General features: G+C 43.9%; 1 protein-coding gene across 1 annotated transcript; it reads right to left on the bottom strand.

The window, feature by feature from the left end:
- Positions 1–46,692: 46,692 nt before the first annotated feature.
- Positions 46,693–279,242, bottom strand: METTL3 (methyltransferase 3, N6-adenosine-methyltransferase complex catalytic subunit). Its single transcript, XM_085646255.1, is given in 11 exon segments — positions 46,693–47,920; positions 52,639–52,673; positions 52,675–52,755; positions 53,183–53,251; positions 53,589–53,606; positions 53,608–53,698; positions 82,063–82,101; positions 82,782–82,969; positions 103,906–104,295; positions 104,993–105,174; positions 279,137–279,242. Coding segments are annotated over 11 exon segments (1,320 nt in total). The 3' UTR covers positions 46,693–47,799.
- Between the last annotated feature and the right edge of the window lie 9,116 nt (positions 279,243–288,358).

Below are 288,358 nucleotides of genomic sequence, written 5' to 3'. Positions count from 1 at the left end.
TAGAAACGTGTTTCAACTTTGTAGCTTCTTGCAGACCTCCTCATTCTGCATATTGAGACTTAGTTAAACTTACCTTCACAATAATGGGAATAAAAAATGGTATACATTTTTTTCAGATTTTCATTGCAATCTAAATTCATATAAATTGCTTATTTTAAAATTTGGATCTGTGAAAGAAAAGAAAAAAAAATTATAACATTTAATAATAAATTTTTTACAACACAGCATAATTTCCACAAAGTAATTTGTTTGCCTTTTTTTTTGTTCTCAGAATATATTGAATTTCACTAGAAATAGTGATTTCAATCGTACTCATCACTTAACAGCGGGCAAAAAAAAAAACAATCGGAAAGATTGTTAAAAAAAAAACCAACATACTATTCTCAGTAAAATACCAGAAAATACAAATCACACATATATGAAATGCTTTCAGCATACAAAATTTTAAAACTTATAAAAACTGTAAATACTGCCGCATTAAAATAATCACCGAATCAATGACCACCAAAAAGTCCATAATTCAAAAATGTACCTTTCCTTGAGGCCAAATGGTATTTTTGCACTCCTTCTTTATGTAAATTGTCCAATGGTAGTCCTATTAAATTATAATAATAAATTCCTCAGAGAGTGAATTATCTTCCTAAAACTTTGGCTTTAAAAATATTAGGTAGGAATTTGGTAATTCACTAGGCAAACGTTGTTTGAAAACCAACTGGGCATCATTACAAAGTGTCCAGCCTTTGTCACATTTTAGATAGGCAGTGTAATGTCCAGATGTTGTAGAAGGATCATCATGGAAAATTATTGCAATTGCTACAAAGTCCTTCCTGATATTGATAGTTGTGCTGCTACAAATTGCTTTATTAAAGTATCTAATTTTCTTCCGTCAGCTGTACAACGTTGCATCATTAAAATTATGTATTTTCCATATTTTGTTAAGAATAATGTGGATAACATTTCTGATTTACATTGGCTACACTCCATGTTTTGAATTTCACCTTTAATTAATTTATTGAAAGACACTGACTTACAGTCTGGTAATGTTAAATACATAAATCTCTCAGTGTCTACATTGGTGCTACATGTATACATGCAATTTTCACAATAATGTTCCTATTTGTAAGAAAGGCCAAAAATATTTTCTATTTCTACACCTTCATTTTCAAAAATATTAAGCATATACATTAAAAATTCCTGAGCATCTTGTTGGATATTTTGTGTAAATTGTGTAGAACCAGAACACACATCCAAAAGACTACGAACATCTGAAACAGATTGTATTTTACTTCTATCTGTTGTCAATTTTTCATAAACAGAATGCAACAGAGGACAAAATCTTTTTTGCCGATTCTGCATAATTTGTTCTTGCAAACCTTCAAGATAAAAAACAACATTGACCACTACATTAGCATAGCAGTTGACACCAGAACTATTTTCAAACTGATAACCAACAATCTCTCCAACAGTGTCCAATTTCTTTTTACCTGCAATCACAACATTATCATGTTCTTTTCCCTTCTTGACACCTTCAGAACAGATATTCTCTAACCTTCTTTTTCGACCAACCGCACGCTTTTCAAATACGGGATATTGACCTAAATTTGGAGCATACACCCTGCTTAACCTCTTATACTCTTTTACACAGTGTGCATCTGCAGTAGCCTTTGTGTCATCAAAATCAATCAAAAACAAACCAGATAATGTTCTGACTCGCAACAAAGCAACATATGCCATTCCCTCTTTAAATACGGTAGATCCAATGTTCACCAATGCACTTAATCCTTGAGATTTGTGAATAGTCACTGCGTATGCCAGAGAAAATGGAAATTGTTTCCTACGGACATATAAATCTTTAACAAGCAAAAAACGAACTGAACAACGACCAATTTCTGTAACTTCATCAATCTGATCAAATGTAATTTTTAAAAATTCAATTCCTTCTTTTTTCGGATAATTCACAAAATCCACCACTTTGCCCATTGCACCATTAACTAAACCTTTCTCTACATCCAAATTACGCCTTAAAATTACTCAACAGTTTACACACGCATATAGTGTCTTTCTAAACCAGCAGTTTTAGATATTTTTTTTTCTAAACAATCCAGTTTTGATCTCAACTTTCCCGTCAAAATAATAGTGATTCCTTCATGCAGTATTTTATCGATGGCTTCCATTTTTACAATTTCTTCATTTTCCAGTTTCAATAATTCTTCGTTGAATATTGAACACTTGCGCAGTGTTGGCATTAAGCAAATCACTGACTTATTTTTAGCAATTTCCACGTACACTTTTGCAGGAACTGCATTTCCATTTGGAAAGACATTGCAAAGTAATCGACTCTCCAAAGCTTCTTTGCCTTGTTTTGAAAGAATTCAAATTCTTATATCTTGAAGAATAATTCCATATTCAGCATCATTTGCCTGTCGCATATTTGTTGTCAGTTCTTTGTATTCAAAATTACTCCAAATGTTCACATTACCAACACTGCCAAGAGACTTTCTGGTATCTTCATGGGCAAGTGTTTTAAATACCGGTTGTCCTTTTACCGGAGTCAGTTGCAGTAGATCTCCAAAAACTATGACGTGTTTTCCTCCAAATAACACGTCATACTCTGTTTTAAGAATTTGCTGCATTCTTAAATGCACAAAGGCAAGCATCAAGTTTGAGACCATGCTCACCTCATCAATAATGAGAATTTTCATTTTCTTCAGGACTTCACAACAAGCTTCTCCAGATAGCTTGTGGTATTCCAATTTGTTCTCATGCTCTACTGGCAGCATTAGTAAACGATGTAAAGTAATTCATTTAATGTTATGTGCTGCCAACCCAGTTGGAGGAGTGACAACACAAGACAAATGCGAATCAGTTGTTTTCTGCAGATAACTTGTAATTACTTTAATTAAGAAACTTTTTCCTGTTCCAGCTTGACCACTGACATACATTCGGATAGGTTGAAATGATGTACATGAGCACTCTTTCTTTTCATGAAGTAATCCATGGTCAATCTGTTCTTTCACTTGCTGATATATTTTTTTCTGTTCAACACTTAGGTGCTGATTCCGATCCGTTAAAAATAATTTTCGTACGACCCGTATCCGTATATTTTTACGTACGAGTCGTACAAGTACCGTACAAACTGCCAAGTACGATTCGTCCGTGAAAAATAACTACGAATAGTGTCGGGAAAAGTCTACGAGAGTGCGTCGGAAAGTTTACACGTCCGAATATCGTCGGGAAAAGTGTACGAGAGTGAGCCGGACATTTTTACGTGCAAATCGTAAAACACAAGTCCGAGCGCGCAAGTACGATCCCGACCGTCCGTCCGAATACACAATCGCACGTAAAATGGCCCGTACGGAGCCAACGCAGTAGCACACATGTACACGGGCAAACTTATGCCCGTGTACGAGCCGTACCCCCAAATATCTCAGCACCGTACACCACCCTGTCCGCACTGTACCCCAGCCCCGCAACTGTACGTGCTGTACCCCCCATGTACGCGCCTTACCCCCCATGTATGCGCCTTACCCCCCCTGTCCACACTGTACCTCAGCCCAGCACCTGTAAGCGCCGTACCCCCCCATGTACGCGCCTTCCCGCCCGTACGCGCATCACCCCCGCATGTACTCGCCGTACCTCCGCATGTACACGCCGTACCCCAGGGCCGCACGTGTACGCACCGTACCCCCACCGCATGTACGTGCCGTACCCCCCATGTACGCGCCCTCCCCCCCATGTACGCACCCTCCCCATGTACGCGCCTTACCCCCCCATGTACGCGCCGTACCTCCGCATGTACGCGCCGTACCCCAGGGCCGCACGTGTACGCACCGAACCCCCACCGCATGTACGTGCCGCACTCCAACACCGTACCCCAGCACCCTCACCCAGCATCGCGTATGTACAGATCGTACCTACGCGAAGAAGACTCTTACAGAACCAGGACACTGTAAAACAGCACAAGGAGGGTCAATTCGACTCGCACAACACCACAAAACAAGTCTACATTACAAAATACATCTCAGTGACTGACCTGGCACATCCAAACAGGCAAACAGAGGCCCCAAATCACAACCACCTCTGATAACACACCCACCAAAATTCAAACACAGCCACACCCAAAAACGGACCAATAAAAAGGGCCCACACACACACAACCCATGAGCCTTTGCAACAGACCCACTGCTGCCAGACCCCACTGAGAAACAACTCCACTGAGAAACAACTCCACATTACTCATACCTCCACTACACCTTCACTCACACACCTTCACACAACCTCCTCCACAAACATCCCCCTCTTCACATTCACACACACACCGTCACATTCACACCCACAACCATCCACACCCACACCCCACACCATGCCCACAGACAAGAATCCAAAGTTCACAACGGTGGAGCTGGACCTCCTTGTCAACGAAGTCATCAGAGTTGAGCCACAGCTGTTTGGAACATTGGTCAGACAGACCAGCATAGCTGAAAAATCTGCCATGTAGCAGAGGATTGTGGATAAGGTGAATGCTGTTGCACCCATCCGAAGGACCAGGCATGAATGCCAAGCCAGGTGGTACGATCTGCGCAGGGCGGTCAAGAGGAAAATGAACGAAGAGTATGCCCAGAGTAACATCACTGGAGGTGGGCCGCCCCGCAGACCCGTATACTACCATCCCTGGGAGGAGAAGGAGATGGCCCTGCTACCGCCGGTGGGAGTACATGGAGTGGAAGGAGTCGCAGAGCCTGGTGAGTACACAAACAACTTACGTAACATCGGGGCAATGGGGTCCACACCACATATACACCAAATGCACGCAACTTCCCCCAAGCACTCACCGCACACAACCACACTCAAAAACCACGCTCATGCCACTAACGTCTCCATGCACCCTTCACAAATCAAGGCAAGGCCATGTCCAAGGCTACAACAACCACAAACACAAGACTGGATGTCTGGGAGGGTGGGCCCCACACAACACATTGTGAAAATGAGATGCAGACACCAATGCCCTCAGCCCATATGGCATAGGTACATACCCATGCACAATGCACAGGGACTGGCAAAGTACTGACAAGGTAGCTGACACTTGGCCCTGCTGTATGCAGCACAAGGCCCTCCTGGGACCACTGTACACTCAAACACCAACTCCACAAGCACAGGTATCTAGCACAGGAACACACACTCACTGTCATGCCAGCATGCACCATGAGGGGACAGACACATCACCTGGGAGACCCAATGACAACTCACACTACACACAACAGCACGCCCGGTCACAACCCCCCCCCTAACACAAGCACACACCCCCGGGGTAGGCAACGGATTTACACACTCCCACAATGGACATGTGACACAACAAGACCAAACCAGAGCCAAATAAGCATCAGAGCCAACAATCTACAGGTCAAACACTCAGGAGAACATCCCAATATGTCCCCCGCAACATACCCATCCCCAAGTGGACATTGAGAAGAATGCTAGGCACATCCAACTACCTGGAGGAACTGTGTCAACTTGAATATGTATGAAACATAGATGTCGCATGAAACACCATTAACATTGTCTCTCTCTCACACACAGGGCAACGTTGACGATCTCCCCCAACACTGGGGGGGAAGAATCACAGTCCCAGGCTCCGCGTGAAGATGATCCCATCGGCAGCGACGACTCTCACCACTCCGTGAATGACCCCGACCAACCTGGAACCTCTGGTGCCCAAGCCCCTGCAGCACCTGCGTCAGGTACATCTGTGCCAACCACCACCCCCATTCCTGCCACATCCCAGGACACACCCAGGAGCCCTGCTCGCACTGAACAACAGAGCCAGTCTGACCAGGAGGGGCAAGGTTCTCCGGGCACCCAGGAGGAGGCAGGCAACCCTGCAAATGCCATCCCTCAGGGGTCCCGTAGACCCGATGTGCCCACAAGGGCAGGCCAGGCTCAAGTGGGCAGGGGTGGTGGGAGTGGAGGCAGGTGGAGGCGCGAACCTGACCAGCCAGCTCAGGACACCGGTATGTCACACATACGCAACATCCTGGACTCATACCGGCGTGACACCAGAGGCATCAACCAGGTCGTGTCCAGACTCTCCGAGATGCAGGGGACCCTCGATGAGATTAAGAACCTGCAGGTCGAGCATCAAGCCAGTCATCAACAACACCAAGGACGGGTGGAGGCATGACTGGCTGAGCTCCTGGCGGTGCACAGGGACGTGAGCCAATCACTCCGTCAGATCGCCCAAAGCATCGGCAACCCTCCCTGTGCCACCAGGCGTAGACCAGCACCAGACACAGGGAGGGAGGAGGAGGAGGAGGAGGATTCGTCTGACGGAGCGTCCCCAGCATCGTCAAGGCCTGCATCTGAGGGTCCCCGGAGGAAGGTGGGTTGTCCACGGAAAAGACCGTGAGAGTCAGCGGACCATCCACATCTCCCAGGTCACCTGGCCTGGCACCTGGCCCTCTGGCGCAACAGCAGCACCTCATCCAATGACATTCTCTGCCACATGGACTTGCTGGTCACAGTCTGACCATTGAGGACCAACCCTGTCCCCAGCATCGTCAAGGCCTGCATCTGAGGGTCCCCGGAGGAAGGTGGGTCGTCCACGGAAAAGACCGTGAGAGTCAGCGGACCATCCACATCTCCCAGGTCACCTGGCCTGGCACCTGGCCCTCTGGCGCAACAGCAGCACCTCATCCAATGACATTCTCTGCCACATGGACTTGCTGGTCACAGTCTGACCATTGAGGACCAACCCTGTGCCGTGGACTCTGATGACTTCCAATGCCAAGGATACCATCTCCCCCTGTGAACTTTGGATTCCATTCCCCCGGTAGAGCACCTAATTGCATCTACCAAACCACTTACCCCACCGCAAATAAATATATCACTTTGGACATGAGACGTTCCTGTCATTTTGCTTTATTCAACGACATATGTGTGTGGAAATGTCAAACTATGCCTGAGTGTTGAACCAACTCCAGCCATCCATACCCTGGGATCAGAGTCTGGTACAGGACACACATGGGTCACAAGGTATCATTCAATGTAGGCATGGAGCACAACACTCACCTGTGATGGCCTCTGGCTGCTGAGGGGGTGATTGCTAAACTGTGCGGAGAGACCTATTTGGGAGATCATCATCAAGGCGTAGAGGTCATGGCTCATGTGGAGGTTCCCGGGGAGGGAGTCCCAGGTATGTGTGGCCAGGTGGGAGAACAATGCCCTGTATGCTGGAGTACGGTGGATGTGAAGAACGGTGGCCAGGGCAAGGTTGGATACACGGAGATGGCCCAACAGGATCTAGGATGACAGACGTACAAGGTTGGTTGGGGTCGGGGTTGTGGACTGCCTCCTGAGTGTGGGTGGGGAGGTTGGAGGTCATCCTGCAGCAGACAGTGATCCATTGCAGCTATCTATGGTGGACGGTGAGGTGGCTGGGGCGCAGGGTGTTGAATCTGAGGTGTGCAGATGCACCCTGGAAGTGGACAAGTTTCCTGGGAGTTTGGATGTACTTGCTCCGTAGAGGGCAGGGCAGTATTTGACACGTATGTTGTCATGGACCTGGGGAATGGTCTGTCTTTTCTTGGAGTGGATCTATCTGTGGATCATGTGCATAATGCAGAGGGTGTTGCAGCATGAGGTACAGATGGTGTGGACTAGCATGGCATATGTGAGCGAGCCAAACATGATGCACACCATCTTGTGTGTGTGGCCACTGGGTGCTTGTGCAGGGCTCTTGTGGGTGGGACACAGGCACTTGACCCAGCTGGAAGGGGACAATCCTCAGATGATCACCTCAGTCCTGTACAAGTCCAGCCTCAGGTGGCTCGTGTTCAGCCATTCATCAATGGATCTCATGCATACTTGAATGATGGAACTGCCAATGTCTGTGTCTTTGTTGAGGGTGAGGAGCACCTGGCTGTCAATGGCATACGAGCTGCTGATGAGGTGCTGTGCGCATGTGATGGTGGAGAGGGGGGTCCTGGACACTCTGTAGATTGACATGCTGAGAGATGATACCTGTGCCATGTCCCAGACGATGACACCATACTACATGCAGAAGCCTTGAGTCTCACTCCCATGCCCTTGCTGGGCTACAGAGCCTGTGGGGAGTATTAGGGACGTGACCTGGTTGGTGTGACAGGGCCTGGAAGGCGGGGCAGCGCTGTGTAGGCAGTTGGAGTTGCACACTCAGCATGCAAAGGTGTCGTGTGTGTGCCCAGGGTATGTCTGACAGCAGGTGTTAGATGTGCGGATGGACATAGCTCGGAGTGTGGCTGATACTTCAGACTGTAGTGTGATGTGGGTTATGCAAGGACAGGATGGTGGTGCAATGTGCACCTTGCATGTGCTGATGGTCCAGCCTTTGGCACCGCGTGGCGGCAACAGTGGCATAGACAAGCTGAGGACAGCCAAATGAATTGGTGGAGGGAGGAAGTGAGGAGCATCTTGGAGGCGTGTGTGTTGCCAAATCTGGATACTCTGTGGGCCCTTGCTGCAGGGGTCGCAGCAGCAGGCGGCATCTCCTTGCAAAATGACAGAATTTGCACACATAGACTAGGATGTCAGAAGGATAACTGCAACAGGCGCATGTGTAAAGTAAGGATTGTCCAGTGTCTCATGGCACACCCAGAGACAATGCATGCACAATCACCAAAGAAGCATGACACCGGATCAGGAAACTGAAGGCCGACCTGCGCACAGGAGACACACCCTCAGCAGCTGTTGATGGCCCATTGTGTGGACCAACATGCCAAAAAACATACACAACCATGTACTTCATGCCCAATAGGGAGCCTAATCCATGAGCAACTGCATGCATGTTGCTAAACTACACATGGACTCCTATGCATAATCTTCCACAACTATGCCAGATAAGCCATATGCAAAGTGGCAAGAGACTTGCATTGACAGAGATGAGGCACCTTGGAGTGTGATGAACACCTTTATTACTCAGCCTCACACTAAGGGAAATGCATCAATTGGAACAGACTCACAGGTCATTTGGCTGACCATGTGTGACCTACACTGGACACCCTCTTCAACACACAGATGTGGAAGTCCTACTTAGCTGGCACACAAGTGAAGGGGTTGAGCCTAACACCCCTTGCTGCACACTGAGAGTCTACAATTCCCCATTGAGCCTCATATGGGGATGTCCCACACTATGTCCACCATTAGCATCCCGTATGTTCCTGAGGGACGTTATACACATTGATGCCTTCATCAGAATCCACAAACCATTACAGATGACTGTCAGGAAGGGTGACTATCAAATCATGGGAGCCATGCAACACGTCATGTGGCCCATGGTGAGTCGACATGTATACATGCTAACACAACATGCACAGGAGCAGTCCCCACATATCACAAACACGTACCACCCACAAAATGCCTTGCTGCACTCCTTACCCCAAATGACTTTTCACCATGTCTGTGCATGTAACTCTGATCCAGCACACGTTGCAATACTCATGAGGAATAGCAGGAGGGCAAGGATGACATGAGCAGACGACAGCCGCAAGAACCTGTGGAGGCCAGACACACAACAAGTCAGCGAAGAGCTAGTAATCCTCAGACATGTACATGTACTCTACAGGAATGATGTTGTCACCATGCCCTTAATAAATTTAGTGTCCCAGCTAATATGTGTGGAATGACATCATCACTTGAATGACACATCAGAACACACCTCCAAGTCACTTAGTACACAGTCAGCTCCACACACACATTGCAACACATGCCACACAAGGCTCAAAGCGTGCACACTCAGACACAGGGACTCACCATCATGAGAAGAAGTTGCGGATAAGCTGACTCCAGATGTCCTCATCCTCATCCTCACTTGCCCCGTGCCCGAGCCCTTCATCCTCCATGGGTGGATGATCCTGCTCATCCGGATCAAGGATGAGTGGCACGGCCTTCTCCACTGCCATGTTGTGCAGCATGCAGCACACAATGAAGATTTTGCAGACCTTCACCGGGGCATATGGGAGGGCACCGCCGGTCTTGTGGAGGCACCGGAATCTGCTCTTCAGGAGTCCAAACGTCCTGTCAATCACGCGCCTCGTCTGCCCATGGGTGTCGTTGTACCGGTGTTCTGCAGCTGTTCTGGGGTTGCGGAGAGGCGTCATCAGCCATGGCATGTTGGGATAGCCAGAGTCCCCTACATGGAAACATCATGTGAAGAAGTGGGTCAGGAGATGCCGTAAGATACAAAGATAGCGCTGAACACAGGACTAACAGAATATACCCACCAACAAGACATGCTCATTCCGCGTGCAGCTGCAGCATCATTTCTGGCACCCTGCTACACCTCATGATGTATGCATCGTGTGCGAACCCTGGAAAACGTGCACAGACATGGGAAATCAGCATGTTAGCAAGACACACCACAAGGGCATTAATGTAGTGGTAATGTTTTCTGTTTCTATAGGCTACCTCCTGTGCCTGTGGTGGTACCAAAGCCACATGTGTCCCATCAATGGCCCCAATTACATGAGGCATCCCTCCCAGGGCATAGAACTCACCCTTGACACCTGTCAACTGCTCACGAGTGTGAAAATGGATGAATTCATCCAGGTGCACCAACATGGCTTCTGTAACATCATGAAGGACACGGCTGAACATTGTCTGGGACATGCCACCAACATCAGCTATGGTCAATTGAAACGTGCCGGTGGCAAAAAAATGTAGGGCTGCCATCATCTTCACCTTGGGGGTCAGAGCTGTAGGATACCTGTGTTGTGGTTGGAGGTGTGGTGCAAGCCGGCGGGTCAAGTCCTCTATCAACTCTTGCGAGAAGCGGTATCTGCGTATGCAGTCATGTTCACGCATGGCATCCAGGTCTGGCATTCGTCTGGGGAGAGGCGGTGCCCTGCAGAGATTTGGAAGGAATAACGAAGAGTGAGTACATTACCACACTAATGTCACTGAGGTGAGCACATGTTCAACAGCTAATACACATCTGCTGAATACAGAGTCTGTGCTGTGCAATACATCCAGGACACGTGGGCCAGCCAGGTGATACTCCTACGAAGAGCCAGCCACAATAGTTGCATGGCAATGTTGACGTGACATGCCATTAAAATAGCTGTGGGCCAGTGTAAGTGACAAGCCAGACACATTACATGAGTGACAGACATCCACATATCAGCATTTGAAGGATGTCATCTCATACAGACAGCTGGCGGGAGTCTAGACGCACAGGTCACATGTCATCTGGAAATGGACAGATAACACACATTTTCATTATGGGGTCCATGTCAAAAACTGATGACACAGACATTGAGAGAATGCAGATATTGCCTCATGTCAGGAAGTCATCTTCGAACCATCATGACGCATGTAACGTGTGAGTCCACATGTGGCATGGTGTGTGTATATGTGTGTCATGTACATATGCACACAGACACATGTTGGATGCTGTAGATGGAGTTGACGGAACACCAACGGAAAGCTCATGGGAACACATGACACACACATGACAAAGTCACATCGTGGCACGCTGGGAGTCACATGTCAGGTGTAATTATCCGTGTACCTGGCATCAGGGGACAGTTGCAGGTGTTGCTGACTGTGCCATACCAGTGATGCAGTGCTTGACACGTGTGTCCTACATGCACACATGTGCAAAGTGTGAAGGGGAAGTGTGCCACGTAGTGCCCCATCACACATGACGTGTAAACAGCTCATCACACATCTATTGTGCCACAACATGAGGAGACATGTGCCACATCACTGCCTGACACACCTAGGCCCTGCACATGAAGGACTGCACTGACAATGACTTGATGTACAGCCTTGTGCGAGTCTGACACCTCTATTCCTTTCGTGTGCGCCTCCTATCACCAGTGTAAGCAGTGAAACGCAGTACACACGCTCTGAGGGCGTTTGTAGGGCCCGTACTCACGCGTGAGTACCTGCCGTACACGCGTGAGTACGTGCCTATCACTATAGTTGTGTTACTGTAGGTCCGAGTGATACGGCACGTACTCACGCGTGTACGGCCCGTCCACGCGCGAGTACGTGCCGTATCACTAGGCCCTACGGTACCCCCACCTATAGTGATAGGCACGTACTCACGCGTGTACGGCCTGTACACGCGTGAGTATGTGCCGTATCACTCAGACCTATGGTACCCTCAACTATAGTGATAGGCGCGTACTCACACGTGTACGGGCCATACACGCGTGAGTACGTGCGGTATCATTCGGACCTACGGTACCCCCAACTATTGTGATAGGCACGTATTCACGCGTGTACGGCCCGTACACGCGTGAGTACGGCCTGTATCACTGTAGTGATGGTGCCCTAGGGGTACGTGTGAAACACGCCGTACCTGTGTGGGGATTTAAGAATTACAATGGGGACACATGAGGGACAAGTATTAGGGCCTAAATGCATGCTGGTTGTCATGGATACCGAGATGCAAGTTCAAAATTTTACATCATGTGGTCTGGAAAAAGCAGTTGGCCACATTTTACATTGTTGCAAAGTGGTTGTTGACTTGACATGATGCTGCAAAATCGAAAGATGCAAAGGCTGTCACTGGTGTATGTTTAAAGGGATTGGAGGAAACGTAGGATGCAAATGAGTCTGACCAATCACTCTGTACTCCTGTAAATGAAATAGGCCAGCAAGGCAGATATAAGGCAAACAGAAACCATGAGAGGGCACTTGCCTGCACAACATGTCAGTCGATACCACTGCTGCTGTATTGTCTCCCTCTGGCACCATGTCAAGGACTGTGGAGAGGGCCCAGCCTTTCACCCAGGAGGAGAACGAGGCCCTGCTGGATGTGATCCTCCCACGGTACCCCATGCTGTATGGTCGACCAGGGGAGCAGGTGAGTGCTGACTCCACTACCTTTGCCTGTGCACCTTTATTGTGTCTGTCACTTCTGGCATTTTGGCCAGGTGTGACAGACATGCAATGTTGGGTGGAGTGGGTCCCGGGGGGGGGGGGATGGCTTAGGTCTCATGCAGGTCTTGATGTAGTTCATGTGTGCACTCCTCACTTGCATTGTGCTTACTGTGACACTCACTGCATAGTGCATGGCACATTCCGCCAGCCTAATCCTCTTGGGCATTCTTGTTCTATTGTCCTGCGGTGATTCAGTGGTCACCCCGGTGTGACAGGTGACTGCACCCACAGATGTGTGGGAGAGTTGAGTAGAGCTGTGGTGAGAGTGGTGAGAGTGTCCAAATGATGTGTACGCCCCCTGGAAATTGATGTGTGTGAATGTCTATGTGGAGTGTTTCACCACAGCTGCATGGAGGAGGCAACTGCTCAATCCATCTGATGTGTGAAGTAAGCCGTGCTGTGTGTCTGACTTGCTGAGCTAGCCCCACACCTGTGACACCCCCCTGGCAAGTGGCACATTTGCAGAGTGAGGTTTGAATCCGCTGTTGCCAATGGCAGGTGATTGATGTGTGCCTGTGTGTGTCTGTGTACTCTGCTGAGGTTTCGTCAGTGGCCTGGGGCATGTGACTGCTTTGCGGTGCTGTCCATCAGCCTTGTGTTGCTTGGGATGCACAGTGTGTGCCATGATCAGGGATTGTGTCGCACCCCTCATGCCACCTGTGTACTTACTATGCCATGTAGTGCATTGGTGCGTCCCCCGTGGAAAAAGTCCCTATGACTGACTAAGGTGCTATTACTTGCCAGCATACTATGCCCTGTTCAACAAATCTAAGATGTTCAAATGTGTGTCTCTGTGACATGGTGCAGGTGTAGTGATGTTGTCCCACTTTGTCATCCACACAGGTATCCCCCTACCACAAGGGGAAGATCTGGAAGGATGCCGTCAAGGCCGTGCAATCGGTGGAGGGTTGCAGTCGGCGCCTGCCACAAGTGAGGAAGAGATGGCAGGACATCCGGTGCTGGACCCGGAGGATCGCCCGGGTCATGCTGAACGACTCACCTCCTCGCAAGCATGGCGGGCGCCGGCGCCTGACCCACCAGATGCGGCGTGTCCTGGCGGTGGTCTTCCCTGACCTGGATAGGCGGATACAGGAGTTACAGCAGCAGGAAGGGGGTAGGTACATGTGTGTTTGTTGTGTGTCGCCAGCTTTTGGAGCTGCTCAGTCGCCTGGATAGACTGCCAGGCTATATATGTGCAGTGCATATCCTGTACCCCAAAGTCAACCTGTGCTGTTCTTCCTCCCTTCCACTCCTTGACATGTGTTACCTGGTCTGTGTGTTATCACTATTGCACATGGTCATCTAGGCCGGCAGTTTATCAAGGTACACACTGCTTTCAGCATCATGTGTGGGGGTGGTCTGCCTGTGCCCTGTCCTGTACAGTCATTATGGGGTGCATATTTGTTGCCACTGATGCTGAGTCCCAACATAGGAGTGTGAGGGTTCACATGAACAGACTTGCTGCATGCATTACCAATGTTGTGGCCTCAGACATGATGTGCATGAGTGGGATATATGCATAGTGCCGGGACGGTTGCTACTGTAGCAGTCAGCTCAAGTTCAAGTTCAAATAGCTTTATTCGATTTTAAAAACAAAAACCATAAAAGCACAATTTTAAAATATTTCAGAATAAATACATCACAGTTACAAGTGGTTAACCTTTAAATATCTGTTTAAAATTACATAACAGGATTAATTCATTGAGGACCTAAATCTAATAATGGTTTTAAGAAACATTGACACCGAGAACATAAGGAGATCATCATCTAGCATTTTCAGTCTTAACAGTGCCACTCTACATTGTCTCAGGCCACATTCTCTCAATACAGGTATTAATATTCGCTTCCTAGGGCCTGAATAAAATTTACAAAAGAAAATACAATGGAGTGAGGATTGAACAGAGACCAGGTCACATGGGCAGGGAATTAGTTCTTTTGACCAACAGTTCAACTCCGGGAAAGTAACTAATCTAAAAAAGATGTCCAACCTAAATCGAGTCAATAGCATACAGGAATAACAACAGGGAACTTGCAGCAAGTATGGCTGAATGCCTTGATTTTGTGTAAGTAAGCAGTTTGCCATAACAGAGCTCTTACATTTCTCTAATTGGGACCGTTTGTCATCCAAGTAATGTAAGAATAGTTTCTTGAGCTTCCTCCTTGACATCCCTGCCATGCTATCTGGTACGTCAAAGAATTCCTGGTGACCCATAGCCGCCAAAAAATTATTTATGTACTCAAACCAGGATATCTTTGAGGCCCCCTCAAGGCCTAAACAGTCCAGGATAATATCCCTATTCAGGCCCGTTTCATTTGAGCACCACACTTTGTGCCACAATAAAATCGGATCAACTTTGACAAGGTCCTCAATATATCGTAGGCCTAATTCTTGATGACAAACAAAGGTGGAGGTGGATCCTGGAACTGCCAGGAGATAGCGAAGAAAAGCATTCTCACAGAGCTGTAGACTGTGATTTTTCGCTATCCCCCAAATTCCTGCGCCATATAACGCCGTAGACACGCTTTTAGATTTATAAATATCCAGTAGGGCAGATACTGGACGTCCTCCCACCTTATTGGCAAAATTTTTAACTGCCCCAATTGATCGTGTAAATGCCAATTTTCTTGATTCTCCTGCTACGGACCACGAATCGCTTTTTTCGAAATTGATACCTAGGTAAGAAAAAATATTTACCGTGTCAATTTTCGAATTAAATAAAACAGTTTTACAGGTAGTATTCTTCTTTTTGGAGCAGCACATATTAAAGGTCTTACTTATGTTGATCTTTAGTCCCCTAATGCCCATATAGTCTGAAAATCTTTTTAGTGATCTCTGCAGTCCCACTTCGGTCCGAGCCATGATCACTGCATCGTCTGCATATAGAAGAATGGGGAAAAAGGAGTTTCCTATTTTGGGATAATATTGCTTGTCTTCCAAGAGGTGAGAGGCTACCGAATTAATATATAGATTAAACAAGAATGGAGCTAGTATGCAGCCTTGTCTCACACCCTTCCCTATAGCAAATTTGGAAGTACATTCCCCCTTTTCCCCAAAACGAACCCGAGCACCTGCCCCTCAATACAGTTCCCGGATAAAGATTAAAAGATTTGGGTCTATCCCCATATCCTGCAGTATAGACCAAAGTTTGTTATGGTTGAGGCAATCAAAAGCCGAGCTTAGATCTACAAAAGTTAGAAATAAGCTTTCATTTTTAGCCTCAACATATTTGGCAACTAAAAGAGCTAAGTTCAAGCCTTGCTCTATTGTTCCCAGGCCTTCCCTAAAACCATATTTAAACTTTGAGAGTGTACCGTTATCTTCAGCCCATGCTTGTAATTTATTAAGTAAGACTCTCCCGGCGATCTTCATAAGTGAGTCCAGTAAAGAAATCGGTCTATAACACTTGGGCTCCTTTCGGTCGCCTTTTTTAAAAATCGGAACCACAATTGCTTCCTGCCAAGTAATAGGAAATCCTACTTTGGTAAAGCTATTTAGAACATTTGTTAAAAGGGGAGCCCACAAGGCAGTATTAGCCTTGAAGATATCAACAGGAATCCCATCGGGGCCCGGAGCCTTTCCTGCCGCGCTCTTATCACTGGCCGCCAGAACGTCTTTTAATAAGAATACTACGTATATAGGGTATGGGACGATATCCTGGCCTGGTGGATGGAGCCCCTGCCCTGGATCTTCCGTGGTCTCTGCTAAATAAAGCTCCCCGAAGTAGGTCACCCATGCCTCTTCCGTAATTGCTGTGTCAATAGTGTCTGCAGAGTTATCTTTAAAAAAAGGGGCATTTACAGCTCTCCAAAAAGCAGTATTATCTTTTGACTGCGAGGCTTCTCGCAAAGTCTGCCATGCATCCTGTTTTATCTGTTTTTTCCTATTTTTTAATGCACGTTGATATGCAGATCTGGCGGATCTAACTTCAGCCAGATCCCTAGGGTCTCGTTTTAACTGTGTTATTAGGCAGGCATGGGTGTTGCTGCACTCCCTATTAAACCATCTCTTTATTCCATGCTCTCTTGATTTCTTAGGTTTTGAGAGCAGATTTCTTATTTCCTCCGAAATACTAGTAAAAGCGTCAATGACATTAATTGGATCATCGTGTTCGGAAAGACAAATATCAAAATCCCTCTCTTTAGTCTGAATTAATTTTTTTCAGGAAAGTAGATGGTTCCACTTTATCCCATTTAAGAGCATAACCATTCTTCCTGGCAAGACCCAGCCTATAGTTATTAAAATTTTGAACTACAGTATTAGCCTTTCCACTACCCCCAAAAGAGGAGATTGACATACTGATTGGCAGGTGGTCGCTCATGACTATCTCACATACTTCGAAAGAGCGGATATAACTAGAGTAGCTTTTAGATATTAACATAAAGTCAATGACTGATTTACAGCCCCTACCTATAAAGGTGGTGTTAAAGGGGACTGGGGGGGAGCAGAGATCATTAACAAATCCCATATCCATACAAAATGTTAAATTGTTTAAAAGATTACCCAAAGACGTATGAGAAAAATGTGCTGTAGGAACATCTACATCCTCAGCCAGCCCGCAGATATTAAGTTTGCTGTGTGGGCATACAAAAGCGTTGAAATCACCCATCCAGATCACACAAGTATCAACACATTGTTGTCCTTTAATGTTATTAAGCATCTTATATAGTTTATTAAAGGTCGATGTCCGTTTTTCTTTTGGGATGTTATTATAAAAATATATCACAATTAAATTTTGTTTTCCCCCGTACATAAATGTCAAAATCTGGTAAAAATCCGAGACTGGGGCAAAAATAATTTTTGCATCTTGCAAACAGTTAGATACATAAGTGCAAAGGCCACCTTTACTTCTCCCCCTGGACGTACTAATCGCCGGTGTATGGAAAGTACGATAACCATTCATATGGATAGGATCCACTGTCCAACATTCCTGTAGACCAATAATAGAAAATTGTTGTAGAAAGGGTATGCAATTTGCATCCCCTAGCCTAGCGGACAGCCCTGCCACATTCCAGGAAAGGAGTTTTAAATCAGAGGTTTTATCAAGATCTTTAGGTGGTCTTACATTTGACATTTGAGAGGGGTCCCTAATAGCCGAGGCTCCTCTAGGGGTTTCAATCAGTGATATATGGTTGTTTTGCTTCCCCACTCCACTAATAGAAAGGACATGTGTGGAATTGTCCTTTAGATTCGGTTGCAAGTCGATTGTCAAGCAGCCAGGAAAAACGTTATAATCACTAGGTTGCTTATTCCTATCATCCATTGTCGACCCCCGTATAGATTCGTGATTTGGTTTTGGGCACAGTCAATCAACCAGATCGAGGCCGCTAAATCTGTTGTTTGTCGGAAAGGACTCTAGCCATCCACGATCCTCTGTGGCCAACCTACATCTCTGAGTGTCAGTAACTAGTTTGCCCCTCCCGACCTTTTCCCAACTATTCTTATTTATTTGGTAAGGAGTAAAACCATAAAAGTACCCAAGGGGGAGTGGCCGAATCCTTGTGTGTGGCATAGATGGACGTTCCTGCAGAATATATTCTACGGTCTGGGTATCTTTAAAATTCACAACTATACAGTCCCCTGGGATGTCTTTAATGCCCCTACCCACCCAGCTAATTTCTCCGAGCAAACAAAATTTTTCCATGTATATAGGGGGGGAGTGGATGATTAAAATTAAGCCAATGGATAATTTTATTCTTTAATTCATAAAATGTCTCAGTGGCAGTATTAGTCAAACAGGGGACCCCCGCTAATACAATAACATAGGGGGCGGATTCTGGCGGCAAGTCTAAACTAGGTAGCAGAAAAACTCTCCCATTATTGTGCATGTGGTTATTTTCTATCTCATTAAAATTCTGAGTCTTATCACGTGTTACTTTATCATTAACAGCACTATATTTTAGAGATGAGTTATCTCTCAAAGGTGGATCTTTGGGGTCATTAGAATCTGAATTAATATTGGTACATAATGGATCCACACCTTTGTTCCTCAAAGGGCCCTTCGGGATTTCAATAATAGGAACCAAGGGTACAGGAGATCCACCCTTAGCCATAACAGGCTTATTGGGAGATGAGGACTGTACAGTAGGGGCCGTTGATAATCCTGATTTAAACATTTGGTTAAGTTCCAAGTTCGACAGGGCCATTTGTTCAAGTTTTTTAAGACGTTCTTCAATGAGCTTCAGTCTGTCCAAAATAGGGCGAGTAGAAAGGGCAAGGAGTTCTTCAATTTTAGAGCAAAGTCCCTGGTCCAAATTAGTAGCTGTGTCTACAGCCACTAGGGACAGGGATTGGTCCGCTACACTAGATTGATTCTTGGATGTTGATTTTATATTTTTCACGTTTGTCGATCTCAGTTGACTGCCCTTTTTTCCTCGCTGGGGAATCTTCTGCTTAGGTTTAGCTCCTAGAGTTTTAACTAAGGAAGAGGTAGTGGCCTCGCTGGCAACATGTGACTGTGCCCGAGTAGATACGCCTTCCGATTGGCAGGTCGTATGATCTAATCTGGAGGTAGGATGCCTAACAATAGCAGTCAGCTCATTCCAGGACCATGGAGCAGTGTGCACACTACAGTCCCCTGACACAGCCTGCCCTCCTACTCATGTGTGTCATCCAACACTGTGCACATTCACTGTGGGTTCATCATGGCTCTGCCTCTGTGGCATTGTTCCCTGGCCTAGGTAGTAGTTTTCACATGTGTGATACATTTGCCCACTGGACAGGGATACACCAGTTTGCTTGTGCATACTCACACTGGGCAGTGCCTGTGTGGCTATTCACAACAATCTGTTGATGTTTGTTTGTGACCAATATGTTTTGGCAGCCCTACAAGGTGATGTCGTGTTAATGAAGCTAGTTTTCAAGCACAGTTATTGTAACCCTGAATAAGAGGTTTCACTTCTTGATCGGTATCAGTCACATTGACTCAGGTATGGGTGGGTGTGTGCGGGAGGGGCGTACACGTTCAACCCTGATGTTTCATTGCCAGTTCTGACTTGTGTGTGATGATTCTCAGTACAGAAAGTCATTGTGCAGTGCCCCCGTGATGTTGGCCAGTGCTTAATGTTCGTGCTTCATTGCCTGTGTCAGTTTTTGACAATCATGTATCCTGCTTGTACATTTTTGGCACCTGTGTGTGGTTCAGATGCTACACAGTTGTGACTTTGTGTGCTGACATCTGTGGGTACATTCTGACTTGCCATGAGGGGGAACCCACAGTACAGCTAGGCTTTTTTGCTAAACAATTGCAGGCCCATTAGCTTATGCATTGTCCTGGGTGTGGACATGTGTGCCACTCCAGATGACAGTCAGTAGGTCATATGTGTAGCCAACTGTGTGATCAGATGACGGATAGCCATGTGACAAATGACATTATTCAAGTTGTTACTCAGAGAAAATGTCCATTGGCACTCACTACACCTGTCAACATGTCTCAATATTTCATATGCTTGACCTTGTTGTTTGGTTGTGAAGGACAATGATGTGCCTGCATGACAGATGTCTCCCAAGGAAGTGGAAAAGACACCACCTTTACACTTTCCAGGGACACGCTGGCACATTTTAAAGTAAGGCACAGTTTGAACAAAACTTGTTTGGAGTTCATACATATACATGTTCCCACAGTGTGCTAGCATTTGGGTTAGTCCTTGGTTGTTGCTGATACCAACTTACGAGTGTCAAGTCATCCAGACCACCGTGGTGCCATGTATATGTACTTACTGATACGCCATTTCTGCCTAACGGTGGCTGATTTGAATGAGTCTGGCAGCTCAGACAATGACTGTGTACATGTAGTTTGGTGTGCACCTCCTTGTGTGACTTCTGCTATACAGACACATGTGTGTTGTGTTCACAGAGTGCCACATTCACACATGCTAGACATGTCCATTGTGTAAAGGGTTGTGATTCTCCATGAGTCACAATGTATTTCTTTGGGGTGTCAAAAGTACTCACAGGTCTCTGAGTGTGGGGACACCTTCTGCATTGGCATGTGGTATTTGGCCTTGGTTGCGACAATACTGTTTAGTTCACAGTGAACAAGAGGTGGCATGCCTTCATAGTCTTGCTGTGCTCAACTGATCCCAGACACTAGCTTCTCATGATCTTGTGATTTCAAGTTATTTGCTGTTGTGTCCTAATTTTCATTGTTTGCAAGTGGCATGGTGGGTCAAGCAACTGGGGAGTGCAGGGCTTACATATGCGGGGAGTATCCTAGATGTTACTCATGATGCCTTTCCTGATATGCACTGTTGCCTATTTTGTTTGGACTCATGTGTCAGATGTATACAGGTGACTGATTTTTTCCTGTCTCTTCACCTTGCCCACAGCATCATCGGAGGACACCGAGGGAGACACCGGCACGGACGTGGAGGAGGGATCGAGCAGTGGTGCCACCACTGCTGAGGAGTCGGTGGAATCTAGTGGCACGGAGGGCGAGGGGAGTGAGGCGGAGGACCTGCCCAGTACCAACACTGACTACGAGGCAGACGGGTCCGAGGCTGAGCTCCCAGAGGGGGCGGAGGCTGCTCCCACAGCTGAAAGCAGCAGTACATCCCTCGCCGCCCCCTCCATTCCCATCACCGCCCTCCCACTTGCTCGGGTCCCTTCTGTCCGTGCTAGGCCACACCGTGTCTCCTTCGTGCCAGGCACCGCACCCCCTGCCCCTGTCCCCCCTGCTGCCCTCACTGCCGAGTCTGTGGACATTCAGCGGCAGTTGCAAGTTGGGCAGACATCGATCCTGACTGTCCTCCATGGCCACACCAGACTGCTGACCCAGATGGTGTTGTACATGGAGGGCATGTCGTCAGCGATGTCTGACCAACGGATGTTGCTGAGGTCCCTGGACGCATGGCCATGTGTCCCCCCCCCCCCCCCCTGGCCTTTGTGAATAGTCTTGTTTACACATTATTATTTTCATGCTGAATAAAGCATTTTCTTTTTCGTTTGAAAAGTCTTGCATTTCAGGTATTGATGTTGATGCTGATTCTACAGGAGTTGGGGTTGTGGGCATGTGTTAAGTTTCAGGGAAATGTTGTAGTCTGCTGCTCATGGGGTGGAACCTGGTATCTGCGTGCCATCACACGATCTCTGCAAAGATTCTTTGTCGTGTCTGCTCTTTGTGTTTGCAGACATTGTCCCAAGGAGTGTTCCTTCCTCTGTGGCACCTGACATCTCCCCTGCAGAGAGTTGCACAATTGTTGTGTTTCCCTGTGTCTACATTTCGTTTGTTGGTGATGGATCCCTTCAACTCTGGCCATGCCTGCTCAACAATGTGTCCGGCTGCATCGTCTGTGCCATCCTTGGTACTCACTGTACTTGTGGATAGAGTATTTTGCCATGCCTTCATGGAGAAATTGTCCCTTTTCCGCACAATGCATGTGTGTAATCCCAGCCTAGTACACATATGGTACTTGTTCTGCCGGGTATTTGAACACCTGACTCACAATTGTGGCCATTGTATCTGTGGGAACTCCACCCTATTCCTTCCATGACAGACAACATCTTGGTGGCTATCCCAGCACCTGAACATTCCTATCAGTCCTGGGATGTGCGTGACAGTGTGTGTTCTCTTTGGCTCTCTTAGTTTGTTAGGCAGTGACATGACTATACAGTCTTGTGGCATGATCTCAGTGTGTGTATTGTGCTGCATCTGCCAGGGGTGGGTATGCATGTGTTATTTGTCCTCACACCCACATGTGGTGTGTCATGCAGTGGGGGAAAGACACCCATCCTCCTGGGAGTGGGACACTGCTGTCAGTGATGTGTTGTTATGGCACTATCATCATTGTCCTAAGTTAGGGATACGTACATTCACCCATGGAGCTGTGGTCATCTGATAATGATGTACACCCCCCATGTCTCTGTCCACTGCTGGGAGTCCTCTGCACCCACCCCCATGTCTCTGTCCACTGCTGGGAGTCCTCTGCACCCACCCCCATGTCTCTGTCCACTGCTGGGAGTGATGGGCACCCACCCCTCACATGTCCCTGTCCACTGGTGGTATTCCTCTGCACCCACCCCCATGTCTCTGTCCACTGCTGGGAGTCCTCTGCACCCACCCCCATGTCTCTGTCCACTGCTGGGAGTGATGGGCACCCACCCCTCACATGTCCCTGTCCACTGGTGGTATTCCTCTGCACCCACCCCCATGTCTCTGTCCACTGCTGGGAGTCCTCTGCACCCACCCCCATGTCTCTGCCCACTGCTGGGAGCGATGGGCACCCACCCCTCATATGTCTGGGCACTGCTGGGAGTGATAGGCACCCACCCCTCATATGTCTGGGCACTGCTGGGAGTGATAGGCACCCACCCCTCATATGTCTGGGCACTGCTGGGAGTGATAGGCACCCCCCTTCATATGTCTGGGCACTGCTGGGAGTGATAGGCACCCACCCCTCATATGTCTGGGCACTGCTGGGAGCGATGGGCACCCACCCCTCATATGTCTGGGCACTGCTGGGAGTGATAGGCACACACTCCTCATATGTCTGGGCACGATAGGCACCCACCCCTCATATGTCTGGGCACTGCTGGGAGTGATAGGCACACACCCCTCATATGTCAGGCACTGCTGGGAGTCATAGGCACCCACCCCTCATATGTCTGGGCACTGCTGGGAGTCAGAGGCACCCACCCCTCATATGTCTGGGCACTGCTGGGAGTGATAGGCACCCACCCCTCATATGTCTGGGCACTGCTGGGAGTGATGGGCACCCACCCCTCATATGTCTGGGAGTGATAGGCCCCCACCCCTCATATGTCCGGCCACTGCTGGGAGTGATGAGCACCCACCCCTCATATGTCTGGGCACTGCTGGGAGTGATAAGCACACACCCCTCATATGTCTGGGCACTGCTGGGAGTCATAGGCACCCACCCCTCATATGTCTGGGCACTGCTGGGAGCGATGGGCACCCACCCCTCATATGTCTGGGCACTGCTGGGAGCGATAGGCACACACCCCTCATATGTCTGGGCACTGCTGGGAGCGATAGGCACACACCCCTCATATGTCTGGGCACTGCTGGGAGTGATATGCACCCACCCCTCACAAGTCCCTGTCCACTGCTGGTATTACTCTGCACCCACCCACCCACCCACTTGCGCCCTTGCTGTGGTACACTGCTGTCCTGGGCATACACCACCCCCAATTTACAGCTGATGTGCTGCACCAAGCCGTACACCTACATCCGTGGCATGTGTACGCCTTGTATCCATCATGTAATGGGGCTGTAGGGGTACGCGTGGTACGGCCCGTACCCACGCTCTGGGGACGTGGGTACAGTCCGTACCACCATTGTAGTGGTGATGTAGGGGGACGCGTGTACGGACCGTACACACGCTCTGGGGGCGTGGGTACGGGCCGTACACGCGTCCCCCTACATCCCCACTACAATGGTGGTACGGACCGTACCCACGCTCTGGGGGCGTGGGTACGGGCCGCACACGCATACCCCTACATCACCACTACAATGGTGGTATGGACCATACCCACGCTCTGAGGGGCGTGGGTACGTCCCGTACCACTATTGTGGTGGTGACGGGTACGCGTCCACGTCCACTTCCGTTGTGCCGGGACGTGGGATTGGTGGACACGCCCCCCAAAGTGACCAGACCATGGAGGTAATTAATGTGCAGGATGTATTAGTATTTTGTGGGGTGTGGGTTATGTTTCTTACCTCTTGCACCCCCCCCTTTTGCCCCTGGGGGTTGTTCTGACCTTCTGCGGTGTCTGCGTCGGTGTCTGAACACGAGGTCGTAGGCTATGAGGGCTGGGATAACGCGTAGGTTGGGGTCCATCGCTGTCCGTCGCGTACCGGTGCTCCTTGTTCACGTCGTCCTCAATTTCCCGGCAGTTTTTGGCTCCCGTAAAAAATGCTACGTGTGGAGTGACGTCGGCACGAATCGTACTTGATGGTCCGTAAAACGCTGCCTGACTCCGTCCGGACGTCGCGTATGCGCTGTCCAGAATCAGATTTGTATGTATTTTTTTGCCGGTCGGTGTTTTTTACGACTCGTACGGAAATGGTATTTCTGTGCGAATCGTACTTGCGAGTTTGTAAGGTGTTTTTCCCGGGTACGAGTCGGATGGAGAAAACGCTCCGTACAACCATTTGTACCCGGGTTTTAACGGATCGGAATCGGCACCTTAGTTGCTCTTCCAAGTTTCCTAACTGTATTGCATCTTCTTGTGCTTGATACATTGCAGTTTCCACCTCATTCATTGCAATCGCTGCTTCATTTTCAACAATTGGTTGTCCTAGTGGATCTTGACTCAGTGCAGCAGAACTTTGACTGTCTTGAGAACTGTCTCTAGCAATCTTAGCTGCAATTATAGCTTCTTGATCAATTTCATCATTCAACATTTTGACATAATTTGCGAAAGCACTGCATTGTATGCTATCTTTAGAAGCATTAAATGAATCTTCATAGCTGGGAAAATCTCCAAGTAATTCCAGTTCTGAACGCCATGGTTTGAACATTTGCAAAAGGGCTAAATAGTAAAATTCCCTTTTATCAGCAGTGTTGCAACTCAGTTTCCTGTGATTAATTAAATTTCCTTTCCTTTGTTTCACCAGACATCCTTCGGAACCAATCACTCCATATTTTCCATCGTTGATGTTTTCTGTAGTATTCCGTTTAAAAGTGTAGTTTTGCAGCACTTCATAGAGACACATGTTCTCAAGATGACGACTTCTATTTGGATAGTATGTGTCCAACATACTCGTTTTCAAAATAGCTGTACTTTCTGGGTCATTTTCTGCTAAATATTAAATTTCTTGAACAGATTTCAGTACCCGATTTCGCATTCCTGCAAGACCTAGACTCACCCAAATGATTCTTCTACTTTTGGAATATAGATTTGCAGATGATAACCGATCTGAACATTCATATGCTCCAATTTCACGATGCGATAACATCTTCAAACTAAAACTGTATAATTTCTTACTTAGGGTCTTCTCGTGAGAAATCTCTTCCCACATTTCTTTCAATTCAGTCTTTTCTGATTTAGTAATGTAAGACGTTACATATCGAGCAACAGCAATGGAATAGTCCGCAACATACTGAATATCCATGTTAGAGTTCCACGTGGATAAAAGAACTGGATTGTAGTCATTTATGTATTTTGATTCTTCGCTTCTTCTTAAGTTGTAGGTGTTTTTCGGAGACTTTTTTGTGATGGTATGTCGCATATCTGACATAAAACTGTTCCCTCTTCCTTTGGATAATACAGGACGTGGAAATCCAAAACGACATTTGGTGTAGAACTTATCCTTTGACTTGTACTTTCGTCGACAGTATTTTCCACACCTGTGGCTTTGAAATCGTAAGACTTGTTGTTTTAAGTTTTTATCTTCTCTGCTATTTGGAAGAGCACATGTAGCATAATCTTCAATGAAAGACAAAACAGTTTCATCTGAATCTGTTCTAAATTTGGGGGCGTCCTTGACCCATAACAACATATGTATGTGAGGAGCACCACTTGCTTGATACTCCTTTCTCCAAAAGAAATCCACAAATTCTCCAAGAGGAGGATTCTTTTTATTGCAGATGAAAGACATCATAGCCAACAGGTTTATTTAGCCCCAAGAACACCGGTTGTGAGAGGAGTATGGAAGCACACGGAGCTGCTCCGGCTATCACAGGACTACCAACTATAAGTGGATCTGCTAGTGGCGGGAATGTATCCACCCCTCTTTCTACCCCCTCGGATAATAGTGTTGTAATCCCCTGGACGATAGACCACCCAGTCCAACCAGAACCTATAGGTATTCAAACCATGTTGGACTTGGACAGGCCTGCAGTTACCCCCTCAGATTTGCATTTGAGAGATAATGAAGCCTTACACCTAGTTTCTTGGAATGTGGCGGGTCTGCAAAGAAAGCTGGTCTTGCCTGAATGGAACGTCTTCATCGATCAATTCGATGTATGTATATTTCAGGAAACATGGAGTGTTTCTCCATTATATAAATCGGGATACACCACTTTTTTCATACCAGCCCTGAGTAAGGGCAGGGGTAGACCAGCTTTGGGTCTGCATGTATGGATCAAGATCGCCCTGAATCTTAAAGTAACTACTTACGACTCCGGATGTTGTGACATCCAACACATCTCTTTTGAGGGGGGAATTAGTAGGATTGACCTATTTAATGTCTATGCAAGAGGTACCACAGGGGACTTAAATTCAAGTACCATATCTATTTTAGACCAGGTATTGGCTACTTGCCCCCCCTCCTCTAAAATTATAGTGGGAGGGGATTTTAATTGTACCTTTGAACCACTAGAAGGTGACGATCCTTTGGGTATAGAGGAAGTGGACTCTAGATGGGGTATCCCGACCCGGTCTTTGCCCACAATCAAGAAATGGTCTCTTAGGGTTATACAGATCAATTCCCTTACCGTAGAACATAACCTCAGGGCTCTCAATGGTAGGACTCCTTCTGACCTTGATGGGGCTATGACCTTTAATAGGTTAAGCAGCCCGTCAAGAATTGATTACATCTTATTAGACGTGAAACTATGGTGCGATTTAATAGATATGGTGGTGACTCCTTCACAGGACAGTGACCACAATCCCTTAGGCATGTCGATAAGATGGGGAAGGCTGAACACCACTGAGAGGAGATCGTACCCGAGATCTACTAAGGAGGTGATACCTTTTCAGGGAAATCGAAGACTGAAATGGGAGAAGGTCCAGTCGCAGGCCCACAATTTGACAAAAATCAGGGCGTATGTTGAAGACCTGAGTACAGAAATGGGGGCGTTTGATCTGGACCTAGCGCCTTTACAGGGCACGCTTTTTGTCCAGGCGTACAATAGTTTAACAGAGAAAGTTGGGGAATTTTTCCTCTTAAAAGGTAATAATAAGGTCAAGAGTGGTGGCAGGGTTAACAACAAAGCTATATCGAACAGTCCCTGGTACACGGTGCATTGTAAAGCTACAAGAAATGAGATTAGAATTGCCTTGCGTCAAAAGAACCAACTCCGGGTTAGTGTAGCCAGGAAAGAATACGCTAGGGCCTTGGAGCAAGCAAAACGTGTATGGGAAGAACAACGCTGGCAAGATCTCAAGACAGCTTCCAAAGGAAAGAATTCTTCGCTGTTTTGGGATCTGATCAACAAAGCCAGGTTGAATAGCTCTCGCCCTTTAGATAGCCACATAACAGGTCAGCAATGGCATTCCCATTTTTCATCAATTTATGGTGGGTCAGAAACTCCCCTTGCCCCTTCTGTTTATGCCTCCAACGCCCACCCAACGCTCCCGGTCAGTGAACCCTTTTTGCCATCTGAGGTGCTGCTAGCTATTAGTCATCTTACTCCTAAGAAAGCAGCAGGCCCAGATGGGATACCTGGAGATCTCCTTATGGAGGCCCCAGAGTTATGGGCCAATCTCATTGCAAAAATAATGAATCTCATCTCCCATGGTTACCCTGTCCCAGTTTCGTGGAAGGGTGCGGAGGTAATCACTGTCTTTAAGAAGGGTGCTAGAGACGACCCTGCCAACTATAGACCAATCAGTTTGATTGATGTGTTACAGAAGGTGGTTGGCAGGGTAATCATATCTAGGGTCGGCACCTGGATGGAAGAAATGCATGTGTTGTCTCATCTCCAAGCTGGGTTCCGACAAAAGGTGGGCACGATGGACCAGGTCTTCCGCTTTTCCGCGATCTACTGGAAGTCGGTTACTATCAACAAAGGTAGCTTATACTTGGCTTTCATAGATCTTAGGATGGCTTTTGACCTGGTACCACGTGAGAGACTGTGGGAGGTTTTGGAGAATATGGGGTTTCCTGGTCCCCTCTTGAGTTTAATCGTGCACCTCCATGAGGGGAATTATGCCAGGATCAGGTGGGGCACCCAAGGGGAACTAACTGAAAAGATCCCCGTGAAGAGGGGTGTACGCCAGGGATGTGTCATGGCTCCTACGCTGTTCTCTCTTTTTGTGAATGGAGTGGTGGATTACTTAAGAGAAGAATCAGCTGATGCTCCATCCCTGGCAGGTGTTAAAATCCCCACACTCCTCTTCGCCGACGACACTATTTTAATTTCTAAGTCGCCGTCTGGCTTACAAAAGCTTTTGAACCGATTTAGTGCATTTTGCTCTGATAGAGGTCTCACTATCAACACTCTAAAAACTAAGCTCATGGTTCTAGCACCTTCACCCAGATTTAGAAATAATCTTTTACTTAATGGAGAGCCCTTGGAGCTGGTAGACTCTTATGACTATTTGGGCATTAGGGTCAATAGTCGCATGAGCTGGAAGGATCACTTGGCTAAAATGATGTTAAATTATAAAAGAACTTCTGGGGCGGTTATGAGTGAATATCGTAAATCTAAAAGCAAGCCCCTTTCACCGCTCCTAACTATTTACGAAGGCCAAGTTCTCCCGTCCGCTCTATATGGCTCAGAATTATGGGGGTTTGAAAATACTGCAGAGCTGGACAGAGCTGAAAACAAGTTTTTGAGAGATGCAGTAGCCCTCCCAGTCTCCACTCCCCTATTCCCTTTAAGGGCTGATATGGGCAGGCGCCCCCTTAAGGATTTAGTGCGCTTACGCCCGTTACTCTTCTGGGTTCGTCTGCGCAGGACAAGGGAGCTCCAGGATTACGCTGCTGCCCTAGATGAATTAATCCAGCTAAATACCAATAATAGGATTAAGTGGCTGAGCAACTTGAAGCGGCTGGTGGTGCTCTTGGGTTTGAGCGACTCATGGGCAAACCAATCACCTCCGCCCAAGATGGTGATTAAAAAGCTCTACTGGAACCTAGTACAGCAGGGGACACTTTCTAGTAGTTCTGTGGGCTCACTTACTGAGCGCTTCTTGTCCTTTAAGTGGTCAAGGAGCTTTGAACCTTTTTTGGATTACATTGAGCAGCCTTTAGATAGATCTCTTTACTTGAAGGTTAGGCTTGGGATCCTCCCAGTAAACGATTATACCTCGGGGTGGAAAAAGAATGTCGGCAAAATGAGATCATGCCCAGGCTGTGCAGCCCCTACAGAGTCAGTGGCACACTTCTTTTTTGCTTGCCCAGCTTACAGGGTTGCTAGGAGGATCTGGTTAAAGCCGTTATGTAAGAATTTGGGCGTTAGATGCCACGTATCGGCCTTGCGGATACTTAGCACGGATACCTCTTCGATTGCCATGGTCTGTGGAGTCGCAACATTTTTGGGCAATGCTTGGCGATCCCGCATGAGGTGCTGTAAAACCCATTCTGACCCACTTATTAGTCAAGAGTAGTTGGCTAGGATTTTCATCATGTTGATATGTGACTGTGCTTACCCTTAAGTGGTCTAGTGCTTAATTGTGTTTTATTAACCGTCTGTTTGGAAATTTTACATTGTATTGTGTTGTTAATTGCTCTTTTATGATGAATTTTCATCGAATAAAGAATATTTGATTTGATTTGACATCATAGCTTCAAATCTATGATTGAAATATCTGCATACATTGACAGGATTCAAAGAGCACAATTCTCCAGGTGTCTTGTAATCAATATTTTTTATATTGGAATTTGCCTCTCGAAGAAATTGAAGTAAATCATCCCGAGCATACTCAGCACAGCTTAGTGTAACGAACCATGTAGGAGTTCCCAAGTTCCGTAGCATACATTTCAGTTCTCCATGTCGACGGTACCAATATTCATTAGTCCCAAGCTGACATGCCATCAGATTAATCAACTGAGATCCTAAATGATCATCTCTCTGATGCACTTTATCCATAAAATCCTTTGCCGTTACATTTTGAAGATGCATTCCAGTTTTTAAAATGTGATTTACTGCATATGAAAGTCCAGACAAGTCACTTTCAAACAGAAGATGAAACATATAAGGGATACATTGTCGAAATCTTGGATCTTCTGCATATAATCTTGTTGTCCGATATTCAGATGCAGGAATCTGCACAGGACGTTCATCATATCGTCCACCTTTTCCTGTTGGAAACAATTGCGGGAAACAACGAGCTTTCAAGCTCTCTTCCCATACACTCATGGGACTTCCTGTTGCTTTTTTCCATTTGAAACAACTCAATTGTATTCCCCATCACCTCTTTGGAATGAAGTGGATGTACACTGTAATGTTCATAGATTTCTTCACATCTGGACACTTTTTCTATTTGTCCACTTAATGTTTCAGGATCTTCTGCTAAATCTATTTCTTCTTCTCCTACAAACACATTTCTATAGTACTCATTATTTTTTAACAGATACAATGATGCTTTTTGCACTTTTCTAACATCCACTAACTCTTGCCAAATTTTCTTATTCTTAGTAGGAACACCATTAACTAGAATGACTAGTGGCTCATTTTCTGCATGGTCTACACCAATAGTTTCAATATTTTTCCTTAAATCTAACGGTAAATACACAACTCTTCCTTTCAATCCTCTTTGCAACTCTGATGGAGGTAATTTACCTGTTTTGGGCTCCATACGAACAATAGCCTGAAACGGGTGAACACATTGTATGAGAATAAACTCATACGTATTTAAATCTATCAGCTCTGGAGGAATTGCAACCAACTCTAGATTATTATGAACAGCTCTAGCAGGCATTTTATTCTCATCCAATTTGTTATAACAATATTTGCAAATACGCTGCTAACATCCCAAATCAAAACAATCCTCTACCAGCAAATAATTTGCAAATTCCATCCACTTATCATTATCTTCTATTTCACTTTTTAAATACAGATTGACACCCCTAGTCTGATTTTTATAGTGACTTCGCCGACAACAAATACAAGAAACATTTGTTCTTTTACTTGAAATTACCTTAAACTTTGTGATTTCATCCTCAAATTTTTCTGTAATTACGGGTTGTACATTGTCTTCAACATTTTGTTCTACTAATGTGTCAGTTTCTTCACTCTCTTGCTGAGGATCAAAGTAACAAAACTCAATATCATCACAGACCTGCTTCACATCTGATACTGACCCACGCAAAAGAGCACTGTTCAACTCACTTAACTTTAGTGCTGGACTTTTTGCATAATACAACCTTCTCACTAACTTCCACATTTGAGTATGATGTACTGCCAGCATTCTGAAATGGTGAAAAACACTATGACAAACTTTCCTAGAAAGACAATCAGAGAATGACCTTCCAAACCAGTATGTTTTCTCACTCTGCAAGGGTCTAGTCCTTGCAACAGCTTAATCTTTTGTTTTACACTTTTTTTAGTATAGGCTCGTAAAAAACTACATAATTTTTCAATAGATTCCTGTCGTACACTGCAAACACTACTGCAATCCCAAGTGTACACATGGTTTTTAGCACGTCTCCCTAAAACTTCATCAGCTATCACTAATTCTGCATTTCTTTCAACCATTTTCTCTTTCTCAATTGGACAACCGTCACTAACCTCATAACCTCTACCACTGGTGTCAACTGCAAACAATAATTTTTCGCTCAGTCAATAACTCTCTTCGTTAAAAAAAGGCGCTGAACTGGAACTGTGTTTCCATTCTCCCAAAAAAACATCAACATTTTTTTTTTTTTTTAATAACTCTTTTCCTCCTACTTTTGGCCTTCATTACATGGATTGGTTTATCTAGTGATCGAATTCTGTTTAACACTAAAATAAACAGTTTCCTTTTTACATCAAAAGCCTTTTCCACAATGTTTTCAATATGCTTCTTCTTTTTATGAAATAAAGCTCTCTTTTTATATTTCTTGACATCTTTCAGCAAATTATGCACTACTCTCTTGTAAAATATTTTTTTGCGTAATTCCTTATACTGATTTTGCCTTCTTTTACCATACTTTATCTCCTTTGACTGACCATTTGCCTTTTTACTTTCTCTTATTTTGAATTGTTTTCTTAATTGAAGAATTCTCAGTAGTTCCAGCATTATCTACATAATGTTTGCTCCTACAAACATTTTTAATAAATTGCTTCGTGAACTTACCAGAAGATTTTTTCCTTTTAGCCACATTATCTTGTACATTCAATACTTGTGGTTGATGTTTCTTCAAATAATCCTCTTGTCTGTTCTTTTCTTTCTCTTTTTTTTTCTGGCATGATTTCTCTATTTTAACATTGAAAAACAGTATCTGTAAAAAATAATCACAAATAAATGTATATTAATAACTTACAAATGTATACTATTCCATTACTGTACAAACACATTTTATATAAAAACTGACTAAGAAACTATAACCCAGAACCACAAGTGTGACGATGGTTAAAACACTACATGCATAGTGCATACTACTTTGAAGCACTTCATGCCCTAAAGCCTACCTCACTAAAAGACTACATGCTAACTGGCTGAATGATTACAGTACTATAAGGAGACACACTTGTGGAGTAACAGGGTGTTTGCTAGAAGTGTATGAATACGAACTGGGGAATTGAAGGTGTGAAAGACAACTGTGTAGGTGGGTAGAGGACTGCATGCATACTGGATAGGCATTTGAAGCAGTCCATGTGCTAAGGCCTGGCTCACTGCATGAGTACTTAGATACTGACTAGGGAATTAAATGTGTGAAAGACAAGTGTCTAGGTGGTTAGAAGACTGCATGCATAGTGGATAGGGGTTTGAAGCAATCCATGTGCTAAGGCCTGGCTCAGTGCATGAATACTTAGGCACTGACTGAATGATTAGAGTACTGCAAGGAGAGTGTCTTGGTGAATTTATAAGTGTTTGGCTTTTGGCACAGTGAATGGATTAGTTCATGGTGCTGAATGGGTCACTGGAGGAGTGCAAAGGGAGTGACAGGGTGTTTCCTGGAAGTGTATGGATACTGATTAGGGAATTGAAGGTGTGAAAGACAAGTGTGTAGTATGTTAGAAGACTGCATGCATACTGCATAGACATTGGAAGCAGTCTATGTGGTAATGTATGGTTCACAACATAAATACTTAGAAACTGACTAAATCATCAGACTACTGCTAGGACAGTGCCTGGGTAAAACTTTTAAATGTTCAGTTCTGGCGCAGTGAAGAGAATAGTACACATGGTACTGCACCTTAGTGTCAAACCCTGACTCATTTTATCAATGCATAAGCAAAGACTAGCTTCTAATGCTACTAATACTTGACAACAAGACAGGTTTTAAAACAGTTATCTGTCAGCAAATACACAATGTTACCAAATGCTTCTCTCACAGTGGTTCCCAAATGTACACAGACTCACAGTGTGATTCTAGACAAGCACCACTATCCCTAGGAGTTTACCAAAACTCATTCACTACAGTGGAAGTGGTAAGGGAACTGCACAGAATCTACACATTTCAGGACTGCACTTTTGTGTCAAAGCCTGACTAATTTAATCAAAGCATAAGCAAAAACTGCCTTCTAATGCTACTAAAACTTGACAACAAGACAGGTTTTAAAACAGTTATCTGTCAGCAAATACACGATGTTACCAAATGCTTCTCTCACAGTGGTTCCCAAATGCACACAGACTCACAGTGTGATTCTAGACAAGAAACACTATCCCTAGCAGCTTACCAAAACTCATTCACTACTGTGCAAGGGGTAAGGAGACTACACACAATCTACATATTAAAGTACAGCACATTAGTGTCAAAGCATGACTCATTTTATCAATGCATAACCAAAGACTGGCTTCTAATGCTACTAAAACTTGACAACATGGCAGGTTTTAAAACAGTTATCTGTCAGCAAATACACGATATTACCAAATGCTTCTCTCACAGTGGTTCCCAAATGCACACAGACTCGCAGTGTGATTCTAGACAACAGCCACTATCCCTAGGAGTTTACCAAAACTCATTCACTACTGTGAAAGTGGTAAGGGAACTGCACACAATCTACATATTTCAGGACTGCACTTTTGTTCAAAGCCTAACTCATTTAATCAACGCATAAGCAAAGACTGGCTTCTAATGCTAATAAAACTTGACAACATGACAGCTTTTAAAAGAGTTATCTGTCAGAAAATACATGATGTTACCAAATGCTTCTCTCACAGTGGTTCCCAAATGCACACACACTCACAGTGTGATTCTAGACAAGCACCACTATCCCTAGGAGTTTACCAAAACTCACTCACTACAGTGGAAGAAGTAAGAAGAATGCACACAAACTACATATTTCAGAACTGCACTTTAGAGTCAAAGCCTGACTCATTTAATCAAAGCATAAGCAAAAACTGTCTTCTAATGCTACTAATACTTGACAACAAGACAGGTTTTAAAACAGTTATCTGTCAGCAAATACACAATGTTACCAAATGCTTCTCTCACAGTGGTTCCCAAATGCACACAGACTCACTGTGTGATTCTAGACAAGCAACACTATCCCTTGCACTATACCAAAACACATTTCTTCATCTAGAAGGAGTACTACATTTTAGTGTAGAAACATAACTCATTTCACAAATTCATAAACAATGACTGGTTTCTAATTCTACCAAAATATAAAAACAGCACAGATATCGGTCTACAAACACATGAAAAACACAAATGCTGATCACAGAATGGTTTCTACATGCACACACACTGTCAATAAGATTGTAGAGAAAAAAAGTACTCCCTACACTTTAGCAGGAGAAATACATTAGTCTGATTAAAATCAAAAAAGTCTACATACATCCCCTCACAATTAAATAACTCACCTTTCAAGTTGTTTTGTAGATTAAGAAGTATATCAGTCACACACCAGATATCAGTCACACACCAGATTTTCTTATACAGAATCTCTGCACTGTGCACCTGTCAGCAGAACCAAAGAATGGCAAAGTTTCCCTCTCATTTTCCACACATATACATGTAAACATCAAATCACATTCCTTCCCACATAAATTCAAAAGCAAACACACATTTCTATTGGTTAAACATTTGAACCCTTTCCAAATTACATACATTTGAACCCTTCCCCCAATCTGCCTTCTGCCCGTTACCATAGAAACAGGTCATGGAACACTGTACTGAGCACACAGGTCACAAGTTCAGCACACAATGTTGCTAATCAAGACAGCAAGTGTGCTTGACTTTTCAACATATCAGCTTATCATATATAATGTTCCTTACAATCAGTTTTTGTTAACCAATAAGAATCATGCGTTTAAAAAACAGAAATATACTCCTTACCTTTCAGTGTAGAAGGTTGTCAAACAACCAATGATTTCTTGTCTTTTTTCAAAATTGCATCTTAGCCACCATTAGAAACATCTTACTTTCCAAACTGCCATTTCATTTACAGAGACCATCTGAGTGCATCCAGACCTCCTTTCAAGATGCTTAGAGTGTGGATTGTGGGACACAGCTATATTTTCTGGAGCCAAAGGTATGCAGAAAACAAAGGCATTCACAAAGACCTAGGTTTGCCAAATGTAGACATTAAATGGATTGGACAGAGAGGGTTAAAGCGGCACCAATTGATGCCATTGGTGAAATCCTTCATGCAAATCCAACACCCTGACCTCATAATAGTGCATCGTGGTGGCAGTGACCTAGGCACTTTGACTGGGGTAGGTCTGGAAATGCTTATGAAGGTCACCTTTGCAGAACTGATTTCACTTTTCCCCAAAACTGCCTTCGTGTATTCTAACATATGCCAAAGGCAGAAATGGAACTGGTCCGATCATTTTTGTCCACAGATTGAGAAAGCAAGGAAACATGTGAATAAATCTGTTTCTGCTTTTCTCCGAGACTATAGAATGGGGTCCATTTACAATAACAATCTGCGCTTTCATATGCAAGAGATGTATAGGAGAGATGGAGTACACTTTACTGATGAAGGAAACAGAGTCTTCCTCAACAACTTTAGACTCTGTATAGGTACTTACTTATAAGTACCAAAAACTCACAATGAACACAACGGCTCTTTTTAGAGCCACTCAAGAACAAAACACTTAAGCTTGATCTTTATCTCCCAACAATTTCAATTATTTTTTCCTTGGATCTGCGCACCCAATGCGAGAGAATCCATGCACCCAACGCGATAGGATGTGCGCACCGTGCGCGCATTTCACCGTTTAAAAAAAAAAAGGGGGCCCCAGGGGGTCCTTCTGGGACCCCCTAAGCACCTCTAGAGGGTCAGAGTATTTCCACTCTGCCCCCTTTATATGTTTTACACACTTATTCCCCTTGCTTCTTCAGCCTCGCTTCTACCGAGGCAGAAAATGGCCGCCAACAGTGCCTGGTTTCGAATGTAGACAGACACTGGACAGCCAATTAGCATTCAGCACGCGATCGGGAGGGTGCGCGGTCGATTCAGGGAGGGTGCGCTTACGGTGCGGGTAGGGTCCGCGGTACCTCCCCGGCCATAGATATACATGTACTTTTAACTCTAATTTTCTCAGGAACTACTGAACGGATTCACACCATTTATGCAAAAGGTACGAGTCTGAACTGAGGACTACCTCTTTGCCAAATTTGGTGTAATTCCGTTCAGCGGTTCGGGTTGTAGCTGCGACAACAGATCCTATGGGAAATTGCATGGGGAAAACGCGTTTTGGGACCTCCCTTTTTTCTCAGCCCCCGCTTGACGAATCACCACGAACCTTTCAGGGTAGGAGCGGAGTGGAGCTGGCCAAAAGTTTGGAAAATTTCGCGAAGATTCGTCAACCGGCGCCAGACTTATTGGGAATCGAATGTTGCGGATTTCCTATGGAAAATAGGTCCTAACTATAACTATATATATTTTCATGCTCCTTTGTTGCTCGGTTGATGATTTTCTCAGCACTCTGCTTAGTCCACTGTGGAGTTCATGATGGGTGCCCAGGCCTTAGAATAACAATGGTTCACAACACTTTCAGGTTCACCGCTAGAGAGCAGAACTACCACCGCTTCTTGGTTCTAACATATCATCCCGACAGACACAACTAGCTTGCTTTCCCTACACACAAGCCTGACAATTATCTTGCTTTCCCTTACCTGGCAACAGCTGCCAAATCTGCAACTCTTCCATCCTGTTCTGACCCTGGCTGGACTAGTCTCCCCTCTCCCTCCTGCTTTACTCACTCTACTCGTCCAGCCAACGTTTGCTTAACTGACTACACTTCTAATGGAGGCAGAGGCAGACTGAAAATGAAGCAATGCGGTTTTAAGCCCCTCTACCTCCTGGGGGTAAGCATTAGCTATCAGCATCGCCTCATCCTCTATAAAGAGAAAGTAAAATACTTCACTATTTCAAGTGGAATGAAACAGTATTGTGGCCATAGGACACTTGTAGCAAAGAATGCTATTCTAAGGGTGTAAGGCCCAGTAAGAAAATGTTACTTACCATAGATAGAATCACATGATTGAATTATCCCCAATCAGCCTGAGAGTTCTCTGAAGTCAATTTTTAAACAGCAGTGTTCAGATAAACGTAGTTCACATAGCTATAGAGATGATACTAAAACTAAAGAATGTTTTTCTGCTGGGATGAAATCTATCGCTACCAATTAACCCATGTATCATTTTTAAATCTGCTTACCGCAGGCACAACATTTATTATGATCAACACAGTTCCAGTTTTACAGAGCATAATTCATACAGGTCCCTCAACTCAGTCTCTACTCTTTTATTCAAGATCATCAGATCCAAGCAATTCCACTTCAGAAGATGCTCTATCAGCTATTTTGTCTCTTCCATCTGGAATTAGTTATCCATTTCCTTATGGAATACACAGTGATCTTTTCAGAAACATCCTAAAACCCATCTGTTTTGCTATTTGTTTCTGCTCACATATTTTTGCTATCTCCTGTCCATAATGCTTATCACCATGATGCTCCTTAGAGTGATAGTATGCACTTTACAAATGTTAAATGGATTGAAAAGTAAAATGTTTCAGAAAATTTAAATGAATTACAGAGCCCAAGTAGAATCTTCTTTTTAGTGAAACCTAACTTTTATTTAGGGAAACTAACTCCTCAGTCTTTTACCATGCATTTTAGCAGGATTAACAGGCAGGATTGAGGCCTAACACTAATCATAACTTTAGTTTAGAAATTATGAAGCTAAAGATAAGGAGAATGTTACTTACACTGTAAGCATCTATTCGTAGCGTGTAGTGCTGCAGATTCACATGCTATGCATACTCCTGCCATCTAGTGTTGGGCCTGGACTCTGCGAGTTATTTTTCCTCGATTACGTTTTATGATAGCCATCGCGCTTCATTTCTCCTCCCCCTGGAGGTATTGCGCATGTTTAACAGCTCCTTTGCTACATGTTTTTTTCTTATTGCCATATATGGAGTGAGGATATATTCTGCTAAATTAGCATTTACTGTTGAACATGCAGTATTTGTGTGTATCCTTTTTACCATCTAATACCTGCCTTGGAGGCGGGAGGGTGCATGTGAATCTGCAGCACTACACGCTATGACTAGATGCTTACAGGGTAAGTAACATACTCCATTCGTAGCATGTGTTGGCTGCAGATACTCATGCTATGCATAGACTGTAAAGCAGTACCCCTCTCATGGTGGCTTTAGGCAGGAGATTGTGCATTTGTTTGAGATAATATATTTGAAGGACTGTTTGTCCAACTAGAACATGTCGTATTGCTTGAACATTCACACAATAATATATTGTAATTGTATGTCGGTTCATCCATGTTGCTGCTTTGCAAATGTCACTAAGAGGGATAATTCCCAAAAAAGCTGGTCGCTCCGTTCTTCCTTGTTGAATGAGAACTTAGCATAGTTGTTAATGTTCGTTTTGCTTTAGCATAACAAATTTGGATACATTTAACAATCCATCTTGCTATTACTGCTTTTGAAATAGACTTTCCTTTATGAGGATTTGAAAAAGAATCAAATAGTTGTTGTGTTCTCCTGAAGGGTTATGTATGTTCCAAGTAGTACAGAAGTGCACATTTAAAATCAAGTGACTGTAAGGCACGCTCTGTGACTGTCTCTGGTTTTGGAAAGAAAACCAGTAGCTCTAGAGTTTGATATAAATGGAAAGGAGATATAATTTTAGGTAAGAACTTTGGGTTCATGAGTAAACACACTTTGTCTGGGAACACTTGAAAGTAGGATTCTTCCACAGTGAGCGCATGTATTTCGCTAACCCTTCGTAGAGATGAAATTGCTACTATGAAAGCCACCTTCCATGTTAAAAATTGTATTTGACAATTATGAAGTGGTTCAAATGGTGGCCCCATAAGGCGTGTTAGAAGATTGATTAGGTTTCACGCAGATCCTGGAGGTGTACTTGGTGGAATGACTCTTTTTAATCCTTCCATGAAGGCTTTGATGACAGGAATACAGAAAAGCGATTGGTGCTTCCCGTTTTGTAGGTATGCTGCAATGGCTGCTAAATGCAAGCGTATTGAGGCATATGCCAAATGTGCCTTTTGCAAGTCTAACAAGTAATAGACTAGTTGTTGTTCCGTTGGTGAAGGATTGATGTTTAAGGATGCACAGTAGTGAACAAAACGTTTCCATGTTGCTGGGTAGCAAGCCCTTGTTTAGAATAGACATACATTCCGAAGGGAGATTTAGGTATCCAAACTCTATGACCTCAGGTGCCAGATCACAAGATTGAACTGTTGTGCATTGGGATGTCATACCCTGACCCTGCTGTGAGAAGGTTTGGATAGTTGAGTAGTTTCTTGTGATGTACTAGGGATAACTCAAGTAGTGGTGTACCATGGCTGTGGAGCCATGAGTGAGCAATTAGTAGTAATGTAATCGAAGTCTGTCTGAGTTTCCTGACCACGTATGGAATGAGTGGGAGAGAAGGAAAAGCGTAAGAAAATATCCCTGATCAGTTTATCAATAGAGCGTTCCTTTTGGATAGTGGGTGTGAGTATATGGATGCGAAGCTTTGGCATTTTCAGTTTTCTGAGGTGGTGAATAGGTCTATTACAGGGGTTCCCTACAAGTGGATTTACAAGTGGATCCCGACCGAAACCAGAAGAACGGTGACCCAAGCCCTCGTCAGCAGCAGGCTGGACTACAGCAACGCATTTTACGCAGGAATCCCGGCCAAACACATGCGATGACTACAACGCATCCAAAACGCCTCCGCCCGACTGATCCTCAACGTCCACCGCCGCAGCCACATCACCTCCCACCTAAGAGACCTTCACTGGCTCCCCGTCAACAAGAGGATCACCTTCAAGCTCCTCACCCACGCACACAAAGCACTTCACAACACCGGACCAGCCTACCTGAACAACAGACCCAACTTCTACACCCCTGCCAGCCAGCTCCGCTCCGCCAGCCTCGCCCTCGCCGCCGTCCCGCGCATCCAACGAACAACGTCCGGCGGCAGATCCTTCTCCTTCCTCGCCGCCAAGACCTGGAACACCCTCCCCACCCATCTGCGGCAGACCCAAGACCTGCTCACCTTCAGAAGGCTCCTCAAGACCTGGCTCTTCGAGCAGCAGCAGCCCCCCCACACCCCTCAGCACCTTGAGACCCTCACGGGTAAGTAGCGCGCTTAACAAGTTCATTGATTGATTGATTGATGTAGTTGCAGTAATGGTGTGTGTATTTCCCACTCATGAACTTGTTGCTGTGTCCTGCTGAGCAGGCCCACAATGGAGTTTTCCTGCAATGGTATGTATTGTTCCAGGAAGAGAATTTTGTGTTTGTTTGCCCATTTCCATATGGTCTGCATTAGTTGTGACAGTTGTATGACATGGGCCCCTCCTTGTTTATAGATGTAATACATTGCAGTCATTTTGTCTGTTCGTCGGAGGACACTTTGCCCTGTAATGTTTGTTAGGAATGCTTTGAGAGCGATGTAGATGGCAAGAAGCTCCAGCATGTTAATGTGCATTGTCTTTTGTTGTGAGGTCCAGTGTCCCTGAACCACAATGTCCCTAATATGAGCACCCCACTCCATGAGAGATGCATCGGTTGTGATTTTCACCTGCAGGATTGGGTCCTTGAAGGCTCTTCCCTTCAGTACGTTTGAGGTATTCCACCATTGTACTGCCTAATGGACCATGGGGAAAACCAACACTAGATCTTCCATGTCCCCCCCCCGCTTGTGACCATTACAATGCTAAACACTCTTGGAGAGGTCTCATGTGTAGTCTTGCATGTGGTACGATCGCTATGCATGATGTCATCATCCACAGTAGGTGCATCACTGTTTTGACTGGTAGGTGACGATAAGGCTAAAAAAGAACCAGTTGGTTCTGGCGATTGAGAACTCTTTGAGAATTGGGGTAAGCTGTTCCTGATACTGAATTAAGTATTGCTCCTAGGTATGGTTGTACCGGTAGTGGCTGGAGATGCGATTTCTTTGCATTGATAGTGAAACCCAATTGGTGAAGTAGGTCTATTGTGTTTTGAGTGTCTATTAGACTTTTGGCTTTGTTTGGACTTTTGATCAGCCAATCGTCGAGATATGGAAAAACATGTATGTTTTCTCTTCGTAATTTTGCTGCTACTACCGCTAAGCCTATTATGAACACCGTTGGGGCTGTTGTCAAACCAAAAGTTAGCACCTTGATTTGATAATGACGTCCACTTACCACAAACCGTAGGTATTCGCGGTGTGCTAGGTGGATTGAAATGTGGAAGCAAGCATCCTTCAGGTCTAATGCAGTCATGAAATCGGTCTCTAGTAGTAGTGGTATTAGATCTTGCAATGTGACCATATGAAAGTATTTGGATAGTATGTAGCGATTGAGTGGTCGCAGGTCCAGAATGGGCCATAGTAATCAGTCTTTCTTTGGTATGAGGAAATAAAGAGTACACAATTATTTTATTGGGGCCACAGCCTCCTTGGCATCCTTCGAGTCTGATGTGTGTGCCGGTGCAGTCTTATGCTTTTTTGCTGGTGTCTCAGTTGGTGCCAACTAATGCCTCAGTGCTGGTGAGTCAGTCGACATCAACTTATGCTTCGGTACTGGCGAAGGGCCAGAACCGTCCTCGTGCTGTGGCCCATTAGCCTGATTGGGATCGAGAACGTTCTCGTCCCTTCGTGACTCCGAGGCTTGCTCACCGTGTCAGCCTGAGCCCAAGGTCTGTGGCTCACAGGGGTCGACTACCTGGAGATGGTCATTATCAACGGGTGTGTGTACTGTGTAATGGGTGCTGGGTAATCAGTCCCCGCTCCTAGAATCCGTAGGCATGGTCTACAGGATCTTCAGTCGCGTTCTTTCATGACCATAGGCCGCATGGGCATCGAATGCTGCAGAACGACGCAGTCCATCTGAGCCAGATGGCGGAAAAAAACGTTTTACGAAAGGAGCCATTGAACACACAAAATACCTCGAGGGGGAGTAGAAACAATGCACTATGCCGATCATAAAACGTCCTTGCGGAAAAACAACTTGCAGAGTCTGGGCCCTTTACTAGATGGCAGGAGTATGCATAGCATGTGTTTCTTCAGCCAACACATGCTACGAATACAAGCTTTTGAGAAGAGTGCACTTTGTACACACACAAGCCACCCATCCTAGTTTGAAGAGCATAAAGGTCCACGTAGTTTTATAGAGGTAGAGGCTCAAATGTTTGGAAAATACTTGTATGTCTGTACAGCTGCTGTGGTACTGTACCAGAGGAGCTGAACCAGAGAAACATCCTGTGTCAGTATACATCTTATTCAAGCTTTAATGGAACTACAAATAGGATTCTTGCATGAGGCTGGCAGTCTAAATCTACACAGGAACACGGTTTGTAATTAAGAAAAATCCATGAAATTCAGCCAGCTACAAAGTGGATTTTCAGCCTGCTGCTTGAAAATGTACTTTCTTTGTTACTAGGTGGTTCATTTTGTGAAATATTCTAAGGCTGGGCCACTGTAAGAGGATGAAAGCACTGTTGCCAGCATGATACAAATGTTACTTTCAAAGCAGCCGACTGAGTTACCATATGGCAGATGGGCGAGGTTTAAACATGTTTTTATGGACTACAGCTCCCCTGGGTGGTTCACCGAAAAGCTGGGAGACTCAGGCTTGCTTGCACTGGTCCTGTAATTGAGAAGTCTTGTTCTTTTTTCCATATCTGTTGCATTGGCCTCTTTACTGTCTCTGGAGTGGATTATGAGTGTACAAGCAGAATGGCTGAAAATTCCTACCACACCCTGGAGTTCGTAACCCCTTGGTGTGTCGGATACCTTTGAGTATCATAGAAGCTGCTTTAGTGAACGTCGCCATCTGTCTTAATCACTAGAAAGTCTCATCAACATGGTTACCTGAAATCAAAGGGAAAGTTAATTGTGCATGCACTTCAAATTTAACTTATATTATACAGAGTCATCCATATCTATGACGGGGCAGCAGCATTACTTGTGTGGGGTAGCTAGCTGAAGCAGTCTATGGAAGTGCCTATATAATTCAATATTTCTCTCGTAGTGTGTAAAAAAAAAATAAAAAAAAATTAAAAATGCATACGTATTTCTGACTAACAGTAGTATCTATCTGACTTCAAATCACATATCCACCTTTCCCTACTTTCGTCCCTATGTCTCGGAAGGTGTGGTGGAAAGGAAGGAAAGATTCCTGGAACAAACCTGGCTGGTGGCCAAAATGACAGATTCAATCTTGAACTGGATGAGTAGACAATAGGAGGAGTGGTAGGTGGCTTATATTTCTTTTCTAATGTGGCCAGGTTAACAGATGCTGAAGCTAGGTTTCTTATTTTCGGGGAGACTCTCTACCCACCGATGATCCAAGAAAGAGATGGCCTTGACCCCCCCTTCTGGGATTCTCCTGAAAATGAAAAGGAGAGCACAGTGTCTCTGAATGCTTTAAAAACACCCGTCTTCATAAGCAGGTGAGTCTTTAGGAGCTGAAGCTTGAATGGCACCATCAGGCAGCCTAGAAGCGTCCCTTTTCTGGTCAAGTCAGGCTCACCCAGCATTAACATAGTCTTTGTTATATTTCCCTTCTTTTTCATCCTCATTACCATCTCTCTCTTGTTACTCCTGGGCTGGTAGAAGCATTTGTGACATGAACAGTAGTATCTCTCGGCTCTTTCACCTTGCTGAAGTTGATGGGCACAGGTTGAGGAGGCAACAGGAACAAGGAGGCTGTAGTGATACCAGATGGATAAATAGGTGTTGCAAAGGTGGCTGGGAAATTATGTGCAGTGGAGGTAAAGTCTGCAGTGGAAGTCTCTTGGGTTGACAATCGCTGATACACAATATCATAGCTAGCAATGTGCTTAGAAGATCAACTAGCACCTGAAACATAGGAGAATAAGGAGGCATGTCATAATGTCTGTCATTTCCAAGGTGTGGGTTGTGGTAGTATGAACTGTCCCTGTTGTTCAGAAAAATTCTGAACACAAAATTAGAGGTAGATTCAGGGTGGTGGTGGCTTCCTGGTCATCATCATCCTTCTCCCCCTCCTAACTGGAAGCAGCCTACTGTAGAAGCTAAGTAGCTGGCTGTGGAGCGATCCTCACAGGGGAAATCAGCAGTGGAAGCATAGCCACCACAGGAGAGGCTGAAAGCTATTATTATATCAAAGATAGAGCGGCATATAACAGCTGGACAGCTGACGAGACATTTAACGGTCCAAGCGAATAATAGTTTACTAACGGGGTGGACGTTACCGACAGAAAAAAATGAGCTCCAGTGCTGAAGCAGCTGTTGATGAGCACAAAGCCAATGTGGGCAGTGATGCAAAAAGAAGACTGGATTTCAGAAGTGACACAGTGGACTTAAAAGTGATTGAAGAAGGAAGACTGTGGTCAGCAGCCACGGAGGCAACAGCTGATGACTTAGAAGCTGACGATTTGTATGCCAAATTGCAGGCAACTAAGAAGCCACCGACAATTTATATTTCTAAGAAGATGACATGAAGTGACAGGAGACTGACTTTTTAGTAGGTTACTTGTGAATACGAGGAAGTGCATCAGATGAAGTTTTCAACAGCGGTGTAACTAATGTAGGTTGTTCTGTCAGTAAACGAGATAACACAAGTAATCTAGGATTTAAAGACAGGCGCAAAACCCTAAAGACTTCATTTTGGTGCTTGTCAAGTCCAGTTTGCATTTTGTGAGACCAGAATCAGAGCTGCGTGTCGACTAGTCTTCCTTTAAAGTTAAAGTCTAGAGTCTTTGCCAGAAAAGTGTGACAGGTTATGTATTTCTTTGGATTGTGTTAAGCGCTTTGAGACCCTCACGAGTGAGTAGCCACACTTTACAAACCCCTGATTGACTGATTGATTTACAGACCAGAAATGCTCTGGGTTTGCAGATCTTCAATGTAAGTTTTTTTCTACAAGATCTTCTTGAATACATTCTTCTCAAGAACAGCAAAATAAATGGCAATGGCTTCCCCTCTTTAAAAATACAGTTGAAATGGCTCTTAGGAAGACAAAGGGCTTGAAAAAGGTTTGAAAATAAAGGTTCCTTGAGAAAAGATCAATGGATTGCTTTTCACTTAGACGTACAGTAGAAAACCTGAGCTGTGAAACCTCTGAGGCGCGTTGAGTTAACAAGGACCCAAAAGACAAGGCCTCACACGTGTTCACTGCCCTTCAAGTGATAAGTTACTTTTAACGCTGTTTCTTAGCAAGTCCCCTTCTCTTGACGAGTACTCCTCTTCCAAAAACATATCCATCATGCTTATGTTTGTTCTCCCTGACAAAGTGACTCTTTGTCCATCATCCCAGCTCCAGCTACCTTTTCTAAGTAATACGTGTTTGTTCTACAGCAGTTTCTCAAGGGCTTATATTTACCTTGAACCACTATTTAGAAAACACAGGTTGCATACAATACCAAAGACTAAAGGGGTGCTCTGGTTAATCTTTTTCCAGGGTGTAAGAAAGGGGTGAAACAGGCAAAACCCACATAACTTTTAAAAAAGGCATTTAGTTCCACATGGCATTCAACTTATTTTTTTAATAAAAAATTGTTTCATACTAAAAAATAGAAGAACAAATGTACAAATACTTCACATTTTAGCATACAACAAAATAACTCTCAAAATAATTCATTCCCAGATGTAAAACAATATGTTCACATTAGGGTGGAGAGGATGAGCATATACATCTCAAATAACAGTCCTTACATTTCTGTTGTCCTGCATTCCCAATAGTGTACGACTCTTTCAGCCACAATCCAGTTTACACACTTTCTCATCCACAGCATTGTTTGTTTTCATGGGCCATTGAAGACATTACTATGTGGGTGATATGCTTTACATAAGGGTAAACACCAGAGAAGTGCCAGAGGAATATTGGGTCCTTGATGTCAACAAGCAAAGCAGGAAAGGTTCATTTGACATGGGGAACATTCATATGAAGGGCCCCAGATGTCTACAGTCTTGCCCATTTTCGGTTACCTCTTGGTTGTTCTTAAAAAAACTGACAGTATCATGATGCTATATGTTTACCCACAAAGGTAACTCAAAATGTCATTTAATAAATGACTCGATTTCATAGCAGAAGAAAGGGAGTAAGGCTTGAGAAAAGGGTTTAGAACTACAGTCTCAATTCCTAACACATGCTAGCAGCGGTGTTGATCGAGTCAGCAGGAGGTACAACATTGGCAGCTCTATTTATAGTGTGTTGGGTCTGATGGACACCTATGATGGGATTGCATATATCCTTCTCCAATCATTTTAATGAGTGATACTGGTGAAAGTGCACCACTGTTTCTCATTGATTTATCGCTTCATTAAGGTGGCAAGGCTGACCTGTTAGATATTGTGCACCTTCTGGTGTCTAGGAATTACGACAAATTTAATTTTAGTACAGAGCTAATGCTATTGGGGGAACTGCACTGAAATCATCTTTAGGTTCTCAGGCTTGAAAATGACTGTCTATTCTTGTCATCCCAACAATTGCCACATGGTGGAAACTGGACTTAAAGAATACACATTCATAGTATGGAAATTTCATGTGGTTACTTGGCTTTGGTCACATAATTCTCTAATCTTGTGGTCTGAGTACAGCAGGTGGAGCGAAGGGCTTGGGCTGAGCACACCTACAGGTACTTGCATATGGAGAAGGACCTTTTAGCTTCACAACTACTCCTGCCAAGACCAAAAGAAAGAGGTCGATGTCAGTCTAATCTACATATTTTAGGCATACCAATAACCCCGCCTGGATAGCACTTTTTGAACCTTGAAACAACCCCCGGATCTAGTAGGTGAATTCCATCCAGCTGAATCCCAAGGGTGATCCTGCAAGAGAAAAAATGTAATGAGTCTTTAAAAAAAACACATTAACAGACAGCACTAGCATCATGATTACAGGTATGAAAATTACTGTTATCTCAGCGTCAGATACTACCATGTGGTACCTTGAGATCAGCTCACACCACAAAAAAAGGCACACATGCACACCCTTTTTCGTTACATCAGGATTCTGTGAGCATGAAGCTCTCATTCAAAAGCAGTGGTAGGGATAAAAGTTGCCAGGAACAAAAGAAGTTTATAGGAACCTTTGACAAAGAATTCAAAACCAATACGAATACACTTCTAGGTTGCATTTCCAATAAAGTATTAGCCAATCTCTGTCATTACGGAAGTAAGGCACCCTTATGAAACGATTCACCCCAACCTTGCTACAAAATTAGTAACAGAATGACTAAATGTCTTGGGCATATAGGAACCACTACGTAATAGCCACGAGGGAATTGGGAATAAAGAAGAAGATTTGGAGCATGAAAGGAAATTGATTGACTTGATTAGCCCGACACTCCTAATTTGCTGGCTATATGTATTTATGGTTGTTGTATAATACTCAATTGCTTGGTCCCAGGTTCTGAGTAAACAAAAGGCACCCAAATAAAGCAATACAATCTCAGGAGTCAATTAGAGTAAGGTAAGAAAGGAGTAAAAAGTTGTACAGCCAGACCCACATTATTCCAGAATTTAGTAAATGCACATAAATATTGATGTTGCCTGAACAGGAACTAACAAGCACCAACCAGAAACAGCTCAACCAAATGATTATTACTAATCATTCAAAGGAAACTAATAGACATTAACAAAGCTTCCACAGAAACTCACCAGGAGCCTGATGCAATCTGAGTGAGAATACATTAGTTCACTAGTTGCACAGTTATGCACAGGTAGACTAGGTCTACAGCAGGCCACTTTTCTCCTTTCAGAAAGTTCTCCGATAACAAAACAAATACTTCGCAATGATAATTCTCTAAATTTCAAACAGTTTTCTTTCCTGGGCATGCCTTCTTAATATGCAACTTTTCTGCTGAAAGCCCTCTTTATAATAAAATATTGCAGGTGTGCTGCTTGTCAACTAACTGCAACAATGGGAAGAATAGGCTACCCACATGACAAAAGACCCTTGATTCGGACACTCCAACACTTTATCCCCCCAAAATAAATAAGAAAAATACATCAAAAGTCCTACCGCAGCACTACAATGCACATCATGTAAATGTACAATATACACATGCAACAAACATGAAAATACCCAAGCATGATCACTTTGTATTATTACAACCTGTTCTGATGGAGGAAGTAAAATATATAAATAAGCTACTTCATATAGTACATCACCAGTAAAACGCATAACCATTATATTGCCTGATATTACACCATCACAGGTAAGTTACATTAAATAGGTTAATGTCAAAGGTTAGTTAATTAAAATTCGGGTACCAGTACTAAATTAAGACAAAAAAGGACTGGGGTGTCTAACCCTGAGACAATATGAAATGTCAAGTAATGTAGTGGAGGTAATGTAGTGACAGGAGATGTAGTGAGGTAGTGAATGCACAACCCCTCCTACCTGAAGACGGCGAACAGCTTTCTTATATACTCACATCATCAGTGGACCCACATACAGAGAAAATTCATACGCATGTAAAAAAAATGGCAAACTAAATCCTCCAGAGCAACCTCTCAGCCATAAATAAATGGAAAACAAACAATAAACCAAAAATCATCTCACTTAAAAAAAATAACTTTGCAAAAAACAATTAAGAGTGCTTTGAGATTCTAATATATTCCTCCAGCCCATAGCGCTAAATTAGATCTGACATTTACAGAGAAATTCACAAAATTTGTCAAATTGTAATCTTAGAAATTGATGAAATCAGGATTGCCATATCAGTCTTCCTCACTACCGTATCAATGGAAACGCTTACACAATCATTTGACAAACTAAATCATCTAGCTACATAGGAGACCACAAACACACAATTGCAGGAGATTTTCGGAAGCATTAGCGCCAATTCATATATACCTCCCTATCCCTAGGAGAAGGAACGACCAGTGATCCTGCTACTAACATGCAAATACAATTCACAGCTGGAAACAACTTGCAAGTGAGGCACCAATCAGAAATTGACTGATACTGTGAACGAGCTAACATCTATGTAGCTGATAATACACTCTGTATGCTAGGTAAGGGATAAACATGCCTAGTCTTTGTCCACAAATTCTCGGATGTAATTGAAACTGTGTAGCATCAGACCCTACAGATCTTCAAGTCTCGATCTGGCAGTGAAGGAATCATTCTCAAATGGTTCACACTGTTTCTCCAAGAGTACACACAAATGATGTAGATAAAAAAAATCTAATTCCCCTCTACTCCTCGCACCACATGGGGCCCGAAGGCTCAATCCTCTCGACATATACATTGAGTAAGAAGTAAAGAATGCAGGAGTACGATGGCACACTGATGAAACCCTGCTTTATCTCCAGAGGGTAGAGGAACAATATATAACCCTCCTTACACTTGTTATTTCTATATTATCTTAAAACGAACAAGACAGAAAAAATATCCGGGACAGTGTGCAATATAAGGTTTTTAATTGGCGGCACTTTATTGGGATTTTGTTATGTGGTATTTGTATATGGTTTCTTCTTATTCTATTTTCCATTATGATTTAATGCTTTAATGAAATGTGGTTTATTGGCTGTATGAACTCTTCCAATAAAAATATTAATAAAAAAGACAGAATTTCTACATAATCATCATCTATACCCTCTCCCACATTCAGCACTGGATTATGATTCTTACACATCCTCAGTCTATATAATCACTACTGTGAAATTGCTAGGATTTGTTCTGGTTAACGAGCAATAACTTGACTTCACCTCAAGAAACTGGCAAATGGCACCGAATTGCAACTTATCCTCAAGGAAATTGAACAGCTAATTCTTGTTGGGCACTGGCCACTCTCCGAATATAACATAACACCATCCTCATGAGAGTCCTTCTAAAAAACAAACTTGAAATCACAGAGGACTTGGTGCCAAAATTGGTCTCGAAAGCCTGCCACTAAAACCTGGTCGTGTTTTCTGATTAATGCTTGCTTTATATTAATTAATGGTTTTGCTCAGCTACAAAAGCTTCCCAAGTGAATCTTTTTAAAAACATACCCGACTGACAACTGTAAAAGTTCAGGAGGGGGTTTCTGAAGAAAAACAATTTCCATATGGAATATTCCAAAACCGCAGAGGCAAATAATCTTGAGTCAATTATTTTAAGGCCCTGTCACAAGGCATGAAGTCTGTTGCTGAACTGCATTAAGCCTCTTTCTTCCTGTTATGATGGACAGAGGTCAGGACAGTGTTCTTAAAAACACAAATCATGCATAGCACTATTTGTTAGAATGTCAATCACAGATTCATAATGATCGAACATCGAGCTCTCCCTGGTTTGCCCACACACAACTAACACCAGCCCATCTTTCCAACACTACTCTCTCCTTGCTGCCTTGGATACACATCTTCATCCCTTTTTTTGGAACACATATGAGCTAACTATCATGCACACCTGGCTCTTCCTGGCTCTTCTCCTTTCTTTCAACCAACTTCATGCTGATACCCCATGGAGTACTTAAGGCTAAATGGCTGGGTCTACCTAGCCTACACTGGGCCCTGGTTCGTATCGCTCTTACACTAATGTCCTATTGACCTGCTACTCTTCCCCATCGTGTATTGAGGGAAAGAACCATCAGCTAGCTTTAGCCTCTTTGCATATGGTTGCTTCACTTCACTTCATTGCCTCCGCCTCCTACATTCCCTTTAGAATGCTTATGAATTAACTGCTTGCATTGGCCCATCCTGATGGCTTACATCACATCCTACAATGTCTAAGTATGATGGCTTAACTGTTTGATCTTTGCCCTTTCAAGTATCCCCTGGCTTGCTTTCATACTCTGTACTGCACTATGTCTACTCGACTGCCTCAGTGATCAACTGTGATATTCTACAAGGTCTGGTCACTTTAACCCTTAAAGGATTCAGTTTAGGGTATCCATGTCAGGACACATTACAGTGGATAGTCTTCCCTATGTCACCCACTCTTTGAAGACCTCTGAGGTGCAAAGGGAATCTCTACACAGTGTAATTTGCCCCAACCTGGAGGCCCACTGTTGCATCCTCCTTCTTTTCTGCAGAATTCTCCCTCATATTCCCCTGCTCTCTTCTCTCTACAAGCCCTCCAACACCCTGAGATTTTCCCTGAAATCTCACTCCTGTGTGTAATTTTTGCCCCTATTCTACACCAGATCCTGTACAAAATTCTATAAGTCCTCTATGTACACCACACAGGGATGATCTGGTCCTAAGCCACCCTCTGTGCGCCGATTCTGTATTACAACTAGAAAGTACAAATTTCGATTCACTTGATTTGTGACTGTGCTGAATCCGTTTTATAGCTGTAAAATATCCCTGCAGATAGCATTTTACTCTGGTGATAATCTATTGTGACTTATATCATTGTTCGGTGTATCAATGCTCTCATCAGCCTGTTTCACACCAGTACACACTGAAAAACATAAATGAAATAAAGCTGGACTTGAACATTCAAAGTGAGTGTGTTTCAGTATCAAACCATGAGATCTTCTATAAAGAAGCATGAAATAACACAGGTTTATCACTTCAGATGCCTGTACCCACGTGCTTCCTGGCTCACTCACCAGTTGGGCTGGACGTTGTGAGGTTGTCCAAAGACAGAGTTCTATTTTTCGGGTTCCAGGGGACAGACATTCGATCATTCCATAGATTTCATCAGGTTTAGGACTAGTGGAGCACACCTAGAGTAAAGACGTAGACACCACTGCATCAGGTATGCACATGAATTACCGTGAATTAGAGGGGACCCACAGTGAAGGGTTCAACTTTGACTGCAGAAACTAGGTTTGGGTGCATTGGCTGCAAAAACTTTAGGGAATTGTATAAAAGTGAGGATTGTGAAAAGGGTTCACAAGATGGGTGATCTAGGGGAGCTGTCGGAAGACAAGAGTAATGCTGATAGGGGATGAGAACCATAGAAAAATTCTGCATGTGCTCAATGTTGGAGAACTGCACAGATTGATGAGGTAATGGCTGTGAGGGAGCTCTCGGGATCAATGCAGGGGGGAAATGCTAGGGAGATGTGGTGACTGGAATAGGTGAGCTGGTTGTGGTTAAATTTCAGCTAACAGTGATAGGGTGCCCATACACAGTACAGTCATTCTCTACTCACCTCGTCACAATCACATCACAGTTCAGGCCTCGGTTAAAGCCTTGAGGGTTTCCCTTCACTCCAACCTGAACAATGATAAGAGATAATATGAGCATTAATTAATCTGTAGCCGTTAACATCTGGAAAACATGAGGGAGGCAGAAGCCATGATCGACGTGGGCAGTAGCTAGAGTTAGATAATTGAAACCCTGGTAGAAGCCCTCTTAGCATCACAACACATTTAAATATAGTGGAACCAAACCTGCAGGATTCGGGAGGTGGTTTTAGTTTTACACCTGTGAGTGGGGACCGCGGTTACATTATGAAGGAGGTGGAAACCACTTCTAAACTCAGTGAAATGAAAGCCCCTCAAACACTCCTTTCCTAACTCCATCTCAGTCAAGATGACAGTGCCATGGTTACCAGACAGTGCTCTTTCCCCATGGTTCAGCCAATGGCCTGCATGGCCAGTCCTGATAATACACTGCAGCCGATTGGTCTTCACCCAGATTATTTCATCCGCCCGTTCATACCTGAAGAGAGTGTTGCGGGGATTCTGCTCATGCACAGAACTATGCACAGGAAACCAGGACCACAGTGAATTGTGGTGTACCAAAAAACTCACCTCAGTACCCAGAACCCCTATCCGACTAGCATCCGTGGCTCATTCGTTCTCCGTACTACAGCAAAGCTACCAATGATTAGACAACCCAGAACAAGTGACTTAGGGTACTCTCAGGAATGATGGGGATCAAGAACACTTTTGTTTTTATTCTCATACAAGTCCACAGCGCGAGTAATCAGAGACACGAAAAAGTTTCAAATGTTTATTTTTAACTACGTGCTCGAAGATGCAGTATTTTGGCTAACATAAACAGGCAAATGATTAGAAATAAAACAATCAGCATTGTTACAATTCCATAAAACACAAAGGGAGAAATCATGTTACGATGATAGTGGAAACAGGTCTTATAGCACCTTGTGTACCACCCTCCCCTGGCTAGAAGCCAGTTTTATAATAATAGAAGGTCTCTAGGTTTAAATGGGGAACCCCATACCTCCAAGATCAGCTTAGGTGAATCACATCACAGGATCAGTAATGCTCTCTGTAGATGGAAAGGTTTTCTCCAAGTGCCAACATCATGCATGCAACGCAATATTAAAGGCACCCGAGTTTCAGATATTTGCAGCTGTGTGCGTGTTGGGTCTAGAGCGTGGGCCGATCAACCTGAATCAACAGCATATATTGTTATTATGACCTTGAAGACTTGAATTGAATTGAATTGATTTTTGTATAGCGCGATTGCTGCCCAATGGGCGTCCAAGCGCTGAGCATGAAGACAGAACTGGGTAATGCGAAGAGGGTTTAGAGCTCGGTGGACCTGGCAAACAGGAAGGTCTTCAACTGTTTGCGGAAGGAGAGTAGGTTCGAGTTAGTCCGGAGTTGTAAAGGAAGTGAGTTCCACAACTTCGAGGTGTTTAGGGAGAACATCCTTCCTCCGGTCCTAGCTCTCCTTACTTTGGGTACCATGGCCAGGAAGGCCTCCGTAGATCGAAGGTTTCTTTTTGGAAGGTAATGGGTGACTAAATTGTCATTAATTGCTGGTCCTGTCTTCCAAAAAGCCCGGTGGGCAATGCATAATGCCTTGAATGCCACTCTCTGCCTCACTGGCAGCCAGTGCAGGCTATTTAATGCGGGTCTCGCGGACTGAGTTCGTTGAATCTGTAGCAGGGTCCGGGCAGCACAGTTCTGTACCACCTGTAGCTTTCGTAAGGTCATCTCGGGGGCTCCCACGTATAAGGCGTTGTTCGAATCTAGCCGGGACTGAATCAGGCCCTGTACTGCCACTTGTTTGGCTTCCATTGGCAGAAGAGGTAGAACTTTCCTCAATGTTCTAAGTAGGCCAAAACAAGTGGCGGATAGCTTAGTGGCCTGAGTGGAGAAAGAGAGACTTTTGTCGAGCCATACTCCTAGGCTCTTTACACTTTCCTTAGGGGTAGGAGGGGTGCCCAGGCACGGAGGCCATAGGGAGATGAAGGATACTGGTGAAGCTGGGCCCAGGAGCATGAGCTCGGTTTTATCTCCATTAAGTTTTAGTGAGGAGCAGGTCATCCACTCCTTGACATCCTCTATACATTTCATCAGGCCTTCCGAAGTTTGTCTGGTACCCTCTTGAGCCAGCGATACCACTAGCTGGGTATCGTCAGCATATGATATGATTTTGATACCGTATGGTTCGACGACCCCAGCCAGTGGTTTCATGTATATGTTGTACAGCGCAGGGCTTAAAGAAGAGCCCTGCGGCACCCCACAGCTTAGTGATTTTCTGGCTGATATTGTTTCCCCGTCAAAGATCTGAAAAGACCTGTTGGTAAGGAAGGAGTCAAACCACCTTAAAGCATCGCCCGTTACTCCGATATTGCGTAGACGGTTCAGCAAGGTGGCATAGCTGACCGTATCAAAGGCTGCACTTAGGTCAAGGAGGATCACTGCCACTGATCCTCCCCGATCTAGTATCCTTCGTGTTTCTTCGGTAACCGCTAGCAAGGCGGTTTCAGTACCATGCTTGGCTCTGAATCCTGTCTGGGTTGGGTCCAAAAGCAGGTTGTTTTCAAGAAATTGGACTAGCTGGATGTTTATATACTTCTCCAGGACCTTACTTACCCAGGGGAGTAATGAAATAGGGCGGTAACTGGAGTGGTCTTCTGGGTTGAGATTAGGTTTTTTTTAACAGTGCCCGTACCATGGCTCTCTTCCATCCAATGGGTACTGTACAGGAGGAGATGGAGGAGTTAAGTAGATCCAGAATCACGGGCAGGGTGGCTTGGCTTGCCTGGAGCAATATCTCCGGTGGAGCTGGGTCACGGGGAGAGCCAGATTTGACTTGGCGTGCCAATTGATGAAGGGTGTCAAGATCTAATGGGGGGGAAGAGTTCCAGATTTGGCTGGCCTGGCAGGGTGGGGTGTCTCGAAAATGTTTGATTGGGTGCTCCTGGATTAGTGGCTGCTATCAGGAAGGAGGAGTAGATCTGGGTGACTTTGTTGTGAAAAAAGTCCGCTAGTTCATTACATTGTTCTTGTGTTTTAATCAAGGGAGGAGCCGTGTTCACTTTGGTGCATTTTTTTACTAAGTGAAAAATATCCTTGGGTTTAGATTTTGCTTCCATAATTTTGTCTGCAAAGTAGGTGGCCTGGGCCGCCCTAACCCCGTCTCTATAGGCCTTAATTGCCTCTTTGTATTGGGACTTCTTTTCAGGTAGGAAGTCTAGTCGCCACGCTCTCTCTCGTTTCCTGCAGAGGCGTTTTTGATCTCTTAAAGTGTCTGAGAACCAGGGTGCTGATTTGTGCAGCCTCTTTGGTATAGATCTCCGAAGAGGAAGAATTGTATCCAGTGAGTCTCTGATCCATCCCTCATAGTTCTTGTTAGCTAAGTTGGGGTCAGTACAGGAGGGTGGGCGGGTGGAATCTAGGTTAGTTAACCAAGACTCTATAGGTAGTTTTGTCCAATTTCTCTTTGTTATGGTTTGGGGAGTGGGCAGGGGGGTCTTGCCGGTGAGCCAGGTAAGTGGGACTAAAAAATGGTCCGACCATGGGAGGCGAGTGGGTTGCCCCACCACCAGCATCGGTGCAATTGCTAAAAATCGGGTCGAGGAGGTTACCCTTTTCATGGGTAGGGGCTGTGACCAGCTGAGTTAACTGTAGGGCTACTAGATCATCTGTTAGTTCCCTAGCAGTATGATCTGTGGGGGAATTGAAATGGAAATTAAGATCTCCTAGGACCGTGTAATTGGCGGAGGTCAGGATTCGATTGGCTATGATGTCTGGAAGAGATCTATGGAACAACTTAGCCGGATCTGGGGGGCGATATATCAGAGTGCCGGAGAAGGAACTGTTCGCAGTGAAATCTATGCTGAATGCTAGGCTCTCGCACTCAGGAATAGTTTCAGTTGTAGTGCGACAGCCATACTGGTCTTTTAGTATGATAGCCAGGCCTCCACCTCTCCCCTTTGTCCGGTCTAGTCTGTAGATTTGAAAAACGGAGGGTAAAGCTGAGACTATGTCTGGCTCCGATTGAGACGTAAGCCATGTCTCAGTCAGGAAGATGGCATCCGGATTGCGCTCCTCTAGTAGCAGGGCAATTTGTGTGCTGTGCCTCGGTAGAGACCGGCAATTCAGCATATACATATAATATTCCTGCGTCGTGGTTGGCGGCGTAGTATTGTGGAAGGGATGTTTACATCCTGGGCAGCGAGAGGGGAGTTCAGCTGGTGGATAGGAATGTGTGCAGTGTGCAGTGGTTGCATTTCCTAAGTTGTGGATGGCCGCCGAGCTGTACGTCCTGAAATGGGTGGTGTGGAGGGCAGGGGTAGGGGCCCCTGGTCCCGTCTGGTCGCGGACGGGCGCAGACGGGCTTGCATATGGCGCGGCTTCGGCGCACCGCCGGCGCGCCCGCTGCGCCCGTCCGCTGCGCTTCCGGAAGCAGCACATTCTTATATATCTGAGGGGGGGGGTGTGGCCTGTGTAAGTGGGCGGTGCCCGGGGGGTCACGGCGGTTGTCCTGCAACCTGCTTCAGCGCCTGACTCGGCTGCGCGGGGAGGCAATCACCAAGGGGAGCAGGCGGTAAGATAGGTTTTAAAACACAGATTATCACAGTAACAATTTTTAAAAATTAGTCTTTTAAAAAAAGATTCTTGCTCTCGGCTTCCGCCTCAAGAGCTCTGTCTCCTACTTCTGCACACAGTGTACAGACTAAGGTCGCGGTGTAAGTCTAGGGAATGTAAAAAAACAGACCGTTCTCATGTGAAGAAAAGCAAGCAGTTTAACTTACAATAACAGATACACGTAGTGTCATGTGCAAAAGTGGCCAAGTGGCAAAATGGTGTTTAAACTTCTAATACGCTTATGCTAACATAGCAATGTGTGCAAGCAGAACCCTGTTCTTCAATACACCCTCCCCTGATTGGACCATGAACAAAAGGGAAGCAATTTAGGAATGCAGAGTTCAAGTTCGAGTCAGACAGAACCAAGTTCATATTTTGCCAAATCGGATAATTGGAAGTGATAAGTTCGAAGTTGTGAGGTAAAAATAAAACATACCACAAACGGACGATACAACGCCCATCATTGAAGAGGGAGGGAAAAAAATCAAACGCTTTGAAGATGGACATGAACCAATTCAATCCATCAGCGTGTAGGCACAATATGTTGCAACAGCTTCCAAGAGGAAGTCATTATTATCGTCAGTAAAGGATTCAGCTATCCAATTTAATAAAGTAAATGAACATACATGTTCTTCAATAGCCGGAGCCTCTAGCACCATCAGAGGACAACTTGCGTGTTCTTCGAGGTAACTTCGTGCCAGGAAGTCATGTGCTGTTGCAAATATATACCAATTCCCTAGAACTCCATGCGCAGCCGCGCAGGCCATAATCCCAATACCAGAACAGTCCAACTCATGAGCCACTAAGGGACACATCAATCGATCATAAACCATGGGCTACACTCAAAGTGGCCAGAGGTAGTGTTCCTTAGTATTCAAGCACCCGGTTGCGAAACTGGAACAGCTGGGGTAGGCTGTCTTGTGACACAGATTGTGCAGCCATTTCAGAGATAGCCCCCTATAGCGAATTGATCCATAAAGGACTTTGAATACAGTAATTTAGTGTGTGTGAGTCTAACTTTCGAAGTGGACCCAGCAGTCATTTTGAAATAAAGGGCTTCAGGATTGGATCGACTAAAATCAGTAAAATATGTACATTTTTTCAATATTGTTTTCTGACTACCTTCAATGGGAGCTGGGCAGTGTTCCCATTGTGTATAATTAACCACATTTCTAAATGTATTCGTTTTATGCAGGAAATGACTGCCATGGTGCTGGTAACAAAACAACTCTGCATAATTCGTTGAGTCTAAGTACAAATCTTATCATAAGCAGCATAATATTTCAAATAAGAAAAAAGAACCTCAACGGCTTGGACATCCCAATCATCAGAACGTATGTTTTGTTTCACAACATCCCCCATAGAAACACGAAGTACATTGGGGACATTAATCACCTCTTTAGGGCAGTGAATTTGAAATTTCACAGCATCCCATACAATCCCATCTAACACAGGCCAGGCAGTAATATTGACAAAAGTCTGGTCCCTCTTCATGATGTGTGATGAGGAGTGGGGTGCCAAAGTTCCATCAATTAATCTAATTGTAGATCTTTCTGTAAGATAATGTCCGTTGCCAAGACGAAAAAAACACAACCACAAATCCAATCGACATGAACAAAAAAATAGAGATGAGCACCAACCAAATATAAGTCCAAGGGGGAATGTCTTTTAAACCAAAAAGCAAAAATAGAAATTTTCGATGGAGCACTCAATGTTTTAGAGTTAGTGTCAAATGAAAAACGTGACTGGTCAACTGCACTTGCCTGCACACCAGGTAACGACACATCTGTGGGATAGGTATACTCAGTATCTTCATGAGGATCACCAGCCGGTAGATTCAACAATGGTTTAGTAACTATATGCATCTCGATGGCAATGTAAGGCCTGTTCGTATTTTCCGAGGCCAAAACAGAATTTCTCAGCATTGCTGGACAAGAGACCGCTGGAGTCATACTAAGAAGAATCGGCCACTCGTTGTAGTTTGACATTGTCAATGGAGATGTACCTGTTATCCTTGCGACCAGGAAGTGGAGGTAAAATGACTGTTCTTGTACCCAGCACGCCAAGCACTGGAACAGGTGCACAATAAGAGGGGCCAAACTCCTTCTTGTTTTCCCACCTTCTCACGGACCAGGTCACCGACTCGAGGTAGCCAGCCAACTACCGGAATCTGAAGTGCAGCATCAGTTGTGGAGGGCAAATGTTCCTTTGCAAGACTGTCTCAAGCCTCTTGTAGGTTCTGTAATATAGCAGAATGATCATCTACATCAAAGTGTGCGGCCGCCGCCACCATGTCTAGACCATCATGGTCTGGGACAAACATTTTTATGCTAAAGAGCATCTTGTATGGGGTCCGCCCACCCAGAGACCTTCTAGGGAAGATTATAAAGTGCACGTTGTACACTATACAAATGGGCCAACCAGTTTCTGCCAGTACATAAAACCCTAGCTGTCAAGGATTGCTTTAGGTCACGGTTCATTCGCTCCACAACAGAATTGCCCTCAGGCCGGTATGGAGACGAAAATTTGACTTGGACCCCCCAAAGACCTCATGGCTTCTTTGTACACCTTAGATGCGAATGCCGGACCCTGGTCCGAATGGAGGGTGTCACATGCAAAAACTCCCACAAAGACATGCAAATCCCTGATGACAGTTCGAGCATCAGCGCTGCGTTGTGACCAAACCCATAGAAAGCGTGTGCACTAATCCACTGCAACTAAAATGAATTTATACGCAGGATCAGAGGAGAAAGTACCGCAGTGATCTAAATAAACACACCCAAGCGGTTTATTAGATATGCACAACTGTGTTTGAGGTGGACGCGCAGCAGTCGAAGGCTTAACCTGCTGGCAAATGTCACAAGTAAGGACATAATCACAAGTCTTTTTATACAATCCGCGCCACCAAAACGTTGCTGCAAGATAGTGACAGTCGCTGAAACTCCTGCATGATCCGAGGCCATGTCCTCGTGAGCGGCTGTTATCAAGGAAAGCCTGCGGTCCGCATTTGGAATCAATCTGTCACCAACGTCGTTAATTCTCACATAGGGAACTTTATCAGGACTTAAATGATAAGAGTATTTAGAAGGGAAAACTTTAGGGTAATTATCTCCATTCTCAGTTGCAGCAATAGCTGCCAAGATGTCATCATCAATCTTACTTTTGAATCTTTTAACTGCTGCTACCAGCTATGTCGCCACTGCTGTTTTCGCTGCTTCATCAGCTAAACTGTTACCAACAGGGTGTACTCCTCCTTGCTGGTGACCAAGAGTATGAATTACATTCATGAGAGGCAGTCGTTCTTTAAGTTCTGCAACTCGAACCCAAAGCATTTTATGTTTGATCGTGCTACCTTTTGGAATCAGAATATTCATTCTGAGTCCAAAAGAATAAATTTTCATTAAAAGACTGTACACAGTGGTAAGAGTCACTTACAATAAGAGTAGTCACACGGGGATCAGCAAACTCTAGTGCAAGCACCAAAGCATGTAGCTCTGCCAACTGGGCGGTACAGTCCCCTAATGTCTGCGTATGCATGACATCGGACCTGAATTCGCCATTCACCATGGTACCCACCACTATTGTGCAGGCCGCTGAATAAGCATGTTTAGATTCCATCGCCGGTTGCTCCGAACCGTCAGTGTAAATGATACAATTGTTATCCTCAAGCGGGCGCATGGACAGAGGAGCAGGATGAACAAATTCATACTGCAAGTACTCCTGTGTTTGCAGTGAGGAATCAAAGATAAACGTGACATCTGGAGACGTCAAGGAAGTGGCCCATTATATCTAACGTGGATGCAAAGCTTTAAAATTCGGTACACTGGCTCTTGTCACTGCCTCAAGTGCAGGATACGGTGTGACAACCAACATGTATTTCCCCATGCGACAGCACTCTCTCTTTTAGAATCGCCATCTGCACAGCAGTCAATACTTTCTAGACAGAAGAAAAATGCATTTCAGCCGAAGTGTACAAGTGTGACTTATAAGCAATAGGGACTGTGTCTCCCTCATTGAATGTCAAGTACGTGAAACACACTGCGCCTGGCACAATTCTTATTACCAGGTTTGTGTGGTTGTCATGTGTCAGTAAGTATTTAGATTCAAGAAGATCAGACTGCAAAGATTGCAGTATAGCTGAATGTTCTGGAAGCCAGCAAGATTTGGTAAAATTAGGTTGTATCAAGGCATATAGCGGCTTGATACGCTGGGCATAATCTGGAATGTAAGTACGCCCGAAATTAAAAAACTCAGCAAAGATTTTTTCAGAGTTGTTGGAGCGCGCAAACATGCGCATTTCTCCAGGAAGTGAGGTGCTAAACCTCATCCTTCGTTGTTGAGCTCATAGCCCAAAAACAACACTGTGTACTCTGCAATGTGTGATTTCGCAAAGTTAAATTTGTAACCGAAGTCCGCAAATATGACAATGATGGGGTCAACGTGACACAGATGTGGCCATAATTAGTCATCTGTGAGATAAATATCATCAACATACGAGTATGCATCATGGTCAATGCTCTCTAACAGAGAGACAACAGGTGCGGCAAAGACGCTCGGGCTGTTTTTATAGCCCATGGCCAATGTCTTAAACTGTTTTTGTTTGCCGCCAGAAGTAAAGGCTGTCCATTAACTACTAATGGAGGACAGGTTATGACTATAAAAGCCATTGGAAATGTCAAGTGTGGTCTTAAACCTTTTTCTCACGAGACTATCAACCACGGCAGAACTGTGGGTATTCTGCACTGCGCACGTCCGACAATGAGAATCAAGAACACTCTTTCATTTTGATTCTCATACAAGTCCACAACATGAGTAATCAGAGACACGAAAAAGTTTAAAATGTTTATTTTTAACTACATGCTCTAAGATGCAGTATTTTGGCTAACATAAGCAGGCAAATGATTAGAAATAAAACAATCAGCATTGTTACAGTTCCATAAATCACAAAGGGAGAAATCCTGTTATAATGATAGTGGAAACAGGTCTTATAGCGCCTTGTGTACTACCCTCCCCTGGCTAGAAGCTAGTTTTATAATAATAAAAGGTCTCTAGGTTTGAATGGGGAACCCCATACCTCCAAGATCAGCTTAGGTGAATCACATCACAGGATCAGCAACTCTCTCTGTAGATGGAAAGGTTTTCTCCAAGTTCCAGCATCATGCATGCAATGCAATATTAAAGGCACCCGAGTTTCAGATATTTGCAGCTGTGTGCGTGTTGTGCCTAGAGCGTGGGCCGATCAACCTGAATCAACAGCATACATTGTTATGATGACCTTGAAGACTTCTGCACACAGTGTACAGACTAAGGTCGCGGTGCACGTCTAGGGATGTAAAAAACAGACCGTTCTCATGCGACGTAAAGCAAGCAGTTTAACTTACAATAACAGATACACGTAGTGTCGTGTGCAAAAGCGGCCAAGAGGCAAAATGGTGTTTAAACTTCTAATACGCTCATGCTAACATAGCAATGTGTGCAATCAGAACCCTGTTCTTCACTACAAGAGGAAAGCAATAGCTTTAGGACAGTATAGCGACTCCCGATACATTTAGAAGGATGGAGAAGCATGAATGTAAGCGTGCACAGACGGAAAACACGGGGACCACAAAGTATTCCAGAGGGAACCTTTATTAAAGAATTATATTATTCAGGTAGAGCTTCAAATGTGCACTGCAACCATCTAATGAATCTATTACCAATTCCCACCAACACGATAATCAGTTTGGAACATGAAGCACTCATGCCGGCAATCTTAACACTTTTTTGGTGTGTGAGTTTTGTTTTCCAATCGGGACCTTAGTCACTTGGATCAATTCCTCATCCAATGCTACACTACAAAACATTTTCTACTGTTCACAGTTATTGATGACCTGAAGATGGAAAAATGGCACATAATGACTCCGCATATTGACTATATGCTAACTTTATAAAATGGTCAATGGGCTTTGTGTTTTGCCCTGCCTGTGAGGCAAAGCAAGTGCCATAGGACAATAATAAAATAGGAAAACGTTGCTGGACCTCTGCAGTACTACGCTGAAAATTTGCTGTACTTTCTCTACTTGCTAACTCTAGGGAAGCTCTTTGCATGACCTTCATGAAACAGGTCACCATCAAAAAAAACAATCCGTCACTGATCATGCCACAGCTTTAATATCATTTCCATAAGCTAGATCAAGAGTGACTTTAAGACTGATGCTTACCTGCAAAAAATACAGTTCCTCATCCTAGGATCTTCAGCAGTAGTTAAACACTGAATATCTCTCTTGATCTGCAGGATCCCAGAACACGTTTCCAAAGGGAAACTTTTTTCCCAAAACAATCTTTTGTGTCTATCTACAGGCAACATTAAATAAATATTTGTTCAAAAAAATAGACCCAACTGAAATGAGGACATAAATAATAGCATTAATTCCTTTTTTTTTTTAAAGTAAAAAAGAGATGTGCGGGAATGGAGTCAGATATGAAAAGCTCAAAATAAACAAAGCTAATAATGGAAACACTGCCCCATAATGGACTGCATAACCTTTCCTGAGAAGCAAAGGATTAAGCTAACTTAATGGTTTACGCTGTTACTCGTCGTATATAGACTCTTTCCCATTATCAACTTTCGGATATCTGTTCAACCTAGTGATGGATATTGAAACGGCTTCTATAGCTGTGACTGCAGACATTTGCATGATGGTGCTGTTTACCCATACGTGGCTCTTACACAGCATGTCCACGTCCCTGCACTTGTACGCCCAGGTGGTGTGAATCATCTGAAAGATGTGTTTACTGGCGTATTGAAAAACCTGCTTCGACTCGAGAGGCGAGCACAAGTTTTCAATCTTAGGCTAAAAGTTTGCGATGCTTTGCAGTAAGAAGGTTGTAATAAGACATCTGTATGTTTTAAGAAAGCAGTTAAACCCAATCAGTTACTTTGGTATAGTTTCGCATAAATCTCTTTGCAGATTTGCTCCGCTTTTATGTTGACATGCTTTATGTAAGCCCTCATCTAGGTCTCCATTCTCTGCTGCTAAGTTTGTTTTTATCCGTATAGCGCCAGGAGGCTCCTTACGGAGTGACAGTTTGCGCTTTATAAATATCACATTTCATTTGGCGCTTAGAAGCAATGCACTTTGCAGATTTCAGAGTACACATACATTAAAGATCAATAACACTTTTGTACAAGAATGTTTCTGGTTTGTTCCATTCTGCACTGTTGGAGCCCGCAATGTGCTTTGCATCATACCCGGAAAAGATGGTGACAGCGGGCTGCAGACAGGTAGGCGGAAGGGTATCCCACTGAGAGGCTGGTAACATGTCCCACCTTTCTAAAGATAAAACCAGAGGAAGAAGACCAGGAATGGGCTTGAACGATGTTCCAGCAGCTCGTCCCAGTATTCCACAGATATAGATGCAATAAACGGACCAAGAGCACAACCGTTTCAGATTCGAGGCAGAAAAAATCCACTAACTTGGAGATTGCGTTAAGCCTCTATGATGAAGACAGGCCTCTGCTGGCCCTGTGAATTCAGATTCCCTCTCCCTTTTTCCTGACATGAAAGTAGTCGGATTAATGTGCCCTTTGAAATAAGATGGGAGAGGGATCCCTCTCCCTTTTTCCTCAAATGGAAGTAGTGGGATTAATGTCAGAGGGCCTTTTCTGACCCGACCGCTCCTAAAAGGAGAAGACTCCTGCAGACATTCTTTGAATGCTGGCTGGGGAAAATGCTGCCTGTGTGAAAAGGACCATGGCTGCTGTAACATTTTCACAATAGAGAGACGTGTGGATTAGTTGTTATTTGGGTCCAAAGGCACTAATGATGGGAAAGCCTTCGCCCACTGTTGGCCCTGGCCCGCTCTGCAGTTTCACCCCCAAACTTTTTGCCTTCGCCCCTCCTGTTTCCTGAAATCGTATTTGTTAGTTTTAGGACTCTATTCACTTCAACACTGCAAGTCAGTGCTTAAGTGCTTATGCTCTCTCCTTTCAACAAGGTAAAACTGGTTTACACCCAACTGGCACATTTAATGTATTTGTAAGTACCTAGTAAAGGGGTACTACATGTACTCAGGGCAAGTAAATTAAATGCTACGGGTGTGCCTGCAGCACTCATTTGCCACCCACTAAAGTAGCACTTTTAAACATGTCTCAGGCATACCATTGCAGCCTGTGTGCAATATTAAACTGCAAAAACTGCCATTTCAACCTGGCAAAATAAACCTTATATGGCGTGGAGCTATGGAGACACAAAAATCTCAAAACTCTAGAACTGGTGGAAAATTGATTTTTGAGGCAGGTGTTCTGTATCCCGGCCATTACTCCCCTGATTACCCTAAGGTTTGACTCCGGTCTTACATCAGTTATGGAAAGGGCAGAGGTTACACCCCTATATTCTGGAGAAGACTATGGGTTGCACCTGAATTGACATCTTACAGTAATGGTCTTGAGGAAATCCTCAGACATCCTGCGGCTGTTGATTTCCCGTGGGTTAGATATGTTGTTTGATCTGGGTTTACCCAATTTATGGAAAGACCCAGGTGTTAGTTGCTGCTCTATTTCAGCTAAGTAATTGAAATATTGTTTAGATCTTATAGGCTAAAAAAGCTCATAGCTCCATCGAAACTGGGTACTGTAACAGGTGCTTTTATAATGATAGAGGTTTTTTATTGTACAGAATCTTTTTTTAGACAATATCGAGTCAAACTTGGCCAGGAAACTTTACCTGCGCTTTAGATCATGGTACCTTGCCACTTTGTACTTTCACCCCAAGATTGGCGAAGTCATCAGACCTAGTTGTAATGGGATGCCCGTCTTGTGGATATGAAAAGGAAAATGCAACCCATATGTTGTTCTTTTGCCCGGCCTACAGTGGGGCCAGGGCTAGGTGGATAGTTCCAATGTGTAGACGCCTTGGGTTGCTAGACACCTGGAGGCGTGTACAATTTTACAAACAGATTTGACTCCCCCACTGGTGTTCGCAGTTTCCAGGTTTATAATGAGTATGTGGCATGTTAGGAAGAAACATGAAGGAGTTTCCTAGATCATTTAATCTGGTATTTTCTCTACTAATCACTGATAATGATTGATTGAACCAAAGATTCCAAAGTCTACTGTATCCACCATGGGAAACTGGGCATCTTATTTTTATTTATTTACTCTTTTTTAGATTATGAACTTTATTTTAAAGATCTTTTTGTAGGGCTTACTATTATATATTATTATTACATTATTTGTCTGTTTCTTTTATGGTATCTTACCGAAATAAAGAGTTTTGAACTGAACTGATAACTTTTAATTGAGAGCAGGCAGGAAAGCCAAGTTTGGTCTCAAAAGCATTGTACATTAAAATCTTTAATGGTAAAGTGTGATTTTAAGTCACAATTATTAGAATGTCACTTTTAGAAAGTTGGTATTCTCTTATACTACTCAATAGGTGCCCGCAGCCTGTACCTTGGGTTACATGACTGTATAGTTGGCAGTTGGCTTTTGTGTATTCCTTCCAGACAGAATCACAAAGGACGACTGGGTGTTGACAGGATGGGACATCCTGGCCTGATGGAAGAGCCGTTTTGTGTGGACCTACCACACAGCACTTCAAAGGGGCTGCCTCAGCACTCTCACAAAGGCCTTCACACTAGTCTGTTGTCACCCTAGAACCCTCGGAGCCAGGGCAGGGGAATTAAGGAAATTCCAGAACCAGATGTAGAGGGAAGTCTAGAAGTTACTCCCACTTCAGAACTGGCACCAGGTATAAATATTGGATGATCAGAGCAACTCTTCAGATTCCGTCTGGACCTGTGGAAGATTCAGATGACGGACTGCTCTACACCCGTGGAGGGGCGGTGCCCTGTGAACACGGAAGCGACTCTGTCCCCCTGCACGGCTGACCGTATGGAAAATGATTGAGACATTACAAAATCACAAATTTGTGCCATACTAGATGATTTTGAAATCCCTTTGCCAGCAATAAGAGGGTCAAAGTGAATACAACCCTCTGGCAAAAAAAACATTGGACTGGTCAAAACGATGATCGTTAAATGTGTGTGTTTCAATGCACCTGAACTTGTTGACGCTTATTGTTTATATTGAGCACTTTTACAGTTAATAGAAATAAATTCTTAATAATCATTGTACTGTTCCCACTGCACCAGTGGGAGTAGTGATGCGCTGCCATTGTTCTGTTTGATTTCCAGTGTGGTATACTTGAATAACGCTAAAGATGAGTGTTGTTCCATTTTAAACATGTTGAAATGCAAGAACTTTGTGTGAACTGTGAAATTAATACACTGGCCTAGTTTATTGATTAACTTGTCCTTGTCTCTAAGTAAAGTGACTTGATACTACACCGCCACCTGGGACTTTGTTTCTTGCACTTTTAGGAAGTGGGCATTTCACTGCTCTGTGTGCCTGCAGAATGTCAAATGACACAGTGACGTCTTTGCGCTGATTGGAATAGATGCATCGCCTTTCGACGCTGATCGACAACATCACCTCAACGGACTGAGCGGATCGACGACGACAGACAACGTGGCTCAATGACGATGCAGCGCCTGCATCTTAACAGGGTTAGTTGACGAAGCCTTCATTGCCTGCACGGATCGGAACCTACGTGAGTCTTCGACGTCGATGCTTGGTTCATCTAAGGTACTTTTTCAGCAGGACCTGTGCGAGTCCTCTAGCCGGCATCCACTCCATTGCGGTTGACCTGAACATTGAATTTACCCCGGTCCAGTGTGACCTAAAGTAACCCCTAAGCACTACTTTTTGTTTCATTCTCTAAAAATTCATAACTCCAGTTCTACTTATTGGATTTTTGCTGTTTTGGTCTTGTTTTACTCCTAAAAATATAACAAGTGTGTGTGTATGTGTGTGTATGTGTGTGCCTGTGTTGTGTGTGTTGCATATGTGCGTTGCGTGTATGCATTGCGTCTGTGAGTTGCAGATATACTTTAATCATTGCCTCTTTAGATAAGCCAGACTGCTCTGTTCCAAGCTCCCAGAGGGTGAGCACACGTTATCTTTTAGTGTGTATATAGCTTACCCTGACTAGAGTTGTGGTTCCTGCTTTTACAGGGTGCATACTCTGACAACCAGTAACCCCAGTTCTAACAATTGTACTGTCCCTGGGATAGAGGAGGTTTATGAGTCAGTCATTGTAGAGATAAAGCAATAGCTGGTCAGGCTGATGTTGGCATTCTTTTTTTTTTATTTGGAGAGAGTATACCAAGTAAAGAAAGAAAAAATATACATTCATGACCAATTTGATATGTACATATAGTTGAGATCTAATGTTACAAGAGTGAATCCTTCAATATTTCATAATAAAATAAAAAGGAAAAGGAAGAAAAGCAGAGACAAGAACCAAGAGAGAGGTAGATAGTTAATTACACAGCTATTCTTTTCTTTAAAAAAATCAAAAACCAGATATTAGAGCATCATGATTCAAGCTATCTCCTTACGTGGCATTTTGCTTTATAATCCAGTTATTCATAAGAGCCCAGATTGCCCTACCTCTCCTTCTTGCGCTACGGCCTTTAAATTTATATAAAGCTGTCTCGAGATGATATATGGCCAGCAAGCAGGCCAACCAAGCTTGAAATTGAGGGGGTCCACATCTTTCCAGTGTGAAGCAATGAGAAGCCGGACCACGGCTATTGAAATAAAGACAAACTTCTCCTTCTGACGGTCACATTGCGCCTTCTCATCACATCCAAACAGCATTAGATTTGGAGTTATATTAATTAAGGTATCTATCGCTGCTGACAAAAATTCCTCTATCTGTTTTATCAGCGGATTCAATTTCTCACAGCCGGAGAACATATGGATTAAGTCTGCTGGCCCTGGATCACATCGCGGACATTTATCATCCTCTCTTTTCCCCCACCGATGTAATTTTGCGGGAGTGAAGTAAAGACCATATACAGTATAATAATGTTGAGCTTTCAGATTGGATGCGAGAAATGTCCCCTTGGCTGAGGCTAATTCACTTGTACACATCGATGTCAGGGTCTCCTACTTTGGCAACCCATTTAATTTATACTGCCTCAAGGTCGTCGGGAAGCATGTCTATCAAAATTTTGTATATGTTTTTTGTTTTTATCCAGGGCTGGGACATAGTCTCTATTAACAGATTCCTACATAAGGAAAATCCCTCTTTATTTATGAAGTTGGTTTAAAATGCTGTTAAGCTGTCTGTATTTAAAATATGTTCCAGCCGCTATACCAAACCTTTGCTGTAGCTCAGAGAACGACAGCCTTTGTTCTATTAAATAGATATCCCCCAGCTTCGAGATTCCTTTATCTTCCCATTGCTTAGCCAAATTATCATACATTGATGTGGGAAAGAGAGGAGATCGCCACAATGGTGTATACCTATTATATTTCGATATCTTCATGAGCTCTACCATTCTTTTCCATATGTTCCAGATTGCAATTACCACCTTAAATTTAGTTTTTTTGTAGTAACTGGGCTCTAGCTGTCGTTGGAGTACTCCTTATGCTTTTCTTCCCATTGCTAGCTCATAAATCGAGGGGAGATCCCCACTTACACCGTGTACTTCGTGTTGCCTATTTCCGCCCCCGGCTGAGATCACAAAAGCCTTTTGCTGCAAAAAAGTTGCATAGTAATAGTATCTGAGATTAGGGGCAGACCAACCTCCTCGATCTTGTGGTAGTGCTAAAAATTGAATGGTGCGTCGGATTTTTGAATACTTCCACACAAAGTTACTGAATATACTGTCTAATTTCTTTAGAAATTAATTTTCAATTCCTAATGGAATAGACCTAAACATATACAGGACGTTGGGGAGCATAACCATCTTGACTAAATTGCATTGTCCTATAAGTGTTAAGTGTAATCTGTCTAAGCTACGTAGATCCATGCTGATCTTGTTAATCATGGGCAACATATTTATTTTCCAAATGGTTTCTACATTACTGCTGATCTTGATACCAAGATAGATTACCTCATTTAATCTTCGAGGATCGTTACAGATGGTTTTGAAATTACATAAAATCTTGGTTTTCCCTGTATTTAGGAGGAAACCAGATTTTCAACCATATTCATAGGCTAATTTCTGGATTTGGCTGATTGCGTTTACTGGGTCAGTGGTAACCACTGCCAAGTCGTTGGCATAAGCCATTATCTTTGTATCATATCCATTGCAATTAACTGGTGTGATTGTCTGGTCTTGGAGTATTTGCTCTATTAAAATATCGATATAGAGGGCAAATAATATTGGGGAACAAGGACAACCCTGCCTTGTCCCTCTTGCAATGTCGATGGATTTTGATTCATATCCCATTATATTTAACCTCGCATAGGGCCTGTAGTACATTGCTTGTATGGCTATCATAAAACCAGGCCCAAATCCTCTCTGTACCATAGTTGCCCAAAGATACTGCCATGAAACGCGATCGAACGCCTTCTTGGCATCTAGGAGGATCATAGTCATCCTCTCACCGGTTATTTCCGTTATATCAAACAAAGCTATAGCACGTCTGATATGATCCGTTGTGCCTCTTGAAGGTATAAAGCCGTGTTGCCATGGTGAGACTAGATGGGCTATGATCCTCCCTACCCGAGTTGTGAGGATTTTTGAGTTAAGTTTGGCATCAGCGTTCATGAGGGATATGGGCCTGTATGACGATGGGTTGTCAGCGGGCTTCCCTTTTTTTTTTTTTAAAAGACCACTATATCTGCCCCTTGCCAAGACTCGGGAGGGTCCCACTATATTGTATTCCAAGGAACAGGTCTAAAAGTATTGGAGTTATTTCTTCCTGAATTGCTTTATATAGCTCTAGTGGGATTCTGTCAGGACCTGCCGCTTTTCCTGAGGCAATTGATTTCAGAGCTAATAGAACCTCTTCCATCGTAATTTCTTTATCAAGCTCTTGTCGCAAATCTTCACTGAGCCTACAAGCATATCCTAAAGTTAGCTCAGTTTCATTAGAGAGCATAGGATCAAGACTATCTTGGTGATACAAATCGTGATAACATTTTTCAAAGATCTTAATAATTCCTTTTATTTCTGTATGATATTTGCCATCTTGACCTCTAATAGCCGTTATGTTATTTCTGGCTGCTCTTCGTTTAGTCCGCAGTGCGAGTATCTTCCCTACGGCCTCGCCATATTCATATCTCTCGTTTTTTTGTGCCTGATAGATGGCTGCCCCCTTCCTAATGTAATAACTACTTCTTTCGGCTTTGTCGCAATAATATTTCTTCCCTCTCTTGTGTTTGTCTAATTACATTGGTGTGTTCTTCTTCGAATTGCCCCAATACAATTATCAAATCATTTATCTCCTTCTTCTCTTATTTTATCATCCTGCCCCCAAAGCTTATTGTTTCTCTCCGGAGGCCTGCCTTGAAGCTATCCCAAACTACACCCCTCGAGGCACGACATCGGGTAATTACATAGTATTCTATGGCCCATTGTTTAATATGTTTAAGATATCGATCGTTGGACAATAGGGATCTATCAAATGTCCACTTTGCCTGTGGGCGGTCTTCAGTCTGAAATGCTAGATCTATGAGTAAGGGATTATGGTCTGAAAGTAGTCTGGGTAATTTCTTTATCCCTACAGTCATAATCAATGTGAATGACACCAGGAAATAATCTAGCCTAACATATTTCTTATGGGGGTTTGAATAATATGTATAGCCAGGGTCGACAGGATGCCTTGCCCCCCACACATTCCTCAGGTCATAAGTAGCCCACAGGGCCGAAAGGGCTCGGTGGACTTGGGGTTTCCTACCCTGGTATTTCTGGATTCTACTATAGCCAGTATCGTAATGAATATTTAAGTCCCCACAGATTATTAATGGACCTGGCCATGATGCCAGTTCAACTTCTAAATCGTTAAAAATGTGTGGATCGTCCTCATTAGATCCGTATATTGTGCAAACAGTGAAACCAAAGGGAAGTTGTGCGATCGCCCATCTTCCCCACTTATCTTCTAGGACCCGTTTAGCTGGACCAATACCGTTCGTTGCATGAATTGAGACTCCCCTGATGGTTGAAGTTTGAGTAGAGCAAGCTAGGAGATTGTACCCTCTTATATCTAGCATATCTCTTTTCCCCCAGGAAATATGCGTTTCTTGTTGGCATAGTATATCGATTTTTAGGCTTCTTAATATTTCGCCAACTCTGATGCGCTTTGATTTGTCATTAAGACCACCAACATTGACTGAGCAGATGGTGATTTTACCCATTTAAGTTGTTTAGGTTTCTCTGGCCTAATCGCTCTTGCTTCTCTATACTAGCCATCTCATTCCTTTTGTTTATATCCTCTCCAAATTTTTCTTTTTGCTGACCCTCCACCCTGTGTTCTACCCCCCACACCCCCCTGCACCTCCTCCACCCTCACCTTCCCCACCCCCCAGTGCCCTTGAACCCTTCCCCCACCCCATCCTCTGTAGAAAGGCATCCAGACTGGGTAGTCTGTTGTGATGGTTGCTGCCCTCTGACCCAAATATTTTATTTCTCGGCAGCTAGAATACACAAGAAAATAAAGAAAAAGAGCCTCTTTTTCCCTCTCTCTTCACTCCCCCCTTCTCTCTCCCCTGCCGCCTCCTCTCCCTCCCCCCCCTCTCCCCCTTCCCTTCCCAGGGAGGATGAAAAAAGAAAGAGCGAACAGGAGGAGAGCAGCATTCAAAACAACATCCAAATGAAATATTTGGTGTCCGCTGTAATAGTGAAGCGAGAGGGGGAAGAAAAAGGAGGGAGAGAGTATTTGGGTGTTCGGTAGGTTAGTCTGAAAATTAGTCTAAGACTTGTGATCCCAGTCCTCCAAATATTCCTTCACTTTAATTTCAGAGGTGAAAAATCGAGTATGGTCTCCCTTGATCACTTTTAGACTAGCTGGATATAACAGGTATGCTTCCCCCCACCCCTCCCCTGATCTTGTACTGGCTTGATCATCTGGCGAAGGCGCCATCGTCTCTCCACCGTGTAGTGACAAAAGTCTGGCTGAAAAAAGAAAAAATAGTCCCCACCGTTGCGTTTCGTTGCTGGTTTTGCTTTGTCATTTACTGCTTGTCGCAATAAGGAATTTCCAAAGTAGACAAGTATAGCGCGGGGCTTCGTATCAGGTTTCACAGGTTGTTTAAGATTAAATGGGACCCAATGGGCTCTTTGTATCTCTAGGACCCAGTTCCAACCCTCTAAGTCCGGGAAAGCCTTAGATACCATATCGACCATGTATGCTCGAGTATCTGACCCTTTCTTTCCCTCTAGTACACCTAGTACCAGTAGATTATTTTGGCGCTGCCGATTTTCGTGGTCCTCTAACTTCCACTGTATGTCTGTTAGTTGGGCGTCATGAGCAGTGGTGCTTGTATGTGTGGCTGCTAGATCATTCTCTAAGTTTTCTGTTCGCATTTCAAGGGTTGTGAGGCGTTCATTGAAGACAACACACGACTTTGCGACTTTTCTAACAGCCCCTTGAATCTTCTGCTTAGCTGTCTGTGCGCGTTTGCTGTCTTGATGTGTTTCTTCACGATGGGAGAGAATATGGGATGGGAGAATTGTCTAAAGTTGGGGATGCTGGGGGCAACGTTGTATCGCCTTTAGAAGGTGGTGTTATACAGGTACTAAGTAGGTCTCCCCCCGAATGATCCCATCTTAGATTTTTCTTTTGTGAGCTGGTGTGACTTATTTTTCTCACTACTTTGCGGATGTATCTCTTTTGCCACTATCCGAGACCTCCTCGCTAGAATCACCAAGAGGATCGGATCATGACCCTGATGCAGACCAAATCCCATCTGAGAGTGAGAAGTAACAGTCCATGTCCTGCTCACTGTGGTTCAAAGAAGTGGCCCCTACAAGAGGTGGATTGAGCGTAGTGGCCGCCGGCCTTATAGCTGTTGCTTGAGCCCCAGATCGCTCTAAAGTACTCCCATCAGTATTCCTTCTTAGCTCAGATTGCAGACAGGGGGGTAAGGGGAGCCGATTATGCTGACTATATTTAGATGTATCCGCTATCCCAGTCACAGTCACGGATAAAGTTTCTTGTGCGACATCAAGGGTTGCCCCATCAGCCCCCCCCAGTCACCCCATCTCATTCTGTATCCCTCCCCCCCTGCAACTGCTCACCTGTTACGCCTTCTTGTAGTTGTAATTGTTTTGCTACTGGCGCCGCTCGCAGGAGTTCTAACACAGAGGGTTTGTTTGCAGATAGTGCTCCAGTTCGGTTTTTCTTTTCCTCCATCTTCTCGGCCCTGTTTACCGCAGCCGCCACTGTTTGCTTTTTCACCCACCCATTCCCGGGTGTAGGTCTAGAGAGACGCTGTCGCTTTCGGGGATAAACCAGCGTTTGTACCCGCGCCTGACCGCGTTTTCACTTTGACTCCAGGAACCACGGGAATCTTTGGAGCCATATTTTCCCCGCAGCGCGTCCGGGAGGGGTCCGTGCAGAGCCGGCAGCGTTTCCTTTGCCCTCTGCCTGTCGTCAGTGCGATCAAAGAGACGAGGAACGCCTCTACAAGCTCCGTGCAGCACACCGCAGCTTCACACAGAGAGGTGCCGGGGCAATGCTTCAGGTACGTGAGCGGCAGTTCCATTCCGCTTTTTCCTTGCTTTTGGCTCCGTTTATTTTTCCCGTTTTCTTTCCTTCTCCTCTTTCTCTATCCTGCTCGCCTTCTCTTGTATTTTTAGGGGCTTTTAACCGTTAGCGCTATCAGCAAAACATGATTTGTCCCCCAACTTGGGATCTGTGAATCTTTACTGCCGTATCTCAATTCCGAGTTGACCCATAGTCCGAGAGCAGCAGAGCGACCGGCTCAAGCAGTCGCCATCTTGCCTCCTCCCGCGCTGATGTTGGCATTCATTGTCTCTGCTAAATCCATACAGACTAGAACATGCTCCTGTTATGTCTTCAGAGACTTGGACTTCCTTGCCCTTTTAGAAGAATGCTGCTTTTTATTCAGGGTAGTCACCATCACCCCCATTGCCTATGCAGAGGGCTTCCCAGACACAAACACAGGAATGTCCTTGGGGAGCCTGGTATTTGTTGCTTAATGGTATGATGGACGGCTCAGAGAAAGTGTTTCTCCTTTCCTGAACCTCCTTGTAAAACCTGTAGCTGTATCTCCTGGACTGGCTTAGGTGGGGAGTTTTTACAGCCCTCAGTCTCCAGCAAGTGGCACAGTGATGACCACAGAGCCTGGTTGGATGCATGTGCATCATAGCCATTGGTGTTTGTCTCTGGGTGGGGGTCTGGTTTTCCCCAGGTGAGCCTAATTCCAAGAAAGAGGGGCAGGGTATGGGTCAATTGGGGAAATCCCCGATCACTGATACCCCTATTGGCAAGGCTGAGATAGAAAGCAAAAGATTAATCAGTGTGAGCACAGCAGTGTGAGTCAAGACTAGGGGACTGGTGTCATGGACTGATCATCTGGCACTGGAAGTTGCACTTGATTTTGAGGTTCAACTATTAAGGGATGGTCATAGTTTTCAGCTTCGCAATCAGAGCATTTAAGAAGTAATAAGAGATAGGTTTCAAGGACAGAATGGGGGCAAACCTACTGCCAAATCCAAGGGGAGCTGTAACCTGTTTTAAAGGATCAGATAAATGTGAATTGTCCACCATGTAATCCATGGCCCTTAAAGGGGAGGTATTGCAGCCAGGGAAACGTTCCTCATAAACTAGCCTAAAGCATGGATAGGCTCCTTAGAGGACTGTAGCTGTGTTGTGAGAACCTGTTTCCCCTACAAAACATCTAACAGCAGAGAAAGTAGAGGGTCATGTATTCCTTAATGCGGTGCGCCTTAGGTGTCAGTCTTAAACAAGACACAGGGTGTCCAGAAAGACTAGGTCATGCAAGCCTTGTGCCACTGGTTATTTAAACTTATTTTTAAGACTTGTGTTTATCAGGGGAAGTCTGGTGATATGGTTGAACATTGGTCCTGTCTCCTGTGAGTCATCTTGTGGCGTCAGTTACTGTGTCATCCGGTACAACTGTACAGGGCGTAAACTTGGCTCAATGCAGGAGTGGAGAAGTCAAGAGATGGGCATACCACATCAGACTGCAACAGAAACCTCTTGGAGGAGCTGGGCTCGACTTCCAGGTGCAAGTCTCTGGTGTCACCATATTGAACTGAGACTTGGTCCCCCTCCCACGTGCCCACAGAGGGAGGCTGGCTCAGCCACTCTTTGCAATGATTGGATGTGGTCTAACAGCTAGAGCGGTCGACCTCGAAGCTGGGGAACCGGGTTCAAGTCTTGGCAGTGACGCTCAACATCCTGTGATTCTGGGCAAATCACTTTACCTCCCCATGCCTACCAAAATTAACGTATCCATCAGTAACGCAACTGGTGCTCATGCAAAGCGCTCTGATACCTTCGGGTCGAGTTCGCACTATATAAAACTAAAAAAAACAACTGTTTCATCCAGTGCTTAATTTCAGCTGGTGGGGCCCACCAACACTCATTTCTGGGGACCTGCGCTTATTTGTCCCAACCATACTTTGACACGCAGCAAGAGAGAGAAAAACATAAAAGGCAGGAATGAAAGACGGAAAAGAAGTGACAAATGGAGAAAGCAGGAATGAAAAAGAACATGCAAGCGTGAGATAAAGAGGCATGTAGTATCTAGTGGTGGAAAAAAAGAGACATGAATTGGAACAAGACTAAGTAGCCTTGGTATTCAGCAACCCCCAACATTTGATCGTGCCGGCCACTGGTTCCTGAACGAAAATTTGGGTCCTTAAACAAATGAAGCACTTGTTCAGCCCAACTCATGCAACATTCTCTAAAGAACCCTGTCAGACCCCATTCAGGGGGGCCATGGGGCAAGCATGGGTGACTGAGCCTCATGCGTAGGAGATGGGGTCAATTGCCTCAGATGTCATGTGGTCCACCCTATTAAGGATCTGAAAACTGGGCCAAGCACAACAACTTCATGAGTTGACTCAACTGGTAGCGATGGAGAGCAGTCGCAAGCTTCTCAGAGAGATAGTGTACAAGTGCAACAAGCTCAACCCTGCAGTGCAATAACTGATTATCCAACCCACTGCTAGTCTTTTGTAAAAACAAACCATTTGGAAACGAAATACTACACACACTACAAAATGCAGTTATCCGGAATAATCACTGGTGAAGAGCCACTGTACCCAGGGTTCAAGATCCCGCTTGCTTCCCTCCACATTTCTCTATCTCAAGGTAACGTGTGTGTGGTAGGTTTCAGGCACAGGTGCAATGTTATGCTTCTTGTGTAGAGTTTGAGTGCTCAGTTCTACAGTTTTAATCTAAGTGTTAACCTTCACATTAATGTGAGTCCTTCTGGCTGGTTGTGGTCAGGACCGCAGAACAAGTTAGTTACCACCTACCTCCTCGAGACATACTGGTTGTGGACAGATTGAACTGTGGCCTGTAGGCAGCAGGTGTGGGGGGGTGCTCCACTGAATTTGGCTGGGGAAAGCTCTGGTGTCTCTAGGAGTCTCTGTGTACAGGATGAGTCAGTGTAGTTAGAGGTCACAGGGTCATCTATGTCTCATAGGTCAGGGTGCAGCTCTGACGCCATGAACATGATTTTTGGTTAGCAGCTTGCACTGTACAGGTGCAGTCAGTCAATGTGGTGGTTTTGTCTGCTCCTGCCACACTCCCAACATGCGATAGCAGCTCTGCTCGGTTTGAGGCACGACAGTTTAGGTCACAGCAGTGCAGTTCGTTCAGGCCCACTTCAGGACAGTGCCATGGGATCGCCGTGTTCAGGATAACAGTTGAACAGTCAGCTAGGGAACATTTCAGGACAGTGCTACGGATTAGCTGCCGAGAGAAACAATGATCTGATCCAGGAGCATGCCAAGTCTCTGCCAAGTAGACCCTCAACTCCAGGATCATCTGTTTCTGTTCAGCCTGGTAGTCAGCTCCTTATGCAGGGCTGCTCACTCATGTCCTGTTCTTCTTAGCCAGGTCAGCTTCAAGACAATGCAGGACAGGGAGGCAGCTCTTTCTTCCAGGCCAGACTCCAGGTGATGTCTCCTACCCTCTGGGAAGCTGTCTGTCAGCAGATAACATCTCTCATTGCACAGCAGTCATCCGTGTACTCTGAAGAGCATCCCCTTCCTGGGTCAAAGAAAATGTGCAACTGGAACAAGAAATGGTGTAACAGCTTCCACTTTATATAGGTAGAGCGGACAGGCAATGTATACTGTCTACCCTGTAAGAACCATTTGGGGTCACTTCTTCTGTAACAAGTATTTTCCAGGCTATCTTCAGTCTCCTCCTTTGAGTAGAATGATGCTCTTACAGCAGTGTCGTTTACAGGTTGGCGCACACACAACATAGACACAAAGAGGAGAGCATTCTGCTCCTGGCTATCACCAAGAGAGTCAAACGGCTGACCTCACCTAACGGACCCTTCACCCTCTGAACATCTTTTACCACTACCACGTACCAAATGGCGGCACTCGGGAAGACTAATTAGCAGTTCCATGCAGCAACAGGACATAATCAAATTTCGAAAGTGAGCAGTGTCTCTTCTTTCACCACTTTAGAGTCTTGGTATCCTCCCACCAGCTTCAGGAATGTCAGCAATACACTCCCACTGTCTGGGGAAAGAACCTTACCTTCATTTAGTTCACATGAACAAGCAGGGGGCTTCTAAAATGGAACACACAGGCCTCCATTACTCTGGTTCGCTCATACTCACAACCATGTATTGTGATGTTAGCCATAGGACCGGGTTAGTGTGTAGGAGTGCAAGGTTACACAAGTGGGCCATCTTTAGTGACACAAATAAAACGTTTCCTCACAACTTCGGATTCACAAAACACGGTACGCTGCCACCAATGCTCTACATGTTCAATTAATGACAAGCGAAGGCACACTTTCTCCAACCCTCCAGATCCGGGACAAGTTCAGGACCTTACTCATATCAAGGGACAGGACTACCCCTTCTTACCCCTGCTAGATTAGTGTAAGGCTGAGGTCAAAGTAAAAAACAAGGATACCAGACACTCACAGTTAGGCACTCGAGGCAGGGGAACATGACTCTACACCATGCAGGGGACATTTCCATCCCAACAGGCCCTCAGCCCGCAGGCCCCGTTACAGTTGGCTGCAACAACAGAGTTTGGTGTAAAGTCTGGAACAAGTTGTCTGCAACCAATAGAAAAATGGTTTTGAGACAATATATTTTAATCTTCTCTGGAATTATGCACACAAAGTGAATGATGGTTCTTAGGGCAGGGGGATTGATAACTCACTACTAAACCACATGAATGGTACTCTGAAAGGTGCATGGTGGCCAAAACCCTTTAGGTATCATCTGATTCTTCTTTCAGAATAATAAAATGCAGAGTCTATTTAGGAATCGTTTCACCCTTGCAGAGTATTTAAACCAGATAGTTGTAGAGAGATCTTGTACAGATGGTAACAAACAAAGCACATGGGTGCAACAGAGCTTAGTTTCCTAAAAGTGAGATGCTGCAGGTAAAAGACAAGCTGTTGACCAAAGGTTGGTTGCTAGAAATGACAGTCTTAATCCACAACCACTGTCCGTCAATGAGTCCCTCAATCTCTGAGGCACATCATCACCTTAGTCAAGCTATAACACGGGGGAGATATCCTGCTTGGACACCAACTTCTTTTACAATACAAAAGCCTTTATTTTCACCATGCTGCCAAATATTTCATCACATGAGAACTACCAATAGGGGGAAATGAGAATGTAGATTATTGTTTGGAGGTTTGTGACATCATTGCAAAGTCTGCTGTTGAATTTAAGGAGCTGAAATCCGGGGGTCATCTAGCACCAGATACCCATGAAAGGGAAGCTGTAAAAAAAACATTAGATATACATAAAAAATCTTGGTGAACCAGTAATTGGGGTGAAGCTGAAAAAGATGTATGTATTGGTATTTATATAGCTGGAAATTAGCTAGGAAGCAACAGAGCGCTGTACATTTTATGGGGGCTGTGAAAGAAACCGCAAGATCTTGTTCATCAAGCGGGCATTACAAAAATATGTATCCCACATTACTAATTTCGTATGCACAGTGAGATTAAGGGATTTGCCCAGAATCACATGATGGTCAGCCAAGCGCCAGGGCAGGGATTTGAACTTGAGTCCCCAGGATCCAAAGGCAACAGCTCTAGCCACTAAGCTACATGTCCTCCCTGTGTGCATGAAAGTGCTCCATCCCATGCACTGTGTACTCAAAGCCAAGTCGATCATAAATGAAGCACGCTAGTGCGACAAGGTTGTTACCAATTGGTTCCTTGAATCTAGTGTACCTTGATATTCTCATCTGATTACCATGTTAAAAATTAGCCAACAAACGGGGCCACTACATATTCCCAGTATTCAAAGGGACACAAGCAGACACTGAAAGCCAGAAAAACATGTTAAAAAAATCTTTCAACCTGAGTGCACGAATTCAGATTTAGAATAGTCTTTGCCAACAGTGGCAAGTTTTGCTATTTTGTTGGAGGTGTTCATTAAAATAGCTTATCGGATTAAAAAAAACAACTTATTTTTTTATTGACCCAGACTGGTAAAAAGAGATCTTATTAAAATAAACTCAATTACAAAGTCAATTCTAATGAATTATATAAGACCCCAAGCTCAAGAGCCTTCAATCCCCCTCATCAATTGAGGAAAAATAAAATTCTCTTTAAGTTTTAGGAAACAGACGTGATCTGCAATGAGGCATTCTGGAATCCTCTTCTTTATGCCACTTTCCCATGTTCTATAGAAATTCTCAATTTGAGCCCTCAGGGTGGTGGTTCACCCATCGCCCTGCTTTGTGGGGGCATCCAAATGCTCTGAGCTTTTCTGAATGCTGACATCCCGAACCTTCAGTGAGAAGGATCTGTTTGCAACTAACCTCAAAGTCTTTTTATCTACTGGAGCATAACGGGGACGTCAGTGCTGCATTCTACAGTAGTAATGACATTAACTTGTTTTTATACAGTTCTTTGTATCACACTTCCATCAGGGTCTACATACTGTAAACAACAATTATTACTATTATTCAATTTAAATGGTACTAAATCTGCCAACCATAGAAGGTAGTGTTTGTCTTCCCAGTAATAAAATGTGTGCCCTATCGGGCACAAGCAATGCCAGCAGTAAATGTAATTCACTGAGCCATCTAGCCAGTGGTACAAATCCCATTTCAAGTTCCCAATATAAAGTTGGTACCGGTGTGGGTAAGGGGAGTACCAGGGTAAATCTGTGAAGATCTTCTCTCCTATATCCAAAGTAGATATAAGATGATGCATCTGTAAGAGTCAGAACTTACCCCCACAGCTTTAAACACTCTCTTCCCAACTCCATGGCTCTGGAAATGAAAAACAGAATGGGTCACTGGTTACTGGTGCAATCCCACAAATGATGCGAAGCCCTTTCTTAGTTTCATTGGCATTCTCAGAAAGTGCCACACAATGATAGGGTGAAGCGGGATATATGGGGTTCTGGAAGTTGACATAGCAACATATATGTTCCACTAGTAATAGAGCAAAGGGTGCTGCAGGTCAGACAACGGCAAGACTATGAGTGCATCCCTCTGATGTAGCAGAAGGTGATGCAAGTCAAGACTAAGGTGCCCTAACGGAGAATAAAGTATTAGTACTAGAATCGCAATGAGTGAGTGAAGTAAGGGTTTGGGGTGCACTGACTGGAATAGAGGGGAGAGTACATTTCATGTGTCCCAGCAGGACTGTGTGATAGTTGTGAAATAGGAGGAATGTTGCAGGGCCAACACTAGGATGCATTGTTAGATGTTTTATTGAAATGCACCATCAACCCATTCATTTGGGGATGATACTCTAATGTTAGAGTTGCTTGATGCAGGTCAAGAAAGAAGTGCATGAGAAGAGGCAGTTGCTTGGTTCAAGTCTTGGAATGGTAGAGTATACAGTTCAAGATTCACTGGCATAGTTGTGTGAGGTCCTTGTTAATGGACTGATGGAGGGACGAAATTCAGTGGCGACAGTCTGCTAGCTTAGTACGTTTCCTCACCTGCCCGTCACCCAGAGGAAGAGGAAGCCTTCATCCTGCAATACTGGAATCTGCAGCTTTCTCATTTCATCGTCAGTCAGGGTACCGTAGGGAAGCTCCATGTGGATGTCCCAAAGAGGGTCAGCCATCACCACAGCAAATTTACCAAAGATGCTCACATCTAGGTAACGGATGTCGTAGTGGATCCACTAAGGAAGCAGAGAGAAGAGGGTTGGCAAAGCCAATTGGTCAGGCTATTTTTTATTTCAAAGTATTTTTTCATTGTCTGGAGAATGTGTGTGTATGGGTATGTGGAGAAATGTGAGAATGACAGAATGTGCAAATGCATGGATAATTAATAAGTGAGTTGATGGATGCACGTCTCATCTGACAGCAGCAGTGATGATTTTAACTAAATGCCCGGAATCACCATCATTATGCTGTTATTAATCAGGAGTTAGCAACATAAAGGCAAGAACGCAGGCCATATACCTTGAAATACTATCATTATGAATGTTCGAATTTATATGATCACTTTAATAACCCTTAGTGTAGGTTTACATGTGCTCCATCTCTCTTCACCCCCTAAAGCATTTTAAGATTTTCACCATCTCTCATTAATCTCAAATGCTGGTTCAGATTTTCACTCAGTAACATTGAGCTATGGGTTAGAACACCAAGTAATCCTAGAGTGCGTTTAGATTTGCAACAACACTCATTAATGATTCCTACATGGTCAATTTTGTTCCACCAATCATCAAACCTCAGTACATACCCAGATTTGCACAATCAGCAATAATCAATGCATGCTTATTAACCTCACACACATCATGAACATGAGCCCAGGTTTGCACCATCGCTCAATCTTTATTGCATGTTCAGATTTGCCTCACCCACCAGTAATCCTTTGACCATGTACATATTTGTTCCATCACTTAGTAATCCATAGTACATATTCAGATTTGCCAAATTACTCTCATACGTGCTGCACAGATTTTCACTCATTATTCTTTCATCTCAATAGTTACTTCATCACCTGCCTCTAAACTCTACATTGGGAAGTAAAACGCCCGACAGCAGGGGATTAGCTCTGGTGTGCAAGGACATTGCATGTCAGCTGCCCTAGGCGTGCAATTGTTTCAGAAGAGCAAGCCTTCTGCTGGCAGCACAAGAAAAGTAACAGATGCTCATAGTAAGTTGGCCATGTAAATGTAAGCCATTTGTGAGTCCCTGGACTTGCTTCAACCCAACACTGTGAGAAGGTCAAATTTTTTAAATTTTGTTTTAACAATCACAGTTTCAAACCTTCAGTAGTTACTGAGTGTTCCAGGCTGAACCCTCGAAACAATATGGATGTCAATAACATATAAGAGCTTGACATTTAGAAGGCTAGTTTATGGAATTTATTTTCTGGTGCCATACAGTACCCGAGTTACCAAACCTTTATCACAAACTGGATTAAGTCTCGCCACATGGAAAATCCTGAAAATGGCTGCCTGTAAGAGGCTTTTTGATTGCAGGGTGTCGTCTGCCTGTAGGGTGCTGTTTGTTTTATGTTGCCTCTCTGCCACAGCCTATTCCCACTCATTACCATCAAATCCAATTCACAAAGCATTTCATTTACTCGATCCTATTTTTCCACAATTGAGCCAACCATTGTAGACCATCCCATTGACTGTGTATGGATTGACCTGCTCGGTATTTCATGTAAAATACAAGCACCCCTGATGTCCATAATAATAATAACACTTCAAGGTAAGAAACTGGAATAACTGCTCTCCCAACAGCCTAGCCACCTTGTTGGCTGATAGCTTCAAGTCTGAACTTCACGAAAAGGAAGATCACAAACTGCTCCTTTCTATTTTTAATAAGAATAATACTAATCTTTGTAGACAATATCTGCCCTCTCCCATAGTAGAACAGCAACATAAAACCCTTGGTTCTCAACAGAGCTTGCTAAGGCCCAATTACTCAGTTGCCAATTAGAAAGCAAATGGTATTGAAAGTTTGAACAGCCAAAAGGTTAGAAAAAAGCTTGCACAACAACAATATTAGATATAGGCCTAGAAGAGTGGGGGGAGTCAAAGAAACGCACAGTGCTTTTGTTGGACTAGGTAAAACCAAAGGGGATGATGGACGGAGTGTTGAACATTGCAAGCACTCACACCCAGTCAACTGATCTGGGTTTAATCCATCATCATTCTTTAGCTCACTCCGCCACCCCAGTTCAGACATGGCCATATGCAAATCAGTCTGACCCTGTGCCTCATGGGAACAGTCCAGCCCGAACTGCCAAGCCATGTCTTCCCTGGACCGGAAACAAGCATCCTGGGACCGGTTTCGGGTTCATAACCCTCGTCAGCCAGGCTATCTTGAATCCAGTGGAAAAGTGAGCAAGGGACCACATCTGTGCCATCGTGTGTGCAAAACTGCTAATCGCAAAATTAGCGATTAGCTATTTTGCGAGGCAATGATTCTGCGAATATATTTGCGAACTCGCAATCTGCAACACGCCAATTGCGAAAATCGCAAATAAGGAGTTTTCAAATTGTGAAATCGCAAAATGAAATGCATGAAAAAATCGCAAATTGCGAATTCACGAAATTTGCAATTTTGGTAATCGCAATTGCCACCAAGTTTGAGCAGGTGGTAACCAGGTGCAACCTATTTAAAGAGGCCCACAATGCCACAGGCCTTTTCCACAATGGCTGGGCTGTATGTGATAGCCAGGAGGCTGCGAATCAGAGCTGCTGCACAGAGAAGGAGACGCCAGGAAATGATCTTCAGAGCGTGCATTACCCTGTTCCAGCGGACTGTGGAGGAGATCCATGTGAACTACAGGCTGGATGAAGACAGCATCCTGGACCTAATAGCGGAGCTCAAACCCATAATTGATCACCCCACACGCAATGCACACACCATCCCCACCTCACTGCACTTACTGGCATCAGGGAGTTTTCAGGTGGTGATAGCCACAGCAGGAGGGGTCTCTCAGAGTGCACTGTTGCGCTTCTTCCATGCGTTACTTGATGCAATGGTCCAAAGGCTGCATCACCACATCTAATTCTCCAGCACACAACCGGCACTAGACCAGACCAAGCAGGAGTTCTACCAGATAGTACAATTCCCCCACGTAATTGGCTGCATAGATGGGACCCATGTTGCTATTTCCCCCACCTACAGTTTGAGTATGTGTTCGGGAATCGCAAGTCCGACCATTCCCTGAACATACAGGCAGTGTGCAATGCCAAACATATCATCACTGACATAGTTGCGAAATACCCAGGCAGCACCCACGACTCATTCATCTTTCGCCACAATGGTATTCACCGACGACTCACAAATGGGAGTTTGGTGAGGGCTACCTACTAGGTAAATGCATTGGTCACAAGGACACACCAGTAAAGTACAGCAGTGGCAGGACAGTATGTAACCTGATTCTTCTCATCCTGCAGGTGACAGCGTGTATGCTGTCAGTGACTTCATCCTGACTCTGTACCTGAATCCAGCCACCGCTGGGGAGCGGAGGTACTACAGGGCCCACACAGCCACCCGCTGTTTCATTGAGAGGACATTTGGAATACTCAAGAGCCATTTCCGCTGCCTACATAAGAGTGGAGGAGCACTACAGTACAGCCACGAGACATGTTGCAAAATCGTGGTTGCGTGTGCCATGCTACACAGCATCAAATGCAAAAAGAACTGTTGAAGGACAGAATGAAGAACAATGTCATACATTCACCCCAGTACAGAGATCTGGTCCTAAATCCATCGTTTTTTTGCTCACCATGCCATTACAGTTTGGACCCAGCCATATGCAAATCAGTCTTGACCCTGTGCCCTATGGGAACAGTCCAGCCCGAACTGCCAGGCCAGGTCCTCCTTGGACCGGAAACAAGCATCCTAGGACCGATCCCGAGGTCTCACCCCTCCTCAGCCAGGATAGCTTGACTCCAGTGGCATGGAGAGCACGGGACTCGCCTGTGAGCATACCCGTCCTACTCGGGGTGACAAATGCAAAAAGAACTGTTGATGTACTGAATGCAGAACAATGTCATACATTCACCCCAGTACAGAGATCTGGGCCTAAATTCATCGTTTTATTGCTCACCATGCCATTCCAGTTTGGGCTGGACTGTTCCCATGAGGCAAAGGGCCAAAACTGATTTGCATATGGCCAGGTCTAAACTGGGGTGGCATGGTGAGCAAAAGAATGATGGATTTAATCCAGATCTCTTGACTGGGGGTGAATGTATTGATTGCTTCTGCTTTGTTTCCATCAATTGTGTTTCTTATGCTACACAACATCCGCACCAGGAAAGGCACCCCAGTGGAGCTCACAGATTCAGACTCATCAGATGAGGAGGGGCCAGCTCCAAGATGCAGGACAGCCGGTGTTATTGGCGTGGCTGCCGGGCAACAGGGGCGAGATAAGATCACACAGAACTATTTCTAGGTGAGTAATGATGACACATTGCTACTGATTGGTGCAAAACTGTGTTTTTATTTGGTTAAGTGCAGGAAAGTTACCATCACACTATGTTAGTCTAAATGTCTCACACATGTTGAACACACAGTGCACTACTCCTTCACAAACATCAGTGTCAGTGTGAGTGTGCAATGGGTTAACTCACCCATTGCCATGTGACACTCGGGGCTCTTCACCGTCTGCGTGCATGGCTCATTGCCCCTCGCTCAGAGTTCCCACTGCCCTCTCCTGAGGCATCGGTAGCTCTACCCTGACGCGCACTACGACACCTGTGGGATGGATGGAGTGATGCTGATCCTGCTCAATTGCCCATCCTCCTCCAGTGAACTGAGGGGTCCTGTGCCACAAGTGGCTGCTGCCCACAGCTGGTCCACCGCACATGTTACTTGCACCAATCCCCTGGCTACATCCTTGCAGCAGTGTGCTAACTCGTGCTGCATGCTGACACAGCGACGTGCCAGCACTGATGTGGCAGAGGACAGCCGGTTTACAGCCCTAGTATAAATGTCCAAACGATTGTGGAGGCGCTGTCTCTCCCTGCGCCTGGCTGCACTGTCTTACCGCATCTCAGTACACAGTGCCTCCAGGGCACCCGTCAGGCCCATGAAGCCCGCCCTCATTTGGCTCTGCACTGATTTCAGTGTCTTTCCCTGCAGGCTCTGTACCTCCAGCATATTGCCATCAAGCCCTCCAAAGACCGCGTCCTCGCCTGCGTCAGCTGAGCTTGTGGACGGCCGTGCCCTGCGCCAGGATGAAATTCCTAGACTGGGATGTGCAGGGGACTGTGCTGTGTGGACTGAGGCACACTGGCCATGGACTTGCTGCTCTACCACACCTGTGTCCAGTGGATCTGCCTCCAGTGGTGGCAGTGGTGGTACTGCGAGGCGCCGTCTGCGTTTAACTGGGATCACTGGGCTGCCTTCCTCCCCCTCCTCTTGCCCTGACTTTTCTGCGCAGTGGGATGCATCCTCCCCTCCTGCCATATGTTCCTGTGTTTCTGGTGGTGCTGTGAATGTAAATGCACACATGAATTTGGTGTCCTGCCTCGCATTGGTCATGCAATAAATTTAACAGATTGGAGGTACATGGGTCCTATCTGTCTGTATTTTGCCTTTCCTGATACACACATACTGATTGTACCTTGCTGGGTGTCACTGCTCGGTGCATGAGACTACATCTCCCATAATGCATTGCTGTGTGTGCTTGTATACATGCACTGGAGTTGCATTCCTGTTTGATGCCTGGGTCTTTCCTGGGTGTGTGGGTGATGTGGTGATGTATCAGGGGTGTGATGGCATGCTTCTTACCTTGTCTGGGGTTTTGGGGTTCGGAGCTGTCAAGGTCATCCACGCCACTCACACTCTCTGGCAGCAGGGTGCCCTCAACCAACTCCTCCAAAGGTGTGGATTCAGTGGCAGTGGATGTCCCACCACTGGTTTTTCTTGCCTCAGCAAGCCTTGCAGCCACCTTTTCTTTAGACCTCTGGCGCATGTTGTACCAGCGTTTCCTGATGTCTTCTGTGCTGCGGTTGGTAACACCAATGGCGTTGACCTTCTCCAGATTTTCCGTTTGCGTGCCTCGGTATAAACACCTCCTGCTCCTTTTCGCTAAACTTTTGTTTTCTCTTCCTGGCATTCTCCACCTGCTGCTTGTCCTGTGTGTCCATGTCTCCTCACTCAGTAGCAGTGCACTAGTGCCTCAGCTCTCCCCCCAGTCTCTCACTCTACTTCTGGGAATCAGGTGCAGCATGGGCAGTCACACTTCCTGGTTGTGATGTCATCAAGCTGCCCCTGAATTTCCGATTAGCAGATTTGCGATTCCTTATTTGCGATTTCACAATTAAGGAATCGCAATTTAGGTATTTGCATTAATTTTCTGCGAATATTTGAGAATCGCTAAATATTAGCGAACTTTTATTTACATCGGGATTTGCGATTCTGAAATTGCGATTCTAAGAAAATCGCAATTTGAGAATCGCAAATTCTGAGTTTGATACATATGGCCCTTAGTCAAGAAAGAATCGGTATAAGAATTATAAAGGAGGGAACTAATCAAACTAATTAAAAAAAATAGGATAATTTTCATCCATTCTGGGTCACATGACTGCAGCAGAACATGCTACTGTTTTCTCTCAGGAGTGCCCTGATCCGGAATAACAGAAAGATGCAGTAAAAGAGGCATTTTAGCTCGCATTGTCCTTGGATGCAATAGTGACACCCCAGAGACAATGGTCGTCACCTATTGTACTACTGCCAAAACCAGATGAAACCATCCATTTTTACATTGCTTTTTCCCAGTATTAGCAAAGTATCTACTTTTGATGCATATCTTATTGCCCAGTGTGAGTGACTGGGCTTCGCTTAATACATTATCACCCTAGATTTCACAAAGGGATACTGGTAGCTGTCTTTGAAGAAATCAGATAGATACAAAACAGCCCCTTCAATACCTTTTGTCCTGTTTTACTTTAAAGTACTTCCATTTGGGATGCATGAAGCTCCAGCCAAGCGCTAACAGCTCATTCTGAGACATCACCATCGTTTTACAGCTACCTACCTGGATGATGTTCTTTTCAGTTCAAAATGGGATCTCCATTTAAAGCATTTGGGGTTGATACTGGAAGCATTACAGCAAGGAGGGTTAACAGCTAATCTGGCTAAATACACCATAGCGGCAACACAAGCACAATACCTGGGTTATTTTATTGGGAATAAAAGGTTCGCCCTCAAGTGAAGAAAAAAAAAGATCCTAGTATGAGCCCGCGGCCTACAAAAAAGGAAGTTTGTTCCTTACTGGGTTTTGAGAGACAACTTGTTCCAAACGTTTGGACTTTAGCTTAACCACTTACAGCATTTCTTTTTAAAAGGCCATCCCCAAATCAGTTATCTTGGAGTCAGCAATAAGAGAACGCACCTAAAGCACTTAAGGCAGCTCTAGCTGCAGACACTGTGTTAAGATGTCCACATTTTAAACAGCCCTTTATATTGCAGACAGTCACTTCTGGGACCAGGCTTAAGGCAGCTTTACTACAGCATATATTGGTAGGAAGTTACTGCCTCATAATGTCTTGTATGCAACCACTGTGAAGGAATGGCTGGCGATTCCACGGGCCATGGAGGCATTTAAATATTATCTCATAGGTCGACATTATTAAGTCATAACTGGCCATGTGCGAATGACCTGGTAAGCCACCATCGAGCGTTACGATGATTCCTATCATTACAATCAAAAGCCTTCTCCATAAGGCATCAACCACAAAAGATGTTGAGCAAAGCAGATTGTTTGTCAAGGACGCTGACAATGTCTTCATTGAACGTCAGGCCTTAAGACAGATTGTCAAAGGGTGCATGTAGGATACCCCTAGAACCCAGCTCCAGAGAGAGAAGTATCTAAGAAAGGGAGCACTTTGGTTGGAAGGGGGATCTGTAGCAGGAGGATAGGAGTTCACCAACAACAAGAGAGAACACCAAGTTGTAGCATGCCAAAACTGAATGCCCAAGTTTATTTTTCACCAGAATACCTGACACATCATGGGAAGAGCACACTTGCTTACCCCGAAAGGGAGAACGGGCAGGTATTAGGCAGCAGAAACAATCCCTACAGTATTGAAAAATCAGTATACTGACAAAAGCCATGGACTATTGGCTAGAAGCGAGGAGTAGGGTCTGGAGTTTTGTGGGGTGGGTGGGGGGTGGTTATATGAAAAGAGGACCGATAGTGGGGGGAAGGAAGGGCAAGAATCTGCTAGAAAATGTATCCCCCAATGGTAATGGAAGGGGTGGTACAACGAAATAAAGGCCTGGGGGCTATATAAGCCAGGTGACTACTGGTACAGCTGCAGACTAGCCACCCGGCAACACCCTTCCTTACAATAGGTGCTTCTTTTCAAGCAAGTACAAGGGAAGTGGGGAAGGGAGACTGGCTATGCAGCAACACTCTTCCTTACCATTGGTCCTTCTTTCCAGTCGGAAGGTAAAAGAGGCCGCCAGGAACTACTGGGAATGATAAACCAGAAGGAAGAGCCCCATTCCTGTGGGTAGTGGGACGTTATTCAAGCACAGAATACATGTTAACCCCAAGGAAGCCCAAGTTCAGAGTATGAGAGTTATAAACTGGTACTCCTAAGCAGTATTGAAAAATCTACTTGCCCACTTGCTATAGCGAGTCAGACTAGGACGAGCTATTTTCCGGCGAGTGAACTTAAGCAGGAAAGGAACATGTGTTCTGTTAATTGAGGAAGAGAATGATTAATAAAGATGCCTTTAAATCTTGTTTTAATCTTGACACATTTACTGTCTGTTCAAGGACAGAAGTCAAACATCAATTTGACTTTTTACTAATTGCTGATAATCTCATCCTGGAAAATGGTGTTTATTTTTCTTTCTCTTACTACAGTTAAAGGTTTTTATCCAGTGAGCTGTCTGACAATCATTGTGAAACAAAAGGCTGTAAGATGTCAGTTTTTTTTTCTAGCACACAAAATGTAAATAGCTTGTAAATGAATAGCACAAATATTTCAAAATATATCAGGAATTATGAAAGTACATTTGTTTTTTGTAAATCAGAAGTGTGATGCAAGAAATGATTTAAATAGGTAAAAAATAAATTTAAACACTTCACTTGGTGATGTGCAAATGACAAATACATGCAGAAACTCTATTTCCAAACATTACTGTTTGCACTCTATATAGTTTCAGTAAAACCGTATGTCAGTGGGAAATTTCAATTGAAAATCTGCAGATTGCAAATGACTGTGTGCTAACCCTTCATGCTTTAGTTATGTATTTATTAAATGTGATAGTATTAAATACAATTTAAGAAACATTCCTGTCCCTGCACCAACGTCAATGTGGTTAATGACCTAAGAGGGAAGTCAGGGGTCATGTGCATCCTATATGTGGCTAGATTTGAATTATATATGGAGCAAAAGTTTAGTCTAATAAATCAAACAATAGAGTTTTTTTGCACATCAGACATGCTGAACTTGTGTACTGGAAGGTGCTCTCATATGTGATAATGAAGAAAATGGCGGCTCCGTGAATCCAGTATTTACCTACGATCACATCATTTGAAACCAGTTTATGGGTCAAGAGCATTACAATTAGGTCAAGTAGATAATTTCAATTTCTAGACATGCAGGTCTAGCAACATTTTGCATGATTTTTTGAGGCCTGAAGACCTACAGTGAGAAGCCAACTGAGAGGATTAACAGAGAAAGAAAATACTCATGACCAGGGGATATGCCATGAAGGAATTTAAATCTGTACATGAACATTAATAAACCTGTTTATCAAACAGTGGCCTGCACTTTTACTTTAGCATTAAGAAGTGTCTGCGAATGCTGCACTCTACAAGGAATATACAAAAGACCATCACCTGCCTGTGGGATGTAATGTTCCAATGCTTGACTGAAGATGGATGTGGTTGTTTGCCTGTCGGAACATGATGTTGCCTTCAGGGGTGATTGCTGTTGTCTTTCAGAAGATGTTGCTACATGCTAGGGATGCTAAGCACCTGGCTATGAGTTCTGTATACCTGCTTATGTGCTGCTTTCCTCAAGTCTGTTAGCAGCTGTCTTCATGTGGGACACTGACTGATGGTGGATGATGCCACTAGGAATCTGTTGTTGCTTTCAAGAAGTACTATTGTTGACTTGGATGAAAAGTGACATCAGACTCTCTCCTATTTCCTCACAGTACATGCAGTTCTCATGATTGCCTCTCTTGCCTCCATGCTACTACTCATCATCATCATCATAGTCTTTATTCGATTTTAAAAGATCATAAAAGACACAAACAAAGAACAAGATATGGCATCTAGTGCCCATTAGAATGCTTAGAATCCATCAAGAAATACTTAAATTTTTTTTAAAAAAAGCATTAAACAAATCAGAAGACTACAGAATTAAAATTTAAAAAAATATCAATAAAACCAGGTTCATATCATAATACAGGAGGAAGAACCCACATCCCAGCGTTTATATAGTTTCATAGGAGTGCTTCAGGTATTTACTTAAAGGCTTTTTTCCTTAAGATCCATGCCCAGCCCAAATATTTAGCTAGTGCTATAGAGATGATTGGTAAAGTGCTTGTGCGTAAGATTCTCAATGCAACAGCACTACTCCTGGTACCTAGAGTTTTACACATTGGGGTCAACCAGACACGTCTTGGGGTAGCAAGTACAGGGCAAACAAACAGAAAGTGGGCGATTGATTCTGCTTGCAGCCCACAAGCAGGACAAGTTTCCTCACATACACTAGACCATCTTCCTGTGAGAGACCTAAGTGGTAAGGAACCAGCTCTAAGCTGAAAATAAAGTTTCCTGTCTCCAGGTTTGGTGATCAAATCCCTGGGTATAATTTTTGCCTCCAAATACCAACCAGTCATCCCAGAGGAATTTGCTCTACTCCATACTTGATATTCAACTCGTTCCCAATATATCATTCTCAAAGATATCTTTGAAGGGAACAGAGCAGCCGCTGGATCACTCCACAGCCCCTCCATACCCAATTCTATCAAGGTCTCACGGAGGTTCCTCAACCATCCAATCTTATGGAACACATCAGATTTTATAACATCCATGAGACCTTTGGCATAAAAGGAGAGCTCCGGAGTGGTCCAAAGCCTCCGCCAGTATAAAACCGGACGAAGTTTAGCTATATCCATAATGGCCTTCCTGCCTAATCCATATCTCAAAGGTACCAAAGGGGTACTTTGTGGGAGACCAGTTATGCTACGAAAAAATTTGTTTTCAGCTACAGTTAAAGAGGTTAGCTGGTCAAACCCCCATAGCTCTGCCCCATACAACACAGAACTTAGGACCTTGGCCTCATAAACTTGGAGCACTGGTTTTATTGGTTTAGTAAAAGATTTTTTATGCTCACTAGATAAGGCTCCCGATATTTGTCTGAATTTCAAGGCAGCCATCTCTATATGCTTACTCCATTTATTATCTTTTGTTACGTGCATACCTAGGTAGACAAAGATACTACTGTGAGCCCTGGATGCTGCAGATCAGGTTGGTGTCTGGCAGGAGCCTCTTACATGATACAGATGTTGTCCTATCACAAACTCGGTACAGTGCTTACTGCAGCTGGAGGTTCTACTCCAGGGCCTACATGTACCAAAAGGCATGGGAGACCAGCAGAACCGCCCTCAGGAGTATCCAAGAGTAAGCCTAAAACATCAGGATCATATTCTGAATGTTCCGGACTAAATGCTTTGAACGCCACTGTTTCCAGGTTGGTCACTATGAAGGAAATTAATTCTCTGTATTTTGGCTGCAGGTGAGATTAAGGCTTGGTGATCTAAAACCCCAGATTTACAGAAGACCGATAGTTGTCTGGAGTTGATCCGTAACTAAAAGCAGAGATCTGGCCTTGAGCAACCATCCCTCGAGGTGCGTGAATACATGTATTTTCATCCTCTGAAGTTTGTCTGAAACGCCTGAGGGGCTGAGGGGAAGCTGATTGGTAAAGGGGTCAGCTGAAAGTTTTGTGACACCACCATGAATCGAAGGAAGTGTCTGTGATACTGCAGGACAGATGCATGAAAGTATGCATCCTGCAAATCCAAGGATACCATCCAGTCCTGGATACATGATCTTCCAAAGTCTGAGCAAACACATGTGGGACAGGAAGGGGAACAGATGAAAAAAAGGAGGGCGTAACCATGCTGAAGAATCTGAATAACACACTGAATACAGGGAATTTGATTGTAGTTATACAAGTAAAAATGTATTCTGCCCACTGATGGAGTGGCTGATGGCCAAGGCCTCCTGCTACCAACACAACCTATGAAGACAAAAAAGGACTGTGTTATTTCTTGTGCTGGTTCTGAGGACTGCCTCTGGTGACAGGTAAGACCCTAGAGTATTCACTTAGGATTCAGCAGTGCTGCTGGAACTGACAGGCCGGGGACAGCAAATAGAAAGTCTGTGCTGTAGCAGAGCAGTCTACAAAGCGCTGCATGACAGTCAGGTTTTTCATGCGCTTCAATTCCTGTCTGTTGGTACAGTATGGACTGTGTTGGGATTAACTCTGCTACTCGAAGCCTTAACCACCAGGCTCTCAGGAGTTGGTTGCTGGGTAAGAAAATCTAGGTCTCTATGGGCAGGCCTATGACACCTAGCTACCATGCTAGGATTGGAGTAAAGGGGTGGATTCAAGCACAGCTTAAATCAGGTCGCTATCACTGTTTCTATCAAAGTTTTGTTAAAGGACAGTAAGGGTTCAGAAGAAGCAGACCCAGGCTGAAAAATATCCCTCACTAAATTTCCCTAAATCCCTATTGTTGGACTTGGCCCCTCTGGCAGGTTCACCCCTAAACTTTTTGTAATTATCCTAGCCTTTTCCCTAGGTAGTGTTAGTGGTTTTAGACCCCTAGGCACTTTTACACTGTGTCCCAGTGGAGAGTGCGTGCGCGCTGTGTATGTCTTTAGTGAGACTGACATGCCCTCCCATAGGAATGCATGGGGAATGTGTGTGTCCATGGTAGTTCCTGATGCGTGGGGAGTGCAGGGTCGAGTTTGGTATGTGCGAACTCGTGAGATTGAATGCTGCGCAATGATGTGTGCGGCATTACTGTGTCTAGTGTAGAAGTGCCACTTCTAGAAGCTGGCATGTCTGTGTAATAAATGTGAAGTGACTGTCTGGCTTGTGATTGGCTGGTGTGCCTGGCTCCAGGAATCAGGATGGGTCTGCCCCAGTGGTGAGTGGAGAGAGCTGCATGTTGATGGGTGGGAGGAGTACACCTGGGACCTGAATAGGGCTGGGCTTTCCCCACACAATGCTGGCTCCGCCCCCTGTGGTGCGACTGATGTCCCTAGCCTGTCCTGTGAATAGGGAGAGGGGCTGAGCAAAACAAAGTGCTCAGGAACCAGTTGCATCTGGTTCGCCCCTTCCCTGCACCTTGAGACAAAGGAAACCTGTGTATAAAAAGGGGCTGTGACCCCATGTATGTTGTTCTCCCTTGTTCCTAATTTGAGGGGGGCCCGCTGCTGCTGCCTTGGGTTTTGTTGCTGGGTGCGCGCTCAAACGCTTTACACATTGCCTTCGGGATAAGCCTGACTGCTCATGCCAAGCTACCAAGGGGGTGAGCAGGGGTTATCTTTGGCGTGTAACTCCCCAGCCCTAACTTAGAGTGGTAGTTTCTGCCTGGCTTTGGTGCAAGCCTTAGCCAACCAGAAATCCCATTTCTAACACCTATCATATGCAGCTGAAGGTTTAGCACTTCTGCTGTTCTGCAGGCTGGTGCCGCAAATCAGGTACTCTCTTGGGGGGAGGGGGGGGGGGGAGTACGTATGTCTCAGCAGAAGTATCCCAGCCACTGGCATTCAATAAATCCAACTATAAACCACCATAAGTATAGTGAGGAGGGAATGAGCTATCTGCCTCCTCGTTGTTATCCTCCTCACATGGGACATTTTGTAGGCCTTGAACGGTGTGAGTATCCATTCAGAACAAGGCTTCAGCCTACAGTGGTACTGGCAGTGAGGGAGATGCTATGGTTTTTTCAAAGTGGCTGCACCTTGGTATTCTCATAACAGAACATAGGCCTAACACAGGCTCTGGATCAGAAACAGGCATTGGGTGAGATCTGGAGTAGGCGCCACTAGAGTTGTGTCAGGCACAAGAGTGGGTAGAACAGAGAAGGCCTGCAGTACAGGAGTGAACCCTAGGGCTGGTGGTAGAAGGAGGTGCGCAGACGCCTAATGGGATCAACCAGCGCCAGGGCAGGCCCTGCTAACAGAAGTTCGACTGGGCCTTGCAGTTCCACAGGGGCCCATAAGTACACCAGAAGGAGCCGGCATAGTAGTGAAAAGTTTCAGCATTGGCTCCGTGAAGGACTCTATATGCTGTGGAGTTGATGCCAAACCTGGCAATTTGGGGCACATTGGGGCCAGCCTTGGAACACGAGAGCAGACCTGGGTCCTTCAAGTGCAGACTGCATGACTTCTCCTTGGAGAAGGATTGATGGGACAGAGACAAATCTTGCTTCGACTTCTTTCATTTATGGCAATATTTGTCTCTCAACTTCACCCTTAACTTATCCAAGGAAAGGGACCTGGAGGAGGTCCAACACCTGAAGTGGGAGTGGGTCCACTGTTTGGAGCGTGCCCTGCCCAGTTTCTTGTTTCCAGAGGCATACAGATTTGCCTACCACTCTTTGATGGCCAAAAGACAAAACCGAACGCAACTGTTGCAGGACTTCAAGTTGTGCTTAGAACCTAGACACCAAAGCCAGAAATCTTGCGGATCTAAAAACCGACATTTTCTTTTGGAAGTCGCAACACAATTTGAAGCCTGTGGCTTCAGGGGACACAAGGTCGCTAGCACGCTGTCTCAGAAAATTCAAAGTTTGGCAGCAGAGCTCCAAATCTACAAAGAAGGGAGAGGAAAGAAAGCAACTGATGTCAGGCCATAGGGGGTGCATATATACAGCTCGGCGCTGTCACTTCCAGAGACAGTGTGAAGCTACTGCAATGTCTGATGGTACCACCCATCAGAGTGTCAGAGCAACTCTTGTTAGATGTTCCAGATATGGCACCTAGGGCTAGTTAAATGAGAAATCTGCAGTTAACAGCCTCCCTCAGGAATGTAAACAATAGTGCATGCATGAGAGACTCCATGACTCACAAGTAACACATTTTGATGCAAAGTGAAAAGAGAGCTCGATGAGGCATGAGGGAAGAGAAAATAGGTATGTTAGGCGAAAGGTTGCATGGAGACATCAGGAGACGGGCAGCGCACTGGTTTGGGACCAGTGTGATGCATGTACACAGCTTGACATACGGGGGAAGAGAGCTCTGCGCCGCCCAAATCAGAAAGAGCGTGGTGTATATGACAAAAGTACATCCAGACCAGCGGTCTAGTAAAACCAACTTTGATCAATACAAGGCTGATTTATTTCCCAGCCTGGCAGCAGTTTGAGTTGTGTGTTTACAGGCTCTAATGTTTGCATAGACGCACTGGTCTGTCCTCTAAACTGAATGTCGGTGAACTGCTTTATAGTCGGTTTGGCCAATGCAGTTAGAACGCCAATAGACCGAGCCCACTTCTAAATGTAATGAAAGAAACTGTGTACATGTTGATTGCATTGAGAAGAATAATATTTAAGAGTGCCTTGAAATAGTATTTGACAAATCTAATGGATATAGAATGTTTTTGAATAAGCAATGACTTCTTCGTTCATTTCATTATCAAGTTTGTTGTGTATGTGTTTTTCTGCGGACCTGTGAATATGAGAATAACATCAAAAGGAAACCATGTAATAGTCCTAACAAATAAAGAAAACGAGCTCCCTGGTTATATTTGCTTTTGAAAAGCGTATGTAACGGAAGATGGTGAAACAATGTCATACTCTCTGAGCCAAAAGCAGTTTGTGGATTGGGGAGACTGGAGCTTGGGAGTGAAGAATTTATTTGAAGCTTGCTGAGAGTAACTAGACTTGCCTTTGGAGTGGGACATATTTTTCACTAGCTTTGCACTGAATTCCAGAGACCAAAAAGTTGCTCTAAAGGGATAGCGATGGTAGTCTCTTGTGAAGCATAACGACCTACTGGTCCATGTTCTACCAGGCTACAAAGTTAACAAGCATTGGCATAGCCAATAGGTCTCGCCTTTGGGACCTTATAAGTGTTTAGCCATGCAACAGTTGATGTTGTTGCACCAAGGATATTGTGCTGCATAACTAAATACTTATAAGGTCTCAAAGGTAAGACCTATTGGCCATGCCAGTGCTTGTTTTCCCTTGTGTTATACCTTTTCACTTCCCCTGCACCCATATCTTCCACCGCAAGATCGCAGATATCCATGACAGCTTCAGCAACCAGGCCCCCCCGACAGACACAGACTCCTCAGACTCACCGCCCCCCAGCCACATTGACCCCTTGCTTTCCTGGACTCACGTCAACGATGAAGAAACCATCAAAATCATGAACACCATCCACCCGGGCTCAACATCTGACCCCTGCCCGCACCACATCTTCAACAAAGCTAGCTCCACCATCGCACCCCATCTCCGCAAGATCATAAACAGCTCCTTTGAGACCACCACCTTCCCTGAGAGCTGGAAGCATGCCGAGATAAACACCCTACTCAAGTAACCCAAGGCAGACCCTAAGGACCTCAAGAACTTCCGGCCCATCTCCCTCCTCCCGTTCCTGGCGAAAGTCATCGAGAAGATCGTCAACAGGCAAGTGACCTCCTCCCTCGAACAGAACAACAACCTGGACCCGTCCCAATCTGGATTCCGAAGCAACCACAGCACCGAAACAACCCTCATTGCCGCCACCGACGACATCAGGGCCATGATGGACAACGGACAAACAGCGGCCCTCATCCTCCTGGACCTCTCGGCCTCCTTCGACACTGTCTGCCACCACACCCTCCGCTCACACCTCCACAATGCAGGGATCTGTGACAAAGCACTGGACTGGACCACTTCCTTCCTCACCGGCAGAACCCAGAGCATCCGCCTCCCCCCCCCATTCCGCTCTAAAGACACCAAGATCATCTGCGGCGTACCCCAAGGATCGTCCCTCAGCCCGACACTCTTCAACATCTAAATGACACCGCTCGCCAACATCACCAGATCGCACGACCTTAACATCGTCTCATATGCCAACGACACCCAGCTGATCCTCTCCCTCACCAAGGCCCCCACCACCGCCAAATCCAACCTCCACGAAGAAATGAAGGCCATCGCCGAATGGATGACGAACAGCCGCCTGAAACTGATCATCGGGTCCACTCCCTACGCCTGGGACGACTCATGGTGGCCAGCCGCACTGGGAGCTGCACCAACGTCCACCAACCACACACGCAACCTGGGAGTCATCCTGGACTCTGCATTGTCAATGACCCAACAAGTGAACGCCGTCTCTTCCTCCAGCTTCAACACCCTCCGCATGCTCCGCAAGATCTACCATTGGATCCCCACCGGTACCAGAAGGACGGTCACCCAGGCCCTCGTCAGCAACAGACTGGACTACGGCAACACCCTCTATGCAGGAACCTCAGCCAAACTCCAGAAACGACTACAACACATACAGAACGCCTCTTCACGCCTCATCCTCGACATCCCCCGCCACAGCCACATAACAGCCCACCTGAAAGACCTGCACTGGCTCCCCGTCAACAAGAGGATCACCTTCAAGCTCCTCACCCATGCTCACAAGGCTCTCCACAACACCAGACCAGCGTACCTCAACAAACAACTCACCTTCTACACCCCGAACCGCCAGCTTCCCTCTGCTGACCTCGCCCTCGCCACCGTCCCCCGCATCTGTCTAATGACCGCCGGAGGCAGATCGTTCTCTCACCTTGCCGCAAAAACCTGGAACACCCTCACCTTCCGCCTACGACAGACCCAGGACCTGCTGGCCTTCAGGAGACTCCTCAAGACCAGGCTGTTTGAGCAGTAGCAGCAGAACCCCCTCCCCCCCCGTGCCTTGAGACCCTCACGGGTAAGCAGTGCGCTCTACAAATGGATTGATTGATTGATTGATATCTCCTGTTCTCTGTTGTTTAAGTGTAAAACTAACTGCTTTCAGCAGTAAAGTTAATTATTTCCAGGTGAAAGACTGGTAATTTTGCTTCTCTCCAGCAAGTTGTGTACGGAATTACGCCCACGACTATGCCGCTTGCTTTTCATTCAATGAATGCATTTATCTACCCTCCCATTGATTCATTTATCCATCGCAGACATCAGCGGGACGTCTACTAGGGTACTAAACACATTTGCAGTTCACGTGAAATCTTTTTCAGGGAAGTAGGGAACTGAACACCTGTCAGTTTACCTTGCTGTTTTCAGCTGTTATCACACAAAATTATTAAGCTTATTCTTTTAAACTACATTCTTTACCGCGCTTGAACTCCCAGGCTGAAGTGTCAAAGCGATGTCGTGGTCACAGGAACGGAAGCAACTGCAGGGAGGTACGAAGGGAGTCAGCAATTACCACTGGAAGCTGCAGATAAAACAAATGTTTGGCTACTACGAAATGCCAAGTGACTGTCTGAGCTAATTGTTTGATTTTATGCACCTGACAGAGAGCAGCATACACCACAGTGATATCAAAGTCTGTTCGCGCAGATATGTCCCTGGTAACAGACATGTACGGACCCTTCTAGCTTTGGGGACAGAGGGGGCTTAACACGGCAGAAATGCGTTTTATGTCCACCTGCAACACCTAAAAAATCATGTGAAGCAAAATTTCAGGAACCTTGGTGAGTTTCACGAGATTTTGCATGCATGACTGAAATTTCAGATAGACCAGAGATATGTCCATTGATATATGAAACCTTCCGTGCATTCCACCATCAGTTGAGAACAGACGTGCTGGCTCTGGCCTGCGCATTCTTAATATAGAAATGACTGTGCAGGTGGGCCATGCCGGCGCGTGACCTTCAGGAACCGTGAAGGGGTGGGACAAGCCGGAGGGTCGTTTTACAAAACAGCAGGCCCGGCTGCACACACGTCGTGAAACAAAACAAAACCGATCAGGGGAGAGGGGCATTGCGTGACAGCAACCGGCAATAAACTGAATTTCAAAAGGAAAAGAAGAAACCAAAACTCCAGCGGCATGCCTCCAACTGTTTAGGACTGTGGATTCATATGTTAATATCTGCCGATGTAACGACGTAGGCAATGACGACTCTGATAAGAAGAAAAAACAAGCGTGGCCGCGAACAAAAGTGAAAGCGCCAGGATGTCGAGCCGGAAAGAATGTAAACAAGCACGCGCGGCCACGCTAATTGTAAACAAATGGCCTCTGTGCGTCATTAGAAAAAAAACAGATGGCCCCTGCACGCGCCACTGCTCGAACAAGCACAAAAGTGAAAGTTTATTAGAAAACAGATGGCCCCTGCACGCGCCGCTGCTCGCTCCCACAAGGTGGATGTCGCCACATGCACGAGTGTGTGGAAAAGAGCAGACCAATTTCTAAAGGTTATTTCCTAGAGCCGTGCATGCACGCTGTCTAGGCAAGACCTAAAAATGACTTGAAACTAAGGAAGCATGTGCCTGCCTGTAAGAAATCCACAGGACCGCTTACAACTGGACACTGCCTGCTCCTCTGAAACATCTCCCATGTGTGATTGGAGAGTGCAGAACAATTTGCTGTGGACTTTAACCTATGGATTGTTACCTGAGAAAACAGTAGTGAAAGTTTGGAGGCTTTTGAGTCAACAAGTTCGAGTTAAAGAACATTTTCTGAAGCTAGGAATTACAATAAAACCAGCACCACTGGAGAGCTGCCAAACTTACATTTAAAAACACGGCCTCTGCTGCTTCATCTTTGCAGTTTTTTCCCACATAGGTTTTTGGCAGGCCTACAGTAGGACCGCTCAACATACATGGCAGGGACCCAACACAAAGATACTTGTGTTATGGACACCAGTCAGGAGGAACTCTGGTGGCTCTCGCGCTGCTTCCCGCCTCCTCCCTGCTCAAAATAGTAAGTCCTGAGCACCGCTGACGATCACAATCATTGGCGCTGCGTCTCCCGCGAAGCGGGAGGCGCGAGGTCAATTTGAATGGCCCGGTGTTTGGGGGCGTGGCCGGGTAGCGCTGATGGCTCTCGTGCTGCTTCCCGCCTCCTCTCTGCTCAAAATAGTAAGTCCTGAGCACCGCTGACGATCACAATCCTTAGCGCTGCTACTACTGTAACAGGGTGCGAGTGAGCCTGGGCAGTTCATCAAACCAGGGGAGACCGTCAACACACCTGCTTTTCTGCCTTCCTCAGCCACTTAGTTCCTTGAAATAAGCTTGTCTGCAAACACTCTAGTATCATATTGGAATGTCATTGATTTCTTTTTTTACATGAATTGGTTGCCTCAGTTCCCCAAACTTGCCAGACTGTGATGGCCGGATTATTGGAGCTTCTATGAATGAGAGTGCAACAGTGCCCTTAAGTAGCACTTAAAAAGGTGCAGGGTTTTGTCAAAGGCTGTGGTGCTGGGTTTCAGCGTTTGGGTGCTTGCCAGAGGGCCTTATTTCTAAGAGCGCACAGTTGGCAGCGGGTAAACAATGGGCAGCTCCAGTGTAGTAAATATCTCATCGGCTCACAGTCTATGCAGCTGCATCTTTCAATTATTAAGTCCTGTTATTTACAATGCTTAGAAACAGCAGTAAAAGTGGCAGAAAAACAAGCCAATGACTGAAGATGGAAGAGGAAGAAACACAGTTTGACCTGAAGTAGAGTTATTTCACCTGCCACATGGATGTAAAACAGCATGGTTTCTGGTGATGCTGCCAAACTCTTGCCCTACTGCTGCCAACAGTTGATCGGTCCTGGAACCTCCTCCTAACTCTTAATAAGTTGAGTGAACCCAGGCCATTCTCCCAAATCATCTCCTACCCTGTTCTGGGCTTCCGCCTGATCTTCCACCAGCTGCCCTTTTCCCTGCCACCAGGCTGATGGCTTCACAATTCTTAGCTCTACTAATTCCCTGTCATTCACCCAACTACCACTCATGTCTTGCTTTCTTTGACGCACCCTATCATATCATCCCATCAAATTTCCTCACCCATGCCCCTGCCCATACTGGCAATTCCCTTTGTTACTCTCAGATTCCCCACCCATACTGCCAGTGCCACTTCTCCCAATCTGCCTCCTTTCTTATTGATTCTCTAGCCTCTCCAACTTGAAGAGTACCTTTTTGCTCTGTTGCTCCTTAGTTGACTGCTGATTCAGCAGGCTCTCAATTTTTAAGTCCAGGTCTGAGGCATGCTTGAGGGACTTCTTTGCAGGTTCCACCACTTTCTTCTCAGCTGATGGGCAAGCCATGGCAGATGAGGAGGGAGTAAGAGAAGATGTGGGATACTGTTCCAGTCGGCGCTTCTGTCGAATGCCAGGCTCAATTACTTCGGGGGCCTGTTTCTCAGCCACCACACAGATCATAGCAGACAACTTGCAGTGATCAGCGTATATGACGACTGTAGGGCGGTCCTCTAGCAGGGTACGAGTTTTCACCTCAATTAGCTCTTGGGCTGCAAACCTCTGAAGCAGGCTCTCCACGCTCTCCCGGCTAACAGGGACACTGGCCTGCAAAACAGATTGGGAATGTGTGTGATACAGCACTAGGAAGGTACTAGAGAAAGGGCCAGAAATGTCCACCATTCTACCCAAAATAGTCTACTTAAAGACTCTAAGAACATAGGACCCCCTTGAAGTCACCCCTGCCACAGTATAACTTCTAATAGACAATTTGACACCAGGAAATCCCAAATCCCCTTTAATACACAGTTGGCATATCAAAATCTCTGAAGCAAACAGTCATTTGCAATGACCTAGGAAGGCATACATTGTTATCTGCCCCTACCCCAGGTAGGTACACTTTTCTGTACCAGGCCCTTGTTGGGCACAATGGGCAGGTACTGTTCCCACAGATGCATGTACCTTCTAATTATTACAAACTGCACATTTATCTCAGTTACTATGGCCAATATGAAATGGTTGCACCCTTACCCAACAGAAGGCAGGCATGCTGTCCTCCTATCAAGCACCCTGGCAGATAAACATTGTCTTATTGTGCCCTCAACAAGCAGAGTAATATCTTAGCATGACCCAAACAGGCATGCTGTGCCCCTGCTGGCACACTACCAACCTGTCAAAACCCAGGCTAGCACACTGCTGCCATCGTATCCCCAGGACCCGGATGAAAATACAACCTCTTACTGAACCAAACACAGACAACAACCCCCCTCAATAGTTCCCCAAAAGAGTATTCTTCTTCCAATACCATGCTCATTGCCTGCTGGATGGAAACAGAATCTGTGGGCAGTGCCAGAGAGAGATCGGACAAGTGATGGAGCAGCTTTTTCTCCAGCTCTGGGTCAATGACCACCTTGGGCACAGAGGCTGGTGAGGATTCTGGCCCAGTGCTGTCACTACAGAAGGAATGGGATAAGCTGCCCTCCGGATCTGTGAAGATAAGGGAAAACCAAAACCGAATTTCTCAGTAACAAAATCTTGAAAATGGATGGTACAGACCTACAACTGCACAACTACTGAGTGGCACAGTCCTTAAAAAATGCTCAGTCACGACACTAAATTACATAAGAGACAAATACTCCCAAACAAAATTAGGGGAGAAAGGGACAAGAGGGAATGGGCCAACCGGAATTGAACCCTCAAAGTATGTATACATGTACACAGAAAACAATACCGGTCTAAAGGGAATATAGTGAACAAAGGACATTTTCCAATTTCTCTTACACCATATAGTGTCTAGTACAGCGTTTCTTGACCTGTGCTATGGGGACCCTTGGGGGTCTGCAAAGCCTACTCAGGTGGTCCATGACTGATAAATAATATTAACAGATTAACGAAGTGTTTAGAAATGAAGACACAAAATGGAAAATAGAAACTTTTATGGCAAGGCCCGGAGTCCAATATTATGCATATTACCTTTATTGCTCTCGAGCACAGCAGCAACAAACACTAGAATCAGAAAACTATAAAAACTCTAGAACATTGAACATGTACATAATCATAGAACCGGCAGCCATCTTCCTCTTTTGTTGCTGCTCAAGCACAGATAAGTCCATTCATATCTTACTATATAAATGTGGTATGTTTGGATTTGAGTTTAAAAATATGTATGAATATGTTGGATAAAATTATAGGTAAACAATTACAAGGAGTTAAATAAACTGATGTTTATTGAAATAATTTTAAAAGTGGATATCAAAAATTTGATAAGAGTAGATTAGAAAAAAAGACTGTTGGTTAATTTATGAGTGTAGAGTGGTGTGGCTGAAAATTATTTCGGAAGAGTGAAGCAATTTATTTTTGTAAAGGATAAAAAGTTGGGTTTTGAAGAAAAAGAATGTAGCGGATTACCGTGCATATAGCGGTTTGAATTGAAGCAATGATGTGTGCGCGAGGTTCCAAGTGAGGTGAGAGGCGGATTTGAGCTGTGCGTGCGCTGGAGCGAGCTTCGGAGTAGGAAGCTGCGCTCAAGCGCATTTGAATTTCTCATCGCGCATGAGTGGTTTTGAAGTGCACGAATTAGAAATTTGGTGCATCAAGGCCGCCGTACTTGTGCAACGTACGGCAGCCATTTTGAGTAATTGGGTTATCCAAAGTAAATCGAATATAAAAGAAGCAGACATTTTTTGGGGCATTACGTGTGGAAAGTCTGTCAGAACGCGAGTCAGTTTCTGATAGACTTTTGACAGAAGTTCAAGAGGAGGTCGGTTTACGGGCGCTGTGAGAATTATATTGGATTAGGAAGATTGAGTTGAATTGTAAGTTTGAGGTTAGTACAGGTTGCATTTGAAGAGATTTATAGTAGTTTAGAGTAAGGAGAAGGGTGAATAATTTAAGAAGAAAGATTAATTAGAGTGTGGTGAATTAAAGATTCTTGTGAAGAGGATTATTCAGTAAATAAGGTATTAAAATGGAGAATACAGAGACAGGTTTTGAGGAGAGGATAAAGGAGTATATGAATAAAATGTTTGGGGAGATGAGTGCATCTCTTGATAAAAGAATTGAGAGTAGTGTGGAGGAGACTGTAATGAACTAAGACTCTAGGAAGAGGTCTGGGGAGTATGAGAATTTCTGCACAACCGAGGAGGTGGAGGTTGTCGCAGGGGGATCAAGCGAAAGCGCAAAAAAGAAGCAGAAAAGAAAACATGTGGAAAAGAAAAGGAACGATAAAGATTTTGAACGTAAGGTTCAGAAGGAATATGCTATAAAGGCAAAAGAAAGCGCTATAAAGGCGCGTAAGCGTAAGCACAGTGTGGTGGCTTGTGACTCGTCCTCTACAAGTGGTGATGTGGAGTTGACATGCACAACAAGCTTTGAGGATTCTGATGTGGAGGAAGTTCCACTCAAAACAAGCATTGGCGTAGTGTTTATTTTCAAGTTTTTGCTATGTTGTAGAGTATTGTGGCTGATGTGTTTTATGTTGAAAAGTTGTGATTAAAAGTGTTATATGTGGTACTTAGTGGTATTATGCGGAGTGTATTGATGTTGCATTGAATATAGTGTAATTATGTGGTGTGTAATTATGTGGTACTGAGTGTTGTTATGTGTAGTGTATTTATATTGCATTGAGTGTAGTTATAAATATGTGGTGTGTTATTACGTGGTACTGACTGATATTATGTGGATTGTAATATTTTTTTGTATTGACTTGAGTGTTATTACATGGTATGTAATTATGTGTCATTGAGTGGTATTATGTGGGGTGTATATTGCATTTAGTAGAGTGTTATTATGTGGTATGTAATTATGTGGCAGTGAGTGGTATTATTTGGAGTGTATTTTGCAGTTTTATTAAGTAGCATAATTATGTGGCACTGAGTTGTATTTTGTGCAGTGTTTTGTGTTGTATTGAGGAGAGTGTAATCATGTGTAGTGTAATTATGTGGCACTGATTTGTTTTATGTGTAGTGTATTTATGTTGCTTTGAGTCGAGTGTAATTATGTTGCATGCAATTATGTGTTAGTAAGTGGTATTATGTGGAGTGTATGTTGCATTTAGTAGAGTGTAATTAAGTGGTGTAATTATGTGGTTGTGAGTGTTGTAATGTGGAGTGTATTTATATTGTATTGAGTAAAGAGTAATTATGTGGTGTGTTATGTGATTGTGAGTGTTATGTGGTTTTTATTTATGTTGTATTGAGTATAGTGTAATTATGTGGCATGTAATTGTGTGGTATTGAGTGGTAATTTATGGGTTGTATGTTGCATTTAGTAGAGTTTAATCCTTTCGATGCTTGTGACGGAGCGGTACAGTCATGCGCGTCGGTCATGCTGTGCGCATGACGGAACCGCTCCATCACGGCCCCGCCCGCGCAAGAACCCTTCAGCACAGCGCGGTAATCCGCGCCGCGCTGAAGGGGTTAATTATGTTGTGTAATTATGTGTTTGCGAGTGTTCTGTGGAGTGTATTTATATTGTATTGAGTAGAGTGTAATTATGTGGCGTGTTAATATGTGGCACTGAGTGATATTATGTTGATTGTATTAATGCTGTATTGAGTAGAGTGTATTTATGTGGCATTGAGTGTTATAATGTGGAGCACATTTATGTAGCATTTATTGGAGTGTAATTATGTGTTTTGTAAATATGTGGCAGTGAGTGGTATTATGTGGGATGTATGTTGCATTTAGTATAGTGTTATTATGTGTTATGTAAATATATGGGAGTATTATTTTGTGTTGCATTGAGTGCAGTGTAATTATGTGGAGTGTAATTATATGGCACTGAGTGGTATTATATGTAGTGTATTTTGTTGCAGTGAGTATAGTGAATTTATGTGTTTTGTAATTATATGGTAGTGAGTGGTATTATGTGGAGTGTACGTTGCATATAGCAATGTGTAATTATGTGATGTAATTATGTGGTTTGGAGTGGTGTTATGTTGAGTGTATTTATATTGTTATGAGTAGAGTGTAAATATGTGGCATGTAAATCTATGGTATTTTGTGGGGTGTATGTTGCATTTAGTCGAGTTTAATTATGTGGTTTAATTATGTTGTTTTGAGTATTGTTGTGTGAAGTGTATTTATATTGTATTGAGTAGAGTGTAATTATGTGGCGTGTTAATACGTGGTACTGAGTGATATTATGTGGATTGTATTAATGCTGTATTGAGTAGATTGTAATTATGTGATATTTAGTTATGTGGCACTGAGTGGTTTTATGTGGGGTGTGTGTTGAATTTAGTATAATGTAATTATGTGTTATGTAATTATGTGGCAAGTAATGTGTTATTGAGTGTTATTATGTGGGGTGTATGTTGCATTTAGTAGAGTGTAATTATGTGGTTTAATTATGTGGTTTTGAGTGTTGTTGTGTGGAGTGCATTTATATTGTATTGAGTAGAGGGTAATTATGTGGTGTGTTAATATGTGACACTGAGTTGTATTATGTGTATTGTATTGATGCTGTATTAAGTAGAGAGTAATTATGTGGGGGGTTGTTTCCAGATAGCTGACAGCGTTTTCTAGATCCCTGCTGCCTACCTGTGTGTCCCGCTGATCTTGGACCTGCCTGTTCTTCTTCTGGCTTCCACGCCTCTCCCCCGCCGTCGCCCGACATTGCGACCGCTGTGAGGGGGGAGTGCTTGACGGGACGGGACTACAATACCCAGGTCCCCTTGCGACCCGGAAGCAGGAACTAACGCACTTTGCACGCCCGGAGGCGCTACTTAATCGATCACGCCCCCCGCGTCGCGGGTTCGCGCGCGGGTCGGCGCCGGGCTAAGCCCGGGCAATGGGCGGGCCATCTGAGGCCGAGGTTGGACCAGGTTGGGTTGGGCCAGGGACTCTGCCCGAAACTTCTTCTATACCATCTACGTACACACGAGCTGTGCGGTCTATATAGGGAAATTATCACATCTATCTGTATACTGTGCTCTAAGCGTACTGATTATTGTGGCCACTTCTTTGGTCTTACTCATGCCTGGGAAAAAACAAACCCCAGCAAATAATACCTTAGACAACTATTTGATTCAAGTTGTGGCTAAAATTAATAATGACAGGAGATCCTCATTGGGACTGGATTCATCTAATCAATCCCATATGGCCGAGAAAGAGTATGGGGATTCTCTGGCTCTACACAATAGTAGTGTATCCTGTGTGGCTCATGTCCCTCTACTTGATACTGACCCCATCCTGCCTAGTGGTGTAGTCGCACTTACAGAAGCCAATAGCGATAGTGAAGAGGTATCGGTGATATCTACTAACATCGAGTCCCCTCCTTCTATAATTCCTGTACCAGCTCCGAGGGCCACTCGGGGTAAAAGCAAGGTTATTCAGAAAAGAGGGGGTCTAAGATCAGGCAGAAATAAAATCGTAACCCCTTCGAGGAGAATATCAGTGGATGAGGAGGAGGAGGTTGATCTGTTTAGCGAAGCTCATGTTACCCTTTCTAACGCTCAATTTACCAAACTATGGAGTATGATGGATACAAAAATTAAAGGTATAGTCAAACCCCTGGTTAGTAAAATTGACAAATTAACCGCCGAGGTCAATAGACTAGGTGGTTTATTAGAGAAAACTTTGGCGAAGGTAGGGAATATAACTGAAGTTGTTGTAGAGCCAGCAACGAGCAAAACAATTCTTGCTGAGAATAGGGGATCTGTCTCCAACCCTGTACCACTGCCTAATGTATCTAGTGGTGCCTTTGCTGATTCACCCCCGGTCGCTTCCACTAATGATTCTAATATGGGAAAAGGGTCTTCCGAGCTTGTAGTTGAAGCCTCTCCATTAGTTCTTGTTCTTGCAAATGTACCCCCTTTGGCTTCTGGCGAGGTCGAATCTGTTCCTTCTCTATTAAACTAATCTTTATCATGGCTTACTAACAACATGATAATAACACCGCGGGGGAAGCAACAATTAGCTGTTGAACTCGCTAATGCCAGAAGAGTTGAATGGATTGGTAACAGCACCAAAAGGTTCAGAGGGGACTGTGTTATTTTAACCTTCACTGACCCTGAGGTTTTGTCAAATATTTTACCTAACATCTTGCCTCCACAGCGAAGGTCAACTTCAATTGTACCACTGACCCTGGACTTTTTTTATTCACGGAAAGGAAGAGGCATGAACCCTAATATTCTAAGAACTAAATGGAATGTTGTGACCAACAGGAGTTGTAATGATGTCAGATTTCGTGATTGGGGTCTATGTGTGGAAAATAGGTTTTCTGCTCTTTCAAACCTGAATGCTTGCGATTGACAACCATCCCTCTGTTTATCTGATTCACTCTACATTGTTGAGCTGGGCAAACGAGAAGGTTCCTGTCCTGTGGCTGTTATGCCGGAGGCCATAGCTGGCTTAACATCTGATAATCTAACACATAATGGTTTAAATGATAATGTGATGAGTGTACTTACTCCTAGCCCCAATCCCGTAATGGCACATGATTCTGGAAACTTATTATCTTGGAATGTGGCCGGGCTAGGCTCAAAGCAGGGTTGCGGTGACTGGTCTAATTTTGTTAGTAACTTTGATGTTTGCATCTTTCAGGAAACATGGGCTTGCGACCCTGTTTTCGCTTTGGGGTACCTAAACTTTTGTGTTCCAGCTTCTAAGGGCCCTAAAGGGCGCCCGATGGGGGGTCTTACCATTTGGATTAAACAATCTTTAAAGGCCGTTGCAAAAAACATAGAGACCGGGCAGAAAGATATCCAACTCATTAGACTCACGAGTGATTTATCCTTATCCATCGATATTTATAATATCTATGTCAGAGGTGGAAATGTAGGAAAATCTGAGGTTCTTCTTGCCCTGTATAATCTCCTCGAGACACACTCAGATGGTAAAAACATAATAATTGCTGGGGATTTAAACCGTACGTTTGAACCTCTTGATACAGGTGAAGCCTTTCTAGGTGCAGAGGAAGATAAACAATGGGATATCCCCTCAATAGACACCATCCCAGTAACTCGTTGGACAGAGGATATTTTGGGTTTGAATGCAATGTGTCTTGAACAAGGATTAAGAGCTTTAAATGGGAGGACAAAGTCAGACAGGGTACCAGCTATGACTTTTGATAACGGGAGAAGTAAAAGTCGCATTGACTATATTATCTGTAGCTTTTCCCTTTGGCCTACTGTTAGAGATATGGTCGTGACAGAAATGCCAGAGAGTGACCACAATCCGTTATGTGTCACTCACAAATGGTGGCTGTCTGAATCTAACGCCTCTATTTCTCTTGATGATCGCCTACCCCCGCTTATTGTACCAACGAATGATATGCGCAGGTTAAGATGGATTAGTGTTAGGACAGACCAGCAAGCTATCGATAATATAGGAGCTGCGACCGATAAGGCCATTATGGCCCTAGATGGCAAAGCAGGGATCACCACAAGCAAAGTTAACATCATTGAAGTTCATGAGTCCCTTTTCCAAGAAATCAAACATTATTTCTTGAAACCAGTAAACCCTAAGGTGACTCGAGTTCACAGAGTGGCCAAATGGTATAATCATGCTTGTAAGGTGGCACGAACTTCTCTAGGAGCTGCAATTAAGTGCAAAAACCTGGGGGCTATTCGCTCTGCAAGAAAGTCATATAAAACTTGCATTGCTAAAGCGAAAAAAGATTGGGATGAAGCCCACTGGGAAAAACTGAAGTGTGCTAGTGATCGAAAAGATTCCAGATTATTTTGGCATATTGTCAAATGGGGGCAAGAAAGGCCTGAAGAGGCTTGCAATAATTATGTCCCGCAGGAAGCCTGGGTAAACTTTTTTAGTGATCAATATGCTAATAGGGTTCAGATTGTAAATAACATTAGCCCTATCTATATAACTCCTGAGGACAATGTCTTTACGATGGCCGAAATTCTGTCGGCCCTCAAAACTGTACACAGAGGACGCGCTCCTGGCATTGATGGAGTCCCAGCGGACGTTTTCTTAAACGACACTGATAGGTGGTGTAAATATATTCACTTACTAATTAACCACATTGCGAGGGGAGCAGCTATCCCGGCTTCATGGCGGGGTGCTGTTATCATCCCTGTGTACAAAAAGGGTGATCGTTCCCAGCCTTGTAATTACCGCCCGATCAGCCTGATCGACACAGTGCAAAAAATCGTTGGGCGAGTGATTGTTAATCGATTGCTCGATTGGGCGGAAGAATTTAATATTCTATCTCCATTTCAGGCTGGGTTTCGTAAGGCCACTAGTACCGTGGATCAAGTTTTTCGGTTCCAGCTGATCCAGTGGAGGACTGTGGTGCTAGGCGGGGGCAGTCTTTATGCGGCATTTGTCGACTTGAGGGCTGCCTTCGACCTGGTTCCTAGGACGAAACTGTGGGAAGTACTTGCGGCCTTGGGGGTCCCAGGAGTCCTGTTGACAATGATCATGAGATTACATGAAGGCACCTATGCTAAAATTCAATGGGGGGGATACGGTAAAGACACTGCCGATTTTCCTGTTGAGCGTGGGGTTCGGCAGGGGTGTGATGCTGAACGAGAGTCCGCTCGGTCTCGCATCACCTTTGGCGCCTCATTCTTCAGCCGGCATGATTGCAGATTCCCACCTTTGAAAGCGCAGTTGAGGAAGAAGCCCATAAGTGTAAAGGTGGGAAGCCATAAACCACTCTACTAAAAACAAATACCGACGAGGTTCAGCAATGCATATCCCTTCCATTCTCCTGCAAACACGCACAGAAGGCATCGGTAATCCATAGTCGGTGGCTTGGCACGGCAGCTAATCTCCCCTCGCCTCGCTGGTCTTGCTTGAGAGCCGCTTCCGGTTGAGGACAACTTCCGGTTTGAAGAACTTGAAATTGAAAAAGGACAAAAGTAGTCCCCCGGGCTAATGTTTAGCTCAGCTTCATTGATACCTCCAAATTGTGCAAATGCACAAGTGGCTGATCCCATGAACACGCAATTTAAATTTGTATTCAGAATTAAGTTGGCTCTTTTTTATGCTTGTAAATTTGTTTTTAACTCTCCAACTTTATTAGAATTTGGCTCTCACAAATACTCAATAGTGTTAAGAGTCACCAAAATTGACTAGATCGTGCTGGCAGCATCGAGGAAGCAAACATTATGACATTCTCGTGCATGCCAATAAACATGGTTCTAGAGGGAGGCATCTGATGATTTTTAAGCCAATGCCTCTCCTTCAATAGACGTGTTCTCCCAATTTTTTCTTTTTAAATCGCCCTCTTTCGTCTTCTAAAATGTTGAAATGTAGGCATTCTTCTTTCATTAATTTGCGGTTGTAATGCCAAAAGAAATAGACAGGACCTTCATGCTTTAAAAAATAAAGTTTATTTAGGAAGACATTTAGCATCTCTAAATAAATTATTATTCACCAACAAATGATACTTGCCATGAATGAAAGCACAGGAACAACATATTCCTAACAATGTATTCTTCAACTTCTAGTGTAAAATAATTTGCATAAAACAGAAAATATTGCACCAAGCCTAAAACAAGCCTACCTACCTGTATACACTTCGTGTAATAAAGAGATGCCTCTTTCATACATGCCAACATTTCAGAAGAGCAAAGTGGGAGCTTTAAAAAAAAAAAAAAAATCGGGAGAATGGGGCCTTGAATGGGATTACTGTCGTGTATGGGCTTTGGAAGTGTGCTACTGCAGGATCCGACATTTGAAACGCAAAATGCACGTTTTTTTCTTACCTTTCAGAAGCATGGAGCACAATGACAGGCAGAGAGAGGGTGATGCAAGTGTTGTGCACTGGCCTGGCAGGTTGCTGGCAGTGCATACATCCCCCCTCCCCACCGTGTGGCAGCCCGGGCTGAAACAACTTCCCTGGCACACACACAGCCGCCCAGAGTACTTCACAGGTCTTTTAAAGACCATTCGCTTGTTAATGAGGCTTTGTTTTGCTTTTTCACCCCTTCTAGACCCCCTGCATCGCCACTCTGACTATTGCTGGGAGAATTAGCACGTTACACAATACAAGCCCTGTCAGCTGAAACCCTCAAGGAATCGGGTTTTTGCTTGCAGGAATCGGGCGGCGGGAGACTAGCCTTGAAATCGGTAGTCTCCCGCCTGAATCGGGAGGGTTGGTATGTCTGCTCTTTTATTCTCTGCATTCCAAATAGGTTTTACAACTGGAGCTGCATTATACTTGAGGCACATTTTTCTGAATTGCTCTGGGCGCACCTTAAGAAAGGTGCACCCAGGGCAATGAAGGAAAATGCGCCATATTATGATTCATGTGCTACCCTCAGGGCAGCCACGAACTCACGCTGCCCTGGGGGAAGCGGTGCAAGCGGCAACCCACCCTGGGGCCAGCGCACTCATGTGAAAAAGGGAGCGGCTGCTTTAAAGCCGCTCTGGGTTTTCACAATACAGGCGGCAACCCGCCTGCACCTTAAAGGGGGTTTCAGAGGTCCCCTTACAGGCGGTCGCAGTAGGTGACTGCACCCACCTGAAAGGGGGTGTCTGGGGGGGTCCACGTGATCCCCATTACCCCCTCCAGAGGGCTGAGAAGTGCGCTTCCTGAGAGCTTATTTGATTTGCCTCTGTGTTGGCGTCTGTAATACGGCGCAGGTGCAGAGACGAAGGGATTCCCTCATTTGCATGAGGCACACCCTCATGCAAATGAGGGAATGCCCCCTGACGATAGCGCTTGCGCCTAATGTGCACCAGCACTAATGGTATTACATAAAGGGTCGCACACCCGTCTGCGGCCCATTTTGTAATACCAATACTCGCGGGTGTGCGCAAAGGGGGCGCAAACGCCTGTTGCACCTCTGGGGCACTTTGTGTAATACGGCCCCTGGTGTTCTACTTCACGTTCAGTATTGGACTCTTCAAGCAACCCTTTCCATCGACTACATTTTTGTGACAATGAAGGGCTCATTATTTTGACTCTGTCTGATTACTTTTGAATATGAAAAGATTTTGTAATATTGCAGGCAAAAGCCCAAACATGCCAACAGACCGAATTCAAGTCAGAAATTCCTGATTCTCGAATCCAACAAAATTCTTTATTTTACTCGTCTCTCACCTAAAATGACCTCTGTTTCAATGCATGTCAATGGGAAAATGCATTCTCCAGATATATTTCGAAATTTCTCACTTTGTCAGCTGTAAAACATTGGCAAGTGTGAAAGTCCTTCTCCCAGATCATCAGTTGAGGTCATTAATACTGTGTACACATAAATTCACCTCTTTATTACTTGTTTAATATCTGCATAGATCAATGAACTTTTGAAAGTTGACTAGCTAGCTTTCCAGTGCGCTTGTCTTGGTATAGCATGCACCAAGTTTGCTGTACGTTTTTAGGCTCCCTTTGAGCAAGAAACATTATTTATATTAGAATCTCAATGTATGCAGCAGCTGGTGGATGATGCTGCAAGGCATTTCTGCTACAACTACTCCACAATTGAAAATTACTTGTAAATCTATGAAAAAAAATGTTCAAGACATAAGCATAACCCAATTATCAGTATTTACCAACTTTTATTGCTGTTAAATACACTTGCACTCACACATTTCATTTTTTTGTCCCGGTCTACTTAAATGTAATAAAAACAGTAAAAATATCATCCTGCAAATTACCTTTGACATACTTATCTGAAGCACATTGTTTGCTTATTTGTATGGTAGAGGCAACTCCTATATCAGCTAAATAGTTTTCACTGTTCAGCAATCAGCCAAAAGGCTTAGCATTCCTCATCAAAATGTAACCAAAATAGTGGATAGAAACAATTTAATCTTGTTAATGCTACTGAAGTAATTAGTCATTTTTAAATCATCCTGAAGTCATCAGGAATAATCTCAGCTTAAGAAGTAATCGTAAGCTAATTTTCAAATCGTTCTCAGTCATCAGGAAGATTCTTATCTCGTGAAGTCATCAAATGGTCATTTTCAAGTCATTCTGAAGTCATCGGGCTCAGGTTTCTAAACCTTGCTGATGACTTCAAGAGCTTGATGATGTCTGATGACATGAAAATGACTTCTACAGTAGTTGGATGATCATCTAATGACTCTGGGATGGCTTCTAAAGTAATCCTGTTTGACCAGGGGAAAGGTGAGGGGAAGCGAGGTTAGACTCGGACGGGAAGAGTAGTGAGATTGATATTAGAAGCTTAGGCGCTGAGCATTGGTAGAGAGTGATGGGATGGACCTAGCCAGTTGCATGCTATTAAGCCAGGATTGTGTTTGGACATGGAGCTTGCCTTCTGCATTTGAGAATAAACTCTGTTTTATTCGCATGACGTGTGGTTGACTTCTGATATCCAGAATTCGGTAAACTCCAGATAGGATCTTGGACAGTGTATGCTCATTAATAACAGACTAACAGATTAAATAACACCAACAGCCTTGTGAAGAAACTGTGATTGGATAGTGCCAAAGGCAAAGAGATTGAAAGGGTGCAAAGAACGACTTGAAGCAAGTTAAGTGGAATACAATTAGTTCTTCAATTAAATCCAGTCTAGAGTCTTGTTTAAAGGGCGCAGAGACGAATAGAATACCAGTGTGTTAAATTAATTTGAGCACAAATACACAGAAAATTATTGAGCTCGCAACACCCACAGCTGAATTATCCTACTAAACTAAAGGCACTAGCTGTGTGCATTCCACCCCTTAATGTACTGACCCAGTTCCTTTCATTTGTAATTATTTGCATTTTTATTGAGTATGGCCTAGGGTCATAGGCAAGACAGTGTAAAAATATAAACATAACATAGCCTTCACTCAGAAACATCACAATGTTTACCATTTTTACAATGAAAATTACATTGGAAAACAAACTGAGCATTTACAAAATGGCACATGTTGACAGCAGATAATACTCAAACAAGCATTGGCAAAGCCAGTAGATCTTGCCGATGTGAGAGATATTGTCTTTGTCAATGTCTTTTAGACAGGATGTAAAGCTGCATGGCTGAACGTTAGTGGAGTGGAGTGGCATACAGTGGGGTGGAGTGGAGTGCAGTGACATACAGTGGGGTGGAGTAGAGTGGTGTGGCATTGTGTGGAGTAGACTGGCATGGAGTTGAGTGGCATTGTGTGTAGTATACTGGCATGGAGTAGAGTGGCATTGTGTGGAGTAGACTGACATGGAGTAGAGTGGCGTACTGTGCTGTAGAGTGGGACTGAGTGGAGTGGAATAGAATGAAGTGGCATAAAGTAGTACATTTGTGGGTGTAAGTATCAATAGAGGCAGCAGATAGGAAGAAAGCAGCATAAATAAGTAGGCAGCTATAGTAGGCCACCATCCTTGCGGGAAATGCTCAGTTTGCATGTTCCCCCACACAACTAAAGATGCTGACATTGGCACCAATAAACCAAGGCACATGAAGACATTTATGAACTGCATTTGCGACAACATTATCTACTTTATTACATGTCCTTGTGGCCGAATTTATATAGGGATGAAGACACACAAGAACTGCATTAGAATCATTTTTTTTAAAAATACTTTTTTATTAGGTTTTCACAAAGGGTACAAAGAAAAAGATAGCCTTAATTTCATACATGTAAATTGTAATCCCTATCAGAGAGAAAGGGAACGAAAGAGAAAAGAAAAAATAAGAAGCAAGAACAAAAGAAAAAAGCAGAAAAATAAAAGGCCTAAAAAAGGAAATAGAAAAAAAAAAGTGTGTATATATAGGAAAGATCAGACAAAGCGGTCCCAAATGCAGTCTAATTTTTGTAAGGACCGTATGCCTCTGACTTTAGCCAATGCACGTTCCCTCTCGTATATGTCTTTCATGGTGGCCCACCATTCAGGAAAGGTGGGGGGTTTGGCGAGATCTATGTTCTTGCAATGCATAGGCGAGCAGCGACAAAATCAATAGAAAAAAAATCTCACGCCTCGAACAGCACTCTCTTTAAGATATAAAATGATCTCTTTGTTAGTAGGGAGAAAATCATAGCCTAGACGATGACCAATAAATTGTATTACTTTCCCCCAGAAAGTACCTAACATGGGACAGGTACAGAGCATATGAACGATGTTAGCTGCAAAAATTCTGCACTTTGGGCACCGTGTCCTATCTCCCCTATTCCCCCATACCCCTGTGCCCATCTCCCAATCCTTTCAGGAGTTTAACACAGCATGCAAATAGTTTGAAATTGTTGCAGCTTTAAACTTATCGAATGGATAGAGTTATATAAAATATCTAAAGCAGAGATGATTTCTGTGTCAGCAGTAGTTATGCCTAAAACTTGACTCCATTTAACAGCCAGACGTTGAGTATCATCACGCCTGGATTGACAGAGTTGTAAATACATTGTACTAATTCGTGATTTCAGTTTAAGATGTAATAAACATGTCAGTGAATCGTGAGAGTGTGGTGTTTGTATCGGTTGTCGTCTTAAAAAGTAATCCCTTATTTGTAAGTATTTGAAAAAGGATTGTTGCAGAAGATTGTAAGCAGATTGTAAAAACGCGAAAGTGCGGAAGCCATCGGAATCGTAGAGCTGACCTAGCAATTCAATCCTGTGGTTTGCCCACCGCCAAGCAGTAGAGTCATGGAATAGTTCCGGGAAGTAGGGTTTATTCCATATTTGGAAATAAACATGTTACCCTAGATCTTCAGGAGATAGTGAGCAGTGATCAAGAATTTCATGCCATATACGTACCATGTCCCTAACGGTCTTAAATCAGACTCTTTTATTGTATTTTGGATCATTGATCCTGTAGAGCATGGGTACTCACAAACTTTCTGTCTGGGGCCGAAATTCCAGTGTGGTTTGTGGCCGAGGGCCGCACCGGTAGGGGTGGGATCAGTGGGGGACGGGGTCAGTGGGGGGGGGGAGGGGCAAGAGTAAAAAATAATCAATCCTGTTTCAAAACATTAGACAATGCGACAATGCTGTATTTCAAAAGCAGATGGAACTACAAACAGCACATTTTGATAATACATTTTTATTAGCAGACAATAGCAATTTTAAGAGGCATTGCATTGCTTCATACACACTTTGACCCCAATTCCATCACTGGCTGTCAGTCAGTCGGTCTCTCTCTCTGTCAGTCAGTCTCTCTTTCTGTCAGTCAGACTCTCTCTCCCTCGCTCTCTCTGTAAGTCAGTCTCTCTCTTTCAGTCAGTCTCTCTGTCAGTCTCTCTCTCAGCCAGTCAGTCTCTCTCTCAGCCAGTCAGTCTTTCTGTCAGTCTCTCTCTCTCAGTCAGTCTCTCTCTGAGTCAGTCTCTCTCTCTCTTGCAGAGAGAGAGACTGATTGAGAGAGATAGACGGACGGACACAGAGAGAGACTGACTGACTGTCAGCCAGTCTCTCTCTCTCCGTCAGTGTCTCTCTCAGCCAGTCAGTCTATCTCTGTCAGTCTCTCTCTCTGTCAGTCTCTCTCTCAGCCAGTCAGTCTCTCTCTCAGCCAGTAAGTCTCTCTTTGTGTGTGTGTCTCTCTCTCAGTCAGTCTCTCTCTGAGTCAGTCTCTCTCTCTCTTGCAGAGAGAGAGACTGACTGACTGAGAGAGACTGACTGAACGTCAGCCAGTCTCTCTCTGTCAGTCTCTCTCTCTGTCAGTCTCTCTCTGTCAGTCTCTCTCTCAGCCAGTCAGTCTCTCTCTGAGTCAGTCTCTCTCTCTCTCTTGCATAGAGAGAGACTGACTGACTTACAGAGAGAGACTGACTGACTGTCAGTCAGTCTCTCTCTCTCAGTCAGTCTCTCTCTCTCTGTCAGTGTCTCTCTCAGCCAGTCAGTCTCTCTCAGTCAGTCCCTCTTTCAGTCTCTCTCTCGGTCTCTCTCTGTCAGTCACACTCTCTCTGTCAGTCAGTCACACTCTCTCTGTCAGCCAGTGTCTCTGTCAGTCAGTCAGTCTGTGTCTGTCAGTCAGTCTGTTTCTCTGTCAGTTAGTCAGTCTCCCTCTATCAGTCTCTCTCCCTCTGTCAGTCTCTTTCTCTCAGTCAGTCTCTCTCTCTCATTCAGTCTCTCTCTGTCAGACAGTCTCTCTCTGTCAGACAGTCTCTCTCAGCCAGTCAGTCTCTCTCTCAGCCAGTCATTCTCTCCGTCAGCCTCTTTCTCTCTCTGAGTCAGTCTCTCTCTCAGTCAGTCTGTCTCTGTCACTTTCTCTCAGTCAGTGTCTCTCTCTCAGTCAGTGTCTCTCTCTCTCTGTCAGTCAGTCTCTCTGTCTCTCTCAGTCAGTCAGTCTCTTAGTCAGAGTCTGTCAGTCAGTCTCTCTCTCTGTCATTCAGTCTCTCAGCCAGTCTCTCTCTCCACTCTTTCTCTCCACTCTCTCTCTCCTCTCTCCACTCTCTCACTCTCTCTCTCCACTCTCTCACTCTCTCTCCACTCTCTCCCACCTTCTCGCCACTCTCTCTCTCTCTCCCTCCACTCTCTCTCTCTCTCTAAACAAAAGCTGGGGGGTCTGAAAGGTCCACGGGCCGCAAAGGAAGGCATGCTGGGCCGCTGGTGGCCCACGGGCCGTACAGGGAGTACCATGGCTGTAGAGAAACGTATTGCTGTCTGTACTTAGTGCTAAGAAAAAGCAAAAGTATGGTTTCTTGTCAGTTAGTAAACTTTAGATGCGCCCAGTGAATACCGCCCACAAATAAAGTTTAAAATCGGGGAGTTGGAGTCCTCCTTGCTTGAAGTGGAACTTAAGAAATCGAATTGTGCGGCGTGCTTGCTTATATCCCAGTATAAAGCTATTATTTGCACCTTCCAGTTTTTTTAGAAAGAAGTTGGGGACACGGAGAGGGATAGCTCGAAACAGGTATCGAAACTTAGGCAAGATAGTCATTTTAATGATGTTGCATCTACCAATTATGGTTATCGGAAGTTTATTCCATTTCTTTAAGCTTTGGATGACCGAGTATAGCAATGGCTCATAGTTAAGTTTCCATACCTGTTCGACAGGGGGAGAGATTTTTATCCCCAAATAAGTTGTGGTAGTTCAGTCACCCGTTATAGGTGTGGCCGGATCCAGATTATGCAGAATATGAGTTTTGTGAGAGTTCAGTTTATACCCTGAAAGACAGCCAAAATTGTCCGCCTCTTCCTGTATTGAAATCAGTGCTATTACCAGATCGGAAGAGAAAACTGCGATGTCGTCAGCGTAGGCGATAACTTTTCATTTACGTGTCCCGTTACTGAACGGAATAATATGGACGTTCCAATTTAGTGATTTGATGAGCGGCTCGATGTATTAATGCAAACAGCATCGGGGAAAGTGGGCACCCCTGCCTAGTGCCACGATGTAGCTGGAACAGGGCGGAGTATAAATTAGTGTATATAAGTTTAGCCTGCGGATAAGTGTATAGTGCACGGACCCATTTAGTAAATCGAACTTGTAAGCAGTTAATGTTGCTGTTAGAAGGTGGTTCTGACACTCTGCGCTGCCTGGATTTTTCGCTCTTTGAGCACCTAATAGTTGAACTTTTACTGTGGGGGAGCCTCATAAGTAGGGACTCACCCACAGTGAACTCATGATGAAAGAGACTGCATGTGGATTTTACTGGTGTTCCCCTGGCTTGACTAAACCGCTGCACAGCAGCTGGAGTAAGGGCACCGGGCTGGTAACATGCAGACACATGTGTACATGCTGGTGCACACGTGTCAAGGCTGCACAGGGGACTGCATGTGTATTTTTATCGGTGTCCACCTGTCGTGAGTAGGCCACTGCGCTGCAGCCAGAGCAAGGGGCACCGGGCTGGTTACATGCAGACACGGGTGTACATGCGTTTGACAAGTGTAACGGCGTGGCCAGCCCAGGAGCAGCTACAAAGTGAATGGTGTGGCAGGACTTATGCAGAATTGTGTGGTGACATGGAATAGGCTTTATACAGTGGAAAGAAACATGCCAGGGAAAGTCAGTGCGTTTCACTGTTTTTCACTTCATTATTCTCCTATGGGGATGTGGTGCCCATGGGCTAGCTTCACTTTCCTAAGGCCTACAAATTCCAGACATGCACTAAAGTCCACTGTAACGTGTGTGAGAACAAGTATTCTGCAGAGTCCAAAGTCATATTTGTACTGCTTTTGGGTCATCCAGAAATGTCATATTTCTCTGAGTCAGCTCATAACCAGGGCCTGGCTGGGGGCTGACCCTGCCAGGCTGAATTAATGACCTTCCTCTCCAAGCTGTAGCTTCAGAAGCCCAGCCCTGCACAACCAGCATTCCAAGGGCAAGGGCCCCCACTCCAAAAAGAGAAGATGGGTGGAGCTACAGGTTCATCCAACAGCAGCGGATACCTGGTGCCAGGCACCAGGCTGCTCTGGAGAGAAGGCAGCAAGGGGGGAAGGGGCTCTCAGAGACCATGTGGCATGAGACCCCTGGACGACGCCATTTTGAACAAACCCAGAGGCCTGGGCAGGAAGGGGGGAACAGGGGCAGAGAAGTGAAGTGTTGTTGTGTGATAGGGCAAACAGAGACTTCCTGTCAGCCCCCTCCCCAATTCTTTAAAAGAACTTGCACAGGAAGAGAAGCTGTCTCTGGGGTGTGGTCTGCTGAGGAAGACTGGTGCTGGAGCCTGGCTCCATGGGCAGTTGGAAGGAAGAACCCCCTGACTGTTCCAGGATGCAGAATTGCGCCAGGAAGGGAGTCCAGGACCAGTGAGCAGAAGCCTGGGCCTCTGTGCAAGGAGAAGAGAGGCCCAGGAGGAGAGCCCTGCGAAAGGCTGGCGCAGGGAGCCAGTGAAGACAGCTCCCTGCTGAATTCACCCTCATTGAGACCAGAAGGGTGAAGGAAAGTATCCCCAGTGGCTGGGGAGCGCCATCAGGAGCAAGAAGAGGCGAAAAGGGTGAAGAGCGGACCCCTGGGGGCTGAGATATGCCCCCCAGAAGATAGGCTCAAAAACAACAGTTGATGGACAGAATGTAGAACAATGTCATACATTCACCCCAGTACAGAGATCTGGGCCTAAATCCATTGTTGTTTTGCTCACCATGCCATTTCAGTTTGAACCCAGCCATATGAAAATCAGTCTTGACCCTGTGCCTCATGGGAACAGTCCAGCCCGAACTGCCAAGCTAGGTCCTCCCTGGACTGGAAACAAGCATCCTAGGACCGGTTTCGGGCTTTCAGCCCTCATCAGCCAGGATAGTTTGATTCCAGTGGCATGGAGAGCACGAGACCCACATCTGGGCATACCCGTCCCACTCGGGGTGACAAATGCAAAAACAACAGTTGATGGACAGAATGTAGAACAATGTCATACATTCACCCCAGTACAGAGACCTGGTCCTAAATCCATAGTATTGTTGCTCACCATGCCATTCCAGAAGGTAGGCGACCTTTGACCTCTAGCCGACTGACGAAGTGTGTAGGGCTCCGCCGCCGGTCTCAAAGATGCCCCCGGCGTGGGTCAGGTCCCAGGGGTTGCCCCCAGAAGCAGTGAAGTCAGGGTGCGCCGTGAAGGTGCCCTCGCGGGGTGCCAGGAGCCCACCTTGGCCCTCGCCGAAAATTAAACCGGGGAGTGCCATCACGCTCTCCGTGAAGATGGGGGAGGGGCCGGGGATCCCAACTCCGGGCCCCGTGTGGGGAGGAGGAGGCGGGGAGCGCCGTCGCACCCCTCCCCGCAAGGAAGCCTGTAGGGGCCTGGGACCCCAACTCCGGGTCCTGACAACCAGAAGTCAAGCCGGGGAGCACCGTCGCACTCCCTGTGAAGATGTGCAAGCGGGGAGCCAGGAACCCACCCTGGTCCCCGAGAGAGCAGAGGTCGGGGTGCGCTGTCGCGCTCCCTGGAAAGGAGTGCCTGGGGCCCCGGGACCCCAGCTCCCAGCCCGACGCGAAGAGAAGTCGGGGAGCGCCATCGTGCTCCCCGTGAAGATGTTCAGGGGCCCCGGACCCAATCTCCAGTCCCCAAAGCGACGGAAGAAGGTGGGGAGCGCTGTCTCACTCCCCCGCACCAGTGGGAAGGCGAAGGGTGTGCCATCGCACTCCCCTGAAGACCCGCCAAGCCGGTGGCTGCCTTGCATCTGCCCGCGTGGGTGGGTAGACCAGAAGAGATGTGCCGGCTCCCGCGGCAGCACGCGAGGGTGCTGGCCAGTCGGGAGCCGGTGGGGGCAGCTGGGGGTGGGCTCCCCGGGCTGCCCTCCAGCACGGCTGCACTGCGGGAGGTCTGGGTGGGACCGGGCCTCCGTGAAGAAAGGAGCGGCCGGGGGTGGGCTCCCCGATCTGCGATGCATCCCCTGGGGGTCTGGGTTGGACCGGGCCCCCCAACGATGAGCTGGATACGGCGAACCCGCTAGGGGTGCAATCGCGACTCTCCCTGACGCAGCGGGGGAGCTGCCACTATAATATTCACTGGAGCCGGGAGGAGAGTGCCCCATAATGCCTTGCAGGCCCGGACTGGCCTGCAAGGAAAAGCAGTCTTTTTCTCGGCTGGTGATGACCCCAGGAGGATGGGGGCACCGCCTAGTGAGTGCCAAGGGGCGGGGGAGCTGCAGGAGCAACGCAGACTCCCCTAGCACGAAGATGAAAAGTTCCTCTCCTAAGTCTCTGGGGACTCTGAAGAAATAACCCCTCAATGGCTCAGCCAGCATTGAATCACTTCCTGGGCTGGAACTTTGGTTCTGCAGCTGGGGGTGTATTGAGAAGCGCACCAAGGGATGAAGGGCTGAGTTAGGGATGCATCCCCTGGAGGTGAAGAGGTACAAATGCATGAGAAGTGTATTACTAATGTAATTTCTATGAAGTGCATTGTTCAAGGTTATTTCTATGGAGGGACTGTAAGTATCATGTGTAATGTGAGGTCATAAGCAATGAGGGGTTATGTTGCTAGACATTCCTGCTAGGGTGTCTGGCTGTATATGCTTAATCCTGTGATTTCATTTGTGATGCCTTTTAGAGGTTATAATGGCAATGGATTATAAATGTTATCAAGTCTAATAAGCACCTCATTTTTAAAGGGATGCCTAAACTTGTATTCTTGCTGCTGCGTTATGTGAAGAAGAACCCAGACTGTTAGCCCCTAAGATGTAGAGGTGTATACTTCATGATCAGTTTGGGATGCTCAATCAGGTTTATGTGTCACCAGGGCAGGTGTGCCTATTTTAAATGCTGGTTGAGATAATGCGGTGGGTCGCCACTGGGATGGTGCCAGTGTGCAGGGCTCTTGCTCCAGGTTATGTTCAACTAACTGCATTAGGGGCAAGATGATGTGCATACTCAGGGTGTGGTGGTAGTAGACCCCACCCCCCCTGCGGGCGGGGTGGTGATGTTTTACAATGTCATAAAGTAATTCCAACAGCTTATGTATATTTGTAAATTGGTGCATAGTATTGAGTAGTGCGTTTAATAAATGTACTCTTACTTTTATAAAGCAAAGTACAGACTGGACAATCAACTATTGAGTGTTATTTCTGCGTACCTGAAAATGGTGATTACTAGCCTACACCACCTCCCTTGAGTAGGCCTTAGACTGCTCTGCAACGCTACCCTCTGAGTGTCAGGCACTACACTAGGGTGTTTGATTCCCAGTGAAGGACACATGTGACATATTATTTGTGCAGGCCTCACAGATACTGCCCCGTTTTCCAACAGTTGCACATAGAGCGTCCCATGCCACTCGATCAAATGCTTTTTCAGCGTCTAATAGGACCATCCCCAAATTGCAAGATGTCCTATTAGCCATGTCGAACGCCATTATGGCTGTATTGACAAGACCCGTAGTGTCTCTATGAACCCATGCTCTTGGTCGGATACTAGATTAAAGGTGCTAAACGGTTAGCCAGTATCTTGGCAAAGATTTTAGCGTCAGAGTTGATAAGAGATATTGGACGGTAGGATCCGCAGTCATCCGCTGATTTCCCCTTTTTAAGAAAAAAGACAATGTTAGTCATATCCCACGATTTGGGCACTTTCATTCGGTCTCCTACCTGATGTATAACATCACTCAGTAGCGCTAGGATAGAATTTTTAAAATGTTTATAAAATTCAATTGGCAGGGTATCACTCCCAGTGGCCTTGCCAGATGGCAACACGGCTAGAGCGGTCGTAATCTCTTCATTAGTGATATCCTATTGAAGAAGGTCAGCTGCATCTTTATTTAGAGATGGGAGATCGCAAAGTTTTAAGTACTCTTCAAGTACCGTTTTGTCCGAGTTACATGATGAGGTATAAAGTCCTTTGTAAAATTGAATAAATTGCTCTAAAATGTAATTAGGGGAAGTATGTAGCCTACCATCTCTGCCCCTTATCGCATTAATCTGCCCTTTAGATTTCTTGTCCGCCACCTGGTATGCCAAAATTCTTCCAACCTGATCCCCATATTCATAGCAGTTCTTGTTCTAAGCAACCATGATCTTTTCTTTTAATATTCTGCCCAAAGGTAGGCACAGATCTATTAATGAGGCATATATTTGATCTCGGTTTGGCCCACCTAGCCTAAGTTCCTCCACATACAGGATTTCTAATTGTATTAATGCATTGCAAGATGACCTTGCATTACTCTCATTAGTTTTATTCAAGCGGTAAACATATTGTTGGGTGGTGCCACGTATGTTAGCCTTCATTGTGTCCCAAACTATGGTAGGAGAGGCGGTATCGACATTAGACTGTAAAAACTTGGTTAGAGCTACTTGGGTAAATGATATAAATTATGGGTCCATCAGCAAATGTCTAGGAAATGAAAAAGGCCGCTTAGTCTTATCTGTGACTGCTAGTTGAAAGGTGAACATAATAGGATTATGGTCAGAGGTTATCCGGGGGCACACCTCAATTTTGGTTGTTGTTAAAATTCTATTGTTAGCCATGGCCAGATCTATTTTAGAATAATGCTGATGAGGGGCAGATTAATGTGTATTTCCCGGGGACATGGGGTGAAGCGTCCACCATACGTCAGATAAGCAGTGTAGCCGAGCCAATTCGTAGATTGATTTTTGAACCCTTCGCATTCTCGGATCGGCTGTCCTATTAGTAGAATCAATATCGTAATTTAATGTGCAATTGAAATTCCCTATAATAATCAGTTCTCTGTGCCAGTCAAGCAGTTCCAGTATTAAATTATTGAATTTGGGCCATATACTGCACAGAATACAAACATTTTATCATGCATTTCCAATTGTGCAATCACCCATCTACCACGCTGGTCGAAAGAGGTTTTAAGAATTTTGCAGATTAACCGCTTGTCCTTCAGTATCGCTACTCCTCTAATTGCTACTCCCTGTGATGTACATTCAACAATTTCAAAACCTAGTTTTAGCAAGCCTCTTTCCTTGTAAGCCAGATGTGTTTCCGTGAGAAGTAACATATGAGGTTTATAAAGCTTAAGCTCCTCCCTGACCAGCTGGTGCTTAGATGCCTCATTGAACCCAGCTACATTCAAACCTATTCATCTAATTATCTCCATCATAGAACATACAAAATCTTCAGAAAATGTGAAAAACAAGTTATAGGGCTTTATTTGCAACCCCCCATTATATTGACCCCTAAAGAAATTCTGAGAGAAAAGACTTTGAGGAAATGTAAACAGATACATAAACACAATTAGAATTTGTAAAATACCAGGTTCATTTTCAACTAATGCTGTTAGTACCCCTTGTGTTTTAAACCCCCAGTATCTCCCTGTGTCCTGCGTGCAAGCCCCATGAGAAGCCCCCCCTTACCCTGTGCCACCCTCCACCCACCCTTCCAGTGTTCTAGAAAGGGAATCACCCCTCTGACCCAGCTGTCGATCACTGATAGCCATAAGAGAGCATGGCCCCGAGAGCACCCCCTGAGTATCAGTTGTATGAAAAGTGATGCAATATTAGAGCCTAAAGATAAGAAGAAGAAAGGCAGGCAAGTGTCGGGAGAGAAAGGAAGGGCAGAAGAAAAGTCAGAAGTCGTGACTATATTTAGCAAGTGCTAAATGTCATTTTAGCGGCAGCGATAGCAAAAAGTTGTGGTAAATGTCTGCTGATCTTCTTTGAGAAGATGGCGTTCGTTCTGCTCATATGGTCCAAGTGAAAGAACTGTGCATGACCATCTTTGATAACCTTCAGGCGGATGGTTCCTGCAGATACACCTGGGCCCCAATTGCTTTCCAAGGATCGATGAGCTGCCGCATCCTCCACCTCTTGTTCATCGTAATTTTACAGAGATCTGATCTTACAGAAAGGGAAACTGATTCCACGGCCACTGGTGTCGTAGGTTGGGCTTTAATGGCGATAGCCTATCGTAAGAGGAAGTTGCCTACATAGATAAGGATTGAGCGCAGCCGTCATAAGTTGGTCTGGTCTGCTTGGTTCAAAAAGATTGGCAAACTGTGAGCCATTTGGATTTGGGAATCCCAATCCCAATAGGTTACATCAGCAAAGGCCTTCTGGAACAGCTGAACAATAAAAGCCTGTGGATCAGAGCCCTCCTTGCCTTCCGGGACCCCGACCATCTTATGTTCTTCCAGTGCTGCCGGTTTTCGATGTCCTCGATTTTCCCCTGCAAGGCCAAAAGTTGATTATCATGATCCCGGACAAGGTTAGTGGAGTGTGTTACTGCTTCTTCGTTATCTGCCAGACGTTGCTGTAGTTCCATCATATCATTAGTAAGTATAGCCACCTTGCTGGTTACTGCTGTTAATGATTGCTGGATCATGGCGTTGTCTGCTGTGAGCTGCACGTAGTGCTCCTGCGCCTCAATTCTTTGTGCCTGTAATGCGCGCAGGATTGATCAGAGTGATGGTTCTAATGGTTCTAACATCCCTGATGTCACTGTTGCTACAGATACCTCTGGCGCCGCACATTTGGATGTGAGAACTTCCCTTGCTGTCGGCATGGAATTGACAGATAGAAGAGGAGAGCCAGATGTGAGTAGATCTGCTTTCGGTGGGTGTGCAGTGGTGTTGTGTGCTGTCAGAGGTGGAGAGGGATTTTGACTAATACTAAGTCCACCAGCCAGTCCGGTGTTAGAAAGTCTCGCCATAATAACCTTGACCTCTCCCTTTGAAGTGACCCATTTACTTAGAGGGCTGCATTCCGTCCTCTCTTTTGAATGTGCTGGAGCAATACCTTGAGGTTGCGTCCTACTGAAAAGTTTGGCAGCATTTTAGGACATCTGGCAGATTTAGCAAGCATAAGATTGTGTTTTTTTTTAACTGAGGGAAGGCTAGCCGAGTCCTCTAAGAGCTATGCGGATAGATCATTCATGCTCTGCAAAGGTTAAGATGAGGAGGGTGAGATGTCCACCTCGGCAAATTGCTCAGTACATAGATCTTTAAAATGTGTATCAGCCCCTAGATCCGATGTATCAGCAGTTTGAGAGAGCCGCGCCGGCTCTGGTAGGAGAGTATCTGCCCACGCCGTTAATTCTGCGCAACCCTGGTCCTCCTCAGGCAGTAAGCCAACTACCTTGTTACCCACTGCATCATCCAAAGCAGGCGACTGTGATAATGTCAGTGATTGCTAAGGCGATAGCGAGCCAGCAGTATTCAAACAGATAACAGAAGTGCCAGCACTTACCTCTGTCTGTCAGACCTGCAGAGCGGATCGTTGTTGCTGTATCACATGTGATGTAGGGACTGAGGCCCCCCCAGAAAGCACTTCCTCCAAGTGCGCTGTATACATACTTGTATGGGCAGGGAGTTAATCAATGCTGGCAGAATCTCTGTCATCTCCGTCAGTCCTCCCTTCATGCCCGAGCTGCACTTCCCCCAGTATAATCTCAACCATGGCCGCTTCTGGAGCAGCAAAGAGGATATCGGCCACTTTCCTCGAGTGGAGCAATTTTAGATCTCGCCGTCCCGTATGGGGTGCGCTTTTCTTACTCGCAACCCCCACCGGCATCTGCAAGTGCGGTTCCATGATCGTGTTGCCTTCAGCGTTTCTCCCACCCAACAGAGCAGTAGCCGAGTTCCGAGCGGAAAGCTCTCTCCTCTGTGCACTGACCTTAGGTGGAGCCATAGCGTGCGATGTCTGCAGACATATGGTCTGGTACTTACCCATGTCCCCTACTCTAACGACTGACCCTGTGGTTATGGATGACATTTCCCTCCCCTTCAGTGTAACACTTGTGAGACCACACAGATAGTTTTTCTTTTTTAGATTGGGGGGAGTAACCCCCCCGGCCGTATTTATTAACATTTAACAAAACAAATTAAAAAACATTATATACAGAAACTTTACGCAGAAAGTACAGATACATTTTGACAGTCAGATATTCCACGGCTAACCTTAACGCAGTCTAATACACAAGACACTCCTGCCGTAAATCTATCAATACATGTTATTTACTTTCTGTGTGTCCCCTCTAGAGCCTACGGCAAAGTCAATGACTGGCAGCTCCCCCAGTCCCCGTGTACTAATAAGGTTGCGCAAGGGGTTACAGCTTATCGGATGAATACTTTCCCCCGGGCCCCCCCTACGCCCTGTGCCTTAAACTCCATTACGTGGGGGCTGCAGACTTCTGCATAGTGGCACCTTAATGCGCATGCGCGTGTGGGGTGGCCCCAGGCCCACTGGGAAGGATGACTCCCCCGGCCCCCGCACCCCGACAGCCTACCTACCGGCTGTTACTACCCCCTCGAGTTATATGGTGCTGACCGTTGAGGACCGAAGACTATGCTTACCAATCATGACCTTACCGCCACAGGCCAGCGTAGTTGCCCGACTACCTGGTCTCCCCCTCACCCTCTAGGAAGGTCATGCACTGCGCCTTACGCTCTCCACCCAAGCTAGGATGTCTTCTATGAAAGCCTGATTCCCTTTATGTGAGAGGTGCACCCCGTCCTGAAGTAAAAATTGCTCCCCCTTGATGTATCTGTGTCCTATGGACCCTAGTCTAGGGGGCCTAAAGAGTTTATCAAATTTGTTGTTGATCCGCTTTACCGCGTAATTCAACGCTCTCACTGACTCACCACCCCTCCAGTGTGTCCTGGGAATCATGTGTGACCATGCTATTATCGACTGGGGACACTGATTTGCTAGCCATCCAACTTCATTGAGGAGATCCTCGACCAGCACTCTCCTGCCTAACCGGGCCAAGTCGTTACCCCCCAAGTGCAGGATCCAGATTGCCGGTGGTCCCGTACTTGCTTTCAAAGCTCGGTTCACCAACTTCCTGAATTGACCAACGCACAAACCACCCTGACCGAAAAAGGATAAGTTTATCCCTAGCTGAGTGGTCTTGGCAGCTCCTGAAAAGAAATTCTTCAAACGTCGAACATATGAGTGCCCTATCATCCACACATGTTAATCCTCCTGGTGCGAAGAGTGAACTTGCGCCACCATGCTTGCTGTTTGTCCGTAACTCGGCGCCCGCCGTACTACTGCTTGCTCTTGCGTTCTGTGAATGCAAAAGAGTCCAGACTCCTCTCCTGAGTCACAGGATGAATAAACTGCAACTGACGATGAAACAAACAAGAGGGGGGGTAAGTGCCTTGCCATGCTGGCATAAAAACACACAAAATTCCATGAAACGGCATCTAGCGCCTGTCAGCTGGCGACACTGACACAGCCCCCTTTCCCTGAGTAACAGGGAGAAAAAGGGGGGAAAACCCCCTTGTGCACCTAACAGTTGGATAGCCGCACCGTATTAGAGCATGTGCACCCGCACATATCTCTTGAAGGAATTAGAGGACCACCTACCGATCCTTTTGAGACGCTCGTCCCCCAGCCCTCTTGCTGCTTCCTCTGTGGCTACTCCTATCCTAAACGAATGAGTCCCGAAATCGGCAGGGTCTAGCCCGGCACTCTTCAACGCTAGGAGCATGACTCTCCTGAACTGAAATACTGTGAGTGGTGTCCCGTCCCCATGTATCAGGAGAGGCCCTCCCTGAGTGTGTGCCCATTGGGCCATGAAAACCTCAGGCCTGTAAACCGGGCAGCATTGTGTGTTCCCTGCTCTGTGTAATACTATGTTCTCACCCTTACCTTCTTGATCGGTTTTTGATTTCCGGATGGAAATCAGCACTGAATCTTTCTTGATGCCAACGTGTCCCATTTGCAGGCCCCCCAGCCAATCTTCCATATTCCTGGTGACTAACTCGCCTACCCTAAAAGCACCGTAAAATGCAATGCAGAATGCAGCTTGAAACAAAATGACTTCGTCTGAGGAAGAGCAAACCCGCTTCAGAGCCCCCAATAGCTTGTCTAGTGTTTCGAAACCTATGGGTCGTCTGACATCCGGCTGCCCTCCCTGCAAGCGTTGCCACCCTTTCAGCGCCTGGTGTTCTATGAAATTCTTTGTGGGATCCCCCTTTCCTTTCATTTTTGCAAAAAATGATATGGCTGCGATATGCCTTCTCGTCCCTGCAACCGTGCGCCCCTGCTCTCTCATGTACACCAGGTAGTCAACTACTGATTCATGGTCCTGCCATTTGTGCTCCCACTGTTCCCCCAAGAACAAGCATAAAGACCCAAACGCCCCTTCGTAGGCACTCCTGGTTCTGGGCGCTAGGCTTGCTGCCACGAGGTTCGATACTCTGGGGCACCATGCTGCCATAGATGTTCTGGGAAAAGTGATGGGTGCGCTGCTGCCTCTGGAATATGTGACCTGAAAGCCTGCATTTTAAAACGAGACCATGCGTCAGCCGCGTGGTTCAGAATGCCTGGCACGTGTTTTGCTTTAAAAAGGACATTCAATTTCATTCACTGTAAAACAATCTCATTCAATAACCGCAGTATCATGCTACATTTGGCTGTTTGGCTATTCACGCAGTCTACTACTGACATGTTGTCTGTCCAGAATATCACAGACTGTTTTTTTAAAACCTCTGCCCACACAATCAGTGCCACCAGAATTGGAAAAAGCTCTAAGAAACTTATATTGGTGGTGATTCCAAAATCCCTCCACCAGTCTGGCCAATGCTGAGCTACCCATTCGCGCCCCAGGATGGCTTAGAAACCCTCGCTACCTGCAGCGTCAGTCATGAGGCCCAACTCCGGGCTGGACTTAGGTGGGCTGGGCCACACCACTTTCCCATTAAAATCGTGCAAAAATGTCTTCCAAATCAACATGTCTTGCCTGACCTCAACGGACAGCCTGGTGTGGTGATGCTTCTCCCGGAGACCTGACATTGCATGCGCGATAGAGTGAGAAAAGGGGCGTGCCATTGGGATTATGCGTAGTGCAAAATTCAATTGCCCCACCACCTGCTGTAGATGGTGCAATGTAACCTTCTCTTTCCTGAGGCAGCGCTGCAACGCCGCCCCGAAATTCTTAACTTTGTCAGCGGGTAACCGCGAGACCCCTTGGACAGAATCTAATTCAATTCCCAAGAATTCGATTGTTGTGCTTGGACCCACTGTTTTGCCGGGAGCCAAAGGCACACCGAACTCCTGCATTAATGCACAGAATTTTGACAATGCTGACTCGCACTCCCCAGATTGTGGCGCCCTCAGAAACAGAAAATCATCCAGGTAGTGTAGCACCCAGCGATGCCCTGACACCCGTCGGAATGCCCATTCCAAGAACGAGCTAAATTTCTCAAAATAGGCGCAGGATACTGAGCAACCCATTGGCATGCATTTGTCGACATAATACTTCCCCTGGAACTGGAAACCCAGTAAGTGAAAAAAGACCTAAGCATGTCTACCGCTTGGTCGAAAGATGCATATTTCACGCTACAAAGTGTGTCAGAGATGGCATCGTTCACTGAACCCCCCCTTGGCGCAGAAAGATTGTGAATCAGCCTGTATTCGCCTGGCGCTTTCTTAGGTACTACCCCTAGAGGGGAACACACAAAATCCTTCATTGGGACGTCATCAAAAGGCCCGGCTACCCTACCCAGGCTCACTTCCTTAAGGATTTTTGCTGTTTCTATATTCTACATTGGACCTCACTGACAGCTGGGTCCGGCAATGCGTCACCCCATTGTAACCCAGGGCTGGTATCCTGAAACCTTCATCAAAGCCCTCCCTGATCGTTCTGGCTGCCTCTGGGCAATTGTAAGACTCTAACAAAGGTATCATAGTGCTAATGTTAATAGGAGAAATAGCCTTTCTTAGTAGTAGTCTGCTATTCTTGCTTTTTCCCCCCTCTGCCTCTGGACTTCTTGTGACACCTGTACTCTGGGTGGGATGCATTACCACAGTAACCACAGGAATGTTTGACCCTACATGTGCCCGGTGCTCTACTGCAGCTCCGTTTGTTGAAGTCAAAGCAGACTCCTTTCTTTCCATTGCTCCCTGGCTTTCCCGTGAACCCCCTGTGTTACCGGCGGGGCCTGTCTTAAAGGGCTGAGACCGCACTGTATCAGGTAGCTGCCCCCGCCCACCCTCACCTGTGCCCTGCACCAAATATCTCAGATGAATAAACATGTCTGTCTGGCTCCATCTTAGGGTTGGATCCTGCGCTTTTGCCCTTCTAAATTCCTTGTCATACTCTCCACCCATCCCCACCTTGCGTAGCATGGGCAACTGTGATCCTATTCTGATAACACGCCATTTCAGATCCAACCTCTGGGAAACGCTCTAACATGACGGCCATGAATATAGTGAAACCCTGTATCCAATTGGCCAAGTTCTCCTCAACTCTGTATTTCAGGACTATTATTGGACCATTTTTGTAGTGTGTCCATTCCTTGTTCCTTTTTGCCTCTTCCCTGTCTGCCTCATCAATCAAGAGGGAAAACATGCTAACGTACTCCCCTCTCCAGATCCTTTCTTTAGTCTCCTTTGACACATGCCACCCCAGACCCAGCAGGGGCATCATTCCCGTCCAAGGCAACCCTGAAAAAATTTTTGGGGATAATGTCGATAACAAAAGCCTCCTCAGTATCAATTGTGGGGTCATGACTGCTAGTTTTCTCGAGGTCAAATTGTACCCCATGTATGAACTGTATTGGGATTATATATCCAAACCTTTGGACAGGAAATTGCTTTTTCAATTAAGGGCGGGCTCTCTTCCTCTTCGTTACCGAACATCTAAATGGAGGGAAGGAGGCCCTGCTACATGCCCAGCTTGTGGGGAAGGTAATGAAACACTTGGTCACTTTTTGTTTTCCTGTAAACCATACTCTACTCCAAGGCGTGTATGGTTGGCACCTATGAGTAGGAATTTGGGCACCAGGAGTAGTATGGTGGCTTTGCGCATAATAAGATCGACTACTTTAACTTGGATTATAATCGCCACCGCCAAGTACTTGGGGTGGGCTTGGACAATCAGGCAGAGATTGCTAGTCCGGTGATTACTCTCTGCCTAGTTGAACAGAGACTGCTAGAGTATTGTCTATTCTCTGTGTGATGTATTTCTTCGTGTCATCGGGACAAAACAATTTTAAATGCTTCTTTTTAGAATAATGATTTTATAAAATTATATTTAATTGTACTAATTACATTAATGAACGTTACACCTGCGAAATGTATGTCTAAGAGGCTCTGTCACTAGCACAAAGAATATATAAATTGTATATAATTGCAGTACCTCCAACTATGAATTGTATTATTGTGATGAATTTTAACTCTTCTTTGTAAATAACTTGTATTCTTTTTTTATGAACTGTGCGTTTGTCAAAATGACATTTCAGATTTAATTGTTTTTTATTATATGTTTGTTTGTCTGCTTTTATGAGTAAATCTCGAATAAAGCACTTTTTTTTTTTTTTTTGAATTTTAAATTGAATTATGTGATCTGTAATTATGTGGCACTGAGTGGTATTATGTGAGGCGTGTGTTGTATTTAGTATAATGCAATAATGTGTTATGTAATTATATGGGTGTGGCATTTTGTGTTGCATTGAGTACAGTGTAATTATGTGCAGTATAATGATGTGTTACTGAGTGGTATTATATGGAGTTTATTTTGTTGCATTGAGTATAGTGAATTTACTTGTAATGTAATTATGTGGCAGTGAGTGGTATTATGTGGAGTGTACGTTACATATAGCAATGTGTAATTATGTGATGTAATTATGTGGTTTGAAGTGGTGTTATGTTGAGTGTATTTAGTAAATGTAGGAGTAATGTGAACAAAGAGTGTAATTGCATGCTTTCTTTTATCCACTGATTTATGTGCTGGATGATCCTGGTGACATTTGGTTGTTTCCTGTACTCGGGGGTACTAGAACATTTTACAAATTGCATGCTCAGCAGACAGTGCCACTCTAAAGTGTGTTGCTGCTTCAGCATTGCAAATGCATTTGAAACCTCAGCGCGCGCTCCAGGCGCTTCTAAAACACCCTGTGCCTCGGTGCAAGTAAGTGTTCCCTCCGCCCCCACTTGATGGGCAGGTGTAAATTTTCAATCTATCTGCCCAGGGTGCCCGAGCGAAGGCAATCCGCCTGGGATGGAAGGGCTGCTGAGGCAGGCGCTGCAGGGATTTCCAAAACATCCTGCCATCCTCCGTGCCAGTGAGAGCTACCTCTATGGCCATGCGTGAAGTTTCCACACACGTTTCATGGGTGACCAGAGTGCTCAGGAAATGTTACCTACATCGTTAGGGAGCACAGTGGGAGGGACATATTATTAAAGCTGGTCCCCTCCTGAGCTCGGAGGTTTATATAATTACGAAAGACAACCCCAGCAAGGCTGGAAAGCGCTAAGGAGGCGTGGATCTAATACGTCATGCTTTCTGTTATCCAGTGATTTATGTGCTGGATGATCCTGGTGACATTTGGTTGTTTCCTGTACTTTGGGGTACTAGAACATTTTACAAATTGCATGATCAGCACACAGTGCCACTCTAAAGTGTGTTAATGTGTTGCTGCTGCAGCATTGCAAATGCATTTCAAACATCAGCACGCACCTCGCGTTGAAAGTAAAGAGCAGCAGGGGGAGGGGAGAGAGGAGGGGCCCTGCGCTGTTTCCCTTGCGGGAGCGAGCAGGAACCCTCTGTTAATTACAAACAGATGGTTTTAAAGCTCGCTCCCACAAGGGAATCGTCAAACGTGCACGCGTTGCCATTGAAAGCAATGCAATGTGTGCATGTTTTTGAGAGCCAAACTGAATCGATTATTAAAGGTCTCCTCCTATGTATCGCATGCGCGCTGCGTAGGCGAGACCTAAAAAAGAAGGTTGATGGAAAGGAAATTAAGATGGAGATTAGTGATTTTATGGATCCCCAAGGTGAGGAGATGTTCAATCCTCTCTTGATTCAACACCCTCTGTCTCCACAGTGGACTCCACAGGAGCATGTGGCAAAGTATGTGAGGTTTTGGATAAGAAGGGAAATTCCTAAAGACGTAAGAACAAGGTTAAGATCAGAGTGTCAAAGGCCAAGTTTGGACTGTAAAGTGGTGTAAACGCCGGAGTTAGATCCAAAAATGCAGGCTTTCCTAAATAAATCAGAAAAAGATCCAAGAAGGGGTCTTGATAAAGGGCTTAAAGGTTGCCAAGATAGGCTGCTAGACGTATTAGGTCCATTAACAAAATTATTTGATTTATGTGAAGAGGCACACTCTAGTAATGCAGGAGTGGACGTAGTTGAGCTACGTCAATGGATTCAGAGGGCGATTTGCATTGTGGGAAATTCAAATGCAGCGTTATGTGTAGAAAGGAGGAAAAGCATACTATTTAAGATTGACCCTAAACTAGCAGAGTTAGCTAGCTAAGAAATGGGAGAGCAAAGTGATAGTTTGCTTTTTGGAGATGACTTCGTAAAAGATATGGCAAGATATGTGGGTACCTTTAACTCACTTCAAAAGGCTCAGAAGGATATCCGTAGGGTTTTTGGAATGACTGGGAGGATGCAGGGTCGATTAACCAGCCGAGGACAGGGGCTTCTTTGGTAGAGGTTATAGGTCCTATGGAGCAAACTATGGAGCGAGCTATGGTTTCACACGGACTGAGCAGGGTAGCTTCTACCCCCAGAGACAGAGGGCAAGGACAAGAGGCTTGCGGGCACTGAGCAGAACAAGGGGTGCTTCAGGTAAGTTGTTTACTAGACCCTATTTCTATCCATGTAAAATTGGGCAGCAGACTAGCCCCGTTTGTTACGAGATGGAGAGAAATAACTCAAGATCCATGGGTCTTGGAAACAGTGAAAGGTTATCAAATAGATTTTATTCAAAAGCCAGTACAAGGGAGGTGTCCGAATATTTTACGGTTTTCAAAGGAAATGGAGGATCGGGTGACGAAAGAAGTAGAAGCTTTAGAAGCAAAAGGGGCAATAGAGCAAGCAAAAATGGTTCCAGGTTGTTTTGTAAGCAATTTGTTTTTAGTGGAAAAGAAGGAAAAAGGAATGAGGCCAGTAATAAATCTCAGAGAGCTAAACGATTGGGTTTGCTACAACCATTTCAAAATGGAAGGAATACATATGTTGCCGTACTTAATGAGGAAAGGGGATTGGTTAACCCAATTAGATCTGAAGGATGCTTTTCTGACAATTCCGATGTGCGAGGAGCAGAGGGATTACCTTCTGTTCAGATGGAAAGGTGTGCGATGGAGGTTCAAAAGTCTCCCATTCGGGCTGATGTCAGCTCCATGGTGTTTTACAAAGGTAATGAGGCCAGTAGTGGCACGGCTGAGGTCCAGAGGAATCCATTTAATAGTTTATCTGGACGATATTTTAATAATGGTCGAAGAAAGGATTTTGTCTATGGAGCAGACGGAGTTTGCTATGAAGGTTATAGAAGATCTGGGTTTTGTGGTGAACAGGGAGAAGTCTTGTGTGGAACCCCAGCAAATGATGCAGTTTTTAGGTTTTCCGATACAGACATTGGAATGTGTATTGAGGTTACCGATGGAGAAGGTGAAAAAAACTTCAGAAGGAGGTGAAAAGAGTGAAGAATGCACAGTGGATTACTTTGCAACAGCTGGCTCGGTTGTTGGGTCTGTTATCTGCGTTGATTTAAGCGATCTTTCCCGCTCCCCTTCATTACAGAGCGTTGCAGAGGTTGAAAGCATTTCATTTGAGGCAGGGGGTGAAATGTTCTCAGAAAATAAGGATGAATCCAGAAACGAGGGAAGAGTTAGGTTGATGGTTAATGAGTCTGGAAGCATGGAATGGAAGGGCAATTTTGGGAGAACTTCCAGAGATAGAAATAGAGTTGGATGCGAGTTTACACGGTTAGGGAGCAAGGTATGGCCCAGTGTCGACAGGAGGACAATGGTCCAGGAAGGAAAAAGAGTTACATATAAATTGTCTGGAGCTTTTGGCAGGGTTGTTTGCGATAAAGAGTTTCATGAAGGATCAGGTGAGATGTGTGCTGTTGAAGATGGACAACTTGTCGGCAGTATGTTAGGTGAATAAGATGGGAGGCACTCAGTCAAAGAGACTAGCAGATTTAGCGAAGGAATTTTGGAGGTTTTGTTTAGAGAGGGAAATTATGGTTCAGGCATAGTATATCCCAGGGTTGAGCAACGTGGAAGCGGATTGGTATTCAAGGAATTTCAAGGATGTGAGCAACTGGAGGTTGAACAAGGGAGTTTTTCAGAGGTTGTATCAGAGATGGGGGTCCAATGCAAGTGGATTTGTTTGCGGTCAGGCTGAATACACAGTTAATGGAATTTTACAGCTGGAGGCCGGATCCGGAGGCGAAGGGGATAGATGGTTTTCTTCAGGAGTGGAATGTGGGGAGGCAATATGCATTCTCACCGTTTTCAATGATTCAGAGAGTGTTGACGAAAGTCAGGAAGGACAAGGCAGAGTTAGTTCTTTTTTGAAATCACAGGTGTGGTTCCTGGATGTGATGAGTTTGTTGATGTAGGATCCAGTTATGTTGCCGAATTACAGGGACATAATTTTGGATGTGCAGGGGAACGCACAGAAGTTGGTAGTGACAGGTCAGTTGAGGCTTGTGGTTTGGTTGATTTCAGGAGAGTATTCCAAGTGCATGGCCTATCAGAGGAGGCTGCAGACCTCATCTCGAGTTCATGGTCTAATGGAACTACAAGGGTCTACAAGTCAGCATGGAGAAAGTGGTGTGGTTGGTGTGTTGAAAGGGTTTTTTTATCCCGTATCAGCACCTTTAGGAGAGGTTGTTAATTATTTATCGGTTCTATATAATAGTGGTTTGGCCTACAATACCGTGAATTTAAGCAGGTCTGCAATTTCAGCAGGGCATGTATTGGTGGATGGTATGCCGGTGGCACAGCATGTTTTGGTTAAAAGGTTGGTGAAGAGCGTAAGGGTTGGTTTTTCCTGATAAGGCTAAGTATGGTGTTCTTTGGGATGTTTCAGTTGTACTAAGGGAATTGGACAATTGGGGTGTGAATTTGTGTTTGGATCTGAAGTTTTTATCTTGGAAGATGGCTATGCTTTTGTGTTTAGTATCTTTTAGAAGAGTTTCAGATATTAGAGCTTTGGAGGTGAATTTGAGATGTTATCAACCTGAAGGTGTGTGTTTTGAGTTGAGGAAGAGGACGAAGACTATGTCTAGGACTATTTTCTATCCTCTTTTGGAAAGTCATAGAAATTTGTGTGTGGTTAACTGTCTTAGTGAATATGAGAGGAGGACTGTTGGTTTAAGGCAGAGTGATTGTTCACAATTGTTAATTTCATATAGGAAGCCATTTAAGGCTGTTTCAGCATCTACCTTGGCAAGGTGAGTTAAAGAGGTTATGTCTAAGGCTGGAGTGAATGTGAGTGTTTTTGGGGCACATTCTGTAAGAGGTGCTATGGCCAGTAAGTCGTTTATGAGAGGGTTTAGTTTGAGTGGCATTTTGAGGGCGGCTGATTGGTCAAATGATTCAACTTTTAAAAGATTTTATTTTAAACCTGTGGAAAATGAGTTGGATAGAGTTTTAGATGAACTTTGAACATGCATAATATTGGCCTCCGGGCCTTTCCATAAAACGCAGATTTTTCACAGTTTTAATCGGTAGAAAATCATGATTTTATTAAAGGCACGGAGGCTAATATTATCCCTCCTCTGCCCGCCCGTTTTTAAATGTTTGTTTATATATATTTTTTCTTAGGATAAAGAAGAAGTCTTGGTTTTCAGGGAAGAGAGAAACAGTTTGGACAATCTGAATCAACTGATGAATCTGTTTATTTAATGGACTTGGTTTATTTTGCAGCAGTTAAAATAGGAAGATGGCTGCCGGTTCTAAGATTTTATACATGTTCAATGTTCTAGTTTGTATAGTGTTCTGATTCTAGTGTTTGTTGCTGCTGTATTTGAGAGCAATAAACGTAATATGCATAATATTAGCCTCCGTGCCTTTAATAAAATCATGATTTTCTACCCATTAAAACTGTGGAAAATCAGCATTTTAAAACATTTTGCAAATGTGAAGGAATTTGAAATTGGAGGCTAAAAAATAATCAGTACCCTCAGATTGATTTGTGGGAGCAGTGCAAATGCATCAAACAGAATGAAGTATGGGCAATCAGTGGCCTCAATTGGACTTAGAATTCAATCTTCCCATTAAAATAATATTTTTTTGATTTTGACATTTGCTTATGAATTAAATAAAAAGAATTACACATTTGTGTATTTGTTTGATGAATGCTTTTTCTGTACTTTTTGTGTATTGTTCAAATCATTGAAAATCCTTAGGCCAGAATGCCTGGCATCCAATAATGACTCAGTGGGGCTCCCCGGAATCCAATAATGTTTCAGTGGGGGTTCCCGGGTTCCAGTACTGATTAAATGGGGCCTGTTAGAAATGTGATCTCTGGTTGGCTAGGGCTTGCGCCAAAGCCAGGCAGAGACCACCACTCTAAGTCAGGGCTGGGGAGTTACACGCCAAGATAACCCCTGCTCACCCCCTTGGTAGCTTGGCACGAGCAGTCAGGCTTATCCCGGAGGCAATGTGTAAAGCGTTTGCGCGCGCAAACAGCAACAACACCCTAGGCCCACCACAAAAGAAACTCCACACAAGGTTATATATAAAAAATAGCCTTTGTATTATAATAAACACATTAGATGATAATCACATATTTTACACTGTGCCAACTGGCACTGGGCACAATTTTACAGGGGACTATTTACACAAGCCAGGGCCACATGGACCACTGTCAGAATTAGCATAAATCACCAATAGTAAAATGTAGAACATATACCAACGGAAACACAAAGTAACTGTAGAGCACAACCAGTGACTACTGGCGCAATAATGACCTCAGCATTATCATAATAGAATCGGGTATAAAACCTATCCTGTATACATCACAGGGGCATAAACACATTATGCAATTTCTCATAAGTCTAACGCATTAGACCTTACCTCCTAAGTCGAATTATACTAGGGGCGTATATCACACAGGGAAGTATAATCTCCCTAACATAAACCTAAACAGGTAAAACAACATCCTATGCAGAAATCATATCTAGAGGTTTAAAACCCAGGGTGCGCACAACATACTACACACAATACATTTCCTAATACCATAAGCATTAACCCAATAGTACTTCAATCACATTAGGGTCCAGGTTGCGCCAGCACCTAAACGTAGCAGCTGCCCACTACTTGCTGGGCAGCTGGGGACAAGAACAGGGCCTAAATGCTGCAGCTGGCACTAAGTGCTGCGCAGCTGGGGAAGCCAAATGAGGCATGGGCTCTCAGTGGCCCTTGAAATAATGTCCAAAACGTTGGAGCCACCTAGGCTTTAAAAACGACATGTCCCCCAGTACTGTGGAGCCACACGGGGCTCCTCAAATTAATATGCGCCCAACGTTGGAGCCATGCACGGGCTCTAAACATACACATGTCCCCCTGGAGCACACTGGCTCCTGGAATAATCCTGCCCTAAGAAAGAGAAAGCACTTGCCCCTCGGTGGAGCCATCAGGCTCTAAGATAATTATACTCCACGTTGGAGCGGCCCGCTGCTAGACGGGGCCGCTCTGACTGCCACGGGGCCCTCACTGGCCCCACATGGAGCTTCTACAGAAGCTTTGCATCCTCGTTGGAGCGCGTAGGCTCTTAAAAACAAAACATGCCCTCATAGCGTTGGAGCCACACGGGGCTGTTAAGATAAACATGCCCCCATAGCGTTGGAGCCACACGGGGCTCTTAAGATAAACATGCCCCCTTTGTCGGTGTGGCCCGCTCTCTTGCGGGACCACTCAGCGCCAATGCCACCACAGGGCCGCAGTCGGCACCACCAATGCGCCTAGCCTCCCCCCGTAGCTGTCTCAACTCACCGGCTCTGGGCGGGGGGAGGACTTCTCTCTTCCGGGTCTCCGGCGGCGCCACTTCTCCCTCAAGGTCCAGCGCGGGGTGGGCTCCCGCCTGGATCCATTGGATTCTTCACCCGGGCCCCCTCCAGGGACCCGGGGCTTTTCCTTGATCTGGCCATCACCGCAGGGCTCTCCCTCGAGCCTGGGAGCCCCGTGTCAACACGTAAGCCGGCACTTCAGCTTCCGTCCGGCGGCCCCGCCCACAACCAGGCGGGGCAGCGGCGATCTCAGCAGCAATGAGGGGTAGGCTCCCTCCGTAATGCAAAATGTACAGCGGGGTGGGCACCCGCTAAGGCACACAACGCGGGGTGGTCACCCGCATGAAACAACAAAACCAGCGGGGTGGACAACCGCAAGGGCTCACACCAGCGGGGTGGGCACCCGCTTTAATCCCGCCAGCACCACGAAGATGCAGGGTGGGCACCTGCGCACCAAAAGCAAAAGATAAGCGGGGTGGGCACCCGCAAGGCCGGCATCACGGGGGAATCCCTCAGCTGGGGATTCCCTCTCTCTCCTGGGAAGCAGCGCAGCTAGGCCTCCGTGCTCTTCCTCAAATAAAGGGCCAAATAAGTAAAAGCGCTCCCAGGCGCTAGAAGAAGGCAAAGGTCCTGGGGCAAGGAAAAATGAATCCCCAAAGGTCCCAGAAGTCCATCAGGCATCCAGGGGCTGGGCAGGGCCCAAGGAGGCAAGCCTTCCCCTGGGCCCCAGCAGCAGCACGCCCCTGGTCGATTCGAGTCCAAGAACAAGAACATTTTCATGGGGTCACAGCCCCTCTTTTATACACAGAATCCTTTGTCTCCAAAGGTGCAGGGAAGGGGCGAACCAGATGCAACTGGTTCCTGAGCACTTTGTTTTGCTCAGCCCCTCTCCCTATTCACAGGACAGGCCAGGGACATTAGACGCACCACAGGGGGTGGAGCCAGTATTGTGTGGGGAAAGCCCAGCCCTATTCAGGTCCCAGGTGTACTCCTCCATGCCATCAATCTGCAGCTCTCTCCATTCACCACCGGGGCAGACCCATCCTGACTCCTGGAGCCAGACACACCAGCCAATCGCAAGCCAGACAGTCACTGCACATTTATTATACCGACAGGCCAGCTTCTAGAAGTGGCACTTCTACACGAAACACCGTAACGCCGCACACATCATTGCGCAGCATTCGCTCTCACGAGTTCGCACATACCAAACTCGACCCTGCACTCCTCTCACATCAGGACTTAACACGGTCACTCAGATCCCCCATGCATTCCTATGGGAGGGCAGTTCAGTCTCACTAAAAACATACACAGAGCGCACGCACTTTCCACTGGGACAGTGTGAAAGCGCCTAGAGGCCTAAAACCACTAGTACAACATAGGAAAAAGGCTAGGATAATGCAAAAAGTTCTAGGGGTGAACTTGCCAGAAGGGCCAAGTCCAACAGGGCCACAGAAGTCAAACGGTTAAGAACCACTGGTTGTTTTTATTTGTATGACAGGGAAAGGAATTAGGGAATCTGACATTTGTAAGGAAAGCCCGCACACACCTAACCAGATATCATGCTTCATCCTTTGGGCCTCCACATTTGTCAAGAATTTTTATAATGACGAATGGGCTTCCAACTTTGTAGGAATCATTTAGAGGATTTTTTTAAAGGCGGAGCAAAGTTGGTGGATCTAGTGTCTGAGATAAAAATAGCCTAGGTATCTCAAGTATGTCTTTACTAAGGCGAGGACCCAGGAGAGGATTAAAACTGAGTGGTCATTTCCTAGGAGGGTAATTACTTGCACATCGTTCTGGTTGACATGTTTCTGCCTATTAGTCCCAGAGGTGACCATGGCATTCATTAGGACCAGATTCCCAATTTGATGCAAAACTACGCCACATGCATTTCAGACTTCATTTACTCATTCACACATCTTGTGATTATAAGAGTACTAAAGGAATACTCGTAGAATATTCAAAGAAAAAAGACAAGACAAAATGAAAATCAAAAATCGATTTTTATGTACATTTAGACACCAAAACAAAAAAGATCCACCGGAGGGTTCCGTAAATACAGAATTTACAAGGTATAGTAAATCAGCACTTTTTACTTAACCATGAACAGGCACTGACAAATACAATTATTTTGACACTTAGAAGCTTTTTCAGGTAAAACATTGGCAAGTATCTGGGGGATCTGGGAGCACATAAAATAAGACAAATATATCAGACACCGACAACACACACCCATACGACCCTGCACAAGACGAGGAGGGCATGGCAGGATGACATCCCAGACCTGACGCACGATGATTGGGCAGAGGCGATAGCCAGTTCCCGTGGCGCTGCGGTAGCTTCCAGATACTGTCTTATACAGTTTAAGTATGTACACCGCGTGTACTACACCCGGTCGCGCCTGTGGAAGATGGGAGTTGTGGGGTCCCCCCTGTGCTTGCGTTGCGTCAGGGAGGAGAGGAGCTTTTTCCACATGGTGTAGAGCTGTACGGCTCTACATCCTTTCTGGCGCAGGGTCTTGACCTGTCTTGGGGAGGTGTTATCCTGAGACCTCCCTCAGGACCCCCGGTTGTTCCTACTCCACAGTACTGAAGACATAGGTGGCAATCGGTATAAGCAGCATTTACTTTTTCTTGCCCTAGCCATCGCCAAACGGAACACTGCCCAACTATGGAAGGATACCTCTCCTCTGACAATGGGAAAGTGTCAAGGAGAATTGGATAAGTGTATGGGAGCTGAAATGGCTGTATTTCAGGCACGGGGTTGTCCCCAAAAACATAGAAAAATCTGGTCTCGATGGGCTTCATACAGGGGTATTGATCTTCCACCTCATCCATCACATTTCCCGTAACGGTGATTCAATGGGCATTCCGCAGATTGCTATATGTAAAGTGTTTTCTTGTCCTTCTGGGTGTATGAAGGTGTCGATATTTGTTTGACAAGGCGGGTGGGGTGTGGTGGGGTAGTCTGCGTACAGTTCTTAGTGTGTTTTCTTTTGTTATGTATACAAAATGTACTCACTGATAACTCCACATTTGATAATCCTTTAATAATATGTTTGATTTGTGGATGTAGTCAGGCCTTCACCCATGTGGTACTCTCAAAACCTAATAAAAAATGTTAAAAAAAAAATATTAACTTTGGTAAGTATCAATGCAGTTACTTGAAGTTACTTTAGGCTACCAACTCCATCAGGGAGCAACAAGGTCCACAAAAACAGTTACTGCTCCAGGAATAGTCGCACTCAGTTCAATTCCAGCGTCAGTGGCTCCTTGCCATTGACGTCTATGGAGTGGTCCTGATGCAAGGGATACAGGATCCTGAAGATGCATAAGGATGCTGAAGATGCTGTATGGTCGACGTTGGTCTTCCATGGGCTACTGCTCGGTCTCTGGATTTTATGGGGCAATCCTGGCCCCAAGGTTCGACGTCCCTAGAAGTCCTTTTGAGCTTGGCAGAAGTCCAGTCGGCAATGGGCTACTAGTCGCCCGGAACAGTGGTTCTCTTCTTTTGACGGTAAACTTCCCTTCTGGGTGACCTAGCTGTACTCACACCATTCTCCTGGGTTCAGCAGACTCTGGGGCAGCTTTTGAGCATTAGGTCTTGGTCCCTTGGGATTCACAGCAGTGAGGAGTGGCAATTCAGGAATTAGGGCTACCAACTCACCCCAGCAGGCTTCTTCAGCTGTTGTGGGCCTGTGCTGAGAACAGGAGGTCAGCCAGTGACCCTGTGAGTCTCTTGCTTTGGCTGGGCTCTCAACTCGACTTATCCATTAGCAGGACACATCAGGCAGAGGTCCTTCTTTGATAGCCACTATGTTCAGCAGGTGCAGTCCACACCAGGGCAGCCTCTCTTCACTGGGTCTTTGGTGCAACGGGGTAGTCCTTCTGTCCTCTACTCCAGTCCAACGAGATTTGAGTTCTGGTTGCAAGGGGTGCCCTTTTTATGCCCAGAAAGGGGCTTCAGGGAACGTTGCGCTCACTAGCCGATTGGCTAGCGGGTTCCCTCCTGCCTGATGCCAACTTCTTATTATGTATAGCATGCAGCTATCCCAGACGTCTCCATTTTGCCCATCCTCAAGATGGCAGAACCCCTCTCAGCATGTAGAGCTCACTAGCTCAACCCTGAGGTGTGGCTACCAAGGGGGCTACACTCCTCTGAAGACCAGTTTGGCTACTGGTTTCCCCTCTCTGTTCTGAGTGCCAGCCTGTCTACTTAAACAATACAGGAGCCTTTCTGAATGAATGAATGAATGAATGATACAACGTATAAAGCGCATGAATACCTGGAGGCGTCTTGGCGCTATACAAAGCAAAAAGGAGTAGAACAAGCTAATTAGTGTCAATAGAGATCATTGATTAAATAACCAGGTTTAAAGGCTCTTCCTAAAGACCGAGAGTGAAGGTGCTGTTTTCAGTTCAAGTGACAAATAGATCCAATGGAGAGCTGTAATTCTGAAAAAAAAACTTTTCCCCCCAGGTGATGCATCTGAAGGGAGCAACCCTCAAGAGACTGGCTGAATATGACCGCAACATTCTGTCTGGAATATACCGCATAACATTTTTCCTGAGGTAGACTGGGGCTTTTCCATAGAGTTTTTTTATATGCTAAAGCCTTGAAAGTAATGCAATGGCAGACCGGGAGCCAGTGCAAATGTCTGATGGCGGCCCTGACTGACTGAAATTTATTCCTAGAAGAAAACCTGCAGCCGCATTTTGAATGGTCTGCAATTTCTTAAGTGACCCTTTTAGAAGGCTGTTACAATAGTCCAGTCACGATAGAACCAGGGCGATTACCACCACCTTCGCAAGATCAGCCAGAAGAAATTGTTTGATTTGTTTTCTATTTTGTGCCAGTAAAATGAGGATGACGTGATCAGGTTAACTTGCTATATTTTAGCTCCTTGTCCAACAGAAATCCCAGGTGTTTTACTTTGGGCGTAGGCGGCGTGACCAAGTCAGAGGGACACCAGCTATGAGACCAGATGGCCGGATTATTGCATAACTGAATAACCTCTGTTTTTGAGGAGTTAAGCATCAGGCAGTTGTTGGCCATCCAACTACTCACTGCACTCATACAGTTGTTAACCGTATTGCCGAAGTATCTTTCATTTTTTGACAGGGAGATAATTTTTTGTTTGACATTGGTGTAGGACACCAAGGACAGACCAAAAGATTTGATGAGAGCGGCAAGAGGTGTAACAGAGATTAAACAAGGTGGGGGACAATGAGGACCCCTGAGTAACCCCACAAGGCAGACAGTACGGCTCTGAGTTGAAAGTACCCAGAGATACCGCCTGTTGGCGCCCTGAAAGGAAAGATTTAATTAGCGCCAGTGCAGAGTTGTCAATCCCTAAATAATGCAGTCGGTCAACCAGTAGCTTATGATTGACCATATCGAAGGCCGCTGAGAAATCCAGCAGGATCAAAACTGTGTTGCCCCCACTGTCAAGATATGATCTAATATCCTCTGTGGCTGTAAGAAGAGCAGTTTTGGTACTGTGTTTTTTTTTAAGCCGAACTGCGTATCATCTAAGAGATGATTAGCCTCAATAAAGGAGGAGAGTTGTTTGCCGTTCAAAGGCAGCTTCCCCTTTGAAGCTCGCCATTTGTGCCAATATCAGTGTGGCTTCCTGCCAGGCGAGGTAACACCTCTCCCCCACGCAGGCTTCTATTGTGTCTTTTCCTGGGTGTCGTTTGCACATCTCCCCAGGGGGGGCAGAAAGCTGTCTCAAGGACAGACCTCATGTGCAATCGTGAATGGGCACAGGAGACGTTGGGGAATAAAGTGACAACTTTCTAAAAGTTGCACACTACAACAAGTTACAATAATTTCGACTTGGGTCTCTTGTAACATGCTTTTTTTGAACCTTTTTTATTGATTTCAATCAATGCAGACAATTTTACATCAATTACAGTAGTCAGTTAAAAGCTACATTGCATTACAGGTTCCCAGAGCGTCTAGATACCCTTAGCAATGGCATCAAGCACTACAGGAGGCATTGGTTCAAAACACTACATAAATCAACAAACTTGTAAAACAAATGCAACTGGCAGGTCTTAACGGTGACAGTTAGTCTAGATCGCTGCTCAAATAATATATAAGCATAGCGCCACTTGTTGGTGGAACCTGTAGGATCTGAATCTAAACGTGAATAGGGTGATAAAGTAAAAGTTACACTGAAGGACAGTCCAATTACAGACATTATGTTTGAACCAAAAGACAATAGGGGACATGTGGGTCAAGAGAGGGGACATAGCAGGGAACCCTCACGGAGTGCAAGAGAGCGTATTGGATGCCACAGCTCCCCATCTTTCTCTGGACATCAGGGTTCCTCTGAGAGTACATGCAAGAGTGTGTCCCACTCCAGTTCAATGGGAACTTTGTGAAAGCCTCTAACTTCTTCCCTAAGGAGTGAAATTGATTCAGCCTTACACTACTTCAGGGTTGTTGCGTAAAACTGTGGTGGTGTTGTTTGATACTTTACAGTATCAACTTTAGTAGCCTCAGTCAGAAGTTAGTAAGGCTGAGGTGTCAGCTTGTAACGCTGCACTCACCAATGGGGCTGCTAACCTTTTCCACAGTAGAAACGACAATTGAGTTTTACTGCTGGAAAATGTAAAAGGGTTTTTCCTGCTGGAACATGTAAAAGTACATGTTCCGCTTTCTAATATACAGCACCCGGCTTTAGGCTTGGTAGGCCTACCTTAGGGGTGACTTACATTTATCAACAAGCATTGGCATAGCCAATAGGTTTCGCCTTTGGGACCTTATAAGTGTTTAGCCATGCAAAAGTTAATGTTGTTGCACCAAGGATATTGTGCTGGATAACTAAACACTTATAAGGTCCCAAAGGCGAGACCTATTGGCTATGCCAATGCTTGTTTGGTTTGAACTTTCAGTCATATTGCACAGCAGCACTGCTGCTGTGCAACATGGATAAAGAAACATTGAAAAGCATTTCAGCCATGTTGTCCACATTAAAAGAACACGAAGGGAAATTGTAAAGCTTTGAAGTGTAAACGGGAGACAGAGATGATTTTTGGTTGTTAATAAGTATTAATGGGGTAAATAGCACCTCATATGCGGGTGGGGGTCAAATGCGCAGAGAGAAGAGTGTTGCGGAGCCATCGCACCTCTTGTACCAGTGGTACCTGCGCCCTTGGAAATGTGGGGCAAAGACTTGGGGTTGGAAAGGCCTAAGTGTATGGGCTAAATACAGCAGTAATCTTGGTTGATTGGGTTTGTGTGGGGCCCGGTGCCACTGCACTGGGTGTATAGAAGGAAGGCATGGTTTAGTAAGTGTAGTTTCATAGGCTACAGGGGGGAGAGGTGGGTTCAGGGATGTTGCCTTGCGAAGGAGGTGATAGATGGAGGTGTTACAACAGCACAGGCACAAAGCATATTTTGTAGTTAGCCACGAAACCTGGTGCAAAGTGCATGATAGTGCGCAGCGGGGTAGGCAGCGTGTGATGGCCTGTAGTGCTACAGGAAGATAGGCTCCTTGGCTAATGTAAGAAATCTGAAATGAAGCAGTAATAGGCGCTCAATAGCTCCCAGAAGCCTCAAGGCCCTGAAGCAACATCCCCTGCTGCATGGAGTATGTGTGCGTGCGCGTGAATGCATGCATGCGTACGTGAATGCGTGTCTGTGTGTGTGTGTGTGTGTGTGTGTGCGCGCAAAGGGCATGGATGGGAGAGGGAGTGGTGTGTTAAAGGGCCCTAGAAGAGTGATGGTGTGTTGTTTCAGAAGGACATGTTCCCATCATTTCTAAGTCACAACGCAGCACTAATCAAAGGTTTTACAAAGTGCCAGTGGTGCAGGCAGGGTATTTGGGGCTGGAGTACAGGTAAGCAGTTGAGTGCTTCGACTCCTGTTTCAACTATGTAAGTAAGCATCATCAGAGGGGTGTGGATTTTTGGGGCACAGCGTTCCTGCATCTGTGGCCTACAATGAGGCTATGTTCCACCGAGTTTAGTTGTGTAAGCTATGGATGGGAAAGGAAGAGGTATAGGCCTGGTTGTTGTGTAAGGGGGGGGCAGGGAACAACATATCTTGTTAGTTGGTTTTGTATGAAAATGACAGGGTGAGTGACAGAGCAAAGTTTGAAACTTTGAATGCACTGGAAGGTCTGAAGAAAAGAGTGTAACTGGTAGAGAACATAATTCAGGAAATGCTGAAAGTAACTGAAGGAGTCTATCCAGCGCGTGAATATTGTTGAAACGTCATTGAATGTGGTGGCAGCAAATGGCTAATACTACAGAGGAGGTTTTGAAGCTTGGAAGAGGAAAAGGAAGACGGAGCGGTGGGGTTCGAGGGACTCAGCGAAGGACAACGATCGTCGGTTGTCGCTATTCTGAAGAAACACTGTGCGGACAAGCACAACATGTGTGGTTTCAGATCAAAAGCACACGTGAGAGTGAAAAGTGTTGTGGCACCACTGCACCTGCTGCACCAAAGGAAACCATGCACATGGAAATGCGTAGCAAACTATAGGGACGGGAGAGGAAAACGCTTATGGGTGAAATAAAGCAGTACTGTGTGGTTAATGGGTTTGTGTGGAGGCACGTTGCCACTGCCCCTGCTGCACCAATGGAAGCCATGCACATGGAAATGTGGGGAAAACTCTAGGGACAGGAGAGGAAAACGCTTATGGGTGAAATAAAGCAGTAGTGTGTGGTTAATGGGTTTGTGTGGGCATGGTGCCACTGCACCTGCTGCACTACTGGAAGCCATGCACCTGGAAATGTGGGGTAAACTCTAGAGACAGGAGAGGAAAACGTTTATGGGTGAAACAACGCAGTAGTGTGTGGTTAATGGGGGTGTGTGGTGCACGGTGCCACTGCACCTGCTGACAACAAAAGTTAGTAGCCAGTAAATGTAGTTGCGTTAGCTGTATGCAGGAGAGGAAGACAGAGAGGTGTGTTGGGGATGGGATGCAGCGAGAAGGGCGATGTGTTGATGTTATCATAGCACAGGCATGAAATACGACACTTCCAGTCTACAGTGGCCGAGTGGGAGCCATGTTTTACTTTTGTCACACCAGGGTGGCAGAACCAGAGCTGGAGTCCCTGAGGTTACCCTCTAGCTTACAAGCCCCGGATACTATATACTAGGGGCGTACAAGTAAGTTACCTTATGCTAATTGGGTACAAGCTAATCAAACATGCACACTTCTTTCTCTTTTGACTTTGTTTATGCGTTTTGCGCATAACAAAGTCTATTTAGAACAGAAGGGGAATGAAGTAGACAAGGCACAATCGTTGACCTTACCTACAATAACATCGCTTAGTACCACACTATTCTCCTGCAGCAATATTGAGTATATATCAAGCGTCATCATCAGTTATATCATTTTGTATTTCATGTTTGGGTGGCTAGTTTCCCCCATCCATCTATCTAACATTTCAGACTAATCATGCAGAACCTCAAACACCTTTTCGTATGTGTGGATAATTCCCATATGTATTGCTTCTGCTGTTGCCCACTCTTCTATATCCTTCTTCAATGATTTCTTCCCTGGGGCCTATGGGCGGTACCAGCAGATTTCTATACGCCAATTCTGATCCCACAGAAGTTAACCTACACCACAGTCCTGATTCCCGGGGAACGAGGTTCAATAAACAATGTCCTACAATTCATTCCAGCCCAAACCCAACTATGTTTCGAAGCCTATCAACTACCCCTTGCCAAAACTCAAGTACAGAGGCACAGCTCCACGTAATATGGAGAAATTCAGCCTCAGCCCCTCCCCACATCTTGGCATGCTGGTGATAAAGCTGGGAATATTCTGACCAGCTGGACATTTTCTGTGCAGTCAAGTATAATTCATACACTATGTGAAAATGCACTAACTTAAACCTGGCATTGCTACATATGGATTCTACCTGGCTACAGGTTGATTCTCACTCTGTGTCTGTGAGCGGTGCGTCCAAATCAGTCTCCCCTTCCTGCCAAGCCCTAAAGGGCAGTTTAATTCTATTCTTTTTCAGTGCAATGTAAAGGTCCGATCCGGCACTCATGGAATGCCACAGATGCATTAGAGACTCCAGCACTTCGGTCGTTTGAGGAGCGTTAGGGAAATCTGCCCAGATTTCCCTGGCAGTATCTGCTATTTTACCATATTGTAGAAAATGTCCCAGCCCTTCATCAAAGCTGGATTGGGCATCTTCAAATGTTGAGAAAGTCTCTCCAGGGTAGTAATGTGGTGCAGCCACCCTCACGTCACCGACAGTGCATTCGAGATACCTCGGAAAGGGCTGCAGCTATGATAGATCTAGAGAATAGGCGGCATTTCAATATCCCCTTGACCGTGACAGCCCACACCAGTGCAACAACCTTTTCTATGAACGGAAAGTGTCCGGGTACAATTCTACCCCTCATCAGTGTGGTGTGTATTGGTCCCAACAGCCCCTTGGCAATCGTCGTTCCCAGTTGTCATCCACATCGCACCACTTCCCAGCATGCTGCAGTTGTGCTGTTGGGTAGTACAACTCTGGGTCTGGTAGTCCCTGACCTCCTTCCTCAGGATTAAGCTTGAGCGCATCTAATTTTATTTTATTTCATTTCCCCACCTATACCAACATGGTCGGTAGTGTGTCCAGTGTCATAAACGTATTGTGGGACACTGCACATTATGCAATCTGAGAATGATAAAGGAATCTAGGCAAGAAAACAAACTTCATGACCACTATGCAGCCAGGGAGAGTTGTAGTTTTGTCCAGAAATTGATAGAGTTACGCAGGCCCTGCAATACCCTAACCCTATTCAGATTATATTGCTATTATGGTGAGTGCGTAACCTATACCCCCAAGATAATGAAAGTGGTAATGTCCAATGCTGGTCAATATGTGAGGTGGTCTAGTGTCCAATGTTGGTCAATATGTGGTAACCTGTCTTGTGAGGCCTTGGGCAACAAACCAATGAGAAACATCACTACTCTATCCATGTTCACTCACAGCCCTGCGCTATTTACAAATGTCTTCAGGTTGGCAAACAGGACTGGCAAGGAGCTCTCAGGGTCCTTGACATTAATTAAAGTATCATCGGCCATATATGAATTTGTTTAGGTTAGATCATGTCATGACCATGGTGGTGTACACAGATTTAGAGGCCTCCTTGGTGGTTCTAGACATCGAGAAAGCTTTTGATACCCTAAATTGGAATTATATGCAGAAGCACAAGACAAGGTTGCCTGCTCTCGTTTCTGCTGTTTGCCCTCCTGTTGAACCTTTGGCCCTCTGACTCCGAGAGCACATGCAAGAATGAGGGATTAAAGTGGGGCTCACCACACACGTGGTCTCCAGGTATCCAAACGAGACACTGTGGCTCTATTTGTGTGTGGGTTGCTCTATGTGAGTGGCTCTGTGTGGGTGGCTCTGTGTGTATGGGTGGCTTTGGGTGTGTGGCTCTGTGTGGGTGCAAATGCAATAGGTCTTGCATTTGAGAGTGATTAAGCTATTGACATTGTAAATAACAATGCTGTTTCTTTAAATGTTTTAAAAACAAAAACATAAACAAAAATAATGTCATGAGCAATGCCAATACCTTTAACTTTAACAATGCCGAGACCATTGCATTGTAAATGCTTGTTTGAGATACTCGTCAATTTATTCATTCCATTTAATATCTTTAATATAGATACAGTAAAGGGACTGTATATCAAAAGTTAAGCCTGTGTATGGGTATAGTGGCGCTACTAGGAATGGGGGGTTTCTGTTTGATTTCGTACTGTTAACCAAGGGCGTGGGTGGGTGTGGGGGAGGTAGTTATGTTGCTGTTTGAAATACAGAATATAGTAACGTGGAGATGTGGAGCTACTAAAGGTGATGTAGTACCACTGGGAGCACTTATAAAGCGCCCTATGGCATGATATATGTTTTACCCGCAAATTTGCATGTTTTAATACGGTTTGCTGATGAGCTTTTCAGGAGAGATCTGTTGAAGTTAAGGCTGTGTATGGCTATAGTGGCGCTTCTACGTTTGCTTGGGCTCTTTCTTTTATTGCGTAAAGTTAAGCAAGGGCGGGTGTTGAGGTGGTATAGTGGTACTGTGACTATTTATAGACCGTCTTATGGTATGGTGCATCACACTCTAGGCAAAACATCACTTAATTTTCGTAGCCTAGCACTTTCACACCGGTAGGTATGATTTGTTCACTTCGCACCCCCTCTATAGCACACCCTAAAAACCCCACAGAGATTACAGTGCTCCTACCCTCCTATTTCCCACTTTTTTCGCCCTTTTTTCCCTTTACTCGTTTCAACGGAATAACAAAATGGCAGCCAACACTTCCTCCTTCCATGAGACTCTAGACAATACCCCACATATTTTCCGTACCCAGGACTTTCACACCACTACGGGTGAGTAATTCATCCTAGTAGGTATAAACACATGCCGACACTACTTCCACAACTGTACTGCAGCAGCCAGGGCACATGACTTCACAGCATAAGACACACAGTGTGGGCTCACGCTTTAATCCTCGAGTCGCGCACAAGCTCACCTTAGAATCATCACACACTAGCCAATACCTCACTTAATTTTCGTAGCCTAGAACTTTCACACCGGTAGGTATGATTAGTTCACTTCGCACCGCCTCTATAGCACACCCTAAACACCCTACAAAGGTTACAGTGCTCCTACCCTCCTCTTTCCCACATTTTTTGCCCTTGTTCCCCCTTACTCGCTTCAACGGAATCACAAAATGGCGGCCAACACTTCCTAGTTGAAAACGCTCGCACCGCTCGCAGCCAATAAGCAGCAAGCTCGTGCTCGTAACGCCTCAGCCAATAAGATGGCAGAATTCCCAAATATTGATATCTGTACATTTCAATAGTTCTCAAAAACTACTGAACAGATTAATACCAAATAAACAAAAGCGTGCTTTCTAGACCAAGACCCTTCTCCCTGTCAAATTTGGGGTAATTCCGTTCACCCGTTCGACCTGTAGCCTTGTCTAAAGTTTCCTATGTTTGTGCTCGGAGATGTGCTGTTTAGAGCTTGTTGATGGGAGCTGCTGCGTGATTATCAGAAGATTTACTGCCACCCCGGGCACCTGGGGACGGCAAATGCAACCTGTCCCACACTTCCACAGAGTGAGGTGCAGCGCTATGTCTAGGAATTAATGGGGACAGGGGAGTCTCACACGCTAGGCTGCATGGTCAGCGACCAAACACTTTAATCGTCCACTTATTATGCAAATAAAGCAAACTGTCCGTCACGTGGGCAGTGTGCATTGCCTGGGAGTCAACACATGTCCTACAGACAATTATGCTCAGCCTGTTGTGGGGACGGTGGGCGGAAGTGGTGTAGTTTGGCGCCCAGTGAGACCCACCTAGTGAGCAGCCACTCTTACTGTCATCTGTACACACTGCCAGAAATGAATTCTACCTCTCACTTCGACTGAGCGCAGTGAGTGCAGCCCTAGGAGTGTGCAGCAAACACCCTGCAGATACCCCCCCTCTAAGTGAGAAAGAGTCGGGGTGTAGGGAATCTGACAGGCAGAAACTGTCATCTGGTGAGCAGTCATTTTACCGTTGATTGTACGTAATGCAAAAAAAGTATTTGCCCCCTCGCTTCTCCAGAGTGCTGCGCAGAATAAGTAGACAACGCACACCATGCAATCACAATCATGGGGCGAGGGGGGTGGCTTTGAAGGCCTAGGACTCAGATACCAACATTCAGTGAACGTTCACTTGTGTCTATAACTGTGCACAATGCGAAAAATGCCCTCTGTCCTAACTTCTCCAGAGTGCAGTTCAGCAACATGTAGACAACACACACAGCCTGCAATCACATTCATCTGGTGCAAGAAGGAAGGGACGGTGGAGAGGCCTGGCATTCAGATACCAACATTCAGTGAACGTTCACTTGTGTCTTTAACTGTGCAGAGTGCGAAAAATGCCCTCTGTCCTAACTTCTCCGGAGTGCAGTGCAGCAACATGTAGACAACACACACAGCCTGCAGTCACATTTATCTGGTGCAAGAAGGAAGGGGCCATGGAGAGGCCTGGCACTCAGATACCAACATTCAGTGTAAGTTCACTTGTGTCTTTAACTGTGCATTGTGCGAAAAATGCCCTCTGTCCTAACTTCTCCAGAGTGCAGTGCAGCAACATGTAGACAACACACATAGCCTGTAATCACATTCATCTGGTGCGAGAAAGAAGGGGCCGTGGAGAGGCCTGGCACTCGGATACCAATATTCAGTGAACTTTCACTTGTGACTTTAACTGTACACAATGTGAACATGGCATCTGGCCTAACTTCTCTACAGTGCAGTGCAGTGATATGTAGACAACAGTGATGTCATCTGTGATGTCACTGACCATATCATGAGCGATGTAATATGTGACGTCATCAGCAGTGCATTGCGAGGGCGCGAGTTATAGTTAGCTGAACTAACTATAACGGGGGAATTTCACTGGTTTTGTATGAGTGAAATGTCCTGCTAACTATAACTTTCTCTAAAACCTATGGTTTTTCAGTGAATTTCTAAGGTTTTTTAAATGCTAATTTCTAACTATAACGTGCCTGAAACTTTTGATTTTTTTAGTGAACATATATATATATATATATATATATATATATATATATATATATATATATATATATATATATATATATATATATATATATATATATATATATATATATATATATATATATATATATATATATATATTACCTACTGGCGGTCGCCAGTAGATAGTTATAGTTAGGACCGTGTTTCCATAGGAAATCCGCAACATTCTATTTGGAATAACTTTTGCGCTGGTTGACGAATCCTAGCGAAATTTTCAAAATAGGTGGGGCACTCCGCTCCGCTCCTACCCTGAAAGTCTCGGGGGGATTAGTCAAGCGGGGGCTGAGAAAAAAGGGGGGTCCCAAAACGCATTTTCCCCATGCAATTTTCCATAGGGACCTTTAGTCCAAGGTACAGCCCGAGCGGCTGAACAGAATTACTTGAAATTTGGCAGAGAGGTAGTCCTCAGGTCAGGGAAGTGCCTTTTGCAGGTCTGGTGTCAATCTGTTCAGTAGTTCCTGAGAAAATCAAAAGTAAAATCATATATATGTGGGCGGAGCCTAACCACACATCTCATCCTGAGATCTGATTGGCTGGCAGCACTTCATCCAAGAAGTGTTGGCAGCCATCTTGGGACCAATATACATGATAGCACCTCATTAAAAAGCATTGCATTTAATAGAAGGTTTTAAGACTTTAGTTACATTATAAATCATTTGTTGATGGTACCATACTCATTTTAGGAATTGTGGTATGTTCTAAGGTGATTTCACCACGTGAAAAAGCCTTCTGCTGGGATATCATGATTGAGAGAAAAATATTTTCTCATGCTTTTCCCACAGAGATTTGGAAGGTGATCTATAAACTAAACTGAGAGCTTATTTTCTGTAAATTCACATTATCTTTCTCAGTCATGTGAGAATGAAGTCTGACATTCTAAGTAAAACATGTACATCCAACAAGGGCAGAGACTGTCAGTTGATTCCTTTGTGTTCTACTGCAGCTTCCCAGAGTGTTCCAAAGAACAACTAGAGCGCTAACAGTCCTACTTAAGGTAAGCATATGGCACACCTGAAGCCATCTTGCTTGGATTAAAGTGGTAACTCTTAAAACATTTAATTTAAAAAGAAACAAAATGAGGGGGTTCATTTTTCCATAAAAAGTATGATTAGTGCTGCAGAAAGAAAAATTAGGGCACATTTTGAGTGACTTCTCAAATCCTCTTCTATTTCATAAAAAAATTCTGACATGCAGACTGAAACATGTACTTTCAATACCAGCAGCAGTTTTCCCTGGTGAGCAGTAGCTTTACTACAGTGATCTAATGAGCAAAAATAGTGCTAACATTCTGAATTTATGGCAAATGTGTGACACATCTGAATGCCTTCTTGATGGAATAAAAGTAAAAAACTGAAAGTATTTCCTACTGAGGAGACTGCAGTACATAAGGAAATTAGGAAACTTCATTACAAATAAATCTCCCAAGATGGCCACCGGAGACAAAAGAGCCCAAATGTAGCCCAAAATCACCCAGATGTAGCCCAAATATATGAAGAAATATAGCTATTACAGCACAACCATAAATAGTGTATGTGAAGTCAAGCTGAATAACCAATAGTAAACTCATGCGTTATTCAGAAATAGAAACAGATATATATATATATATATCTCAAAAAAGTTCATCTGTAGAAATCTTCTGTTCAGAAAGAGTAAGATGAAAGGTCCAAGTTGTTTGTGATGCAAAACTTTCTTTTATTTGATAGTTGTATCAGATTCAAAATCCAAAAGCGAAAACAGCCAACACATGTTTCGTCAGTACATTATTAGTACTAAAGACTTTCTCAAGGCTGTAAACAAACAGATAAGGTATATGAAAAAACTAAATAAATAAAACATTGACATAAAACATATACATTTTAGATTATAATCCAAAAGACGATACCAAAGAAGTATAAACATGAAAAGGCACCGATCAGGTCTATATATAGTACCAAAGACTGTGAACAGAGGCCAACGTCCCGATTTGTGAGCACACCAAAGTGTAAAGTAACATATCTTAAGAATACAAGAGCCCGTGTCAAGACAGAAGAGAGGTCCATATGAGGAGATAAAGAGAGATCAGAGATTGTAAGATAAGAATGCAGAGGGGAAGTGTGTAGATAGACTGGCTATTGAATAGGTAAACTGACAAAGTGACGAATCTTGAAAGTGTCAAAAGTATAATGGAAAGCGAGGAAAAAAGAAAAGGAGTCGGATTTCTAAAATAACGGCTCCTAGAGAAATATATATATAAGTCACATACCTATATGAGAAAATAATGTGCAATGGAGTCCAAAGATTATCATAAGAGGTACATATGATGTCGCTCAAGTTGAGTAAAACGAGAGCGCCAAGAATATCTAAAAAAACACAAAATATCAAAATATCAAATTGGTCTTGGTCTGACTGCATGGAAAACGCAATATGTATATAAATATCGCAATAAAACCGGATAACAAAGGAAGTCAAATGTAAAAATAATAACCATCCATGGCAACGTATACAATATGCTGATCCATAAAGGAGTACACCTATAATGCCAAAATAAGGAACAAAGATGTAGTGGGTAACAAAGTAAATAGAAGCCTAGTGGTGGCGTAGACGTGACCAAATGGACACAAATATCCATGGTTATGGAGTGATAGTCCTGATATTAGTAAATCCAGCCAATGTCTTGCCCAAAGCATCAACTCACCTATGTATTATCCCGAAAAATCTTTAATGCGGGAGTAGAGGGTCAGTGGATAATGTCCATTCAATACAATAACATCTAAAAACAGAATGAGCCATAGGTAAAAGAAAAAACGGGGGGTCCCAATGTAACTAGTAACATTGCTGTTAGTGCAAGTTAGGCCAATTATAGGCCGATTTCCCTTTTGCCGGCCTTGGCTAAGATCACAGAGAAGCATGTACATGGTGTTCTCTCCAGCTTTCTCGAATCCAATGATTTGTTCCATCCATCGCAGTCCGGTTTCCGTCCTAATTTAAGCACGGAGACTGCACTGCTGGAAGTGTCGGAAATCATCAGGGAGACACTGGATTCTGGAGGAAGGGTCATGCTCGTCATGCTGGATTTGTCGGCGGCCTTTGACACCGTCCCCCATGAGGTGCTCCTCTCCAGACTTTATGACATCGGTCTGAGGGGGACGGTGTTCAATTGGTTTACATCTTTTCTCGAAGGCCGCCGACAAACGGTCTGGGCCTCTCCGAGCTCCGCCGAGATGTCGCCATTGGGAGTCGGTGTTCCACAGGGTTCTGTGTTGAGCCCGACTCTCTTTAACATCTTTATGACACCTTTGGCGGCACTGGTGGAGTCCTCTGGGGCCCGGATCGTATCCTACGCTGATGACACTCAACTGCTTTTCACGTGTGGGAAAGGCCAGGCTTTTGATGGAGAGAACATCCGGGGTTGCTTGGAGTTGGTCTTTGGCTGGTTCCAGCGAAACGGCCTTAAGGCAAACTCCAGTAAATCGGAGGTGCTGTTCTTCGGCTGCTCTCTGGACCCTGATTGGCAGGCCTGGTGGCCATTAGGTATGGATTGCCCTGTCCAGGCATCGCTTGTGGCTAAGAATCTGGGAGTGAAGGTTGACAATAATTTGTCACTGAGCTCACATATTTCTGGCCTGGTGGGTACCTGCTTTGGTATGCTTAAGATGCTCCGGAAGTTCCTGCCTTTACTCTCAGAAGAGCACAGAAAGATCACTGTGCAAGCCTTGATAGGCTCGAGATTGGACTATGCGAACGTCCTTTATGTAGGTCTTCCGGAATATCTGGTTCAGCGGCTGCAGGTTGTGCAGAACTCCGCGGCCCGGGCCATCTTTGGCCTTCATAGGCGAGCGAGAGCTTTGGGTCTGGTGCGATCGCTTCATTGGTTACCTTTCCGGAAGCGGATTATGTTTAAAGCACTGACCCTGGCGCATAAAGCGCTATTTGGCACCGGAGCGAGGTATCTACAGCAGAGATTGTCTTTCTATCGCCCAGTTAGATCTCTGCGGTCGGAATCTTTGTTTCTCGCGGTGGTTCCTCGGGTGAGGAAGGCCCGCACTGGGGGTCGCTCTTTTAGTTTGAGGGCCCCTCAGTTGTGGAACTCTCTGCCTTTGGACCTACGGTCCTCTTCTTCTCTCCTTCTGTTTAGGAAGAGCCTCAAGACGTGGCTTTTTAACCTGTAGGGTGTCTTTGTCTTTTTTTGTCTTTTTTTCTTTAGTCTGTTTTTATGTTTTCGGTTTTACTGAGCTGCCTCGATAAAGCGCCGGGACACTCCACGGAGTAGCCGTGCGCTATAGAAATAAAAGTTTAACATAACATAACTCACCATAGGTAAAATGCGGAACATATACTTCAAAGTCGTGCTCTTATGGTATCCAAAAAGTCTTAATGCGAGAGTAGAGGGTCAGTGGTTGATGTCCATAAAGTGCGAAAACATCTAAAAATGAAGTGAGCCATAAGTAAGAAAAAACGGGAGGTCCCAATAAAACTAGTAATCTTACTGTTAGCACCAGATTGGACCAAACGACGACTCACCATAGATAAAAAACGATAAACATTCTCCTAACTCGTGCGCTTGATAACGCTCCACAGGAAGCAAAGTCAGACCAAGAAACGCCATGTTCGGTGGACTCATATAGTGAACCCAGTCACATGATCAGCGTTGAGAGCCACTCGGCAAAAAAATTAGAGAGCGAGAGTGGACTCGTATGTGGGAAGCCAGCGCCATTTTGTAGTGACTAATGTATGAAACTAAAGTAATGTTAAAATAATGTTGGTGATCCCGAAAACGGGATCTACACATAGTGGTGTAATAGTAAGAGTGGCCAAAACTACACACACAAACATAGTAACTTCATTGTAATAATTATATAGGCGGGGCCATAGGGTAAATGAACCGGCGCCATCTTGTAATGGTTAGTGTAACCGTAAACAATGACTGTAGTATAGTCGAAGCAGTAAGGTGTTATACAAAATAATGCTAGGATTAATGTTTTACAAATCCAATGTTGGAAATAGGCAAGGTAGAAACGGAGAAAAAATGCAGAGGCTCAGAAAAGATGGGACACATAGTAGAAAAGGAAGTGTTAGACTGTAGCAAGAGCTCCAAGAGAAAAAACTTCAATATAAACCGGCATGATAACACATATGATGGCTAGAGGCAACAGTAATGCTACATTGTTATGAAAAAACTTAGTCAATACTGGATAGTTACAGCAAGTAGAAACAGAGTTCCAAGTCATATCCTGTATACATAAAGAACTTTCCAAAGTAGAAGTGATAACCGTATTCGACTTCTATTATCCCTGTGCTGACATTAAGGTAAACAACAAAGATAATACAGAGAAAACATAAGATAAAAGCATATGCTTAGTCTCGTAGGAATACATGTAGTTCTCTATCTATGTTCAACCCATGATCTACTGATCTCAGTCTAATGAGCCACATGGCTTCTAATTTTCTGAGAGCTGAGGTCTTATCTCCACCCCTGGGGTTATCTCGTAGTGCAGCAATACCATGAAATTTTAAGCCCAGAAGTTCCGTAGACTTATGTTCAGTGTTATAGTGAACGGCTAGAGGAGAATTCATACTATTATTTTGTATGGCTCGAATGTGTTCTTGTACTCGTTCTTTAAGAGCTCTAATAGTGCTTCCCACGTAGATAAGATTACATTTGCACACAATACAGTATACAACATATTTGGTGTTGCAGTTCATAAACTGTGTTATGTTGTGTGTTTGGCCAGTGTTGTAACTAAAGCTCGTGATTTTGTTGTGGGCAAACTGACATATGTTGCACATGGAACATTTATAAAAACCTTTCGGTTTAGCTGGTAGCCAGGTCAAAGCTAGATCATTTTTTATAGGCTGTTTGTTGGTAGAATTTAAAATGTTCCTTAAAGTGTTACCCCTTACAAATGTAACCACAGGTTTGTTCCCAAGGTAAGGATCCAAGTCATGATCTAGTCGAAGTAAATGCCAATGTTTCTGAAGAGTACGGAATACCTCATTACTATGTGTGTGAAATCGTGTGATGATATTCACTTTTCTACAAGATTTGTTGACATTGCTTGATTTGTACTTCAGTAGATCTGAGCGTTTTTTGTTGTTGATCCTGGTGTGAGCTTTATCAAGTGTATGTATGTATGTATGTATGTATTAAATTCTTATTGAGCGCAACTGTCACCCCAAGGGTATCCTGGCGCTGGACCATAGGTGAGTCATCAGATCCAATACACTACATTACTTTGGAAAGAGATAGGTCTTTAGCTCCCTTTTAAAGGAGGGGAATTCTTGCTTACTCCTGAGCAACAGAGGGAGAGTATTCCACAGCTTAGCTGCTGTAAAACCAAAGGCACGACCACCCATCCTCACTCTAATGAATTTAGGGACTATGGTCAAAAAAGCCGAGGAGGATCTTAAAGGTCTAGCAGCCTGGTACCACGAAAAGAGGTGTTGAAGTGGCAGCGGTCCCAGCCCATGTATCCTTATCATAGCCTCTAGTAGAGCGGTCCCAGCCCATGTATCCTTATCATAGCCTCTAGTAGAGAAACATTGCTTAAGATTTGTGATTTCTTGTTGAAATATCTGATCCGTGCTACAATTTCTTCTTATGCGTGTCATCTCACCATAAGGTATTGCCCTAATTTGTACAGTTGGGTGAGCACTAGTGGCATGTAGGACGGAGTTGCACGCCGTCTTTTTACAAAATAACCTGGATTCCAGTTTACCATTCTCTACATACAGTGTGACATCTAAGAAGTCAATATGTTCTTTATTGGAACTATAAGTAAAACTAAGATTGTATTCATTTGTATTCATGTAGGCAATGAAATCATGTAGGTCAGTGTCACTTCCTCTCCAAATCATAAGAATGTCGTCAATAAAGCGATCCCAGTAGACAATGGAGTTGGTAAGGTGGGATGGACAAGTTCTCCAAATGTGTTGATGTTCAAATAGACCCATATAGATATTGGCGAAGGAAGGCGAAAATTTGGCTCCCATAGCTACCCCCAGGTGTTGTCTGTACCAAGTTTCACGATGTTTAAAATAGTTATTATCCAGGGTTAACCTAGTGAGTTCAATCAACATTTTAGTATGTTCATATAGAGTAGCATCCCTTTTGGACAGAAAATATGTAAGGGCTTCCATACCCTTGTCCAACGGAATGCTGGTATAGAGCGCATTTACATCTAGTGTTACAAAAGTTAGGTCATCCTGCCAGGTGAAATTTTCCAATTTGTTAAGTAGGTCTTTAGTGTCCTCAATAAAGGCCGGTAATTGGCGCACTATTGGTTGGAGGTAGATGTCAATAAATTCTGAAATGTGTTCCGTGGGTCCCCCAATACCCGAAATAATGGGTCTCCCCGGTGGTGATGTGAGGTTTTTGTGGATCTTGGGCAGAATATACAAATATGCTATTCTGGGTGAGGGGGTGAACAAATATTTGGCTTCCATGTCTGATAACAGTCCTTCAGATTGCCAATATTTTAATGTACTCTCAACTAGTTTATTGATTGCTGGCAAGGGATTGTAAGCGATCTTAGTGTATGCCCTGGTGTCAGATAGCTGTCTCTCGATTTCACCATAGTAGTCAGCATTGTCCATAAGGACAATATTGCCTCCCTTGTCGGCCTCCTTAATGGTTATATCAGTATTTTCGGCTAGATTAAAAAGAGCCTTCCTTTCTTGAGTTGTCAAATTGTCTCTATGTCTGTTAGGAGTGCGTATTAACTTGTCCTCTAGTTTATACAAATCAGAGGTAACTGCTTTGTAAAAGCAATCTATTAGATTGTCTGCAGCCAACATGGGGGTGAATGTAGATTTCAATTTCAAGCCACTATCAGTTTGTAAATTGGTGGTTATGTTTAGATCATCCAGTATCGTTCCAATACTGGGCGTCATATCCACACTTTCATCAAGGGACGGGAGCATTTGTATATTATTGATGTCTTCAATGGTTTGTCCACTCTTGGAGGCTGTATATATAGGTAAAGGACACAATTTGTTCTGATTATCAAAGAATTTTTTTAATTTCAATTTACGAATAAATTTGAATAAGTCAATGTGAATTTGAGTGAAATCAGGTCTCGAATTGGGACAAAAACTTAATCCCTTTTTTAACACTATTGTCTCAGCATTATCCAATGTTAATTTAGACAAATTAACGATCGACACATCATCTTCAATGTTAGTCATAGAACTGTTAACTGATTCGCTGGTAATCATAGAGAGTCTAATGTCATCACTCAATTCCTCTGTACGCGCGACGCCGATCTTGTAATTCTTTTGCTGTTTTCTAAGTCTATTTTTGTGCCCCCCTCGCCTGGTTCTCTTCTTCCTGTTTGTTTTGGGTTGTTGAACCCCAACCTGGTCCCCTTTCTGTATCTCTCTAGTTCTGATAAAAAAGAAGATGTTCCTGGAGCAATGTTAGCATTACACAGTGATGTAGATGCTGTCTCACTTCTTACATCACTGATATCACTAGCAGTGCTAGAGAGATCGGAGTAATTTGCTGTTATATGGGCATCAGAGTTCTTGGTATCCAAATCTTTTATACCAGCTCTGGGCCTCTCCTCGTCAAATTTCTTCGCAAATGTAAAGATGCGACCATTTTTATAGTCGTTTTCATCCCTCTTTAGTTTGCGTATTTTTTTATCTCGAATGTATGTTTGATGTGCGTTAAGTACCTCTTTCAAAATTTTAAAGTTTTTCTCTGTTGCCTCAGCTAAATTCAGTTTCTTGATTTCCTCCTCAATCTGTTCTATTTCCTCTAATAATTTCCCTCTCTTCCTTTCTGCATGTCGGATTAATAAATCCATCATACCAAAAGAAGATGAGGATATCAGATTCTCCCACTCTAGGAGGAGATCTGGATCAAGATCCTCAAATGTTGGAAATATGATAACTCTTAAGCCTCTTGGTACCTGTTTTAATTCAATGTATTTCTTAAGAGTGGTGAGGTCCCACCACCTAGAGAGTTCTGACTTACGAAGTCTCTCTAGTTTAACAAACAGTTGTTTTAAACCTTGAGGTTTTGCCTCAGTTGTAAGTTTTTTGGTAGACTGAATGCCCTGTTCGCAAAAAATGTCATTAAATAATTTGTCCCTTTCATCATCAAAGCCTGCCATGATGTGAAAAAAGTAAAGTAATATCCAAATTAACTTTCACTCGGATCACGCCTACAGAGGAATTGAGTGCTGGTCACCACCAAACTGAAAACAAATGAGGAAGGGTAGTGGTGTTCCTAAAAAGGAAAAGACCTGCACATCAAAGAGCACACGGTTGTATACAATTCAGTCAGAAGGCGTCAAACAGTTGATTGTATAGAAAATAGATTTGGGTGTTTGGCTAGCTATGGGCACTCACTACCCAAAAGTGCCAATAAGGTGGATGAAAAATCAACCTATATAACATGAAGAAATATAGCTATTACAGCACAACCATAAATAGTGTATATGAAGTCAACCTGAATAACCAATAGTAAACTCATGCGTTATTCAGAAATAGAAACAGATATATATATATATCTCAAAAAAGTTCATCTGTAGAAATCTTCTGTTCAGAAAGAGTAAGATGAAAGGTCCAAGTTGTTTGTGATGCAAAACTTTCTTTTATTTGATAGTTGTATCAGAATCAAAATCCAAAAGCGAAAACAGCCAACCCGTGTTTCGTCAGTACATTATTAGTACTAAAGACTTTCTCAAGGCTGTAAACAAACAGATAAGGTATATGAAAAAACTAAATAAATAAAACATTGACATAAAACATATACATTTTAGATTATAATCCAAAAGACGATACCAAAGAAGTATAAACATGAAAAGGCACCGATCAGGTCTATATATAGTACCAAAGACTGTGAACAGAGGCCAACGTCCCGATTTGTGAGCACACCAAAGTGTAAAGTAACATATCTTAAAAATACAAGAGCCCGTGTCAAGACAGAAGAGAGGTCCATATGAGGAGATAAAGAGAGATCAGAGATTGTAAGATAAGAATGCAGAGGGGAAGTGTGTAGATAGACTGGCTATTGAATAGGTAAACTGACAAAGTGACGAATCTTGAAAGTGTCAAAAGTATGATGGAAAGCGAGGAAAAAAGAAAAGGAGTCGGATTTCTAAAATAACGGCTCCTAGAGAAATATATATATAAGTCACATACCTATATGAGAAAATAATGTGCAATGGAGTCCAAAGATTATCATAAGAGGTACATATGATGTCGCTCAAGTTGAGTAAAACGAGAGCGCCAAGAATATCTAAAAAAACACAAAATATCAAAATATCAAATTGGTCTTGGTCTGACTGCATGGAAAACGCAATATGTATATAAATATCGCAATAAAACCGGATAATAAAGGAAGTCAAATGTAAAAATAATAACCATCCATGGCAACGTATACAATATGCTGATCCATAAAGGAGTACACCTATAATGCCAAAATAAGGAACAAAGATGTAGTGGGTAACGAAGTAAATAGAAGCCTAGTGGTGGCGTCGACGTGACCAAATGGACACAAATATCCATGGTTATGGAGTGATAGTCCTGATATTAGTAAACCCAGCCAATGTCTTGCCCAAAGCATCAACTCACCTATGTATTATCCCGAAAAATCTTTAATGCGGGAGTAGAGGGTCAGTGGATAATGTCCATTCAATACAATAACATCTAAAAACAGAATGAGCCATAGGTAAAAAAAAAAAACGGGGGGTCCCAATGTAACTAGTAACATTGCTGTTAGTGCAAGTTAGGACCAGACAATAACTCACCATAGGTAAAATGCGGAAGATATACTTCAAAGTCGTGCTCTTATGGTATCCAAAAAGTCTTAATGCGAGAGTAGAGGGTCAGTGTTTGATGTCCATAAAGTGCGAAAACATCTAAAAATGAAGTGAGCCATAAGTAAGAAAAAACAGGAGGTCCCAATAAAACTAGTAATCTTACTGTTAGCACCAGATTGGACCAAACGACGACTCACCATAGATAAAAAACGATAAACATTCTCCTAACTCGTGCGCTTGATAACGCTCCACAGGAAGCAAAGTCAGACCAAGAAACGCCATGTTCGGTGGACTCATATAGTGAACCCAGTCACATGATCAGCGTTGAGAGCCACTCGGCAAAAAAATTAGAGAGCGAGAGTGGACTCGTATATAGGAAGCCAGCGCCATTTTGTAGTGACTAATGTATGAAACTAAAGTAATGTTAAAATAATGTTGGTGATCCCGAAAGCGGGATCTACACATAGTGGTGTAATAGTAAGAGTGGCCAAAACTACACACACAAACATAGTAACTTCATTGTAATAATTATATAGGCGGGGCCATAGGGTAAATGAACCGGCGCCATCTTGTAATGGTTAGTGTAACCGTAAACAATGACTGTAGTATAGTCGAAGCAGTAAGGTGTTATACAAAATAATGCTAGGATTAATGTTTTACAAATCCAATGTTGGAAATAGGCAAGGTAGAAACGGAGAAAAAAATGAAAATTGAAGGCAGGTAGGAGGGTGCAAAGGCAACAATTTAACCACACTGAGCAGGCAGGAAGGGCCGTAGCAGCACAACAGACTATGGAGGGCAGTGGAAAGGGGGGCAGGGGCAACAAACCAACAATACAGGACTTGCAAGAGAGGCTGTGGCAATGTAATAGACCATTGTGGGCAGAAGGAAGAGGCAATGGTAGTACAACCATACATGCCAACAGAACCGATTCAGCCAGGAAACGTCCAATGTTTTTAAGCTCAAATGGGCTTTATTTGATCTGTCTCCTGTCTACAATCTCCTCTTTTTCAATGTAACTCAAAGGGGAAAATCAATACCCCAGTTTTTTTTCGAAATCTCCCTCTTACCAAGTTCAAAATGTTCGCAAGTATGGTACATTGGATCATGGAAGGAAATGGGGTAGGGACATGGACATGGATAACAGAGGACAGGAGGGACATGGAGAGGTGCACCAAACTGACCCTGCAGGCCAGGCATCAGGGTTTGCAGCAGCACAATACACCACACAGGGCATGCGGGACGGGGGTGCAGCACAACAATCCATAGAAAGCAAGAGGGAGGGGACAGGACCATGCACATGGACAACAGAGAACAGAGGGGCTAGAGGCAATGGTAGCTAGCTGACCATAATGGACAGACAGGAGAGAAAGCTGCAGCATAACAGACCATAAAGGGCAGGAGGGACGGATCAGGGGCATTACAATGGAACAGACAAGCCAGGAGGGAGGGAGTAGGGGTCTGCACATGTAAACAGAGGGCTGGGGGCAAGGGGGCAGGGCAGGAGCAGCAAGATAGCCATGGAGGTCAGGCAGGATGGGCACTAGAAGCAAGACACACCATGAAGAGCAACACTGAGACTGTGATGGCATACACACAGACCATGGAGGGAAGGTGGGAGGGGGTCAGGGGCAGCTAACTGACCACACAGGGAAGGTGGGAGGGGCCATGGCAGCACAGAAGACCATGCATGGCAAGTGGGAGGGTTAGTGGCAGCACAATGGCTATGATGGGCAAGAAGGAGGGTGCAGGGGCATGCACAAAGGACGATGGAGGATAGAAGGGAGGGTCAGGACCTGTGCACAGAGAAGAAAGTTCAGGGGAAGGGGCCTCACAACAGACCGCACGGGGCAGGCAGGAGGAGCAGTTGCAGCACAACAGACCAGGGAGGGCAGAAGGGTGTGGCGGTACAATGGACCATGTAGGACAGGAGGAAGAGGATAGGGGCATTGCATGTGGACAGGCAGGGTGGAGGTGGCAGGGACAGGTTACAGTCATCTGACAATGCTAGGCAGGTGGGAGGGGAGTGGCAGCTCAACAGAACACTCAGAGTAGATAGGAGTGGCAGGTCCATGGAACATGGTGGGCAAAAAGGATGGAGCAGGGGCATGCACAAAGACATCGGAGGGCAGGGGGAAGGAGAATAGGGGCAGCACACTAAGCACAGAGTTTAAGTAGGAGGTCAATGATGGGGCATAGAATTGGGCAATGGAGGGCAGGAGGAGTGGACTGGTACATCATACTAAATTGAGGGCAGTGGCAGCACATCAGACCATGCATGGCTGGAGGGAGGAGGCTAGTCCATGGATTCACACAACAGAGGATAGGGAGGAGGGGGATGGGGCAGCAAGCTAACTGTTCAGCTAAGGCGGGTATTAGGAACTTTATTGTTTTTTAAAACGTGTGTCTGTGCGAACTACTTAAAATATGAACAAGTATGCAGCATAATCTCACTTTTATTCAGGAAGAAGAGGACGTTTGCGACTGTGGCTCCGGGCTCACTTGGCAGAAACACCCCCTGACCCTCCACCCCCTATCGCAAATTGTAATGCCTGTGAAAAGGGTAGATGAACACAGTGTTATATAGAACATAGTCCTGAGAGCACGATTGAAAATTAAAACTAGATATAGTGTATGGTATAAACTATGCACCAAAAAGTGTGATATAAGATTAACCGGCGTGAAATATAATATGCAATACATTGTGCGCAATTACAGATTCATTGGAGAGCGCGAGATAGCACAGGCACTAGCGCGTGCTATGCGATATGCGCCTTGGAGTGTAATATGCGCAGGGCAGTGTTGTGTAACCTAACTAGTCTCTAAAGTTGTAATATAAAATATGTGCTGGGGGGTGTAACGTTGCATATGCACTGTGACAAAGATATGGATCCCAGATTGTAATATGTATGGCATAGCACTGTGCGTTATAACATAGGCATCGAGGAAGGCACGTTAGATGGGGCAATATAACGCGTGCGAAGACAAGTGTGGCATGACATATTCACGAGGTGGTGTTACAGTGCACATGGGCTAGATAGTGTCATAGCATATGCACTAGCTAGTGGAATACAACACAGAGGTGTGTGGCACTCAGCAGGCAATGGTGGGTGTAACACAGCATTGGGCTCTGCCAGGAGCGCGCTGTGACTCTCAAGTGATGTTCGTCCCCTTTTCAGAAAGTAAAATAAAAAGTATTACACATCCGGCAGTGGATGTGTGTTTTTTTAACCGTGAGGGGGGTTTCTTGCATAGTTTTGGTCGAATTTTTGTCAAATCCCCTTTGAATGGCTTGGTGTGCATGTGTATTAAATTTGCCCGTCAATAGCTACCCATGTTTGTATAAATAAACGACAAGGGTGTCTACAGGGATTAGGCACGGTAGGGCATCAGACATGTCTGAGCTTCACTAGTGGTGTAAATACATTCCACGTGGATTCATTGTATGCATAGTCGCCTTTTAATGAATATCACGCAAATCGTCATGGTGATAGGTACGTACGGTTTGTCCAGCATGTCCTAGGTGTGTCTATAAATATATATTTTTTAAAAATAATAAAAAACAGTGGCCGGCCCTGGAGATTGGGGTGAAAAAATATAATTAGGAGACAGGCCCTGGGGGATGGGGTCATCAGGGCCAATAAATTAGAATAAGAAGGGGAACCACACAGCCCCCCGTCTTAAAAAATTAAAATAAATAAAAGACTGGCATCGTGCCGGAGGCCACGCCCCCTCCTTGCAGCACTCTACAAACGCGCTCCCTGGAGAATTGTAAGTTGGGGAATTAATTCCTCTTCAATACTGAGGGTCCCTGAGGGCCAACTAGTCCAACAGGCATCTCCAGTATGCGCCAGGGAGCTGCGCTGCAGACAGGTGTTCTGAGGCCAAGCCCCTTTTTACACCTCTCTGCAACGCAGCTCTGTGGCGCTTACTGGAGGTACCTAGTGGTCTAGTTTGACCCTAGGGACCCTTAGGATTCAAGGGGACTTAATCTCTCAACTTAGAACAGCCACAGGGCGTGTTTACACAGTGGTGAAGGGAGGGGACGGGGCCTGAGGTGACGTGTGCAAACACGCACTATGGCACGTTTTAAATTGGGGATATAATTTCCCTTCAATACTGAGGGCCCCTGGGGGCTAACTAGCCCACCAAGTGCTTCCATAAGCGCCACTGAGCTGCATTGCAGAGAGGTGGTCCAGGCCGTGCCACTTTTTACACCTCTCTGCAACGCAGCTCTGTGGCACTTACTGGAGGTACCTAGTGGGCTAGTTGGACCCTAGGGACCCTCAGGATTCAAATGAACTTAATCTCCCAACTAAAAACAGACACAGGGCGTGTTTACACAGTGGTGAAGGGAGGGGACGGGGCCTGAGTTAACGTGTGCAAAAACGCCCTGTGGCCTGTTTTAAGAGGTAGTTTTAATCCCCCTGCCCTATTATATACTAGGGGCTTACAGAGGAGGTCATGCTAATCACAGGGGGACTCCAACGCATAATGTTCCCTAGTGTATGTAGGTGTTTTCACTGTATTCTAAGTGTCTTTTAACATAGCACTGGCTCTAGGACTGGTTAGTCAGACTCAGTTACCACCAGTATCCGTCTGAAAAAGTTGAGGGTACAGGATGATTTTGCAACAAGGCTTCTTTCTGCTCTTCTTTTTGTTCTTTCTGCACGTTATCCTTCTTCCTGCACTTTTCTTCGTCTTTGAGGACTTCTGTTGCTTCTTTCTGCACTTCTTTCTGTGCATTTTTTCTTCTTTCTTCACATGTCCTATCTCTGTAGGCATAGTTAGAAATTAGCATTTAAAAAACCTTTGAAATTCACAGAAAAAACCATAGGTTTCAGGCACGTTATAGTTAGGAATTAGCATTTAAAAAACCTCAGAAATTCACTGAAAAAACCATAGGTTTCAGGGGTGTTATAGTTAGCTGGACTTTTCTCTTGTACAAAACCATTGAAATTCCCCCGTTATAGTTAGTTCAGCTAACTATAACTCGTGCGCCCGCAATGCACTGCTGATGACGTCACATATTACATCACTCATGACATGGTCAGTGACATCACTCATGACATCTCAAATGACATCACTGATGACATCACTGATGACATCATCCTTGTGATAGAGTGGCAGACCTCCTCTCACCCTAATATAAACTTTGATACACACATTCAAAAACAGAGACTACAATTTTCAAAACAATGGACATACCAATAACAGTTACAACAACCTCTTCAGTAATTCTAAGATCCACATACACATCCACTCATTCACCAACAGTCCTATACAGTCACTCATACATGTACTCACTCATCATATGTACTCATACACCTATACATCCTGTTACACAATGCCACTCATCCTTAGAGTTACTCACACACATAGTCACACATAGTCACTCATGCTAATTCATGCACCTATGCACTACGTAATACCCCCACCGAACCATGCAGACACTCAGACTGATACTCAAAAAAACAACTAATAACCTATATAGACACCCATGTAGCTACTCACCAACCCATGCAGCCACTTATACACAAAGTGAGAGACTGATACAGATATTTACATATTTAAACATTACTCACTAAGTCATGTATTCACTATGATACACTTAATCAGTCAGTTACACAATCAATTTTTCAAAAATAAATCATCCATTTAGACACTTATATACCCATTTATTCTTCCATCGACCTTGAGATATACATATATAAAACATATTTAATTTTCAGAAAAACACACATTCACTGGATGATGTCATCAGTGATGTCATCAGTGATGTCGTTTGAGATGTCATCAGTGATGTCATGAGTGATATCACTGACCATGTCATGAGTGATGTAATATGTGACGTCATCAGCAGTGCATTGCGGGCGCGCGAGTTATAGTTAGCTGAACTAACTATAACGGGGGAATTTCAATGGTTTTGTACAAGTGAAAAGTCCAGCTAACTATAACACCCCTGAAACCTATGGTTTTTTCAGTGAATATATATATATATATATATATATTTTAAACCAAGAGTGCCCAAAGCAACAAGAGTGCACTCGACTTTGCAGAGGAAACCAAGGTTTATTTAAATGAAAAACCAGCATCAGCATTCAATTTCATTGTCCTCTTCCCAACGCGTTTCAAGGCTCCTGCCTCTTAATCATGGGTAATTGGCATACACAGAGCAGATGACTCCAACCATTTTCCCTTGCAGCATGTCTAATTTAAATACCCCCAGTGGGCTTTGCGCAGTGCCTAAGTATGTCGATTTCATGCTGGGACTTGTAGTCCAAAAACAGAGTCACTTACAGTTTAAACCCTCCGGTGGGCTCCGCTGTGCACATGATTCATTTAATCCATTATTGCCCTCCAGTGGGCCATGAAGCTGATGAAGGTTTGATTTATTCTCCCCTGAAGTGCTGAAAAAAGTCTGGCAAGGTTCCGACTCCAGCCTCCCAGAAATTGAGGGATGGTGCATCTCTTCACGGCAGGGCTGCCGTGTAACTATTTTAAACAGTCATTCACTCACTAACACACCCATGCACACACCCATCCACCCATACAGTCCTGCACACATGCTGTCTTCAACACATACAAACAGTGAGTCACTCATCCATGCACCTATGCACTACGTAATACCCCCCACCGAACCATACAGACACACAGACACTCATACTGATACTCAAAAAACCAACTAATAACCTATATAGACACTCATGTAGGTACTCACCAACCCATGCAGCCACTTATACACAAAGTGAGAGACTGATACAGATATTTACATATTTAAACATTACTCACTGAGCCATGTATTCACTAAGATACACTTAATCAGTCAGTTATACAATCAATTTTTCAAAAACAAATCATCCATTTAGACACTTGTATACCCATTTATTCTTCCATCGACCTTGAGATATACATATATAAAACATATGTAATTTTCAGAAAAACACACATTCACTGGATGATGTCATTAGTGATGTCATCAGTGGTGTCATTTGAGATGTCATGAGTGATGTCATGAGTGATGTCACTGACCATGTCATGAGTGATGTAATATATGACGTCATCAGCAGTGCATTGCGGGCGCGCGAGTTATAGTTAGCTGAACTAACTATAACAGGGGAACTTTAATGGTTTTGTACGAGTGAAAAGTCCAGCTAACTATAACGCTCCTGAAACCTATGGTTTTTTCAGTGAATATATATATACATTACCTACTGGCGGTCGCCAGTAGGTAGTTATAGTTAGGACCTAGTTACTGTAGGAAAATGGCAACATTCTATTCGCAATAACTTTGGCGCCGATTGATGAATCTTCGTGAAATTTTGAAAACTAATTCTTTGTTGAGATCATCTCCTATGTTGAAAGTTTTGAGGTGATTCGTCAACGGGGGCCAAGAAAAAAGGGGGTCCCAAAATGTGTTATTTCAATGTTAATTTCCATAGGAAACTTTAGACAAGGCGACAGGTCGAACGGGTGAACGGAATTACCCCAAATTTGACAGGGAGAAGGGTCTTGGTCTAGAAAGCACGCTTTTGTTTATTTGGTATAAATCTGTTCAGTAGTTTTTGAGAAATATCGAAGTTTACAAATATCGATATTTGGGAATTCTGCCATCTGATTGGCTGAGGCGTTACGAGCACGAGCTTGCTGCTTATTGGCTGCGAGCGGTGCAAACGTTTTCAACTAGGAAGTGTTGGCCGCCATTTTGTGATTCCGTTGAAGTGAGTAAGGGGGAACAAGGGCAAAAAATGTGGGAAAGAGGAGGGTAGGAGCACTGTAACCTTTGTAGGGTGTTTAGGGTGTGCTATAGAGGCGGTGCGAAGTGAACTAATCATACCTACCGGTGTGAAAGTTCTAGGCTATGAAAATTAAGTGAGGTATTGGCTAGTGTGTGATGTTTCTAAGGTGAGCTTTTGCGCGACTCGAGGATTAAAGCGTGAGCCCACACTGTGTGTCTTATGCTGTGAAGTCATGTGCCCTGGCTGCTGCAGTACAGTTGTGGAAGTAGTGTCAGCATGTGTTTATACCTACTAGGATGAACTACTGACCCGTAGTGGTGTGAATGTCCTCCGTATGGAAAATATGTGGGGTATTGTCTAGAGTCTCATGGAAGGAGGAAGTGTTGGCTGCCATTTTGTTATTCCGTTGAAGCGAGTAAGGGGAAAAAAGGGCGAAAAAAGTGGGAAATAGGAGGGTAGGAGCACTGTAATCTCTATGGGGTTTTTAGGGTGTGCTATAGAGGGGGTGCGAAGTGAACTAATCATACCTACCGGTGTGAAAGTGCTAGGCTACGAAAATTAAGTGATGTTTTGCCTAGAGTGTGATGCTGCTAAGGTGAGGTGGTGCAGAACTCGGAGATTAGAGCTTGAGTCTGAATTGTGTGTCTTATGCTGTGAAGTCATGTGCCGTGGCCGCTGCAGTACAGCTGTGGAAGTAGTGTCAGCATGTGTTTATAACTACTAGGATGAACTACTGACCCGTACTGGTCTGAAAGTTCTGGGGTACAGAAAATATGTGAGGTAGTGTGTAGAGTCTCATGCTGCTAAGCTGAGCTGCTGCGGGACTCGGGGATGAAAGCGTGAGCCCAAACTGTGTGTCATATGCTGTGAAGTCATGTGCTCTGGCTGCTGTGCCACATCTGTGCAAGTGGTGTCAGCATGTAGTTATAGCTACTTGGAGGAACTTTTGTTTCGAACATTGTAACTTGTGTATGGTGCTTAGGGGGTGTTATATAGGGAGTGCGAAGGTAAATTTGTGTGTATGAAATGAATTTGGTATTTGGAAAGAGGAAAGCACTGACTCCTATGGGTCTGATGGCACTGGGGGCGTAAGGTGAGGTGCTGCTGGAGTTGGGAATAAAGCTGATGAACAACTGACCCCTATTGTGAACTTTTAACTTGCAAGTGCCGTTAAATGTTCGATAAAATGTCGCAAAGGTATATCGTTAGGTTAAAAAAAAAATGATGAACTTTTAACCTGCAGGTGTCGTAGAAGGTTCCAGAAAGTGTGGTGATAAAATAGGTTGAACTTGTGACCTGTATGTGGCGCGGAATAATAAGTAGCTTTTCAGAAGGAAAATTCTAAATTAACCAATGGAGGTAAGTTTTGGAATGTCGTTGAAGGAATGAAGTATTCTGATTTGTTCTTTATATGTATTTATGTGTGGAGCGACAGAGAAATTGTGCCATTTCTGGTTTCATTCTTGATGAAGTCGGAGCTTTACATGTACTATGTGAAAAGAGAGAATTGTATGCGTGTGTCATTTGAAATCTGGATAACAACTACAAAGGTGAGTTAGAAATGAACAAGGTGTGTTATGTGTTTTATAGTATTGATTAGGTATTTGAGGTGATGTTTTTAATTTTTAAAGTATTTTTTATTTCAAAGAATTATAGTGTTAGTAAAGTGTGGTGTTTGATATTGGTTATGAAATATGCATAAAATTTGAGCTGTTGTTATATAAGTATTTTATATATGTTTAGGAATTTTTCACAGAGAAGTGTAGTTTGTCATCTTTATAGGACTGTATTGTTTTGAAAATGAGGTACAGCGTTAATTTGAGTTTGCAATGTATTTGGGGAGATAAAGAAAATGTTGCACGTTTGCAAATGATAATTTTTGTGGAAATAGTGGGGTGGGGGGTGGTGGTAGGAGACGTATGTGTTATTAAGTTAAAAGCGATAAAACAAAATGCAGAAATGTTATGTGGGCAGGTTGTGGTCTTATTTTTGACACTGAGAGGTAGGTTTGAATGTAAGTCAGGGTAGGTTGTTGTACAGTGGGGCCACGTACAGTGTTTGGAAATTACATGGAGAGGAGATGGAAATAGGAAAAGTTATACGTTCCTTTTATATGTACGCATAGTTTGAATCATGTGAACCTAAGTTGACATAAATATGAATATGGTTTCTGGTTTGCATTTGGGTATAGTGAATAGTTTTTGTAGTTTCTGACTGGTGAATAATAAAAAGGTAGATATACTAAAATATATGGTAGTAAACGTATTAATTATTGTCTGTTCTTATGGAATAGAAGTAGTTGGGGAGTGCTTCTTTAGAAGAGATGCTTTATAAATATGTGAGAGATAAAAAAAATGTAAATGTGCGGTATATTTTCTGTATGACTTTGTTGACATTAGAGAACTACATGTGATTATAAGTGATACTATTTGTCAGGCTGTGTCGCTGTGGCGATTATATGTAGGTGTTGAAGTGGTTTGTGTTTTACTGATGATGAGCTTCACTATCCCTTTTTTGAGATACTCGTCAATTTATTCATTCCATTTAATATCTTTAATATAGATACAGTAAAGGGACTGTATATCAAAAGTTTGGGAATTAGAACTTTGTTTACTCTCCCCATGCCCTGCTATACACTCTACAGAACGTTTAAACGACTTTCGTAACATATAGATGTCTAGCTAGTAAAGGTGGTGTAGTTCGACTGGGCCCATTAATAAACCGTGGTATGGGATGGTTTATGTTTTACCCGCCAATTTGAATGTTTGAATACTTTTTGCTGATAAGTGTTCCGGCAGACACCTGTTGACATTAAGTCTATGTATGGCTATAGTGGCGGTAACGGGAGTGCTGGGGCTCATTCTTTAATTTCGTAAGGTTAAACAAGGGATGGGTGGGGGGTGGGGGAGGTGCGTATGTTGCTGATTATAAGGCAGATATTTGTAACATGAGCATGTGTAGTTACTAAAGGTAATATAGTTTCACTGGGCCCATTTATAAACAGTGATATGGGATGGTTTATGTTTTACCCGCCAATTTGCATGTTTGAATAGTTTTTGCTGATAAGTGTTCCGGTAGACACATGTTAAAATTAAGCCTGTGTATGGGTATAGTGGCGCTACTAGGAATGGGGGGTTTCTGTTTGATTTCGTACTGTTAACCAAGGGCGTGGGTGGGTGTGGGGGAGGTAGTTATGTTGCTGTTTGAAATACAGAATATAGTAACGTGGAGATGTGGAGCTACTTAAGGTGATGTAGTATCACTGGGAGCACTTATAAAGCGCCCTATGGCATGGTATATGTTTTACCAGCAAATTTGCATGTTTTAATACGGTTTGCTGATGAGCTTTTCAGGAGAGATCTGTTGAAGTTAAGGCTGTGTATGGCTATAGTGGCGCTTCTACGTTTGCTTGGGCTCTTTCTTTTATTGCGTAAAGTTAAGCAAGGGCGGGTGTTGAGGTGGTATAGTGGTACTGTGACTATTTATAGACCGTCTTATGGTATGGTGTATGTTTCAGTTGCAAAATTGTAAGTTTTAATGGCTTTTGCTGATGAGCGTTCTGGCAGACACCTGTTGACATTAAGTCTATCTATGGCTATAGTGGTGGTAACGGGAGTGCAGGGGCTTGTTGTTTGATTTCGTAAGGTTAAGCATGGGCATGGGTAGGGGTGGAGGATGTGCGGATGTTGCTGATTATAAGACGGACATTTGTAATGTGGGCATGTGTAGTTAGTAAAGGTAATGTAGTTTGAGTGGGCCTATTTATTAACCGTGCTATGGTATTGTTTATGTTTTTCCCACAAATTTGCATGCTTGAATACTTCTTGTTGATAAGTGTTCCGGCACACACCTGTTAAAATTAAGCCTGTGTATGGGTATAGTGGTGCTAATAGGAATGGTGGGGGTTTCTTTTTGATTTCGTACGGTTAAGGAAGGGGGGGTGGGTGTGGGGGAGGTGGATATGTTTCTGATTAAAACACAGAATTTAGTAACGTGCAGATGTCGAGCTACTGAAGGTGATGTAGTACCACTGGGAACACTTATAAAGTGCCCTATGGCATGGTATATGTTTTACCCGCAAATTTGTATGTTTTAATTCGCTTTGCTCATGAGCGTTCCTGTAGACGGTTGTTGAAATTAAGTTCTTGTATTGGTATAGTGTGTTTACTAGGTTTGGTGTGGCCCTTTTTTTAATTTTATGAAGTTAAGGAAAGATAGGGAAGAGGGTGGTGCAGTGGCTGTGTGCCCATTTATGAATCGGTTTATGGTATGGTATATGTTTTTCTGGCAAATTCCCATGTTTTAATTTGGTGATGAGTGTTCCAGCAGACAGGTACTGTGGTAGAAGGCTGATAGCATTGATGTAAAATTATGAAACTTGGTGCCACTGTAGATTTTAATGGAAGGTTGCACTGTTTGTTTGTTACTATGGTGTAGTTAGGGTTCTAAGTGGGGAAAAAAAAGTGGGGGTGCTCTAAAAAGGGGGCAAAGCTCTTAAAGGGGTGTGGGCTATGCAAGTTGGGGCGTGGTCTAAATCAAGATAAGTATCATTGTGTGCTTTAGAAAATCCTCTCCAAATATCGTAGGTTCAGAAAAAAACATTGTTTAAAGGATTTTCCTTTGTTCTACAGTGTGGGTAACCTAGCCTGATGTCTCCAGTTCTCAGTAGTGAGCAAATAAGCATGCATACATTGATGTGCATGCTGTCACTGCAGTGTAATAAAAAAAAAAAAAAATGACTATCTTTGAGAGGGCCGAAAATAGAGCCTGGTAGAGAGTCGTTTGGAGGCTGCCTGAAAATAAGTGCCGTTCCCCAGACCCGGCCCTATTAAAGCGCAGTATCCATGCATCCTAAGCACTGCGCCATTCAACCATCTTTTAATTGATGCATATATTCCAACTTATATATATACATAAATCTGTTCGTCCGCTTATCTTAAGCATCTATGAGCGCACTCGTGATACGCCTATATATACATAGATATATCTGTCCCAGAATCAATCCTAAGCATTTATCAGCCCACCCATCTATCGTAAGTACAGGTTTTTGCATTCATTCATCCTTCCATCCATCCATACATTGATACATTCATCTATGTATCTATCCATTAATGCATCTGGCCATGCATCCACTCGCCCTTTATTCAACTATACGTTCTTATTTCCGTGCATCGTCCGCCCCCGATCTTAAATACGACGTATTATAGTCATCCAGCTACCCTCTTAAGGCGTTGAAAAGGCTTGCGAAAAAGCATTGACAGGCAGATTTTTTAATAAAGAATAACAAAGCTTTGAGTTACTCTTTGTGGAGCATACTTCAACACCCTTCTCTGGTGGTGTTTTAAACAAAGGTACATCTAGCAAAAGAAATGTAAAGGAGCTTTTAAGTGCAATACGTTACTTTAGAAACATAACATTTGTGGAGTTGTTTATAGGTACACTGTTTTAAAGTGGCCGTGACTGACAGATACTAAATACCTGTACTTCTTATATTTGAGAAAGTATACCAGAGAGCTAATTTGGTGTGGTGAGAACCTTGAGTTTTATATTTCCATGTGAAGTACAGTATAGGAATATAAAAGTAATTGGAAAGCTTTTATGCTCATATTAAAGAGGGGGTGTGGGAACTTAGTGAGGCAGGCAAAGTGTGTGTTTTTGTAGCACTAAAACAAAACCGTGAGTAACGTGAGAGCAGGTTCATGCTGGAGTTGCCTTGTTGTGGTCGTTTGCAGAGGCGCAACCAGAGGGAAATTTCCGGGGGGGGCCTAATTCTTTCAGCAATAGGCAGAGTGGGCATGTAGGAGTTGTAAAAAGGGGTGAAAAAGAACAGAGTCTCCTTTACAAAAAAATGATGTTTTGAAGACCAGTGAAGTACTCGGGTGCGGCTCTGTGTGTGCGCCCGGGAATCTGTGTTAGAGAGTCCGGGGCAATGGGCGTTGCGCACCTGGTGGCCTGTCTGCTTATCACCCCACGATGATGTTGCATGTGCATTGCAAAAAGAGAAGGGAAATACTGAGAGAAAATGGCTCTCTTTAAAGGATTTCCATTCTCCTACAATGCGAGTCACTTGGCATGATGTCTGCACTTCTAAGTAGTGAGCAATATGCATGCTCTCACAGTGTCACTGTAGTGCAATAAAGAAAAAAAAAACGGATTATGTTTGTGAGGTCGGAAAATAGAGCCCTATAAAGACCCGTTTCGAGGCTCCCAAAGTGCTGGTGGTCACATCCCCACAGACACCCCCTCCAGTTAAAGCCCTTGGTGCAGTGTTATGTTTGCGAAGTTGTTGATAAAATTGTTAGGTAATAATGGAAATTTGTATGTGTGCTGTTTGGTTGCTAATATCATTCTAAGTACATAGATTAAAAATGTTTAAAATACTATTTATAAAGTTGTGTGCGGCGGGTTGCAGAGAAAGTGGTGTGGGGTGGTGGGGTGTGGCAGAGAGGTGAAAAGTATGAGGTAGTGCAGTTATATATAAATTATAAAGGAGTATGTAAATAATTAAATAAATACTTGCTGTATGTTCTATGGCACTACTTGTCATCCTAGTGATCATCTGTCGTGCTCCATCACGTTGCAGCACTGGGTCTGGAAGTTGTTAGTGGAAGTTTTGCAATTGTATGTTATTATTTTAACATAGTGAAGATATGTGAAAAATAATTGAATCTATTTTTTGTTTTTCAGAAAATTATTTCGTTTGGATTAAAATTTGGAAATGCCAAGAAGAAGTGAAAAAAAGAAAAGAGAAGAAAAATATATATTTGATGAAAAGGAAAAATCTTGAAGTAGAAAAAATGCGACTAGTAGAGAAACTGTTTGTTTGAGTAAAAGCAAAAGACAATTTTTGAAAAAAATATTACGAACATTTAGTGAGAAAAACATCACACAAAGCAAAAAGAAGAATTTTTCAAGTAAGGTGAAGCAGAGTTCAATTTCAAATACGAGGAAAAGGAAAGATGATAAGAAATAGTATCTGGTACTCGGAGACAAAAACTATTTCAAGAAATTCGTCAGAGACTTTTTCGATCTAGAGTGATTCCGAATTTATTGAAAACATGCTGCAAATATAAAAGAAGAATGTTCCAATTCAAAGAGAAGCAGCGTATTAAAAGTATAGTGGATACTGCTTTCAATTTGAAACAGAAGTTGTTCATTTTGATTTTAAAGAGAATGAAAGTATTGGATAAAATAGTCAAAGTATTGAAAGACAAAAGTAGAAAAAAAAGACTTGTGAACAGAACCAACTTTTGTCAAATCTTTAGTGGACATTGGAGACATACTTCTAGTACTGAACCTTTTTTTAATGAGGAAAGTTACTTCCCGGAAAATAGTTTATCATTTGCAGTTGATACTGGAGGTCGTTGCTACAAAGTTCAGGATGGTGTTTCTCTTCCAAAGGAGGTAATGGTTGGTAAAAGTGCAGAAGAGTTAATAGCTGAAGAAGTGCAAGGGAAACGTCCACGAGCTCCTGTGTATAAGTGGAGTTGTAGTAGCATTAGTACTATTTGACACGAATCCATTGATATAATGTAAAATTTGCTACGGGAATATACTCAGAAAAGTATAAAACAGACGATTAAGTTGTTACAAGGACTAGATCCATGTAATGTAAAAAAATATACTGAGAAGTATGGGCATTCTCTGGCTTGTCTTTCAAGGAAAGTTTGTAAAAGTGTTTTTCATCATTTGAGGATGTTAGCAGTACACCATTCAGAAATGCGGAACTTTGTAAAGAAACTGTACTTTGTAAAAAGTCCTGCATTAAGTTTAAGTGAACTGAATGGAAGTCTTTTATATGGTTCTTTATCAGATGTTCAAAAAAAGTGTGATGATATTGAAATGTGATATGTTGGTTCAGAAGAGCAGTTCATAGAAAGTGAAAGTTTGACAATTACAGATGTTAGAGGAGATGAGAAAGTGATTAGCACTGATCAGTTTGAAGGAGAAATTGGATAGTTTAATGTAGTGTGCTCTGAAATACCAAACTATGTTTGTGTTTGTTGTCGACATACTCATTATAAAAGTCAAAGTAGGAATGTTGATTTGTATTTGAAAAGTGAAAAGGAGAGCAATGGTAAGTGGGAAGAATTTGCAACTTACTTGTTTGTTGAAGGTCGATTTGAGTTAGGTAGTGATCAACGTATATGTAAATATTGTTACAACAAATTAGAAGAGAACAAAATGCCTGCTAGAGCAGTGCATAATAAGTTGGAGTTGGTAGCTATTCCGCAGGAGCTGGCCAAATTGAATACATATGAGTCGGTTCTAATTCAATCTGTTCATCCTTTTCAAACTATAATTCGGATGGAGCATAAAACTGGTAAACTGCCACCAACAGACTTGCAAAGAGGGCTGAAAGGAAGAGTGGTGTACTTACCACTGGATTTTAAGAAAAACATGGAAACTATTGCTGGAGAGAGAGGAAGATGAGGCAGTAGTTATTTTAGTAAATGGTGTACCCACAAAGAGTCGGAAAATATGGCAAGAATTTGTGAATGTTAATAAAGTTGAAAAGGCTACCTTATATCTTATAGAGAACAATATTTATTACAAAAATGTAAATGTGGATGAACAGGTAATACGTTTAGAAGATGATTTTGAAATTTCAAGTGGTCAAATAGAGAAAGTGGACAACTCAAGGACTGAAGAGATTTATGAACATTATACAATATGTCCTTTGCATTCAAAAGAAGTGATAGGAAGTAGCATTGAGCTATTTCAAATTAAAAAAGCACAGAGAACTCCAATGAGTTTATGGGAGAAAAGCTTGGAAGCTCGCTGTTTTCCATAGTTGTTTCCTACTGGAGATGGTGGACAATATGATGACCAACTTGTACGGATTCCAGCTTCAGAATATCGGTCAGCAAGATTATATTCTGAAGATCCTAGATTTTGACAGTGCATTCCATACATATTTCACCTTTTGTTTGAAAGTGATCTGTCTTCTCTCTCGTATGTAGTGAATCATATACTTAAAACTGGAGTTCATGAATCACTTCTTTCTGCAAAAGAATTTGTGGAGAAAGTTCAAGAAACAGATGAAAATTTAGAAGCACAGTTAATCAATTTGATGGCATGTCAACGTGGAACAAATGAGTATTTGTATCGTCGTCATGGAGAACTCAAGTGTATGTTACGGAACTTAGGTACACCAACATGGTTTGTCTTACTTAGCTGTGCAGAGTAAGCATGAGAAGATTTGCTTGAGTTTTTAAGAGAAGCGAATTTTAATATAAAAAATGTTGAAATAAAGACTCCTGGTGAACTGTGTTCATTGGATCCTGTAAATGTGTACAGATATTTTAACCATAAGTTTCAAGGTATGATGTCTTTTATCTCTAATAAAAAGAATCCACCTCTTGGAGAAGTTACCGATTTCTTTTGGAGAAAGGAGTATCAAGTAAGAGTGCACCTCATATACATATGCTAGTATGGATCAAGGATGCACCTAAATTTGGAAATGATTCTGATGAAACAATATTGTCTTTCATCGAACAGTATGTGACATGTGAGATTCCAAGAGAAGGAGGGGATAGAAACTTGAGACAGCAAGGTTTACGTTTCCAAAGTCACCGTTGTGGAAAGTATTGCAGAAGAAAATACAAGTCTAAAGGAACATTTTACACAAAATGTCGGTTTGGTTTTCCCCGTCCAGTCATTTATAAAGGAAGAGTAAATTCTTTTTTTTCTTCTGTGAGGCCCACAATAACTCTGAAATCTCCAAAGAATACCTACAACTTAAAAATAACAGAAGTGTCAAAGTATATCAATGACTACAATCCAGTCATTTTAAAAATGTGGAATGCGAACATGGACATCCAGTATGTTGCGGATAACTCAATTGCTGTTGCACGTTATGTTACATCGTACATAACAAAATCTGAAAAAACAGATGAAACAAATGTGGGAAGAAATTGCACAAGAGAATAGTCTTAGCAAAAAATTGTACAGCTTTAGTTTGAAAATGCTTTCCCACCGAGAAATTGGTTTGTATGAATGTTCAGACCGCTTGTGTTCTTCAAGTTTATATTCAAAGTCACGAGGAATCATTTGGGTAAGTTTAGGTCTTGCCTGCAAACAAAATAGAGTGTTGAAATCATTGGAAGAAATTGAACAATTAGCTGCAAATGAGCCAGATAGTACAGACAGTCTTAAAACTAATATGTTAGACACATACTATCCGAAAAGAAGTCAACATCTGGAACAGCTATGTCTGTATGAAGTACTTCAACATTACAGCTTTAAAAGAAATGTTAAAGAGAACTTAAAAGAAGGAAAGTTTGCAGTAGTTGGATGTCATGGTTGTTTAGTAAAACATGCAAAGGGTAATATTATAAACCACAAGAAACTTAGTTGTGAAACTCCAGATAAGCGAGAATTTTATTATTTAGCACTTCTGCAGCTGTTTAAACCATGGCGTAGCGAAAGTGAATTACTTGGAGAGTTTGACTGCTACGAAGATTCTTTTAATGCTTGTAAAGATTTTCCCTACATATTTAAAAATGTTGAATGATGAAGTTGAACAGGAAAAGACTATAATAGCTGAAAGAGCTCATGAAAGTTCTCAAGATAGTCAAAGTAGTGGTCCATGTAGTCAAGGTCCTCTTGGACAATCAATGCTGGAAAATGAAGCAGCTATTGCTATGCATGAAGTCAAAATTGCAATGCAAAAAGCACACAAGGAGAATATAACATTTGAAAAGTTAGAAGAACAAGTAAATGTTGAACAGAAATAAATATATGTGCAAGTGAGAGAACGGATAGAACATGGTTTGTTGCATGAAAAAAAAGAATGTCTGTGTTCATCATTTAAACCTCTTCTGATGTACATCAGTGGTCAAGCTGGGACAGGTAAAAGTTTTTTAATTAAAGTTTTGACCAGTTATCTTAAAAAAAACTACTGGTTCACATTTATGTTGTGTGGTAACAGCTCCAACTGGATTAGCTGCACACAGTGTTAAAGGAGTTACTTTGCATAGATTATTGATGTTACCAGTGGAGCATGATAATGAAATTAGAATATCAGAAGTTGTTTGGAGAAGCTTCTTATGAAGTGTCAAGAGTGCTGAAGAAAATGAAACTTTTAATTATTGATGAGGTGAGCATGGTCTCAAACTTAATGCTTGCTTTTGTACACTTAAGAATGCAACAGGTATTAAAAACAGATTACGACTTTCTCTTTGGGGGAAACATTCAATTGTATTTGGAGATCTGCTACAACTAACCCCTGTAAAAGGAGAACCAGTGTTTAAAACTCTTCTACATGAAGACACTAAGAAGTCTTTGGGAAGTATTGGAAATGTGAAGCTGTGGATACATTTTGAATATAAAAAACTCACTCAGAATATGCGACAAGCAAGAGATTAAGATTATGGAAATATTCTAAAAGATGTAAGAATTGGTGTTCTAACAAACATGGTAAACAAGCTTTTCAAAGTCGTCTACTAAAGAACTTGTTTACAAATGAAAACACACCAGCAGAAGTTATGTACAAGAAAATGAAAGAAAAAAAGTCTATAGTTTGTTTAATGCCTACAGTGGAAGAGTGTTATACATTTAATAGAGAATTTATGAAATTGGAAAATCAAGAAATAGTTCACATTGAAGCTATTGATAAAATAGAGCATCAAAGAATAACAATTGTTCTTTCAGAAAAACCACAGACTAAATTGGATTCTTTGGAAAAGTCTGTATCAAAAACTGCTGGCTTAGAATTTTTTAGATGTATGTTTAAACTGTTGGGTAATTTTGAAGCGTAATCTGAATGTAGAAGAAGGATTAGTGAATGGAGCAATGGGGAAAGTTGTTGATTTTGTGAAACATCAAAATAGAAATGGAATTGAATTTTTGAAAGTTAAATTTGATCAGATTGCAAAGGTAAGACAGATTGCACGTTCTGCCACACATTTTTTGCTTGTAAAAGACTTGTATGTTCGTAGAAAACAGTTTCCCTTCTGTTTAGCATATGCAATAACTATTCACAAATCACAAGGTTTAAGCGTAAATAATGCTTTGGTAAATGTTGGAAAAACTGTGTTTAAGGAGGGAATGGTATATGTTGCATTATCTTGAGTTAGAACGTTGTCTGGTTTGTATTTAATTGTTTTTTATGAGAACAAGTTAAGTGCTGATGTTAATTGTGTAAGAGAATATAATCGTTTGAAAAGGCTTTATGCTCCCCATTTAGGTGAATATCCTATTTATGAGAAACTTGTTGTGTGTTCAAAACGCAAATATGTTGAAGAGTTAACTATGGTTGAAAAGCAGAAAGAAAATCAACAGAAAAGAAAAGATGTAAAGAAGCAGAAAATACAAACGAGTGATGATGTTGTTGGATACCAATTAGAAAATGCTTCTGTGTCAACTGCTATGGTAATGTCATTCTAAATGTTATATTTTATCTTGAAGATGTTTGTGGTGAAATTATGGAAAGTCAGGAAAAAACTTTGTTCTGCACTACACTTTATTTCAGGAATTGAGAACTGATTGAAGTAAGATTCATTCTGCTTCTGGTATTCGCCAACTGTTGGATACGTGTCCTGGATCTTTAACGGTCAGTGCTAATATGCAACAAGATGCACAAGAATTTCTGATGGTTATGCTTGGAGTACTAGAAGAAGAAGGAATTCAGATTGAGAGTTTATTTGGACTCCGTTACAAATGGGAACATAAATGTGAACAGTGTTTGTTAACTTCAAGCACGATAGTTGACAGAGAATGATTTCTATATTTGACAATACCTGACTGCAAATCTGTACCATTTTCCAAATTACTGAAAGAAGCCGATCACGAGACGATCTGTTCTCGTTGTAAATCAACAATGCTATCTACATTATGCCTACAAAGATATGGAAAATATTTGATTATAATGCTACAACGCTGTAGACCAAATGGAAGAAAAGTGGAAACCAAAATTAAAAATGTTGTTGCTAGTCAAGTATCTATTTCTGGAAGAACTTTTGCAACAGTTGCTATTTTTTTCCATGCTGGAAGTACTACCACAAGTGGACATTATACAGGTTATTTAAAGTGTAATAATGGTTGGAGTCACTGCAATGATACACACTTGAAAATGATACCGAGATTGCCTTATGAATTACCCAACTCATACTTGATATTTCTGAAACAAAGATTTTCGGCTTTGTGGGAAGTTGTAAAGATACTTTAAGGAATTCATACTGGATGCTTTCAAAGCGAAATTTTTGATACATTATTTGGTGTATTGGGAAAATGTTCACAGAAACTACGAGCTAAAGGTAAGATTTGAAGATTGGAAATAGTATTGGATGTGTTAATTTTGGTGATTTTGTATTATATTTGTGAGAATTAGGGATTTGTTTTTTTTTTAACAATCTAGTTGATTGTTTTTTTCCCCCTGCTGTTTATGATGAAACTACTGTGACATCACTGTGAATAGTGAAGTTATGTAGTAGCTGATGACAGCAAAAAAAGGGAGAAAAATTGATTTCTGAATGTTAAATTATTTTGTATTATTTAAAAACTCACTGTAATTTGTGAAATATATTACATTACATAGTAGTTTTGCAGTTTATTTTATGTAGTTGAAAAGTTAGAAAAAACAGTAGCAATGACAAATAGCACAATAGTAGTTCGATATTTAAAAAACCTTAGAAATTCACTGAAAAAAACATACATTTCAGGGACGTTATAGTTAGAAATTAGCATTTAAAAAACCTTAGAAATTCACTGAGAAAACCATAGGTTTCAGAGACGTTATAGTTAGTTGGACATTTGACTCATAAAAAGAAATTCACCTGTTATAGTTATTTGAGCTAACTATAACTTGCGCGCTCGCAATGCACTGCTGATGACGTCACATATTACATCACTCATGACATGGTCAGTGACATCACTCATGACATCACTGATGACATCTCAAATGACATCACTGATGACATCACTGATGACATCATCTATGTGATAGTCTGACACACCTCTTCACACTCTAATACAACCTTTAATACGCCCACTCTAAAATACAGACTACCATTTTCGAAACCATAGACACACCAATACCAGATACTAGATACCCATCCACTGATTCCTCTCTATATATTGTGAGCCAGACATACACTGATACAGTCACTCATACATGCTGTCACTCATCATTACCTCTGTGTAATATCCACTCATACACCTATACATACATTCACACAGTGCTACTGATCCATAGAGTTACTCACACATCTACTCAGTCATGCCAAAAATCAACCACACACCCATGTACTCACCCATGCAGATATGCACACACCACCTGACTTATTTATACACACACCACTTCCCTTATTTATATATATACTATCACATACTCTCTTATACAATCACTAATACAAGTACACATTCGTGTATATAGACACTCTTGCAATCACTCTCTCTCACGTATAGTCAATTATACACCCCAACACTCACATATACGGTCTAAAAACATATATAGTTACTCACATATATACAACTGAGACATCAGTTCACTAAACAACACACCTGTACAAATAGTTAGCTATCCATACAGCCCTTCCGAGATGCAGTGGTGAATGTATAGATCCAGTGAAACAGCTACTCAGACACAGAGTCAGACACCCCCCACCCACCCAGATAGACACTCAGACACCCATACAGATACTCATACAAACAATCAATAACCCATATAGACACTGATGTAGCTACTCACCAACCCATGCACCTGCTTACACACCAACTGAGAGACTAATAGAGACATTCATACAGTTTAGTCACTAATCCATGCATTCATTAACATACGTTCAATCAGTGACTTATAGAGTCAGTCATGCATCTACTAAATAATCCATTCAGGAACTTATACATCGACTCATTCTTCAATAGACCTTGGCATAGATATATAAGAAAAATATTTACAGTTTACAGAAAAACATATTCACTGGATGATGTCATCAGTGATGTAATCAGTGATGTCATTTGAGATGTCATCAGTGATGTCATGAGTGATGTCACTGACCATGTCATGTGATGTAATATGTGACCTCATCAGCAGTGCATTGCGAGCGCGCGAGTTATAGTTAGCTCAACTATCTATAACAGGCGAATTTCTCTGGTTTTATATGAGTCAAATGTCCAACTAACTATAATGTCTCTGAAACCTACGTTTTTTTCAGTTAATTTCTAAGGTTTTTTGAATGCTAATTTATAACTATAACGTCCCTGAAACCTATGTTTTTTTCAGTGAATATATATATATATATATACACATATATATTACCTACTGGCAGTCGCCAGTAGGTAGTTATAGTTAGGACCTATTTTCCATAGGAAATCCGCAACATTCTATTTGGAATAACGTTGGCGCCGATTGACAATTCTTGGCAAAATTATCCAAACTTTTGGCCAGCTCCGGTCCGCTACTATCCAGAAACTTTCACGGTGATTCGTCAAGCGGGGGCTGAGAAAAAAGGGGGGTCCCAAAACGCGTTTTCCCCATGCATTTTCCCATAGGACCTGTTGATGCAGCTACAGCCCGAACTGCTGAACGGAATTACACCAAATTTGGCAAAGAGGTAGTCCTCGGTTCAGACTCGTGCCTTTTGCTTAAATGGTATAAATCCGTTCAGTAGTTCCTGAGAAAATTAGAGTTAAAAAGATAGATATATCTGGGCGGAGCCTAACCACACATCTCATCGTGAGATCTGATTGGCTGTCAGTACTTCATCCAAGAAGTGTTGGCAGCCATCTTGGGACCAATATACATGATAGCACCTCATTAAAAAGCATTGAAGTTAATAGAAGGTTTTAAGACTTTAGTTACATTATAAATCATTTGTTGATGGTACTATACTCATTTTAGGATTTGTGGTGTGTTCTAAGGTGATTTTACCATGTGAAAAAGCATTCTGCTGTGATATCATGAATCATGTTTGAGAGAAAACTATTTTCTCATGTTTTTCCCATAGAGGTTTGGAAGGTGATCTATAAGCTAAACTGAGAGCATATTTTCTGTAAATTCACATTATCTTTCTCAGTCATGTGAGAATGAAGTCTGACATTCTCAGTAAAATATGTACATCCAACAAGGGCAGAGACTGTCAGTTGATTCCTTTGTGTTCTACTGCAGCTTCCCAGAGTGTTCTAAAGAACAACTAGAGCGCTAACAGTCCTACTTATGACAAACCTATTGCACACCTGAAGCCATCTTGATTGGAATAAAGTGGTAACTCTTAAAACATTTAATTTAAAAAGGAACAAAATGAGGGGGTTCATATTGCCATAGAAAGTATGATTAGTGCTGCAGAAAGAAAAATGAGGGCACATTTTGTGTGACTTCTCAAATCCTCTTCTATTTCATTAAAGAATTCTGACATGCAGACTGAAACATGCACTTTCAATACCAGCAGCAGACTTCCCTGGTGATCAGTAGCTTTACTACAGTGATCTAATAAGCAACTAGAGTGCTAACATTCTGAATTTATGGCAAATGTGTGACACATCTGAATGCCTTCTTGATGGAATCAAAGTAAAAAATTGAAAGTATTTCCTACTGAGGAGACTGTAGTAAATGAGGAAATTAGGAATCTTCATAACAAATAAGTCTCCCAAAATGGCCACCAGAGACAAAAGAGCCCAAATATCACCCAGATGTAGCCCAAGTATAGCCCAATGACAGAATGTCCCAGAGTGTTCTAACGAACAACTAGAGCGCTAACAGTCTTACTTATGACAAAAGTATGGCACACCTGAAGCCATCTTGATTGGAATAAAGTGGTAACACTTAAAACATTTAATTTACAAAGGAACAAAATGAGGGGGTTCATTTTGCCATAGAAATTATCAGTGCTGCAGAAAGAAAAATTAGGGCACATTTTAACTTCTTAAATCCTCTTCTATTTCATTAAAAAATTCTGACATGCAGACTGAAACATGCACTTTGAATACCAGCAGCAGACTTCCCTGGTGAGCAGTAGCTTTACTACATTGATCTAATGAGCAACTAGAGTGCTAACATTCAGAATTTATGGCAAATGTGTGACACATCTGAATGCCTTCTTGATGGAACCAAAGTAAAAAACTGAAAGTATTTCCTACTGAGGAGACTGCAGTAAATGAGGAAATTAGGAAACTTCATAACAAATAAATCTCCCAAGATGGCCACCAGAGACAAAAGAGCCCAAATGTAGCCCAAATATCACCCAGATGTAGCCCAAGTATAGCCCAATGACAGAATGTCCCAGAGTGTTCTAACGAACAACTAGAGCACTAACAGTCTTACTTATGACAAAAGTATGGCACACCTGAAGCCATCTTGATTGGAATAAAGTGGTAACACTTAAAACATTTAATTTGCAAAGGAACAAAATGAGGGGGTTCATTTTGCCGTAGAAATTATGATTAGTGCTGCAGAAAGAAAAATTAGGGCACATTTTGACTTCTTAAATCCTCTTCTATTTCATAAAAAAATTCTGACTTGCAGACTGAAACATGCACTTTGAATACCAGCAGCAGAATTCCCTGGTGAGCAGTAGCTTTACTACAGTGATCTAATGAGCAACTAGAGTGCTAACATTCAGAATTGATGACAAATGTGTGACACATCTGAATGCCTTCTTGATGGAACCAAAGTAAAAAACTGAAAACATTTCCTACTGAGGAGACTGCAGTAAATGAGGAAATTAGGAAACTTCATAACAAATAAATCTCCTAAAATGGCCACCAGAGACAAAAGAGCCCTAATGCAGCTCAAATATCACCCAGATGTAGCCCACATGTAGCCCAATCACAGAAGTGTGGAAAACACTTATTTTTTGTGTATTTGCAGTTTTATATAGTGCAGACTTGTCAGGTATTGGAGTGCTTTACATGAGCATTGGTTACATCACACAAGATCAAATTCATTTTGGTTGTAGACATGGGGAGACTAAGTGATTTGACCAGAATCACAGAATGTTGAGCTGAAGCAGAAACTCCAACCTGGTTCCCCAGTTGCAAAGTCTGCAGCTCTGGAAGTAACACCACATCCTCTCCCCTAAGTGCAACATTTAATCAAGTGGTCATCTGGATAAAAAAACATAAAGATTACAAATAATTTAAAAGTTCTTTGTCGCTATTTGAAAACTCAGAAAATAGGTCCTCATTTTAGTTTTTTAGAGCACTAACTATAATTTTGATGCAAATAAGACCCTCTCATATATGTAATTTCTAATGGAAATGCTCTAGGTATTACATCAAGATGACGTCAGGCGTTCCACACTTTTGTAATAAGTATAGAATGTTAGCAATCTAGTTGTTCATTGGGATACTGTTGAGAGGCAGAGGCCAGGGGCACGGACTCTGAAAATTGAAGGCAGGTAGAAGAGTGCAGAGACAACAATTTGACCACACTGGGCACGCAGGAAGGCAGTGGCAGCACAACAGACTGTGGAGGGCAGTGGAAAGGGGGGCAGGGGCAACAAACCAACAATACAGGACTGGCAAGAGAGGCTGTGGCAATATAATAGACCATTGTGGGCAGAAGGAAGAGGCAGTGGTAGTACAGCCATACATGCCAACAGACCCGTTTCAGCCAGGAAACGTCCAATGTTTTTAAGCTCAAATGGGCTTTATTTGATCTGTCTCCTGTCTACAATCTCCTCTTTTTCAATGTAACTCCAAGGGGAAAATCAATACCCCGTTTTTTTTCAAAATCTCCCTCTTACCAAGTTCAAAATGTTCGCAAGTATGGTACATTGAATCATGGTAGGCAGGAGGAATTGGGGTAGGGACATGGACTCGGATATCAGAGGACAGGAGGGACATGGAGAGGTGCACCAAACTGACTCTACAGGGCATGCATCAGGGTTTGCAGCAGCACAATACACCACACAGGGCATGCGGGACGGGAGTGCAGTACAACAATCCATAGAAAGCAATAGGGAGGGGACAGGATCATGCGCATGGACAACAGAGAACAGAGGGGAAAGAGGCAATGGTATCTAGCTGACCATAATGGACAGACAGGAGAGAAAGCTGTAGAATAATAGACCATAAAGGGCAGGAGGGACGGATCAGGGGCATTACAATGGAACAGACAAGACAGGAGGGAGGGAATAGGGGTCTGCACATGGAAACAGAGGGCTGGGGGCATGGGGGCAGGGCAGGAGCAGCAAGATGACCATGGAGGTCAGACAGGATGGGCACTAGAAACAAGACACACCATGGAGAGCAACAGTGAGACTATGATGGCATATGCACAGACCATGGAGGGAAGGTGGGAGGGGTTCAGGGGCAGCTAGCTGACCACACCGGGAAGGTGGGAGGGGCCATGGCAGCACAGAAGACCATGCATGGCAAGCGGGAGGGTTAGTGGCAGCACAATGGCTATGATGGGCAAGAAGGAGGGTGCAGGGACATGCACAAAGGACCATGGAGGATAGAAGGGAGGGTCAGGACCTGGGCACAGACAAGAGAGTTCAGGGGAAGGGGCCTCACAACAGACCACGTGGGGCAGGCAGGAGGAGCAGTTGCAGCACAACAGACCAGGGAGGGCAGAAGGGTGTGGCAGTAAAATGGACCATGGAGGACAGGAGGAAGGGGATAGGGGCTTGGCATGTGGACAGGCAGGGTGGAGGTGGCATGGACAAGTTACAGTCATCTGACAATGCTAGGCAGGTGGGAGGGGAGAGGCAGCTCAACAGAACACTCAGAGTAGATAGGAGTGGCAGGTCCATGGAACATGGTGGGCAAAAAGGATGGAGCAGGGGCATGCACAAAGACATCGGAGGGCAGGGGGAAGGAGAATAGGGGCAGCAAGCTAAGCACAGAGGCTAAGTAGGAGGTCAATGATGGGCCATAGAATTGGGCAATGGAGGGCAGGAGGAGTGGACTGGTACATCATGCTAAATGGATGGCAGTGGCAGCACATCAGACCATGCATGGCAAGAGAGAGGAGGCTAGTCCATGGATTCAGACAACAGAGGATAGGGAGGAGGTGGATGGGGCAGCAAGCTAACTGTTCAGAGAAGGTGGGGATTAGGAACTTTATTGTTTTTAAAATGTGTGTCTGTGTGAACTACTTAAAATATGAACAAGTATGCAGCATAATCTCACTTTTATTCAGGAAGAAGAGGACATTTGTGACTGTGACTCTGGGCTCACTTGGCAGAAACACCCCCTGACCCTCCACTCCCCATCGCAACATGTAATGCCCGTGAAAAGGGTAGGTGGACGGTGTTATATAGAGCATAGTCCTGAGAGCACGATTGAAAATGAAAACTAGATATAGTATATGGTATAAACTATGCACCAAAAAGTGTGATATAAGATGAACCGGGGCGTGAAATATAATATGCAATACATTGTGCGCAATGACAGATTCATTGGAGAGCGTGAGATAGCACAGGCACTAGTGCGTGCTATGCAATATGCGCCTTGGAGTGTAATATGCACAGGGCAGTGTTGTGTAACCTAACTAGTCTCTAAAGTTGTTATATAAAATATGTGCTGGGGAGTGTAATGTTGCATATGCACTGTGACAAAGATATGGATCCCAGATTGTAATATGTATGGCATAGCGCTGTGCGTTATAACATAGGCATCGAGGAAGGCACGTTAGATGGGGCAATATAACCCGTGCGAAGGCAAGTGTGGCATGACATATTCACGGGGTGGTGTTACAGTGCATATGGGCTAGAGAGTGTCATAGCATACGCACTAGCTGGTGGAATACAACACAGAGGTGTGTGGCATTCGGGGGCACTGGTGGGTGTAACACAGCATTGGGCTCAGCCAGGAGCACGCTGTGACTCTCAAGTGAGGTTCGTCTCCTTTTCAGAGAGTAAAATAAAAAGTATTACACATCCGGCGGTGGATGTGTGTTTTATAAACCGTGAGGGGGGTTTCTTGCATAGTTTGGCTGAATTTTTGTCAAATCCCCTTTGAATGGCTTGGTGTGCGTATGTATTAAATGTGCCCGTCAATAGCTACCCATGTTTGTATAAACGACAAGGGTGTCTTGGAGAGTACCCACCGGCGGGGGTGCCGGGATTAGGCACGGTAGGGCGTCAGACACGTCAGAGCTTCACTAGCGGTGTAAATACATTCCACGTGGATTCATTGTATGCATAGTCGCCTTTTAATGAATATCACGCAAATCGTCATGGTGATAGGTACATACGGTTTGTCCAGCATGTCCTAGGTGTTTCTATAAATATATATTTTTTTTAAATAATAAAAAACAAAGGCCGGCCCCGGGGGATGGGGTCCCCGGGGCCATAAGTGGCCTGAGGAGGGGGGCAACGCAGCCCCCCTCCCAAAGAATAAAAACAAAAAAAGGCCATGACCCGGGGCTGGGGTCCCCGGGGCCGATTAAGGCCTTGGGCGGTGGGCCATGCGGCCCCCTTCCAAATTTATTGTTTTCAACAAAAAAATTAGGGTGCAGGCCCTGGGGGATGGGGTCCCCAGGGCCAATAAATTAGAAAAAGAAGGGGGGCCACACAGCCCTCCTTCTTAAAATAAATAAATAAATAAAAGACAGGCATCGCACCAGAGGCCACTCCCCCTCATTGCAGTACTCTGCAAACGCGCACCCTGGCCAGTTGTAAGTTGGGGAATTAATTCCCCTTCAATACTGAGGGTCCCTGAGGGCCAACTAGCCCAACCGGTATCTCCAGTATGCGCCAGGGAGCTGCGTTGCAGATAGGTGTTCTGAGGCCACGCACCTTTTTACACCTCTATGCAACGCAGCTCTGTGGCACTTACTGGAGGTACCTAGTGGGCTAGTTTGACCCTAGGGACCATGGGGGCCAATTAGCCCACCAGGTGCTTCCAGTAAGCCTCACTGCTCTGCGTTGCAGAGAGGTGGTGCAGGCAGAGCCCCTTTTTACACCTCTCTGCAATGGCGCTTACTGGATGTACCTAGTGGGCTATTTTGCCCCTAGGGACCCTCAGGATTCAAGGGGACTTAATCTCCCAACTTAAAATGGCCACAGGGCACGTTTACACAGTGGTGAAGTGAGGGGACGGGGCCTGAGGTGATGTGTGCAAACACGCCCTATGGCGCGTTTTAAGTTGGGAATATAATTCCCCTTCAATCCTGAGGGCCCCTGGGGGCTAACTAGCCCACCAGGTGCTTCCAGTAAGCGCCACTGAGCTGCGTTGCAGAGAGGTGGTCCAGGCCGTGCCACTTTTTACACCTCTCTGCAACGCAGCTCTGTGGCGCTTACTGGAGGTACCTAGTGGGCTAGTTGGACCCTAGGGACCCCCAGGATTCAAATGAACTTAATCTCCTGACTAAAAGCGGCCACAGGGCGTGTTTACACAGTGATGAAGGCAGGGGACGGGGCCTGAGTTAACGTTTGCAAACACGCCCTGTGGCGCGTTTTAAGTTGGGGAAATAATTCTCCTTCAATTCTGAGGGACCCTGGGGGCCAACTAGCCCACCAGGTGCTTCCAGAAAACGCCACTGCGCTGTGTTGCAGAGAGGTGGTCTAGGCCGTGCCCCTTTTTACATCTCTCTGCAACGCAGCTCTGTGGTGCTTACTGGAGGTACCTAGTGGTCTAGTTGGACCCTAGGAATCCTCAGGATTCAAGGGGACTTAATCTCACAACTTAAAACGGCCACAGGGCGTGATTACACAGTGGGGAAGGGAGGGGACGGGGCCTGAGGTGACGTGTGCAAACACACCCTGTGGCGCGTTTTAAGAGGTAGTTTTAATCCCCTGCCATATTATATACTAGGGGCTTACAGAGGAGGTCATGCTAATCACAGGGGGACCCCAACACATAGTGTTCCCTTGTGTATATAGGTGTTTTCACTGTAAGCTGAGTGTCTTTTAACATAGCACTGGCTCTGGGACTGGTTAGTCAGACTCAGCTACCACCAGTATCCGTCTGAAAAAGTTGAGGGTACAGGATGATTTTGCAACAAGGCTTCTTTCTGCTCTTCTGTTTGTTCTTTCTGCACGTTATCCTTCTTCCTGCACTTTTCATCGTCTTTGAGGACTTCTGTCGCTTCTTTCTGCATTTCTTTTTTTTCTTTCTGTGCGTTTTTTCTTCTTTCTTCACATGTCCTATCTCTGTAGGCATAGTTAGAAATTAGCATTTAAAAAACCTTTGAAATTCACTGAAAAAAACATAGGTTTCAGGCACGTTATAGTTAGGAATTAGCATTTAAAAAACCTTAGAAATTCACTGAAAAAAACATAGGTTTCAGGGGCGTTATAGTTAGCTGGACTTTTCACTCGTACAAAACCATTGAAATTCCCCTGTTATAGTTAGTTCAGCTAACTATAACTTGCACGCCCGCAATGCACTGCTGATGACGTCACATATTACATCACTCATGACATGGTCAGTGACATCACTCATGACATCACTGATGACATATCAAATGACATCACTGATGACATCACTGGTGACATCATCCTTGTGATAGAGTGGCAGACCTCCTCTCCCCCTAATATAACCTTTGATACACACATTCAAAAATAGAAACTAAAATTTTCAAAACAATGGACATACCAATACCAGTTACAACAACCTATTCAGTAATTCTAAGATCCACATACACACTCACTCATTCACCAACAGTCCTATACAGTCACTCATACATGTACTCACTCATCATATGTACTCATACACCTATACATCCTGTTACACAATGCCACTCATTCATAGAGTTACTCACACACATAGTCACTCATGCTAATAAAGAATCAAACATCCATTTACTTGCATATACAATTATACACACACCACCACACTTACTTCTACAGAAAGTTACACATACTTAGTCTTTTAAACAATCACTTATAGAAACACATACTTATTCATACAGGAACTCTTCCAATCTCTCACTCTCACATATACACACTTATATACACCAATAGTCACATATACTAGTTTAAAACATATGTAGTTACTCATAAAGACACTATTGAGACAGTCATTCACTCACTAACACACCCATGCACACACTCATCCACCCGTACAGTCCTGCACACATGCTGTCTTCAACACATACAAACAGTGAGTCACTCATTCATGTATCTATGCACTACGTAATACCCCCCACCGAACCATACAGACACTCAGACTCTCATACTGATACTCAAAAAACAACTAATAACCTATATAGACACTCATGTAGCTACTCACCATCCCATGCAGCCACGTATACACAAAGTGAGAGACTGATACAGATTTTTACATATTTAAACATTACTCACTAAGCCATGTATTCACTAAGATACACTTAATCAGTCAGTTATACAATCAATTTTTCAAAAACAAATCATCCGTTTAGACACTTATATACCCATTTATTCTTCCATTGACCTTGAGATATACATATATAAAACATATGTAATTTTCAGAAAAACACACATTCACTGGATGATGTCATCAGTGATGTCATTTGAGATGTCAACAGTGATGTCATGAGTGATGTCACTGACCATGTCATGAGTGATGTAATATGTGATGTCATCAGCAGTGCATTGGGGGCGCGCGAGTTATAGTTAGCTGAACTAACTATAAAGGGGGAATTTCAATGGTTTTGTACGAGTGAAAAGTCCAGCTAACTATAATGCCCCTAAAACCTATGTTTTTTTCAGTGAATATATATATATATATATATATATATATTTTATTTTATTTTTTTCACTGAAAAAACCATAGGTTTCAGGCACGTTATAGTTAGGAATTAACATTTTAAAAAACTTAGAAATTCACTGAAAAAACCATAGGTTTCAGGGGCGTTATAGTTAGTTGGACATTTCGCTTGTACAAAACCATTGAAATTCCCCTGTTATAGTTAGTTCAGCTAACTATAACTCGCGCGCCCGCAATGCACTGCTGATGATGTCATATATTACATCACTCATGACATGGTCAGTGACATCACTCATGACATCACTGTCATCACTCATGACATCACCCCCCTGGGGCTCTCAGGATTGAAGAGTAATTATTTCCCCAACTTAAAACGCGCCACAGGGCGTGTTTGCACACGTCACCTCAGGCCCCGTCCCCTTCCTTCACCACTGTATAAACGCGCCCTGTGGCCATTTTAAGTTGGGAGATTAAGTCCCCTTGAATCCTGAGGGTCCCTAATGTACAACTAGCCCACTAGGTACCTCCAGTAAGCGCCACAGAGCTGCGTTGCAGAGAGGTGTAAAAAGGAGCACGGCCAGGACTACCTCTCTGCAACGCAGTGCAGTGGCACTTACTGGAAGCACCTGGTAGGCTAGTTAGCCCCCATGGGCCCTCAGGATTGAAGGGGAATTATTTCCCCAACTTAAAACGAGCCTCAGGGCGTGTTTGCACACGTCACCTCAGGCCCAGTCCCATCCCTTCACCACTGTGCAACACACCCTGTGGCCGTTTTAAGTTGGGAGATTAAGTCCCCATTAATCCTGAGGGTCCCTAGGGTCCAACTAGCCCACTAGGTACCTCCAGTCCTCCAGTAAGCGCCACAGAGCTGCGTTGTAGAGAGGTGTAAAAAGGGGCACGACCTAGACCACCTCTCTGCAGCGCAGTGGCTCTTACTGGAAGCACATTGTGGGCTAGTTAGCCCCCAGGGGCCCTCAGGATTGCAGGGGAATTATTTCCCCAATTTAAAACGCACCACAGGCGTGTTTGCACACGTCACCTCAGGCCCCATACCCTCCCTTCTCCACTGTGTAAACTTGCCCTGTGGCAGTTTTAAGTTGGGAATTAAGTCCTGTTGAATCCTGAGGGTCCCTAGGGTCAAACTAGCCCACTAGGTACCTCCAGTAAGCGCCACAGAGCTGCGTTGCAGAGAGGTGTAAAAAGGGGTATGGCCTCTGAACACCTCTCTGCAATGCAGCTCCCTGATGTATACTGGATGTACCTGGTTGGCTTTTTGGCCCTCAGAGACCCTCAGTATTTAACCCTTTCGATGCGCATGACGGAGCAATTCCGTCATGCGCGTCGGTTTCGCTGTGCGCTTGACGGAACCGCTCCGTCATGGCCCCGCCCGCGCACAGAACCGTCAGCACAGCGTGGAAATCCGTGCCGCGCTGAAGGGGTTAAGATGAATTAATTCCCCAACTTACAACTCGCCAGGAGGCGCGTTTGCACAATGGTGAAGGAAGGGAGCGGGGCCTGAGATGACATGTCTGCAAACACGCCCTGTAGCGCGTTTTAAGTTGGGGAATTAATTCCTCTTCAATCCTGAGGGTCGCTGTGGGCCAACTAGCCTAGCAGGTACCTCCAGTATGTGCCAGAGAGCTCCGTTGCAGAGAGGTGTTCAGAGGCCACACCCCTTTGTACAACACTCTGCAACGCATCTCCGTGGCGCTTACTGGAGGTACCTGGTGGACTAGGTGGCCCCCAGGGACCCTCAGGATCGAAGGGGAATTTATTCCCCAACTTAAAATGCGCCACAGGGCACTTCATTTTTATAAAAAATTTCGACTGAAATTTGTGTTGGGTGCGCAAATCTCGCCGATTTGTTTTTAAAAAAAATGCTTCTTTGGGCCCTGAGGGTCCTTGTGGGACTCCCTAAGCATGGTATTTGTACCCTGCCCCCTTTTTGCGTTATTTTCTCTGCTTTCTTGTGCCACGGTTCTACCGAGGCACTAGATGGCTGCCAACACTTCCTGATTTGGAGTGTTGACCGCCAATTAGCATACAGCTCGTGATTGGGAAGGTGTGCGGATCCAGTGCGGCCATAGATATAGATATGATTTTACTTTTGATTTTCTCAGCAACTACTGAACGGATTTACACCAAAAAGGCACCTTTCTGAACCAGGGGCTACCTCTTTGCCAACTTTGGTGTAATTCTGTTCAGCAGTTCGGGCTGTAGCCACAGCTAAAATTTCCTATGGAAAATTGCATGGGGAAAACACGTTTTGGGACCCCCCTTTTTTCTCGGCCCCTGCTTGACGAATCACCCCAAAACTTTCAGGATAGGAGCGCACCGGAGCGCACCATGAGTTTTGGAAATTTCGCGAAGATTCGTCGACCGGAGCTAAAGTTATTGTAAATAGAATGTTGCGGATTTCCTATGGAAAATAGGTCCTAACTATAACTATCTACTGGCGACCGCCAGTAGATAATACACATATATATATACACATATATATACATATACACACATATATATATACGCACATATATATATATATATATATATATATATATAATATATATATATATATATACGCACATATATTATCTACTGGCGGTCGCCAGTAGATAGTTATAGTTAGGATCGTGTTTCCAGAGGAAATCTCAAAATTATATTTTGAATAACTTTGGCGCCGGTTGACGAATCCTCGCGAAAGTTTAAAAACTAATGGGGTGCTCCGTTCAGCTCCTACCCTGAAAGTCTCGGGGTGATTCGTCAAGCGGGGGCCAAGAAAAAAGGGGGGTCCCAAAAAGCGTTTTCCCCATGCATTTTTCCATAGGACATTTAGACGAAGGTACAGCCCGAACGGCTGAACAGAATTACTTGAAATTTGGCAGAGAGGTAGTCCTCAGGTCAGGGAAGTGCCTTTTGCAGGTCTGGTGTCAATCTGTTCAGTATTTCCTGAGAAAATAGCATTTAAAAGCATATAAATATCTATAAGCGCGTACCGTGCACGCACCGTGCGCGCACCGTGCGAGTACCCTAACGTGCGCGAGCGTAATTCTGATTGGTGGTTACATGTTAGTCAACGTTCGAATCGGTCGAAATCAGGAAGTGTCGGCCGCAATTGTTGTTTGTTTTCAGTGCGAGAGTGAAAAAGGAAGGTGGCGAACGTGAAAAGGGGGCAGGGTAGAGAGTTCCTGACCCCCTTGCCTTTGTCAGGGGGGGTCCCTGAAGGACCCCGAAGGCAGAAATATTTATTTATTTATTACCAAAAAAAAAAAAAAATACATTTTTAATACGTAGTTTATTGTAAAATAAATCTATTAAAAAAATTATAATACATAAATAAATTAGCATTTAAAAAACTGTTGAATTTGCAAGGTTTTTTAAATGCTAATTCCTAACTATAACGTGTGTGAAACCCATGGTTTTTTCAGTGAATATATATATATACATACACATATATATATATATATATACACACACATATATACACACATATATATACACACACACATATATATATATATATATATATATATGTGTGTGTGTGTACATGTATATATATATATACACACACACACATTACCTACTGGCGGTCACCAGTAGGTAGTTATAGTTAGGACCTAGTTACCATAGAAAAATCGTAACATTCTTTTCCCAATAACTTTGGCGCTGGATGATGAATCTTTGTGAAATTTTCAAAACTGGTGGGGCACTCTGGTCAGCTGAAAGTTTCGGGGTGATTCGTCAAGCGGGGGCCGAGAAAAAGGTGGGGTCCCAAAACCCTTTTTCTCCATGTTATTTCCCATAGGAAATTTTGGAACAGGCTACAGCCTGAACTGCTGAACGGAATTACACCAAATTTTGCAAAAAGGTAGCCCTTGGCTCAGAAAGAGACCTTTTTTAAATGGTGTAAATCCGTTGAGTAGTTCCTGAGAAAATAAAAAAATAGAGTTAAAAAAATCAATTTCCCATTGGAAAGTTTAGACACGGTTATAGCAAAAACTGCTGAACGGAATTACACCAAATTTGGCAAAACTGTACTGCTTGGCTCAGAAAGCGAGCTTTTAAAAAATGGTGTAAATGCGTTCAGTAGTTTTTGAGAAATTAAGAAATAAATATAGTGATATCTATGGCCGTGAAGGATCCGCGCACCCTCCCGATCACGAGCTTCATGCTAATTGGCTGTCAAGGCTCCAAACCAGGAAGTGTTGACAGCCATCTTGTGCCTCGGTAGAAGTAAGGCACAAGAAAACAGAAAGAGAAACGCGTGAAACAAGAAAAGGGGGCAGGGTAGAAACACCCTGACCCTATAGGCCTACTCAGGGAGTCCCACAAGGACCCCCAGGGCCAAATAAAGCATTTAAAAAAAAAAAAAGATCTGCAAGATTTGCGCACCCAATGCGAATTTCGGCTGAACATTTTTAAAAAACGAAGCGTGGGCTCCCGTGCTTTGTTAATTGAAGCCCCCGGGTGGGCCAAGTCCCGGGGGCAATGCTTATATTGTAATTTGGGGCTCAAAGGGGGCACTGCCAATTCAGGTGCAGAAGGTTGCTTATAGGGAGCATTGAGTGTGTAATCCACAGCTGCATTCTACAATTGTGCACAGATCTCTTCACTTGTTGCATATTCTGACCAGCATCATCAGCTAATTCTGGCTTCAGACCTCCTCTTCGGGTGCACAGACCCATGTGTCACTGTCTCGACCCCAGCCGCGTATCAGCCTTTCAAAGGCATTGGCTTGAATCAGAATATCTTCATGTATGTTTAGTCCGACCCCTCAAAACAAACAACACAACGAGTATAACACTAGACCCTGAAGCGTGATACAGCATCATTACATAGAATAAAGAACAGTGCCCCCTCTTCCCTGGACACAGAGCTGCGCCGTACAGCGCAGGGCTGCCGCACTCACCTGCCGAAGGTCCATTTCTGGCTCCTCAGACCCTCCGAAGTGAGATCGGCTCCTCTGGCTCTTATGTGGATCAGGGTTCGCTGGTGCCGGAGCAGGGTTACCCTTAATATTTAATCATCCTTGCCACCAACGCAGAGGCCGGAAGGGCTGTTCCTGGAAAGGGGAGAATTCCAGACTAGGTAGCCATTTATTTATTTATTTCATTTATTTAATTGTGTGTTGATTGATACTGTGTACATGCCAACTTCACCTATTGATATTTTTATGCGATACGATAGTGGAGAATTTTCAGAGTGAACTCGCTGAATGCCGTGCCCCTTCCTGCCCGGGAAGTCTTGCAAATGCAGTTTCTGAATTGATGACTGGGGAGGGGGATGCTTGTCGGCATTGAATAGAGTCCGTCAGTGCTGTTGATGGCGAAGCATCAATCAGTTACGGCACAGGTTGTCAATGATACAAGTGAGAGGTGGTCTGGAATGAATTATTCGATATCTGCATTAAACCGCCCATTTCGTGGAGGAAAATGGCCCCTCTGCTAGACCACGCCATCAGCCCCTTTTTTGATTTATTTTCCTCAAAGATCGATACTTTGAAAGGAGAGCCAGAATTTAATTCCTCCCTATTATTACCGATAGAAGATAATTGATCACTGACCACAAACACTACTTCTGGCCCTGTAATTGAATCATAAACGAGGTGGGAAGATGCTGGAGGTGAAGTCGGGGGGAGGGAGGCAGGGACAGGCCTGGAGTGATGGGACTTCTCCTCAAAACACCCGAGGGCAGTTCCAGTAAAAAGATGACCGATGTTCCTACCAGCCAAGGTGTAACTTGTTTGGCGCTACAGCCGTGCGCTGCCTCTCGCGTGACCTACGCATGTCCATGTTTGTGCTCGGAGATGTGCTGTTTAGAGCTTGTTGATGGGAGCTGCTGCGTGATTATCAGAAGATTTACTGCCACCCCGGGCACCTGGGGATGGCAAATGCAACCTGTCCCACACTTCCACAGAGTGAGGTGCAGCGCTATGTCTATGAATTAATGGGGACAGGGGAGTCTCACACGCTAGGCTGCATGGTGAGCGTCCAAACACTTTAATCGTCCACTTATTATGCAAATAAAGCAAACTGTCCGTCACGTGGGCAGTGTGCATTGCCAGGGAGTCAACAAATGTCCTACAGACAATTATGCTCATCCTGTTGTGGGGACGGTGGGCGGAAGTGGTGTAGTTTGGCGCCCAGTGAGACCCACCTAGTGAGCAGCCACTCTTACTGTCATCTGTACACACTGCCAGAAATGAATTCTACCTCTCACTTCGACTGAGCGCAGTGAGTGCAGCCCTAGGAGTGTGTAGCAAACACCCTGCAGATACCCCCCCTCAAGGTGAGAAAGAGTCGGGGTGCAGGGAATCTGACAGGCAGAAACTGTCATCTGGTGAGCAGTCATTTGACCGTTGATTTTATGTAATGCAAAAAAAGGATTTGCCCCCTCGCTTCTCCAGAGTGCTGCGCAGAATAAGTAGACAATACACACCATGCAATGACAATCATGGGGTGAGGGGGGTGGCTTTGAAGGCCTAGGACTCAGATACCAACATTCAGTGAACGTTCACTTGTGTCTATAACTGTGCACAATGCGAAAAATGCCCTCTGTCCTAACTTCTCCAGAGTGCAGTTCAGCAACATGTAGACAACACACACAGCCTGCAATCACATTCATCTGGTGCAAGAAGGAAGGGGCGGTGGAGAGGCCTGGCACTCAGATACCAACATTCAGTGAACGTTCACTTGTGTCTTTAACTGTGCCAAGTGCGAAAAATGCCCTCTGTCCTAACTTCTCCAGAGTGCAGTGCAGCAACATGTAGACAACACACACAGCCTGCAGTCACATTTATCTGGTGCAAGAAGGAAGGGGCCATGGAGAGGCCTGGCACTCAGATACCAACATTCAGTGAAAGTTCACTTGTGTCTTTAACTGTGCAGAGTGCGAAAAATGCCCTCTGTCCTAACTTCTCCAGAGTGCGGTGCAGCAACATGTAGACAACACACATAGCCTGTAATCACATTCCTCTGGTGCGAGAAGGAAGGGGCGGTGGAGAGGCCTGGCACTCAGATACCAATATTCAGTGAACTTTCACTTGTGTCTTTAACTGTGCCAAGTGCGAAAAATGCCCTCTGTCCTAACTTCTCCAGAGTGCAGTGCAGCAACATGTAAACAACACACACAGCCTGCAGTCACATTTATCTGGTGCAAGAAGGAAGGGGCCATGGAGAGGCCTGGCACTCAGGTACCAACATTCAGTGAAAGTTCACTTGTGTCTTGTGTGCAGTTCAGTGATATGTAGACAACACACACAGCCTGCAATCACATTTATCTGGAAGCGGAAGGGAAGGGGCCCTAGAGAGGCCTGGCACGCAGATGCCAACATTCAGTGAATATTCATTACCGTGCACAACGCAAGAAATGTCACCTGCCCCTCACTTCTTCAGAGTGCAGTACTCGGATAGGTAGAAAATAAACACCCTGTATTCATCTGTGGCGGTGGCGGGAGGGGGCATTGAGGGCCTGGCACTCCAATATCAACATTCAGTGAACGTCCACTCTCATCTCTAACTGTGCACAACGCAAGAAAAGCCGTCTGTCCAGAGTGCAGTGGCACAGTGCAGCCTATGTTTAGTAGCCAACAAGCACCCCGCATAAAACCACACTCACCAGGGCAGGAAGAAGGCCGTTGGTGGTTGAAGGGGGGCATGGGGATTTGGGGGGTAGCACCTACAGACCCACCCCCAGGCACCAAACCTTTTAATCATCAGTAGTGCAAACTGCAAGAAACACTATCAATCTGTCACACACCTCACCAGAGGGCAGCCCATGTTCGGTGTGGTCAATAAACACCCAGCAGACTAACTCTGCGGGAAGCGGTGGGGTGGAGGTGAGGGAGGGGGGAGGTCTGACGCCCCAGAGATCCACATCGAATAAACAGCTTTTTTGACAGTCAGCTGTACACAATACAAGAAATCCAATTTGTGCCTTACATCGCCAGAGTGCAGTGTGATAAACCCCACAGAGTGGGCACTCACCATTCACGGGTGGGGGGTGAAGAGGTGGGGAAGGGGTTTGGCTCTCAGTTTTGAACAACTGAAGTGCCGCTTGCACAGAAACAGGAGACCTCCAATTTTAGCACAAACTCATAAAATGAGTCCTGTTCTCTTACCAGGGAGTGATTCGTCTTGTTCTTCCATGAGTTTGTGCCGGCTTTAGATGCAGTTACCGTGTTTAAAACAGTATCTTTATTTAATGTCACATTGCACTTCTTTCTGTATTGGGCCTCTTTTTTGAGTCTTCAACACATGCCCTGCAATTTAGGAGCATTCACCCTGGATTTTTATTTTTGCATCTTTACTTCAGTAGAGAGATTATATATATATTCACTTAAAAAACCATAGGTTTCAGGCATATTATAGTTAGAAATTAGCATTTAAAAAACCTTTGAAATTCACTGAAAAAACCAAAGGTTTCAGGCACGTTATAGTTAGAAATTAGCATTTAAAAAACCTTAGAAATTCACTGAAAAAACCATAGGTTTTAGAGAAAGTTATAGTTAGCAGGACATTTCACTCGTACAAAACCAGTGAAATTCCCCCGTTATAGTTAGTTCAGCTAATGACATCACTAATGACATCACTGATGACATCATCCAGTGACTGTGTGCTTCTGTAAAGTTTAAATATGTTTAATATATGTAGGGAAAGGCGTATTGAAGAATGAGTGGGTGTATAAGTGTCTGAATGGATGATTTACTAGGTGCATGACTGACTCTATAAGTGAGTGATTTAATGTATCTTACAGCATGGGTTAGTGACTAAACCGTGTGAATGTCTGTATCCGTCTGTCTGTTGGTGTGTAAGCAGCTGCATGGGTTTGTGAATAGCTACATGAGTGTCTATATGAGTTATTGATAGGTTCTCTGAGTATCTGTATGGGTTCCTGAGTGTATGTGTGGGTGGGGTGTGTGTGACTCTGTGCATAGATATGTGAGTGGGTGATTCACTGGGTTCATGATTTCAAGAGTGCATCTGTGATGGACTGTATGGGTGGGTTAGTGTCTGTATAGGTGTGTTAGTGAGTGAATGTATATATCAGTGGTAAATGTGTGAGTAACTACATATGTGAAAGGCAGCATATATGTGTGTTGGAGTATATAAATGGCTATAAGTGGGAGTGTGTAATTGTGAGAGTGGCTGTATGGATGAGTGTGTGCTTGTATCAGTGATTGTATGAGAGCGAAAGAATGTGCTAGTATTTGTATGAGTAATTGAGCTGGTGTGTGTATAACTGTGTAGGTGAGTAAATGGCAGTGTGATTAATAATTTGCATTACTGACTAGGTGTCTGAGTACCTCTATGGATGAGTTGCAGTGTGTGAGTGTCTACATAGGTGTATGAGTGCATATGATAGTCCTGTACTGAGTGGCCATAAGTATGAGTGACTGTACGTGTGAGTGAGTGGATGTGTGTGTAAACCTCAGAATCAGTGAGGGGGTATGTAGTTATTGGTGTTGGAGTTTCTATGGTTTTGAGAATGGCAGTCTGTAATTTAGAGTGGGTGTATCAAAGGTTATATTAGGGTGTGAGAAGATGCATCAATTTATCACATGGATGATGTCATCAGTGATGTCATCAGTGATGTCATTTGAGATGTCATCAGTGATGTCACTGACCATATCATGAGTGATGTAATATGTGACGTCATCAGCAGTGCATTGCGAGGGCGCGAGTTATAGTTAGCTGAACTAACTATAACGGGGGAATTTCACTGGTTTTGTATGAGTGAAATGTCCTGCTAACTATAACTTTCTCTAAAACCTATGGTTTTTCAGTGAATTTCTAAGGTTTTTTTAAATGCTAATTTCTAACTATAACGTGCCTGAAACCTTTGGTTTTTTCAGTGAATATATATATATATATATATATATATTATCTACTGGCGGTCGCCAGTAGATAGTTATAGTTACAACCTAGTTTCCATAGGAAATCTCAAAATTCTATTTTGAATAACTTTGGCGCCGGTTGACGAATCCTCGTGAAATTTTCAAAACTAATGGGGCGCTCCGTTCAGCTCCTACCCTGAAAGTCTCGGGGTGATTCGTCAAGCGAGGGCCGAGAAAAAGGGGGGGTCCGAAAACACGTTTTCCCCATGCATTTTTCCATAGGACTTTTAGTCGCAGCTACAGCCCGAACGGCTGAACAGAATTACGTGAAATTTGGCAGAGAGGTAGCCATAAGGTCAAGGAAGTGCCTTTTGCAGGTCTGGTGTAAATCTGTTCAGTATTTCCTGAGAAAATAGCATTTAAAAGCATATCAATATCTATACGCGCGCACCGTGCGCGCACTGTGCGCGCACCCTGCCGTGCGCGAGCGCAATTCTGATTGGTTGTTAGATGTCGGTAAACATTCGAATTTGTCGAAACCAGGAAGTGTCGGCCGCCATTTTGTCTCTCGCAGTCTGAGGGGGTGAAAAAAAAAGGTGGAGAACGTGAAAAAGGGGGCAGAGTGGACAGTTCCTGACCCCCTAGCCTTGGTCAGGGGGTCACAGAAGGACCCCCAAGGGTGAAAAAAACATTTTTTATTTTTTTTAAATCGCGAGGTGCGCACTCGGTGCGCGCACGGCGAACCGTGGGTGCGAAGTGCGCGAAGTGCACCGAGCGTCCACAGCGCGCGCACGGTGCGCGCACGGTGAAAAACCTGAAAAATAAATAAATAAATAAATACATTAACTTAGCATTTAAAAAACCGTACAAATTCACTGAAAAAAACATAGGTTTCACACACGTTATAGTTACGAATTAGCATTTAAAAAACCTTGCAAATTCACTTTAAAAACCATAGGTTTCACACATGTTATAGTTAGCTGGACATTTCACTCGTAAAAAACCAATGAAATTCCCCCGTTATAGTTAGTGCAGGCAACTATAACTCACGCAACCGCAATCCTCTGCTGATGACGTCAGATATTACATCACTGATGACATATGTGTCTTTATGAAAAATAAATATTTGTAATGTATGTATAGCTAATGATTAATGGAAGAAGACATGGGTAAATAAGTGTCTAAATACAGTGATGTAATATCTGACGTCATCAGCAGAGGATTGTGGTCGCGTGAGTTATAGTTGCCTGCACTAACTATAACGGGGGAATTTCATTGGTTTTTACGAGTGAAATGTCCAGCTAACTATAACATGTGTCAAACCTATGGTTTTTTAAGTGAATTTGCAAGGCTTTTTAAATGCTAATTCGTAACTATAACGTGTGTGAAACCTATGGTTTTTTCAGTGAATATATATATATATATATTTTAAACCAAGAGTGCCCAAAGCAACAAGAGTGCACTCGACTTTGCAGTGGAAGCCAAGGTTTATTTAAATGAAAAACCAGCATCAGCATTCAATTTAATTGCCCTCTTCCCAACGCGTTTCAAGGCTCCTGCCTCTTAATCATGGGTAATTGGCATACACAGCAGATGACTCCAACCATTTTCCCTTGCAGCATGTCTAATTTAAATACCCCCAGTGGGCTTTGCGCAGTGCGTAAGTATGTCGATTTCATGCTGGGACTTGTAGTCCAAAAACAGAGTCACTTACAGTTTAAACCATCCGGTGGGCTCCGCTGTGCACATGATTCATTTAATCCATCTTGATGCTTTGGGCACTCTTGGTTTAAAATAGTTACACGGCAGCCCTGCCGTGAAGAGATGCACCATCCCTCAATTTCTGGGAGGCTGGAGTCGGAACCTTGCCAGACTTTTTTCAGCACTTCAGGGGAGAATAAATCAAACCTTCGTCAGCTTCATGGCCCACTGGAGGGCAATAATGGATTAAATGAATCCTGTGCACAGCGGAGCCCACCGGAGGGTTGAAACTGTAAGAGACTATATAGATATGATTTTACTTTTGTTTTTCTCAGCAACTACTGAACGGATTTACACCAAAAAGGCACCTTTCTGAACCAGGGGCTACCTCTTTGCCAAATTTGGTGTAATTCTGTTCAGCAGTTCGGGCTGTAGCCACGGCTAAAATTTCCTATGGAAAATTGCATGGGAAAAACACGTTTTGGGACCCCCCTTTTTTCTCTGCCCCTGCTTGATGAATCACCCCGAAACTTTCAGGATAGGAGCGGACCGGAGCACACCACGAGTTTTGGAAATTTCACGAAGATTCGTCGACCGGAGCTAAAGTTATTGTAAATAGAATGTTGCGGATTTCCTATGGAAAATAGGTCCTAACTATAACTATCTACTGGCGACCGCGAGTAGATAATACACATATATATATACACATATATATACATATACACACATATATATACGCACATATATATATATATATATACGCATATATATATATATACACATATACACACATATATATACACAAACATATATACACATATATATACATATACACACATATATTCACTGAAAAAACCATAGGTTTCAGGGGTGTTATAGTTAGCTGGACTTTTCACTTGTACAAAACCATTGAAATTCCCCCGTTATAGTTAGTTCAGCTAACTATAACTCGCGCGCCCGCAATGCACTGCTGATGACGTCACATATTACATCACTCATGACATGGTCAGTGACATCACTCATGACATCACTGATGACATCTCAAATGACATCACTGATGACATCACTGATGACATCATCCAGTGAATGTGTGTTTTTCTGAAAATTAAATATGTTTTATATATGTATATCTCAAGGTCGATGGAAGAATAAATGGGTATATAAGTGTCTAAATGGATGATTTGTTTTTGAAAAATTGATTGTGTAACTGACTGATTAAGTGTATCATAGTGAATACATGGCTTAGTGAGTAATGTTTAAATATGTAAATATCTGTATCAGTCTCTCACTTTGTGTATAAGTGGCTGCATGGGTTGGTGAGTAGCTACATGGGTGTCTATATAGGTTATTAGTTGGTTTTTTGAGTATCAGTCTGAGTGTCTGCATGGTTCGGTGGGGGGTATTACGTAGTGCATAGGTGCATGAATGAGTGACTCACTGTTTGTATGTGTTGAACACAGCATGTGTGCAGGACTGTATGGGTGGATGAGTGTGTGTATGGGTGTGTTAGTGAGTGAATGACTGTCTCAATAGTGTCTTTATGAGTAACTACATATGTTTTAAACTAGTATATGTGACTATTGGTGTATATATGTGAGTATATGTGAGAGCGAGAGATTGAAAGAGTTCCTGTATGAATAAGTATGTGTTTCTATAAGTGATTGTTTAAAAGACTAAGTATGTGTAAGTTTCCGTAGAAGTAAGTATGGTGGTGTGTGTATAACTGTATATGCAAGTAAATGTATGTTTGATTCTTTATTAGCATGAGTGACTATGTGTGTGAGTAACTCTATGGATGAGTGGCATTGTGTAACAGGATGTATAGGTGTATGAGTACATATGATGAGTGAGTACATGTATGAGTGACTGTATAGGACTGTTGGTGAATGAGTGGATGTGTATGTGGATCTTAGAATTACTGAAGAGGTTGTTGTAACTGGTATTGGTATGTCCATTGTTTTGAAAATTTTAGTCTCTATTTTTGAATGTGTGTATCAAAGGTTATATTAGGGTGAGAGGAGGTCTGCCACTCTATCACAAGGATGATGTCATCAGTGATGTCATCAGTGATGTCATTTGAGATGTCATCAGTGATGTCATGAGTGATGTCACTGATCATGTCATGAGTGATGTAATATGTGACGTCATCAGCAGTGCATTGCGGGCGCGCGAGTTATAGTTAGCTGAACTAACTATAACGGGGGAATTTCAATGGTTTTGTACAAGTGAAAAGTCCAGCTAACTATAACACCCCTGAAACCTATGGTTTTTTCAGTGAATTTCTGAGGTTTTTTAAATGCTAATTCCTAACTATAACGTGCCTGAAACCTATGGTTTTTTCTGTGAATTTCAAAGGTTTTTTAAATGCTAATTTCTAACTATGCCTACAGAGATAGGACATGTGAAGAAAGAAGAAAAAATGCACAGAAAGAAACAAAAGAAGTGCAGAAAGAAGCAACAGAAGTCCTCAAATACGAAGATAAGTGCAGGAAGAAGGATAACGTGCAGAAAGAACAAAAAGAAGAGCAGAAAGAAGCCTTGTTGCAAAATCATCCTGTACCCTCAACTTTTTCAGACGGATACTGGTGGTAACTGAGTCTGACTAACCAGTCCTAGAGCCAGTGCTATGTTAAAAGACACTTAGAATACAGTGAAAACACCTACATACACTAGGGAACATTATGCGTTGGGGTCCCCCTGTGATTAGCATGACCTCCTCTGTAAGCCCCTAGTATATAATAGGGCATGGGGATTAAAACTACCTCTTAAAACAGGCCACAGGGCGTTTTTGCACACGTTAACTCAGGCCCCGTCCCCTCCATTCACCACTGTGTAAACACGCCCTGTGTCCATTTTTAGTTGGGAGATTAAGTTCATTTGAATCCTGAGGGTCCCTAGGGTCCAACTAGCCCACTAGGTACCTCCAGTAAGTGCCACAGAGCTGCGTTGCAGAGAGGTGTAAAAAGTGGCACGGCCTGGACCACCTCTCTGCAATGCAGCTCAGTGGCGCTTACTGGAAGCACTTGGTGGGCTAGTTAGCCCCCAGGGGCCCTCAGTATTGAAGGGAAATTATATCCCCAATTTAAAACGTGCCATAGTGCGTGTTTGCACACGTCACCTCAGGCCCCGTCCCCTCCCTTCACCACTGTGTAAACGCGCCCTGTGGCTGTTCTAAGTTGAGAGATTAAGTCCCCTTGAATCCTAAGGGTCCCTAGGGTCAAACTAGACCACTAGGTACCTCCAGTAAGGGCCACAGAGCTGCGTTGCAGAGAGGTGTAAAAAGGGGCTTGGCCTCAGAACACCTGGCTGCAGCGCAGCTCCCTGGCGCATACTGGAGATGCCTGTTGGGGGCGCGTTTGCATAGTGCTGCACGGAGGGGGCATGGCCTCCGGCACGATGCCAGTCTTTTATTTATTTTAGTTTTTTAAGAAGGGGGGCTGTTTGGTTCCCCTTCTTATTCTAATTTATTGGCCCTGATGACCCCATCCCCCAGGGCCAGTCTCCTAATTATATTTTTTTGACCCCAATCCCCAGGGCCGGCCACTGTTTTTTATTATTTTTAAAAAATATATATTTATAGACACACCTAGGACATGCTGGACAAACCGTACGTACCTATCACCATGACGATTTGCGTGATATTCATTAAAAGGCGACTATGCATGCAATGAATCCACGTGGAATGTATTTACACCACTAGTGAAGCTCTGACATGTCTGATGCCCTACCGTGCCTAATCCTGGTAGACACCCTTGTCGTTTATTTATACAAACATGGGTAGCTATTGACGGGCACATTTAATACACATGCACACCAAGCCATTCAAATGGGATTCGACAAAAATTCGACCAAAACTATGCAAGAAACCCCCCTCACGGTTAATAAAACACACATCCACTGCCGGATGTGTAATACTTTTTATTTTACTCTCTGGAAAGGGGACGAACATCACTTGAGAGTCACAGCGTGCTCCTGACAGAGCCCAATGCTGTGTTACACCCACCATTGCCTGCCGAGTGCCACACACCTCTGTGTTGTATTCCACTAGTTAGTGCATATGCTATGACACTCTCTAGCCCATGTGCACTGTAACACCACCCCGTGAATATGTCATGCCACACTTGTCTTCGCACGGGTTATATTGCCCCATCTAACGTGCCTTTCTCGATGCCTATGTTATAACGCACAGTGCTATGCCATACATATTACAATCTGGGATCCATATCTTTGTCACAGTGCATATGCAACGTTACACTCCCCAGCACATATTTTATATTACAACTTTAGAGACTAGTTAGGTTACACAACACTGCCCTGTGCATATTACACTCCAAGGCGCATATCGCATAGCACGCGCTAGTGCCTGTGCTATCTCGCGCTCTCCAATGAATCTGTCATTGCGCACAATGTATTGCATATTATATTTCACGCCCGGTTCATCTTATATCACACTTTTTGGTGCATAGTTTATACCATACACTATATCTAGTTTTCATTTTCAATCGTGCTCTCAGGACTATGTTCTATATAACACTGTGTTCACCTACCCTTTTCACGGGCATTACATTTTGCGATAGGGGGTGGAGGGTCAGGGGGTGTTTCTGCCAAGTGAGCCCGGAGTCACAGTCACAAACGTCCTCTTCTTCCTGAATAAAAGTGAGATTATGCTGCATACTTGTTCATATTTTAAGTAGTTCGCACAGACACAATGTTTTAAAAACAATAAAGTTCCTAATACCCGCCTTCTCTGAACAGTTAGCTTGCTGCCCCATCCCCTTCCTCCCTATCCTCTGTTGTGTGAATCCATGGACTAGCCTCCTCCCTCCTGCCATGCATGGTCTGATGTGCTGCCATTGCCCTCAATTTAGTATGATGTACCAGTCCACTCCTCCTGCCCTCCATTGCCCAATTCTATGCCCCATCATTGACCTCCTGCTTAAACTCTGTGCTTAGCTTGCTGCCCCTATTCTCCTTCCCCCTGCCCTCCGATGTCTTTGTGCATGCCCCTGCTCCATCCTTTTTGCCCACCATGTCCCATGGACCTGCCACTCCTATCTACTCTGAGTGTTCTGTTGAGCTGCCACTCCCCTCCCACCTGCCTAGCATTGTCAGATGACTGTAACCTGTCCCTGCCACCTCCACCCTGCCTGTCCACATGCCATGCCCCTATCCTCTTCCTCCTGTCCTACATGGTCCATTGTACTGCCACACCCTTCTGCCCTCCCTGGTCTGTTGTGCTGCAACTGCTCCTCCTGCCTGCCCCGTGTGGTCTGTTGTGAGGTCCCTTCCCCTGAACTTTCTTGTCTGTGCACAGGTCCTGACCCTCCCTTCTATCCTCCATCGTCCTTTGTGCATGCCCCTCCACGCTCCTTCTTGCCCATCATAGCCATTGTGCTGCCACTAACCCTCCCACTTGCAATGCCTGGTCTTCTGTGCTGCCATGGCCCCTCCCACCTTCCCTGTGTGGTCAGTTAGCTGCCCCTGACCCCCTCCCACCTTCCCTCCATGGTCTGTGTGTGTGCCATCACAGTCTCACTGTTGCTCTTCATGGTGTGTCTTGCTTCTAGTGCCCATCCTGCCTGACCTCCATGGCTATCTTGCTGCTCCTGCCCTGCCCCCTTGCCCCCAGCCCTACTCCCTCCCTCCTGGCTTGTCTGTTCCATTGTAATGCCCCTGATCCGTCCCTCCTGCCCTTTATGGTCTGTTATGCTGCAGCTTTCTCTCCTGTCTGTCCATTATGGTCAGCTAGCTACCATTGCCTCTTGCCCCTCTGTTCTCTGTTGTCCATGTGCATGGTCCTGTCCCCTCCCTCTTGCTTTCTATGGATTGTTGTGCTGCACTCCCGTCCTGCATGCCCTGTGTGGTGTATTGTGCTGCTGCAAACCCTGATGCCTGCCCTGCAGGGTCGGTTTGGTGCACCTCTCCATGTCCCTCCTGTCCTCTGTTATCCAAGTCCATGTCCCTATCCCATTTCCTTCCATGATCCAATGTACCATACTTGCAAACATTTTGAACTTGGTAAGAGGGAGATTTTGAAAAAAAACTGGGGTATTGATTTTCCCCTTTGAGTTACATTGAAAAAGAGGATATTGTAGACAGGAGACAGATCAAATAAAGCCCATTTGAGCTTAAAAACATTGGACGTTTCCTGGCTGAATCGGGTCTGTTGGCATGTATGGTTGTACTACCATTGCCTCTTCCTTCTGCCCACAATGGTCTATTACATTGCCACAGCCTTGAAGGAGGGTAGATTTTGTATCACAGGGGGCCCCTGGCCCGTTCTGTCCACACCTGAAGTATGAGACCCTTGTCCTTGCCCTGCCAGCTGCATTTGTAGGCCGTATTAAATTGACCAGCGGGTCCTGTGTTGCTATATAATTATCCTGAGACATCCTTACCACTCAGCCAGCATAAAACCCCTGTGTAGGCCCTTCTGTTCAATATGTAGGCCTCTTTGTTAAATTGACCATAGCTCTGCAATTTTAGTGTATAGCAGTCTGAAGGCAGGTCTGCGAGGCCTTCTTATCCAAACTAGTAGCCCCCACCCTACCCGAGTGCTCCGTGCTCGGTATCAAAGTTCAACATCCCCCTGAAGCTGTCGACATACAGTAGGCTGCATCCTGGACTGGTACTTGCTTCCTGGGCAGGTTTCCCGCTTTTAAGGAAGTGGCAACCGCAGAGCGTCAAGTTAGGAGAACTGAGGAGATTTTATACATGAATATATTGAATTCCCGTACAATACCCATTATTTTCTGCTTGCTCTATGGAACTTACGATAAGCGATTAGCCTGAGAGACTGACCTTTTCACCCAGTCCATTGTCAGCATTAAGTAGGTAAATGACGAAATTTCTGGTAAAATCTGCAGACGAAGCTTTTGGGTAGCATACGTAGGTAGATGTAGCGTGCAAAGGAGCCCACAAAATGATATAAAAAGGGAGCACCCACAGATATCGACGGACTACCTCGCCGTCTGTATGTAGGTTAACAGGCAGTGCAGGTTTTCCCCAAGAGCTGGGAGCTCTTGTCTTCCTTTGCTTAAAATGTCTTGCTCTGCTTTGCTTGAAGTATCTTATTCTATTTTACCTATATGAAATGTCATGTTATGTTTAACCATTGTTCTCTTTACTTTTGCATTTAAAAGATTTTGTATTGTAATTGCAGGAATGCTTGCTCTAAGAGTAAACGTGAGTGTTCCTAGGTAACATTTTCCTTGGTGTAACTTGTTTCTCATGATGCATTTATAGATGTGTTTTCTCTCTCTCTCTGTCAGTACATTAATTGAGATACAGAGAATATTATGACAGCTGTATGATTATCTGGATTCTGTATTTTGTACTTTATGTCTCTATTCTGCGGTTTCTTTGAAGTTGCATCTTCTCATTAAACTGCCATTGTATTCTGCCTCCAATTCCATGTCTCATATGTCTGTTTTCTTCATTTTTGGAGCAAGCGTTCCTAGGCACCCCGGCTCAAATTAAGGTGCCCCTTTTGTCCCTGACTCACTCTCCTGCTCAGTTCTGTGGTGGCTCCCGGGGATCTGGGGACCGCCCCTAGCTTCCTTGACCCGTAATAGATCTTCCCTCCAACAGCCTCTCTTGCAAGTCCTGTATTGTTGGTTTGTTGCCCCTGCCCCCCTTTCCACTGCCCTCCATAGTCTGTTGTGCTTCCACGGCCCTTCCTGCCTGCTCAGTGTGGTTAAATTGTTGCCTTTGCACCCTCCTACCTGCCTTCAATTTTCAGAGTCCGTGCCCCTGGCCTCTGCCTCTCAACAGTATCCTAATGAACAACTAGATTGCTAACATTCTATATTTATTACAAAAGTGTGGAACACCTGACATCATCTTGATGTAATCAAAACTGTAATACCTAGAGCATTTCCTTTAGAAATTACATATATGAGAGGGTCTTATTGGCATCAAAATTATGGTTAGTGCTCTAAAAGACTAAAATAAGGACATATTTTCTGAGTTTTCAAATAGCGACAAAGCACTTTTAAATTATTTGTTATCTTTATGTTTTTTTATCCAGTTGACCACTTGATTAAATGTTGCACTTAGGGGAGAGGATGTGGTGTTACTTCCAGAACTGCAGACTTTGCAACTGGGGAACCATGTTGAAGTTTCTGCTTCAGCTCGACATTCTGTGATTCTGGTCAAATCACTTAGTCTCCCCATGTCTACAACCAAAATGAATTTGTTCTTGTGTGATGTAACCAATGCTCATGTAAAGCACTCCAATACCTGACAAGTCTGCACTATATAACACTGCAAAAACACAAAATAATAAGTGTTTTGCACACTTCTGTCATTGGGCTATATTTGGGCTACATTTGGGTGATTTTGGGCTACATTTGAGCTCTTTTGTCTCCGGTGGCCATCTTGGGAGATTTATTTGTTATGAAGTTTCCTAATTTCCTCATGTACTGCAGTCTCCTCAGTAGGAAATGCTTTCAGTTTTTTACTTTGATTCCATCATGAAGGTATTCAGATATGTCACACATTTGCCATAAATTCTGAATGTTAGCACTCTAGTTGCTCATTAGATCACTGTAGTAAAACTACTGCACCATGGAAGTCTGCTCCTGGTATTAAAAGTGCATGTTCCAGTCTGCATGTCAGAATTTTTTAATGAAATAGAAGAGGATTTGAGAAGTCACTCAAAATGTGCCCTCATTTTCTTTCTTCAGCATTAATCATAATTTCTATTGCAAAATGAACCTCCTCATTGTGTTCCTTTTTAAATTAAATGTTTTAAGTGTTACCAGTTTATTCCAATCAAGATGGCTTCAGGTGTGCCATACTTTTGTCATAATGAAGACAGTAAGCGCTCTAGTTGTTTTTAAGAACATTCTGGGACATTCTGTCATTGGGCTATACTTGGGCTACATCTGGGTGATATTTGGGCTACATTTGGGCTCTTTTGTCTCTGGTGGCCATCTTGGGAGACTTATTTGTTATGAAGTTTCCTAATTTCCTCATTTACTGCAGTCTCCTCAGTAGGAAATACTTTCAGTTTTTTACTTTGATTCCATCAAGAAGGCATTCAGATGTGTCACACATTTGCCATAAATTCAGAATGTTAGCACTCTTTTTGCTCATTAGATCACTGTAGTAAAGCTACTGCTCACCAGGGAAAACTGCTGCTGGTATTGAAAGTGCATGTTTCAGTCTGCATGTCAGAATTTTTTAATGAAATAGAAGAGGATTTGAGAAGTCACTCAAAATGTGCCCTAATTTTTCTTTCTGCAGCACTAATCATACTTTTTATGGAAAAATGAACCCCCTCATTTTGTTCCTTTTTAAATTAAATGTTTTAAGAGTTACCACTTTAATCCAAGCAAGATGGCTTCAGGTGTGCCATACGTTTATCATAAGTAGGACTGTTAGCGCTCTAGTAGTTCTTTGGAACACTCTGGGAAGCTGCAGTAGAACACAAAGGAATCAACTGACAGTCTCTGCCCTTGTTGGATGTACATGTTTTACTGAGAATGTCAGACTTCATTCTCACATGACTGAGAAAGATAATGTGAATTTACAGAAAATAAGCTCTCAGTTTAGCCTATAGATCACCTTCCAAACCTCTGTGGCAAAAGCATGAGAAAATATTTTTCTCTCAATCATGATATCCCAGCAGAAGGCTTTTTCACATGGTGAAATCACCTTAGAACATACCACAATTCCTAAAATGAGTATGGTACCATCAACAAATGATTTATAATGTAACTAAAGTCTTAAAACCTTCTATTAACTGCAATGCTTTTTAATGAGGTGCTATCATGTATATTGGTCCCAAGATGGCTGCCAACACTTCTTGGATGAAGTGCTGACAGCCAATCAGATCTCAGGATGAGATGTGTGGTTAGGCTCCGCCCACATATATATATGCTTTTAAATGCTATTTTCTCAGGAAATACTGAACAGATTTACACCAGACCTGCAAAAGGCACTTCCTTGACCTTATGGCTACCTCTCTGCCAAATTTCAAGTAATTCTGTTCAGCCGTTCGGGCTGTAGCTGTGTCTAAAGGTCCTATGGAAAAATGCATGGGGAAAACGTGTTTTGGGACCCCCCTTTTTTCTCGGCCCCTGCTTGACGAATCCCCCCAAGACTTTCAGGGTAGGAGCGGAGCGTAGCGCCCCACCTATTTTGAAAATTTCGCGAGGATTCGTCGACCGGCGCCAAAGTTATTCCAAATAGAATGTTGCGGATTTCCTATGGAAACAGGGTCCTAACTATAACTACCTACTGGCGACCGCCAGTAGGTAATATACATATACACACATATATATACATATACACACACACATATATACACACACGCATATACAAACACACACATATATATACACATATATATACACACACATATATTATCTACTGGCGGTCGCCAGTAGATAGTTATAGTTAGGACCGTGTTTCCATAGGAAATCTCAAAATTCTATTTTGAATGACTTTGGCGCCGGTTGACGAATCTTCGCGAAATTTTCAAAACTAATGGGGCGCTCCGCTCAGCTCCTACCCTGAAAGTCTCGGGGGGGATTCGTCAAGCGGGGGCCGAGAAAAAAGGGGGTCCCAAAACGCGTTTTCTCCATGCATTTTCCCATAGGACCTTTAGTCGAAGGTACAGCCCGAACGGCTGAACAGAATTACTTTAAATTTGGTAGAGAGGTAGTCCTCAGGTCCGGGAAGTGCCTTTTGCATATATGGAGTCAATCTGTTCAGTAGTTCCAGAGAAAATTGCAGTAAAAAGCACATACATATCTATAGCCGCGCACCGTGCGAGCACCCTAACCTGATTGGTTGTTACATGTCAGTCAACGTTCGAATCGGTCGAAATCAGGAAGTGTCGGCCGCCATTTTGTTTGTTTTCAGTGCGAGAGTGGAAAAGAAAGGTGGCGAACGTGAAAAGGGGGCAGGGTAGAGAGTTCCTGACCCCCTAGCCTTGGTCAGGGGGTCCCTGAAGGACCCCGAAGGCAGAAAAAAACATTTACATTTTTTTTTTTAAATCGCGGGGTGTGCACCCCGTGCGCGCATGGTGAAAAACCCATAAAAAAAAATTAAAAAAAATAATACGTAGTTTATTGAAAACAAAATATATAAAAAAAATAATAATACATACATAACTTAGCATTTAAAAAAAACATACAAATTCACTGAAAAAACCATAGGTTTCACACACGTTATAGTTAGTAAATAGCATTTAAAAAACCTTGCAAATTCACTTAAAAAACCATAGGTTTCACACATGTTATAGTTAGGTGGATATTTCACTCGTAAAACCAATGAAATTCCCCCGTTATAGTTAGTTGAGATAACTATAACTCGCGCGACCGCCACTCTATCACAAGGATGATGTCATCAGTGATGTTATGTTATCGTGATTTCTAAAGCGCACTGTTACCCTGGGGTGTCCTGGCGCTATGCGCTACCTGTCTAAGAAAGCAGAGGGCCGGGAATTCACGAGAAGAGCCAGGTTTTGAGGCCTTTTCTAAATGGGAGTAATCCAGGGGAGTTCCTGAGATAGGTGGGAAGGCTATTCCAGGCCTTAACGGCACAGTGGCAGAAACTTCTGCCGCCCCATCTGAGTTTGTAATAGCGGGGGAGAATAGCGCGTTTGGATGTCAGAGATCTCAGAGTTCTCCCTGGCACATACCACTGGATGGAATGTTTGAGGAATTCAGGGCCGATGCCATTAAGGGCTTTGAAGACTAAACATAGGGCTTTGAATTGAATTCGAGCTGCCACCGGTAACCAGTGTAGGGATCTAAGCCCTGCCCTTACTGATGTAAACCTGGGTATACCGGTGAGTAATCTGGCTGCGGCGTTTTGCACAGTCTGAAGTCTCGATAACTGTTTTGTTTGAATGTTGATATAGAGACTGTTGCAGTAATCCAACCGTGATAGGATTAATGCCGTTACTGCGATTTTTAGGCAGTCGTCTGGAAGGAGGGATCTAATTTTGCGTAAGAGCTTCAGGGTGAAGGCGCAGGAAGATACAACCCTACTGATCTGATCTTCGTACGAGAGTTTGGCATCAATGAGCACCCCAAGATTTTTTGCCTTTGAAACTGGGATGGGAGGTCTGCCCATAGATGACGGCCACCAGTCTGTCGTCCACAGGTTGGTCGTATTACCAAAAAGAATGACCTCGGTCTTTCCAGCGTTTAACTTAAGGCAGTTAGCTGCCATCCAGGTAGCTATCGCCTTCATGCAGTCGTGACACTTAGAGGCTGTTTCTGCCTCTGCCCCCTTTTTGATCGACAGCACAATTTGAGTGTCGTCGGCGTAAGAAGACAGTTGAAAGCCGAAGGATCTGACCAGGGTGGACAGTGGGGTAACATAGACATTGAACAAAGTGGGGCTAAGCGACGACCCCTGTGGAACCCCACATGGCAGAACAAAGGGCTTAGAACTGTTCTTACCTAGATCAACCGTTTGTGATCTATTGCTCAAAAAGGATTTTAGGAGATCCCAGGCCTTATCTCCGACCCCGACCGCTGTGAGACGGTCCATCAGAACATCATGATGGACCGTATCAAATGCGGCCGAGAGGTCCAAAAGGATAAGGATGGCAGCGCCTCCCTGATCCAAGGCCTCCCTGATCTCTTCAGTGGATTTTAAAAGTGCCAGCTCTGTGCTATGCTCAGCACGGAACCCGAATTGCGTAGAATCAAGAGAAGCATTCGTTTGTAAGAATTGGCTGAGTTGGGTATTCATAGCTCTCTCAATCATCTTGGCTGGGAGGGGGAGGCGCGAAATAGGCCTATAATTGTTCGGGTCGCTGGCATCCAAATTGGGTTTTTTTAAAAGAGGGAGAATTGAGGCGATTTTCCAGAGGACAGGAAAGCATCCAGCTTCAAAGATGGAGCAGAATAGTGGGGTAAGAGCTTTCCCGATGATTTCTGGGACCATCTTCAAAACGGAGGCTGGGCAAGGGTCCAATGGGGAGCCAGAGCGAATTTCAGAGAGGAGTTTCATGACTCCTGACTGTTCCAAAGGAATAAAATGATTGAGAGTTAGGCGGCATCTGTCACGCTCTTTATTCCCCATAAGCGTTGGTTGTAGGGAGGGTGACGGCGCAAAAGTAAATGATGAAAAGATAGTATCCACCTTTTGCAGAAAAAAAGCAGCTAATGATTCACAGAGTTCCGGGGTGCTTGCAATTTTTGGACAGGAGGGAGAGGTTAATTGGGAGATGGTTCTGAACAGCTCTTTAGATGAGGAACTGGCACCTCTGATCTGTTCTCCGTAATAAAGCTTTTTCGTTTCCTGTATTAGTTTTTTATATTTTACCAAAGCTAACTTGTACGCTTCCTTGCTGATGTCACAGTAATCTCTTCTCCAAGCTCGTTCAAGTTTTTTACATTCTAATTTTTGGTTCTTTAGATTTTCAGTATACCAGGGTGCGGAAGGATGTACCCGCTTAGTAGTACAGGTTTTGACTGGAACTAGTTGACTACAGGCCTGATCAACCCAGTCTGAATAGGTGGTAGCTGCCTCATCAATGTCGGTCACTGGAACAGGAAGTGAATTAAGTAATAGATCATTTAGGATGTGGCTGCTGATATTTTTCCAACACCTAGATTTAGAGGTGGTTCTGTCCTGAGGTTTAGGGTTTTTAAGTGAAATGCGATTAAGCTCAAATAAAATGGCTGTGTGATCAGTCCAGATTAGGGGCAGAGATTTTGAGTAAACAAGATTAGGGTAGTTGGAGAATATTCCATCCAACGTATGGCCTGCAGAGTGGGTGGGATCATCTACTAGTTGTTTAAGATCACCTCCATTAAATATTTGATGCAGTTTTTGACTATCCGGATCGTTCGCATCATCCAAGTGAAAGTTAAAATCGCCCAAAACGGTGAAATTGGTATTGCTTAGTCCTTCTTCTAGCAAGGAGCCAATGGAATCAAGAAAAGCCCCTCTAGGCCCCGGAGGGCGATACAGGAGGACACAGTTAAAGGTCTCATGGTGTGAGATTTGGATGTTAATTAGTAAGGCTTCACAAGTAGAGTTGGAGGCGTTGGTAAATTTCGGTTTAAAAGAGTCATGGTAAAGGACGGCCAATCCGCCACCTCTTCTAGAGGGTCTGTCTTGGGTAAAGCAGTGAAAACCTAAAGGGGTAGCTTTGAGTAAGTCAGGGCCAGAGGCTTCATGGGACCAGGATTCAGTTATCAGGGCCAGCTTAATATCGTTTTCCTCCATAAATAAAGCGCATTCCACGCTATGTTTAATAAGAGACCTAGCGTTAAGCAGAAGGCATTTAATGGGTGGCAGAGCTAAAGGGGTAGGAATAGTGTGGGCATGAAGGGGGCTACTCTTCGTCGAGATGCTTGAGAGAATAAAGGGGCACCCTGGGCAGTGTAGCTCCTGTGTCTCCTCCATCAGGTGAAGATCCCATCTGGGGCATCTAATATTTGCGGGAGCATGAGCCATCTCCAGAAGGTGCTCACGAGAATAACTGATCGGATGGGTGGCAAACGGACCAGGGGGACATGCCCTGAGCCCGGGCCGAGCGCGGACGGGCGCAGACGGGCTTGCCTTTGGCGCGCCTTTGGCGCGCCGGCGGCGCGCCCGCTGCGCGCGTCCGCTGCGCGGTCGCGTCAGCATGTGGCTTTGAAGGGAAGCGAAAAAAAAGACTGCAACGCTAACCGCAAATATGGCGGTGACCCAAGTTCCCAAACCTTTGCCGGGCAAGCGAAGAAAGAGGTAAGTGCAAGGTGCCTGTGCTTGTGTGCAGATACTAATTAAAATGAGCAGCCAATAAACGAGTTAAAATAAAACGAAGCTAAACATTGTACAGATAAAAACGTTCTTCATGTAAAGCAGCAATCACATTTAAAACAGTCAACAGTGTTAAAATATAGAGGCAAAAGCAGTTTTCGATTCAAGTGCGGGGAAAAGCCAACAAGTCACCACCTGGCGAGCGTTGAACGCAGCTTCGCCTAGGAGGTAGCGCTGCGCGGTCGCGTCAGCGTGTGGCTTTGAAGGGAAGCGAAAAAAAAGACTGCAACGCTAACCGCAAATATGGCGGTGACCCAAGTTCCCAAACCTTTGCCGGGCAAGCGAAGAAAGAGGTAAGTGCAAGGTGCCTGTGCTTGTGTGCAGATACTAATTAAAATGAGCAGCCAATAAACGAGTTAAAATAAAACGAAGCTAAACATTGTGCAGATAAAAACGTTCTTCATGTAAAGCAGCAATCACATTTAAAACAGTCAACAGTGTTAAAATATAGAGGCAAAAGCAGTTTTCGATTCAAGTGCGGGGAAAAGCCAACAAGTCACCACCTGGCGAGCGTTGAACGCAGCTTCGCCTAGGAGGTAGCGCTGCGCGGTCGCGTCAGCGTGTGGCTTTGAAGGGAAGCGAAAAAAAAGACTGCAACGCTAACCGCAAATATGGCGGTGACCCAAGTTCCCAAACCTTTGCCGGGCAAGCGAAGAAAGAGGTAAGTGCAAGGTGCCTGTGCTTGAGTGCAGATACTAATTAAAATGAGCAGCCAATAAACGAGTTAAAATAAAACGAAGCTAAACATTGTACAGATAAAAACGTTCTTCATGTAAAGCAGCAATCACATTTAAAACAGTCAACAGTGTTAAAATATAGAGGCAAAAGCAGTTTCGATTCAAGTGCGGGGAAAAGCCAACAAGTCACCACCTGGCGAGCGTTGAACGCAGCTTCGCCTAGGAGGTAGCGCTATGATGTTATGAGTGATGCCATTGACCATGTCATGAGTGATGTAATATGTAACGTCATGAGCAGAGGATTGCGGGCGCGCGAGTTATAGTTATCTCAACTAACTATAACCGGGGAATTTCATTGGTTTTTTACGAGTGAAATATCCACCTAACTATAACATGTGTGAAACCTATGGTTCTTTAAGTGAATATATATATATATATATATATATATATATATATATATTACCTACTGGCGGTCGCCAGTAGGTAGTTATAGTTAGGACCACGTTTCCATAGGAAATCCGCAACATTCTATTTTGAATAACTTTGGCGCCGGTTGACGAATCCTCGCGAATTTTTCAAAATAGGTGGGGCGCTACGCTCCGCTCCTACCCTGAAAGTCTCGGGGGGATCCGTCAAGCGGGGGCTGAGATAAAAGGGGGGTCCCAAAACGCGTTTTTCCCATGCATTTTTCCATAGGACCTTTAGAACGAGCTACAGCCCGAACGGCTGAACAGAATTACTCAAAATTTGGCAGAGAGGTAGTCCCTAGGTCAAGGAAGTGCCTTTTGTAGGTTTGGTGTAAATCTGTTCAGTAGATTCTGAGAAAATAGCCTTTAAATCAATATATATATCTGAGCCCGCTTACGGTACGCTTACCGTACGCTTACGGTAAGCGTACGGTGGCGTGCGCGAGCGCGATTCTGATTGGCTCTTAGATCTTAGTAAACATTCGAATCGGTCGAAACCAGGAAGCGGCGGCCGCCATTTTGTGTATTTCACTCTGGAAAAAAAAGAGTGAAAACAAGGAAAGGGGGCAATGAGGAGAGTTACAGACCCCCTAACATTTGTAAGGGGGTCAAAGAAGGACAGAAAAGTACAAAAAAAATATTTATTGATTTTAAAAAAAATCACGGGGTACGCGTACGGTAAGCTTACGGTAAGCGTACGGTAAAAAAAAATAAAAAAAAATAAATGAAAAGCAGATTTAAGAGTTTAGATATTAGGGAGCTCTAAAAAGAGCTGTTGTGTTTATGAAGTCATTTTTTAAGTGGTACCTACAAGTAAGTACCGATGCAGAGTCTAAGGTTCAAGAGGAAGACTCTGTTCCCTTCATCATTGAAGTGCACACCATCTCCTCTATAAATGTCTTGCATGTCATAACGCAAGTTGTTGTGGTAAATGGCACCCATACCATAGTCACGGAGGAAAGCAGAAAAAGAATGATTGGACCAGTTCCATTTTTGCCTTTGGCATATGTAGGAAAACACAAAGGCAGTTTTAGGGAACAGTGTAAACAGTTGTGCAAAGGTGTCCTTCATAAGCATTTCCAGACCTACCCCAGTCAAAGTGCCTAGGTCATTGCCACCACAGTGCACTATTATGAGGTCAGGGTGTTGGATTTGAATGAAGGATTTCACCAATGGCATCAATTGGTGCCACTTTAACCCTCTCTGACCAATCCATTTAATGTCTACATTTGGCAAAGCAAGGTCTCTCACCATACCTGTTTTCTCTGCAAACTTTTCACTCCAGAAGACATAGCTGTGCCCTACAATCCACACTGTGAACATCTTCAAAGGAGAACTGGATGCACTCAGGAGGTGTCTTTCAGTAGAATGGCAATATGAAAAGAAAGACAGTTTGGAAATGGAGGCATACATATTTTTTACAAAAGAAAAAGAACTGATTGGCTGTTTCATACCATTCTAGAATAAAAACTAGGCTGTATGTGTAAATTAATAGAAGCATGTTTTGTATTGGTAAAAAAAAATGTGTAACCAAAGAACAGTACTATGGATTTGCTGTTAGGTTTGAAAAGTCAAGCACTCTTGCTCTGTGGAATTGAAACATTGTTTGGCGAACTTCTGACCTAACTCAACACAGCAGTGTTCCATGAGCTGTTGCTATGGTAGCAGGCAGAAGTCAAGTTGGGGGAAGGGTACTAGGCAGAAGTCAAGTTGGGGGAAGGGTACTTTTGGAAAAGGGTTGGTTTTCAACCAATAGAAATGTGTGATTACATTTGAAAAAAAGGGGGAAGCACTGAGATTTGAAACTTACAAGTATATGTGTGGAAAAATAGAGGGAAAGTTTGCCATTATCTGGTTCTGCTGAGAGGAGAGAGGTGAACACAACAGAGATCCTGGCTCTGATAATCTGCTGTTTGAGTGTCACATTTCTTTCACAACTAACTAATTTTAAAGGTGAGTTTACAGTTTGAGAGGGGATGTATGTGGTAACTTAAGAAATGAATAATAGAAATGGAAATTGTTTTTGTTGTAGTTACACATGGTGGTTTCATAATGTGTCAGTCTGTAAAAGTGATTTTCACTTGCCCCGAAAAAAAAAAGAGCAGTAAGTGTGCTTTCAAATTGGCAAAGAAATTTCGTTTTGGGACTAATGTGAAAACATGACTCTGTGTGCAGAGAGGAATTATAGGCAGAGATTTATTGCGTCTTGCTCTGGTGATTTCACAGTTGCATTAGATGGAAAGGGGGAGCGAATTTTTGGGGGAAGAAGCAGAGTCTTAGCACACACCCATGTGCTTGCCATGTATAGTCATGCACAGTATTTACAAGCGAGTGGGGTTTTCAGGTTTCAGTCTGTAATGCAAATACATTCAGCATCACTAAGGCTGGTTGCCCTTGCTGGAGTGTAGGCAGTCACCAAGAATACACATGGTGGTGGTCTGAAAAAACAGTTTGGACATGTGCATTTAAATAAATCAAAAAAAGTGGTTTCATAATGTGTCAGTCTGTAAAAGTGATTTTCACTTGCCCCGAAAAAAAAAAAGAGCAGTAAGTGTGCTTTCAAATTGGCAAAGAAATTTCGTTTTGGGACTAATGTGAAAACATGACTCTGTGTGCAGAGAGGAATTATAGGCAGAGATTTATTGCGTCTTGCTCTGGTGATTTCACAGTTGCATTAGATGGAAAGGGGGAGCGAATTTTTGGGGGAAGAAGCAGAGTCTTAGCACACACCCATGTGCTTGCCATGTATAGTCATGCACAGTATTTACAAGCGAGTGGGGTTTTCAGGTTTCAGTCTGTAATGCAAATACATTCAGCATCACTAAGGCTGGTTGCCCTTGCTGTAGTGTAGCAGTCTGGACATGGGCTTTTTAAAAAATCTGAAAAGTGGTTTCATAATGTGACAGTTTGTAAAAGTGATTTTCACTTGCCCAAAAAAAAGAGCAGTTAGTGTGCATTCAAATTGGCATAGAAATTTCGTTTTGTGACTATTGTGAAAAGAAATGTAGTAATATATTTAAATACAATAAAGGAATTGTTACAGAGAATCGGTGAGATCTGTACAAATAAAACTTTAGAATTTTATTGGATTACCATTGGAAATTTAATCAAAAAAGAATTTTAAAATTACTATTTGGTCTAAAGGAAATGAAATCAGATGTATTTTGGAGTTATTTGAGATATAATATTGTGATTATACTTCTGAAACAAACATATCAGACGGTATTTTAAAGAAATAAGTATTGGTATTAGATGATATTTTTTTAGAATATTATGCATTTCTATAATGTTAAGTTTAAGTAAAAAAAGAATCAGGGCTTTTTTAATACAATCTTTGTGATTGTTATTTTTTTTTGCCCGCTGTAAAATGATGAATGCAATTGCTTTCACAATTTATAGTGAAATGCAATATATTCTGAAAACAGCAAAAATAAGGCAAAAATATTTTATGGAAAAAAATGTAAATATGTGTACTGTATTATAAAATGTTTTAAAAATATTAATACTTTTTTCTTTTTTTCCAGATAGATATAGAAATTTTTCGAAAACTACAAACATTTTTAAAACTATTTTTAAAAAAAACAAATGAATAAATATTTTTTCAGTGAGTATGGTAAGTCAATAATAATAATTGTAGTCTCTCAAGGACCTTGTAATGTGTTTATTGATTTTTAGTGTTTTAAAAAAAAAAAAAAAAAAAAAGTACGCGCGTACGGTAAAAAAAAAATAAAAAAAAGTTTTTAAAAACATATGTAAAAAAAAGATGAAAGATAAGGTTGGCTCTTAAAAGAACCGTTGTGTTCATGCAGGGACAGAGGAAAGGAAGCATGGGAAAATTATTCAAAGCGACAAATGTGTTTATCTATTTTGTTGTTCACTAGGGAAACACTGGTCTCCCTATAGCAAATTAGATCTTGACAAAATGTGCATCGAATATCAACCTTCCGAAATAGAGGGTTGATTTCCAGAGGGCCAGCAAAAGGAGATTCTCCCCCCACAGATGAAGGGCTCACCTGACCTGCAGAAGAAGGAGTCAGCCCTGCAGATGATGGTTCAGGCTGAGCTGCTGTGGATGTACTGGCTTGTCTTTCTGAAGAGTTACCTCCAAAAAGATGACCATGTGTCCTTCTGTGTACATCCTGGAGGTGTCTCTTCATGGTGTGATTCCCAAAGGAATACTTCCTGTTAGGATTACCTCTAGAAAGTACACGCTTACACAGCTTACAAGTCACTAAGGGTGCATTTACCTTTTGCTGGCCTTCAGGAAAAGTAAAATAATCCCATACATAAGAGGGCTTTTGTTTCCTCGATCTCTGCCTCAAGACAGTGCTGCTAGTGCTAGCCTCACTCTCAGAAGAGCTCTGCTGTTCTGCCATCGTATCCCAAAGACAAACCAGCTCCTTCTCCCAAGGGATCACAAGCAGAAATGAGGGGAATGGGTGTGGTGTAGGAGAGTTCTAGAACTGAAAGTAGTTTCAACCAATCAAAAGTTGTGTTTCATGATCACATGACCTACCGTACGCTTACGGTACGCTTACGGTACGCTTACGGCAAAAGTGCGCATGCGCGTAAAAAAGACACGCGCTTGCGCGCATGCGCATAACAGTGACTCCCGGCACTTCCGCGTAACGTGCGCGTGTAGCGTACACGCGTACGCGTCCCACGCGGAGTACGCGCGGCTACGCAAATTGCGTAACTATACGCAAGCAGCGTAGGAAAATTACGGACGTTGCGTAAACCGTACGCTTACCGTGAGCTTACGGTACGCGTACTAAAAAAATTAAAAAAAAATTAGAAAAAAAGTACTGCAAATAAATTTTACATGTTTATTTTAAAAAATGTATTAAAAAAAACATATTTAAGAATTTTAAAAATTTAATCATAGTCTTTATAAAAGGTAAGAAAATTAAAATAAAAATATGTTAGAAAAAATAGAAGAAAAAAAAAATTAGCATTTAAAAAACCTTGCAAATTCACAGAAAAAACCATGGGTTTCACACACGTTATAGTTAGGAATTAGCATTTAAAAAACCTTGCAAATTCACTGAAAAAACCATGGGTTTCACACACGTTATAGTTAGGAATTAGCATTTAAAAAACCTTAGAAATTCAGTGAAAAAACCATAGGTTTCACACACGTTATAGTTAGGAATTAGCATATAAAAAACCTTAGAAATTCAGTGAAAAAACCATAGGTTTCACACATGTTATAGTTAGCTGGACATTTTACTCGTAAAAAACCAATGAAATTCCCCCGTTATAGTTAGTTCAGCTAACTATAACTCGCGCGCCCGCAATGAACTGCTGATGACGTCACATATTACATCACTCATGACATGGTCAGTGACATCACTCATGACATCACTGATGACATCTCAAATGACATCACTGATGACCTCACTGATGACATCATCCTTGTGATAGAGTGGCAGACCTCCTCTTCCCCTAATAAAACCTTTGATACACACATTCAAAAATAGAGACTAAAATTTACAAAACAATGGACATACCAATAACAGTTACAACAACCTCTTCAGTAATTCTAAGATCCACATACACATCCACTCATTCACCAACAGTCCAATACAGTCACTCATACATGTACTCACTTTTCATATGTACTCATACACCTATACATCCTGTAACACAATGCCACTCATCCATAGAGCTACTCACACACATAGTCACTCATGCTAATAAAGAATCAAACATACATTTACTTGCATATACAGTTATACACACACCACCACACTTACTTCTACGGAAACTTACACATACTTAGTCTTTTAAACAATCACTTATGGAAATACATACTTATTCATACAGGAACTCTTTCAATCTCTCACTCTCACATATACTCACTTATATACACCAATAGTCACATATACTAGTTTTAAACATATGTAGTTACTCATAAAGACACTATTGAGACAGTCATTCACTCACTAACACACCCATACATACACTCATCCACCCATGCAGTCCTGCACACATGCTCTGTTCAACACATACAAACAGTGAGTCACTCATTCATGCACCTATGCACTACGTCATACCCCCCACCGAACCATGCAGACGCTCAGACTGATACTCAAAAAACCAACTAATAACCTATATAGACACCCATGTAGCTACTCACCAACCCATGCAGCCACTTATACACAAAGTGAAAAAATGATACAGATATTTATATATTTAAACATTACTCACTAAGCCATGTATTCACTATGATACACTTAATCAGTCAGTTACATAATCAATTTTTCAAAAAGAAATCATCCATTTAGACAGTAATATACCCATTTATTCTTCCATCAACCTTGAGATATACATATATAAAACATATTTAATTTTCAGAAAAACACACATTCACTGGATGATGTCATCAGTGAGGTCATCAGTGATGTCATTTGAGATGTCATCAGTGATGTCATGAGTGATGTCACTGACCATGTCATGAGTGATGTAATATGTGACGTCATCAGCAGTTCATTGCGGGCGCGCGAGTTATAGTTAGCTGAACTAACTATAACGGGGGAATTTCATTGGTTTTTTACGAGTAAAATGTCCAGCTAACTATAACATGTGTGAAACCTATGGTTTTTTCACTGAATTTCTAAGGTTTTTTATATGCTAATTCCTAACTATAACGTGTGTGAAACCTATGGTTTTTTCACTGAATTTCTAAGGTTTTTTAAATGCTAATTCCTAACTATAACGTGTGTGAAACCCATGGTTTTTTCAGTGAATATATATATATATATATATTTTCACTGAAAAAGCCATAGGTTTCAGGCACGTTATAGTTAGGAATTAGCATTTAAAAAACCTAGGAAATTCACTGAAAAAACCATAGGTTTCAGGGGCGTTATAGTTAGCTGGACTTTTCACTCGCACAAAAACCCTTGAAATTCCCCCGTTATAGTTAGTTCAGCTAACTATAACTCGCGCGCCCGCAATGCACTGCTGATGACGTCACATATTACATCACTCATGACATCGTCAGAGACATCAGTGATGACATCTCAAATGACATCACTGATGACATCATCCAGTGAATGTGTGTTTTTCTGAAAATTACATATGTTTTATATATGTATATCTAAAGGTCGATGGAAGAATAAATGGGTATATAAGTGTCTAAATGAATGATTTGTTTTTGAAAAATTGATTGTATAACTGACTGATTAGGTGTATCTTAGTGAATACATGGCTTAGTGAGTAATGTTTAAATGTGTAAATATCTGTATCAGTCTCTCACTTTGTGTATAAGTGGCTGCATGGGTTGGTGAGTAGCTACATGAGTGTCTATATAGGTTATTAGTTGGTTTTTTGAGTATCAGTATGAGTGTCTGAGTGTCTGTATGGTTCGGTGGGGGGTATTACGTAGTGCATAGGTGCATGAATGAGTGACTCACTGTTTGTATGTGTTGAAGACAGCATGTGTGCAGGACTGTATGGGTGGATGAGTGTGTGCATGGGTGTGTTAGTGATTGATAGACTGTCTCAATAGTGTATTTATGAGTAACTACATATGTTTTAAACTAGTATATGTGACTATTGGTGTATATAAGTGAGTATATGTGAGAGTGAGAGATTGAAAGAGTTCCTGTATGAATAAGTATGTGTTTCTATAAGTGATTGTTTAAAAGACTAAGTATGTGTAAGTTTCTGTAGAAGTAAGCGTGGTGGTGTGTGTATAACTGTATATGCAAATAAATGTATGTTTGATTCTTTATTAGCATGAGTGACTATGTGTGTGAGTAACTCTATTGATGAGTGGCATTGTGTAACAGGATGTATAGGTGTATGAGTACATATGATGAGTGAATACATGTATGAGTGAACCGGTCCTAGGAAGCTTGTTTCCGGTCCAGGGAAGACATGGCTTGGCAGTTCGGGCTGGACTGTTCCTATGAGGCACAGGGTCAGACTGATTTGCATATGGCCATGTCTGAACTGGGGTGGCAGAGTGGGCTAAAGAACGGTGGTGGATTAAACCCAGATCAGTTGACTGGGGGTGAGTGCTTGCAATGTTCAACACTCCGTCCATCATTTCCTTTGGTTTTGCTTTGTTCGCCATAAGTTGGCAGGGTATGCTCAGATGTGAGTCCCTTGCTCACTTTGCCACTGGATTCAAGCAAGCCTGGCTGAAGACGGCTGAAATGCCAGAAACCGGTCCTAGGAAGCTTGTTTCCGGTCCAGGGAAGACATGGCTTGGCAGTTCGGGCTGGACTGTTCCCATGAGGCACAGGGTCAGACTGATTTGCATATGGCCATGTCTGAACTGGGGTGGCAGAGTGGGCTAAAGAACGGTGGTGGATTAAACCCAGATCAGTTGACTGGGGGTGAGTGCTTGCAATGTTCAACACTCCGTCCAACATTTCCTTTGGTTTTGCTTTGTATAACTGTATATGCACGTAAATGGATGTTTGATTCTTTATTAGCATGAGTGACTATGTGTGTGAGTAACTCTATGGATGAGTGGCGTTGTGTAACAGGATGTATAGGTGTGTGAGTACATATGATGAGTGAGTAGATGTATGAGTGACTGTATAGGACTGTTGGTGAATGAGTGTATGTGTATGTGGATCTTAGAATTACTGAATAGGTTGTTGTAACTGGTATTGGTATGTTCATTGTTTTGAACATTGTAGTTTCTATTTTTGAATGTGTGTATCAAAGGTTATATTAGGGGAAGAGGAGGTCTGCCACTCTATCACAAGGATGATGTCACCACTGATGTCATTAGTGATGTCATTTGAGATGTCATCAGTGATGTCACTGGCCATATCATGAGTGATGTAATATGTGACGTCATCAGCAGTGCATTGCGAGTGCGCGAGTTATAGTTAGCTGAACTAACTATAACGGGGGAATTTCACTGGTTTTGTATGAGTGAAATGTCCTGCTAACTATAACTTTCTCTAAAACCTATGGTTTTTCAGTGAATTTCTAAGGTTTTTTTAAATGCTAATTTCTAACTATAACGTGCCTCAAACCTTTGGTTTTTTCAGTGAATATATATATATATATATATATATATATATATATATATTTTTCCATCAAGATGCCCAAAGAGCTCAGGGAATCACTCGACAGCAAGCCTGCCATCCGGCATAAAAAATCAGCTCGCCCTGATAACTTCTGCTTGAAATCTCCTTGCTCCTTGTCGGAGCCTCGACCGTGAGGGAATGCACCATCTCTGGATATTGAGAGGCTGTGGCTAGGAACTGTATCCACGCCAGTCAGCACAGCAAGCCGATTTGAAGAGACTTTTGCCCTATCACCTATGCACCTACGATAGGTGAATAAAAAGCTTTTAAACTACAGTATGGCGCAAGGAACCCACTGAGGGTACTGAATTTATAGCTTCAAGGACTACGTGTCCCACAAGGCAATATTAACTCCACGCACTAAGCGAAAGTCACGAGGAGCAATTATCCAATGAGTAAACATGCCATTAATTATAAATAAACGAAGCTTTCCAAGCGTCATCTGTATGCTAACTGCCTCTGAAGAAGCGGCGCAGAGCCGTGAAACGCGTCAGGCAAGGAGATTTCAAGCAGAAGTTATCAGGGCGAGCTGATTTTTTATGCCGGATGGCAGGCTTGCTGTCGAGTGATTCCCTGAGCTCTTTGGGCATCTTGATGGAAAATATTTACACGGAGCCTCGACCGTGAGGGAATGCACCATCTCTGGATATTGAGAGGCTGTGGCTAGGAACTGTATTCACGCCAGTCAGCACAGCAAGCCGATTTGAAGAGACTTTTGCCCTATCACCTCTGCACCTACGATAGGTGAATAAAAAGCTTTTAAACTACAGTATGGCGCAAGGAACCCACTGAGGGTACTGAATTTATAGCTTCAAGGACTACGTGTCCCACAAGGCAATATTAACTCCACGCACTAAGCGAAAGTCACGAGGAGCAATTATCCAATGAGTAAACATGCCATTAATTATAAATAAACAAAGCTTTCCAAGCGTCATCTGTATGCTAACTGCCTCTGAAGAAGCGGCGCAGAGCCGTGAAACGCGTCGGGCAAGGAGATTTCAAGCAGAAGTTATCAGGGCGAGCTGATTTTTTATGCCGGATGGCAGGCTTGCTGTCGAGTGATTCCCTGAGCTCTTTGGGCATCTTGATGGAAAATATATATATATATATATATATATATATATATATATATATATATATATATATATTCACTGAAAAAACCATAGGTTTCAGGGGTGTTATAGTTAGCTGGACTTTTCACTTGTACAAAACCATTGAAATTCCTCCATTATAGTTAGTTCAGCTAACTATAACTCGCGCGCCCGCAATGCACTGCTGATGACGTCACATATTACATCACTCATGACATGGTCAGTGACATCACTCATGAAATCACTGATGACATCTCAAATGACATGTGTAATACTTTTTATTTTACTCTCTGGAAAGGGGACGAACATCACTTGAGAGTCACAGCGCGCTCCTGGCAGAGCCCAATGCTGTGTTACACCCACCATTGCCTGCTGAGTGCCACACACCTCTGTGTTGAATTCCACTAGCTAGTGCATATGCTATGACACTCTAGCCCATGTGCACTGTAACACCACCCCGTGAATATGTCATGCCACACTTGTCTTCGCACGGGTTATATTGCCCCATCTAACGTGCCTTCCTCGATGCCTATGTTATAACGCACAGTGCTATGCCATACATATTACAATCTGGGATCCATATCTTTGTCACAGTGCATATGCAACGTTACACTCCCCAGCACATATTTTATATTACAACTTTAGAGACTAGTTAGGTTACACAACACTGCCCTGTGCATATTACACTCCAAGGCGCATATCGCATAGCACGCGCTAGTGCCTGTGCTATCTCGCGCTCTCCAATGAATCTGTCATTGCGCACAATGTATTGCATATTATATTTCACGCCCGTTTCATCTTATATCACACTTTTTGGTGCATAGTTTATACCATACACTATATCTAGTTTTAATTTTCAATCGTGCTCTCAGGACTATGTTCTATATAAAACTGTGTTCACCTACCCTTTTCACGGGCATTACATTTTGCGATAGGGGGTGGAGGGTCAGGGGGTGTTTCTGCCAAGTGAGCCCGGAGTCACAGTCACAAACGTCCTCTTCTTCCTGAATAAAAGTGAGATTATGCTGCATACTTGTTCATATTTTAAGTAGTTTGCACAGACACACGTTTTAAAAACAATAAAGTTCCTAATACCCACCTTCTCTGAACAGTTAGCTTGCTGCCCCATCCCCCTCCTCCCTATCCTCTGTTGTGTGAATCCATGGACTAGCCTCCTCCCTCCTGCCATGCATGGTCTGATGTGCTGCCACTGCCCTCAATTTAGTATGATGTACCAGTCCACTCCTCCTGCCCTCCATTGCCCAATTCTATGCCCCATCATTGACCTCCTGCTTAAACTCTGTGCTTAGCTTGCTGCCCCTATCCTCCTTCCCTCTGCCCTCCGATGTCTTTGTGTATGCCCCTGCTCCATCCTGTTTGCCCACCATGTTCCATGGACCTGCCACTCCTACCTACTCTGAGTGTTCTGTTGAGCTGCCACTCCCCTCCCACCTGCCTAGCATTGTCAGATGACTGTAACCTGTCCCTGCCACCTCCACCCTGCCTGTCCATATGCCATGCCCCTATCCTCTTGCTCCTGTCCTACATGGTCCATTGTACTGCCACACCCTTCTGCCCTCCCTGGTCTGTTGTGCTGCAACTGCTCCTCCTGCCTGCCCCGTGCAGTCTGTTGTGAGGCCCCTTCCCCTGAACTTTCTTGTCTGTGCACAGGTCCTGACCCTCCCTTCTATCCTCCATCGTCCTTTGTGCATGCCCCTGCACCCTCCTTCTTGCCCATCATAGCCATTGTGCTACCACTAACCCTCCCACTTGCCATGCATGGTCTTCTGTGCTGCCATGGCCCCTCCCACCTTCCCTGTGTGGTCAGTTAGCTGCCCCTGAACCCCTCCCACCTACCCTCCATGGTCTGTGTGTATGCCATCACAGTCTCACTGTTGCTCTTCATGGTGTGTCTTGCTTCTAGTGCCCATCCTGCCTGACCTCCATGGCTATCTTGCTGCTCCTGCCCTGCCCCCTTGCCCCCAGCCCTCTGTTTACATGTGCAGACCCCTACTCCCTCCCTCCTGGCTTGTCTGTTCCATTGTAATGCCCCTGATCCATCCCTCCTGCCCTTTATGGTCTGTTATGCTGCAGCTTTCTCTCCTGTCTGTCCATTATGGTCCTGCCTCTTGCCCCTCTGTTCTCTGTTGTCCATGTGCATGGTCCTGTCCCCTCCCTCTTGCTTTCTATGGATTGTTGTGCTGCACTCCCGTCCCGCATGCCCTGTGTGGTGTATTGTGCTGCTGCAAACCCTGATGCCCGCCCTGCAGGGTCAGTTTGGTGCACCTCTCCATGTCCCTCCTGTCCTCTGTTATCCAAGTCCATGTCCCTACCCCATTTCCTTCCATGATCCAATGTACCATACTTGCGAACATTTTGAACTTGGTAAGAGGGAGATTTTGAAAAAAAACTGGTGTATTGATTTCCCCCTTTGAGTTACATTGAAAAAGAGGAGATTGTAGACAGGAGACAGATAAAATAAAGCTCATTTGAGCTTAAAAACATTGGACGTTTCCTGGCTGAATCGGGTCTGTTGGCATGTATGGTTGTACTACCATTGCCTCTTCCTTCTGCCCACAATGGTCTATTACATTGCCACAGCCTCTCTTGCAAGTCCTGTATTGTTGGTTTGTTGCCCCTGCCCCCCTTTCCACTGCCCTCCATAGTCTGTTGTGCTGCCACGGCCCTTCCTGCCTGCTCAGTGTGGTTAAATTGTTGCCTTTGCACCCTCCTACCTGCCTTCAATTTTCAGAGTCCATGCCCCTGGCCTCTGCCTCTCAACAGTATCCTAATGAACAACTAGATTGCTAACATTCTATATTTATTACAAAAGTGTGGAACGCCTGACGTCATCTTGATGTAATCAAAACTGTAATACCTAGAGCATTTCCTTTAGAAATTACATATATGAGAGGGTCTTATTGGCATCAAAATTATGGTTAGTGCTCTAAAAGACTAAAATAAGGACATATTTTCTGAGTTTTCAAATAGCGAGAAAGCACTTTTAAATTATTTGTTACCTTTATGTTTTTTTTATCCAGTTGACCACTTGATTAAATGTTGCACTTTGGGGAGAGGATGTGGTGTTACTTCCAGAACTGCAGACTTTGCAACTGGGGAACCAGGTTGGAGTTTCTGCTTCAGCTCGACATTCTGTGATTCTGGTCAAATCACTTAGTCTCCCCATGTCTACAACCAAAATGAATTTGTTCTTGTGTGATATAACCAATGCTCATGTAAAGCACTCCAATACCTGACAAGTCTGCACTATATAACACTGCAAAAACACAAAATAATAAGTGTTTTGCACACTTCTGTCATTGGGCTATATTTGGGCTACATCTGGGTGATTTTGGGCTACATTTGGGCTCTTTTGTCTCCGGTGGCCATCTTGGGAGATTTATTTGTTATGAAGTTTCCTAATTTCCTCATGTACTGCAGTCTCCTCAGTAGGAAATGCTTTCAGTTTTTTACTTTGATTCCATCATGAAGGTATTCAGATATGTCACACATTTGCCATACATTCTGAATGTTAGCACTCTAGTTGCTCATTAGATCACTGTAGTAAAACTACTGTTCACCATGGAAGTCTGCTCCTGGTATTAAAAGTGCATGTTTCAGTCTGCATGTCAGAATTTTTTAATGAAATAGAAGAGGTTTTGAGAAGTCACTCAAAATGTGCCCTCATTTTCTTTCTTCAGCATTAATCATAATTTCTATGGCAAAATGAACCCCCTCATTGTGTTCCTTTTTAAATTAAATGTTTTAAGTGTTACCAGTTTATTCCAATCAAGATGGCTTCAGGTGTGCCATACTTGTGTCATAATGAAGACAGTAAGCGCTCTAGTTGTTTTTAAGAACACTCTGGGACATTCTGTCATTGGGCTATACTTGGGCTACATCTGTGTGATATTTGGGCTACATTTGGGCTCTTTTGTCTCTGGTGGCCATCTTGGCAGACTTATTTGTTATGAAGTTTCCTAATTTCCTCATTTACTGCAGTCTCCTCAGTAGGAAATACTTTCAGTTTTTTACTTTGATTCCAAAGGCATTCAGATGTGTCACACATTTGCCATAAATTCAGAATGTTAGCACTCTTTTTGCTCATTAGATCACTGTAGTAAAGCTATTGCTCACCAGGGAAAACTGCTGCTGGTATTGAAAGTGCATGTTTCAGTCTGCATGTCAGAATTTTTTAATGAAATAGAAGAGGATTTGAGAAGTCACTCAAAATGTGCCCTAATTTTTCTTTCTGCAGCACTAATCATACTTTTTATGGAAAAATGAACCCCCTCATTTTGTTCCTTTTTAAATTAAATGTTTTAAAAGTTACACATTTTTATCCAAGCAAGATGGCTTCAGGTGTGCCGTACGTTTATCATAGTAGGACTGTTAGCGCTCTAGTTGTTCTTTGGAACACTCTGGGAAGCTGCAGTAGAACACAAAGGAATCAACTGACAGTCTCTGCCCTTGTTGGATGTACATGTTTTACTGAGAATGTCAGACTTCATTCTCACATGACTGAGAAAGATAATGTGAATTTACAGAAAATAAGCTCTCAGTTTAGCTTATAGATCACCTTCCAAACCTCTGTGGGAAAAGCATGAGAAAATATTTTTCTCTCAATCATGATATCCCAGCAGAAGGCTTTTTCACATGGTGAAATCACCTTAGAACATACCACAATTCCTAAAATGAGTATGGTACCATCAACAAATGATTTATAATGTAACTAAAGTCTTAAAACCTTCTATTAACTGCAATGCTTTTTAATGAGGTGCTATCATGTATATTGGTCCCAAGATGGCTGCCAACACTTCTTGGATGAAGTGCTGACAGCCAATCAGATCTCAGGATGAGATGTGTGGTTAACCTCCGCCCACATATATATATGATTTTACTTTTGATTTTCTCAGGAACTACTGAACAGATTGACACCAGACCTGCAAAAGGCACATCCCTGACCTGAGGACTACCTCTCTACCAAATTTCAAGTAATTCTGTTCAGCCGTTCGGGCTGTACCTTGGACTAAAGGTCCCTATGGAAAATTGCATGGGGAAAACGCGTTTTGGGACCCCCCTTTTTTCTCAGCCCCCGCTTGACGAATCCCCCCGAGGCTTTCAGGGTAGGAGCGGAGCGGAGCGCCCCACCTATTTTGAAAATTTCGCGAGGATTCGTCAACCGGCGCCAAAGTTATTCCAAATAGAATGTTGCGGATTTCCTATGGAAACACGGTCCTAACTATAACTATCTACTGGCGACCGCCAGTAGATAATATATATATATATATATATATATATATATATTTTAAACCAAGAGTGCCCAAAGCAACAAGAGTGCACTCGACTTTGCAGAGGAAGCCAAGGTTTATTTAAATGAAAAACCAGCATCAGCATTCAATTTAATTGTCCTCTTCCCAACGCGTTTCAAGGCTCCTGCCTCTTAATCATGGGTAATTGGCATACACACAGCAGATGACTCCAACCATTTTCCCTTGCAGCATGTCTAATTTAAATACCCCCAGTGGGCTTTGCGCAGTGCGTAAGTATGTCGATTTCATGCTGGGACTTGTAGTCCAAAAACAGAGTCACTTACAGTTTAAACCATCCGGTGGGCTCCGCTGTGCACATGATTCATTTAATCCATCTTGTTGCTTTGGGCACTCTTGGTTTAAAATAGTTACACGGCAGCCCTGCCGTGAAGAGATGCACCATCCCTCAATTTCTGGGAGGCTGGATTCGTAACCTTGCCAGACTTTTTTCAGCACTTCAGGGGAGAATAAATCAAACCTTCGTCAGCTTCATGGCCCACTGGAGGGCAATAATGGATTAAATGAATCATATGCACAGCGGAGCCCACCGGAGAGTTTAAACTGTAAGTGACTCTGTTTTTGGACTACAAGTCCCAGCATGAAATCGACATACTTACGCACTGCGCAAAGCCCACTGGGGGTATTTAAACTAGACATGCTGCAAGGGAAAATGGTTGGAGTCATCTGCTGTGTGTATGCCAATTACCCATGATTAAGAGGCAGGAGCCTTGAAACGCGTTGGGAAGAGGACAATTAAATTGAATGCTGATGGTGGTTTTTCATTTAAATAAACCTTGGTTTCCTCTGCAAAGTCGAGTGCACTCTTGTTGCTTTGGGCACTCTTGGTTTAAAATATATATATATATATATATATTCTTTTTTTTACACTGAAAAAACCATAGGTTTCAGGGGCGTTATAATTAGTTGGACATGTCACTCGTACAAAACCATTGAAATTCCCCCGTTATAGTTAGTTCAGTTAACTATAACTCACGCCCCCCCAATGCACTGCTGATGACGTCACATATTACATCACTCATGACATGGTCAGTGACATCACTGATGACATCACTGATGACATCTCAAATGACATCACTGATGACATCACTGATTACATCATCCAGTGACTGTGTGTTTCTCTAAAGTTTAAATACGTTTTAATATATATAGGGAAAGGGATGTTGAAGAATGAGTGGGTGTATAAGTGTCTGAATGGATGATTTACTAGGTGTGTGACTGACTCTATAAGTGAGTGATTAAACATAACTTACTGAATGCATGGGTTAGCGACTAAACTGTGTGAATGTCTGTATCCGTCTGTCTGTTGGTGTGTAAGTGGCTGCATGGGTTTGCGATTAGCTGCATGAGTGTCGATATGGGTTATTGATTGGTTGTCTGAGTATCTGTATGGGTGCCTGAGTGTTTGTCTGGGTGGGTTGTGTATGACTCTGTGCATAGATGTGTGAGTGGGTGATTCGCTGGGTGCATGGTTTTAAGAGTGCATCTGTGATGGACTGTATGGTTGGGTGAGTGTATGTATTGGTGTGTTAGTGATTGAATGTATATCTCAGTGGTATATGTGTGAGTAACTAGGACCTATTATCCAGAGGAAAATCATAACATTCTTTTCGGTTGATGAATCTTCGCGAAAATTTCAAAACTCGTGGGGCGCTCCGGTCAGCTCCTATCTTAAACGTTTCGGGGTGATTCGGCAAGCGGGGGCCGAGAAAAAAGGGGGGTCCCAAAACGTGTTTTCTCCATGTTAATTCCCATAGGAAACTTTAGACACGGTTACAGCCTGAACAGCTGAACGGAATTACACCAAATTTGGCGAAAAGGTAGCCCTTGGTTCAGAAAGATCCCTTTTTGTTTAATGGTGTAAATCCGTTCAGTAGTTCATGAAAAATTAGAAAAAGAAAAAGTTTCAATATCTGGGAGGAGCCTAACGACACATCTCATCGTGAGATCTGATTGGCTGTCAGCACTTCATCCTGGAATTGCTGGCAGCCATCTTGGGACCAATATTCATGATAGTACCCCATTGAAATGCATTGTAGTGAATCAAAGATTTTGAGGGCTACCAAAAGGAGAACTATAAAGGGTGAAAGGGTGATAACAGACTTTAGTTACATTAGAATTCATTTGTTGATGGTACCATACTAATTTCAGGAATTGTGGTGTGTTCTAAGGTGATTTTACCCTGTGAAAAACCTTCTGCTGGGATATCATGAATCATGTTTGAGAGAAAACGGAAGCTAAAATGAGAGCATATTTTCTGTAAATTCACATTATCTTTCTAAGTCATGTGAGAATGAAGTCTGTCATACTCAGTTAATCATGTACATCCAACAAGGGCAGAGACTGCCAGTTGATTCCTTTGTGTTCTACTGCAGCTTCCAAGAGTGTTCTAAAGAACAACTAGAGCGCTAACAGTCTTACTTATGACAAAATTATGGCACACCTGAAGCCATCTTGATAGGAATAAACTGGAAACACTTAAAACATTTAATTTAAAAAGGAACAAAATGATGGGGTTCATTTTGTCATAGAAATTATGGTTAGTGCTGTAGAAAGAAAAATTAGGACATGTTTCAAGTGTGATCTCAAATATCTTCCTGTTATATTTCAACAGGAGCAGCATGTCAGTTGATGCCTTTGTGTTCTACTGCAGCTTCCCAGAGTGTTCTAAAGAACAACTAGAGCGCTAACAGTCTTACTTATGACAAAATTATGGCACACCTGAAGCCATCTTGATTGGAATAAACTGGTAACTCTTAAAACATTTAATTTAAAAAGCAACAAAATGAATAGAAATTATGGTTAGTGCTGCAGAAAGAAAATTTAGGGCATGTTTTAAGTGAGATCTCAAAGCTTGGATTTCTTCAGTATCAGAACCACGCCCCTTTTTTGAATCAACTTGGAAATTCAACTCCTCCGCTTGGATCCCGCTCTCTCACAGAGATCTCACTCGGCTGTTGCCCATTCTTGTGCCTTGACCTGATTGATAGCACTCTCGTTCTTAGCTGGGAACAAACTGCATACCTGCTACCTGTGTTTTGATAAGCACGGTGCTTCTGACAACAGGGCTCATCTGAAAAGCGGAACAGCGCGACGTAGAGCGGAAAAGGATTCTTCATTTTCTTTTTTGTGTGTGGTGCCGTGGGACAGAACACGCATTAGCGCTCTATTGTTTTCAAAAGGCGCGAAGCAGCGCTTAAGTGTTACGAGCGACTCTTCGCTCGGCATTCACGGAATGTTTGTTTTTTAAAAACGCTACGCGCGAACTAGCGCGTTGGAACTTGTACAAGCGCAGGAGCGCGTTGACCATTATTTTCATTTAAACACAGATCGTATCGGATTCAGCGCTACGAATAGCGCGTCTTCTACCACAGTGGCATCCAGCAACCCTGATCAGTAGAAAACATTCGCAAGACCAGCGGTCTTGTAAACAAGGACACTTATTCTAATTTACTTGCTTGGGGAATCATCACACTAATTATTGGCAGTGGCTATTGATCGTCCTCCTCCTACCCAGGACTTACAAGCCTTCTGTACCTACATTGCAACATTAATAAGACGTCCTCACCTTTGGGCGGAACCCCTCCACTGAATCAGTTTTCTAAACCTCCTTGCTTGAACCCTTGCTGTTTCAAAGAGAGTCCTACATCATAATCGCTACTGACATTGCTTTTGTTAAAGCCGCTTCGCCGTTTGAAAGTTACCTGCAGCCTGTTTCCCTGACTTTGCCATTGCTGAGGACTTCAGCGCCCAGGACGCTCTACAGGTCTGTCAACTCGCCGCACCTGAGTACTCCAAGGGATTTAAATACAACTTGCCGCTCCCGCTGCGCGGGAACCGCTTCGCCGTTTGGAAGTTACCTGCAGCCTGTTTCCCTGATTTTGCCATTGCTGAGGACTTCAGTGCCCAGGAGGCTCTGCGGGTCTGTCAACTCGCCGCACCTGAGTACTCCAAGGGATTTAAATACAACTTGCCGCTCCCGCTGCACGAGACACGCGCAGGCGCGCGCCGTGCAATGCCCGGGCAAAGGTCGGGCCGTCTGTGGCCGTCCGCGGCCAGACAAGGCTGGGCTGGGTCACCCTCCTTGAATTCGCCTGAAGGTTATATTGATAGTAGCTTGCTGTATTCTGCAATGACCCAGATTCCTTTATGGGTTCGTCCATGTAATCTGAAGTCCGTCAATTATTGTTTATTACAAACTCTTTATTGACTTCTGAGGTACCCTGTTCTTGTGCTGTAACTGCCCACGATTTTTCTGTTATTAACAGCGGAGTTATGGCTTCTCGTGCTAGCAAGCCGAGGAATTCTCTGGTGGCCGGTTCTGTTAGAGGGACCCTAGATCACTTCATCACTAGGGCCGCCTCGGAGTTGGAACATGAGATTGCCATTACTGAACGTCGCCTTTCCCTAGATTCCCTGCACAACAAACGGTCATCTCTAGGTCACATTCAGTTTGTAACCACGCCCCCAGCTGACGTTAGGGCAACTGTTTCAATTAGCGATAGCGGTGTTCCCTCGCAGTCACAAGATTCATACACATTACCTGAACTAAACAGGGATAGCAATATATATGATCCAACTTTAGATTTACCCCTAGAAATCTCATTAGAAGAATCAATACCACAACCATCTCTCAAGCATACTAAGAGAATGAAAACTTCCAACAAAACCATTGCCGCAGGGAACCAAAATAAAAAAAGAAGGTGTGGAACAAATGGGCAAAACAGCAGAAATACAATTACACCACAACCCCTTCTGAGCACCTCAAAGAGTCCTAAGACACCTGCTAGAAAGGTCTCTCGGGCCAACTTTTGGCCATCTTTTCCCCCCTCCTTAGATTTATTGGGAAACATTGAGCAGCTGGCAAAATCCCTAATATTACCATTAGTGGAGAGGATGAAGAAAACTGCAGAACAACTAGCATCATTAGAAGTCATGACTACCACTAACACTGAACTTCTAAGTAAGTTGTCTTCTCATACGTTTAAACCGCTCACACATGTAATTTCCACAGGGCCGGCATTAAATAACGAAACGACTAGCCAGAACCTGCTACCTATTTTTGAAGACCACACACTGGCAGCTAGGCCTTCTGGGAAAGGACAAATCACGCATAGCCAAGGCAGCAAAGGAGGGCAGGCAAACAAACCGGATCTTTCTTTAAGAAATACTATTAAAATCACCTACCTTTGAAGAACTTGATGGGTAATATACAACATATAGACCTGCCTCCGGAGGCAGCACCCTACGTAGTAGTACTTACAGGTGTTCCAGAATTAGCAGCTGGCCAATCAGAAAGGTATCAGGAACTCAAGAATAAAGTGGTTTACTGGCTGAGGCAAAATAGACCACTACCTCCAAACATTGACGGCCAAATTTTACATGTGAGAAGACTAGGATGGGTGGGGCTTAGACCGAAGGACATTCAGGGGGATGTTATCATTATTAACTTTAATGATCGAAGGGCAACAAGTCACATAGTAGACTGGTATACTGAGAGAGGCGGGGGAGGAATATTGACACATGATTTAAGTTACTTCTACCCTCGCTCCTTATCTTCTAACCAGCAAAGACCTGGCCCAACATACTCGGGCATTCGCGAAGGCCCTCTTTTTGACATCCCCATTTTTAATCGCTTTGCCATCTTTTCTAGCCTGGATGGAGTGGACTGACTCCTCAATCCGGTGCTTAGGGCCAGGAATCCCCTACACACTCTAAATTATATAGCAACGCAAGCGACCCCTAATCGAGAATTGGAAGATACACAGCTTGATTTATGAATTCGAGCAAGGCATCACGTTTGGCAACGGTATCTTGTGCTGCCAACACAAAGTTATTAAACATCGGTCCGGATAGCTTTCCATCAATCTCTGAGCCAGACAAATCAAACTACCTGCCATTAGTTAATGCTCCATCAATGCAACTATTAAATAGTGATAAGACTCACGGTTTGCTTTCTACTTTTTTACCTGCCCAGGGTTCTAGGCAGGGATTAACAGCTCGTACTGATCGCACTGCCCCTACTAATAAGAATGTCCAGATGCATAACCGACTATCGTGGAATGTGGCAGGTTTATCTAACAAGCTCACTATTCCTCTATGGGCAGATACTGTGACCCGATTTAGCATCATTTGCTTACAAGAAACCTGGAACATCGAAGAGATTCATCTTCTGGGCTATAAGACTTTACACACACCAGCAATATCTAGTTTGCATGGCAGAAACAAGGGGGGGATTATGTACATATATCTCAACTGGGTGTGGCTTGACACCAGTAAAGTTTACTGGGATGGAATTTTAGCAAATTCTTGTCCTCTCATGGGGGCACTTAAAAGATCTCATTTTGGTAAATTTTTATAACAATGTTCCAACTCCCTCTGTTGAATCAGTTCTTACTAACTTAAAGACGGACTTAATAAAGATAGAAGAACAGGCGGGAGCTGACGTGGTCCTCCTTTGGACAGGAGACTTCAATTGTCCTCTGTGCCCTTGGAGTAATCTGGGCGTCTGTGGCTTGGGAAAGTGTAGGGAAGACACCCCTACACATTTTTCACACAGTAAATTGGGGGATTTTCTTAACAGTCTGATCTTTCACTTTGATCTCTCTTATGTAAACGAACTGTGCACCCCACCGAAGCCTTTTCAACCAACCTATAATGGGAGAGGTTGTCATTCTATAATTGATTTTACACTCTTATCATCTAGGAACTCGGGGATATTGCATGACTGGGCCACACTAGATATCGCTCTCAGCGACCATTATCCCATCTCTGTGTGTTTAACACTAAGCACATATGCCACCGTAAATAAAAAGAACAGACTTTTTTATACTCCACCGGTTACATTGGCTAGTACCAACGGGTATTATCTTAAATGGGACAAAGTAGTCCCTTCCGACTTCCTCAAAGCCCTGCTTAAAAATACTTATGACTACATCCAATCTTGTCTTTCAATCGCTGAAGACCCCCAGATAGTTAGCAACTCTTTTTCTAAAATCTCCCTAGAGATTAGAAGATTACTGGTCAGGGTACCTGGAATAGCATCTCTGCATAGCCAAGGCTGGTTTAATGTGAGTTGTACCAAGGCTTTGAAAGCCCTAAAAACAGCCTTACACACTATCCCTAGACAACAGGCGCAAATCCGGTTAGCTAGGCAAGTGTATCGTGCTACCCTATCAAGCAGGAAAAAGCAACTGAAGAGAGAGGCTTGGATGGCCTTGCAGGAGGCGTCTGATAGGAGGGATAATATAGCCTTTTGGAAGGCAGTAAAAGTCCCTTTCTTGCAGAGTACGATGTCCCCAAATATAGACCTAGTAATACCTGGTGATACCTGGGTTAGACACTTTGGTAGCCTATATGACAGCCAGGAAGTTGCAGGATATCTGGGCATACAGCATTCTGACCCTGGTATACCCCTTGGGCAAAATATTCCTAGTCCTTTTCCAATAGGCATTACATTTGACTATGTGGAGGTCCTCGTGGCCTTGAAACAAAGTCCTTTGGGCAAAGCTCCGGGCCCGGATTGCATACCAATTGACATCTTTAAATCTCAGTTGGATCTCTGGGCCCCTCTGCTCACAAACGTGCTAAATTCGCTAAACACCACCGGATTCATCTCTACCTGGCAAGAAGCTATTGTAGTGCCAATTTTCAAAAAATGTGACAGGAACGATCCCTCCTGCTACCGTCCAATATCACTACTTGATGCCCTAATGAAAGTTGCTGGAAGAATCATCCTAAATAGAATCCAGGAGTGGACAAATGAGCACGATGTAATTTCCAATTTACAATACGGCTTTAGACCAGGAAAAGGGACTATTGAACAAGGTTTAAATTTAGCTCTTATAATCGCTAAATACACTCAGGCAAAAAAAGGTAACCTCTTCGTGACATTTGTTGACCTAAATTCCGCTTTTGACTGTGTTGACCATGAGTTGCTCTGGGCCACACTCGCAGAGATTGGACTAGAGAAATGCATTCTCTCTTTTATTAATGAACTTTACAGGGGAGCAGGAGCACGTGTAAGATTCGGGAGAGGGGGCGAATGTTCCGATACATTCCAGATCCACAGAGGCGTTAGACAGGGATGTATACTAGCACCCTCAACTCAGTTGGTAACCACCTCAACAAAACTTACCACGATTATCCCACTATAAACGGTACACCAATACCGATATTATTGTATGCAGACGACCCTGCAATTCTGTCTCAAACGTCCATGGGATTACAAAGGGCAGTAGTGAAGTTTACCGACTTCATGAAACATAGAGGCTTAAATGTCAATGTGTCTAAAACTTTTACCATGTCTTGCGGACCTGGGCACTTTAAGAAACAACGCCCAATCCGATTGAACGGAAGAAGGATAGAGCACATAGATAGGTTTTCGTATCTGGGTATTAATTTTGATAAGAGGGGCACTTGGCTGGCCGCCGCACAGGCAAGGGGAATTGCGTTTTCTAGGGCTACGGGCGCTCTTATCAATTTTTTTTAAAAACTGGGAGGGAGACCGGTCAAGCCCTTATTACAGATCTACAGGGCCAAATGTACATCTACTGGCACCTATGGATTTGGGATATGGGGGATTGAGCACCTACACCGCCTCCAATGCTCCGAGAATTCCTTCCTTCGCTATCTCCTTGCCGTCCCACGTGGAACTTCAACATACGCGGTACATAAGGAATTAGGCCTCACATATATCACGGACATCATTAACTCATTACCAATTTTACTGTGGCACAGTGTATGGACCAATCAGGAAACTAGCTTGAATAGGGAAGTTATAAAAGATTGTCTTAGCTTGGCGGGGGCTGATAACATCAAATGGCTAAAGTATGTGAGAAACATGTTAAACGATCTTGGACACCCTGAATTCTTTTCCAATCCACCATCCATGAATAAACTGCCTAGGGCTACCTTTAAAAAAATGATCTTACAGCATCTGGACAGTCATCGATGGCTCGTGGAACAGGGCAAGAGCATGGTGGTTGAGTATAAACTGTCAACCTCTTTGGAAGGGATCCAACACTACTTAACACAAGAACCATCACCTTTTACGCGTATGCTCCTGACCCGTTTTCGAACTGAAACTTTTTTCAGACTAATAACATTCCCACGTCAAAACAGTTGGACCAGAAACTTGGGGAAATGCCCATGTGACTGTATCTCACCGCAGACTAACATTCATTGCATCCTTTTTTGTAGGTTTTATCAGCTTCCGAGGGTAAGCTTTTTGAAACCTCTATTAAAATCTTGGGGTATACGCACTTGTAGAGCAGCCTATAACAAATTAAAAACCTTAGACAACCCCCTCGTCATCGCAGCTGTTTCCGCTTATTTAAAAGCGATTGTCAGAGTCAGGGTTTCGATGCAACCTGCGCTTTTTTAAATGCATTTTTAAAGTATTCACTTTTCATGTGGAATTTTATCATTGTGTTTTGTACTATCATGATAACTGTTTGCTTTTCTGATATTGTTTTTACATATCCAATAAAGTCTAGCACAGGATTGTCTCCCACCACGCCCCCTCCCCACACACACACACACACACACACACACACAACCATGGGCATTTCCACAAGTCAATTGGAGAATTCGTGATGGAGGATGGTGTGTCTAAAGATAATCACTTTTCAGCCAGTGCGATTGAATTAGATTACACCCACTACCTGTTCTAAAAAAAAGTATAACGTGAAACCCTAAGTGTTAGATTGACAATGCTCCCATTTTTTGATATATTGAATGTTTATTATGGAGAATTTTAGATTGTTAAATTGGTTTTTAAATCTGATGCATTTTATTTGTACTTTTATGGTATTTTTTTTTTATACCGAATAAAGTTATGAGATTGATTGAGATCTCAAATCCTCTTCTATTTCATTAGAAAATTCTGACATGCAGACTGAAACAATCACTTTCAATACCAGCAGTAGACTTCCAGTTAACTCCCTGGTGAGCAGTAGCTTTACTACAGTGATCTAATGAACAACTAGAGTGCTAACATTCTGAATTTATGGCAAATGTGTGACACATCTGAATGCCTTCTTGATGGAATCAAAGTAAAAAACTGAAAGCATTTCCTACTGAGGAGACAGCAGTAAATGCGGAAATTAGGAAACTTCATAGCAAATAAGTCTCCCAAGATGGCCACCAGAGATAAAAGAGCATAAATATCACCCAGATGTAGCCCACATATAGCCCAGTGACAGAAGTATGCAAATACTTTTTATTTTTAGTTTTTCTGCAGTTTTATATAGTGCAGACTGGTCAGGTATTGGAGCGTTACATCTTACTTGGACCCCTTATTGCGTATTTTGCACGAAGTACATGAGATTGATATTGGGAAACATTGAACTTTACGATTCTGTTAACCTGAAGTTGCTCTGAACCGGGCTTTGTAACACCCGTTTTTACCTACTGGTTTTAATTAATTCTCAATGTATTGTATTAGGAAAGAGGATTTACTGTTTTTATGTACACTTTTATGATCAATGTTTCTAAATCAGATCGAATAAAGTTAAATGAATTCTATGGCAGGACGGAGGCGAGGATTATGCATATCTTTCCTCACTTTATTTGCATAGCAGTTCAAAGAAAACGTAACACAACAATCATTAATCAAAAGACTACACAACCCATGAACCATTAGGGGATTAGTCTCCAAGGCAACTATAGTCCAATCATATCACAGTCCATCATATATAATATCGTGACGTCCCTTCCACTTCCTCTTTCTTCACTGCTCATCAGTTAAGTGCATTCCTTACATTCTTGGCTTAAATTGACATTGTTGCTGTTTGTATAGCGGTTTCTTGTGCACGTTATTAGCATTATTGCCTTGGTATTGTTTCATATTCCCAGAGCAGCAGGCTGTTGCCCGAGAGCGTTCTCCCCCTCTCAGTTTCTCCCGCTGTGCGCTCTGAGCGCGGTGAGATCCTATCAGGCGCGTCTGGTCCGAGTGAGGCGGCTCCGTTGAGCGCTCCCGCTGGTCTTTACATGCGTTTGGGAACCCGGTCCCTAATTTTGATACCGCTACGCGGTGATTTCCTCACACGGCCACGTTAGTGACCAGCACCACCTGGTGGTGGTAATTGCTATTGCGACTCTTATAACAGCTTCGGGGGAAAGCCCAGCTGTTGGAGCACCGGTGAGGGGGCTGCCTTGAGGATTTTAAGGGCATTTGTTCTGTGCTCACACCCTTTGCTATCATGTATTCTCCAGAAGGCCATTTTTACTCCTCCTACCAGGAAGTGGAGGAGGAATGGCCCCCCAATTTCTCCCTCCAGCAGTGGACCAAGCCCTCTCTCTGGCTATTTCTAGGGCACTGGCTCCTCTTAGGGATCAGGTTGCTAAGCTGTCAAAAAGCATCCCTGGGGTGTACAGTGACCCAGATCTGGTGGTGGCGGGTCCCAGTCGCTCTCAGATGAGGAATAAAAGGGCCGTTAAGCATAACGCGGGGCACTTGGAAGAATTTGATAAACTTACGGAGACCTTCCTTAAGAATGCACAAACGCTAAAACATGCACCCTGCCAGGAGGAGGAGGAGTCCGGAGAAAATTGCGATGCTGTCACCACTATTGTAGACCTGACGGCAGGTTTCCCTTAGAGGGAGAGGGTGTATCAGAGGACAATTTCTCCTCCGATGAGGATAAGGACTCGGGTGTCCCTGGCATCCAGAGTCCCACTCCTCTCAGTCCCGGGTTGGGGACGGGGTCTACTCGGACATGGTCGAGCCTATGCAAATTTAACATCCTAGGTCGGCGGAGTGGACCCCTGACACCAAAGTGGCAGAGTAGGTGGTGGGGAAAATCCATCAACCCCTTGAAAGGGAGGTCAGGAATAGGATGAGGGGAGCGTGCCCCAGGCCCTCACTGAAGGGGAAGGTGGCACACACGCCTGAAATTGATGAGAAACTATGTACCTTTTTCTCCAAGTATATGAGGGATCCCAAGAAAGGAATTGATAGGTCTTGGACGTGGTAGGGCCCTTGACCCAAATTATTCAATTGGCGGAGCGTTCAAAAGAGTCCGGATCCCCTTTTTCCACGGATATTGTGGATGGTTGGGCACACTACCCTAAACCCTAAAATACTACCCCCTCCACTACCCAAACACCACTGCACTACCCTAAACCCTAAAACACTACCCCCAGCATAATACCCTACACTACCCAAACATAACTGTACTACCCTAAACCCTAAAACACTACCACCAGCACAACTCCCTACACTACCCAAACACCACTGCACTACCATAAACCCTAAATTTACCCCCAGCACAACCCCCTACACTACACAAACACCACTGCACTACCCTAAACCCTACAACACTACCCCCAGCACGACCCCCTTCACTACACAAACAACACTGCACAACCTAAAACCCTAAAACACTACCCCAGCACGATCCCCTACACTACACAAACACCACTGCACTACCCTAAACACTAAATCTACCCCCAGCATGACCCCCTTCACTACCTAAACACCACTGCACTACCCTAAACCCTAAAACACTAACCCCAGCACGACCCCTTCACTACCCAAACACCGCTGCATGTCCCTAACCCTAAAACACAACCACCTACACTACACAAACACCACTACACTACCCTAAACCCTAAAACACTAGAACCCAGCACAATCCCCTTCAGTACACAAACACCACTGCACTACCCTAAACCCTAAAACACTACCCCCTATACTACACAAACACCACTGCACTACCCTAAACCACTACCCCCAGCACTACCCCTACACTACACAAACACCACTGCACTACCATAAATACTAAAACACTACCCCAGCACTACCCCTACACTACACAAACACCACTACACTACCATAAACCCTAAAACACTACCCCAGCACAACCCCCTACACTACACAAACACCACTGCACTACCCTAAACCCTAAAACACTACCCCCAGCATGACTCCCTACACTACCCAAACACCACTGCACTACCCTAAACCCTAAATCTACCCCCAGCATGACCCCCTACACTACCCAAACACCACTGCACGACCCTAAACCCTAAAACACTACCACCAGCATGACCCCCTACACTACTCAAACTCCACTGCACTACCCTAAACCCTAAAACACTAGCCAAGCACGACCCCCTACACTACCCATACACCACTGCACTACCCTAAACCCTAAAACACTACCACAGCACGACCCCTACATTACTGCACTACCCTAACCCTAAAACACTAACCCAGCACGACCCCCTACACTACCCAAACAGCACTGCACTGCCCTAAACCCTAAAACACTACCCCCAGCACGACCCCCTACACTACCCAAACACCACTGCACTACCCTATACCCTAGAAAAAAACCACCCCATGCCCAATCCCCCTTACCTCTCACTCCTTGTGGTTCCTGCTTCACGTCCTCTCTGAGGAGCGGTGCACGTCGTTGTGAGGAAACAGAACAGCCTCTGTTTCCTTACAACAACGTGGATCGTCTACATGTTTTTTAGAAGGCATGGTCATTTACCATACATACCTTTACAACAAAATTTGTTGTAAAGGCATGCGTGGTAAATGACCATGCGTTCTAAAAAAATGTGTAGTAATGACTTCGCGATGTACAACGCATGCGTGGTAATGCATGCGTTGTGATGGTATCGCGAAGTAAAAAAGTTGTTGTACCGGCTGTTTACCGATCGAAGCTGTGCATTCCCAGCTATTGTATTGTGAATGTGTCCGCGTGGCCTGGTTTCACTTCCGGTGGGAAAGTGGAAGAGTCTGTTTGGATCTAAAGGAGTTCTGTTGTTGGATGGGGCCAGCGCGACACGTCATCAGAAAACATAGCTAATGGAAAGCGTCCTCCCTGAAGTGTGGAGCAGTGCCATGAGAGGTCAACGAGTGTGCGTCCCACTGCAGTATGACCGTACCGTGTGACCCATGTGCTGCCTCCAGGGTAGCGGGAAGCGGCATCACAGGTCCTCTTGAAGACCGTTGTAGCACTAATTCTACATTTTGGTACTAGGGCATTTTAACTTTCTTGTTCCTGCCAGATACAAAGAGAAGATCCTGTGTCATTCAGTGCCCTTGTTACCTTTTTTGTGGGTTGTGGTGCTTGTCACTTCGCTGCCACACCGGTGCACACGACTGGGCACCCCACCTCGTGTGCCTTCTGCAGGGCCTCTGCCCTCGAATCACTGGTTTCAGTTTCTGGAGTGGCAACATAAACAGTTGCTCCCAAAGGACTAGCCTGAACACTTAGGTGAATATCCGCACCAGCATTCCACGGAAATTCTTTCCTAGCTCTCCCACGTCGAGGAGGATGTCAAAATAGCACGGCTCCGCTCGCGACACCGTATGACGTCTTTGGAGCCATAAGAGGACCTCGTCGGCGTGCTGACATCAGTTCCACCCAATTTTTCTGTGCCACCGAGGCAAACAGGCAGACCGAGACATTTTCACATGTATTCATAGTATAATAAATATATATATATATATATATATTCACTGAAAAAACCATAGGTTTCAGGCACGTTATAGTTAGAAATTAGCATTTAAAAAACCTTAGAAATTCACTGAAAAAACCATAGGTTTCAGGGGCGTTCTAGTTAGTTGGACATTTCACTCGTACAAAACCATAGAAATTCCCCCGTTATAGTTAGTTCAGCTAACTATAACTCGCGCGCCCGCAATGCACTGCTGATGACGTCGCATATTACATCACTCATGACATGGTCAGTGACATCACTCATGACATCACTGATGACATCTCAAATGACATCACTGATGACATCATCCAGTGAATGTGTGATTTTCTGAAAATTAGATATTTTTTATATATGTATATCTCAAGGTCGATGAAAGAATAAATGGGTATATAAGTGTCTAAATGAATGATTTTTTATGTTAAATTGATTGTATAACTGACTGATTAAGTGTATCTTAGTGAATACTTGGGTTAGTGAGTAATGTTTCAATATGTAAATATCTGTATCAGTCTCTCACTTTGTGTATAAGTGGCTGCATGGGTTGGTGAGTAGCTGCATGAGTGTCTATATGGGTAATTAGTTGGTTTTTTGAGTATCAGTATAAGTGTCTGAGTGTCTGTATGGTTCGGTTGGGGTAGATGCATGAATGAGTGACTCACTGTGTGTATGTGCTGAAGACAGCATGTGTGCAGGACTGTATAGGTGGATGAGTGTGTGTTTGGGTGTGTTAGTGAGTGAATGCCTGTCTCAACAGTGTCTTTATGAGTAACTGCATATGTTTTAAACTAGTATATGTGAGTATTGGTGTATATAAGTGAGTATATGTGAGAGTGAGAGATTGGAAGAGTTCCTGTACAAATAAGTAGGTGTTTCTATAAGTGATTGTTTAAGAGAGTAAGTATGTGTAAGTTTCTGTAGAAGTAAGGGTGGTAGTGTGTGTATAACTGTATATGCAAGTAAATGGATGTTTGATACTTTGTTTGCATGTGTGACTATGTGTGTGAGTAACTCTTTTGATGAGTGGCGGTATGTAACAGGATGTATAAGTGTATGAGTACATATGATGAGTGAGTACATGTATGAGTGACTGTATAGAAACTGTTGGTGAATGAGTGGATGTGTGTGTAGATCTTGGAATTACTGAATAGGTGTGTTGTAACTGGTATTGGTATGTCCATTGTTTTGAAAATGTTAGTTTGTATTTTTGAGTGTGTGTATCAAAGGTTATATTAGGGTGAGAGGAGGTCTGCCACTCTATCACAAGGATGATGTCATCAGTGATGTCATTTGAGATGTCATCAGTGATGTCATGAGTGATGTCACTGACCATGTCATGAGTGATGTAATATGTGACGTCATCAGCAGTGCGGGCGCGTGGGTTATAGTTAGCTGAACTAACTATAACAGGGGAATTTCTATGGTTTTGTACAAGTGAAATGTCAAACTAACTATAACGCCCCTGAAACCTATGGTTTTTTCAGTGAATATATATATAGTATATATATAGTTAAGACCTAGTTTTCATAGGACTATTGTTTTTTTGTTTTTCTAATAACTTTGGCGCCGTTTGATGAAACTTCACTACATTTTCAAAACTAGTTCACCACTCATTTCAGCTGCTATCTGGAAAGTTTCGGGGTGATTCATCAAGAAGGAGCCAAGGGAAGGGCCAGAGGGTTCCCAAAACATGTTTTCCTCATGCAATTTCCTATAGGGATTTTAGACACAACTAAAGCCCGAACCGCTGAATGGGTTTAAACCAAATTTGGCAGAAAGCTAGATCTTAGTCCAGAAAGAGTTCTTTTTGTAATTTGGTGTAAATCTTTTCAGTAGTTTTGGAGTTATTAAAGGAAAAACATTTATGCATCTCTAGAGATGCTCATCATCTGCGGTTCCACATGCCAACAGCAAAGGCGTAACTGGCTGGCTATAACTTGAGAGAAATATTGTGGCCACCATTTTGTGAATTGGGACACAGTTCCCGAGGGGGGGAAATAAAATCTAAAAAAAGACATATGGGGTCAGGATAGCGGCATCCTGATCCTATGGGACTGATGGAGGGGTCTGTAAGGGACCCCTCATTAGAAAGAAATTGTCCAGAAATATTTATTTTGTGCGCAAGAGGATCCACGGACCCACTGTGGCACTCAGGGTGCCCCAGTGTGAATCCGAGGCAGATCTGCAGATCCAGATCCCAATTTTTTTTAACATACACACACTCACACTCTCTCACACTCCCACACAATCACTCACACATCCATACACCCGCTCAAATATCCATAGTCACTCATACACCCTCTCACACACCCATATAGTCACTCATATATCCACTCAGACCCAGAGAACCACTCACACACCCACTCACAGACCCACACAGACACTCACACACCCAGTCACTCACATACACATAGTCACTGATACATCCACTCAGAGACCAGAGAACCACTCAAAAACCCACTCATAGACCCACACAGGCACTCACACCCATACGGTCACTGATACATCCACTCACAGACCCAGAGAACCACTCAAAAACCCACACATAGACCCACACAGGCACTCACACACCCATACATTCACTGTTAAATCCACTCACAGACCCATAGTCACTGATACTTCCACTCACAGATCCAGAGAACCACTCAAAGACAAACTCACACACCCATACAGGCACTCACACAATGCCCCCATCTGTATCCGTGTTGGATTTTAGGATCCAGATCCTAATTAAAATCAGAAACACATATAGTCTCTCACACATGTACTCAGAGAACCACTCGCACACCCACTCACTGACCCACATGGGCACTCACACATCCATTCACACACCCACATACAGCCACTTTTGCATCACTCACAGACTCACACAGCCACAGAGCCAGTCACATATACACTGACATACCCACATGACCACTCACACAGACAGGTTACAAGGACATTATAGTTGGGAAATAGCATTAAAAAACATAGAAACTCACTGGAAAAAAGAGTTACTGTGATGTTATATTTAGTAAATAGCATTAAAACAACATAGAAATTCACTGTAAAAAACTATGGTTACAGGGATGCTATAGTTATGAAATAGAATTAAAAAAACCTTAAAAATTCACTTAAAAAACCAAAGGTTATAGAGACGTTATATTTAGGTTCAGTTTTTAAACACACAAAATCATAGAAATTCAGCAGTTAGTTATAGTTATCTTAAGAAACTATAACTTGTGCCCCACGGTAACTAGAACTGATGCCCTTACTATGCACTGCTAATTACCCTACACATTACATCAGTCATGACATCTTCCATGACACCATTGATATCACTGCAACAGTTGCAATAAAATTATTGATGAGAAAACTGTGCATGGTGGGGGATTAGGTCATGAGTTATAGTTTCTTGAGATAACTATAACTGCTGCGTTTCTATGGTTTTGAGTGTTTAAAAACTGAGCCTAACTATAACGTCTCTATAACCTTTGGTTTTTGAAGTGAATTTCTAAGGTTTTTTAATTCAATTTCCTAACTATAACATCTCTGTAATATTTGGGTTTTTTTCAGTGAACTATATATATATACACATATACATATACATACACACACACACCCACCTACATACATACATAGATTGACACTCCGCACACACTCATTTTTCAAGTTCAAAGTGATAGTATAGTTAATTGCTGAAATGGGATAGAAACTAACGTTTAAAAAATGAAATTTCTCTGACGATCTCCAATTACAGGATAGTGAGCTAATAATAACTTTTGCTGCTGTCATGCATTGCTTATGACCTCATATATTGTTACACTCATGAGATGTTAAATCACATCATGATGACATCTCTGGCCAAGACATGCCCCTAGTTCCCCACCGGTAGCCAATTGCCCAGCTACGCACAGCCTTTAGCTATGCGCATAGCTGGCATGGCTGCAGGGCCTGGACTTTTGCCATGCCCCCTGAACCAACCTCCCCTCCCGTTGACGTGCAACACCTCACAGGTGTCCAACCCCCAATCCACCCCATAGCTCCCATAGCCCCCAGCTTAGCCCTGCACCCAACTCACTTAAGGCAGTCAACCCCCACTGTGCATGGTCTACAGTCTGCACAATGACAGATGGCAATACCTTTTCTCTTCTAGGTAGTTCCCTTTTAGCTTACACGTGCTAATCATTTAAAAGTGTATTTGCATGTTTGATATGAAATGCACATTTTAATTATGTTAATTTTTTCTTTACAACATGATAATCAAGTCTGCTTGAATGTATCCACAGTACTTAGACTGGGTTTGCTTTTTTTGTTTATATAATTTTTATTAAGTTATGAACAAAGTTTCGGAAAAAGTTGAGCGCTATATGTCTCGTTTATTGTTAATGTTCAAGAGAACACAGTATTGCAGAACAAAAATAAGTGTAAGGGTATCAGGACACTTTCTGCTAATTGATGATCCTGAACATTTTGAAGACGACTAAATAATATTATCTTAGCGAGGCACACTGTGCAATGGTTTTGAAAGGAGCTTCGAGCCAGGCAATACAAATGAGACAGGCCACGCAGAATCGCATATCCCGCTTTGGCTGAAGGCTAAAGGGAAGGCATTTGGTCTTCACTGGTAGCTGCAAGCACAAGACAAGAATTGAAGGGGCTGATACTATTGTGAACATAAAGTCTTATTTTCCAGACAGTTATGAGGTAGTGAATCATCTCTGAAATTAGAATTAGGAGTTCCTTTTAGAGCTAAGTTTAGCATAGTAAAGAGAAGAATGAAAGTGGGATTGCTATAAAGTTATACAGCAAATATGTTGGACTTTTTCCTGTTTACACTTTTAGTAACCGTTGCAGCTACCATTCCTTTTATATTTATTGTAGTAACAGGTTATATTGTGTGTACTAAGATAGGATTTAGATTTTAAAAATAAATCTTTAAAATGTATCCATGGTTTTCTAGTGTTTACAGGTGTGCTCTTCCTTAATGGAAGATGGTTTGGAATAACTATCCCTGTGATTTCTCAAAGGACTGGTCTTTACCTGAAATACCTCAATCTAATATCACCCAGTGGGTTGTCAGGTAGCTGCAGTTCAACTAGTTTTCTGTCTTGGACTGACAAGCTGACAAAATCATTTGTGCCAAAGGGGTCTAGAAAAATGAATTCTGGGTTGTGTTCTGGAGGATGATCTAGAAAAAGTATCACAGCAATGGCCATGCTGGGTACTGTGGTGTTGATATTGCAGTACCGGTAAGATGAAATAATATATCTATTTTTAAATTAACCTTAAGGGAGGGTCCTTTTGAGACCACCCAGAAGGCACTGGGGTTGGGGTATGCCCAGCCTGCTTTCTTATGTGGCCTGTTTGGAGACCAAATCCTGCAATGGCTGCTGCAACATTTTCTTCAGTGTTGCAGCTAGCCAATCAGATCATTCATTACCATTGGAGCCAGCACTAGTACCATGGTACCAAAATAACCAGCAGTAAAAACACTCCTTCAGCCAATTAGAATGGACTATTCTTTTTTTTTGGTACCGCAGGGGTCCCATGGGACTCCTGCCTAACTTTTTCTGAATGTTAGCCCTTTCATGCCACACACAACCACCTGTTTAAAAGAGAAGCCAACCGATACAGCGAGAGAGAGACAGAAATTTAATAAACGCAAAAGGTCATGGTCAGCACTAGACCAAAATAGGGGCCCAATTATTAAAGACAGTCTCAAAAGTGCACCGTTGGTATATGTCCTTGCATTAAGTGCAGCTATATGGCCTTCATGAATTCCCAAGAATTTACAGAAGTAGGACAAGAAATAGAACTCCTAGAAAGAATTTGTTAACTGCATTTTAGCATAAGCAAATGTGCATGTGTAGATTTGCTCATGCCAACATCTGAGTGTTTGCAAGTTCACTTTCCCTCCAGCCACTTTTTTCCCAACTCTGGAAGAAATTTTACGTCTGCCATTGTCAGGAGTAAATTTCCATCATTTCTCAGTATGGGAAAAGATTAGAAAAGAGTTGTTGAAAACCCTTAAAACATGTAAGTTAGTAGGTTTGCACAAAAGAGCATTCTAACCCTGGAGCTACTGCTTACCACTACCTTCAGCCCCAGTATGTAGATCTGTGTAAACATGGCAACATAAGGGGAAGGCAAGTATTCAAACGCTACTATGGTATGAGCCCTGGTATAATAAGAGAGGCTATATCAGAGCTCTTATATAATGAGATTGCTGCCATAATTTCTTGCCGCACAACATGGCACTAAAGCGACAAGTGGATTTTGTTACAGGACAAGTAGATTTATGAAGTAACCTGCCCCATGGACAAGTGGATATTTGGTTAAATGCCACACCCCTGAAGTGGTACTTGCCAGAATTTGATGTTGACATATACGTACAATGACTGGCCAAAAAGCAATTTTCACTGTTATTGCTGTAGCTGTCCTATGACAAGCACTAAAGTTCAGGTAAAATAATAAAATAATAAGACTACTAAGTTTGGATTGGCATAAGCTACAGAAGTGAAAAATATTAATAAGAAATCCAAATCATTGGCGAAGTTGGATTTTTAGTAAATACTTAGGAAAAGTAACATTAAAAAAGTTACACTTTACCTGCCTGAACTCAGAGTAGGTTAAACAGCATTAACCAGCAGCTGGACCCTCAATCAATAAATCAGTATTTGTTAAGCGTGACTACTCACATGCTAGGGTCTCAAGGCGCTAGGGACTGTAGGTCCTGCTGTGTGCTGAGGTTCAGTCGAATAGCCAGGTCTTGAGATCCTTCCTGAATTGGGTTAACAATGGGAATAGCCTGAGGTGGAGGGGCAGGGTGTTCCAGGTCTTGGCAGCAAAGTAGGAGAAGAAGCTTCCTCCGGTCCTGGTCTCGCGGATCTGGGGAACAGTGGTGAGGGCCTGTTCAGTGGAGCAGAGGTGTCTGGTGGATATGTGGAATGAGAGGTGATGGGTTAGGTATACTAGTCCAACGTCGTGGAGTACTTTATAGGTGTGTGAGGATCTTGAACGTAGCTATTTTGTTGACTGGGGGCCAGAGGAGTTCTCGCAGGTGTTCGGAGATGTGGCTGCAGCGTGGGATGTTGAAGAACAGTCTGGCTGCGGCTTTTTGAACGTTCTGTAGTTTCCTGAGGAGTTTATGGGTGATCCATGCGTAGAGGGAGTTTCTGTAATCGAGTCTGCTGCTGATGAGTGCATAGATGACCATCTTTCTGGCCTTAGTGAAGATCCATCTGAAGGTCTTTCGGAGCAGGCGCTGGGTGTGGAAGCATGATGAGAAAGCGTTGATCTGGCAGACCCTATTAGTGCTTCCCCCTAATTAGGCATGAAAACTGCTTACAGAGCAGGAAGAAGTGCTTAGGTGTTTTGACCAGAACACTTGGTGATGAAGAATATGACTCCTCTCAGCCCAGGAAGGACAGTCGGGGAGGAGCCAGAAACTTAATTAACTTGAAAGAGACCAGGCTGGTACCTTCTCTTTCATAGTTAAGTGAAAAGGGAGACCTAAGGAAGGGAAGCTATTTCAATTTCGAGATATTAACAACTTTGAGTTTTCTTGGAACCTAACGGGTAGATACACTCAATCTTCTTCTACCAATTTGCCTACATAGAGGTTAAGTAAGTCCAAACCTCAAGGAGTGGACAGCCCCCCACAAAATGGGCATTTTTTAAATAGGAAGGGAGTGATGGAAATGATGCCACATGGAATTTATATATATAATTATATATATTACTCGGGTTTAAGTTTATTGTATCAGTTCATTAAAACCATAACAATTTTGGAATAAAATTATAAAATATTACAGTTTATGACATCATAATTTGAAGATTGCCCAATGTTTGCTAATACAAAATATCATAAAACCAAGTTAAGTGTTTAGAATTGTTAAAAAAAAGAACAGTGCAATACTTGTGCAAATACACAATACCAATAAAAAATTATAGTCAAACTGCAGATTCAACTCAATCATATATATATATATATATATATTATCTACTGGCGGTCGCCAGTAGATAGTTATAGTTAGGACCGTGTTTCCATAGGAAATCCGCAGCATTCTATTTGGAATAACTTTGGCGCCGGTTGACGAATCCTTGCGAAATGTTCAAAATAGGTGGGGCGCAACGCTCCGCTCCTACCCTGAAAGTCTCGGGGGGATTCGTCAAGCGGGGGCTGAGAAAAAAGGGGGGTCCCAAAACGCGTTTTCCCCATGCAATTTTCCATAGGGACCTTTCGTCCAAGGTACAGCCCGAACGGCTGAACAGAATTACTTGAAATTTGGCAGAGAGGTAGTCCTCAGCTCAGGGAAGTGCCTTTTGCAGGTCTGGTGTCAATCTGTTCAGTAGTTCCTGAGAAAATCAAAAGTAAAATCATATATATATGTGGGTGGAGCCTAACCACACATCTCATCCTGAGATCTGATTGGCTGTCAGCACTTCATCCAAGAAGTGTTGGCAGCCATCTTGGGACCAATATACATGATAGCACCTCATTAAAAAGCATTGCAGTTAATAGAAGGTTTTAAGACTTTAGTTACATTATAAATCATTTGTTGATGGTACCATACTTATTTTAGGAATTGTGGTATGTTCTAAGGTGATTTCACCATGTCAAAAAGCCTTCTGCTGGGATATCATGATTGTGAGAAAAATATTTTCTCATTCTTTTCCCACAGAGGTTTGGAAGGTGATCTATAAGCTAAACTGAGAGCTTATTTTCTGTAAATTCACATTATCTTTCTCAGTCATGTGAGAATGAAGTCTGACATTCTCAGTAAAACATGTACATCCAACAAGGGCAGAGACTGTCAGTTGATTCCTTTGTGTTCTACTGCAGCTTCCCAGAGTGTTCCAAAGAACAACTAGAGCGCTAACAGTCCTACTTATGATAAACGGATGGCACACCTGAAGCCATCTTGCTTGGATTAAAGTGGTAACTCTTAAAACATTTAATTTAAAAAGGAACAAAATGAGGGGGTTCATTTTTCCATAACAAGTATGATTAGTGCTGCAGAAAGAAAAACTAGGGCACATTTTGACTTCTGAAATCCTCTTTTATTTCATTAAAAAATTCTGACATGCAGACTGAAACATGCACTTTCAATACCAGCAGCAGTTTTCCCTGGTGAGCAGTAGCTTTACTACAGTGATCTAATGAGCAAAAAGAGTGCTAACATTCTGAATTTATGGCAAATGTGTGACACATCTGAATGCCTTCTTGATGGAATCAAAGTAAAAAGCTGAAAGTATTTCCTACTGAGGAGACTGCAGTAAATGAGGAAATTAGGAAACTTCATAACAAATAAGTCTCCCAAGATGGCCACCAGAGACAAAAGAGCCCAAATGTAGCCCAAATATCACCCAGATGTAGCCCAAGTATAGCCCAATGACAGAATGTCCCAGAGTCTTCTTAAAAACAACTAGAGCGCTTACTGTCTTCATTATGACAAAAGTATGGCACACCTGAAGCCATCTTGATTGGAATAAACTGGTAACACTTAAAACAGTTAATTTAAAAAGGAACACAATGAGGGGGTTCATTTTGCCATAGAAATTATGATTAATGCTGAAGAAAGAAAATGAGGGCACATTTTGAGTGACTTCTCAAATCCTCTTCTATTTCATTAAAAAATTCTGACATGCAGACTGAAACATGCACTTTTAATACCAGGAGCAGACTTCCATGGTGAACAGCAGTTTTACTACAGTGATCTAATGAGCAACTAGAGTGCTAACTTTCAGAATTTATGGCAAATGTGTGACATATCTGAATACCTTTGTGATGGAATCAAAGTAAAAAACTGAAAGCATTTCCTACTGAGGAGACTGCAGTACATGAGGAAATTAGGAAACTTCATAACAAATAAATCTCCCAAGATGGCCACCGGAGACAAAAGAGCCCAAATATAGCCCAAAATCACCCAGATGTAGCCCAAATATAGCCCAATGACAGAAGTGTGCAAAACACTTATTATTTTGTGTTTTTGCAGTGTTATATAGTGCAGACTTGTCAGGTATTGGAGTGCTTTACATGAGCATTGGTTACATCACACAAGAACAAATTCATTTTGGTTGTAGACATGGGGAGACTAAGTGATTTGACCAGAATCACAGAATGTCGAGCTGAAGCAGAAACTCCAACCTGGTTCCCCAGTTGCAAAGTCTGCAGTTCTGGAAGTAACACCACATCCTCTCCCCTAAGTGCAACATTTAATCAAGTGGTCAACTGGATAAAAAAACATAAAGATAACAAATAATTTAAAAGTGCTTTGTCGCTATTTGAAAACTCAGAAAATCTGTCCTTATTTTAGTCTTTTAGAGCACTAACCATAATTTTGATGCCAATAAGACCCTCTCATATATGTAATTTCTAAAGGAAATGCTCTAGGTATTACAGTTTTGATTACATCAAGATGACGTCAGGCAATCTAGTTTTTCATTAGGATACTGTTGAGAGGCAGAGGCCAGGGGCACGGACTCTGAAAATTGAAGGCAGGTAGGAGGGTGCAAAGGCAACAATTTAACCACACTGAGCAGGCAGGAAGGGCCGTGGCAGCACAACAGACTATGGAGGGCAGTAGAAAGGGGGGCAGGGGCAACAAACCAACAATGCAGGACTTGCAAGAGATGCTGTGGCAATGTAATAGACCATTGTGGGCAGAAGGAAGAGGCAATGGTAGTACAACCATACATGCCAACAGACCCGATTCAGCCAGGAAACGTCCAATGTTTTTAAGCTCAAATGGGCTTTATTTGATCTGTCTCCTGTCAACAAACTCCTCTTTTTCAATGTAACTCAAAGGGGAAAATCAATACCCCAGTTTTTTTTGAAAATCTCCCTCTTACCAAGTTCAAAATGTTCGCAAGTATGGTACATTGGATCATGGAAGGAAATGGGGTAGGGACATGGACTTGGATAACAGAGGACAGGAGGGACATGGAGAGGTGCACCAAACTGACCCTGCAGGGCAGGCATCAGGGTTTGCAGCAGCACAATACACCACACAGGGCATGCGGGACGGGAGTGCAGCACAACAATCCATAGAAAGCAAGAGGGAGGGGACAGGACCATGCACATAGACATCAGAGAACAGAGGGGCAAGAGGCAATGGTAGCTAGCTGACCATAATGGACAGGCAGGAGAGAAAGCTGCAGCATAACAGACCATAAAGGGCAGGAGGGATGGATCAGGGGCATTACAATGGAACAGACAAGCCAGGAGGGAGAGAGTAGGGGTCTGCACATGTAAACAGAGGGCTGGGGGCAAGGGGGCAGGGCAGGAGCAGCAAGATAGCCATGGAGGTCAGGCAGGATGGGCACTAGAAGCAAGACACACCATGAAGAGCAACAGTGAGACTGTGATGGCATACACACAGACCATGGAGGGAAGGTGGGAGGGGGTCAGGGGCAGCTAACTGACCACACAGGGAAGGTGGGAGGGGCCATGGCAGCACAGAAGACCATGCATGGCAAGTGGGAGGGTTAGTGGTAGCACAATGGCTATGATGGGCAAGAAGGAGGGTGCAGGGGCATGCACAAAGGACGATGGAGGATAGAAGGGAGGGTCAGGACCTGTGCACAGACAAGAAAGTTCAGGGGAAGGGGCCTCACAACAGACCGCACGGGGAAGGCAGGAGGAGCAGTTGCAGCACAACAGACCAGGGAGGGCAGAAGGGTGTGGCAGTACAATGGACCATGTAGGACAGGAGCAAGAGGATAGGGGCATGGCATGTGGACAGGCAGGGTGGAGGTGGCAGGGACAGGTTACAGTCATCTGACAATGCTAGGCAGGTGGGAGGGGAGTGGCAGCTCAACAGAACACTCAGAGTAGATAGGAGTGGCAGGTCCATGGAACATGGTGGGCAAAAAGGATGGAGCAGGGGTATGCACAAAGACATCGGAGGGCAGGGGGAAGGAGAATAGGGGCAGAAAGCTAAGCACAGAGTTTAAGCAGGAGGTCAATGATGGGGCATAGAATTGGGCAATGGAGGGCAGGAGGAGGGGACTGGTACATCATACTAAATTGAGGGCAGTGGCAGCACATCAGACCATGCATGGCAGGAGGGAGGAGGCTAGTCCATGGATTCACACAACAGAGGATAGGGAGGAGGGGGATGGGGCAGCAAGCTAACTGTTCAGAGAAGGCGGGTATTAGGAACTTTATTGTTTTTAAAACATGTGTCTGTGCGAACTACTTAAAATATGAACAAGTATGCAGCATAATCTCACTTTTATTCAGGAAGAAGAGGACGTTTGTGACTGTGACTCCGGGCTCACTTGGCAGAAACACCCCCTGACCCTCCACCCCCTATAGCAAAATGTAATGCCCGTGAAAAGGGTAGGTGAACACAGTGTTATATAGAACATAGTCCTGAGAGCACGATTGAAAATGAAAACTAGATATAGTGTATGGTATAAACTATGCACCAAAAAGTGTGATATAAGATGAACCGGGCGTGAAATATAATATGCAATACATTGTGCGCAATGACAGATTCATTGGAGAGCGCGAGATAGCACAGGCACTAGCGCGTGCTATGCGATGTGCGCCTTGGAGTGTAATATGCACAGGGCAGTGTTGTGTAACCTAACTAGTCTCTAAAGTTGTAATATAAAATATGTGCTGGGGAGTGTAACGTTGCATATGCACTGTGACAAAGATATGGATCCCAGATTGTAATATGTATGGCATAGCACTGTGCGTTATAACATAGGCATCGAGGAAGGCGCGTTAGATGGGGCAATATAACCCGTGCGAAGACAAGTGTGGCATGACATATTCACGGGGTGGTGTTACAGTGCACATGGGCTAGAGAGTGTCAGAGCATATGCACTAGCTGGTGGAATACAACACAGAGGTGTGTGGCACTCGGCAGGCAATGGTGGGTGTAACACAGCATTGGGCTCTGCCAGGAGCGCGCTGTGACTCTCAAGTGATGTTCGTCCCTTTTCCAGAGAGTAAAATAAAAAGTATTACACATCCGGCAGTGGATGTGTGTTTTATTAACCGTGAGGGGGATTTCTTACATAGTTTTGGTAGAATTTTTGTCGAATCCCCTTTGAATGGCTTGGTGTGCATGTGTATTAAATGTGCCTTTCAATAGCTACCCATGTTTGTATAAATAAACGACAAGGGTGTCTACCGGGATTAGGCACGGTAGGGCATCACACATGTCAGAGCTTCACTAGTGGTGTAAATACATTCCACGTGGATTCATTGTATGCATAGTCGCCTTTTAATGAATATCACTCAAATCGTCATGGTGATAGGTACGTACGGTTTGTCCAGCATGTCCTAGGTGTGTCTATAAATATATATTTTTTAAAAATAATAAAAAACAGTGGCCGGCCCGGGGGATTGGGGTAAAAAAATATAATTAGGAGACAGGCCCTGGGGGATGGGGTCATCAGGGCCAATAAATTAGATTAAGAAGGGGAACCACACAGCCCCCCTTCTTAAAAAATTAAAATAAATAAAAGACTGGCATCGTGCCGGAGGCCACGCCCCCTCCTTGCAGCACTCTGCAAACGCACCCCCTGGCGAGTTGTAAGTTGGGGAATTAATTCCTCTTCAATACTGAGGGTCCCTGAGGGTCAACTAGCCCAACAGGCATCTCCAGTATGCGCCAGGGAGCTGCGCTGCAGACAGGTGTTCTGAGGCCAAGCCCCTTTTTACACCTCTCTGCAATGCAGCTCTGTGGCACTTACTGGAGGTACCTAGTGGTATAGTTTTACCCTAGGGACCCTTAGGATTCAAGGGGACTTGATCTCTCAACTTAGAACAGCCACAGGGCGCGTTTACACAGTGGTGAAGGGAGGGGACGGGGCCTGAGGTGACGTGTGCAAACACGCACTATGGCACGTTTTAAATTGGGGATATAATTTCCCTTCAATACTGAGGGCCCCTGGGGGCTAACTAGCCCACCAAGTGCTTCCAGTAAGCGCCACTGAGCTGCATTGCAGAGAGGTGGTCCAGGCTGTGCCACTTTTTACACCTCTCTGCAACGCAGCTCTGTGGCACTTACTGGAGGTACCTAGTGGGCTAGTTGGACCCTAGGGACCCTCAGGATTCAAAGGAACTTAATCTCCCAACTAAAAATTGACACAGGGCGTGTTTACACAGTGGTGAAGGGAGGGGACGGGGCCTGAGTTAACGTGTGCAAAAACGCCCTGTGGCCTGTTTTAAGAGGTAGTTTTAATCCCCCTGCCCTATTATATACTAGGGGCTTACAGAGGAGGTCATGCTAATCACAGGGGGACCCCAACGCATAATGTTCCCTAGTGTATGTAGGTGTTTTCACTGTATTCTAAGTGTCTTTTAACATAGCACTGGCTTTAGGACTGGTTAGTCAGACTCAGTTACCACCAGTATCCGTCTGAAAAACTTGAGGGTACAGGATGATTTTGCAACAAGGATTCTTTCTGCTCTTCTTTTTGTTCTTTCTGCACGTTATCCTTCTTCCTGCACTTTTCTTTGTCTTTGAGGATTTCTGTTGCTTCTTTCTGCACTTCTTTTTTTTCTTTCTGTGCATTTTTTCTTCTTTCTTCACATGTCCTATCTCTGTAGGCATAGTTAGAAATTAGCATTTAAAAAACCTTTGAAATTCACAGAAAAAACCATAGGTTTCAGGCACGTTATAGTTAGGAATTAGCATTTAAAAAACCTCAGAAATTCACTGAAAAAACCATCGGTTTCATGGGTGTTATAGTTAGCTGGACTTTTCACTTGTACAAAACCATTGAAATTCCCCCGTTATAGTTAGTTCAGCTAACTATAACTCGCGCGCCCGCAATGCACTGCTGATGACGTCACATATTACATCACTCATGACATGGTCAGTGACATCACTCATGACATCACTGATGACATCTCAAATGACATCACTGATGACATCACTGATGACATCATCCTTGTGATAGAGTGGCAGACCTCCTCTCACCCTAATATAACCTTTGATACACACATTCAAAAACAGAGACTAAAATTTTCAAAACAATGGACATACCAATACCAGTTACAACAACCTCTTCAGTAATTCTAAGATCCACATACACATCCACTCATTCACCAACAGTCCTATACAGTCACTCATACATGTACTCACTCATCATATGTACTCATACACCTATACATCATGTTACACAATGCCACTCATCCATAGAGTTACTCACACACATAGACACTCATGCTAATAAAGAATCAAACATACATTTACTTGCATATACAGTTATACACACACCACCACACTTACTTCTACGGAAACCTACACATACTTAGTCTTTTAAACAATCACTTATAGAAACACATACTTATTCATACAGGAACTCTTTCAATCTTTCACTCTCACATATACTCACTTATATACACCAATAGTCACATATACTAGTTTAAAACATATGTAGTTACTCATAAAGACACTATTGAGACAGTCATTCACTCACTAACACACCCATACACACACTCATCCACCCAAACAGTCCTGCACACATGCTGTCTTCAACACATACAAACAGTGAGTCACTCATTCATGCACCTATGCACTACGTAATACCCCCCACCGAACCATGCAGACACTCAGACTGATACTCAAAAAACCAACTAATAACCTATATAGACACCCATGTAGCTACTCACCAACCCATGCAGCCACTTATACACAAAGTGAGAGACTGATACAGATGTTTACATATTTAAACATTACTCACTAAGCCATGTATTCACTATGATACACTTAATCAGTCAGTTACACAATCAATTTTTCAAAAACAAATCATCCATTTAGACACTTATATACCCATTTATTCTTCCATCGACCTTGAGATATACATATATAAAACATATCATTTTCAGAAAAACACACATTCACTGGATGATGTAATCAGTTATGTAATCAGTGATGTCATTTGAGATGTCATCAGTGATGTCATGAGTGATGTCACTGACCATGTCATGAGTGATGTAATATGTGACGTCATCAGCAGTGCATTTCGGGCGCGCAAGTTATAGTTAGCTGAACTAACTATAACGGGGGAATTTCAATGGTTTTGTACAAGTGAAAAGTCCAGCTAACTATAACACCCCTGAAACCTATGGTTTTTTCAGTGAATATATATATATATGTATATATATATATATATATATATATATATATATATATGTGTATATATATATATACACATATATATATATACACACACACACATGTGTGTGTGCGAGAGAGAGGGGGAGAAAGGGGGAAGAGGAAGAGAGAGAGAGAAAGAGAGAGAAGAAAGAGAGAGAGAGAGAGAAAAAACAGTCAAATCTTTTAAACCTAAGTCTAAGCTTATTCCTCAACCTGCCTCTGACATGACTGATATACTTTCTCAGTGTGTGACTGTATTTGACTTGAAGAAATTACAAATTAATACATCCAGAATGAGAATCTAAATATTGGTTAGGAATAAAGATTATATGGATATAGAACACACATTATCAGAAAAGAAAGAGTGTATAATTAAGCCTTCAGAAGAGAGGGCTTGTTTGGTCTTGAGGCCTGGAGATAAATATCTGAAGGAAGCATTTAGGCAACTAAATAGCAACTAATGTTATGTAGGAATCTCCAAGTCTGAGTATTTGAAGGTCCATAAACAATATCATGAGGATCTGGGCTAGTGGAGAGATAAAAGAATCCTCACATATGGGATACATGTACCTTAGGAAGGACCATCCATGGTTGTCTACAATTTATATGATCCAAAAGTAACACAAGAACAGGGATATTCCCCCGGGCAGGCCCATTATATCAGCACAGGGAAGTTTGTTTGAAAATACCTCGAAACGTAAAGACAGTTTTTTGAGACCTTATGTAAAATGTTTACCTTCATAAATACAAGATACGACTTATTTCCCAAGAAGAATTTTTGAGTTATCACTGGAGGTGGATTACCTCTTAATGACAATGGATGTAAACTCACTTTATACAAGGATCAACAACCCTTTCCTTGCTTTTTTAATGGGGGGAGGGAGAGGAGATGCAGCACCGAAGCTGCAAGCAAAAGAAAGTATGGCATTCGTTAAACGGGCGCCACGCTAAAAGTATGCATGACATGTAAGGGAAACACAAAGGATGGGAGGTGGTGGTGTGGGGATGGCACTGGGGAGATTAAGTGCAGCAATGACAGGAACGAGGGAGGGGGAGTGAGGACGAGTGAGAGGCAACAGATTGCTAGAGCTGGCCAACCCCCCCCCAAAAAATATAGTGCTCGTCAACTCATACAGCACACCGTGTAACAACACCAGTAAAAGGTCCAGTCCTCATGGGAGGTTACAATTGCCGACAAGGCGTTACAAAGGTGGGACTACTAAGCCTATTCACACATGAAAAACAACGATTTTGCAAGGACAGTAACAGGAGCCAATTAAAAAGATGAGCGGGAAATGGGCAGAGCTTCTTGCCATACCTCAATACAGCATACCTCGCATATCAGGGCATGCGCTCCCCAGGCTCGACCTAAAAATGAACATGGGATTACAGCTTGGATGTATTTTTTGATATCACGACTTCTTAAACTATATCATCACAAACAGATGGCATTAAGAATGATGGAACTGTGCTTAGTACAGAATATTTATGTCTTTAATAATGATATCTTTAGACAGGAAATAAGGACAGCTATGGGCACCTGCTTCACCCTCAGATATGCTAATTTGCATTTGGGCTGGTGGGAGGAGCACCTGGTCAAAGATCCAGACATGAAATGATGGCAAAAGCACACAGTGCTTTAGTGAAGGTTGATTTATGACCTTTTTATTATATGGAAAGGTTCTCCTAGCAAGGAAAGAGAATTTGAACAGGAATTAAATCAGAATACATTGAACTTGGACTTTACAGGTACAATGATCAATTAGGAAATAGAATTTCTGAATGTTAAGATTAGGATAGAGGAAGGTGAGATCAATAATACTACAGTTTTTAGAAAACCAACGTCAGGAAACCTACTTACTTCATGCACGTAGTTTTCACCCGATAATGTGAAAGGAGAGCATCCCCTACAGAGAATTAATATATGAGAAGGAACTGTAGCACAGAGAAATCATATAAGGAAACCAGTGATGACATGAAATCTTGATTTAAAGTTTGGAGGGTACACTGAAAATGCAATAAACAGGGCAATCAACAGAGTGAGTTGTAGGACAAGAGATGATTTATTATTTAAAAAACAGGAGGTGGTAGAGAGTGAACCAACTGAAACATCTAGACTTATAACAGCACACAGAGGAGACGAAATGTGAGTACGTAGCATATTACACAAACATTGGTATCTAATCAGAAATGATCCAGTAAAAGGGAGAGATATTTTCCAAAAGATCGTTTCTTACTTTCCGTAAAGCTAGATTTATGAGAGATCAGTTGAAGAATTAACTGTTTAAGTTAGATACTACAATAGCCACCTATTAAACCAGGTTTCTGTAAATATGAATCGTGCAAAGCTTACATTACTGGTGAGAATATTCAGAACCTCACCAATCAATTTCCTAATAAAAGTAAACCACTGAAGGCAGTATATAATTGAAGGACTGAGTTCAGTATATATTCTCACATGTGCTAAGAGGTATTTAGGTAGTACCAAATTAGCAACATATAAGAGAATCATTCAACATCTGTGTGTGATCAAGAACAGGGATAACAGTTACCCAAATAGCAAGATACTTCTAGGAAAAACATAACGGGAAGACGAGTGGTCTTATGTACAGTGTCCTTTCTTCAGTTCCTTACAATCTCTAGGAGTGGGTGGGGAGAGAAATAGGGAAGGAGTGTGAGGAATAACTGAATCCACGCATATTTTAGGGCTGGATACACAGTAATCTTGCGGGTTAAGCATGGATGAGGAATTATTTGCACAGCTATGAGTTGGTATTTTATCAATAGCCTGCAGTAGGGAGCATATGCTTTATGTAAGCATTAAAGTTGATAGATAGGAGTGAGAAATTATAATGATCTATACAAGCATTTATTTTTTAGTTGACCAGCAGGGAGGTGAAAGCTGAATAACCATCAAAAAATAAACATTTAAATGAATCACACAAAGATAAGTAGAAATTAAACACAGATTGTAACTTATATTGATTATTTACAATAGGAATACAATTGTAACACCTAATCAAGCCCATATGGCCACTATTAATATGATTATTATGATGTTTTGAGGACACATGAGAATATATTTTGAGTTATTTTGTAAGATGTGATATAATGAGGTTACATAGTATCAATAGGTAAAGAGACAGAATAAGTTGGTGATTATATTGCTAATAAGGACGAGTCCACTTTGGTATGATGGCATATTCATGAATTAATTAAGAATTTTATACATGTATAGAGTATTTTTGTGGATACTGAAACAAATGATTTTTTCATGTATGCCGACAACTGCTGTATTCACTTCAGCTGTGAAGTATTTATTTTCTGTTAATCAGTCGTACACGCATGTGGTATGTATGAATTTGTATAGCAATGAAAATGGTGTTTTCCATCGTGAACGAAGCTACTGCGGTAGCTGAAAATCTCAAACCCCAGCATTCTAATATAATTGAAGCAATGGTGCCTTTCTTAGATGAAATAGAGACTGTATGTATGTGTGTGTGTGTGTGTGTGTATATATATATTTGTTTTCCTGAAGCACAAGTCTTCATATACCCGACAATACTGAATATTTTACTGAAAGGGGAGGACTTCCTTGGATAGAAACTCCCTCTATCTCCGAGGATAAGGCTTAATCCACATAGTAGCTGATCTTCGAAAGACAAGTTTTTAAATGGCTGTGATCTCTTTTAAGGACAAGTCTTTATCTATACATTGAGGTAGTGGGTCTCTGACGGACAACACTTTATATAACCGGTGAAATAGTGAATCTCTCAAGAGCATAGCTTTATATATGCATACATGCCAACTCGCTCACTTGGCGGGTGTCACCCTCTTTTTAGTGATATTCGCTTTCCTAAAATGCAACATGCCTCCATAGGCCTTAATAGGAGCACTCTGTTTGGAAATTTGTATCGCCCATTAAAAATGTTTTTAAACCATTAATTGTGTCACGATCACCATCAAGCGTTGTCCAATAGATTGACTTCAAAAGACTGGTCTTTTTGTGATACGTTATACAACTTTAAAGGACCAGGCTTTATTTATAGTCCTGAATTAACAAGTGGTGCAGTGTCAGTGTGTGTAACTCCAGTTATTACTCGGTTTACGGCTAGTAGCCTTCTAAATGCTGGACGTTTTAAGTTTATAATTCTAAGAGAAAGCATCAATGAAAGGTAACAGACGGCAAACTTGAGGTGCAAACTACATGACACAGGGACACTTAGCAGCTGAATGCAGGATAATAATGGCATTTCGCACGTATTGGTGGGTGTCTAAGGATACAGCAAGTCTTGCAGAATAATGTAGCTAACCCATCTGTATTCTCCCTTGCTTTCTACCTCTCCATGGTCTGATCGTACCTGCCTTAATCGCTTCTCCCCTTCAAGCCCCCGTGCACTCTGTCACAATTACCATCCTTACCGAGGCCCAGTTGGGATGTGACATCCTTCCTTCTGCGCTGAAATCTCTCTCGCAAGGAGTCAAGTTGTTTCTTATGCGCCTGGATGGAGCTCCAAGTGTCAGACATGCTGCCGTCAGACAGCAGCCGGAACCACAACGCACGAGCAAGTTACCTACGGGAAGTTTTTTTGCGATAGGACTTTTCCATAGTGCCCACAGTAGTTTCCCAGCCCACTTCCGGTCTGTGTCTCTACTGCAGCCATCTTAAAAAAGTATAGTTTTTCCGCTGCTAAAACAAAACTACGCAATCCGTATAGATGTCCTGTAGCTCCATATTAAAATTGGAATGCGTCATCGCGGAAGGTCGCTTAATTATGAACGGCCATTTGTGAGAAAAACTCGTATAACAGACCGTCCCAGGTTTAAGAATAACAAGCATTGGCATAGCCAATAGGTCTTACTTTTGGGACCTTATAAGTATTTAGTTATGCAGCACAATATCCTTAGTGCAACAACATTAACTGTTGCATGGTTAAACACTTATAAGGTCCCAAAGGCGAGACCTATTGGCTATGCCAGTGCTTGTTTTAGATCTTGCCTAGGGACAGCTTTATTGTTTTCACTGACTAATGTTTTGTAAAGTAAGGCACTGCAAAAACATTCTTATATTTAGCTGAATGCTTTTGATGGCTTATATCGGCCATATTACTTACGACTTAGGCTGTCCCAATGTAGATAATACAAACATGCAAGCGCCAGTATTTCCAAGGTCGCAGAGGTTGAAAGACTGTATCGTCGAATCAAATCGGTCTCCTGTAGCTTCTGCAGATGCATGCATCCAGCGCCGACTCCACATTATCTGAAGTCGCGTGCCAACAGTTTCCTTCAGCCGTCTTTAGAATTGATAAGAGAAACGAGCTCACAATTGGTAATAGGGAGATAGCCTTTCTGATTTGCATCTTTGAGTAACATGTCAATCATGTTTCATTCATGGCTTCATGCTACCAGGGGGAACAGTAGTACCTTGTCTGCCCGTCTTTCCTAAAAGCAAACTTTGTGGGGAATCCAGTCACCTCACATATGCATCTCTCTAGTTCCACCCAGTGGCCGCCTGAGGAACACTTGTATATGTACGCTCAAGATTCAGCATTCGGTGTTCCTTAATATGTGGCACAGCGAATGCAGCAGCCGTTTTGGGAAACAACATCATGCTGCAGGAAAGAGCATGTTTCTCAACTCCAGACGATATGAAATGTTAAGTTTATTAGTATAGTTTTAATACCGAGTTTCAAAAGAAAGAGTTGGGACATGAAATCAAGACTACTGGTTTCGAAGGGAGCATCCTTGTCACTATACTTTACCTTCAGGCAGTATGTGTAGAAATGTAAAAAAGTAAAAAAAGCACGCGAGTGGTGCGCGCGAAAGCACTTAATGAGCCATGACGGCTCGTAACTGTAAAAAAAAAAAGAGGCACGTTTGCTGGCGAGTGGTGTGCAATGTGTGCGCACCATGACGAGAGAGGAAAGCCAGATGGCGCCTCAGCTTGTGATTGTGGGAGTAACCGCACGGTCTATGCCACCCAAAAAGATGTGGTCGCATTTCTATAGCCCCCACTCTCTAAATGTTTCACCAGACCAGCGCATGCGCTGGCCCAGGCGAGACCTAAAAATCTTTTTTATTACTTCTGCGTTTTTAATGCTTCTGGCATTGCAAAACATGACATCAACAAAAACCAAAGGTGGGCTTGCCAAGACCAGACCAATTTATTACTTTTACCAATGAATGTTTCTCTTTTGTCTTGATCTGTCTCTAAACGACAACAGCTGGTACATGTTGCACAATGGGTTTACAGATCTTTGTTGAGATACTTCATGGTGAGATACTCATTAAATGCCATCTCCTTGCCTAAGTCAGCTAATGAGGTCTTGCTGTTCCACTGAGTGGTCCCAACTGCAGTTTGGTTCATGGTGCAGGCTTCATATAAGGTTTTTGTGTGGGTTTTAGAAATTGAACCCTTCACAAAGTGAGGATGCGTGCTAGAGTAGTAACTTACACTAGAATTGGCTGGGTGATCTTTTGTCGACGACAGCTTGCATGTGGGTTTAAATTCTGAACAAAAGGGGTAACAAGGTTTTTCATGTGTATCGATTAGCCAGATCTTGCTTTGTGAGGCTTTCGCACATGATACTACAGAGGAATTAATATCTAAACTTATGCCTTAAGACAGATGATACAAAGAGCTCTGAAAAGGCTTCTAGCACACAGAGAGCACCAAGAAAGAAATTGGAATTTAGGAAAGTTTGAAAAGTGGCCAAGGAAGCTTGATAGTTAAAACATCTAACAGCAAGATCATATACAAGGACGGAAAGCACAAAAGCTGCACAACATGGAAGTTGAGGACTTGGGAGTTAAAGAGATTTTCAGTTTATTTCACAGGATGACTTAAGTGGTCAAACAATACATGATATTGTTAGAAAGTACAACGGAAAACTGGCAGGCTTAGAAGAGGCAAAACCAGCACAACAATGGAGGCTGTGAGTAGTGTATTATGCATCCCTAAGAAGGCCTAATATGCAACATTGAACCCAGTGTAGGAGGCTATGAAAAACGCATAAAGAAAGGTTGGAGATAGCCCAGACTGACACAGTCCAGCTGGCGCATGTTTTCAAGTCATGCTCCATATAAATAAAGAGCTAGCGCAAAGCAGGAACCTGCACATGCATTGATTCCACAAACACAGTAGACAGCACTCGTGGCACACACTTTTTAGCATTCTAGGAACTAAATGTTGAAATATTTTAATTGAGGGTGTTGAGGCGGTCAGGTGTAAGAACAGCACGTATGTTTTTCACGGACCATGTTGGTACATGGGACAGCATCCAAACAGGCAGAGTCGGCACTTGCTCAGTGTGCTCCCAGGGCAGAAAGAAATGTGCCGCCCTCATTGCTGTTGTGTAAAATGAGGCGACAGATGGTCACTTTTCACAGGTCAGTCTGTGACTGGCTACATCAAAGCAGATATCTGATTATGAACATCTTGTACCTTCCCCAACTCACCTGAAACATCCACACTTAGCTCTGTAAGGCTGGCGCCAAGTTGTTTGTTGGGGTGAGGAGGGGGTGTTGGTGTATGGCAGCAGGAAGTGAAAGGTAAATGGGAGGGCACAGAAGGAGGCTGATATGGTGTTAAATTAAGCGATTAGTACTTTCAATTGTAGGAGTTAAGGTAGAGGGAGGCTGCTATACGCAGGATCTTCGTGCAGAGAGCTCTGTAAGCCCCTATAAAGATTGGCAGCCTGGGTCCAGCTCGCCCATGCCGAAAGCCCGCCCTGCAAACAGGGTCAGCTATGACAGAAAATAGGCCTGGGCACCAAAATATAAGTGGCCCCCATTAGTGAATTAGATTACTAAAAATGTGGCCTATGTTTGCAAATTATGTCAGTTTTCAACTTGTAAAGACTTGCTGTATAAATGGTTTGCAAGGTGTGGAAGACTGCATGCATTTGAGCTAACTGCAGGCCATGTATGTTTTAATATCAATTAAATCAACAATAAAAACTGGCCCAGCAGACCATGAAACAGTCCTACAAAACAGCTCAAATCCTGATCTGTCTGACCAGCCCATCTGGAACTGCCTGACTGCCCTATAGACCAGACCAACCCTGTAACCAAACAAGGTGCAGAAAAAACAGGGCAGGGGCAGCATTCAGTGTAGGATGGGAAGCCATGACCCACCCGTGGCCGTATTTCATTTGCGATCACCTGCTGTGTGGGTGCGGGTTAGAAAATGTTTTGATAGGGATGATGTTGGTTTCCAGTCCAGGCCTGCATGAAAGACAAGGTCCCATGACTGGACAAAAACCAGGCATTCTGAGCTAACAGCATAAATGTGCCCCCATCCCAAAACACTAACTTCTTCGTTTAAATCAATTAACTCAAATCGGAACTTCTAGAGATCCAAAAGCCGGAGAGCGGATGTCTAAGCGTGGTTTAAATCTACAAGCATGACCTGGACTTATGGAGCTAAATTCTCTGCCAATTAATCTACTACTGCTTCTGTGAAAATTTCATAGCAGAGTCTTGGCGAGGGTCAATTCCCCCATTCAATCTACAGTAAAGGCCCTTACTCAGTCACAGACATCTATCGCATGACTGCATTATTAGATACTGATGCAAAGATCTTTGCTGGCATCTGTTGGACTTGGCCCTTTTTGCAGGGTCATCCCTAAACTTTTTGCCTTCCTCCTGTATTTTTTCTGACCTGTTGTTGGCTGTTTTATGACTCTGGGCACCTTACCACTGCTGATCAGTGCTAAGGTGCATATGCTCTCCCTATGGTAAAATGTATACATTGATTGGTGTCCATGTTTGGCTTATTTGGTTTACTATCAGCCCCTAGTAAAGTGCACCAGGAGTGCCAGGGCTTGTAAATGCAAATGCTGCTGGTGGGCTTGCAGCACTGGTTGTGCCACCCACAGAAGCGGCCTAGTAAAATGTGTCTAGGGTCTGCCATTGCAGAACCTGCGTGCAGTCTGGTACTGTCATGCTGACCGCGCAAGTGCACCTACTTGCCAGTCCCTAAACCTTCCCTTAACTACATATTAGTCACCCCTCTGGTAGGCCCAAGGGCAGGGTGCATTGTAAGCATAAGGTAGGACATGCCCTGATGTGTGTGGCATGTCCTAATAGTGAATTACAGCCATTTTCGTTTTTCACTATTGAAGGCTACCTGCTCTCCATAGGCCAGAATGGGCTGCTGGACTTATTACATGCTATAATCCCAGCGGACTCAGAGAGCATGGTAGAAAGTCAAGTTTAGTATGCCTGAACTCAGAATAATAAAATACTTCTTTTAGTAAAGTTTATTTTAATATCCTGTGTTTGTAAATACTACTTTTAGAAAGTTAGTATTTACTTGCTTAGCCATTTCAGTCCGCCTCTGCTTTGTGTGTGTGTGCTGCCTAGTTTCAGTGAGGGGCAGGGCTGGGGAATTCCAGGAGACAGGCTGGCTGCTAGGTGGTGGGTAGAGAGATTACACCAGGATGGGTGGGAGGAGTACACCTTGACTCTGAATAGACCTGTGCTCTGCCATCACAATGCTGGCTCCACCCCCTGTGGAGCGGCTGATGTCTCTGCCCTGCTGCTGAAAGGAAAGAGCAGAGTCACCACAACAAAGTGCTCCAAAACCGGACTGAGCCAGGCACAGGCCCCCTGGCGACACAGAACAAAAGAAACTTGCTATAAAAGAAGGAGCCCTGCTCCTAAGAAATCAGATCCTGTTTACGCCAAGAAGAACCTCTGCCCGAGGAGAAGCCCTGGGAAAGCTGCATGGAGGAGTACTGTCTCTAAGCCTGAGAGACTGGCCTGTGGTGGGTGCCTTGCTGTTGAAGGAGAGGAGGAAAAGACTGAGAAAGACTTTGAATTCAACTTGTGCTTTTAAAACAATCTCCAAGGGCTTGCTTGTGAACTTGCCCCCTGAACTGCGCCCCAGGAACAGTGGGCGCTACCCCTCCCTGGAAGAGAAGGAAGCTGCTGTGGGTGGATCACTGACGCTGACCCCAGAGAACCTGTGTGCCCCCATCTCGCTGAGCAACGCAACTTCTGCCCGCTTGTGCTGCTGTGAGCACCGTGAAGGCCTGCCCTGCCTGGCCTAAACAAAGTAAATAGCTGCCCCCTCGAGCCGTAGCTCGCAACGTAAAGAAGAGACTGCCTGCGTCCAAGCGCCGAGCCTCTGCGACCCCTGGCCGTGGCGATCACTGCAAGGACCGACGGCACCCTGGTTCGCCAATCCTGGCCAATGCGACAGCGCTGCGCGCTGAGCGATCACCCCCGAGCTGCCCCTCCTGCTTCCGACCCCCGAGGTGTGCTACGATGTCCTGAAGCGCCCCACGAAGCATCGTCGTCCACTGCCCAGGCAGGACTGCAACACGACGTGGGACGCCCCCCTACGGACTTCTGAGGCTGCCACGAACATTGACACCAAGAAATAAGGTACTGTGAGCCGAAGCGCCGTCGTACGAACCGTACTTTCCTGTGTACGGCCCGTACTACGCTATCGTACCGCTACGCCACTCACGCGGGAAGCATGAGGCTTTGTGCAGTTCGTCCCCAGCTCGTACGGTGCGTCCCGACGCCTGTACGGTCCGTCCAGCGTTAAAGATATACATGTTGCTCACGCGGGAAGCGTGAGGTGTGGCAAGAGGCGTACCGGACTCGTACGACGCGTACCTACGAAGGTACGGTCTGTACGGCTTGAGTCCTAGTACGCATGCTCACGCGGGAAGCGTGAGGAACGGCACGATGCGTCCAAAAGCTGGTACGAAGCGTACAGAAGGCCCTACGAGGTGCACAGGCCCCCAGAAGGTGCAGATTGCACCAAAAGTGACTTTAAGAACTGTCGACTCCCTAAGAATAATTGCAAGTAACTGGAACCTCATTTGAAAGTAAAGACTGTATTCTAAAGCCTGCTTAAAAAACTTTATATAAAGAACTTTATTTTTACAAAATACAGCCTTGTGTCTGTGTGTGGTGGGTTGGTGGTTATTGTGAGACGCCTGGAATGCTTAACCTAATGCCCTCTGGAATCTAGCCTGACTGCTCGCGCCACGTTACCTAGAGGGTGAGCAGGGGTTATTTTCTTAGAGTAATCCTTTGCCCTGACTTAGAGGAAAGGGTCCCTGCTTGTCGCAAGTGCATACCTGCGCCAACCAGAGACCCCGGATTCTAACATTGGTGGCAGCGGTGAGGATTTACGGATTTGCATTTTTGGTGTCTGCGCAGTGATTACTAGCCATTGCACAGTGAGGACAGTCCAGTAGCTTAAGCCACAGAACTTTTAAATTTAATTTCGTTTGCCAAGAAAGAAGATCCCTTGTGTTTGGAGTCATGCCGGGCCCAAACAGCATTGAGAAATCGATCTATGAAATCTCTGAAATAGCCGGAATGGAATGGGATGAGTCAAAACTGGATAGCTACAAGAAAGCTGAACTCAAGCACTTCTGCAGGAAGCTCAAAGTTCCACATGCAGGATGGAAGAACAAAGCAGATCTCTACAAGGCGCTGAAAGCCTGGATTGAATCAAGGAATGCAACTGAGGAAGTTACACCACTGAAACCAGCAGAGAGCGTTCATAGTTTTGGCAGAGGCCTGTCGTCAGAGAAGCTGGCAGACAGACAGGCCACCAGGGATCATGAAAGGAAGTTGGCAGACCTGGAAATAAAAAGCCAATTGGAGCTAGAAAGCAAAAAGCTGGCTCTGGAAGAAAAGAAAATGCAAATGGAGCATGACTTGATAATGAGGAAATATGATATGGAGCTCGAGAGGCTTGAGGCCATGAGTGTCTCAGCCCAGCAACAAGAAATGTGCGTAGCTCAGAGATTGAGCTTTGCTGAGTGTAAGGAGGAATCCAGCTCAGATGGTGGCAGCAATATTGAATTTTCTAGTTCTGAGAGAGTAGTACACACACCCAGAGATGTGGCGCCTGACTTGAAGGAGGGGGTTAACATACACTAGGAGGTTCAAGGGCATGAGGTAGCTCCAGTAGTGCGCAGTATCCCTGAAGGGAATAGGGTAACTGGCGCAGGGGTTCATGGTCCTAGTGGTGGGAGGGACACTCTACTGACTGTAGATGAGAGGTGCAGGGAGAGGGGTTCCCCCAAAATTGAAGTCCTGGTATGTGAGCGTGAAGACCACCCAGAAGAGTGTGGGTTGTGTGACAGCGACAGTCAGATACTGTCTTGCCAGACTCAGGAGAGTGGTGTGGAGTACGTGTGCGAGGCACTGGATGGTGAGGTGAAGGATAGTTTGGTTAACCCTGCTAGGGGGCTGTGTGATCCAATTGTGGGAGAGCATATTGTAAGTCCCTGTTTTCCAGAGCTATGCCAACACCTGTTGGAGAGTGAGTTCTCTGACCGCAGGGAGCTCACATTGGAGGCAGACCTTTTGGCGGAGTCCAGAGGGTCTGGAAAGGCATTGGGGAGTGATCCCAAGAGGAGTGGTTCAGGTATTTTCAAACCCAGTGTGGTAGAAGTGGCTCAGAGTAGCACAACTAGGTCCTGTAGTAGTGAGAGGGGTATAGGGCCTCACCTCCTGTCTTTAAGGAGTGAGAAGGGGTTATGTCCCGGTAGTGCCCAACCTCAGTCTCAGAGCTTGGATGGTTCTTTAAGGGAACACCAGGTGGGAAGCCTAGTCTGTCCTGAGGGGCTGCCCGTTGTGCGGGATCCCCTAGTGTCTGGTGAACAGGGAGTGTCTGTAAACAGGCCTCCCTCAGTTCTGGTGTCTGGCAGTACCGCTCCAGTTGGCAGGGTGCAGAGGTCCAGATTGAGGGGTGAGAGGGGGAAAAGTCCCCAGTGGAAAAAACAGTGGGTCAGGGGCCAGCCAGAAGGGCTGCGTCACCAGTGAATGACCATGGGGACACCACTCCTGTCCTGGGGGATCTTCGTGCACTGTCAGATGGACAGGGGTCAGGAGATCTGCACCAGGCAGACTGTCACACGACAAATGAGTTATGTGTCACCCTCAGGGGGGGCATGCGTGCTCCCCAGGAAGTCCTGGTGCGCCAGGCGAGCGTTCAACCGCATGGGTTGGTCCCAGGGTTGGGAAGCCAGGTTCCGGTGTTGTCCGACCTGGAGGGTGGGACAACTGTAATCAGTGTCCTGACCCATGTTGCTTGTAGGGGTACCACTCCAGTTGGGAGGGTACAGCCATCTGGAAGGGCGTGCAGAGGGAGGGAGTCCTCGACTCTGACCCCGGCTCAACTGAAGGGTTTAGACCCTAGGTTGGAGGGACAGGTTCAGGGTGTCCCCCCCCGACCTGGACGCCCAGTTGCAGGATAGAACCCCTGAACTGGTGGGCGAATTGCGCAGGACGCCTGCCCCAGGTGCCCTGGCAATTCTGGAAGGGGGTAGCACTCCAAGTGGGAGGGTACAGAGCCCCAAGGAGGAGGACCGGGTGTGGGAGAGTCCACCCCAGTCTTTGGTCCAGCCGCCGGATACAGGCCTGGGGCTGGTGGGTCAGTGCCAGGATGTCATACTTGACCTGACAGGAGGGAGAATGGACAAAGGGTGCCAAGCACCTGGGGCTACTGCCCCCCGCTCCCTGGCGCCATAGAGGTTTGAGAGCCCTGAGAGGCATACGGCCTGGGTCTCATCCCTGACTACTGTCAGTGGCCACTGTAGCATTTTGCTGTCTGTCTGTTGGGACACACCTGTGGGCCAGTTAAGGTTAGGTGCTGCACAGGTGGTG

The sequence above is a fragment of the Triturus cristatus genome, chromosome 1_1 (assembly GCF_964204655.1).
Source record: "Triturus cristatus chromosome 1_1, aTriCri1.1, whole genome shotgun sequence".
Classification (NCBI taxonomy): domain Eukaryota; kingdom Metazoa; phylum Chordata; class Amphibia; order Caudata; family Salamandridae; genus Triturus; species Triturus cristatus.
Note: the sequence above shows the minus strand (reverse complement) of the source record. Positions and strands in the feature narration are given on the sequence as shown.